Here is a 288,358-nt window from a genome sequence, read left to right as displayed (position 1 = left end):
ATATATCCGAATAATATATACACGAATAATAATACTAGTAATAATACGAATATATAATATATATAAGAAATACGAATAATAATACCAATCAAAATTGAAAGAAATAATATAATAGAGAGAAAATGTATATATATATATATATATATATTAAATTAAGTACATTTTGTGTTTTTGATAATTGCAAAATAAAATTCTTTGAAAAATAATTTTTCCATGAAACATAAAATAGAATAATCATACATTTTTAATCGTACACTTAAATGCATGCGAATATGAATTTTAATATAAACGAGGCACTTTTGAATTGTTACTATTTTTTTTATTGCATGATATTTTAAACTTTCCGTATATTTATATCATTATATATGTAATACTTTATTAATTATCTTTATGCCCGCGCGTGTTCATTCAGATTTATTTCTCTTGATGCATACATTGATGCAAGCGATCGTTGAAGGTTATCATAAACTATCAGGAGAGAAAATATTATATAGGAAATAAAATGACGGTGCGAGGCAAGCGAGTCTCCTAATGAACGAGTAACTGATTCCCGAGATAGGATCGCGGGTGCGACGTAATGATCTCGAATGGGTTTAGCACCCAATAAAAATGTGTAAATATTTGATACAAAAAACATGTCTCCCTTCGGGGCCTCGGTCTTGGGCCATCTTTGACGTAGCTCGAGCCACCACCGCGCGGGTCAACCGGTCCCCGATTCTTCGCGGCGGTCGACCTTTGTAGTCCGACCGAGCCTCGTTTGTGAAACAAGTCGGCTTACAGGTACGCGAGACAAAGACCCCGTGTAGCTTGGTGATGGGTATTTAGGGATTCGGTTATAATTGCTTTCGAGGTTTTTGGACCGGTGATATCCTCGGGATCGCTCTCGATGCCGCTGTCCACGCGGCTTCGTTACGCTCGTTCGGCAAAGATGAATCACCACGTTACATGGTGGAAGGTACTAAAGAGCTATCAGGTAAGATACACGAAGAAAGATATTCGCAAAAATCGTCGATTTTAATGCTGTTTTAATTTTTATCTATAACAGAAGCTCTCTAAGCTTCTTAAATTATATGCTTTATTAATATTATTGTAATTTTTATATAAACATTTTTTTGTATGTTAATATACGACTAGACTACGTTTTTAATGCCATAATATTGCATTTTAAATTTTCTTTATGCTGAGCTATTGATATAGTAACAATAGAAATTATATATTGATACCGTTGCTCCAAATTTCATAAGATTAAAATTTTTTCGGTCATTATTTTTTTACTCTCGAAACAATGACTGATTCCCTTAGTTTTCATAATTCTGTTTTACCTTCCTTTATAAAATGTTGAACCCCTTTTCCTCTTTCGAGCGCCAGGCGCCAACGTTTCACGCCTTCTCAACGGTCATTTTTTCTTTTTTTTTTTTTTTTATTCCCTAAACTGTAGTTATGATGGTTTTCTCTCTGCAATTCTGGATGTTATAAAGTTTATTTTGTGAAATAATTATTGCAAAACAATAGACGTTAATGATACGATTTTTTTTAAACAGTCATATTTTTGCAAACAGTAAATTAAAACAATGCTGAAATTTTTATAGATACATATAAATATTTTACAAGGTGTTAGCTACAATTTTAAATCTCTAAACATCTACTTCTTTATCTTTTTGCTTTTATACATAACAAAATAAATACATTATAAAATTATGCATTTACGTATATGTGCTTATAATATAGCGTTAACATATGTATGAAATTTTAATTAAAGTATTGGACACACTATACTAATAAAAATATTGCGCTGACAAAATAAATTATATTTCTTAATATAATATATCTTCGCTATTGCTTTTTACGTCTTCGCCCGTGCTATCTTTTTCTTTCTAATTTGGCATTTATTCGAGCCGAGTTTCTTTCTCCTTCTTGCTTACCGCCTCACCTATCTGCTTTGGTGCAAGTCATTCCAGAATAATTTATAACCCAAAGAATCGGCTATATATACCATATATATAAACGAACCGGCTAACTTAACTAAATGCCGTGCTAATTTCATTTAACGCCTATACCTACACCTTGTACGTTCACTATGGGGGGTTGTTTATCGAGTGATACTCATCTGAGTTCAGTCATTTGTTTTTACCAATTATCACTTATTTTATTCGATATCTTCTTATAATAATTATTTTTTTACATTGTTATTTTTCTCTTTTTTAAATAAATTTATGAATTATTTTTGTTTTAAGTATTTAGCTATTATTGTTTAAGTTGAATATTTATTTATACTTTTCTTATGAAATCTGAATAATACGAAACGTTATAATACCAAACAATAATATATATCTTATTTTGACATAATTAAAAAATAAAAGAAAACAAATTTAATTTAATTTTACGTAATACAATCGGTCATATAGCAATCTTCTATCGTAAAAGTAATAATTAATAAATTATGAAATAAAGTATTTTAATATATGTATATTTAAGAAAGTATTTTATAGCGCAGTTAGATTTATTTCTTTCATATTTATTTGGCTCAAAAAACACGATCAGTTGGCGTGATCTGTATTTTGAAGGTCTACAATCTCTTTATGCTTTTTTGGGCGGTTCTCTCGCAAAGACTTAGTGCTACTTCTCACGAGAAGCGAGAGGAAAAAAGGCGCAGCCGATAATTCCTTTCGCCACAGCAATGAAAATCGATTCGATGGTCTCATTAATGTCCAGTTTTATCGATTTGGGCTCGATATAAATTCTATGAGATGACGTTCTTCCTTTTTTTAAAGAGACATCATAGAAATGTGTGATCTGACACTCCGAAGCGCTTCGAGAAATTACGACATGACCTCCCAAAGATTCAGTAATATTAAGAAATTAGTTCGGCTACTGCTTCATTCTCCCAAGAATTTATGAATCGATCAATGGGCCGATTATTTTAACGATAATGACTTGTGTTTAGAAAACACAGACATTTTGGCATTTTATGATTTTCTCCTCAAGAAGAATGATTTATATATCATTATAAAGAGGATAAAATGTTGAGAAAAAAAAAATTATAACGCATGATTTTTTTATAATTTTGAAGAAGAAGAAAATGTATATATTTGCTTTATATAAAAAATAGAAAAAAATACCATTAAATAAATAAAAAATTGAAAAAATAAATTTTCCGAGTAATGGTTTTCAGTAATGAAATTTTCAATATATCTGGAAAAAGAGACATTTTCACTGAGAATCCAAAATTAATGGCATAAATCGATAGTAAACTCTAAGAGGATCCCAACCCTAAATTGCCACTCCCTCTTCAAAATAATTATTTTCAAGAAAAGGAACCGACTTTCGAAGATTCTTCTTTTTTTTCTCTTGAAACGTCATCTTCGGAGCCATTTCCTGTCGACGACTAATGTGCCGAGTCAGGTGCTATGTTGCTTTCTTCCATTCATGTTTTTCACGGAACCATTAATTGCTCGCACTCGATAATATCAGAACGATAATGTTTTTTTTTTTGGCCGTCATTTTCAAGGCCGTCTTTAAATTTAAAAAGCTTTGAAGAAAGAAGAAGAAAATTGAGAGAATAGAAAAATTGTGAAGTCGTACAATGTCAGATATTCATAAAATCAATGATAAAAAAATTACCGTATTAAAAATATCTTATTTTTATCAATAGACATTGTATAGAATATTATATTTTTGTATATTTTGTAATTTCTCTCACTCTCTCTTTCTCTTTCTCTCTTTCTTTCTCTGTTTATAAAACAATAAAAATATTTAGATTGGTATTGATAACACATCTAATATTGAAGAATAATACTTAAATACCTGCTTATGAACTGATATTCCGGTGAAGGAGGAAAAAGGGAGTAAAAAATGCATTTTTCAATAATAGTAAAACGGCAAGTATAGACAATAAGAGTGCAAGATCGACAGTAGCAGGAGTATCTTTCGATTCTGCAATTGAGGAGGTTCCATCTCAGCAAGAAGATAAAGGACGTTGATTGCTTCTTTTCCTTTTTCCCGTTCTCTCATCGGGTTTCTGCCTCTCTCTTTCAACGGGACGTTGTGCATCTTCGCCGTCATTACACGGCATGACAAGGCGCCTCTGCTCCTACTCTTCAACTTCTCGCCACTTTTTCTGCTCCCTATTCTCGCACCATGTCTTCTTCACACGCTCCTGAACGCGTTACGCCGATGAGAAGACAACAGTTGAGATGCATAATGATCGTCGCAGGATGACACCTTGTATACGAAACGGCGACCTTCCGACTTTCTTTACGCGTTTCTATTGGAATCAATCGATGAGTCGCCAAAAATCAAGAGGATCTGGAATGCTCGATTAATGATATACATTTATATAATCTTTAAAAAGTTGATATCTCTTCTTAATATACTTCGTAATTAAGATGATCGAATTATCACACGTGGACGTTATAAAATTTCCTTATCAAAAGATACAGATGATTATAAGCGGAGCATCCTATGCAATGCCGTTGAATCAGCCCGACTTTCACATAAGTCTATCCGAAAGGAAGTCGGCGGTTCCTGCACGCTTACAAGGTCCACACTTGTGCACTCGCCTAATTGATCCGCGGCTGCCCGCCTGTTCTACCTGCGTGGATGAGAGGGCGGCACGCGGACAGAGGGACTAGCGGACAATCGGATACACGCAAGAGTGGAAGCCCGAATCTACGGCCGAAGTACCAGGAACTGGATCTTAGCTGGTTGGTTAGCAACATACGACCGCGTATAACGATTACGTGCTTTGGAAGAGGCGCCAGTTCCTTTCCCGCTTGATCCCTTTTCCCTCTTTCTTTCGTATTTTTCTCGTACTTTTGATTCTGGCGTTTCGTCGGAAATAAAACCGGTCCCATTCAGAAAAGCCTACAAAGTTGAGATTTTCGATTCGATGTTTGTTACATAATCTATAATAGATAGATTATAAAATCTTTCCATTTGTTCATATATATTATACATATTAAACCGCGGGAAACAATAATTTAATTTAAATATTTTCTTACACACATTACTCTGTTAAATTAAATTAATTAAACTAACCTATGTTTAATTATTAACATTCACATATTACAATATCATATAATATTCGAATTTTAATGCATATAACAAATAATTATTAAAAGTGCTGCGATCAGAGTCTATTGCAAGCGGAACATTTCCGTCGCGTCGTGTCGCCGCGGTTTCTGCGCGTGGCAGATAGTTGCTTCTTTGTTCCTCCATCGGTATCCGGACGGGCGAGATGTAAGAAACGGGAAGGAAATGGAGAATAAGGGAAAATTGAGAGATAGAAAAAGAGGGACCGACAGGTCGGCAAACGCCAACAAGTTGAATGTAATAGGTCGCTCCGATCAGGCGGTTGCCCCTCTCTCTCGCCCCCCCCCTTCTCTCTCTCTCTCTCTTTCTTTCTCTGGTAAAGCTACGGATCGAGGAGAGCGAATCCGTTGCATGCCACAAATTGGCTCAAATATTTACGCAATTGGCATGATAACCGCATTACGTGATTATGTACGGTTGTTGCGCGCGATCCCGATGCTCACCCTCTTGTACCATCATCAGCACCCTTCGCCTCCTCTCTCTATTCCTCCGTGTCTCCCGCAGCCCACCTCCACCTCCTCCACCGACCTCCCGTATAAACGGCAAATCAGGGTTATTAAACGACCGCTCGCGGGACGCATGCATTGTTCGCGCTGGCCATGCAACTTCCGCCTCGAAGACCTTCCTGCTGGCATGACCCCTTGCCCCGCGTCGTTTTTCCGCCAGCACTCGCTTCTCCGCGGTCAGCTCCATTTTTTTTTTTTCCGTATGCTACTTGAGCTGCTGAATATTTTTTCGAAGGCACAGTCGGTTGTGAAAGAATATTCAGTTTATTTAATTCTATTCAACATTTGCAATGTATAGAGATAAAATAAATGTGAGTATTCAAATAAGCGAAATTTATTGTACAAGTTAGGGCATTGATCTGTTACATATTAATTTTATAATTATTAATAGAAAATTAATTGCCCACGAATATTCAAAATTATTAATAAAAATGCACTTATCGCTTCTTGCAATCTATATTGATACTTAATTTCTAATAATTATACGTTAATACGTGAATTAACTTTATTGTTACTGTTAAATAACTGAGTTTCTCGATTAAAAAGAAATACATTTTTATGGTTCATAAAATAATAAATCATTTTCATAAATATAATTATGTGATAGAGAGAACGAGAGAGAAAATTGCTGCAACGTTCATTCGCCATCTATAAAGATTGTGTTTCCAACGTATCATTTTCATTCCCGAATGGTGCAAAACATCAAGGCCGAAATGTAATAATCGGTCATTTGAATAGATTATTAAGTACTACTGAGAGAAAATTGCCTCTCACGCAACATTGTACAAACTGTTGATCTAAAGTCAACGATGACTTGCATATAAAAAACTGTCACCATATGACATTTTTTATTTTATAAAAATTTCCGATCTAGTAACGCATAAATATAAACATATTTACGTTAACAATGCAACGCGTTTAAATCAGATTATAATTAGGAAAATATACGCCAATTATCGGTAGCTGGCAAAAATGAAAGAGAAAATTAGAGAAAGCCAAAAATACAACGATATTTATTTAATAAATTTAAATATTAAATTTTTGAAATAGTGAGAAAATTTATTCCAATTATCCGAATCATTTTTATAAAAATTATAATAACTTTATAAAAGTTACCAATATCTATATCGTCCCTAGGCTAAATCTTTTAGCTCGATGATTTCGCTTGGACGGTCGCTTCTTCGAAAATACAGTTACTTGGGCCGTCGATCCAACGTCGCTCCGTTACATAACACTCCGTGGAAACATTCGCTCGTGTTGGCTCGACTCGACTCGGCTCGGAGCGCGCGTTACGTGCGGTTTTCGTAAATTGCTACGTGCAAACTCGCGGCCGCTCCGCGTCGCGCACGATGTACATATAATACGACGAGTACCGTCGACGTGTTGGCGGAATCGCATCTTCTCGAGATGCATCTCGCAAAATGGGAGGCACGCAGCGCCGCGGGAGGAAACGACCGCGGAAAAATCGACGCGCGGAAACCGCACGTGGCCGAGGAAAACGGCGGAGAAAACGACGTTTCGTGCACGTGCGAATTATGCATCTCGCGCGATTACTATACAAAAAGTGCGAGGTAAAAATACGAGAACGCGCGAAGATGTTTCGCTAAAGGATTCGTGCTCTCGCGAATATATGTTTGGCGCGTAATTAGCTGAATTAAATAATACGCGGCATAATTATTTGGAAAGTTGGCGCGCACCGATGTGGCAGTTTTAAGAAACATTGACGCGCACCGAGTTTAATTACAACCTACTGGAGGGATGAGCGTTGCGGGAATTACATATCTGTTATAAGCGAGGAAGAATAATTATTGCAATTGAGTAATACTTTATCGCGGCGGAAGATACCGATGTAAGGATTTAAGAATTTATCATTTTTATGCATACCAATCTTTACCTATTATTGCCATTATTTCTATAGTAACCTTTACGAAAAAATTAAATGTCTTTTATATGCATAATTGATAATATTCTTCTTGAGTTAGAAAAGAGATACTAGAAGATAATCTACATCTTTTTACAACCGAGTAACTGCTACCTAGATAATCGAACCTGTAGTTACGTCAAATCACAAAACAATTGGAGTTAAGAGTTATACTTGCCGTAAAATGTAAACAGAAAGCTATATGTACAGCTATATTTAGCTAAAAAAATGAAACTATAAGATATACTTATATCTGTTGTGTATTCTCTAAGCTTCTGTTTGATTGTCTATATTTTTTTATAGAGATTGATTGATAATCATCTCTTTTCCTATGAATTTTTCAATCATTAAAGCTATATAGAAAAGAGACAGATTGTGAGAGATATGGCGAATAAAAGAGAAAAATTCCGCTTCCGATAATCTTGTTGAGATTTAGGTCATCGTGGCAAGAGAATGAATCGCCTCGCGGTTATCGCATAATGAATTAAAATTACCGGTTGCGGCGGCGGGACTTAAACACAAAGCATCGCTTTAAAGGCAAGAATTATTGTAATTACAACAATTTATTGTTACGAGAAGCAACCAATGGTACAGAATTCTTACATTCGATGGATTATTGCGCTACCTAGTGATGTCTTCTTCAAATATGTACATCAAATAGGTTTGACTGGCGACATCTTGAGTTTCAACGCTGGACAACCTAGCTTTAATCATTTCGATCATTACATTTCTACGTCGATATATTTTACATTATATAAGATTTAAAAAAGTATATTTAAAAAAATACTATATATAAATTATAAACAATATATAATTGTTTTACTCTTATTTACATCTTGCATAATACTTACTGTCACTTAGTTCATTTTGAGTGAAAAAAAGAAAAAACCAATCAAATTATGATCTAAATATTAATATGTAAAAATTGAAAAGAATATGGACATTGTATATTTTTTATAAACTTATATTAAATTTAATATTATAAATAAAGAACGCGCGGGTACTAAAGAAAAAAAAAATCTTTCTTTCTAGCACGTAAAACGTACTAAAAAAAATGATGGAAATTCCCAAGAGAGTTCTATCGATTTGGCTTGAAGCTGAAAGTGTCATTTTCCTTCTGATACAAGTATCGTAAGGAAATTTATCGACAGCGGATGCGAGGAACATTTATCTCGCGGAAATCGAGAAGTTCTTTCATCCTCGTTGCGATCCAATTCATCTACGCACAAATCGTAATGTGATAGAAATGATTACATGATCACAGGAGAGATTCTACCCTTTTATTATCATAACTGCTTTTATCCCGTACGGAGTTTAAGTTAGCTCTAATAAGGAGCGATCGTGACGATCCGAGGAGACCACGTGTTTACTTTCATACGAAAACGCCTCTCTGTTTCGTTCATATAAATCCACTTTCCACTTTCTTATTTATCTATGTTAGTTGTTGCACACATCGATTCCCGTCAACGTCTTATGTATATTAAATATTAAATAACGTCTCACTGTACTACGTGCCGTGTTTTATATAGACGGAGCTGTTTATCAGAAGATACAAAATAACTTATTTTTATGTTTCGATTTTTAGCCACATATAAATTGCCCCATCAATACGCAATTATTTTATGTCACTTGAAAGTTTATGTGTGATATCATTTATGAAAATATTCCAACAATGTCTCTCATGTATTATATTTTATCGAAAATAATGAGGTCAATGTTTGAATATAGTGATAACATATATTGAATTATTGGAAGAAATATTTAATATACAAAGAGAAATGCTTTTTTTCTTTAATTAGCCTTGTAAAAACGTGGATAACAAATACATATTCGTGTTATAATTGAGAAATAAATATGACAAGTGCTACGCGAAAAGTACGCGACAAAAAAAAATTTTTATATTTATTTCTTTATTTAGATATACAAGAGATCTCTTTTTTATCGCTCAAGAGATCATGCATGCGTGTAGTTTTTGTTTCCAAAAGGTGCGTGTATTTGAAAGAAAGTGTCTAGACCAGCTTTTACGCAAATGTCGTTTATTGACGTCGCGAGAAATAAGGATAGCTTTATCTTTCTAAATGTTTAACTCGGGCAATATTGATTGCCATATTTCTCACACCAGCCTGCCTGTTCCACATTCCATTACATACACTCACAATCAGTTAAATGATCGATTATATCGATTCTCTCTCTTTGTTGTTACGTTTTCGATAATGTTATAGCAAATTTATTATTTGTCACATATAATAATCGACGCGAGGAAAAGAGATTCGCATCTGTAATTTTAGCAAACATTTGTTGCCGAGTTGCCTTACAGCAAATCTATTATAAGTATTAGTATGATTGCACTGGTAATCTTATAAAAATAGCAGAAATTGCAAATGCTTATACAAAAGTATATATAGATTAATCAAGTAAAACATATATAAGGGACGGTTTAGAAATCTATAAAATTTATTAAATAGAACTATTATATATTTAGAACTTGATTAAGAAATACTAGAAGTAAAAAGAGACAAAAATTGTCAGGTTTTTTTCAGAAAATTTTTAGACTTTATTGTTATCAGATAAATATTTATACATTGATAAGAACAATCAATAAATTTGTTTGATTATGAAACATATTTAAGAATCTGCATTTTAAACAGCTAATTTATTTTCTACGATCTTTTAAATTCTATATAGATATTATTACAATGTACAATATCGTCATAAAAAAATCTTAACTTAATTAAAAACATTATTTGTTTATTCAGAAATTTCTCCAAATTTAACAAAAAAGAAGAATGAAAGCGAAACTACAGTTTGTATTTAAGTATTTATTTTTTTGATTATTTCCCGTCACCACATAGCCCAGCAAAGGCTACATAACGATAGCATTTAGCGTTTCCAAAGCGATGAAGAATTGCTATGTCTATGCTATTTTGCTTGCGTGGTCACTGCTCCAATTCCATTTCTTTTCTTCCTCTGCCATATTTCATTCTCAATACTTGAATTAATTAAACATTGTTGAATATTAATATAATATTTGACATTGTCCAAAATATATTAAAATAATTATATAAAATAAAAAAATGTTTTTTTTTTTTTTTTAAATAAGAGATATCTTTCGTACAATTTCATAAACTGTAATATTCTTGAAAGTATTATAAATCATAACGATTGAAAGAACATCAAACATAATTTTGTTTATTTTTGCGGCTTTTATAATCAAACTTACTCATCGCCATCCCTTGAATATCCAGCTAATGCTCGCCACAATTCTTTTGGTCCTTCAATCGCAAGAGGAAAATTTTGCCATGACCATTCTTCCGCTAATGAAATAATGCATGAAAGGATTAATCGGTCATAAATATATAAAGAAATATTAATATTCGGTCTAACCTTTCTGGGGATAATCTATGCGCCTTTTATTTAAATCGAAGTAAGTGTCTTGCTGCGTGTGATCCTGCAGCGGTAAAGATGATCGGTTGATTTAAAATGCAGAAATTAAGCATTATTCAATATAATCATTAAGTGAAATCTTAAAGATGTATCATAAAGAAAATATCATAATAATATTATTAATTTTAATAAAGAGAAAGAAGCAGATACCTGCTGAATATTTCTACCAATTCGAGGTATATGTTTTTCGGCTTTGTAAAAGAAATCTTCGAATTTTCCACTTCGACCTACTCGAGGCAAAGTTTTCATTTTTGCTATCTTGAGGAAGAACGCTGGTACTTCGTCCGCCTTGGCAACATTTTGACACATCAACAACATGATCACTCCAAGAAGAGAAGCTAAACATACGAGAATAAAATGTTAAACGTTTTAACATTAAAGAGAAAATGTAAAAATATTACTCTTTAGATATATCATGCTTAAATAAAAATCTTATTTTTATTAATCGAATACGAAAATTTGTAAAGAAAACGACACCAATTAATTTACCATGAAAGAAGACACCTCCGATCCGCCGAGTATGAGATCCCCGTAGCATCATCCCGAGAAAATCGCAGTACCTGCAATGAATCAAACGCGGTTCAGACTTTAAGAGCAACTTTGTTCTTAGAACAGCACATCACGGATTACACGCCTCAGAATTGAGCGCAATGATTATTTCGACAGATGAGCGCGTGCCATTCGACGTGGCATTCTCGATCACAGTCGACACATAAGTGACTGCCATAGAATTCTGCCGAATCCCACGGGAAGGATGTACGCGTCCCGCGGGGGTTCGGTGAGCACTGAGAGATTTTTCGCATACGGCTTCTTCCATTACCGTGAAGAGTGGATCCGTGTGCTCGAGGATTGTGGACGAGAGAGAATCGACAAGAAGTTTGCACGTCGAGAAACCCCATCGCATTTGAATCACGCAGCGCTATTTGTCCTCACGCGGAACACGCGCGAGAATATTTAACTGCGCGTCGCAAGTAAAATGTATTCCATAGAACGGATATGTCGTGGGACGTTAAGGGCAATGTTTGACATACAAGATGCATTCGGCTATTGGATGGGTAAAAGTAAATAGCGCAGGAAAAATCACTAACACATAATCAATAACGTGTCCTCGACGCGAAATTAAGATTTGTTTTTTATATAGATGTAAATTTAATCTTTTTTTTTTTTTATAAAGTCACGAGACGATACGCGAGAAAATTAAACTATTTATAATGATTTCTCAAACTTGAAAATAATTCTTTTTAAATAATTATGATTTTTTTTTATTTGTGTATAACATCATACGAACTATACGAATAAAAAAATACTTATTTTTTAATTATAACTTTTGAAATATTTTTCGTTAAATAACGTAGAGAACACATGTCATATATTCAGATATGATATTTGTTCTATTTCAAAATCGATCAAAGAGATATCGGATATTCTAATTTAATGTCGTGGATATAATGTTAGAGAATCAGCAGATCTTTTACAAAAACAAGAATAATGAAAAAATAGATTAGCGTGTATAATTGCGGATAATATTACTTACCTGTAGATAATTTGGACGTACTGAATTAAATTCGATTACGAAGCGTATATTTATACCGGATCAAAAAGTAATTAAATATTTCGTTCATGTGCACTTTGTAAATGAACGCGCACGCTTGTAGTCCTCGATAGATTGTATCTTGATCTGTTTTTTTCAGCAGAAGATTTATTGTCCTCAATAGCTGAGATATCAGCGTAATACATGAAATAATACACAATTCTACATATCTCTTACTGTATCTTTAATCTATGATGCATATCGATTCACCTTTGTATATAATTATTACTGTTATATCAGATAATATATAATTTAAAATTTTCAAAATATATTATAAAAGTTAGATTTTTTTTTTAAATTTATCATTGCAGTTAAGTAAATATAATTCTAAAGTATTTTTATGTATAAATATAAAATATATATTTTATATTAAAAATATTATAAATCACAACATGAGCACAATTAAATAAAGTGTACCAATACTTTTTCAGTCGATTTGTATGCGTCTTTTTCGGCCACAAACAATAGACAATACCCTTATTCAGACAGGTGAATAGTGCGTGCTTTCCATATTAAATCTTTCAATCTACATTTAAAAAGGTTTCAACCAACTCTTACGATCATATTGTATAAATTTGTGCAATCCAAAGATTCTGTTAAAAATTATTATTTTGATCCTTTGTCTTATATATTTGATTCTCTGACAGGTGATATTTTATAATAATTGAAAAATTATCGGGACATATTATTGTTTAACAAAGAAAAAATAAAATTGGTATTGATCGTCAACACAAATATATCGAATGAAATGGGAGATTAAAGGGAAAAATATTTAAAATGGTACTAATTAGCTCCTGAAATTATCATATTTTATTTATGATACTTCTAGTAAACATAACTAAATTGTAGAACTTTAAACTGTAAATACATTAAATATGATACAACGTAAATAAATAATGAATATTGTTTAAATATAAGTGTACAACTAGATATGGGGAAGAGAGCGTAATGCAACTATGATAGAGAACAGTGTAACATTCAAGCACACGATTATTGGTGCCTTTACAGCTTGATTAATTACATTATTTCGTTGTTCGATCAGTCGGCGAAAGTGGTGATTTATCTCGGTCGGTTATTCATCCTCAGTTGGATTCTTGCCGAGACATCCAAGCAGTGCATGTTTCGCTGGCGACTTCACAAATAGCTGACAGAGCACGGTTGGTAAATTCATAATCTGAAAATATTATAATGAACGAACGATCTATTATTTTTTTTTAAATATTGTGAAAAATGAGCACGAAGAAGCCTCACTAAAATTGATTGACGCAAGAAATTCTATAATTTGTAATTATTTTTAAGCAAAGAAATATTATAAGAATAGTAAAATTTTTAATAATTATTATTTTATTTCAAAACTCTAAATGATATTAAATAAAAAAATTAAAGAATGAATATATCTCAAATATATCTCAAATAGCTTTTTTATGGTGTAATATATAATATAATTAAAAACGTGCTTTCTCAATCGATATTCTTAGTTGGATCCAGACCATAGATGGAGTTGGCTTTACATTTTCTTACAATATATGTAAATTATTTATATAAGATTGCAATTTAATTTATCGAATTAAATTTTTTAAAGATTATTTTATTACGACGGAATTCTTAATACAATTAACATAAAATGTATGCTTACCAGTCACAGTATTGGATCGTTTTCCGAATATGCTACCGTTGAAGGGTGGTTTTTTGTAGGCAGCATTTATGCTGAAGATTACCATAATAATAGCGAGAGCGAAAGTAAGACGGATGGAAACCATGCCGACGATTTGATTTGTTTCCGACTAATATAACAAAAAAATAAAGGATTAACAATTTATAATTCTGGAAATTTTTATAATTATTATATCACATATTATTTATTTATGTAGTGGCGGATTTAATCATTATTATTTTATAATTGAGGATGAGCGATAATAAATTTCGGAAAGATTCTTAATGAATAAGCTTACTTGGAAACGAAGAAACTTGCTTGATTCTTAGACGATTGCTGGTCACTAAATGTTAGAAACGAAGCAAAAGCTGCGAGCTTTTATACTCGAGGAAAAGACTCGAAGACAAATGTCTCTATCAAATGCAGTCAACCTACATTATTTGCAAATAACGTCACGAGTTGGTCCAACAGAATATTGATTCGTTATAAAGTACCAAAATTCACATAATATACGATGGTGACCAGTTTGTGCGGAAAAACATTACAAAAAGTCGCATATTAAAAACTTAGAAAATTTAAAACTTATTGAGATCGAAAATATTTTTTCGATCCCTAAGATTCGAATAGCTAGATTCACTTACGAATTTACATTCTTCTACGCAAATAGGAAATATATTATATGGAAATATAGAGAGAAGAGATATAATATAGATCTCAATAGCTATTACAATTAAAAATAGCATGTCTATGATAATTTCACCTGAATAATTGAGTTGTATCCGAGAAGTGGATGGAACTTGACTGATGGAGCTTCGACGGTTGGCTTGGCTTTTATAAGAGGATGCTTGTGCTATAGATATGCAGTGTGTGATATAAAAAAGATAATAAGCTATCAGAGAGTGTAATGTAATTGAGGAGCTTTTTGATTGCCTTTTACTTCAGGGAAATAAGGATTGTTTAGAGAGACTATGCATCGAAAATTGTACATAGAATAGAACAAAATTGATCATAGAATAGAATCAATATTTGTTTAATATTGTTTGTTAAATAATTGTACTGAAATCATTGACTGCAAAATATATTACGTCTATATGTTACTAACAGATTTGAATTTCATTATCTTATTATGAGAAAATAACGTAAAGGTAACAATAAAATTGGATTAAGTAATTATCTCATTAATATAATATTTTGTTGATTACATTGATTTTTTTATATATGTATTTTAAATAGATGTAATATATATTTAGATGAAAAAAGAGTATAAAGTATTTCTCTTTTTATTGCATATTATTTAGCCGATTAGTCAAGAGTATCTTTTAAAATTATTTTTTATAATAAGATTATAAAAAATTGTTGTTACAAGTTACAATAATTAAATGAATGTTTATTCCAATTTAAGAATATTACCAACAATTGCTATTTTTTAAAATAGTAAATATCTATTGCAGCTACATTTTCTTTGAATGCTTACATTATTATCTGTTGATAAGAGATTTTGCTATATTTTCAATGAACGGTATACGATATAAAACGAGTATTTTTTTAAATATTTTAAAAACGATTATTTCTCGAACGTTGATAATATTGTGCAAATTTATTATATTATATATATCATTATTTTCATAAAATGTTTTACATTTTTTTAACAAAGTAATAATATTAAAATAATAGAAATTTTCAAATTTTTATTGCAACAGATATTGTTTTTATTATATACTTTATTTATGTATGACAAAGCATCAAGTATTCATTAAATCATTTCATCTCACATGTATATAATTTACACTCTTATAAATAGTATAAATACAATTAATAAGATTATGATTTAAAAAGAGCTAAACTCTGTCTAAATCAGTATATTAACAACTTTTTACATATCTTATATTTTGCTTTTAAATCTTTTTTAATTATTAAAGTATATTCTTCGTATTACCATATATAAAAAGCGATTAGTTTTTATAAGTTTTGTATGTTTAGTGCATATATGTAAATATGAAATTTGATATTCTTCTCATATGTTGTCTCTGTTTTATATTATTTTAATATGGATATATATTTATAATAATATAAGTGATATTTATGTACATATGTATATAATTAAACAATTATATAAATATTTTATAAATATATAATTAAATAATTATATTAATATAATTTACATATTACAGCAAGAGAATAAATATATAGTGTATTATATATAGCCAAATTTTAATCACGCTCTCGATGATCGATCGGCTTTACGCGTGCCCACATGCGGAGATACAAATATTTATTTACTGTATATACACACATATATACACATTTTTTAATGATATTATAATTGTAACATTTTCTCTAGGCACTCAATAAGTAACTTTCGGATATCGTATTGTGTTATTAAAAAATCCGCAGAATCAACGAAGAATGCGAATACATTTATATCGATGGATAATCGAGAGCGTGATACGATTGAAAAAACATCGTACAGGCATACTAAAATCTACGTCTTATTGTCATGTCACAACTTTTTCTTTCGGCACAATATAAACAAACATGTCGTCGATTAATCGCTGTACAATTGACCATGTTTTCCGCGATTGATAGCTGTTCGATTAGAGGCAACTAAAGATGATCGACGACGTATTCGTGTCGGCTATCATGCCAATACTTATTGCACTAAACAATCAATAATTATCTAATATAATATAATATAATATCAAGCATATAAAGCGGCTACTGTGCCGCCAAATATTGTTTCGAACTACAAAAATGGAAGACGTGGATTTTGTTTCGTCGTTCATATATACTTATTAAATATATTTTATTCTTGTATAAAAGCTATCAGTTTCGCTTTAAGCAGATTACACTTTAGCGCGACAATGCACGTTGCACATCGTGCGCGTATATAAGTAGATTTTATTGCATAATACACATATCACACATTGATGTCCTGTTCACACGTCGCAAGAATCTCTTGACTAGATTTTATTAACATAAATATAATTAATCTAATTACTTAAAAACAAAGAGCAATTTTATATTTATATAATAAACCACCATAAAACTATTAAGTTTTTATCGCGCGCTCGTTATATATATTCTTTAAATATATTCTTTATTACTTATAAAAATCATCTATTCAAAGATGTTTTTCAAAGATTACTATGTAAAATGTAAAATATATACTTTTTTTTTGTTTAGATAATATATATAATGTAATAAAAATGTAACGTGTTTTAATGTGATAAAAGATGTAATGTCATAAAAACGTAATATTTTTCTGGAATGCAATTATATTATTCATTATTAATCATTCATTAACATACTATAATAATAATTTAAACGTATAAAAGATATAAATAATACTTGTTTAATTACATATTTATAACGCTTTCTCTTATATGGATATATTTCTTTGGAAAAATACATCTTATCTGAAAACAAATCCGAGAATTGTGTGTCGAGACTGATAACGATGAAAATTTGATTGTTTTTTCGATCGGGGCAAAACATAATGCGAATCGTGTGAACTGAACCTTGTGTAGAATTCTTAAGCCTAAAGCGATTACATCCATGTTAGACAGTAAGCGAAATCTTATCTTTCATATTACAATTATTAATTAAACATTTTTTTCGCAATTATAGTTTATATATTAATAAGATATTTATTATTTCACAATTTATTATTTTGAATGTTATGTACTGTATAATTTATTTTACTCTCTCTCTCTCTCTCTCTCTCTCTCTCTTATGTTTCTAATAGATATTTTAATTTTTATTTTATCAAAATTATATGCATGTAATAGTAAAAATATAAATACATATAAATACATATAAAAATATAAATACATATTAAAAATAAAAAAGTATAAATCCTATGTATAAAAAGCAAAACAAATATAAAAGATATGTATGTAATAGATAGCAAATCTCTTTATTTTACGAAAAGAAAATAATTACCAAATATAATTGACGTTGTGATTATTGTTATATAGCGCTATCGAATAAGATTGTTGTTAACATTTAATAACAAATTATGCAATTTAAAATTACGCATAAAATATTACAATTATTAAATAATAATTTTTTAAATTTATGTAGCTTATCAAAATTCCTTATAAATATTGAATCATCAGAAGAGAACTCAATTTAAATAACAAAAGAATTGTACATGCTTTAAATTATCATTTCTTTCTTATAAATCTCTCTGATTATGGCTAGAATTGATTTTAATATAACGGATTCTTTACCGTAATTTGATTAATCTAGGCGAAATGTATAAATTCAACTTATTTTAGTTTACCATAGATCATCTCAATCATCTAGATTATTTAGGGCACCTCTATTCTTACATTCCGTTTTGATTATTTCACAATTACAAAATACCCTGAGCATAATGGGTTTTTTAAATTTACAGTATTCGATGCAATTCTCGCACATTTTTTCGAATATCATATATGGTGGGTCGCTTATTTCGTCGACCTCTCTAGGATTTTTCTCGATATCCATCACATCTCTTCTATTCTCTATCATCATCTCTTCTGTTACTGGTTCTTCTATGTGCTCTTCTGTGTTCTCCTCTGTGTGACCCTCTTCTGCCTGGTTTTCATTCTCCATGATCCTATGATTATCCTGCTTTTCCTGGCTGTGTGTTTCTTTGCTATACATTGTTGTATCTTCCAGTATTTCCGTCCAAGTAATAGGTTCTTGTTTCGTGTCATGAACAGCCGCTGGTATAGGGAGTGATTCAGAGGCCCTTTCCTCTAATTTACTAGACGCAGAGGTTTTATTGTAACAGCTCACAAGATTTCCGTTCTTCGTTTTCGCCAACTGAATGTTGGAAAATAATTCTTCGTGAATATTACATAGGATTATTTTATCGAGAGGTGAATGGGCGATTACGTTGAGGATGTCATTCGCCAACTCCTTCACTAAGAAATTGAGCCTCCAACTTTCGTAGAGGCGCATAGTGTTCGGGCTCAAGGGTGTGAAAGCTTCACAATAACATCCTAAGTTCGCTCCGAGGGATGATCTCAGAGCGAAACAATTAGCTTCCGAGGCAAATGTTAACTCGCGATTGCACAGTTTCAAGCAGTGGCTGGCAAGAACCCACGCCTGATGCTCTTCGGAGTCGGACTGGAGCTTGCAGTTCACCTTGGGATATCGAGGATATAGCTTCGGATCCCGCTCTCGTTCGGACTCGGTTTCTGCTCCGGGGTTGCAGATGAGAGCGCAGGCGTCCACCACGAGAGGCTGCGGCATGCTCGCGGCGCGGCCCACCAACGCCAACAGGAACACCCAACAGAACGTAGGCGTCATCTGAAAATGATGGCTAATCAATATTCTGAAGGGGATGTAGGATTCTGCGTTCCAAGCGAGTCGGGAGGGATAGGCGCATACACTGCCAAGAAGGAATTCCTGGAGTCCGACCGCACTCCTATATATATATATTCGAGAAGGTTGAGACGAGAATCGGTAGACCGTTGTGTAGGATAGAGACGGGTTTGTTTCATGTGTTGTGGGATTCTTGATATAATTAATGTTTGCCGACGTATGTCATGCGTATAATTTTAGAGACGAATTATTTTATATAAAGCATCCCGATTTCGCAAATATTACTACAATATAATAGAGAATAATTTCATTTTCTTTATGTGTGAGAAATTGATATAAATATCGTTTTATATAAGATATCCTTCAAATTGATTAATCGCTAAACTATACAACGTTCTACTCACCTTGAAACGATAAAGAATCCAAAAATACTTGTCTTCCCGAATTATAAGGTCTTTTATTTGCAGCAGAATTTTATAGAAATATTTAGAAAAATTATAATAGAGTGTAGTCTTAAGACAACTCTATCTTGATTTCGCTTCGAAAATTTTGTTAAAAGTGACTTTCTTCTACAGAGAAATATACATTTCACATCGATGTCTCAAACACAAATACCTATTCCGACACACAGGCTGATGGTTTTATAGTTTCAATGGTAAATAGTACCGTCTTTAGCGTTGACAGAGCCCGACGCAACAGTACATATATACGTGGCATTTTTTTTTTTTTTCATTTATACCTATAGCGAATAATTTATTTTACATATATTCTTTAACCAGCAAGAGAAAAAGATTTCAAATTGTTTCTAATTAAAAGTCAATATAGTCAAACCTTTTTACATACTAAATATAAAGCTACTGTACAAATACTAAGAATTAGATTGAAATATATTTTATATCACTTAAAGTATATTTTTTCTCTTTTATATTTATACAAATAATAAAGTTAAATTTTATGTATATTTGTTTTGTTTAAAATGATACGAATTAAATTGCTTGAACGAATTTGTCTGTAATTTTAACAGTAAATGTATGTATTATATATTATATATTTTTTCGCAGCTATATACTGCTAATATGTATATATATAATATATTCAAATGATTAGGTAATTATTAATTTTATATATTTATTTGAGACATTAATAGAAAATAGAAATTAATAGATGTGCAAAATTTTATACATGAGAAAAAATTGGGTTATATATATAAAATTCTAATGAGATGGATGCAGCATATTTTCTTTATATATTATAAGGATAAGGTATAACATTAATAATATAATATATATATATATAATTTAACTCTCTCTCTCTCTCTCTCTCTCTCTCTCTCTCTCTCTCTCTCTCTCTCTCTTCTCTCTTTATTTTATTCTAGAAGAAAAATTTTAATTTGAGATCAGCGCCCCCGAGTTGGCGCCTAGTGCGAGATTAATTTCGTACAGCCCTAAAACCGTTACTCAATATCAATTCGATTTAGCTAATCATAACAAGTACTGTTATTGCTTGCTAACAAAAAAAAATGTCGATAGGTCGAGAAGACAACCGGAATACATTTGTTGATATATGAATATTGAAATAATACGTTAATACTTGAACGAAATAATAATTCCAAAAATGCTAAATTATTTATGTCATTAATGATTGTCTTAAAGTAATAATCGCAGAAATGCTAAATATTTCGATTTTCTCTCGCTTCAGATTTTATATAATTGACAAATGAAATTATAAAAATACTACACATATATCCCAAAGACATAACATGATTACAATGACAATATTATATTTCTGAAGAACTACAATCGCGTAAAAATTTCTTAAAAGCATAAAACAGAAAATATTTGCGCACTGCATCATGATTATAATTGGCCGTTTTCTAATTATCTACAATATTTACTATATTAAATTTTTGTTTTATTTTATCTATATAAAAGAAATAAACATAAATATTTCTCTTTAACGTTGTTAAAGAAAATATTGTAAGAGAAATCTCTGACAAAATTGTAGACAAAAAGACAAAATAATTCGGAAAGAAAATTGTTTGAACGGATATTAATAATGTGTGTATATGAGAACTAATCAATCAGTAGAATAATGTTAATGATCTTGTAATAAATAGTAAGAAATACTTAACGATATTTCAATTAAAATAGCAAAACATTATTATTAGTAATTAATTATATGTATTTTGTAATTTATAATCGCAGTTTTATTATATATGTGTCTATACATATCTCACCTCATACACTGATTCTGAGTTTAATTTTATTGATAATGATAAAATAAATTTTTTACGTAAGCACATTTAGTAGTCCAGATTAAATCGTATCAGAAAAATTAATCTCTTCGAAATTCTATTTTCATTTCTTCATTATTATAATATTCATTGACATTTATTTCTTAAATTGCATAATTATCAGCTTAGTTTTGCTATATGTAAGATAACAGATATCGCATAATAAAATAAAATGTAATAATAATGAAAAAATATTAATCTTTCTTAGATTTATCTTTACTATAAATATTTCTTCAAATTCAATTGGTTTTTAAGAAAGTAGTTAAATTTCAAAAATTTAAACGGTTATACAATCTTAATTTAAAATATTGCCAATAAAATATTCTATTTAAAAAATAATATATTTTATTTAATATATGTATATATATATATATATATATATATATATATATATATTTTTTTTTTTAATGATATAATCAGAGTTTGTAAATTTATAAATAAACAGATTGTAAAATTAGGTGCGGCATAGAATATATTTTAAGACACGCGTTAGAATGATGGTAAAACAATAAAAATTATTAAAAGCGGCATTGATTAATTACAAAACAAAAATTTAATTTTTAACTATATGAAATTAAGTATAATAGACTTTAGAAAATATAAAATTCAATATTTAAAAAAGAAGAGTTGTTACGATGCGCTTAATCACATCAAATATTGAAATGTATTTTTGCATGCAAAAAAGCTCTATAATGATTGGAAAATAACAAAGATAGAGATTAGTAAAATATTATCGACAAATTTTCAATAACAATATATGTTTACATAATAAATCTCTTTTCAAGCGTGGTGAAAAATGTCAATTCAATGTAAAGTTTCTCGAAAGATGAGGAATGGAAAGTTTCGTCAGCATCTTCGTAGCTAAGTTATCTTACGTGAAGAGTAGAAAGTAGACGGGTGGTTGCGGGGTCGATGCTATCCAACCGTAGTTTCATTAAATCGACCGACCTACTCCTCTCTCCTTTCTTCTGTCAGCCATAGTAAAATAACTTGGATCCCTGCTTAAGACAGTCATCTCAAGCTGATAGTTACCACTCGAGGAAACTTTGTACTAAAGCTTTATAAACAACGATAACATTCTTCTTACTGATATGTCATGACAACCGGAGTCTGTGCGAACCATCGTTTTATGTCATAAGTATTTGTCTGTCATTAAAAATTGATAATTGCAACTATTTGACCAAATTTCTATTTCTATTTTATAATTTATAATTTCTATAATAACGATGACCTTATGGTTCAGCAGACTTAGTTTCATGAATATTTTATATGATTTTTTAGTTTAGACGAATTATTTTTATATTCTTTAATCTTCAAAAAGCTTAGAAGATTAAAAAATTTTGTTATGATAAACATGCATTAATTATATTAAGGCTAGTAAACTGAAGCTGTGCAAAATTAATTTGAAATCAATAATGATTTAATTACATATACAATTATCATATAATTTATATTTGTATGATAATTAAATATCTAAGTTAAAATTTTAGTAATGCAAAGAGTATAAATTTTATAAAAAACAAAAAAGTTCTCTGATTATATATTATACATTTAATATGTTTAACCTTTTTGTATTTTGAATATTTCGAGATAATAATAGCAGTTTTGTGATTTCTATATTTACCTTATGTTATTTTGAAGGTAAAATGTATAGGAATAAAAATATAGAAATATAAATTAATTATAATCGAATTGGGACAGTAATTTTCATAGTTTTGAAATAAAAATATATAGCAATCTATTTTTGTAAATTTTCTAATACATGCAATATAGAGAAATATTACGTAGCAACTAACTTTGATATAAATTTCAGATTTTATTCCTTCTCGTTGTTCGTGAGACACTGATATGGCGTAGTACAACAGCAGAAATAGTAAGTTCTTCATGTTACACAGAGAGGTATGTCTATGTAGAAGATTTATATTCCTTACACGAGATGAAGACTATATCGACCTCAATGAGAGGAGGTACGTGCGGTATACACTAGTTACGTTCTTGACTCTTTCTAGGTCTTGTCCTGTCCTCCACCTACAACGAAGGACGGAGGACGGTATTGATTAAATTCACCGACGGCCATTTTGTTCCTGCACCCTATTGGCTGCCGTCCATTTTGTCCTTTCAACCCCTCCGTCGTTCTACCCATAATCGCCTCTTCCTCTTTCAATATTCTCGTCTCTGTTTACCTACCTGTTCGCGTTTTTCGCCCTGGATCGAAAGACGACGCAAGCGTCGCGACATTTTTCTTTCGAGAGAAATCGGAGACCATCAGAGCAATTAGATTCTTTTATGGTAGGCTGTTATGGTAGCACACTCTAATGGGCATCCTATTTCTGTTCTAGATATATTTTGACGATATAGACTTGGATATAGATTTGGAATTTAACTCTTAACAGCATTCTTTGACATTTTTCTTAAATCGATGTAACGTCGATTATTATTTTAGATTTACTTTATAATAAAATTATGAAAAAATAAATATTTATATTTATCGATGTTGTATTTTATTTGCAGTTAATTTCCAATCTTTATCCAGCTAAAAAACGAGCTATAGCTACATGACGATATTGTTTTTCTATTGCCTCCTTTAGGAAATAGTTACAATGTACATGGTTAGCTGGAATTGATTAACGTCGAAGTAACTAATACTTGCTATTTATTTCTTGATATTATGAATTTATACATATATATGTTTATAATTTTGATATCACATTTTCATGAAAAAATAATATTTAATATAGAATAGATATTTAATTTAGAAAGCACTGCATATATAAAATAAAAAGAAATGTGAAAAGTAGCATGGATAGCACTATAATATGTACTAGAACATAGATTATTAAATTTTAAAAGATATAAAAAGTGATCTCATATTAAAGTTTAATGATAATACTATATCTTTTATTTTATCTTTAATTTGAATAGTGAATTTTTTAAGGAGCGGCAATCATTATTGTTATTTCAATCGAATATTCAATGAGTTTACTCATTAGTACGGGTTTGTAATTATATATTCTGTATATTTAATATTTTATCAAGCACTTTCAAGTACAGAAAATCCTGAAGAATCGTCATACTTTTTTTTGTCAATATAGATATATTTTGAAATCTATAAATAACAATATTCCATTTTTTAGGATCTTCTTCAACTTTAATCTCTCTCCATATTTCCGCGTATCAAAGACATCAAGATTTTCGTTTCCCTATCGTCGAGTCTCTTCCTATCTCAGCAATTTTCTGAGATAACGAATTGAATATAAACATACAAAAATATCTCGATAGTGGATACGTTCCGCCAAGAAAATCGTACGCGGCTAGGATAAACAAAAAGAAATCTGAAAACAAAAAAACAAACAAGAAGAGAAATTGGCATATCTGCTCTCTTTTTCTCTCTTTCTCTCTCTGTCTGTTTCTCTCATTCTTTTTTTCTCTTTGATGTCAAAAGTGACGTTTGTTTCAGGATTGGTGGTACGGCGACACGCCCTGCTATCCACCACTGTATTTCACCCTTCTATTTCATCCCCCTATATAACTCCCACCAGTTGCGACTGGACACGGCCACGCCTACGTAAAAGCACCCCCATTGGAGAGGGTGATTGCGTAGGTTGTGCTGAAATGAAACTGGGTCAGGCAGACTCGAGACAGGCCGAGTCAGGCCGAAGCTCGAGAATCGTCCTGGCGTTTTCGGCACGAAGCAGTCCCTTGGAAACCACCCTGAAGCCCGTCGTTGCTGCGCCACTTCGTCGGCATTCCACCCTTAAAGCCTACGCTCGTTCCGAAACGAAACCTAGGCTTTGTTGAGACCGCAAATCGAGCCATCCGGCCACGAAGAAAACCCGGTGAAGAAACAAGCGGGATTAGGTAAGTACAAGATAAAGGTTGTATCATCGGCAAGTAGATTACTTATCTTCAATTTGAAATTAATTTCTGATGTAATATGTCATTTTATGTCATCATAGAATTATCTTTAAAACTCGCTAATTTATATTTTATATATTTAAAAAAATTGTTACGTTAAATCGGGATTAAAAGATATGAATTTTTGGAGAGGGTTTGAAGAGTAAATATTTTTAAAGATATTATATTGAAATTATAAGATATATAAGTTGGTAAGTTAATAAATTTTTATACGTGTAAAACAATTTACAGTTTTGTTACATTGATAAAATATTACCCCGTGCGTAATTTATACAAAATAATCATAGTTAAAACTTTTAATGTTTAATATTTATTTTATAATTTTTATTTTGGCATGTGATAATCAATCTACTCATTTTTACTAAATAATTCATAGTTTTAGTTAATAGTTTTATTTCATTTTTATTATATTTAATATATAATTTATAATATTATATCTTATAATTTATTTGTTTTGTATATCTGTTATTTGGTGTAATGAAAATCTTATTTTTTAGTAAGGATATATCGTTTATTCAAAAAATAACGATTGAAAAAACCGTTTATTTATAGTAGTTTCTTCAAAATCCAGAAAGCGAAGATTAAATCTGCTGTTAAAATTATCAAAGAGAATAATTTAAGTTAAAAATTATTTAACTCGTAAATATTTAAGAGAAATATATACGAGAAAAATAGAGCGCAAAATAAAATGCTATTGTTAACAATATCTTGAATAAATTTTTCAAAAATTATTGAATCAATATTTTTTTTTGTGACAGTTGCCTATCTCTGTTTTTAAACTTTCCTTTAATAGATTGTTTCCCCCAAAATAGATTACACACAGTGAGTTTCTTCACTATAAAATAAAAAGAAAACTTTGACGCATTGATTTGATAAAGCGGATGAAGACAGCATTCAACACTTTAATTTTAATGTAATATATTTTCTTCGAATACATTCATTAATCATGCACTGTTCTCATAATCATTCTATCTCTCTTCTACATTTCCTTGTACTGCATGTTTTATTATTGTATAATCGATGGATGTTTTTCAAATTTTCTCCAGCTTCTTATATCCTAGGATCGCTATTAACTCCGAGAGCAAAGTGATGCGATTGCTCAAGAAAATCATGAAGATTGTTTGGTTATTTAAAATACAAAGTGCGATCGATAGTTCGATAATCTGTAAAAAAATTGCTTATTTTACGGTTATATATTCTTATCTTCGAGGTAATAACAACTTTTAAACTAATTAACTTTTATTAACTGTATGTGTATGTATGTGTGTGTATTTTTTTTTTTCAATCATAGTGTTCGCGATTCTATTACAATTACGTGCGAGCTTATCAGTCTTTATTCGCGATAATTGTCAAATAATTAAGGACCTAAAAAATTTAGTTTTGCAATAACTAAAAATTTGCAATTTTTTAATGTAGACATGAGAATGCTCTGTGTCTTAGAAATTAATTTAAGAAAGACGACAAGAACTGCTATCTGTCCATGTTTCTTCAGTCGCTCAGCCTATCGCGCTGCCAAGACGATGGCAATCTCGCTTAACAATTTCGCAATCTTGCTAAAACTTGCCAAAGACTCGACGCCGCAGTACGTCGTGACTGAAGCGGAACCTGTTGTTGATTGTTGTAGGGACTGTTCAGGCGAGGGACACAAGCAGAGACATGGACAATGTGCAAATGATCGGCACTAAAATCACAGCGATCAAGGAATACTTATATGTAAGGCATCCACATTGCACTTCATTCATCACATCTGTTCGTTTAGTGAGATTGGCATCTCGACAATGTTTTCATTAAATATTTTCATTAGGTTAATATAAATTTAATATAACAGTTAAATTTTTTTTAAATATAAATATTGTGGTAAAACATGCTAATTATATCCTTATTTTATATTTTGTCAGGTAAGCGATGAATTTATCGTTGTTATAAGAAAATGATTCTACCCGTTTTCCGGATATTTTACTTTCAAATAATAATAAACTAAAATTTTCAATAGAATGACACATAGAAATCGATGAACATATATGTCGGAGAATGGTTATATCGATTAATATATGTAGTTGATTTAATTCGGTATCTACGAAGATAATGTTGGTGAAAATATTGTCGACGAAATCTTCATCAGTAATTTTAATATAATTCCATTTAATGATTTTTAGGTTAATTGTGTTAGTTTCCAGCAAGCGACAATTGATTGACTTATAATGTTATTTAATACGGCTATACATTTTTCTATGAGCCATCTAAATTTTTGTTGATTAATAAAGCTCTTCGATAAAACATTCGATTTTAATAATTGCTATAAAAGGGTCAATTTACTATAAAGATCAATTCACTAATGCAAATGTTATATAAATACAGACAACTTAAGAAGAAAAATTCTTGTTATTTTGGATTTCAGAATTTCGCACGAACGCATTCACCTACGAGACTAATGAGTTCCGAAAACACCTATTCGCTCTCCAAGGAGCATTGCAACTTGAAGTATTCGGGTAAGTGCTTATGAAGGTTTTTAGTTAATCAGCTTTTATTTGAATGTTGCATGTATGTGAGAGAATTTAATATAAAGATAAATATTTTGTTTTTTTTGACATAATTGATGATTATGTACTGCATGAATGCTGCTTTGATTATTCATAATTCCATGTAACTTATATAATGATATCACCAGCATCATTCAGTTGTGATATATAAAATTCAAGAAGAACAAATTATATTATAGGTATATTTTACATTACGCGAGCGTTGACTTAGCTTTTCGAAGGCAAAATCCAAGCGTCACAATATTGTCCTGATTTCGCGAGGCTTGTGGGTCGGAAGGGTGCATAATAATAGAGGATTTAGAATTATTCCAAAGAGGTTGGTAGATTCCGAGTGGTTGAGGACAGATTACACGCCGCAGGGATGCGGAAGGGTTTGTCATCTTTGCCGTTTGGGAAGTGTTAGCGGGCGATAACGACATGCGCGTGCCGCTCGTAGAATTTTAGATATTTTAATGGATCTTTATCTCGAATGATTTTTATTACGATTTTTGCAAATAATATACAAGCATTTACAAACATTTCGTTAGAGAACACATCGTAACGTGAAATCTGCAGTATTACTATAAATTAAGGTCGTAATCCGGCTTATAAATCGGCGTGACTAATTGCCGCGTGTAACAATCCCCAGAAGACGCGTTGATTAAAGTCGAAATGCGAGGGTCTAGACACATCTGGTGCCGAATGATTATACGCACGATAGATATATTGAGTCCGAACTGAACATTATACTTGGCAAGATCTGCGAAATAACTGTATTTCATAAAAATTAAAATTAGGATACATACGTAAACTGATATTGCTTTTGTATTTAACTGCTTATAAATAAAAATATTAGTATACACGAGGATTATTAAAGTATTAATAGTCTATTGTTTTTGACAGAAATAATTAAAAGATGCGGCAGATAACAATTAAACGATAATTATTTTAACATAATCAAATCTCGCGATAGTTCCAAACTTGTTTGTATCTCGAAAAGTATTATAAACCTCGAGAAGAAGGCGAAGGTCTTTGGACATTAGATTGATGGAGCTGGATTAGCTGGATCTGACTGTTGGAAACCGGGGATTTCCCTTGTCTAACCATAGGCTCAAGGCGATTCACTATAAGTTTTCGCCCTTCTTTCTTTATTCGGCTTTTATTTAGCACGATCTTTACGATCATTGAGAAGGAATATTCTCATTGGTTGAAGAGAGAGATCTTTTTCGAAAAAAGTATTGCCGGACAGATCTACTTTTTAAAATTGTCATCAAATGCTTTTGTTTAAATATCTTTATTGTTTTATCAAAGATTTAACAAAATTATTATTTGATAAGAAATTAGCTTTATTAAATCAAGGAATAACAGTAGTATATTTATAAAACCAATTTTTAATCAATATTTCTTTCGTTCAAGGAAGTTACTTGTAATTTAAAATAATAATATTTGAAGTTTTTGAACAATGTATATTGTGTGAAAGAGGAACAAAGAAAATAAGAATACAATTCCATGCCATCTCTCTTAAGAAATCTCGTTTGCAGCTCTTCTTAAAAATGCTAAATTATAATTTGAAAGCGAAGTCTCATAGTAGCTTGGCTGTTTATCCATGGGATCACTTTAATGCAATGAGAGACGAGGGGTAGTCTACTCTCTATGGGATATTTTATGGTTACTCCGCGATAGAAGGACAGTTCAATTTGCCGAGGATTTACCACGAGTATATTGAAATGTTCCACTGCAATGACTTCGTTCTGTCTTCATTCTCATTCTTTTGCCTCTATAAGATTCAATGAAATACTATATGTATACATATATATTTATGTAAAGTTATCTTCTAGATCTTTGCATACTATTCCGCTTTTAAATTATATTTGTTATTATATTTGTAGAATATTTATATATATATATATATATATATATATATATATAATTATATGCATGATTTTTATAAGCAATGAATTGCATGCTATTACCCTAGCTAGACAGACATTTATGTAAAAACAGTGTTATGATATCACGAAGAATTTACTGTGAACAGAAGAAGGAAGAAGAACATAAATAAGATGGTATCATCCCACCAAACAAGTGAGAGTGTGTCAATATAGGTCTATACTTTCAATTGTTTGATGAGGTGAAATCATTCTAATTGCACGTTATCTTCGAGGATGACGTCAAAGTCATAATGGTAGGTTGATCAACGAAATGACAGCCAAAAGAAATCTTATCAATGCAGTTTTAATTGATATCGCTGTAGAAGAGATTTCACTTGATCTCAACAATTAGAGAGTCATCGTAGTTATTGCATCGTATTGCGCATGAATTATCATTATTGTTTTCTTAATCCCCCAAAAAAATAAATAAAAATTTTATATTGCAAAGGCAATATCGAGACACAATTTGTTTCGGAAACATTGAAAACTTGCTAATGTGACATCGTTATCTAATCAAATATCATGTATAATTATATAAATGTTTATTAGATATTTTTACATCGACGATTGGTGCAATATCATCTAACAAATAAATGATTCATATATATGAGATTCGTGCTTGTATATTCTTATTTTGTTCGCAGACATTCTGCCGCATAATGCAGAAGGCTATCCGGCCACTAGAGAATTTTTGATGAAGGTAGTGGATATTCTAATAGACTTTGTCAAATCGACAAATGATAGGAATGCGAAAGTTCTCGATTTTCATCATCCTGCCGACATGATGCGTCTGCTCGATCTGGAAATACCTGATACTGGATTGACTCTTCAACAGCTCCTACTGGATTGTTCTATGACTTTAAAGTATCAAGTGAAAACAGGTAAGTCATAATTTTATATTTCGATATAGAGCATTTTAAATATAAATTACGTAATGGAAAAGTTTTCCATTTTGTTCGAAATATCTCGAAATGTATCGGGATTGAAACGTATAACGCTCATTACACAGAAGCAAACATATACGGATATAAATATTTATATCTCGTCTGGTTCTTATGATCTTTGTATCGAAATCTTACATCAAAATGACTTTTCATTTTCTGTAATTTTTCAAACAAAATTATATTATATTTTATGTAAAATAATTATATTTTATTAATTATAATTATATTTTAAGCAAAAAGAGATATACATATTCTATATAATTATAAATAATTTTACAAAATAATAGAACTTTAAATATTTTTAAATAATTTTCATATAAATGTACGTTCAAACATTCTTTAATGTAAGAATTTGTATAAATCAGAATTATTTTAAAAATCAACGTAAAACGCGAGATGCATAGTTCTAATGAGATAGTGGAACAAAAATATTACAAAAATGCAGACACTCTTCAAAAGGAGCATTTTAACACTGTGCTATCGCACGTTCCTATCCCGAGGGCGATAAGCCACATAATTTCATATTCAATTTAGCATACGCGCTCACAGAGGAGCAAAGATAAGGTGGCGAAAGACATCGGCAATGAAGCCCGACGGCTATCGACCGACCCTCGAAATAAACACACTGACGTGGTGCTTGTAATAAATCGGCAGGGGTGTATGCAGTAACTACAAAACTGAGAGATATCTCCGCGTCACGTTTTTACGCCACGTGCTGTGTCACGTTTCACCAAAGATAAAATACCATAAGACATTTTTTAGATAAGCCTATGCTAGTTATTTGTATCACGAAGTTTATTTTCTAAAAAGTTATTGAATATATGAAGTAAGATCTTAATTGTCAAGTGTCAACGAGATGTATGCCATTTGATAAAAATTTAATCAATTAAAAAGAATAAAGCACTTTTTTAATATAAAAATAATTTAATATATATTATTTATATATTTTTGTAATTAAATTCTCTTTAATTCTTTCTCGTCTGAATATTTAAATTAATTTCATAGCTTTCTTGTCATGAAGTCTATAAAACTATGTGGTATATATTTATATATATATATAGGATATAATAAATCCTTTGAATTCTTTAGATGCATATTTCATTCCAATAAAATGTGAGAAGCAAAATAAATATATCCGTAGGCATGTTTCATTTCGCCAAATTATTGCAGCAATAATGCCGATCTGCCGAAGCGGCTAGATCGTGATATAGCGACTTGGCGAAATACCAAAAGTCAACCGCAAATCTCCCTTTCGGCGTGCGAAAGTTCGCTATCTCGGTAGGATTCGATTACTAGCTTGAATGGATGGTAATGCACAATGGAGTAGACCTAACTAAACTTAGGCCAGGAGGAATCCGGTCTGTCTGCTGTCCATGTAAAGGAAGCGAGGGCCGCGTGATCATCCCCTCGTCACCAAAGGGCGCGTGCACGATACGTGCCGACAAAAACTCGTTATTAGATTATATGCCACAAAATTCGAAAGCCCTTCGCATATCGGGTTTGGGTGGATGGTTTACCCTCGGCCATAGGAAAATGTCCTGTCTGAAGAATATCAATCGATGTGTATCGATATAGAAGTCGTTTTTCTGTGAAAGGGCGGACATATATCAGAAATATGTTGAAAGATATCAATAACGGAAGCGAAAACGGTGATCGCGGAGAAAAATCTGTCAATAGATATTGACAGAAATCGCGTTATAATATTATAATACTAGTTCTAATAAACATATTACAAATAAAAAATGTTTTTGGTGACAACAATGGATTCAAGTAATATCTTGAAAGGAAAAAATATAATAGGTAGAAATCTAAAACCCAAATTTTACAATTAATTATAAATAATTACTTAAATTTATTATATAAGAACGACACACATTTATAGAATCATATAATATATTTATGTAATAGAGACGATTTTCTAAATTATTATAATCCAAAAAAATAAAATTGTTCGAATTTAAACTATAATTATGATAAAAAGGCACGCTACGACCTTATTGCTACTATGCTTAAGTATGTATGTGGCACTGCTGCGTGGAGTGGCGAATTCAATAGGATTGGTGTAATTAAGAGTCATTTCTACACGATTTTTCCTCGGTAGGGCCGAGGGGAAATAGTAAATAGGGAGCAAAACCCGGCTACAGAGGGTGGTACACGACGCGATATAGGGGTAGCGGTATTTCGCGAAGCTCTAACGCGGGAGACGCATCGGGGGGTGCGGCGTTGGAGGAATTTAAATTGATATCGATAGTTCGTCGCGGAATGCGCGAATCGCTTCGTCACGGAATGCGAAAAATGCCGTATCATATGGATGGTATTCGCGCGATGATAGTTTCTGTTAAAAAAGATCGAGCATACCGGGTATTTAAAACATTCAACGTATTTGTTTGTCCGTATAAAAGTGCACATTGCACTTGATTTCATTCGCTGCAGCTATCCGATTGAAAAGAAATAATTTTATAATAAATAAAACTTAATATAAAGGAATGAATCTAGTTTTCAAAGACAATATTTTTATCTTCTAGTAACGAAATATGTAAAAAGTTACCATCATAAAATGATATAAAAGTAGCATATTATGACACACAATTTTGTAAAATTCTTTATACAAGTAATATAACAGCAATGCCAGGCACAATGTTTTCTTCCTTATGAGTGGTATGATTGATCGCGTGGCATTAATGTTAAACCCGAGTTACACACTTCGCTCCATACAAATCCCAAGCCCTATAATATATCACCGCAGCCTGCTCGGAGCAGGTTCTCCTTACGTTCTCTCCTTCTCCCGATTACGTGAGGGCAGGAGCAAATTAGTCGGAAAATGATTCTCTGGATAGCTACGAACATTTGGCGGCTGAGACAAATCATTTATTGTAGCAGCTGAAAATCAAAATCTTGTCTATGTAGCTAAATAAGCAAAAATAAAAAATGAAACATGAGATTATACATAAAAATTATGTAATCTAAAAAATATGATTTACACAATACGATATATATCAACACTTTAATAAACTGTCATCTTTGATGATTAAGCGTTGTTATTCAGAAGAAGTTTTTAAGAGTTAATGTTTTTTTTTCAAAATTAACGTCTAGTCAAATTTGTAACGTTGTCCTGTTTATTTTATTTAAGGCAAGAGAGTACTTGTATTTATTTTTCTTTCATTCTTATATTTATTTATGTTTAAGACAAGGAAGCACTTGTGTTTATTTTTCTCTTTTCTTCATATTTAAAACTTTATATACATCATATAGGAATTACAAAAATAAGAAAAAATATATTTACATCAACTGATAAGTACAAGATAAGAATAATACAAACGATGTAGCCTTCGCGAGAAAATGCCAAACATGCCCGCATAATTCCAAAACTCGCAACACAAATCTACATACTTAATGAAAAGCAGCTTATTTTGCATCAGTTGGCCGTACTTTGTTTGTTTTTCCTGGACAGTATGCGCGTTTGAGAGCCTCTGCAAACAATCTAGTCGAGCAGCGACGCGTGTGACGCGCAAAATGCGGGCGCTTCGGACCATCGAATCCTGCTCCACCCTTAGTCGCGATGCGATTCTGTCGCTCCTGCCAGACGGGAAAAAGAGAGAAGATCGTCTTTTCGCACACCCCTCGACCGGACGCGTGCCACGATCCACGGACCGAGATAATTGCGAATAACAGTACGACAAACGGCTCAAATATCAATGTCTGATATCGCGTCTGACATGGTTTTCGCGTCGGATTCATTGATACTCGCGTCAATCGATGATTCCTAATTATTATAAGAATAGTTGAGACTTTGTTCAAGATGAGAATGAAGAATTAAAAATATTTTTAATATCTTTCTAGCCAATGCAATATTTCAAAACAAAAAAAATATTGGCGAACCGTTTGTATTATAGAGATTACAATATTATTTAAATGAACATATTAATGGGCGTAATGATGCGCATCATTTCTAGTGATAATAAAAATCTAAATTAAACATTTATTGCTATTTTACTTAAGTATTTTGTTCTCCGTTAATGGAGTTCTTTTAATGGAAACACATGATCCGTGCTCATGAGTTCTTCAACAAAAATCGGAGATTATCCTTCTAGGCTTTTAACGTCAATTCGACTTTGCTACGTGGCAAATCTCAAGCTCAAAGTAGCCATCGGTGAAGGGAAACGTTTATACTTCACGGAAAACGATGCATGTATCAATCATTGTTTAAAACAGAAAATTAGAATGCATTTATAGGCAACAATTATATCAAATAGACAAAAAAAAGTTCCGCTCGTCTCATTAAAATATATATCATATATCTGATATACGAAATAATTTCGATTAATTCTCATATAGATTAAAAATCTTTATAAGCTTTTTTTATATTTTTTCATTTCTTATTTTTGTACAATGCCTTTGATACTTTAGCGTGCGTGTATTGTGCAAAAAAGTGTAAGAATATCGAAAGCACAAGGGTCAAAGTCTTTTCGATACCGGATATTCAATGAAGCGAATCCATCATATTTCAAGGATCAAGGGATTTGCGTTATCCCAAAAGGTGTCGGTGCTCTCGAAGGGTTCTTCTATATGCTGTCTGTTTCATTAATTGTTTCCGGATGAAACATGGGAAATAATATTCTTCTTAAATTTCGATAGTCACATATTGTTTCTTTTCCTTGAAATTTTATAGTTTCTTCGTATTTTTTTTTTATAAACTTATATTGATTTAAAGTAAATACATTTAGTGCGTAACACAAATAACGGATTAGAAAGCTGGCAATGCATAGCTACGCATTTATGTCAGAAAGAGAGGGAAAATAAAATACTCGCTCCCCTAGTTGTATCAGAAGGCTGGGATCCCATCGAACAGAAGCATTAGACCTGATCCTCGCGCGATGTTCAGCCGAGCGGATGACAACGTACTCTGGAAGAGCTTAAAGCTCTCTCTCTAGGCGCCTTTTCTCTAGCGTGCCTTTAGCGTTATGACGCGGTCGCGTGTAGCATAATAATACTCGAACACGTGCCACGTCAGCGTTATTAATTACTTTGCTATTAAGAGCCACTTGTCAACAATCAGTGCAGTCGCGATCAAGGCAGAATGATTTATTAATTATTGTCAGTGACATCAATTCTTTGTTGCGTTTGCATAATTTTCAACAAGAGTACATACTTTAGGCAAATTCTCGTTAAGTTAGAAATTGTATAAAATTAGAATATAATCTCTTTAAAGGAAATCTTTTTTCTCTCGTTTTTAGGACATCCACATTTCTTCAATCAATTGTCATGCGGCCTCGATCTAGTGTCTATGGCCGGTGAGTGGCTAACCGCGACAGCGAACACGAACATGTTTACCTACGAAATCGCTCCCGTATTTATTCTTATGGAACATGTCGTCCTGGAAAAAATGCGCGAGCTTATAGGCTGGAATTGCGGTGATTCCATTCTCGCTCCAGGAGGCTCTATTAGCAATCTTTATGCCTTTCTCGCGGCCAGGCATAAAATGTTCCCGTTCTATAAAGAAAAAGGGCTCTCTGCTATCGGAGGACAGTTGGTCATGTTTACGTCCGATCAGGTACGTTTAAATTTGATTATTTGATAAAACTATTTGTAGTCCGCTTTCTTTCCGAAAACTCTTTAATATTGAATAAGATTCAACTCTTTTACAAGAAGTCTATTGCCTAAAAATTTAAGAATTTTATAAAAAATTATATAATTATATTAGTTAATTGTTGTGCTAAAATCGTTAATTATAAATTTGTAATTTTTTTTATCGAGAAATTAAATCAATTTTTTATTGAATATAAATTGCAGAAGATTATTTAAATATACTTTTATACATGAGGAGAAAAAGAAAATAAAAATTGTTTACGATCTGCATGGATTATTAATGTCTATAGTGCCATTATTCTGTGAAATCATGCGCTTCCGTTTGCGGTCTCGGAACGGATAACTGCGTGATGGTGCCTAGCGACGAGCGTGGTCGCATTATTCCATCGAAGTTGGAGGAATTAATTCTGGAACGTAAGGCCAAAGGTCACATACCGTTCTTCGTGAATGCCACTGCGGGAACAACGGTTATTGGCGCATTTGATCCGATTCCGGAAATCGCTGATATCTGTCAAAAATACAAGCTCTGGCTGCATGTCGACGTAAGCAACGCTCTTTTCGAAAAATGTAAAAACATATATATTTATGCTGAATGTCAAATATATAAATCACATTAATACTATCTAAATTACTATCTATTAAACATTAATATATTTAGATAGCATTAAATAAAACAATATCTATTTTAAATCATAAGCTAATTTTTGTGCATATTAATTATGAATATATAAAAATATATACGTATTATCAAATAAGGATTAACTTAAAAATTGCAATAAAATAGTAAATATAATAATTAAGAAAAAAGAGAAAATAGTCGGCTCGAATAGTTTTAAGGCATATTCTCACTTAAGTGGTAAAATCCCTTTCAAATCAGATACGCTTATGCAATCAAGTCCATCCAAATACAGTTTAAGCTGTAAATGCCAAACGCGTAAGAGCCTTAACGTAAATAATAAATGCGGGAAGCGGCAGAAGTTTCAATACGACAGGCGAATTGCAGGGAAACTCTAAGTCAAAGATTAAGAAGTGTTTAACGCGAAATCCTGCATTTTTCTTATTTATTATATCATCTTTCTTATTAATTGCTCGCATTCCTTCAGCAAATATTGTATTCTCAATTTTTTATCTTTCTGTTCCAGGCGGCTTGGGGTGGTGGACTGCTTCTGTCGAGAAAGTATAGGCATCCGAGATTGTCTGGCATCGAACGGTGAGTACTAATGTAAATATTAAAATTTATTTTCTTTGCATATCGAGCGAAAAACAATTATGTGGAGTTATTGTAAAAAATTATAAATTCCATTAATAAATTTTTGATTAAAGTGTTTTATAATATTTTCTTTCACTGTTAGGTGAAATACTATTGTTTTATATATTTATTGTTCTTATAATATGTATTTTTATATCGTTGCAATTATGTTGTATGCAATTCTATTTACTTCCGCGATTAAATCTAAATATCGTGCATATACGTATGGGGAGATTTAATTCATGTATTTTATAGCTTTAGTTGGGCTTAGTTAGGCTTAGTTATGATGGACTTCTTTAAAAAAACGCCTTCAACCTAATGTACATCGTATATATGGAATAAAATCAATACGTCCCTTCGAGGTAACTGCGATTCGAACGCTGGGCTGAAAATGATTTTACATGAGAATGGTCGAAGGCAGTCAGCCCATAATGCATTGCTCGCATAAACCGCGATTAGGATGCTGCGAGGGGCTGGCGCCAGATTGCTTCAGAATGATTTCTTGCATTAGCAATACCCTTACCGATACAAAAATTTTCAACGATTATCGAGTATCATGTATCTTTTACACATTATAAATGAATAAAAATATTTTAAACAAAAATATAATTTTTGAAATTTAGTTGTAATGTTGAAATTTTTAGAGAGATATGATATTCAACCGAATATTTGAATAGGAAATATTAAATTTAAATTTTACCAAAAATTTGTATTTGCATGCGAGAAAATCCATAACTTTTGATTCACCTAGTATATCTATGGACACGAGCGCAAATGGAACCCTTCGAACTGTGATAGGGGTCAGGGGTACGGACGAGGCACGTATGGGGTTGGCGAGATTAATCCACGATTTGCATCCAGGCGCATCTGCTCCCTCGATTCGACAACACACAATCCCTGACCTGAAAATCGGTGCGAGAAGTCTCTCGGGAATGATTTATGAACAAAAAGAGATAGCAATCAATCGTCACTATATTTCGAGAATATTGATAAATAAAAAATTTATCTTATTTCTATTATTTATAGTAGATAATGATATGATGATGATTATGATATAAATTATAACAATTTTATATTATTATCATTAAAACATTTTGCATTTTCTATTTATTTTACGAAATTTCTCCAATGTATATATTACAAAAAAATTTTTTTAATTTAATTGAAGGCTATCATTATCATGAATTTTTTTTTATCGTGTCGATGAGTGTGCACGATGAGATAGTGCGCGTTCGCGATTTTTTTACGCGGACTGTACTGCGATGGGTACTTCCTTCCTGGAAGTCTTGATTAAAATGGCAAACGAATGGTGCCGAGAAAGATCCGACGCTCGAGCAACAGCTGGATCAGTTCCCTGGAGCACATTTGTGGAACAGAACTCTCCTTTTACATCGACGCGCCGCGACGTCGTGCCATCACCGCGTCTTCCCTCCGTAAGGCTGAAATAAAAGCCGGTGCCTTGACAATGCCGGATTAAACTCGTACAAAGAGAACTGCCTCTCCCTCATCCTCTGGACGGTCCTCTCTTCACTCCCCGTTCCCGTCGCATTCCCGTTTCGAATTGTAGAATCGTGAATGGATGTCGTGATTTCACCTTCTCGGTTAAAGTCGCTCGAAAATGATCGCGTACGAAGAAACAAAACCGAGGAAAATCGTGGGTGTACGTGAAGTTCGAAGTGTACGTTTCAACTCATTTAGGAAGAGATATTAGATCACTTGTTTAACTTTCTTCAAATTGGATAAACTTCAGGTGTCTAATAATAAGTTCCTATCTTAGCATTAATCTCTCGAAAAAGCTAATTATTATTTAATTTTTATTATTACAAAAATATTTTCTAATCTTTTATTTGCGTTAAATTTTTGGATTGTTCTATAAAATCTATTTTTGCGTTATGAAAACATATTATGTCGTATAGGAGAATTAAACTCTGTCAACACATCTTTTTTTGATCATTACTAAGAAGCGTAAAGTTTGCATTATAGAACTTTTGCACGTAATCTACGCATATCACACTTAAGGGTGCGGGTAATTAACATTCTCTGTAATATATATCGCGCGGCTTTTGGGGTTGGCACCTCGGATGAATTTAAAAGCGTATGGAAGGGTGCCACACGCGCCAGCTCCAGCTGCGAATCGCATTAATCACTCGCACTTTATACACGCTTTTCAAGTACAATCTGCGTCTTATATACAAAGAACATTTCCTGTCTTACTTTTTTAATGAATTATTACTTATAAACGTATCGTATAAAGTTTACGTTATAATTTTCAGATGTGTAAAAGATGCAGTATAAAATTCTATTCATTTTAATTTTTATTTATTATTAATGTTAATCATTAATGATGATAAACTATGAAATAATTTGAACAAATGCAATGCATTGCAAATATACGTGTTTTTTTTTTGCATGGATTAGACAACTTTAAAATTCAATATATCGATATTTGCTTATAAAAATGTTTTATCTAATATCTATATGTCATATATTATATTTTGCTTGTCAAATATTTTATATTTTGAAAGAGATATTGCAATATAATCTTATATAAATATATTTCAAGTGATATGATGTCCATTTTTACGAAGAATAAAGATAAATAAATTAAAATTAAAATTAATATATAAATTTATGGAAAAAAAAAACGTTATACGAAATTTGAAATAAAATAAAAATGATAATCTGCAACATAGAGGAAGATGCACATGAGTGAATAATGGACAGCATCTGTTAACGACATGAATCGTGCTTCAAGGGTGCTTCAAGAGTACCCTCGTATCATCCACAGAGCATTCAACCGACACGCTGGACCAGTGTCACGATAAACATGTCACTTGCCAAGTATCAAACATTTATCATATAGCAAGCGACGAATATACTTAAAAGCTGAAATTTCATAATCAGAAAAAAATAATACACATGCGCGCATGCAATTTTTTTGATATTTAGTAAAAATCTTAATTCTACAAAAATGCTAAATATTTCTAACAAGTATTATATTCGCTTAATTTTATTTTGCTATTTAGAGCGTTTTGCTAGATTTAATTTTCTTCTTTTTTTATTTTCGTAATTTTTTTTTTTATGTTGTTACTTCTAAAATACCTAAAATACACCACGAATTTATGTTGAGGAATGTGAATAGAGATTCTCGCATTTCATAATACTTTTCCAAGGATTAAGAAGGGTTAAAGGTTTTTACCACTGGAGTGGGTCCCAGAAGACCAGGGGGCTAAATCCGGTCCCGTGGCTATATTAATAGCTCTTCTCTCGAATTGATAGACCTCTTCTCATGGCACGGAAGAAAGATAACTCATATTTTATCCCCTATTGGTTCCCATGGGAGTGGATAAGAGTTTGACGACCAGCTGAGGTCGGCTGGCTTTTTCAGTCGGCTCGATGCAGCTCGCTTCGACAGGTTGCTGATAAGGCGAGAGAAAGAATAATTCTTCCATATCATAAAATGGTTTTGATCCATATGATATGTAATGCTACCGCAGACACGTTTTCAGTCCATAAAAAATATATAGAATAATATTTTTCTATAACATAGAATTTTTTTCCCAAAAAGATTTAACAGAGTGCTTCGATGTTTAGAATAATAATTAAAAAACGTTAACTTAATTTTTTTACTAGTTCTATTACTTTTTAAAAGTTGAAAATTATATTTTGAAACAAATTACATTTTTTTATGTAATTTTAACATCGTATGATTTTTCAGGGCCGACTCGGTGACATGGAATCCTCATAAACTTATGGGAGCTCTGCTTCAATGTTCCACTATTCATTTTAAGGAAGACGTAAGTTATGATTTATATTAGATATACGCGTGTGTGTATATGCGAGTGACTAATTAGATATATTTCTACTTTCATAAACAAATCTATAAATTAAAAAAAAAAAAGATGGTAAATTAACGAAAATATTTTACTACATATCGCGCAGTATCTTCTTTATACAAAGCGTTTTTATTTTTTGGATTGTAACATTTCACTCAATGTTTTTTCTTTAAATTATTTTATTTTATGACTAAAAACACTGACAAACAAATCTCGAACATTCGCGAATAAATATCGACGTTGTGTCCGTGATGTGTCCAAGACATTGCACTTTTGGGAGTTCCCCTGTCTGTTTTCGAACGTACTGAAATTCCTGCATCGCGCAAGGCCAACGACACAACTGGCCACATTCCAAGGGGTAGATCTACGTGCCGGGACGAGCGGCACTACAGGAATTTAATTAAACTAAGAGATAACATATGTTGCCGTTCCCTCACTTGCAGCACGCTGCTAGGGAGGGTTCATCCCCCCACGCGACTCAGTTATTGCTAACTCCGTACTTCCCCTTCGGATATTAAAATTCCGTGCACCGGCTGCCGCGAGATATCCGGGGAAGAGTGCGCCATGTTTTTGTCGGGCCGCGTTGCTGTTGACGTTGAAGCGTTTTCATTAACATTGACAATCATATTGTTTTTTCTAATACAAATTTACAAATTGAAAACTGCGGAAAAGTAGAAAATTTATTTCTAACTGATTGGTTATATATAATATGAGATTAAATATTCAATTCTTACAATTTGCCAAGCATTAATATTAAAAATAATAATATTTAAATAGCAATAATAATGAAAATATATAAATGGTAAATAAACCATAAAGAATCTCTTTCTATCAGTTTGAAATGGAATATTTATTAGAAATTTATTAAATATTTATTATTTAATAAATGATGTTAAGAATTTCTTTTCTATCTGATGTAGAAATTTATAAAAGTGTGTTAAAATTTGAAGAAATAAATTTTGATTAAAAAGAATAATCTTATTCAAAACAATGGTCGCCAATAATAGAGCGCAATATCAGTGTGGTATATCCGCCATTTTGTAAATTCAATTTCCTGAATTTTCTTCGTCGTGCGCATGTGTTGAAACGTCGTATCGACCCAGACAGACTCACCCTCTTCCAACGGTCTGTCAATCGGAAATCGCGAGACAATTCTGGAAGCGTTCCGTTATCGGAAAAATATTATATACGACCGTCTCCCTCACCGATTTTGAAAGCGAGAGCTGTTTCTATTTTGCAGGGCCTACTGATCAGCTGTAACCAAATGTCCGCGGAATACCTGTTTATGACGGACAAGCTATACGACGTGAGGTACGACACTGGCGATAAGGTCATTCAATGCGGACGTCACAACGACGTTTTCAAGCTTTGGTTGCAATGGCGCGCCAAGGTACAAAATCCGTTATATTGTTACAGAAAGCTGCCTTTATGCTTCCTCGTTACTCATCAACTCTGCATTCTTTCGAGTGACATTATACGCAGCATTGTTCTATGGTGATTTATAAATTTTTACTGGAATGAATTTTATTATTTTATTATCAGGGCACAGAAGGTTTCGAGAAACACATGGATCGGCTGATGGAGCTGACGGAGTATATGGTTAGAAGAATTAAACAAATGTCCGATAAGTACTATCTGATTCTTGAGCCTGAATTGGTGAACGTCTGTTTCTGGTATCTGCCCACGCGTGTGCGAAATATGCCACATACCGCGGAGAGAATAAAAATTTTGGCCGAGGTGCGTTTGATAAATTGAAGACATCCTATAGAAATACAAGTAACATCTAACAGATCTAAAGATCTAGCTCTAGATTCTCTAATTCTAATAACAAAAGAACGAAAATTTCCGATCTCTTTTTCGGAAAGGTCTCGGAACTAGAGAATCGTTTATATGCTTTCAGATTTGTCCAATCTTGAAGGGCCGCATGATGCAAGCTGGTACACTGATGGTTGGCTATCAGCCGGATGATCGACGGCCCAACTTCTTCAGGAATATTATCTCCAGTGCCGCCGTAACGGAAGCCGATGTCGATTTCCTTTTGGCCGAGATGGACCGATTGGGTCATGACTTGTAAGAAATCTGTCCACACATAAGCATTAATCATATAATATGCAGTGATTAGACGATTGATCGTTGGCAAAATCGTATTCGCCGCATGATTCATCTAAACGTATTTTTTGCAACACGTTCAGAAAAGACGTGTATGCGATGAATTTGAAGCTCGGATCAATAATTAAAATCATCAATATGAAACGTAAGATATGCGAAGGTATGTTTGATTTCAAATTCGCAACATATTCTCGATTTTATTCTTGTAATTTTTTGAGAATTAACATGAATTTTCAGCAACGCAATTCATTTATTTCGCTTGATTAAGATTTCCATTGATTAACACATCAATATTATTTTCTAAATATTAGCGGGAAAACGATACCGATTTTCAATTAATCTCGCGTTTAAATTTTAGATTGAAAGATATTTAAATCGGAGAAAGAAATGATCTTGGAGAGTTCTTTATACACATTTTTTCATCGCGTTCCATAACAATCTGAATCAATCGATATATACCATACATATGTATAAAGTCGTTGATTAACAGAGGTATAATTTAATTTGATATGAATCTCATCAATGGAAAAAGACAATAATTTCGTCATTTAATGAAGGGTCAATGTGTAGTTAAATGCTTCTTTATTCCGCAGCAAGTTTGCTGTAGCAACTTAAATGTCGAAAGATATTAGTAGTACATAAGTTTTCTAGATTTAAACGAAACACACAGCATATCTCCGAGAAACGAAAAGTAAAATTACAGAGTTAAAGATGCTTCCGGCCGTAAACTATGCAGATTCGTTATTTTTCGCTCCTCGATGCATGATAATATCCATACGTGTGATGAAATTATCAATCTCTTGTTATATAATCGAAGCAATAATAATATATATTTGCTTTCCAAATAACATTCAGATAAAACCTTTTATCTCGAAATGTGGATTGCAAAAAATAATATTGTTTAGAGAATTTATATTTAACTAATTATTTTTAATAGATATACTAATATTGAATAAAATATCTTTATTTAGTTAATTTTGAAAGATTTATATATCACGACTTACATAAATAATTACATATTTAAATTTATAAATATATTTTCTGTTTTTCTCTCTGTGACAATATACATATAATATATATCTATAAATATATTAAATTAAATATATATTTAATTTGTTAAGAGAATTTTTGTAGTTTATTCGATAAGAGTGTACGAATATATTTAATATATTTTAAATTTTTATTAACCCTTTTTATCTGTCGGTGAAATATCTGGGAATCTTTGCAGTTTTAATGATTTAATTATAGTATTAAAATTGTTTTAGGTCTTTAAAATTATATAAAAATAAATTATATGAAAGTAAATTAAAATATATAAAATCAAGATTCTTCACAAATTCGGATAAAAATATATATTTATTGCAATTTAATCAAACTTTGTCCATAACACATCTAAAATATAATTTGTAAGAAAACAATTTTCTGAGCCTAACAATAAGCGTTGCTCTGTCTTCGTTGTACGAGTTGCAACAAAATAGTCATCGAATAGCGTCGGAATAGAAACTTTCTATCGCCGTAATGCTATGGGTAGATGATATGAATTGACATTGCGCTTTCCATTATAGAAAATAGATTTAATGCTGTGCATTATTCTCTGTTGGGGTATTGACGGAGTTTATAATTTATCGATTGTTTGCAAAGATAATGTTATACATGAGATGGACTGCACCTATCATATACACAAAAATATATATATTATAATTTACTGTTAAACAGTTTTAATCGAACGAAGAATACTATTTAATATACTATATATATATATGAAAAGTATAAATATATATATATATATATATCAAAGCATATGTTATATATATTTAGTGTTGAGAGATTTTAAGAATACAAAACACAAAAAAAACCATGAAAGTACATGCTTTTTCAAATATTGGTGCGAACGGTTGTCATTTGATTCGTCTATGCTATTAAAACTTTATTTATTTTTCACCGTTGACACAAGACTGTAGCAGAATTGTCATAATTAATGAATTGCTGTAACATTTTTTAGTATCAAAGATCTCGTAATAATTTTCTAAAAGTATGATTTTGATAATAAATAATTTTCTGATCCGATTCTGATTTTATATTGATTAATGCACTTTGCTTTACATTTATGCTCATTATTTTATTTCAGTTATTTTATATATATATATACATTTATGTAATATGCGTGTTACTAAACACAATAAATTTTTCATTGTGATAGCAAACGTTTCAATCAATTCGACGACACTTACAACCGTATGATTCTATAGATTTCAATTCATTCGCCAATACGGAATAATAAAAAAAAGAGATATTTAAGTAACATAAAATATCTAGATGTATCACTATACAAAAAAAATATGAGTGTATTTATGTACATCTTCGGAGCACTCACGCGTTTCTTTTCCGTCGACGACTGCCGTGGCATCGTGACAAATAGCTTAAGTCGTACTTAGAAGAATATATTTAGAAAAGAAGCCGCAATTAGTGCCAGGAAATTAATGAGGGATTAATCGAAGTAGAGAATAATCGATATATCCTGTAATTTAATGCCAAAGATGTTAATCGTACGTATTTAAATGACTGCGCTTGGCTGACGGATTATAGCAGGCAATGTCAATTCAATGAAACGTATGTAATGTATAAAACATAGAGCGCGTTATATGCTGAACTCTGCATCAATGAGGCAAATAAAATTAGAAATTAGAAACGAAAACATAATTTATTAAAGAGAAAGTAATATCTTAAAGTATTAAATATTGATACTTTTTTGAACGTCATATTCTTCACGAAATATTTTTTTTTATTCGTGTTTTTACATGAAAAACTGCAGTAATAACTTTTATTCTTGTTTGTTTTTGAAAAAATGAAGAGACATTTTTTCAAATCATAATATTGTTACGTAATCGCGTGGAAAAAATATCAAATATTCTGATATAGCAGTTTTTAAACGATTCGCAGCTTGTGTCGTAAACGTCAATTTTGAAATACTATTCCCACAAGAATAAATAATATTTATTGATCCAGAGTTCAAAAATATTTTATTTGTAATCACTATGTGCGCCACAGAGGAGACAAAATGTATTTTTCAAAAGGAAAATGAATTAATCAATTCATCTGACCAGCAAACCGATACCTGCAAAGAGGCATTTTATCGAACCGTTGTTAATTATTATTCATAATTCTATCGGCGTTGCGAGTTTTTTTAGTCATAGTCGTTGGCACTGCCGACATAGCGATCAATGCTAATCATAAACGAATCTCTCTCGTGATTACACATTTTACTAATTCCCGTGTAAGTGATCGTTTTTTAAAGAAAGAGTGATATATTTATACGGAAAAAGTATACTCGTCCCTGTAGACTCCCGATCATTTAATTTGCATATAATTAAAAGATATATTGAGATGTTCGGTGCCGCGCACACATACGTTTTTTCCTTCGGAATGTAAAGTATCTTTACATATATATGCGGCCAATGTGACGAATATTAGCAATAGTATTAATATAGCCTTAATATTTAAAAAAATGTACCGACTTATTAGAAATTATATAATATTTATGTAATTACAATTTAAAATTGCTAATGTTATGCAAATTTTTTTGTAGGTAAATATAGTGAATCGTATTATAAAAATTTGTATATAAAATATCACTTTAATGCGAATGAATTTACTTATTATTGACAATGGAATTAAATATAAAGTTTTTCTAATATATATAAATTTTATATTTAATTCTAATTGAGTATTTTATGTATACATCACATATCTAAATACCATACATGCACATTTTCAAAAATGCACTGCACTAGTCATATTTTTGTATAATGCACTCTTATTATGCATCATTCCTGCTTTTTGTCGGTTAATGTTACTTATGACATTATTGGAAATATTATATTTGTCGCATAGCACTGCGTACATTAAATTTTAGACATCTTATTGCACCAAATACAATACGCTAATAACATTTATTAGTACTCAGTACATTTATTGCTTTTTTTGATAGTCTACATTGACGAGAAATACATGTGTATGTAACCGAATAAATCTTTTACTTCAATTATGTTAACAAGGTAGGAAATCATCTTCTCTCGAGTCACTAATATACAACTAACGTTTCCTTTACTAATCATTTAGCGTCAACCTTGAGAATCCTCGATCTTATTATTAATGTTAATTATTAGTCTAATTATTAGTTTAAGTTGGTAACGAAGTAAAGTAAGCAGCAACAAAATCCCATGTCTTCCAAACGACGAGAGTATTGATTAGCGTTTAGCGGAGAAGTCTCGAAATATCTTCGAGGAGAAAGCTGTCCTTGTATACTGTACGTAATGAGAAGTACATTTATAAATATATAGAAAAAAAATATATATGTATATGCGTGTGAGTAAAACTTCGTTGATACGTGAATGAGAAGCGAAAGTCGACAGAGTATGCGGCGATGAGATAAGGATGATTGTTTGCAAGCACGTAATCATGTTGTTCGAATACCGCCTACTCACCTAATTGCCCTTATTATCCACTGTATATCAATGTCTAATAAACTGCTGTTACCCCAAATAGTCATAATGTACTAGTAAGTTTACATAATTTGTATGAATTTTGTTATTAATACTTTCTTTTTAAAATTTATTGCGTAAAGAATGAGATGAAACAAATCTTGTGTCAAAAAAATTTATATTTTAATTAAATTATAAATTATTAAAAATGTAACGTTTCTGTTAAAAAGATCTGTTTCAATTTGACATTAAAAAATTTTTCGATAGAAGAAAGTGAGAGAGTGAAACTAAGATATGATATGTATTACGTAACGATAATTATTTCGTTATTAATAGGCTTAAATAATCAATATTCAAGGAAAAATAACAGCAAAAGAAAAACAGAGACAAGTAAAATAAAGTTTTCGTTTGCATATTAATGTATAAAACTAGTTAAACCGGAGGCCCGCCTCGATGTCGAGAATCGTAAACAGATGTATATATTATACTTGGTCGGACCTTGGTGAGCGGATAGACGCTATCAGATCGTCGCAACTCGTATGCGATGCAAGTCGACTCGACAGAGGTATTCGTTCGTAACAGCCTGTAATCATGAAATCCTTCGTGAGTTATTCGGCAGATTGTGATTTTCCGATCGAGAATTTGCCATATGGAATCTTCTCTACTAAGAATAAGGTGAGTAAGACAAAACACATCGTAAACATATTGTAGATTATGCCACGTATATAGTGTGATCTTAAAACAATTGTATATAGATATATGTATATGTAGAATATACCTAACTTTATGTGACTCACAGGGAATCGTAGACTATATAAAGATAAAATGTATAGTTTGTTTTTATATATTTCTATAAAATATTTAAAAAAATGTTAAATAATTGTATAATGGAGAATCTGACAGTTTTTTAAAACATAAAAATATTATATAATATTAAAGCAAAACGTGGAATGTTTTCATAGACTACATGTCTCCAATATCTTATAAGTAGTCCCACGTAGTTCTCTCTAACAGGTGATACCATCAACTGGTACGTTACTATCGTCCGATAACTTGAATATATTTTGTCTATAAATTTCCGCCAATATATTACATTACAATATATTGAAAAATTGCCAGATTTATTAGATAGAAATACGAGACTCATATTAATTTTATTTATATTTATTAATGTTGTAATATATATATATATATATATATATATATATATATATATATATACACATAATATATAAGAAATAATATTTTTATATAAAATATATATTTCAGCCAGAAAAGAGAATAGGCGTAGCAATCGGTGATGAAATTTTGGACTTGAATGCTATCGCGAATTATTTCGATGGACCATTATTAAAAAATAAACAGGACGCATTTCGCCGTGATTGCCTGAATGATTTTATGTCTCTTGGGAGACCGGCATGGCTAGAAGCAAGATTAAAGCTTCAAGAACTGCTTTCTGCCAGCAATCATACCTTGCAAGATCCGGAAGTTCGCTCAAAGTGCGAAATAAATAAATAAAAATTAATATTATAAATATAATAAAGATTTTAAAATAATCTTTTTAAATCTTTTTTTTTTTTTTTTTTTTTTTAGAGTTCTTGTTGCACAGAAAGATGCGATAATGCACTTACCAGCAAAGATTGGCGATTATACGGATTTTTATTCGTCTCTTAATCACGCCACAAATGTCGGCATCATGTTCCGTGGCAAAGAAAATCCTCTGATGCCGAATTGGTAATTTTTTAAATGTACCATTATACGCGGATTACTTTAAAAAATTTATAAAATAATATGATTATAGGAAATATTTGCCGGTCGGTTACCACGGTAGAGCAAGTTCCATTGTCGTATCAGGTACACCTATAAAACGACCACGTGGTCAGACACTTCCATTCGAGGATGCAGCACCAGTCTTTGGCCCCTGTAGATTAATGGATTTTGAACTCGAAGTTGCTTTTTTTGTTGGTGGACCATCTACAAATCTCGGTGATACCATCCCAGCTTCGAAGGCTTACGATCATATTTTTGGAATGGTCTTAATGAATGATTGGAGTGGTACAATCGAATATAATTTAAAAAAATATTATAATTAATTAATATCTTGCAAGCTTTAATTGTTTAAAATATATATTATTGTTCTTGTAAAAAAAAATTATTTATTTTAATTATTTCAATTCTTTTGTAGCACGAGATATTCAAAAATGGGAATATGTGCCTTTGGGACCGTTCGGCTCAAAGAATTTGGGAACTACGATATCTCCTTGGGTGGTTACGATGGAAGCTCTAGAACCCTTCAAGATACCCAATATGACTCAGGATCCAACACCATTCCCGTATTTGCAACATGATGATTCCTGTAATTTCGACATTAAATTAGAAGTTGACATTAAACGTGAGTTAATATTTTCTTATCGTTTTTTTGTAAGTGATTTATATTTATTGTTTCTTCTTACATCTTTTTTTATATCAGTTGTTTACGATTGCGACTTTGTTTTTACAGCTCCAAGTGGTGTAGTCACGACTGTATGTCGAAGCAATTTTAAATATATGTATTGGACTCCGCGACAACAACTGGCGCATCATACTATTACTGGATGTAACATTAATCCTGGCGATTTAATGGGCTCTGGCACTATAAGTGGAGAAGTGTGTTTAAAATTTCACGGTTTTTAATTGATATCGTTTAATATACTAACTCATGTTTCCTATACTTGTATTTTTATAAAATCTTATATTTGTTTTTTCTACAAAATGCAAATTATGATTCTATTTTATGCAATTTTGATAATATGAGATGTGATTTTAGACTTCGGACTCTTACGGTTCTATGTTAGAATTATGTTGGAAAGGCACACATTCCATCACATTAAAAGATGGTACCGTAAGAAAATTCCTTCAAGACGGCGATGAAGTAATAATGCATGGTAAAAAAAATAAATTATATATTAAATATTTACAATTATAAATAACAATTTTTAGAAGATTTTTGTTTTTTAGGTTACTGCGTCGGCGATGGTCATAAGATCGGTTTTGGATCATGCACGGGTAAATTGTTACCGCCTACATCGAGTAAACTTGATATATAAAACAAGATAAAATTGTTTACGTATATTTTGTTATTTCTTATATCTTATTACTTTTGCATTTTCATATGTAATACATTTTTCTGCTATTTACATACTTTTGTTTTAATTCTTTGTCGATAGCAAGATTTGAAAAAAGCAGTGATGGTGTTTAATTTTTATCAAGATTGTATGAAAAAATAAATATCTGATATAAAATTTCACATATTTACACACACTTATATATTATACACACATTTATACATTAAATAGTATATTCTTTAACAAAATGCTACATGGAAGATGTTTATTAAAATTATGTTTTACTTTTATTACTCTAAAAAAATTAATTATTTCTTTTAAAATATAATTAATTATTTATTGCTAACTAATTAGATATCTATTACCAATCAATAATTTTATTGTTTTTCTTGCGTATTGTGAGGTATATATGCATATAATGATTCATAGTTAAAACAAACTAAACGATTTATAATGTGCTTAAAAAGAAATAGTATTGTGTGATATAACGTAAAACATAAACTCGATTATTGATCGAGAGGATAGTCATAGTAAGGGCAATCAATAAGAAGGCCAGTACAGGTGCAGTTAGAAGAAGTATGGCAGGCGTTCTACTTCGGTGAGTAAAAACATAATTATGTTAAATAAGTATTTGTATAAAGGATTGCTCAACGCATAAATTATTTTAATTCATTATTGTAGTTATTAATTAGTACTACGTAGTTGCTATCGTATAGTTATTTTTATTTCTGCAAATATGAACTGTATCAAGTATAATGTCAGGATGTAACTACGATTTAGACTTCTGGACAGTAATAGTTTCGTTTTATAGTACTGAAAAATATAATTATAATATTAATTTAATTAATATAAAAAAATATTCTATTTATATTATATGTAATATTAGACAAAATTATTTTTTTTCTTTTAGCTTTTATTCAGCATGTGTGTAAATATGTTACATATTGAAATATTTACATATGTATACGTTACATATACATTTATCCCTTGTTATATTTTTATATTATGTTTAATTATTATTATTTGTGATTTCATTAGTAATATAATTTTAATGGCAATAAGCGAATACATTTTGTTTCTTTAGTGAAATTAATTTCGATCTTTAATGCCTCCTTTGCCAACAGTAGGCAATCAATTTGTTTACCAAGCATGTTGGTTGCCTATCGTTGACTGAGGAAAATTGTTCGAAGCTACTTTCATTAAAGAGATGGACTAATACAACAAGAAATATACTATCAATACTTTTTGATATTCATGTTTGTATTTGTCTATCATTACTTAATCTATTTTAAGAAAACAAACTTAAAATTATTATATAATAATATAATTTTATTGTTTATTAATACAGTTTCTGATAAAAGCTTTTTAATATATCATATTGTTATTTTAGTATTATTTCTCTTTTTATATTATATAACTTTTATTTCTCACATTTCTTTAGAAGTCTTCATAATTTGGAAAGTTTGGCAACCGAACCTACTGCCAAGTGGACCGTTCCTTTAAGTGACGGGAATCACGTAGTGGAATTTGAACATGGTACAGCAACAGGCCGACGTATAGTAAAAATTGATGGGGACGAAATAGTTCACAGAGATTGGATGTTTCGTCTAGTCGGTGACGAAGTCTTTATGTTCAATAATACTAAATTCGTGATTAGAGTCGATCCGATGCCAGGTAGAGTCCCATCGTCTTATCGATCTTCAACAATAAATGTTTTATTATTCTATCATGACAATTGTGTAAATAGGTTTGAAATATTCTTACTCGTTGTGGGTAAATGGAAAGAGTTACAAGCAATTTGTTCAGTCGCAAACAAAGATATTGGAAACTTGGTTGGCCCAAGTTGGGAACGAGGAATATAGAATCGTCTTAGGTAATTAAATAATAAAAACAATTTATACATATATTTTTGTTGAAATATTTAGTTCCTTCTCCATGACATTTATAGACAAACAAGCTCACAGTGTTTGGGTGAATGGACAAGAGATGGAAGTCGAGGTAATCATTGAGTTTTTATCAAGCAATCCATTATATTATTATTCAAATTTTGTAATAAAATTTTACATTGTTATATGATTTTTAAGTATATGTTTGAGAATTATACGATATAAAAAAATTTTATTTAAATTGAACAACATCCTGTACATAGAACGAATTCGTGGACGGTGGTGCAGAGATTCTCTTCTCCGTTGGAGGCTTACAGGCCGCGATCAGATCTTACAGTTCAGAACAAAAAGAAATTGGTATAGCGTACTCTCTATACATTGATAATGTTGAAATACAGCAAGAAGTTTTAGTAGAAGAGCAATCCTAATTGAAACACGTCTCGAGCTATCTATAAGTAGATTTTTATATTTAACTTTAATTGATAAGTATACATCGTCGTTACTCATAAATTATCATGTATTATTAAATAATTGCACAAATGTGACACATATTTTTTTTCTGAAATGTGACATATTCAATTCAGTCAATATCAATCAATGTGTCACGCAATTTTGTGTACAGTTTTAAAACTATGATAAATGTAATAAAATTACTGAGCACACACGTAATGTGATGTGAATTTATTTACTTTGCGCTTAAAAATATTTGTTGAGAATTACTTGAAAATAGCTGAAAAAAATGTATATCCTTGTTCGTGTGACGTGTAAAAATTGCAAAATGTACGAAATAATTATATAGATACACGTGTTTGTATATTGCATGAATGTAATATATGTTGTTTATAGTGCAAAATTTTAAATAGTCCGTTAAAAAATATTAAATTTGAAGAATAAAAATGTCGCGACAACGAATCAGTGCCTTTAGTATTGGAACTTTAATTTTAACCTCTAGACAAGATGAATTGTGTTATTATGAAGGTAAAAGAAAATTTGTGTATAACTTGTAATGTATTTATATAAATATGTATGTATATATATATAGAACTATTCTATATCTGTATATAATTTAATTATATTCTAAAAAACGCAGACAAATTTATTCGTCTTTCAGATATGACAGAAACAGAATTACGACAAGCGCTCGAAAATATCGCTCGTTCAAATCTGTTGTTAAAGTTAGAAAACGATGTTTTCGAACGATATCTCGCACGTCGAGATCCTGAAAATCTTCAAAGTAATTTTCTCATATAATTTCTATTTATTCCATATATAAAAAAAAAATGTTTTAGATTGACGTTTTTACAAAAATACTAATCTTAATTCGATCTTTTTAACATCCTTCATTCAGCAATAGCGCAAATCTTAGAAACCGCTAAACGCGTGCAAAGAATCGCGCCTCAGCGTAGCCCCACGTCACCCGTTATAAGTATAAACGGAAGTTTTATGAATGTTCAGGACGGAGACAGAGAAAGTGTCGTTAGCATCCAATCCGGAAGTCAGCGCGTCACGCCAAGTCTCTTAACAACCAGAACGCCAAGAGCAGGAACAAAGTTAGTACATTGGGTGTCATAACTTTTGTTACTGTGTCTTTGATTAGAATAAATATTTCGGTTAATTATCGAATCATAGAATCACATATGCGTATCGCATCGAAATGGTGAATATCGAAATTCGGGAATTGCAAAAGGAATTAATGAAGCTCGAAAAAACATCGACTAAGAGAAGAAAATATATACGAGCGCAAATTGAAGAAAATGAAATAAGCATTCGTGAAACTTGTAAAACTAGAGAGGAATTTGAAGAAAATATTGTACATAAAGGCGTAGATAGCATTACGGGGAAAATATCGGCTGAGAAATTTATCAGGTGTTATATAATAAACGAATCTCGATTATACATATTTGATCATTACGTGTAAGCATATTAAATTGACAATAGATACGAGTTTGATGTATAGATTTACAGAAGAATGGTTGAAAATAGCTGATATCACAATAGAACAAATGAGATTGAAGATGACTACCATAAAGTCTCAGATAAGGAAAGTCAAGCTGCAGATGCAGCAGAGAAAAGAATTCGGCGAGAATCTACGCGCTGTAGATTTTGAACAATTGAACATAGAGAATGAAATTTGCATACGAGAAATCGATGAAAAGAATCGATATCTGCTCGAAATGAAAAGGATTGTGGGTAAGAAAGCGATACTCCGCGATCTCTTCGCAATAACATAAATCGTTGCATTTGATGCAGGTCGTTACAGTATTGCATTGACCAAGCACAAGGAAAAATTAGGTAACTTGATATCCATTCTGAATGAAGTGAGAAACAACATTGCTTTTAAAAAACAGGAAATTGTGAAACTGCAATTGGAAAAAGTAACTATGAAGGTTGAAATAAAGGAAACGGAAAAACAGCTCAAGTCGGTGATGGCATTATTGGATGACTTTGAGGTAATATTTTTGTGTGCATTTTATTGTGTTGGAAACACTTAGAAATTTATTTTTGACACAAATACTTTTTTTATATTTTTATTATATTTTTACGTGATAAAATGTTGAAGGATTAAAAAGTGAAAGTATAATTATAATTATTTATTACTTTATAATTTATAAAAGATTTTATAAATACAGGTTCCGGATGTCATAGATTATATTAAAATGCGTATAGAACTTCAGGAATTACGTAAAATCCGCAAACAATTAAGCAGGAAAAGAAACATTCAACAAATAAGTCTCAATTCTAACAGATAATAACTACAAGGCGTATCTCAGCGTTTTACAGAGATATTTTGTAATTATTAAGAATTTTAAAAAAATTAAAATTATACGTTCTATCTTATTTGACAGAAACATTTTGACAATCTTTGATTCTTCTTTTGTATTTTAAGAAAGTCGAAATATCCGCAATTATGCAATATAGATTGTATGTAATAGTGAATACATAGTTAGGTGAAATCACGAAGGTACAATGTGTCTCCTCTCCTACCGTAGAAAATAGATTTACCGTTGTAGGAAATACGTATTGTTCTGAACAGATGCTTATAAGCAGCGAATCATAACTTGCTCTTCGCGAACTTATATTCAAAGGACTTATTTCTCTTAACTCCATTTAATAACTCAAGTTACATTGTAAATATACTACAAAATTATATTTATGCATTTGGAATTATGCTTGAGTTTTGTAGGAATAAACTTAAAATATATAGCTTCATTGTTTTATTTAAAATATTAGTGTGTGATAATTGACTTAAAATATTAGTGCGATATAAAATATTAAGATTATTATATAGAGAAAAATTTATAACTATCCGTATACTTTATTAAGAATAAATATCATTTGATATTACTTATAAAGTATAAGAGCAAATTCTGTGACAGTGACTATCGTAAGATTGTGTTGTCGCTGATTACGCCACCGGTAATTAAAGTTACGGTATTTGTCTACAAAATGAAGGAAGTTCGGCTATTACTCTGCTACGTACCTTTACAAACCTTTTTCTTTTAATTAATATTTAAAAAAAAATAAAATACACAACATTCTTTCACATATAAAATTTATCTCTTTTCCATGACACAGCTGTGAATTATAACAAAAGAAAATGCAAGAGATATTTGTTTTGCTTTGGTATAATAAATATGAGATCATAAAAATATCGAAGATTTTTATGAGTTAAATTAATTGTTATGAGATAAGCGATTGCGAAATTAAAGCGACGTAGGAAGATTATGGCGTGTGCCGCGATGCGTTAGACAGTTACGCTTCACGCACCGATAGTGCCTGTCCCTTCCTCTTTTCGCCCGTGGAATATCTGTCCCAGAAAGACCCGTCTCTTTTTCTGCCATGATTCAGTTTTGCCGCGACGACATCGAGTTGCTATTTCCTCAATCAGTTGTCGAGTGATGACGACGTGATCGATTATCATCTTAAAGTATATAAATTTAAAGAATATTGTGTCGATTTGTATGACGGGATATCATTCGCGATAATTCAACTTTGTTCAAATTTTTGCCATTATTCGACTTATATTCGACTTATATTGGCTTAGTCTTGACAAGAAGAACGTGACAATAATTTGAATTTATACGTATGCATACAGTTTTCAGATAAATTTTCTTTTGTTAAATATTATGTAATATAAACGCGAAGTGTTTCAATTAATATTAACAATTGTATTGTTGTTAAGATTCTTTTTGAGAATGAAAGACATTTTAACGCGTATACGACGAAGCTCATTATGTCACTTATTAATACAGCGATAAACTTGCAATCAAGAATGATGACATTGGGGATTCGTAATCTCATTGTTTTTTGCATTGTTCTATTACGAGGGGAAGCTTATGGAAAATATTTAGAGGTAAGATTCTGAATTGATTACAATCTTTTAACTAAAATTATATCTCTGGTCACGCTCGGAAAATCATAGCTATTATTCTCTCAAACACATCAAACTGGTACATTTAAAATTACAATTGCTATTTCATACTAATACTATATACTTAATATATAGGCTACTGGAAATATACATTTATTCATAATTATCGTTAATTACGTTATGTCCAAGAGAACACAAATTTTCTTTGATTATATAATGGCACATACATTTAAGTAACAACTTAAAAAATTAAGCAAACTATATTAAAGTATCATATTTTATTTTTAAATATTCTTTTTCTTTATGTACCACTTTTAAAGGGTCTCAATGTAAACTTAGGAGACGCTCTTTTATTTCTGAGAGAATATGATAGCGCAGCTTCGTTAATGTGCACAAGAGTGACGATGGCCCAATGGAATTTCGCGACAAACGTTACTGATGCAAATCATCAGAGAATGGTGTAACAGATTTTTTAATTTATACAAAGCGACACATAATAATACACATTAATAATTAAAGAAATAATTTATAAATATTTTATAACATTTATATGATTTTTATCAGGTGGATGAACAAAGATTAAAATTAAAATTTGAAAGGGCTTCTTGGCGGAAAGCAATCACTTTTGCTTGGAGCCGAATACCAGATCCTTTAGCAAGAAGAGAACTTAAAATGATTGTTACAAAAGGTCGAAATTCCTTGTCAGACGATAAATTTAATGAGGTAGATAATTATCTTCAAATAAAAAATACATTAATTTTTAATCCTTTAATCAATATAAATATTATTTAAATCGCTATTAAATGTTAAAAAGATAAATACAGTAAAATAAATGTTTACTACGAGTCTATTTACACAATCGCATTTACGCATTATTATTGTATTTAATTTCCAGATACACCGTTTAATAGCCGAGATGAAAGAGATTTATATTAAAGCCAGAGTATGTCCGTACAAACAAATTGATGGAGAGTGTAATTTGAATCTAGATCACGGTTATTCATTTAGTTTAATCAAAAAATGTTGCAAAGAAATAAATATGCATAAATATAATATAGATGTAACTTTTATATTTATTTTTAGATATTAATAAAATAATGGCACAATCGAAAGACTATGACGAATTATTGTATTATTGGCATGCTTGGCACGAAACAACTGGTCCACAGCTTCAAAATAAATATTTGAGATATGTTCAATTGGCTAATCGAGCAGCTAAATTAAACGGTATAACAGACTTCGGTTACATAAATGTAGCACTTTAGTTTGATATATAAAGTATATAATATAAAACAATATTTTCTGAAAGAATATATTTGAATCTCGCAAAATGTTTTTATTTTTTTAGGTTTTGCCGATGCTGGCGATCAGATGAGGGAATTGTTCGAAGATGAATATTTTCAGCAAAATATAGCAGAAGTGATGTCAGCCATCTCTCCGCTGTACAAGAATCTTTTTACTTATGTACGATCAAAACTGATTGAAAAATACGGCGACAAAATACGAGAGGACGGGCCTTTACCGGCGCATGTTTTGGGAAATATGTGGGCTCAAAATTGGGAAGGTCTGTTCGAATTGGTGCAACCTTTTCCTGCGAGCAGAAAACTCGATGTGACTGTGGATATAATGATTCAGGGTCTCACTCCAATGAGGTATTATGTTCTGAAGCATATGATACACTCTTGTATAAGTATGCAAAATATGAACGATGTTATGAGAGAATATTTTTACGGTAAAAAGGATGTTCCAAATAGCGGAGGAGTTTTTCACTTCACTCGGAATGAAACCGATGCCGCCCGAATTCTGGAAATTTTCTATCTTTGAAAAACCCGTTGATAGAGAAGTTAAATGCACTCCCAGTGCGTGGGACTTTTGTAACAAAATCGATTACAGGTCATCTTTTTGTTATTTTTTCAAATTTTCTTTATTATAAGCTAATTTTTTATTTAATTTTAAGTTAACTTACTGTTTGTGTGTAATATGTATATTATATTAAATGACAAAGTCAACAGTTTTCAAAATTATGATCTTTTACGTAATTGCAGAATAAAACAGTGTACCAGAGATACAATGGAGGATTTGTTATCGACGCATTACGAAATGGCACATTTGCAATATTATTTACAATACAAAGATCATCCATTGTTATTTCGAAACGAAGCCATGCCAGGTATTTTTTTTATTATAAAACTTAATATATTTATATTGTATTCTAATTTCTAATATACTTTTTTTTTAAATCAGGATTCTACGAAGCTGTCAGCGATGCGATTGGTTTATCTATCTTTACTCCGCAGCATTTGCATAAAATCGGACTGTACAAGAATTTAACGGATGATTATGATAGCAGCATAAATTTTTTGATGCTAATGGCTCTCCGTAAAATAGCTTATATGCCGTTCGCTTATATAGTTGATCAGGTAATTAATAACAAATAATTAAATTTAATAATTAAATAAATTAATACATAATCTAGCAGTTATTTTCTATATTTACGTAAGTTTTTTATGACATGATCTTTTAAACAAGACTTGTTTTTTATTATACATATATATATATATATATATAGAGAGAGAGAGAGAGAGAGAGAGAGAAGTAATTTAATAACCATAAATTGCATGTAATTATTTTTTTCAAGTGGAGATGGCATATCTTTAGCGATGGTGTGGAAGATATGACAGCACGTTGGTGGGAATTAAGATTGCAATATCAGGGTATTGTTCCACCTATGCCTAGATCTGAAAGAAATTTCGATCCGGCAGCGAAATATCATATTCCAGCGGACAATCTTTACGTCAAGTAGGTATATAATATATAAATATATTTACTATTATTGCAGGTAGCATTTATAAAAATAAATATATCATTTTTATATTTCTATTAAATGATGTATTAATAAATATATCATTTTTAAATTTCTATTAATTTTTAGATATTTTGTAAGCATTGTTTTACAATTTCAATTATTCCAATCATTGTGTGAGATTTCTGGTCATACAGGTGAATTGTACACTTGCGACATTTATAGATCACGGGAAGCAGGTCGATTATTATCGTACGTAAAGTTTACGAAAACCCTTCAATTAAATAGCGTTTTTATTGGAAATAAATCCTAAAACTATGTTTTTTTTTATATTTATATAGAGATGTTCTATCAATGGGATCTTCTAAACTATGGCAAGACGTTATCAGACAAATGACAAGAGGTAGAATAAATAGGATAGACGCTGGTGCCATGTTAAAATATTTTGAGCCTTTAAATAAGTGGTTAAAACGACAAAATGAGATGCAATCTGTGATCGGCTGGATCACGAATCGCGACGACAGAGGTTTGATCAAAATTAATATTAATCCATTGATTCAAAATATACTATTCAATAAAAGTGCAAAGTGTATCTTGTAAAAATAGGAATTTTTAATTTTGTTTCAGCATTGTTTGCCGAATGGTATCAAAACAGTGCGGAAAAAATTAAATTATGGAGTTTATTTCCTCTACTGCTTGTTTGCAAAGTTTTTATTTATTAATGATTATATTGAATGTATCCGACAATTCGAAAAAAGTATATACTTATATGTATGTACAAAATTTCTCATATCATATTATTATAAAAAAAAAAAAAAAAATATTATTTTAATTTAAATTACTATATGCATATATATACATTCTTACATTTTTTAAATTCTAATATATAATACCAATATTATTAATAAATAATAAATTAAATTTTTTATTGTTTATTATTGATAAATTTTTACATATCCTGAAGTACATATATTATAGTTATATAATGGAATAATTAAAATAATAGTATAATGCACCATTATTATTGAAAAGTTATTCTTTTAATATATTATATACAAAATACATTGTGTAATATATTTTTCCGTTCACTTAACAGGTTGCGGACTGTCGGATATGTAATTTAATATACGGTGTGGTTAAAAAATATAATGCAAAACACTACATAAAGATATATTCGAGAGAGATAATTTTTTTCGCAATTCCAGCTTTTTATTTAGAGTTTCAGGCATCAGCTCATGAAATATAAAAGAAAATATTTTTACGCTGAAACCAATATTGTAAAGAGATATCGCGATTTTTCGCATGACATTTAACGAAAACATGACAGTATATATATATCACCGACCGATCATATAAACGTGGAAATATTAATTAATGTTTTTAAAATGATTAAAATTCCTTCGATTTTAAAAGACATGTACGATGATACGATAGTACGATGTACCCTCGATGCCAGCTGATGTGTCATGTGGTGTCGGTGTCAGCGGCATTTAAATAACTTTTCGTTAATGTTCCAAATCATAGATGTCACTACTTGCGACATTTTGTTCGTGGAATCGTAATATGAGATTAATATATCGTAGCATAGTGTGATATGTTATTGTATATTTTTGTGAATGTATTCATATATGTCACGGATCGAAGATACGGATTGGAATAGTTACGTTTGAAAAACTCTTTCGTAAGTTCTCCATACGCGAATCTTTCTGTATGTTCTTATGTACTTTTTTTATATACAAATCGCAACATAAGAATCTTATGATTGTTGGTTAGGAATAGAAGCGGTGTTTTTCGAAAATGGATGTAATCTTGGCCCGCGGACTGAGATTCAGCTCCGATTTAGGCAACGCTTTGTTACTAACGAAATATTTTCCGTTGTCCGCATGTTATACATGTCACGTCAATACAATACGTCGGAAGTCAACATTTCCTGGTAAGTTGAGTCCTGGACATGTTGAATATCGAAAAGTGCAACATTGAAGCTTGTTTCATTTTGCAGAAAGGTATCGTCATTACAGGACTGCGTCATATAATCCTTTAAGCCTTGTAAATAATGTACTCGTATATCAGAGATCATTGAGGCAGGATGTGAATAAAAATAGTTTTGCTTTGGCATATTATTCAGATATTAAGCAAAGTTCCAAGGGTGAACCCCAAAAATCTCAGACGGAACAGAAGAAAGTATCAGTATTCCAAAAAATGAAACAAATGACCAAAGATTATTGGCATATATTAATACCCGTACACATAATTACTTCTATAGGATGGGTAGCTATATTCTACATTGCCATTAGAAAGTATGTATAAATACAACTGACACATATGTATTCTTTGAATTTGACAGTTAATTGTGTTATATGTGATATCTTTTTTGCATATTTCCAGTGGTGTGGATATAGCACAGCTATTGGAATACATGAGTTTTAGCGAAAAATATATAGAATTAGTACGTAATTCAAGTGCTGGCAACTGGGCAATTACTTATGCGCTTTATAAGATATTTACTCCACTGAGATATACTGTTACAGTTGGTATGCATTTGAATATTTTATAATAGACACTTGCTTATATATGTCCTATTTTAAATATTAATATTAAAATACAGGAGGAACAACAATGGTTATTAGATATCTCAACAAATTAGGCTATGGAAAAGCACCTTTCAAAGCATCATTCAAACGTCAATCAGCAGAGGTGAGTAATGTTCCTGAAGTGCAATGTCATCTGCTGAGAGTGAAAAAATAAACTATGTTTAATATATAATCATCTCTGTGTCTATATTTGAAATATCTGTTTTGTCTATTCTCTTTTTACACGCACACATGGTGCAGCCTGTGCGCAAGACTATAAGTAGGTCACCGATTAATTTCAAATATTTTGTGCTGATCTTTGTTGTTTTTGCTCTGTGCGAAGTATTCTTGTCGCGTGATTAATATATCATAGATCTCTCGCGTTTTCATCAACGTGAGAGATGTTCTCTCCGTAATTGTCTTTAATCGTGTTGTAGCCGATACAGTCAAACAAATGTGCAGCCGAACACAAGACAAAATTCAAGGCAGAGTGTAAAACGGACCGACACACGGAACCGCCAAAACCATAAATATTTCGCCTGCACTATGTCGGATTTACGAATTGGGCTCGGTATAGCTTGAGTATTAATTCTGCCGCGCGCGGTATCGATGTATACTTCTCTCTGTAAATGTAACTATATTACCATAAATTATCTCTTGAATTAAGTTGTTTCTTAATGACTTATTTATCCAATTTGTTTGTTACTCCATATTCAATAATAAGCATTGTTCATATATATTATAACAGATTTTAGTTACATCAAGAAACATGATAATATCTCATGGTAAGAATATTTAGCGGCAATATCGCGCGAAAAAGATACTATAATGTATCTTACCCAAAGAGAAAGAAAAAGCTTTTGTAGGAAAAAAACAATTTCAGTTATATTTTTTAAATAAAAACAATCATTTTTCATAAAAAAATATATCGGAGTTACATAGATTTTTGTCGAGTGCGACCATGTCATCATGAAGGAAATAAATGCATTTTTAGCAGTTTAACTTTATTGAAGGACTGATTCATTTATACATATTATATATGCAATTTAAATAGGATTACATTTTTATTTACAATTCGCGAGAACTTAGTTACTTAGTTACTATATACTAAGTAACACTTCTATGTTACACTTAGTATTAAGTGTAACATAGAATAATTATGTTTATTAATCTTGAAAAGTAACAATAGTTATTTGGCAGCTCGAGTTGTGCGTCTTTCAATATTCTAATAACATTGTCGCTAAATCGATATAGCACGCCTACATACTTTTCAAACATAGTTTTCCAGCTTCCGTTGTTTATGCCGCGAAAATATTAAACGTATTATAGTCCTCGAAGTATATTATATTACATTCTGTCACATATCGATGAACTTTAATATTACGCGAGTCTTTGCAGTGAGACGATATATTTGTCCTAATAAATATTATTAATGAATGTTTTATGAAGTACGATGAGACTTGATTGACGGAGAAAATTCGCAGAAGAATGTTTCCGTCATAAATTTACGTTATGATATGATAAAAACGCGTGATAGATATATACATGTGCTAAAAAGTATGGAATCGTTGCTTAACAACAGATAATTATTATGCTATTATATATCACAGTTGCCTGCGCAACTCGTTCATCCTAATGAGACTACTGTGTTTGCAACAAACATCCTGAAATAAATAACATTGCATATATTAAATATACCACTTATCTCTCTAGACTATCGGTCCTTGTCTTCAATTAAAAAGAAATGTTCTTGATTCACATAACTAGGTTACATAACTATTTACCAATTAAGATGATCTCACAAGGCAGTAATGATTTCAGTTTTTTTATATATCCAGTCTTAGAGTTATGTCAAAATGACATTTCGTTTAAAAGTCAAAATAATTAAAATTGTACAAGCTTTTGATATTCTAAGAACACACTCAGCATGCGACACATTGCAGTTATTATGTTTTTACTATATATTATTGAGATGTATTAATTGTATTGATTCGATAATTCATGAGATAGTACCAAACGTATTAGATTATATTATAGATAAACAATGACAACTATTATATTGATAAATGTAAATGTTTGCCTACATGAATGTATTTCGCAAAGTCTGACTCGTATGTATCTTTTTAAGTCACGCATGCAATTGTAAATGTTCTATTCCGCTATGTGGCTTGTATTTTATTTGATTGATTTCCATATATTTCATTATCGGATGATCGTCACGTGCGCAGTTCGGAAAGCTCCAACAGAAGCTCAAGCATCGATGTAACTTAGCCCATAAACTGATAACTAGCCGACACCGGCTGTGGTGCCCTCGGTTGCGTGTGCGATATGCGTTGGATATGACACGCACGACACATAAGTCTGCCATCGAGTGGGTAGCACCGTTTATCCGGCTCGTCGGTCAACTGCATGCCACAATCCTCGCAAACGTAGCAATCCACATGGAAGTCTTTATCCATGGAGACAACCCTGACCGTTTCTTCGGTTCCCTAAACAGTACAAAATAGAACATACGTTATTGACTACAATTAATGTTTGTAAAAATAAGACTAAAATATGTCGATCAAAATCCTTTTCTCGTAAATGATTACAATCGTGGAATATATCAATCAGGATTTTATGTTCAGTAATATATATATGTATACTTTAATACATATTATTATATGAGCGATATTTTTCAACAAAACACAATAATCTACTTAAATGTGCCGATATTGCTAAGGAATGATAAGAATCAACTTTTATTATGTTTCGATGATATAATAAGTTAATTAATTTAGAGCGCGCATACTTCGACCGGCGTGATTCCCTTTCCACAAGACGCGCACTTAGGCGCGAACATTCTATGGTAATCGTTTACGCAGTAGATCTTATTGTCGACGTCGACCGTGAAAGGGACGCCATCGAGACATTCATTGCAAACGCAACACCTGAAGCAGCCTGGATGATATGACTTGCCCATCGCTTGTAATATCTGTGGAAGACAAAAGACAACGTTATTGAATTTACAATGAGGTTTTTACGGATGATAACGATCGAGTATCGTCGCTTACCATTTCCATAATAAGATGGCCACAAATCGCACATTTCTCGGCTGTCTGTTGGAAACCAGAATACTGTGAACACACAACGATTTTTATGACATAAGCGAATTACCGATCGATTATTATTTCGATCATTTTGGCATTTGAATCGGTTTACCAAATAATCCTCTTCGCAATAAACTCTCCCGTGAACATTGTAGAAAGCTTTGCCACGTAGCGCCCTTCCGCAGGAACAACATATGAAACAATTGGTATGATAGAGATTGCCCATTGCTTGACAAGCTTGTCCGGCGCCAGTCACTTTCTCACCGCACGTATGACAGATACCTATTAGCAAAAGATAATTCAATATGAAATTTTCCTGTGTCATTTATGCTGCATCGCGCGAAATAATTTATAGCCGTTAATTCTTCGGTGGTGACATACGTATGTATTTAACATATGTATCATCGTGGAATAATAAATCACAAATTTGCAAATTTTAAATCGTTAATTCATATTGAAGTCACGATAACAGACTAGTTAGACTAACATTAGATCTGCTTAAAATATAAATTACACAATAGAATCGCATATTATTTCATAAGACGCGAATTCGAAGCTTATTCATTGCGCGAGATACAAACACACGGAGTTTAAGAAGACGAGATTCGTGGTTCACCATCGAAGGGTTAAAAATACACGCGTCGACAGATGCGAGAATGCACATTCACCAGGGGTCGATCGCTGTCAAAAACTACTCAATCCGTTGCGGATGAATGAGAACAAAAAAGCAAACTCACAGCTCTCGATGGGTAATCGCGATCCTGCCATCCCTTAGCGGATGCACTTCCCGTAACTCGCATGCATCCACGCTGACCGTTTCAATTTTGCGATTTGGTTTTGCTAGACCAGTTCTAGCCGGACTAGAATCCGACCAACAAGTCGGATTTGTCTATCTATAACGAGATTACCAGTCGCGCATATAGGACGTATGCAGCGGAGAACGCTGTTCGTCTGCAAGTATGAGCACAACTAGGGGGACATTTACGTTCGCCTAAACGCCTGCCACTTCTCAACTGACATTACTTCGCTCGACCGAGGTTCCTGTCCGCTCGATTCCTTATTGTGCGCGTTAGGCTCCATCCACATTTATCTTCCAAGAGTTATATCGCTGTATGTTATCCTTCTTCGCTTTTCCTTGCATTGCGGGTCTTTTCAGAAAATAGCGGGGCAAAGCATCTCATCGCTTAAATATAAATATTAGATTTTTGAAAGAATACAAGAAAAGAGATATAATAAAAAGCGCAGGAGAATTCGCGTAGATGTATATTGAATTGATTTATCACAGAATATTCTTGTTTCTTACGAAACAGTTAGCATTATTAAATATAAGGAGAAAAGAAAGAGAAAGATAAAAGAGATAATTTAATTTTCTCACACACACATTCTGCATTAGACATAATCAGATATAATCCTGCAACTTGCGTAATCGTTGAATTTATCTCTTATTATCGTCCTCGACATGAGGAAGCCAAAGAAATGATTATATAATTAGATCGATATATAATACAATAGTTATATCATCGACGCGTTTATCGGTATTAGTATGAGCGTTACTTTAACGTTTTTAAAGAGCCGTATGTGACTAGAGAAAGAGAGAGAGAGAGAGAGAGGAACGGCCTATTCGTTTATATATACACTTATACAATATGTATACGCGTGCGTGTCACATACTCGCCCTCGTCCCTTTACATAGGAGAGATGCGAAGAGATACTTGGGTGGAAGCTAACGCGACGTGCGAGAGAGTGAATGCCAACAATGTCGCGCTAAAAAGTATCCGCGACGACGACGCACCGAAACTCGACTCCGTTTTCCGAAACCGGTCTACCGCGGACTCGTTACCGTGGGAATTAGCACGAAAGTGTCACGTGTACCTGCGCTCTTTTTATGGTTTCCCAGAAATATCTAAAATTATGAATTCGTTCGTGCCGATTATTATGTCGTGCGAACCCGTACACGCTGATCGTTTCACTAATCTCTACTTTCTATCACCTCAGGATACGAGGAACATAAAAACAAAATAAAAATATAGATAAAAATGTCGAAGCATGGAAAGATAGCTCAGTCCAAATAAATGACCGCTCTTGCGTCTAGGATCGTTCGTTATCGCGCAGAAATATGGAACACCAAGTGCACCGATAAGCTTATTGTTAGTTTCTCGAAATGAACGTCACGCGAACAATCTTTTTTTACCGAAATACTCTCCTTCCTCCTCCTGTTTTTCCATTTCCTCTTCGAGTTGTCTCGTCAACTCCTCTATCTTTCTCTCCGCTTCCGTTGGCCCCTGCGAAAAGTAATTTGTATATAGAAAACATATCGATCGATAACAGTATCAAATTTTGTCTAAACTATTATTTCATACGTATCTAATCATGAGAAAATTATAAAAAACCATGACTATTACTTGTCTTATTCGGATTATTTATAAAGTAATAATAATATGTTTATGCAAACAAATTTTTTAAACGTTCGATATAACATATAATGTTCTATATGCAAACATTGCAAAATGTTTATTATTTCTACGCGCCATTGTCAATTTCCTAATAATAGAAAGGGAAGGGGAAAAAAAAATAAAAAAAAATGATACAAATAAAAAAGATAAGAAAGGTAAACTGTGTTGAAGTAACACGTAGAAATATGAACGTCTCATGAATAAAACATCATTCGGCGAATGCAAGTTGCTTGTCAGCGGCAAGCAATTTACTGGCTATGATTCACCGAATGCGTGAAGAAAGAATTCTTTGGACGAAATTACCATATAAGCGGTTATCGAAATTTTGTGGATTAGAGACTGAATGGCAATAAAGATGTGCACAAGCGAGAAAAATATAACGTTTGTGAGTCGCATTTTTGTTCAAAATGCGCGTTAATCTTATCGCCACATAGGTCAAGCGTTGTGTAAAATAAGCGATTAAAGTGAGCATTAATGAGATCATCGCTGGTAAAACACAAAAAAATCATGTTCAAAAATTATTCATGATTTTTGAGAAATTGCATTGGACGGCTAACATTGGCGACTATCCATAATTTATGTAAATAAGTTACATTGTTTGTGAGGAGAATGTAATTTAAACGGGATAAGATTACGCTTCGGTGAATTTGGGATGCGTCAGCGCATTGTTTATCCCTCTTGTACGAATTTTATATATAGTCTTTATGGCGTTCAGCCAAGGTACAAGCTTGATATATGTCGTATATTATGGTCAACGCGTTTCCTTAACCCATTTAACGCAGTTGTATTAATTACGCTACCTCGATTATTTTTTTTAGCAAAATATGCAGTAATGGTAACAAACGAAAATGCGATAGAAGTATGGTAGATATAGAAGGAGATGAGAAAAGCATGTACAGGATTTTTGAGATAAGATTTGTAGTGCAGATATAAAATTTCTAGTAAAAGCGCAAGATTTCTCAACAAAAATTTAACATGCAGTAGCGATAGACTTACCGAAGGTCTAGAAATAACATTATAGGGTAGCAATCCCTTCCCAGGTGCAGGCTTAATCGGCGGACTAACGGACTTTCTCTCTTCTGCCTCCGAATTGGAAGGTCTTTGCAATACAGGTACACCGGCACTTAAGAGTACGGGCCCTGCAACTCCGCTGGTGACACCAGGGGGGAGACTAGTGATCCTAGGACCAGTATTGATGTCAGTTTCACTGGCAGTAGTTGAAGCACTAATGACAGGAGCTTGCACCTGTACACGTATAGGACTCCCAATGGAACTGTTGAACGAAGGATGCAATCCATGTCTAGGTGAATTGACCATATTCTGCGAAGTAATGTCTGATGGCATCTGACCATGCGTTGGACTTGTTTTTGGAGATTCTCTTATCGCATTATTGCTAGGAATAATGGTCCTAGTAGGATCACTTCGACTCGGAGAATATAAAGGCGAACTCTTTGTAGCTGGGAGATCCGATACATCTGAGACATAATTCCTATCACTTTGTTGCAGCGTACCTAATCTCAAATGTTCCGTGGAGCGATTTGAAGAATAAACAGGGGAATTTCTTGCAGGAAAATCCGGTCGATTTTCTTGATGATGGTAATTCCTTTCATTCTGAGGCATTGCACGATTTGGAGAGTAACATGGAGAATTATGACATGCTGTCTGCTCCCCTGGGCGAATTCCATACACTGGCGAATTTCTAGCTTGTGAGTCACCGGTGAAATTTGCAGTTCTCGAAGAAGGATCAATATATTGCTTGTAATTCTGTGTATTGTCCTGCCGAAATTGGGAAGATTGACCACTATCAATTTGATTTGTAGCACGAAATGCTTGTTGTCCACTCATAGTACTTTCCAATAAACCGCGATAATGATGAGGTTCCGGTGGTAAACGTATAGGAGGTGATTCACTGTGATACGGTAAACCGGATTTAGGAGATTGTTGCTGTTGTTGATCAGAGTTGTAATTAAAATTTCTGTTTGGTTGTTGCAGTTCAGATGGAGGTACATAAGCGCTTCTTCCAGCCTGATGGTCTGAGGATGTAGAGGATGAGCTCTGTAAGTATCTAGATGTAGATGAATCTATTGACCGCTGTAAACTTGAACCATCATAACTTTGACCACATATACTTCCACTCCTTTGTTGAGTATATGATAAATTTTGAGACATACCGCGTTGATTTTGAGATTGAGAACCTACCTTTCCAGTCATAACAACATAATCACCACCATTGATATTTGCTGGATGATAATAATTTGGCGGGACCTGAGGTCCTGGCTTATTTTGTATGTTCTCAGAGAAGTGTACTTCCTGTATATTTTCATATACCGGTGGTGCCTCATACGGAGGTAATTCTTTTGCCGGTGATGTACTTTGATAACGATTGCCAGTTGGAACTTGCGGTTGAGCTTTTCTATAATTTCCTTCATAGGAATCACCAACCAAGGAAGCTCTAGGACTACTTTTCGGACTTTTTCGAGATTCTATTGGATGGTAATAAGGAGGATGTGGCTGACTCTGCTGCGGATAATAGTCTATATTTTCATAAACAGGAGCCTGTTGATGAGCTCCGCGAGTCTGATTCTGTTGCTGCTGTTGTTGTAACGTATTAATTTGCTCCACTGGCTTGGGAGTAGCAAATCGTGAAGCAGCTATTATGTTTTCACGCTCATATTTATAATCTGTGCCTGTAGCTGCCTGTCTAGAAATATCCGAAGAATTGCCTTCAATGAAGCTCTCAATAGCACCGACGGATCTACCGGACGTTCTCGCATCGTTTCTATTGATCACGTTCCTGGATACAGGCACCTGGGCCTCGGGTCTGGAACCTGAGACCCTGGTCGCATTCGTCGCACCATCGGTGTCCGCGGTATCATCCCCCAGATGCAGATAACCTAACTTTTGTACGTAGGATGTGTCCGCCGAATTGCACATTGGCAGGGATTCTCGTTGGCACGTCGATCACACCGATCAGAATGTCGTCTATTTCCTCGCGTGCACTCCAATTTCCTGCAATTTTTCAGATACAAGATAGTGACGAATTTGATTCGAAGCGACCTGACATCGTATACGTCAGACCGATATCGTCGAACTCTTCTCTCTCCTCCTTCTTCCTCTTCTTCCTTCTCCGTTCCTCCTTCTAAACGTGCGCGTCTCGTAATCTTCTCACGGGATAGCACGAAATTCAACGCAAGATATGTATCGCAGGTCCTTTTTTTCTCCTTCGATTTCGGACTACACCCCTCGATCAAGGCGTCTCGGACTCTTACTTCTCGGATGTCGACCGGCGCAGATCTCGGGGCTCCTCTCGTTGCAACACCGAAAAATCACCACCTGCGAAAATTTATGCGACGACGCACACGCACGCAGTACGCACGAACGGATCAACGTGCATCGTCTTCTGTCAAGACAGGGATCTGCGGTAGGTGCCGCGATTTTATGGAATTATTCTGTGGCGGTAACTCTGTTATTCGCTCCTTATCCGTAGAGCGGCGCTAGAAGCAAGTTCATTCAGTGTAATGTCACCGCCTGTCAATGGAAGCTACCCATATGGTAAAGTTTGAATGGAGTAGTATGTAGTACGTAGTACGTAGTACGAGATGGCAATGTGGTTAGTGGTGCCATCGGTGGACGAAATGTATAGTAGCTTACGAAAGCTTGGTCGTTTGTACAGGATACCGATTAATCGCTTTATGTCCGGATTTGTGGCGAAGAAAGAGAAACCTTAGCCTCGTATTTTTTTACGTAGATTAATCGAGGTAAATATAATAATTACATTCTTTTCATCGGCGTCTGTACCATTTTGAATATTTTATCTTAAATATTTTATCTTTTAGCGGTAATATATATATACAGAATAATTCTCATTCTTATACAACCGCTTTTTCTCTTGTGTGAAATTAACATATCTTCGATCAAACTCTGATTAATTTAATCGTTAATTAACTTGCACAGAGTGACTATATAAAAATTTTTAACAATATAATTGTATATAATATAATACAAGTTTTAAAATTCTGCTTTTAGTGTAAGTTAATTAATGATTAAATTAATCGGAGTTTGATCGAAGGGATTCTTATATATAAAATATTTTATTAATAATAATTAAGAACAAAATGGAAAATATTATATCATAAGAAAAAGTTTTTTTGAAATCAGCTCTACACACAATATTTATAATTATAATTTTAAAACGGGAGATATATATGACATATATATTTTATCACAATTTTTATTATCTCAACTAATACTTATTAATTTTTATTATTTGAATGTGTGTATGTGAATCGTACAATAGATTTTCCTAGCAAGTAAATCAAGTTGTTTTTGCCCCGAAAGTTTCGGTCGCAGATACGAAAAGATAATTTTTTTTTTTTTTTTTTTTTCAAAGCAACGATATCAGATAGACGAAATGCAAATGATGATGTTTTGAAACAGGTTTCTTAAACCTTGCCTAAGGTCAGAATGAGTTGACGGAGACGGTATCTGGTACCTCGCGTGTCTTCGTGCACTTCTAACTACTGTGCACGGAATAATAATGCGATGTAATTCCATGACGTTCTATGTATTGCATTTCACACTCAGTTTAATACAAGACTGCCTTGGCAAGAAAAAGATGCGTCTATCTTAAAAAATGTTCGATTGAATAAAATTAAAAAATATTTCGACTAATATTATTTTTAATCGATTAATACGATACAAGCAATCTGTAAATTCTGTTATACGTGTTTTGCGAATGGTTCATATCGAATATATCTTATATTTTAATCTTGGAAAGATCAATTTTTCTTTATCTCATCCTTCTCGTAAATCTGCTTTCATTCTAATTAAATTTAATTAGCTTTCGCGTATGACCTATAAAGATAGCGATTTTCAACGCAATTGCAATGGGATTTGAGATTCAGGATAATCAGGGGTTTGTATGCAATCACGCGGCTCATCTCATGATCGATGAATTCTGAGAAATGGGTCGGCGATGAAATTAATTATGCATAATGTATGTGTATTTTATTCTTTATTTTCTTTCTTTTCTTTACATTAAACTGTAACATTTTCAGATGAATGGATTACTTGTATCGCTTGCAGTTCATTTATATCTCTCGATAGGATATAGTCTACATATATAGCTCATCGTTTCTCAAATCAGTTGCAAAAGAAATCGAATATTTTCACTTAATAAATAATTTTAGATCTATGTAACTTGTATATAAATTAATGCGTATAGTTCATTATTTATTACATTTTTTTACGATCTGTATATAAATCGCAATTCTACAATACATCCTCACAAACTGTCATACAATCGCGTGCCAAACTAGCGACTAGAATTAACAATCGCGATAGTGATTAAAAAATATCTCGATACATCTGATCCGATCGTTGCGACGACGTCGCGCCGGTGTTACTTGTTGTAATCGCGTTTCACTGTCGTCCTACGCAGGAAAGGAATCAACTTTTCACCCATCGTAGATCGCAGCTGTTCGCCGTGCGGTGCGATAGCGTGGGTGTTGTGACCTCGCTCAACGAAAACCTTATATTTCCGAAAGGTGAGTAAAAAAGACGGGTTTCAAGCCCTCTCGTACCACCCACGAGACAGTCGGAACCCACGTTTCGCCAGGCACCTGCCTGCGCGACTAGCCGGCCGCGTTGGGCAATACCGGTTGATCGATCGATCGATATCAGGCCGTGACGCAATTCCGCGTATTCAGGATTCGATACCTGATTAATTCGCGAATCTCGTAGAGGCATTTATCGCTGTCCATATGTTCCCTTTCTGTTGTGCCTACAGACAAATTAGTGTCTGCGAACTGCATGAGATATACTAATGCTCTTGATAGAATTTTAATATTAATCGACCCCCAAATATTTTTAGTTTAGGCGATATAATTTTTTAAGAACTCGTAATATTTTGATAATATAATTTTCATAATATTACGATATATTATTATTGGATATTTTGAAAATTGTAAGCAAATATCGCAAATATACCTGCTAGAGATATCTTAATTTCTCATTTTTGCAGACAGAAACACATATATCGCCAGGCGATATTGCATGAGTGCGTGTATGCAAAATGCATATTATACACTGCAAGACGCATTGCGTCCCGAACGGAAGTGCAGTGACCAGCACGCATGTCATGGCAGCGCATTCTCGTTGCACGAAGCCTTGCATGTATGACATAAGGTCTGATACACGTGTCACGTTGATATGACAATAAATGAGACGACCGTGTTTATACGAAAAGGCGTTGTATCGCGCGTAGATATAATGATTTAGGCAGGAAATATATCTTCATTCTGAACGTATGGGATGGTCACTATAGACGAATAAAATAAATCGCATATTTCCAGCTGTAAACACATGTGTTTACGCATGTGTAATCTCTCATGTATATAAATATTTGTTTATATATATAATATTTAACTCTGGATGCATGTACGTATTCTGTACGTATATGGTATATGTAACATATGTTGCACGCGCGTGCATATTTTGACGTGTATATATTTGTGTAGAATGCGTAGAATTACACTTGCGTTTACGCGTCAGACAAGTCACGATGCATACATAACGCTACTATTTGTTTCTTGATGCTGACTAAGCAGGGATTTCCATCGCAGAAAAATATAAAGTTGATATCGTGATCGGCAAAGATCATTTAATTGGCAACGTAATTACGCAAAGGATCGACGATGTTGCTTGAAATTAAACTGATCAGTACCATTTCTTGATATCTTGCAATTACGAAATGTGAAAGATACATAAATAAATATTTTCGATGATATCAAATTAATGAGAATGCCAAGAATATTTTAATGTGATTAAAAACCTAAAAATATTCACAAATATTTGGTAGCAAAAAAAGATGCAAATTACGCAAGACAACACCGTCAAATCGTTGAACGAAAAAAAAAAAAAAACAGAATGTAACGAAAAATAAAAAGCTATGCAAGACGTGCGATTGTAAAGCACTAATTATGAGATAAATGTTCATCGGCAATAGTGCATGATTTTTGTCGATTGATCTTCCGCATGCGGCAATCTATTTCTTCACTTGCAACGACGTTACATTCCGCCGTTACCGCTTTTTGTTCCATCGAGTCGAATTCCTGTATCTTTCAGGTTGTCCCGAGCAACGGAAGTCTTCTGCGTTCCAATAACGAATATATATGTATGTAATGCACGCGTGTGCACGCATTTACTTTCCGCGCTCACACTAGAGTGCCTCTACAGGTATCATTTGATACGCGTATGTCGATATATAATCTAACCGTTTCTTGGTTACCACCTTGACAAGAATTTGGCCTGAAAACCGGTTTACGTTCGTGAAACGCATTCCACTTAGCGATCTCTTACGGGCTTCCGTTCTAGATTTTTTAATGCAATGAATGCAATCGTAGAGTACCTTTGACAGTTACTTCGGCAATTCGATAATTGGGTTACGATATTGAGTTTCTTTCGATTGAGACAAAAAAAAGACCCATCATATTCGCGAAGATATATGAGAGGAAGGAAATGGCAAAATTGAGTCTAATGGATATAATGATGGATAATGTGGCGAAATCCGCATTTTCCTCCGGCTAAGAAACGCTTATTACCACAGGCCATATCCAGAATAGTCTCTCCTGCAAAATGAATTGAGAGAAGGGAGAAGATTAGAACAGAGAATAGCGCAAACATAGAAATCAGATATTAAAATAATATTATTTATATTGTAATTCATTAAATCATTGATTAAAATTAAATTATTTAATTCGCAATTTATGCGCATTATTACATAATTTTCTCAGCAAGAAATATTTTTCCGCTTGTCAAGAGTTTATGCAAGCGGAAGGATATGCGTTTGAACTTTTGACTAATCCGATTAAGTGGCTTTAAATGTAAAAAAGTATAAACATACATATTCAGATATAAGCGATGAAATTTATAAGATGTTATCCATTTCGAATAATGCGCAAAATAGCTTAGCCTTATGAGGAAATAGATGTAGCAATATATGTAAAGAGCTCTAAATTTTTGTATCCTGACTATAAATCTTTGATCGATGAATCTCCCGCTGCAAGTACCCGAAGAAATAATCCTGAGATACATCCAGTATCCGCGATCGCGCTGTTCCCATCCATCCCCAGAAGGACAATAGGCTCTTCTGACAAAGAGAGAAGGCCGCTTTCCTTTCTCAGAGTTCTGTACAAGCTAAAATCACGATTGTCTTGCTGGCTCTCGATCGTCGCGGTCTTGAAACCAAGAGCAATTCAGAGCGAAATACATAAAGAACAAGAAAAATAAGAGTGATCATATCGTGTTATCGATTTAATGTACAATATTACAGAAAGATAATATTTTCGGAATACCATTTTAGAAATTATTATAATATTATATTAATTATAATTTAGTTTGATACTTAAATATTGTAGACAATCTGTATAAAATCTGATATTTCTTGGTGAAAGTGTTTTAGAGTCGTTCGATTATCATTTGCTTTGAAACTAACAAACACTCCGGATGACATAAAGAATAATAGAATTGGGAATTGCTTGAGAACGCGGAAAATAAGGAGAACATAACTTCGCGCTTCCAGAAAGACGATACATATATGCTACGAAGACTTAATTCGATTCTCTCACGCGAGGAAGGCCGTTATACGCGAAGGACGCTTCCCACGTTATATTCTGTGGCAGATGTGCGGTGCCGTCTGTTTATTTCGTACGGGCGTATGTATCCTAAATACGGTCAACATAATACCATATAAATGTAAACGAATCTTGATTTCATCAGCGAGGATGAATTGTTTCATGTACGTGTCCTAAATTTTCTAAAAATATTACACGAGGTTGTTAACATTAAGCAAATTAATTAAGAATTTTTTATGATACCGTTCTTCGAATACGCGCTAAAGTTCCGCGTGCGATGCAAGATAACTATGAATTATTAACTTTTATCTGACTTACTTTTGACTGTCATGATAAAAAGTAGTTATTAAAAATCGGAATATGTTGACGAGTGATATCGACAAATTTTACGTAGCTATCAATCATGATATTATAGCAATAAAATCACTGAAAATGGAATCACTCAGCCTATGTACGCGTATCGATCGGAAGAATGCCGGGGATCGAGAATCGACGAGACCAGTCTCGGTTCGTTGAGGTCATACGAGACAGTCATGCACCACCAACTCTATGGTATGGGCGTTGAAACACTCTTGGACAGTCTTGTATCGGTCGTCGACAGATTTGAGTTTCTGGATGCATCATGTCATGAAATATTAAATATAATTTTAACATATAAATTTATAGAAAAAAGAAAATTTTTGCTTATTTAATATTTAAGAAATTAAAAATTAAAAGACATTATCTATAAGAATTTTTAACCGTATGTAAAATAAAAAAGAATATGTTTACATATTTATTTTAATAGTGCATATTTTGTATCTACTCGCACACATGCATTAAAGCAGTCAAAGGTGGTCTCACCGCCGCATTTTGCTTTTCTCTTATCACATTTATACATCACTATCAGGCAACGGGAGCGTTCAATATCTTCCGGTCGTTTCGCTGGGAAATAAATTATAGATTGCGTACGAAAGAAAGGGTGGAAAAACCTACGCCCTATCCATCGGAAATATTGACTTTAGACAAAATGCAAGTGCGATATTTTCAGAATGCCTAATAAACGCCTTTGCCGGAACTGTGTAATTGTACCGTAATAAAAACGATCGTAACGCGTCATTTCGAAATTAAACGGCAGCACTTAATGCATACTCGCGAAGAATGCGGAGAATATGTTTCAGAATCGCCACAACACAATCGGGAATTATTGATGCCCGATATATATGCTCCATATCAATCGCTTATTATATTAGTTACATCATGAACACGTTATTACTCCGCAAAATGAATATCGGCAACTGCTCGCTCCCAAATGACGTAATGAATAAAAAATGTGCATTATCGTTTTTTTTTTTAATATTAATAATATATCTTTAATATTTACAAATATCTACAAATTGTTAAAAACTCTCAGAGCTTTCCACGAATTTGTGAAAGAAGGCTATTTAGCAATTAAGAACGAAAGTATCAAATTAGAAAGTATCAGAAAATACAATTCTAGGAGACGTAGCAGGAGAAATAGCAAGATTGTGATGTTAAATTAATATTTGTGTAACATATAATTTCTGGTAAATTTTGCAAAAATGATTTAAGTAATGTTATTAAAAAGACAGATATAAAGAAAATAAAAAATTACAAAATAATAGTTTCGATTGATGATACAATAAATCAGAGAACGCAATAAAGCTGTAAAATAAAAAAAATATTATATTATTTAAATATATTTGTCTCTGAGTAGAATTTTTTAAAGTTCGATACAAATGTTTATGTGTAAAAAGATTTAAATTTCCCTGTCTTCTCTTTCTCTCCTTTCTTCCATCAGAAGGCATTGAATTAGTTCATTTACATGATGATATCAAACGGAACTTGTCTTACGGGAACAAATCATCCAAGTGACTTTACACGCGATCGGTTTAATGGAGGCCAACCTGAAAAATGTTTGATTCACCCCGGGAGAACAAGAATTTCCTGTACTTCCACTTGTTGCACGGAATAGCTCAGTTTCAATCGTAAGATTGTCAATGACGATTAAAGCTTTCCGGGAAATCAGATGATAATAATACCTTCAAGTGAACATTATTACATTGATAGTTAATTATTATACGAATCTTGAAGTTCTGATATTCGAAATGCCTATCTACTATTTAATCAGAGCGTTGTCTTAGTATGTTATTAATCTAGATGTAACTGATTCCCACGATTATATAGATATGCAATTTACACAATTAAATTTTAAATCGTGAAATACGAGATAAAAATCTTTCGATTATTTTGCATTACTATATCATAGAGACAAGTAAATAATTGCGGAAGTGAAATATGTCGATTAGATAATTTATATGCACGAAATTTTTTTATAACATATATGTGTCGGAAGGTGTGATGTTCTTCTGCTAGCATATCTAATCTGTCACACATTATGCAAGTGCTTTCTGTGAGAAAATGAAATCGGCATCCTATATCTTTAGAAATTAACAAAGAAGTATACATTATCCAAGATGGAAACTTTATGACTCACGTATAAATTATATTAACATGGTTGATATATGGTAGAATAAATTAATGACGCATCTAAATAGAAATTATTACAATATAATATGTTCCATTTACATGCGTTATTAATTTACTGTCATCTACATATCTATATACACATATTTATTGTATCGCATTCGTCGACGAGCGTGTAAGGACTTTAATCACTCACGAAACAATGGTTGAGACGGATCTTAGAACAGTGATTTAAACAAGAGATTAGCTGAGAACTGCCCCATGATTTATAATCTATCAGTGCGTGTCCATTGTCCATAGAGGCACGAGTAGAACGTTTATCAACCAACGGCGGATTGTCCCTGAACGTGACAAAGCGCATGGTTGCAACTTGACATGTTGAGTTCAAATGTCATCATACAAATAAACTCGTGAATCTAGCTTTGCAACGCATCGCCGATATTTGCTTTCCATTAGTTTTCACAAGCTGCGTAATCGTTTGGCGATAAATCGCAGCTATGGATACTTATTTCGATATTTATAAAGTGTGAAAAACTCATGTTACCATTAATTCTTATATAATGTTCTCCGTCCAAAATGAACGAAATGTGATGTATAGGGCGATTACGAATGCCAAGCGTTAAGTCGTTTTAATTAGCATACCGGTTCTTCATTTTCGACTTTCTCTTCGCGATTATCGCGATGAAAATTTTCCCACCGTTAATGTTAAATTAATTTAGACTGAAATCATAGATTTCCGCTCGGCAACGAAAAGTGCATTGTTTTAGCGCGTTTCTTTGCGTTATTAATGTGCATCTCACATTAAGAGCGGATCATTAATAGTGAACGATGCATTACAGAAATTGTCTGTTAGCGTGTTCGTTGTTGCAATTATTTTATTCGTCATTTGATATTATGCATGAGATTGCATTGATTATTATTTTAATGTATTTCACAAGACAATATTGACAATATTGATTTGCTTTATTCGATAGATCGTAGAATAAAATTATTGCAACATGTATATAATTTCTTCTGTAGTGAAATAATAAGAATGATTACATGAGATTCATGTAAGATCTGAAAGGATATGGAGTAAGAAAAGCGGAAAGATTCGTGGAAAAATTATATGCCGGCGATCTGATTGCAAAACTGGTTTCATCGCAACCAATGCTTTGCGCGATTGAAAGCGCTCTCGCGAACGTTAATGCAAATTTTTAAAATATGTTTGCATAAGAAACGCGTCACAATAGCGCGCGCAAATTAATTAATTTGCTTTTATTGCTTCATGTATTTCTTCTCGTCATATCGTGCCGTTATCTTTGGAAGTGATACAGCGCATCGTGCTGTTTTTTTTTTTTTTTTGGACTGTCAAGTCGAGCAATGCTACCGTGCAAAAATTGTTGCTAAAATAGTTTTTCCTTTGGCGGAAATTATGCTTCCGTTCGATGGTACATACACGCGAGCCTCGCCTCGCCTCGCACGTTGCACAATATTTCGTATCCTGCAGCCGTGTCGTTTGACGCGGGCTATTACAATCGTGCGTGGGTACGCGAATACAATCCAATAACGCAAGTGCGTAGACGCAACTCAGACGCTAGCGCAATTCTTGGTAGGGCATGAAACGACAGTAGGAAGTTGCAGCAACTTCGTTGCGGTTCTGAGATTTGCGCTTCTACGCACTGGCTGTAAGTGGGTATTATTTAGGAAAACCTGATAAATTTGTAACATATAATGGTATGCATGAATTGGACTTAGATTGATTAAAAATATATTCTTTCTATTACGATGAAATTATTTTGATTATTTGAAGGGCGCGTAGGCGTAAAACGATGTAGGCTAATCGCAGGCCACGAAACTAGATCGAAGTCGTTCGAGAAAATAGCGAATTTCCATTTATTTCGTTACGGTTTGATAAGTGTGGTTCCGCCGGAAGTCGAAGCGAATTAAGCATCGTCGTGCCGGAAATGCACTGCAAGAGCACGTGAAGCAAATCAGGCCCATCATTGTTTGCCACGAAATTGTGGCCACGTTGCTCCGGAAGTACCGAGTCGTTTCCGGAAACGGATGAAAAGACGGATTTGACAAGAAGCATCCAATCTTAATGAGATAGAAAGTAACTTTATAAGATTATTCAATTAAGATTAAAACTCATTCGCGCTAATTAGATTTCTATACTAAATAATTTGTTCTTTCTATTCTTCTTTACATCTGATATATTACATTTATTGCTCTAGGAAGTAAAATTAGAAATATCAAACATCTCCGGATAATAATTATCTTAATAGAAATATAATTATACATAGATATATATCAGGCATACAAACAAAATAAAATCAGTAATTTCTTAATAAATGGTAAATCGATAAAATTGAAAGATCAACTCGCGCATAAATACAATAAAATGAAATAAAGAAATTTCTATAGAAAACATATAAAAAAGACTGAATATAACTGCAATCATTCTAAGTTGAATTAAATGGGAGCGTAATAAATGAACGAGTTTTACGCTAAAATCCAGTTAAATTCCGATCCCATGCACCGTAACGTGCATAAAATGTAATACGAATAGAAATAGCGTATGCTGTAAGTATGATACATAATTTAGCTTTATGGTTGATTATGTTACAAAAATACGATGCAACACTTATATGACTTTGCATGTTCACCTTGTGATACCGTAATGCGATTCCGCTATTATTTCTCCTCTCTCACGAAGGTACAACTTTTTCCATGAACGTGACTATCAAACCATCGCTCCGTCTTTCATATCACGGCTCGTTCCGTATAATCATATCGATGTGCTTTATCACGTGAAAATACAGACTAATGGTCCGTGTTTGCACGCGTCGTTCATAAGGGTGGAAAGTGCAATGTTCGGCCGCGCCTGTTATAAGGGTGCGGCTTTTGAGGGTGTGGTGTTTGCTACACGTGCAGGCACCCTTATTCTTCATCTCTTTGACAGCACGCGGTGAAGCTATTTAATTTAACGTCATTTCCTTAATAACCACCGACCGAAAATATTTCAGCCATGGAGCTTTTAATTATAAGCAACCTACCCAGGTAGATTAGTTTTTATATGTGCTTTTAAGATAGGTATCCGCAAAAATAGAATCCTCGATTGTTTTTATAATAATATGTGTAATATGTATAATATATTATTAATCTTTTTTTTTTTATTGAAATATAATAAGCAGTTATTTTTTTGATCTCTTTATTTATTATATTCATGTTACAATATAAAACAAATGTGTGTGTGTGTGTGTGTGTATAAACTGAATAAATCATTATACTGTAATATCTATAAACTGTCATGATATACGATTCTTGACGATGATAGACTTCTACTCCTCTAGTAAATGATTTATGTTCCGCAGCATTTTCATTGTCTGAGAACATTTCGCGATAGGCGCTCTGAACTGTTTACAGTATGACTTTGTACTGTCGCATATTGTTAGTCATAACTTATTTGTCATACGATCCTCTCAAACAACATACGTTTCCATGCGAGATAACCTTTCTTATTTTACGCATTTTTTGTGATTTGTAAATATTAAAAAATGCGTTCAATATATCTTAATTATAGTTATATAAATTGCAATGAGATATAAATAAAATGTACAATTGTAAAAATAATATTGGAATTAATTTAAAAAATAAAATGGTGTATAACATAGTATTTAAAATTCTGTCTCAAGGATAGAAAGTAATTTTGAAAGTTTTAGTAAAAAAACGCACTGGCATTTTTTTCAAGATATGATTTTTCCGGTTTGCTAAGAGCATCATCTGCTCGTTCGTTACCCCCTCGTTGCCCTCTTGTCAACTGTCTTAAAAAATCCAGAAGTTCACGAAGCGTGTAATGTAAGTCAATCATTCTAGAGATTATAAGAGCTGACCTACATGTGCCGAATCACTTTTGAATCGCCGATTCGCTGCCAGAGCACGAAATAGGAAATAATTAATCAATTGCACAATCAAGAAATAAGATATAGCATTATTGTAGATTCAATATGGTTACAACAATTCACGTACATATATAACAATATATTCATTTATGTTATATAATATTGTTATATATTTACATAATACAATTATGTTATATATTCATAGTAAAAATATTTGGTAAATAATCATATTATTTATGAATAATATCTTTTTTAATTATGTTTATACGATAATGCAATAATAGAATTATTGAATAATTTCGATAATATCGAAATGTTTTATATAAAAACTATTAACATCAACAAATTGTCAATTAGTTGATAATTTTAATTCGAATCTTAACGATGTGACGATAATAACTTTTCATGTGTGGAATATAAAATCGATCAATGCAGATGGTTGAGTTTTTGTGATTATCTGAATGTATCCAATAGCATCCGGTGACTTGGCATAAAATATATCTCCAAAAGGATATCTCCAAAAGATATAAAAGATCGTTACTTTTTCCTATACACGGGCGCGGATTATATTCTTTATATCTTATTTTTTTCCTAAAAATGAGATTACTGTTTGAAGTTGTCGGAAATCAACGATTAATAAAGATCATCGTGATATGACTGTGCTATTTTTATCAGATGCAAAAGTCTTCTACTCTAAAACACGATGGAAATATAATAATTAGCTAATAACGCACACCTGGCGTTCAATATACGATTTTATTTCGCTTTTTTTTTTTAAAACAAAATTCAATAAAATAAAAATTTGTGAATATAGAACTATATATGTCAAGTTAATGTGAAATCTGTCATTATACTACACATTATTTCTTTTTTTAAGAAAATATTTAAAACTTTAAAATATAAACAAAGCACATTATATATTTCATCTATAATGATATTATCTTAAAAATATGATGCTATATTTGATATGCTGGTTTCGCGGTGTTAAAAGAAGGTATGATGGGCAAACTTTTCGTACAAAAAGGGCTCTGTATCCTAGCGAAAACAAGATAAATATCTTCACAGTATGAATAAGGTTTCATATAAGCGACTGTCGTACAAATTTGATTCTCAGGTTCCATAAAGCTTTTGATGTTTGCCAGTTCTCGCGTTATCACGTATGCAACGTGAGAAATAACAAGATTAGTTTTCATATTTATTTTTCTTCTCGTAGTCAGTAGAACGAGAGAACGACTTTTAGACTCTCTTATTACCTGTTAAATTTCAGCATAATAAATTTTAGATAGCATAGTGCCAGTATAAAACATCATTAAACTTTTGTCTAAATATTATTTTTTATCATCTTGCGAAATAATTATATCTATATTATTTTTCGTCCGAATATATATCCATATCTTAATTTTATTATTAATTACACATATGTTTAGACATGTATAAAAAAAAAAAACATAAGAAAAGTGGATTTATAGAAGACAACTGTTATTCTTCTTTTCAGGAATTTAGGCTACACTTTGGCCGCGCGATCGATGTACTTTAATGACATTGATGCGGTAAGGTTCAGCTTCCGCTCTGCGTGACGAAGCTCATTTCTAGGACTGTTTTATGTCTCGTGTATATGGTATATTTGGGAGGGGAATTCCAAATATATATTCTTTTTTCCTTCATGGTCATTAACGATTTGACCATTATTCCCCTATGCGTACTGTTTAGATTTCTCATTAGGACGTAACTATATCAAAATATCCGCATAATAAAATTATGCATCATGTATTGTAATATTTAAGTTTCAATATTAATAGTAATTATATTTAAAAAAAAAAAGATTAATTAATCTTACATATATGTATACGCACTTATAATATATAATATTATTAATTCCAATTATATTATATTTATATATTATTTATTTTTGATTTTTTTTTATCATTCTTTTTTCATGCAATTAATTATTTTGTCTCTTAAATTTCAAGCATAACAAAAATTGTCTAATATAACAATATAAATTCCGCTGTTGCTGCATCGAAATTTACAGTTACAGTAATTCCATCTTTTCTCTTCCGGTATGTTTATTTTCCTCCGTGAGACGTTTCATTCGCAACTTTCTATATCGCCGAAATTGATGGCCCCAGAAGGTGGAAATTATTTTTCAGGCGGTAACACTCGGTTACGTCCATCTTCGGTTTCGGCGAACCGAGGAACAACAGGTTCGTCTCGCAAGGTAAAGATACATGTCCCTTTTCGTTGTCCCCCTCGCCTCGTGCACGCATACACGCAAATCAGCGTGTGCAGGTGCATGATAGATGCACGCTGGAAAGAATCGCGCGTACACAGAGGAGGAGCCTCGCCTGTGGGAAAGTAACGCTACACCATGGGATCCACCGGACTGGACCGCGCGTCGTGGGCTCAACTAAAGTCTCATAGTATCCTGTGCATACTATAGTCCGTCATGCTCGTCGCTGCTCGGTATACACGGTTAAACTGACCACCATGGTTCCGAATACTCCCCTCGCACTTCCTCTTCCCTGTCATTGAGACCGAGTGGGGTGAATTGACTTTGTAATTTGCATATGGGTGGACGCGTCGATTTCTCTATCATCGGTCGATTAAATTCTCGTAAATTAAAATTCGTTAAATAATCACATGCAATGGTACAATCAAAGACGGCAGGTGCTGCGAAAATTCTATGACAAAAATTACAATCATGAAACGAATCAGCGTTATCAAAAGAATGTTTCGCTCGTATATTTTTTATTATTTTCAAATCTAAATGATGTAACGCGGATAAATTGCATAGCATTATCAGCGAGTACCAATAAGCAGGTTCCATAGGCTAAACTGGTAAACTGCTAAGCACTTAACGATAATCCTATGTAATTTATTTAACTTTGTTACATCACACGTTGAAAATGATGAAAGATGTGATTGTAGCGTTTCACTGAAACATCGTTGCCAATGATTACACTTTCGGAGTCCATCCTACTTTAACGATAATCATTTAATTTATATACGCAATAATCATTTAATTTAATCTTGAATTTACGTAGAAACATTATTATATGCTGAAACTATAAATTTGAAAAGATTGAACGTTAAAAGCAAATATAATTGAAAAATGATCAAATATAATTGATTAATAGGTTTTGGAATATTTAAAGATTCAAGTAATTTATGTTTTAGAAAATGTCAATATCCAAAAGATTTTTATTTTTCTATTATTATAGATTTTTACTTCGTCTGATTAATTGATAATTTCAATATTATCGTGCAATATATTGTATAATACAAATGTCACATGATAAAAAATATTCCATCATATAATAAGATGATCGGCAATGAAAATTATTCGACACAAAAGCGACTTGGTGCGATAGATCAAGGTTCGTAAGGTACATATCTTTCGCGCGATAAATCCGTGCTGACATTACGAGAACCAACATATATATGTGCACACACGTTTCGCATTGTCGGTCGTGCACGCGTGCACTTGCGAGACTTATCTGCCGGTTGCAGCTGCATTGGCGGTACGGGCGGCGATCTAGCTTGGCGCGGTTAATTGAATTTTCTCCTCGAGATCGTCGCGGACGAAGTTAGAGCCGATGGTGGAAGGACCTTTCACAGTGAGGTCCCTTGTGTTTGCGACAAAAGGCACGCGTGTTGCATGACCGTATCGCGATAGTACGCGTGGCTGCAGCCGTGGAACTCTCTCTCTCTCTCTCTCTCTCTCTCTCTCTCTGTCTCATGCCGGCTTGAGACCAAAGTCATTCGCGCTTCTTACAAACAGATCGCCGTTAGACGCGAGTAATGTTTTTCTACGAGTCGCGGTTCTCGACCCCGGTAGAGTCGATGGAAAAAATTCGAGGAATTGAGCGCGATGTGCGTCCTCGAAAAAGCTGCCAAACAATCAACGGATACGAGATGTGCGACAGAAAAATCAATAAACTCTAATTAAATCTCTCTACTTTCGTATTATCTTTATGACTCTCAAATCCCAATAATTACGAAACGATTGGAGAAAGTTTAATTCATTACACGAAAATTGAATAGGTATATTTTAGACGATTCTCCCAATTTCAATCCAAATTACAACGCACCGGAGTATTATTTTCAAAGACATCCCTTATTTTCGACACGCCCACGCATCCAAGATTGGCCTCGAATTACATGCGTCGACCACCCTACATTGTACTTGGCTGCACCGTAAATGCCACCCAAGTGCCTAAATCGCGAGCTCCTCTCCTTTCGAAACCTACACCTTCCCGAATACCTGCGGTATGATCGGCAAGTGCTCCTTTCAGATGGCTCTATTATAAATCACTTCAAAGGCCCACCGTCGGAAAGTGCAACGCGATTGCAACATTGATTGTGGAAAATTCTATCGTGAGACGTAACACACCGGAAGATTTATTTCTTCTTCCGATACGAAAATAAGCACGATTGCATCTAGATTGACGTAAATGCAAATGCAAACTTCAATCTAGATGGCGGAGTATAATAGGTCGCTATAAATATAAAGCGCGCTTTCCACGAAATGACGAATTTTCTCAGCCGCGGGTCATTGTTTTTTCCGACGAGCGCATGTATCGCGCGATGTAACGAGTTTATTAAAAGGAAGCGCACACATATTACCATTCAGTGAATCAAGCAGACTCCCACGTACGTTTCTCGCTTTTCCCTTACCAAGACGTAAACCCCCCTCTTTCCTCGGCATGAACTCGACGCCCATGCAGACGGGCGATCACGTAGGACGCGCCTCTCGCGTTTTATTTCTTTTTCTTCTTTTTCTTTTCGAATGTAGCAGGTACAGGCGTGTATGTAAAATATCGTCGTGAGGAGGTAGGAACAAAGATTTGTTGACCGAGCACCAGTCAAAGAGATAAGCAGTCTCTCTCTCTAACTCCATGAATGGCCCGATCGCTTGAATATCAGCCAGTTGGCCTTGTCGCAGAATCTTAATTTTACCTTTGTACGATCAGCATAAGAAAACTAGCGATCAGATTTATGCTACGTGTGAGCGAGAAAGCAATATTTGATTCACTTTTACGGAATTTCTCGTCTCGCGATTGCAAATAAAAAGATTGGCAATGTTCTCGAGAAAAAAATGGTTGTAGACAGGTGAAAGACTCATATATGCGGCGGATGTTGCAATCGCGACATTCTAGAATCCGGTGATGATGATTATCTTAACGAGAACGCGCTACCGCCATCGCGTAATAGCTTCTTACACATGTCGCTCAGTTTCAAATCGGTGGAGTAATTTTTGCGCAAAATAACTAATAAAATTGCCGGACGTGCTTATGCGTAACGACTGAGGAGGGATCTGTCGGATTTTTTCCCCACGATGCGAGACTCGGCTGCGATATACGTGTAGCTCGCCTCTATCTTAACAATACAACGTGAAACTTGCTATGTGCATCACGTAATATCTGAATCCTAATTTATTTTTATAGGAACCATAAATAATGTAGAATCATAAAGCGCAGATCACACGCTTTCGATAATGCGAACGCTTTCTCCTAGAGTTTCATCTCCGCAAATTATTTCGCGTGATCGCAATTCGTGGTAATTTACATGTGTATGTATATAAAAATACAATACAATATAATATATAACGATACCTCGAAATATATTTAAAAAATTATCTAAAATATCTGTAATTGCATAATCTGGCTTATTGTATAAAAATCGTGTTCAAATCTTGTAGAAAAATTTCTAGAAAATTTATATTTTTCTCAATATCGTGTATCAATTTATATAGTACTTGAAAATAAATATATGAACATAAATGCATTAACATCTAAATGAGATTATAAAATTAAATAATATTTTGTTATACATATATTTAGATTATTGTAAAAATATTGCGATTTAAAATCTTGCATAAAAAGGATATTCAATTTACATCGTCATTCATCTTTCTTCTTCATATTCTGGATAGTTTTATATTCTCGCCGCGACAAGGAAGAGTCTCAGAGCTGAAAGTACCAGCCTGGACCTCCTCAGGAGCGACTGGTTCTGTGGACATACGCTCTTCTTCGTCGTCGTCGTGAACAACGCGAGTATCGTCGTCACCCCCGCAATTTCTCGACGCGCATACGGACACACGCGCATGTATACAGACACGCGGAATGCACAGAGGCTTACACAAACAAGAAGGTCGTTCTCTTTCCTCCACCTCATCCGTCCGTCAGCTTACTATGTTGGCTTACTCGTGCGTTCTCGCCAGTCGCGACAGAACGCTCGCCGAGCGCGCATCGCGGTGCATTCGGTGCATGTTTCAAGCAAATCGACTTCGAACTCGGTTCGAATTCTTCTCGAGGGAAGGAGGAGACTCGTCTCGTTACATACGACCATTTGACAAATAACGATGCGAGGACGTTTCGTGTGAAATGTATGCGATTTGCACGAAACTGAATGTCATCGCGCGAATGTCATGCGTGCCGGAAGTCTCTCCTCGAGACTGTGACTGGTGGTGAAATTCGTTGGTGTGTTGTGACTATCGCGTAAATTGCTCTCTAATCCAAGACGGTGAATTTCAGATTTTGATGTCGTATATTTGTCGATTTTGAATCTTCGTCGCGTGTCGACGCGGATTATTGCGAGTGCGCGGGTCGCCGAGCTGAGTAAATTTAATAAAAGTAAATATATAACGCATATAAACTCTAACAATATTTTTATTTGATATTTACAACAAATTATTTTACTTTTCCTCTCTTGTAAAATCACAAGTATATACAATATTACACATTCTTCTCTCTCTCTTTCCTCTCATGGTACTCGTATATCGATGTATCCTTCGGATGCACGTGACCGCAACATCGTTAATCTGTTAATGATGTATCCCGAAAAGTACTAATGTTTCCTCTCTTACAATTCTCTGCCTATACAATTGAAACATTGCATAGTGTACAATTATAATTTATCTGTAATATATGTTGGAAAATCGAATGGAAAAATTCAGCTTTTAGATTTTCGTTAAAAGCTTTGGAAAATTTATATTTTTACTACTTATTAACAGATTTTTGAAATCCTTGGAAGAATAAAAAAATAATCGATAATGTTATAACAATATTAATAACGTAGACAGAGGAAAACACGAACTGTTCCTTTAGAGATTCAGTTTTATCTCGTTGGTGGGAATGTATTCATATATTTTACATATGTGATCTGCGAGCTTCTGGTTTGCATCTGCGACGAGTTCTTCTACTATTTACAGTATTTACCTCTATGTAGGATTTTCCCCGCTTTCGAGAAGGTAGGCGTGCGCGAACGTCGGTTTGGAGATTGCAACCGTCTGGTTTTACTCCGACATGAAATTACACAGACGCGTTTAAAATGTAGCTACTGTCCGGTTTTTCTATGAGCGGGCTTCTCGGCACTTTCCACATTTGTTCAGCTTAGCAATCACAGTCGTTGGACACTACTTATCGAAAGGTCTCCTGACCAATTATAGTTTTTCTACGACCTCGTGAGAGGAGACGCACAAAGAGATTAATTGAAACGTTGTGCTACTATTGCTGCGACTTCCAGCAAACGCTGTTACGAGTACGTTACCGGAAATCCACACCGCAGTGAAACTCACAATTTCACTCGTGTTGTTCTCAATGCTCTTTAAAAGTAGTCCTAAATTTAAATTTGCAGTAGAGGCCGCGAAATTATTATTGTCACTGAGATCTTTTTACATTATGAATTTTCTACAGATCGGTCTCCGCTTGATCTTAATTTTATTTTTATTTTTAAAGAGATTTCTGCTCAATTTCAATATAAATCAACTGAGCATAATTATAAATAAAAAAGAAATGAAAATTATATCTCCGGATAAATTGATTCTTGACACATGAGAACAAATGATTGATCGATTTTATAGACAATTATAGTTATATGTTTTCCCGCAGTTCAATGTTTGTGATTTAATGCTAAATTATCCATGGAACCCCTGATTTCAGAAAAGAACAAAAAAGGAATGTTGAAACACGTGTCGGTCTCGCCGTGGAGAGGACGGGCGGACAGCGTGAGCCTCTCATCCAGCGGCGGCGCGAGTAGCTGCGGAAGCGGAAGTCCTACCCCCGGTCACACACCACCACCCTCGAGAGCGTCCTCATGCGCTTCCCTAGTACCCTTAAACGCTCTGTCGAGTTTCTCCCCGGCTGATACCGCGCCCCAACAGGTGAGTACTTTTGTGATTAGTTTCCCATACCCGCTTACGAAATTCGCTGTTTACGACAAACGCTTCCGCGAAATCGTTTATCCGGACACCGGAATAGGGGATTCCACTAGACTCCCAGCACTCTATGTATCATGAAGAAAATCATTTCCAAATTAATATATCCGCGACGAGTTCTTTATTCATTTTATTTAGCAATACATTATTGCTTGTGAGATACAGTTAGTTGATAAGTAAAGATTATTTAGAATTTTTTACATTTAATGGTCAACATATTTTAATTGATATATAATGTGATGTGTAATAATAAATGATATAGAGCTATTATTATGATAAAACGGGGGGAAGGGGTTTGCGTTGTCCGCGGGAGACAGTTAAGAATAACGCGGGAGAGAACAAAAAGTGGCGATGCTGCGTTTAATAAAGTCAAATAGAATAAAAAACGCTTTACAGAGGTTCGCCGCGTGACGTAAAGCGGTTTAGCAAGAACGAGAGTAACACGTTTCCCGAGCACTTATTAACAGCTGTACCATGTGTGTATCTGCATGAGGATGCCTGATGAATTCATCACCTATTTAATCCGTGATTATTCTTCTCGTTGTAATTAAAAAAATATCGTATTTTTATTTTAAGCTCCGATCAAAAAGAAGAGAACAATTATTATAAAAAATAATCGCGATTATATAAAATAATTAAGTTAATAATGATAGAACTTCTTTCAATTTTCTAACTGTAAAATATCGTAACAAATTGTTTTATTGCAAATTTATTTAAGATCGTAATAAATAATGTTATCGAAGTAATAAGTGTTTGTGCGAGATAAATATTTCAGATATTTATGACTTTTACGACTGGGATCAGTTTTAATGATGACCGTATAATTTCTCATGGCTTCTAAAGTCTGCTTCTATAGTGTAACTGCACGACGCGCTATGCGGTTTCGCGTCCCTTTTTGCGCGGACAGAAACATGATTCTCTCGAGGGCTTTCGTCCCAGGATGGCATTTAGGCAGGACATATTTTTCTTTGCCATCTGCACAGAGCGTAGCGAACACATGCTTACTGCCATTCAAAATCTTGTTTTTTTTTTTTTTTTTTTTTTTTTCTTAAAAATACTGGGCATTCTTGAAAATGATTTATGACTACTTTGAATTGATTTCTTTTTTTGCAAAATAACGATTTCGGAGTATAATAACAAATTTGAAGAAACAGAATGATGTTTTAAAAATTATATATATATATATATGTGTGTGTGTGTATGTGATCGTTAGAAAAAAATTTTATGGATATATTTGAAGATAGAGTAACGCAATCGATTGCAAGCGGCAAATTGCAAGAATTTTCTAAAGTGAATAAGTGTTTTTTTGCAAATTCGCACGCCTGATTACGATCAGGGTCGGTATATTTAAAAATGTTATTGCACCCGCGCAAACGTCACTATCCTCATTTCCACTTGAGCTCTAGATATTATATTCGTGCGATTCTCCTCGATGACTACACGGCGAAGAGTTTTCATTGTATTTGTGCTTGTCTGACCTGATTCGCACGCGGGTTGCAAAGGTCGTCGCAAAATGTATAATTGCTTCCGTTAGCCCGTCCGAGATATATTGGTAATGCGCATTTTCACAAGATCATACATTATAAAGATATTTTCGTAATTAATGGAGTATGCAAAACAGACATCATTTAATAAATACACATTTTGATTATAATTACAATGATTCTATTCAATCTAAAGAGTATTGTAGGCAATGTTGAATACAATTTTACGATCGCATTGTTTGAGAATAAATTTTTAATCACGTCATATATTAATGCTGCGGTTAAATTTTGAAAGTATCTTCATCGCTATAAGAAGTAGCGTCTTTTTATGCATAAATAATAGGAAGCAGCGACGGGACCCCTGTTTTTAAAGCACAAGATACAAGTAGTGCCGCAGTTTTTTGTCGATGAAACCGAGGATTCTCTGGTGAGAACCTCGCATACTGAGATGTCACACATATTGCAATCGTTTTCACAATACGCAGTGAAAAACTAAATGTGCCGCGGTAACCATGACGGATCCACTTAATCCCGCTCGTTGCCGATCTACGCAGACTTTTTTATTGCTCATTCAGAATTAAGCGGTATATTTTCAAAGGAGCTTTGGATCAATTACCGACTCGCGCGTGAGCTTCATATTTTTCGCAATTAATACTGAAATACTAGATATGTGAGAGACGAGCTACTTTAAAAAAAATTGTACATTTTATATCTTTTTTTCAATGCTTTTTTGTACTACTTAATTTTTTTATATTTTTTGATATTAATATGATATCAGAAAAATGATTGAATATATTACATTAAAACAATGAGCTGTGTAACAGATCAAGTCTTCTCGTTACGCCTTTCGTCCCAGACCTGTCCTGACCCTTGCAATATCCGACGCGCGGTAGGCCGTGTTTCCGGTTTCTTTACAATTCTACAATGCTCCGTTGGTCGAATCCGATAAACCACATTTTGTTATCCCAGTTAAATGTCAAGTTTCCATCTATCAAATTTTATATACATACATACATACATACATATATATATATATATATATATATATATATATTTGTTGCAATATTGCCATGAGTTTTTTATTATCACTTATGTTTTTTATTATCAGCTTTGCTTTTGTCATATATTTATTTAATATTTGTATAATTTTGCTATATTTTCTCTCTGATTAATTTTTTTTATACAATAAATAAGACTTGTATATTGTGTGTGAAGATGACAATCGGAAATGACGAAATTATCATTGACGCGACGTATACGATCGTGTTGGATTTCGAAAACGTTCATTGTCCTGCGATTCCCTCGGAGCAGAAACATTTCTCGCATCGGTGACTTGAGGAAGGTCAAATTCACGACATAACAGACCTTTCTGATTCACATGGAGATTTTCGTGATTCAAGGACATGTGATTGCGAATTTTACTACATATCATTGGCACATATCATTTGATTATAATACTTATTTAAAACCAACAAAAATGTACCCATTTATAAAAATAGCGACCAGAAATTTTAATAATTTTTTTGTTTAGTCTGTTTATTCGTCTATATTTGGATTAATGTTGCAATAATAATAATAATCTTTAATAATATATGTAATCGCGCTGTCTAAGACACGCAATTATACATATATTTATTTGAAAATTATTGATCATTATTTTGCCATTCGTATAATCAAATTAATGTCATCTTCTCAGTATTCAAGTATGCATGCGTGATCACGCATGTAAAATACGTGTTAGAATTAGAACGTTCATTTAGCACGCCAATGTAGATTCACGGCTGACATTGCCTGTTTTCGTCTTGCTCCGGTTCCTTTATTCATGGAAGGCAGGATGGAAAGAGCACACAAAATAAATTGTGCGTTGCGTTAATTAATACGTGTCGCTTCACCCGCATGATGGCGCGACACGAGGAAGAGATAGGAAAGAAGCGGGCGCGAAGCAACGTCTTCGTCAAGGCTTTTCACCGTGGAAGAGATCCCGCATGATGACGAACGGCGGATACACAATAGCCTATAATCAGGATACAACTCATCCAAAGATCTTTGCCCATATCCAAGGATAGTTTCCTCATAACACGAAACGCGCGACTACAGATAGTACAATGGCCAAGGAAAAGACGCTCTTTCGAGTGGAAAATGACAAGTCCATTTATTCCATTATTTTACTTTGGTCCGATCGACGGGTTTATGGATCGCATATTCGGATACTTTCCATCGGCCGATCGGCTCGCCAATCCGATCCTGTTTCCACTTTTAATAACTATTTACGAAGCATCGAACGCGCAGTGTTCCTTCTGTTACGCCTAAGATAATTATAGATTATTATCCGCTTGCGTTCGGGGGAACGCAAGAGATGAACTCTTCTTCTCGGATGGATCGAAGGGAGGCTTGGGAGCCTTTACCAAATGGACGACCTTAAGCAAACACACTGCCGCCGTACGAAAACATTTCGGCCACGGTAAAAAGTAGAAACCACAGCCACCCCGTTTTTCATCATCGATGGTATGGAATTTTTCATCGTTGACGTAACCGAGATGACGCGCTCCGTAATCATTCCGGATCAAAATCGACCTCGTTTACACGTGAAAACACACGCTGCCGAAATGACACCGCGTGTGAAAGATCAAAACGTAATCAAAAAATGTAATTATTAAGGAACATATTGCAATTACCTCTTCTTCGAAAACATGAAAATATTATCGCGCATACGAAGTTTTTCGTATCGCAATCTCTTATCACAGACATTAGACAAAGAAGCGGATGAGTGTGTGCTAAGTTCAAGATTATAGCCGGAAGTGTGATATGTTAACTAGTAAGAACAATAGCTTAGTTGCAGTCATCGTGCACGTGATAAGGCAAATCGCATCGAATCCGGAAATGTCATTATTACTATTGAAACGATTTTCTTATAACACCGTTAACAGAAAAGGGTTTATATGAAAAATCTGATCTGTCACATACATATTTCAATGCATATGTGCCATATATAGTGTACATATATTAATATAAAAAATTATAAATAGACGAGTTATTAAAATATGAAATGACGTGTGAAGATTACGTCTATTATCATCTGATATCCATAAAAAATTTGGAATAATTATGGCTTCTTTAATGCAATGACGTTGTTTTGACAATTCATTTTCTCAAGTTGGCGATTTAATCTTCCGTGGACGCAACGCCCGCGTGAATACATCAATCGTTTCATTCATGTTTCGCGGCAGATATCTGTGAAAGAAGAAAAAGATCGCGCCGCGCTTGCACATCGTTTATCTTGTTCAGCACGTGAATCTCGTTCTATTCTTACGAGCAACGCGCCAATCACCAGTTTTCCTTCTTTATGTGTATGAAGACAATTCGTGGAAAAACGGACAAACGGTACCGATAAAACGAAGGAAAACCGCCGATACGCTTGAGACGCCAGCGCAGCAGATAAACGAAAAGAAACCGTTTTACGATTTTATTTATAGAAAGATCAATGTGTCTGGCTTATCGCAACGGTGGAGCCGGACTACAATTTCTATTAATTAATGACTACCGAAAATCTCACCGGATCTCTAAAAACAATTTTCACGTCCGCGATTGGACATTCTCTAAAATAAATTTAAAGGGATTAAAGCAGCTGTGATCCGTAAATTAAAAAAAAAATAAATAAATAAATAAAAATAAAACTAGCGAAAACAGCAATAGAAAAAAGCAGAATTTACTGTTAAAAACTGAAAATGTAGAATAGATATAAAAAAGTAAATAGTTTTATAAGCCATGGTTCATCAGATTTAATACATGAATGACATGTTGACAGTTGGAAACTAGCTAATTCTTCAGATGGAATTTTTCCACTCTGTGAAACTGATCCGACTTATCCGATAAAACGTTCTCGTCCTGCTCAATGCCACTGAATGATAATTTCTAATTGAAATGCTTGACCATTATCACACGGGAATGGCGTAACGCTACATCCGCGATTTAACACTCGAGTCGTCAGTGAACCGGAATTTGTTGCTTAACGCTCGAGATAATCGACGTATTACATAATATAACGCTTATGCATCTTCTAAATACGTTTCAACAATTGCATATGGTTTTACACGATCAAATTTGACACAGTCATCTTGAAATTGTATGCAATGTACGAAAATATCGATATGTTTCACTAACAGATGAATGACTCATCGTGTGATCTGTCACGGATGAAATCATCATGTCGTAGCAAACTCGATTTTGTAAGAAAAAATATATTGATGCGTGATTTGTATATTTAGATATAGAATTTTTTTATTTTAATTTTATCTTTGAATTATTTTAATGGATAAATAAAAGTTAAATAGTTAAATGAAGGGTTAATAAAAATTAATAAAAATAACAAGGAAATATACTTATATCTGCTTATCTCAAATATAAAATTTTAACAAGGGATTCTTGAGATTAATTAAGAGTTACGAATCGAAAGCGAGTGGATTTCATTCATGAGTATTATCGTAAGAATTCCTGAGCCGTGAATGTCTTTGGGGATCGGTCACGGGCTACTGGTGAAAGCGCTCGCGAAGCCGGCTTCTTGCGTACGCGAAAGTACTCATTCGCGAGTATACTCATTCACGCTCTACCGCGAATTATTATCTGGTTAAACTTGGACGATCCGAAAACGCAGTTTACGCGCCGTTAAAGTCGATGCTTTACCCACTCGTAAAATGAATAAAGCTTCCATAATATGCATGGAGAAGAAAAGCGATGGAAACGACTGAATCATAAATTACATAAGTGGGATATAAAGTTAAATTTCTAGATAAAGATTATAACTCTATAGAAAAGAGTAAAATTACATTTTATTAAATAATTTTATACTATTTATAGTGGACTATGTATTTTTTTTTATATTAGATTTATAAGGATATGAATAACACACACACACACACACACTTTACAGTCGTTATTTGTTAAGTGCTTTAGTGACTTTGAAATATTTTAATAATTTTTTTCTTATTTCTATATAATTCCGATAATAATTTAAACATCACATATGTGCATTGTTTCTTTTTTTAATATAAATATTAATAAAAATAACTAACATTTTTATATTGCTATTCAGATTATTAATATACAAAGAATTTCTATGTTAGAAGATTTATTAGTTTCAAGAATTAGTTGTTGTAATATAACATCAATAACCGGAGACGGATGCGGTGTGGGCAGGGGTGGGGGTGGGGGGGGGGAAGGGGCGGAAAGGGGAGACAATTCTTCGAAGAATGTTTCGAGCTGTAACGTGTCGGCGTCTCCAGTATTGCATATGATTACGTGCGAGCGCGTGGTAATGCAGTTACAATATATTATCAGCTATTTACCAATCAGGCGTGAAAGAGCTTTATGTCTACGAAGTATTCAATTGTATTATCACGTGGGACGAGAAATTGCATTCTGGGAATCTGCTTGAACGTCCTTGATTATTCATATGGGGAAAAAGAGATCGGAACCTATCGAAACCGTTATTATATATTTTTGGCATTTATGCAGAAATATGCGTCATATACTCAAAACTATTTTCGGAGCGAACCTTTTTTGTAGATGATTTAATACATTTCCCAATTTTCTAAATTTACTCTTGAAAGCTGAAGAAATATAAAACCTAAAAAAGTATTTAAAAAAATTAATCAGAAATTAAAATTTTAATTATTTCACAACACACATTACTCCCTTTCAATAAGATTATAATCATTTCTTAAATAGGTAATGCATTGCAAGTCGCATTATGCAACAATTCGTGAGTCAACCTCGTATCTGTGTCTTTGTTTCTATGATTACTGAGAATCCTTTCTTAATCGTTTTTTCTATTGAATGTACTTTCAACATCTGGCCAATCGACAATTGTGGTTCGAGTCCCCGGTGCAGATGGTCGAGTTTGTGTGTTGCTAAATAAGAAGGATTGTTACACTTAATATTCTTACGGTTCTGCCAGCCTTTATAGACCGTGCATAATAATGATTTAATATTGCGACAATACCTTATAAGCGGGAAGGTTTAGTACAAGGATTTTGGAGGAAGTAATTTCAGGAGTTAAAAGACATTTGTTCTATTTTTCACATTTGAAGTCCCCAAACTTCATCCTCAAATATTATATACATAATATATTACAGAATATCTAGTTTTCACTAATCCTATCATTATTGTTATAGCAATTAATACATAATACTAGCTTGGCAATGCTAAAGTTGAATTTACTTAATATTATTTTTCACGTTTTACATACATATATTTTATATACGTTTTTTTTTTCCATCAGTAATAACTAAATAATATATAATTTGTTACCTAAAAATTTTTGACATAAATTTCAGGCACATGCATTTGTCTTATTTATAACCAGAAATTGTGTTTTTAAAAGTCCGCGCGATTTTTCTCATAACGGTATATTTTTTTCTCGCAATATACAGAGAAAGAGAACACAACTGCGGACAGGTCCGTCGAAAGAAAAAATTACACAGTGCGACGGGATGCAAGAAGAGATGATTAATTCCTGCGGTCGCGAGGAAGTAATATGAGATCCCGGGATCGGATCCTCTCTCGGCTTCGGCCAAAAGCATAATGATGTGCGAACAGGTTTCCCTCGTCGTGACTCTGGGGAAGTTAGCGCCCGGGACGAGCGGACGTGTGCGTGCATCTCGGCCACGGCGTGAAACCGCAGAAGATCCTTTTTACACGATGCACGACGTAATGTCGCAATGAAAGCGAACAATTGTGAATGCCGAATTGTTGTATAGTCGGTCCATCGTGGAATCGCGTGAGGAGGCGATATCGATCGGCGTTGGCGGCGATCGACAAGGGCGCTAAATTTTATAATGGAAGAAATACGTCCGGTATTGTGTCTCTCTCGAGTTTCGCGCGACTTCTGCCACATCATCCTTTCAAGTCATTTATTTTGTTACAAATTCTTGTGCCCGAGTTGGCGGCATTTCTTTATTTCCCTACCCTATATCATGAATTAGAATCCATTAATACTCTGCGTTACTTATACGAGAGGAGATTTTTTTTTTTACATAGCACTTTTCATACAATACATACTTTCCAATACTTTGTCCTTTATTCCTTGCACGTGCACCTTAACTGGAAACCAGGTGGCGCAGAACTTTTTTATGTACTTATATAGTGTACTTTATATTCACATCTATATATCTGCATCAATACCGAATTACTCAATATATTTTGATGCAAATGCGAAAATCATACGAAAGCTGTTTCACCGGTGCCTTTTATCGATCATCTCTTCTCGCGTCACGAAAGCCACCGTACGAAAACACCCCGAGAAACGTAACTTTCTACTCGCAATAATTTAACGCAACCGAGCGACCGAGGGCAAACATGGTTATCATAGCGAGCGTTGATATCGCGTCGCGATATACATACCGCGGTCGGCGCGTCGGCGAACGAGAAAGGGGAATCGAATGAAGAAACTTACTACAACGAGCGGCGCAGGGAGGATGGGAGAGGGATGGTGCGCGTCGAAAGAAAGAGTGAATGGGAGCACTGTGTGCCAGATGGCTCGGTGGCGTCGGCGCATCTCGACGTCGTACCACGTTCTATACGCCGAGAGAGATCCGGTCCCATTGCTATTTCATAATCGGGAGGGATCCTCGATCGTATAATACGAGGAGGGACCACTGACGATAACTGTCATGCGATTGACCTCTGACAATCCACGGCGTTTTATGGACTCGCTCGGGTTTATCGCCATGAGATTTCTACGAAATCCGAGGGAGTCGAAAGCGTGGGCGTCGTTTATTCCTCGATGATGTAGAAAATATTCCGAAGTTATGGCGGATATGTCCTGAAGGACGATGAAGGAAACGACAGTGAGAATAATTCTTGTTCGAGCACTCAAATAGTTACCAGCGATAAAATATAAAGCTTATAGCCTAAATAATTTTTTAAAATTTATCTTAATAAAATATTTTTTATTCAAGCTCGGAAAAGATAGAAGAGAGGAGGTCTTCTTGTGCGATTAAATAATACATAAAAATAATTAAGTCCTTTAAATGTGAATTTAAATATAGCTGTAAAATATATCCTTTTGAACGATGTGCACGTCAATGATGAAGCTGAATAGGATGCAAATGGTTGATCCGGAGAACAGACCGGCTGTTCGATGTTCAAAAGATGACCGGATGAGACTCATACAAGGGTTTTGAGACAACCGGAAGTTTTGCGTGTCTCATACAAATATGATAGTACGCGAGTCCAAAGCGGATCAGCCGCTTTGGAAGAGGGAGAATCGATAACTATATAGATTCTCATCGAAGAGATAAGAGTATATACCTCCACATTTATAATATACAATTTTTTAATCAAACATTAAGAATAAATTAAAAGCTTTGTAGATTACATTTAAAAAAAGAAAAAAGAAAGAGAATAGCACGTTTCAAAAAGATCTAAAAGTATCACACACACAGACACACATACATCTCTCTAAATTAATCAATCATATTCTTAATTTATGTGGAATGATCCGTATTTAATTAAAACTCATATAATTTAATTTTTAATTTATGTAAATTATGTATGAGGCAAGTAATATCTCAAAAAATATAGTAATCTAAAAGATATAATTACAATTATAATAAAAAAAAACAATAAAGAAATAAGCTCTTTGATTATCTCTTGGGACAATTAAAGCGCCGATGCATTTAACGCGGCATTACACAGCGGCAGTGCATCAGACGCGATGACGGTCAGCGTATCGTGTCTCGTGCACACGTGCACGAGTCGGCTTTGTGCACGCATACGTGCGAGCCGGGTCGTTGAAACGCGTAAACGGTTGTAATAGACGACGCGGTAGCGTACGTGTTATGGCGTATTACGAGTTAAACAACGTAATGATAGCCACGGCGCCAGTACTACAATATCTGCGACTGCGGGATTCATATATCACGAGTCGGGAAAGATAAAGCATTCACGATATCTCGCGATATTAAAGAGAATAAAATTATTATAAATTGTAAATTTTGAGCAAGAATATGTATTGTATTATTTCTTCCTGAAATTAAGTCTCCCTTATATGAAAGATTTATTCAAACTTTTTTTTTATATATTCTGTAATATTTGTTGAGAATGTTTAATTCTCTTAATAATTTTAATGACAATTGTGTCGTTGAAAAACTCTAATATAAGTGGCATGTAAAGTGATATTTTAATTGTGGATATGGCGCCAATATCACTTGTTCCTTCTAATGGCTATGAATAGGACGTTTAAACATAATTAGTGTAATCTCGCGGACTTGTACGGGTGAATGAAAAGTGTGTTTGTTAAGCACATTGTGATCAATGAGAATTAAAATAATATGACTAATACGGCACCACAATGATGTCGTGCATCGTTCTTTTAAGATGTAACGGATGATGTAACACAGATTATATTTATCAAATTATACAGAGTGTATAATGAAATAATTTTAATCAATGAATTTAGTTGAATTATAAATTTAAAGGCTAATGCTTCTATCGACTTTGAATACATTATAAAACAGACTTTTATCATCCATTTAACATTCAGTGTTATAGAAGATTATTTTTTTAAAGTAATAATCTTATCACTCATGATTAGACATGCAGCGCTAATGATAACGATTTTATATATAAAAGAATAAACGATTTACTCAAGCGCGCAAAGCTTTTTTATCGTTATTGACGGATAAACTGCTTCAATTCCAAAGAGTTCCCCGATGATTTCACGACGAAAGAGTTAAAGCACGAACACGACACTTCCGGTGCAACGAACTCGTCGAACACTCTCAGCTCATTACGACACCAATATTAGTTTTACGGCGAACCTCTGGAAATAGTTCGGTAAGATATACGTCATCGAAGTCTCGCGCGGCGTTCGACAGCCTATACATAGACTCTATTGTTATAACTGCAGAAAAAGGAACGCATCGAGCACAGGTACATGTTGCACCTGCATTTTCCGAGCTCCCCAATGACGACAAAACAGATGCCACCGCGGAAAGTGATTATTTTCATGTTTACCAGTAAATATCTCGAATAGTTGTTTACGATTAAATAATAAATTTTTGATTTGCTTTAATTGCGTTTACCGAACTGAAGAGAAAAAGAGCATTGCCATCCAAGGTTAAATTTCTCGTGGTAAATTTCGTTCTTGCCGTACCGTACGACTTATTGACACTTGGTCAAGTGAAGTCAAGAGGACGGGTTAAATGAGACAGGGCGTTTCTCTGCTTGTTTATCTTCGACCTGCAAGAAATAATCGCAATGATTTTTTGTAATGATTTTTTGTTGAAAGGAAAGTACTTTCATTTACGTACGAATCGATATCTAAAACTTTTATTTAACAACAGGCTGTGTGTGTGTCTAAGTAATAACGATAATACGGTATTATTATTAAGTATTATTATTATTTTTTTTTTATTGTATAACTGAGATGTGGAACGAATTATTGCTGCCAAAATAATGATATATGTATCTCCTTGTATAAATTTCATGGCGTGCGGCTCTTCTGAGCGCGACGTTGCATTATTCATGATAACTTCAGTACCTTGACTCGCGATAAACCACCCTTGTCGGTGTTATCGTCGCCGGTTACGTCGCCGGTCAGGTGCGCGTTCAACGGAAGACCTGGTCGGTGCGTTGACTGGGAACAAGGGCAAATTGGGGCCGAGATACGAAGCATGGCGACGTGATTGTCGGGACGAAAAAGCCGAAGGAGTGCAGGACAAAGGAAAACGGCGGCCGTGATTGTACACGCGGATGCAAGACCCAAGTTTCCCTCGAGCTCTTTCGTGACTCCCGCGAATTATCTCGTGCGCCTGTATCACTGCAAAAATGATATATCGCGAGTAAATTATGTATGGGGGTTGAATATCGCTTCGATGTATATCATAAAAAAAAAATGACTTAAGTTTCTTTTTTTTCACTTTTCTTTGCAACTAGTTATGCATCCGTTTGTTGGTTTAACAGCAGCTTCTTTACATTTCGAGCAAGTATATCGTCGATAATATAAAAATAAAAAAAAATTTTCTTCATTTCAATTAATTTCAGGTATGCGTTTGTATTTTACAGAGCGTTGTAATATTTTATTGTATTACGGTATTTAATAGGATATCTTATAAAACGATAAAATATAGAAGATCGTTCATGTCAATCACAAACTCTATCATACTACTGCTACTTTATGTCTTCGATACTTAAGAGTGGGCGGAAAGCTTTAATGGATGTTTCGGCACGCGTGTCGCGTACGTGTCAGCCTATGTTATATTACTCCTGCTTTGTACACACATACACTTGAGAAGATATATTATCATTTAGCCGCGCGTCGGCGCCAAATGCAACAGAAAAACAGATCATCTCTCTAGGCTAGATTTATAAGCCGCATAGATAAATCAATGTCATAAAATGCGTATCAAATTCACAATGCTAGTTTGTGACGACTATCCTTTTCGTTCTCAAGTAAAATAAAGTTGAAAAATTTTTAATTTGCAATTTACATCAGAGAAAATGTTAGCAATACGATATTTACGATATAAAGAGTTTAACGAGAATTAATAATGAATTTATGTTATCGTACTTAAATATTTCTGATCACAGATTCTTTAAGTAGATGCACACGAAGAAATTTAATAATACGCTAACTTCCGCTCGTAAACTATGACTAATCATCTAAATCTAAATTTAAGCCATTCAATTGATTTATATAACTGAGTGAGCCTAATTCAATTTAAACGAAACTTATAGTTATATTGATTGAAGCCAAGCTTATGACTATATAACACATTTATTTTATACATACATACCTACATATATATAATTATATATATATATGTGTGTGTATAAATATAATTATATAAATATATTAATAAAAATGTTATAATTAAAATTAATAGTAATAATCTTATTTTTCGAAAGTGTTGTAGCAAAATTGTTCTTTTATAGAAATTTGTAATGCAAATTTTGATATAAAAAAAATCCAAGAACAGAATGTAAAGTATATTATTTCGACAGAGAGATTATCCAATTTTATAATAAACTAAACGACAAAAATGTATATTTGATGACGCGCATCAATTGGTCAAAGGTTAAATATAATATAAACTAGTACATAAGCTTCAAACAAGATATCACGCAATCTCCAATTACGCTTTAATTTGTCTTCCGCTCGGAAGGGCATTCGATGGGAGTTGCAAGATACGATAACTAGGCTTGTTTCCCTATTTCGAGAGATCTCTAGAGTGACACGCTCGATGAGATTAGAGCCGTATCTACGTCGGACCCCCCGGCACATAGGATGTTTTGTCGCTCTTCCACACTCTACGAACCGGATGCGAGCGTTCCACGCACGGCGACTGTGCGTCGCTAATAATCGCGCGCGTGTTGGTGGTAACGGGGGACTTAAAGTTGGTCGAGTTGTTCTCGTTTAAAACAATCAGCAGGAGAGGAAGGACCAATTATACGGACCTGTGACTGTCTGTCACCGACCTCCTGTGGACCCCTTAACATATCGCACCAGGTCACAAGTATAAGTAATCAAAACAACATATATGAAGATGTATATAAATAATTCGTTGTAATTAACAATTTATAATAATTAATTTTATTTCTTGAAAAAAAAATAAAAAAATATTGTTTGAACGATTAAAATAATCGTGGACCACTTTGTAATGTATACAAGCATAATGTTGAATAAGATAATAAAAATAAAAATATCAAAAATAAAATAAAATAAAAATATCAAAATAATTAATTATACTTTATAATTGTTTTAGAATAATATAATATAATATTAATTATATAATCTTTTGTAAATAATATTTTGAGATTTTTCTTTTCATTTTAGAGAATGATTATCCTTCCCCGCAAATTTTCGCAAGCAAATTAATTCTTAAAAACTACTTTCAATGGACTTTTGATGATACTCACAGTACACGTGAATATTTTTCCAGTTAATGAATACAATAACGGTAATTGCGGCACATTTTCTATTCTACTCATGTTAGATACAATTGAGTCAAAGAGCACATACACTATAAACGATCCTTTATCTAGCTCGCTAATTGTACGAACAATTCAGCTACGGGTAACTGCATCGAGTTCGCTTTAAATATCCGTTTCAGGAAAGTTGCTAGGTCGCTGGATTGTTGCATTAAGTGTATATAAAGCAACATTACATGTCCGCATAATTACTAAACCACTTGCAACATAGTATATTCTTCAGGGAAACACCGCTTTCGCGCATCCTGTGAAAAGAAACTATTACGGTGTGTTGGTGCGTGTGTGTATGCATATATATAACTATTTTTTTATTGCAAATTAATGATTTGAAGATTGCGATAGTGCTAATGTTTTCGTGCATAATAAGATACAAACTGCGTAAAAATCAGCGGAATATATTTTCTTCATGGACGTTTCTCTCTATTTTTTCGGTTCTTTATTTCTTATGTATCATAATAATTTTTTCCATTTCTTTAATCACATATATATATCTTTTATGACAAAGTATAGAATTGCTACCTTATCGGGAAACATCCGCTGTAATAAAATACTTTTGGAATACTTTACGAAGAGTGCTTTACATAAGAGTTGGCGGCGGCACATTTTCCTCGCAAAAGGGAGACTTCGCCAGCTGTCTTATTCTTTTAAAAACGCAAAGCCGGCACGCGCGACACCACGTCCGTTCCGCCTTTCGGGAGGCGACAGGATGTAAACTCGAAAACGATCCATATCCTGGCCAAATATGCATAATCTACCGAACAAATATATTACGTACCGAACAAATATATTACATATATATATATTTTTTTTAATTGATTAATAACATTAATTTTTTTAAAAATAAATATGAAACTTTCTCTTACGTTTTAGAAGAAATTGTTTAAAAAAATCTTATATATATATATATATATATATTAACGAAATGAATTAAAGCCGCACAGAGAGGAAGGGAAACGGAAGTATTTTGCGCTTGAAGTAATGCTGCGTAGTAATCCTTATACTTAACACGACCATTTGCGCTTCCGTGTAATCCATTGCATAACGCATTTATCTGATTTATCCACTGCATAATGCAGTTATTACGTCATTATCATCAATTCACTAAAGTAAATAATGACTTTCGTCATTATCGAAATAAATACGTTTCAGTAGCATATAAGTCATCTTATACTTTTAATATATCAATTAATTAATATCTGCTCTGGCATGCGTGGAATTTAAATCAATACTATTTGGCGATCAATATATTAATTAAATATGCATGTTCCAATAACCGATATAAGATAGAAGATAGTAACAAATAAAATGATAAAAGATATTTTTCGCTAATTACTAAAGAAAAACAAATGGTAAAAAATATATTTAAATACAAGCATCTTTGTCCTTCCCTTTCTCTCGGGCAGTGTAAAGGGGCGACTATTTGCGGCGCGTCTATCATTGCGAATTGCATCCTCGCGACGGCACGCGCATGCACTCGCCCGTGCAACGAGTAGTAACAACATGCGGTTTCCCTTTCATCTTGCGCGTAGAGAAAGAGAAGCCTCGATACCATATGGCTCTAGAAGAAGTTTACACACGGGGCGAAGTATTCGCAGGAAGGAAGCTTTCCAGCATGACCGTGCGTATTATGTTCCATGTACCGAGAACACATCGCGAGGAACACGGGCCGTTGTGTAAAAGCGGGGCACGCGATGAGAGCACGTGCCCTTCTTTTCTTTCTTAGAGCATGGTTGCTCCTTTGTATCGCTCGAAGGACCGGAAGCGGGTGTCAATTGTCAGCTACTCCAACGTCCGTGGCCGGACACGGGATGGATCCTCCCGAGCGAGTATATTCGCTTCTGATGTGTGGTCCTTCGCGAGAGGCTTCTTATCGAAACGCGAGTGTAGTTTGCAGTCAGATATGCAGCGCGTGCATAAATATGGTATCGATTTACGGTCCGATTTATGTACGCGTATCTTAGCTTCGCAGTGGTAATTTGAGAAATGGCGATTTCTATATCACGATTTTTAATCTGTTGTATTTAAAATATATTTCTTTATTTCTCGTCAATTAATTTATGATAAGATGTGCTCGAATTGTTCTCAATTTTTATTTCGTTAAAAATTGAAGAATGGAGAAAAGTTATTATATATTTTCTTAAAATCACGAATGTAATAAGAAATTATTTTAAAACGTAGAAAATAATAATTTTGATACTAAATTATTATATAATATCAATATTATCACACTTATCATCGTACATCCGTCGTCAGTTAATATAAACATGACACTTACTTTAGATCGATCAATTATCATGTGCATCCTTTATACAATCTTTCTTAACAATGTCTTTTATACGAATATAAAAAATAAGGAGAGCATTATTGATAAAATAAAAGTAGATAATTCTGCCGTTACAACGGTAATCCACAAAAGGGGATCGCAAGATAATCTTGACCCACACTATATAGCATTGCCTCGTCATCATTATTATCACCATCGGCTTCGTGCGATCTAGCATCCTCAATTTTATAACCCAAATGTAACAGTTTACTGTTCCGTGAAAATAGAACATAATTACGCACAATGTTGCAGTAACATCCTGATTTTACTGGTTTTGTGTCGTGCAAATAAAGAATGTTAGGCACTACAAATGAAAAGAATTTCTATTTTTAATAAAATCATTTAATTTTTACATAGTATTCTTATGGTTCGAATAATATTAAGAAATTGATGTCAAATGTATATTTGATCAAATTTAACGATACTTTTAAAAACTCGTCATCAACTTGTTCGAAATGTTTGATTCTGGCAACGCAAGCAAAAGTGATTGACCCTCGGCATGGAATTCCTGACCCCCAGAGCGATGGGTTCGAAGATTCGGCAGTTAAACTCGACATGCTCGATTTAACGTCATTTTCTTTCCGGCAAGAAGAACCGTGAAAACTGGCGCTTTTATGCTGGCAGCAGATAGAGAGTCTTCAGTGCAAGAAATAAAATATAAGAGTCCGTTATATACGAAGCTTAAACTATATATCCTAATTAAGATTAGAGAGCAAAGTACTATTCTTAAATTAATTTCACGAATTCACTATAAAATAAAACATAAATTTTAGCGCTTTTTTCCTAGGAAGAAATTAATATTATTTAATTTTATATCATATAATTTATAAGAAATGCAATATACAATATATGAATTCTCTTCCCTTTTTCTTTTCTCCCTCTTCCCTCTCTCTTTTTTTCAAAAATTATTAAATATCCTGCAAATTACATTGTTTAATATACTTTAACGTAAAAATAATTTTTTGTTTAACATAATCACATTTAACGAAAATGCTCATCACTATAAAATAATTTCTTTGCCAGACACGGTTATTTAAAATTTTTTTACTAGTAAACGTGATCATTTCAACTCTTTGTCTCACAATGACGAATCAGCCGTAACAGAAATGATCTTCCGCGATCCGTGTTTCTCGCAGTAAAACATCTCGCGATTTTCTAGGAAATTTTTTTCCCAGAACAATATTCGCGTATACTCGTAGAAACTCCTTACCTAATCGTCGCGACAGTTATTCCTGTTATAGATTGACATTATGTAAACCGTGTCGTGTGACGATTCGCGGCGTAAGAAGGAATCGCACGGACGACGTTCTACCAGCTACCGTCGAATTCTCACCTCGCGGTTTCCAGTCACATGATGCTTTTTCATCGAGCGTGTGAAGCGTATTCCGTTCGGCAACAATTAATTATCCCATGGCTTTCATTGTCTCGCGTCGGGAAAGTGGCGCGAAAGTAAGAGAATCCGCAGGAGATATCCGTCATGAGGTTTCTCAACGGATCCGCGACGGATCTCTAATCTCGCCGATCGTTGGATCGGCGAGCGATCCTGAAAGGATAATTCACGTGGGATCCGGAGAGAGTGGCGATTGTGCGTGGATCAATCACAAAGTTCTGAATTTAATGACTGTATTCTGGATAGATCGTGCGAGATTAATGAACATAACGAGCAGTTTATCGAGACCTGGCAATTATAAGAAATTCTATAGCTTTTATCGTTGATTTTAATTATAGTCGGCCGTTTAATTAAACGTTATTACGACGATTACTATGCGTGATGGGCAATGTGTGATTTCAATTATAATTATAATTATCAACCCTCTCAGAACAGTGCCATCGATATTACCCGCATGCTAACAACAACGTGAAAGATTGGCCTGTTATCATTATGACGAGTGTCGTATGATTGTCGTATTAATTAAAACCGATGACACTTGTGAAATCCTATATTATCTGCTGACATTGTTCAAAGTGCTCGATGATGATTCGGCGCGGTTTACTGATCAAATTATATGCTATCAGCAAAGTCTTTGTTACTACGTGTCGCAGGTGTCGATGGATATCCTTTTCGTAACTAACCATAGTTAGGCAAAAATAAATCTTACAATTATTTAGATAAAAGCTATCATATATCATGGCTGCGTGTGTTATTTGTTCTCGTTTATTAAATCATCTACATTATTCCAAGAAATTAAATTGAATTATTTTTGTATCAAAGAAAACCTTCAAGATAATAATAAAAAAATAGACTAAATAAAAAGAATTAGAAGAAAAACCACTTGTGAGACAAGACCATAATAGAACGTTTTAACACTTTTAAAAATGTTAGTTTCACGCTTTTGAAACACAATGACGTTCAATGAATTATCTCCTGCGGATAAACTCCCGCAACATTTGGGATCCTTAAGCAAAGTATACAGAGGACAGAGAGCAGCGTTTCTCTCTTCGTTTTAGAAGCGAGTTTTTGTTTTACGCTATCCTCGAGGCCCTTCTTCGACCGGAAGCTAAGAGGAGGATAAGCGCGAGGGAACACACGTGCTCGATTAACGACGGTACCTGAAGACTTCGTGAGGAAAAATGGCAGCTGAGGGCCGAACAGCACGTGCCACGCATGTAAGAGGAGACCGTAGGATTCAATGGAGTGTCGGGATAAGAAATTTATTATGCAAAGAACTCTTACCTGGGACACCAATACATGGCTGATAGCCATTGAAATTATTCTTCACGTGGGGTTGAATGAAAATGAAACCGAACGTCGTCTCGAATATACCGAATCTACATGTCTTGCGAGATATTCTAATATTTTTTATTTATACGTAATGTAAATATAATTTTGAAAATTCAAGTTTATTAAAAAAAAAATTGGAAATCATGACCAATCTCAGTTAAGCTCCATAATCAAAATATATTTATAATTTTAGGAACATCACGCAAATTTTTTTCTGTTATTTCAGCAACTAAATGTGATTTCGCATTACCCTCGATATTATTGAAAGTTTATAGTGTAAGTAATAATATATAATCTGTTGCGCATAATTCATAATGTGAATTAATTTTATAATTTTCAAACAAAATATGACGGATCTGTTATCTTTGCATAGAATTTTTTTTTAACTATTTAACTTGATTACCACCCATGTGGAATATAGCGCCGACTTCGCTCATCTTATCAATTGGAAAATAAATATTATAAATAGACGGCGCCATGCAAGAGACAACACGCATCAAGAATAATAAAACTCAGTGAGTCGATCCAGACATCATTCTCCCCTAGTTATATTTAATATATAGTATTTCACAGAATAAATGGGAAAGTTTACTTTAAAAATTTAATACTTAAACATATTAAATTTTAATTACAAAGTTTAATTAGACAATTATATGATTATTGAGATAGATCAACTTTTGTAACTTTTTTTGACATTTAATGTGATAAACACTTATTAGAAAATACATCAAATATTATTAAAAGAAATATTTAAACTCTTTGTTTTAATATTTTCTCTGACGTATAATGAATGTTTCAAAGTCTTCATTATGCAGAAATGAGATTATTTGTTAATTAGAAAAAAGGCGAACTAATATAAAAGAGCATTTCCGTTGAAAGGTGTCGCTTACCTTGCTCTAAAATGTTACTTATACTGGGAGTCGTATGATACGTATACCGGGTGTCGTTTCGGAACGAGCGCTAGGAACCGAGTCATTGATAACGATAAGCTCGCGATAAAGGCGACTATATTTAGAACCAGTAGTCAATGAGCTACTGGTAGAGCAAAACGAATCATAGGCAAGATATAGCAGCAAAAAAAAAGCAAGGGCTGATTTTCCGGTTTCAAATGTGCAATTAACGTAGAATTTCTTTAGGCGTATGACTACGCCTTGTCGCTTGGCGAAGAGTAAGTTTGGGATTTTTATGGATTCCGGCTAAATTGGATCCCCTCATTACGAGGGCATCTTATGACATATGGCATCCACGATTCCATTCTACGCTTCATTTTTTTGCTGTATCGTGTGCTCGATATGGCGTATTAGCGGCTAGATTTTAGGACTTCCTCGAATTCCTCAATGTGGCTTCTTCATTAGAGCTTCGATTTATAGAACCAGTCTTTAGGGCGATATAAAAATACAACTGCTTTTCTCGTTTAGGGTCAGCCATGAGTAATTGTGTAATTAACGAGTATAGAAAAAGTGAATCCGTCGAACACTATCTTCAATGTGCAATTATAATTTAGTATAAGAAGCAATGGATATTATACAAACCGATCGATGGATCCTTAAAAATTGAATAACAAGACTTGGAATTCGCATAGTTTGTAAAAAATCTCATGCCTTTTATGAAATTTTATAATACTATATTTTGTTGTATTAATTGTAATTAAGTAATTAATAATTTTATACTGATATGTGATAAAAAAAAATTTTATCTATAATAATACAATATTTATGAATAATCATATTATTGATTGTTGAAAAATATAATATTTTTTTATCGTTTTAATATTTCTTATAGTATATTGGATATGTAATGTAATGGATACAGTATCAGCTAGCATCATCTCTCTTTTTGTAGCATTCTATTACTGGCTGTAACGTAAGATCAAGGGCATGGAAAATCAAGAGTCCGCATGTTATCAAAATCTCCTTTGTGCGCATTTATAAATAGCGGCAATGATATCATGCACATTATGCAAGGTGAGGTGTACATCGATAACTTCGTTCGTGGTACGAATACATTTCGCAGAACAATGCGTTCAGTCTAAAGTTCACAATACATAAGTTGAGACATAATGAAAGAAAAATAAGAAGGTGTTTAATATTTTCGTTTCTCTCAATTACTTTTCGGTATTAAGTATCGATGTTAGATTTGTAGATTTGTAGCGGTAAAAGTCATCAATGCTGTATTTTTGATGATGATGTCGATCGCACGTGCGCGAGTCGAACAATAATTTCAACTCGAAATAAAAAAATGCCACACCGAAATATCCCGAGATGTATTTCTGTCCTGTATAACCGGGTGTGAGATATTGGTGCCTACCGCTCGTAACCGAGTCTCGTACGTCCTTCTCGATCCTGACGAAGCGCAGACCTTGCTTTGACACTCGCATGCCTTCTAACTCCTACATTTTCCCTTTCATTAGCCGTTAGTCGGACGAAAATATGGTCGATCGACTGTACTCACGAGATGATCCTGAAATGTGTGTTTCAGTAGCGCGGCTCGTGCGCGTTATAAAAATACAATATATACAAGTCATATCATCAGCAAGATAATGATTGACCTATGTCGTTATTATCATCTAATGGGTTTTCTTTAAAGTTCGCATTTCAATATAATTTACTTTGTTGTTAGCAGATTAAACTGCATACTAATTTCGTACGCGTTCGATTTAATTATATTTAACTTGAGATTTATTTTACGATAGTAAGACATAAATATCTCATTTCTCCATTAACTTTATATACCATTCATTGAAAGAGTGCGAGAAAAAAAGTATCATTGACATAAATCATAATCGATGATTCATAACGATCTATGCACCTTGTCCAGTTGCGGTATAGTTAAGAAAAAAATCTGTTCGAGGATTGGTGCACGCGCACTAAAGCAATTTGCGTAAATGCCGTTAACGTAAACGCATCGGAATTCCAACAGCTGAATCAGAAATTTCGCTGTATCAATGCATACAAAGACGCGCTTCTGTGAAAACGTGCAAAGTTCGCTCTGTGAGATGAAAATCTTTCTTATATATCTAGTTGGTGCAATTTTTTTATAAGAATGCGTAATTTATTAATTAACAATATAAATTGATACAAAAAAAGTAATTATATTTTTACATTTGACTAAGATATTTAATAGCCTTTTCTTTCTTCTTAAAATATAGAACTATGTTACATTATAAATATTTACAAATCATTTCTTTCCGGATTTCGAATTGTAAATCAATGCGATTCGACGATTTCTTCTTATTAAAAGATCCATTATGATGTTATACAATAAGACGAAATGTAAGAGTTATCTCGACGAATCCAACTTAATATACGATTGCGCCAGTAACAAACAAAATCCATTGTTGACATTGTAATAAGCGCATTGAAGGTATAATCCCATGATTGTCGTCGAAAACATGTTTATTTCACACGATAGGGGCTTGTCAGCCGGATCCGGACAGGGCCAACTGAATTTCGCAACACAAGTTCCGGTTTCACGTGATTTCAATTTATACTGGCTTTGACGAAATCATCACGCGCGGATGAATGTGCAAGCACGTTCGAACCATATGTCTGCATGTTTACATCGGATCTGCATTAGGTCGAAAAACTTTCGACAAAGTAATAAAAGCGTACGACTAACTCGTAAAATCTCATCAACGGTAACTCGTGTTGGAAAGACCATTTGCGTAGAAAGAAACATATGTTTGCCACATCAAATTTGACGTTTCTTTTATTTGTGACACTGGTATATAAACGTTTTTAATAGTGAAAGTGTGAAAAATGCGGATTAATTTTGGTTGCTATGAAGAGATGAATGCTTTATTATAATAATACTGATATTTTTAGCTAGAGTTCTTTTTTGTTTCAAAAATAATAAATAAATTATAATAGATGTGTAACAAGTTTTGCAGAATCAAATAAATGTAATGAAATAAATTATTTTTAGAAACGCGTATACTTTGCTCGCTGTTTTATATAACTTACCGGTATTTCGATAAATTCTACGTTTTGCATAAAATTACGTCCATTATCCTAAATCCGCATACGCATAGTAAGTCCGGCAAGCGGATGTTAGCGTATGCGTGCGGGCGATGGCATCTGCAAATGGGGTGATCTGGTGTCTGGTTTATTTTCGGTGCGCGCATCCCCTCATAACCAGTCGTATCGGAAGGGTTGATAGTATTTTATGTCGCGTGCGTGGGCAACGCCAGTCTCCGAGTTAATTATGGACTAATTGTCAAGGCCCGCTCTTTGGAAGTTTTTGCCGCGCCGGCAAAACAGGACATCGCCTTCCTCTTTGCCGTTGCTGAAATTAACTTGAAACTGAAAAGGAGGATTTCTCCTCTCTTATTGTCTCCTATAATATACTTTTCGACAAGTGTCATTAGCGTTCGTTTAGACTAGTTTTATACCGTGACTAATTCGTGTGATTAATATTTAAACCTGTAATTCTTGTTACAGACTACCATCAAGGTCTATGCCAATTGCTTGAGACCGGACATCGAATACAAAACCCTGAGTATCACTTACGAGACAACCTGTCGCGAGGTCGTGCAAAATCTTCTGAACAAGTATCGCATGAGACACCGCGATCCTCGATTATTTTACTTGATCATGGAGGTGACCGTAAGGAGGGCCAACGTGCGCACCGTTTTGCCGCTTGACGAGGATGCACGACCGGCCGTTCTGCAATCCTGCCATCCTCGCGGCGATTCCAGGTACGTTTGCTCACCCTCTACTTTCGTATTTCATTCCCGACCCTTTCGGTTTCGGTCGGTTGCGTGACGTAATTTCAGGGCTCGTGACTATAAACACGTCCCGTGGACCACTGAGCACGAGCCGACGTACCTCGCGTCTCTCACCAATATAATTCTCGGACATAAATGGTCGCGTGGGTCGCTGCACGATTCGCGGGGAACGTAAATACGGCTATTCGGTTGCGTAACGGAATGTAATTTATGATATTTTACGGGGGTCTCGATCGTAAACGCTATGGATTAAAATTTGAGGAGAGCGCGAGGACGGTTTTACGATTCCACGCGAGTCCAATTATATTAAATGTACACCATAATACAGAAGTCATGATACGAATTATTTTGATATAATATTTTATAATGTATAAAAAATGTTGTGCATACACACACACACGCTTTTATGATTTGCTCGTCTATGAAAAGAAGTCGCTGTAACTCTTTGACGGATAAGAACGGCTTCCGACGCGGCCGATGTTTTCTTGGTAGTACGAGACTTCCGGTGCGATTTACACGCGTAATACAGGACGAGAGCGTTTGTCTCCCCGGCACAAACCGGTGCTTTAACATAGAAGTAACGCACGTTCGTGTCCTTTGAACTCACCGACTTCTACCAGCGTCGCGGAATCTTTGGCACGTAAACTTGTGTGCTTACATATGCCCCCTCCTTGTTTGCAGGTTCTCGTTGCAGACGCGCCGTGGCGGACTCGTCAAAATATACGACAGCGCACTCATGTCCGGGGTAAATAAAATTTTACTCTTCTACAAGCAAACAGAACTATAACAGACACATTTTAATATTAAATATAATATATGTGAGTAAGATGAATTTTTTCATATATAAAAGAAACTTGCAATCTTTGAATAAATTAAGAATTTTATAATTGAATCACATACTTTTTTTCTTAAGAGCTAAATAATGTATATTATGTTATAAAAATTAAACATCATTAGGATATAATAAAAAACATTCCATTATTAAAAATCATTAAAAATATGAAATTCACGTTTATACTATTTCTAAGTATTTTATGGTTAAAAATTATATTCCTTTTTTTTTTTTATTTAAGATTTTAATTTTTCCTGCGATAATCGAGGACTTAATATTCACAGTCGAAATACAAGAGCCTTCTGGTCTCGGAGCAGACCACCGTAGATGAGTTGATCCAGATGCTGCTGAGTTGCTACAGCTCCAAGGAACCAGTGGAGCAGTTTTCTCTCTACGAGGTCTGCGAAGGTGAAGAGTACCAAAGAAAATTACACCCCGACGATTCTCCGCTCAAAGTCATACAACGGTGGACCAGCATGGATCGACATCTTCGCATTAGACGTAATCCAGATTATAGGCGGAAGGTATTGTATCTGATTTATTGTGATATTTTGATGAAAGCTCGGTTCGTTTAGATCTCTCCGAACAAAAGTGCTTATTATGATATTCATGTGTTTTATATCTTTTAAATTTTCTACGATATTTAATAGTTGATGTAATTTTTTGAAAGTGCTTCTAAATAAAATAACGTATTTAATATAATTTCTAAAAAAAACTTTTCAAAATTAGATCCGTGTAAAAAAGCGATAAATGTGAATAGTAGTTCGCGATTGTTTTATTTATAAAGAGGCGAGAGATATTTATCTTAAGTAATAAGGAAGCTTCAATGGTAATCTTCTCTGCCATCGATCTTTGAAGAATAGAGAGTATGAAATATTATGTGTACGCTCAAACAAAGAGACTGTAGTCGTCAAATTTAATCCGTATACAATTATGCCGCTATCGGAATTATTCATAAGAGCTTAATAGAAAGTCAAATCTGTTACACAATCCGACATCGCCATCGTTTCAGAGCATGTGGGCGTCGGATTCGAGCATTATGGCTATATCGAGGCTGGATCTCCACGATAGTCCTCCTATCCATTACAGTTCGAGGCTCGACAACAACAATCATTTGAGTCTGCATCATCTTGCTGGAAAAACTGTTAATATTACCACTAACAACAATAACAACAACATCAACCATCGAGATCAACATCACTCGTCCTTAGGTTCCATTAATCAGACGTCGCGAATCGTCGTACCCCGCAGTACGGATCTTCCGCAGATACAGCTACCACGGGTGCAGCAACTTCCGCAGAGCGTTCCGTCGACGCCGATCTCGGCAAAACATATAACTGCCTCTTCCTATGCTGATTACGAGAATTATCTCTTTATATAGAGGCAAATCGCACTCACGAGCTTGCGTGAACGTAATCGAAGTTGAGAGAAATTGCGTCGATCGCAAGAATTTGACTCGCGAAACGGTCAGAGTTACCAGAGACTTATTGAAGATACTAGAAGAAAATATGGCTATTCGATAGCATAATTGTCTTCGTACGTAATGTGTAGACTTCAAATACTACGAGCATTATGAGGCGTCAACAAACGTGTACCTTTGAATTGTGTTAGAAAATTAATAATGCGTCTTTTCGATACAATTTGGATTTACTTAGTTATTACATGGATCAATCTATGATGATTCGACGAAGCTCATTTCTTCATTAAGGGAATCTAATTTGCATCGGAAGAGATGTGATAATTTCTGACGGACATTATGATGTTTGATTAATATTTTAACGAGCAAATGAAAACATTTGTAACGAAAAAATTATGTTTCTAGCTTTATTATAATTGTTATATTTATATATATAATACATAATTTTTTAAAGAAATTCGAGAAGAAGGAAATCGCAATGATTAACGCTCGTTTGCTGTCTGTATGTCAGCTGATTGAAGATTGATAACAAAGAGAATTTATTATAATATTAGATAGTAGTGAAGGAAATTGTACCAAAGGTAGACATATAAAATTTTAACATATAAATAATAAATGCTGCGTTCGTAAAACTGTATGCGGCAAGTCTGACACATACACTTAAGCATTTGATAATTTTTATAAACATTTATTTACAACTTCTGGCGCATCAAAAAAAAAAAAAAAAAAAATGTTGACTTGATATCTGAAAAATAAATCATTTTGTATTTTTTTATTATATATATAAATCAATATAAAATTATCAGATAATTTTAATAGTGAAATTTTGTAACCGCATAGTTAAAAAATAAGACTCGTTTGGAGTGATTTAAAGCGCGAGAAAAGCTTTAGAAATGTATTATTATTTATTTATGTAAAATGTAAAAAGCCTTTAGTTAAGTTTATCTGAAAGTAATTTTAAATTATTGTTAAACTTCTCTCGTCTATTCAAAATTTCGTTTAAACCGGCCGAACAGGACATATGTAAATATTACAGGCGGGAGAGAAAAATGTGTTTAAGTAACACTCGCTGTTATCGCATTGTTTAGCGAATTGCTCCGTATAAGAATTTGTAATAACCATTTCTCTAGTTGCATATATATATATATATATATACACATATCGTTCTTTCTAATCGCGTAATTACGAAAACGTAATTTATAAAACGTCAGACCGCGATTGCAAACGTATTACTCTCTTTATCGCAAAGGCAAACGATTTTATCGCATTGAAATTAATCAGCTGTAAAGCAACATCTGAGAAATTGTGCGAAACACTTTGAGAATTATTTCACACGGTTAATGGCGATTCACGCGACTTCATCATTTCCATACGGTGGAAATGAATAAATGAAGATCCGCCACGTCCTCTCGCCGTATAATACGTTTTAGATTTTATTGCCAAAGAGTCGATACGAGACAGAGAGAGAGAGAGAGAGAGAGTATATAAAACGTATATAAAATACGTATATAAAAATATAATGTAATCACGCGCGTCGAATACGGCAGCCGAATTGTGCATTTATACCTACAAAAGTCTTTGATGTATGTATATCGTCCGTAATAGTGTGCATCGATGGAAGACGGTTTCGTATCGCACTTATATGTCGAATTAATGTATCTACGTAGAGTGTAAATATTTTTTTGTATTGTCCGTTTATATTTTTTAGGAGAGAATATCGAATAAAATGATTTATGTGTCCTAAAGCGTTTTCTAAAACGTTTTTATTTCACCATACGATTGAAATTTTTCGCCACCGTTGCGTTTTAAATATCTTTTCTTGTATGTATCTATAATATAATATACGTGTCACATAAGTATCATTCATCAAATATACATAATCAAAATATTTTTTAGATAATTTTTATAAGGGAACAATACAACATGCCAACGTGTCATGTGATGATAAAAATTTTATTTACAAATGCGACAAATGTAGGAATTCGGGCATCAGTGACATGCGGGAGAGAATCATCCGTGATGACACGTTATCGTGAGAAATTCTCACGATAATTCTTCTTACTTTCGCTTTTCGTCTCTCCAAGACGTCACTGGCGAAGGAGAGAATCACTGAGAGATGTAACAATAATAATCTTTACATTAAATATATACGATTAAAATCTATAATTATTTTAAGGGCTATGCGGGAGGGAATTACAATAATAGAAATATTTGGTTTCTCAAGAGGGAGAATTGTCCTGTTACAGGATTTTTTGAGGGAGGGAGAGGGCAGAGGGGTAGGTAAATAGGACGTGTCAAGAGGGAAAAGGGGGCCTGGGAATATACTCCTCTTTTGTTTAAGTTTCAAAGGATAACATCACAGCATTGACATATCAACATCGAAACGATCAGAGCATCCCGTCCCTCGAAAATCATCTCGAGACTTTCGCTCGTTCAGAGGATGTTTCAGTTAGATAATGAGAGAGCTTCCTCCAAAGCCGCGCTTGCTCAAGGACTCTCGAGGAGCGCGTTGCAACGGCCGTAGCGCTTTTCATTTGCTATAGAACAATTTACAATATTCTCATTAATTAGACGCCTCACTTCCGTCTTCAAACAACTGCGCGCATCATAAGCTGCGTTCTCTCATTTGCTCGTTCGCTCGCTCACGCACGCACGCATATTTTCTCTCTCTCTTTTCTTGATTTGCCTTGCACCCACCTTACGATCGTTACAATTAGATAATCGATAAGTAGCAATGTGATTGACACAATTCAACGCAATAGCTTACAAATATTCTATCTTTCTTTCTCTCTCATGTTCTCTTTCTCACTTTCTCTCTCGCTTCCTTCATTATCAGTGCAACAATAGTGAAATAAAGCTCTCTTCTCAAGGAAAACGAATGGATCGTGAGTGGATCACGTGGAATATATTGTCACGTGCTGAAATATTTTCTGCGACACAGATCGCGCGCTTGGTGTGTGACAGTAATATAGATAATATACAGAGAAAATCTTTGATCCGACGAACCAGCCACGAAAGGGAATTTTATCGAGGACGCTCGCGCGTGCACGAAAAGTTTATCATTTCTTTGACAAAATTCCTACACACGCGACAGAATTGTATCCAATCCTCGTATAAGCGTTAATCGACCCGAATTGATGATCGCGATATATGCATAAAAAGTTTGAATTTCCGTCAAAATAACGTCAAAGAAGTTATAGTTTTGCGCTAAACATTTGTCTAAAAACGTTTTGTTTTTTAAGACAATTACTAATTAATAATATAGGTTTATAAAAGAAAACTATATTGCATTTTTGAATACTTATAGAAATTAATGATGCGTAAATACATATTATAAATACATATTAGACTATTTTTAATTACAACTGGCTTAATAAAATTTATTATTATAATTAGATATTTCGTTTTACATAATGCATATCTATTTAGGAATAAAAACGCATCGATTCGGGCCGATACATGACGCCGCAGCAATCTTACACCGCGTTTCCTTTCTTTTCGCTATACAGATATACTTTCGAAACCGCATAACATCGCCAACAATATTATTGCGAAAGCCATAAGCCTCGAGGACAGGCATTTCGCAGATATTTTAAGCATACCGAGGGGATTTGCATTGGCCAAATGTCTCCCTTGCATCATATTCAATCGCGAGGGCACGAATAAGGCCTGTGCTTAATCCTCGTTTGGACCTTCCAACCATATGGGGTTGCATTCAGTGAACACGTCGATGGGACGAAAGAGGGAAATCGTCGTCGACGACTCGGCGCAATAATTAGCATTGCAAGTCCTGCAAAGCGACTAATAAAAATTCACTATACTAGCCAAGTTATTCTATCTTAATAGGTACTTATAAAGACCTGCAATCTGTATAATGAAACCTTATTTTATGACCATCATTTGTGGTATACTCGAGATCAGAATCATTTTATAAATACGCGCTACAAGATTAATTAAATAATTATGCAATTAAGAGTTGCTTCAAGCGTAATCTATCAATAAAAATAATTTGTCATCGCGAAGAGATCGTTCCCACGAGTCATCGTTTCGACAATTCGAGTTATCGTCGTCGACGATTTCGCCACGGCAAGTTTGTTAAAATTTTACACTTCTCCGCGCATTTGTATAATGTCAAATTAGACTCGCGGGTAGCTTCGAGATTTTCAATCCGAATTCGAAGCTAGACGTGGTCTCTTAACTCTATCATCTTACAAATCTTTCACGTGCACACGGTGCGACAAAATACTTAATTATACAAGTAATCGTCGTTATAATTATCGATATAATCAAACAGCATCGTTTAATCTTGTTAGACTCTCTTCTCGTTCCAACAAATAAATATCTAAATCTGAAACGTCGCAAGCATATCGCGTCGTTCGCGCGAGAGCGATTAAAAGCTCCCGTCGACGATGCGATGCCGGAATCAATTAACTAAGCGACCAATTATCATTACGTGCACACGGTGCGAGCCAACGAACCAAATCCCATACAATTATCAGTTTAGTTCGCCACCTTATACGCGCACAATTCATATAACATCGAAAGTTTATCCTTATATTCCTGCCTTTATTTCTCCTTTTATACGTCGCGATATTCGTAGATTCATTTTAGTCTTCAGAAAATTCGTATGTTCCCAATTCGACTTTCAATGTTTCGCCTTGCTTATGATCATCCATGATTAGTCAAAGCTTCTTATCTAGCATAACGCCTAGACGACGGGGCTCTCTAGACGTGTTCTGTACAAAATCGTTCAATCGAGTCGTCGAATTTCGTGAAAAAAATTGTGAAAGCTAAACGTATTCAATGTATGCAGAATACTATATCTAGATTTAAATTGTTTTAAAATAAATTTTATCGTAAAATAAAAGACGTTCAAAATTTATTCTAAATCTAGTTTGAAGGATTGTGTTTGTATTAAAATTCGACAATACGATTTTTCATTTCAACGAGATTCCGAGTCAATCGTGTAACTACACGCAGAAACTATGAGCGTCGATTTAAGCACTTGTGATCGAAGGATGTGGGTATTTCTCAGGATCGCCTCCATCAAGCTACATATTGAATTTTCGGCGCTATTTGAGCGCTACGTAGATCAAACATTACGGAAACGATACGGAAAATAAGGGATTGATCAAAGCTACTCAAATTCTATATAAGATATTTTCACCGCAGGTGAAATCCACTTCCTCTAAAGGAACGTTTCTGTACGTGTTTATGTATACATGTGTACTGAATGGGTGTACATGAATGAGTCAATACTCATGGATGTGTGAATTTCCATCGCTGCTTATCCCGAGGAGTTATAAAATATTATAAAAATTTTCATATCTCGACGATTATAAATTATTTATAAGATATACATTTGCACAAACTATTTGCACAACTATAACCATAGCGCACGGCTTTGCTTGGATCTGCGATCCACAAACAAGACTCCTCAATCAACAAAACAATATTCTCGATCTGTAGAAAAACGCTTCGTCAATTTTTACTATAATATAAATTAGCATTGCAATTAAATTTTCAAAAAGGATTGAATATATAATTAATATGCGCGCACGTATATTTAATATATTTTAAACTTATTTCGTACAAAACAACTTGCATATCTTTGTAACTACGAAAAGGAAAAAAAGAAAAATATACGAAATAAGTATATAAAATATAAATCAAACAAAAATGAAGATGTTTCAAAGTTTCGTTAAATCACTATTCGCTTATAGATATAGATTTGAAGAATTAATGAAACGGATTTCTTTATATCGAGAATATCGTATTTACATTTCCTCAGACTGATCTCATTCGATGCGAATAGATACGCGAGAAACGAACTTGTCGTACGGAAGCAAAAATAGCGTGAATATCTGTTATGTGGATTCACAGCGATCACGACAAAACCTATATTTACCTAATATGTACAAATCTGGGCTACGCAAGGATCTCGATCAATTATCTCCAAATGTGTCATGAAAATTTCACGTTGAGATGACTCAGCGATGACTCTCATTCGATCAATTTGTTAAAGTTAAAGAACGAGACTTCCGCTGCTTCCGACTTATTCAAACGCACAACATTGGAGATATTTATATCTATATCTCTTTTACAAAACTCTTTTCCCTAACAGATAAAATTTATGTTCTCAACATTGATAAGCAACATTGGCGCGATAATTCGCGTCGGCACGAAATCTCATATGAAGCTTCAAGATGCTTCAAAGAGAGGCGGATATCCGTAATATAAATATGTGTCTATCTAAGAGATTATTAAAAAAGATAATGAACGTAGTATACATGATCATAGCATGCACAACTCATTCATATTTGACGATACACTTTTTCCAACAGAGACAAATCCTTAATTAGTACCAGTCATCGACTGCAATACAATTTTATAAAGTATAATGCTTTAAAAAAATAAATTTTTTACACCGATAGATTTTAAATTAATATTCTGGTTAGTATTGTCTCGCAATTCAAATTAATATTCTGATTAATCTAATTACGCGACATTTAATGCTGAAATTTAAGCTTTCAGTAGATTTACAATCAAAGATAAAATTAAAATTCTTTATTAATATATAATTATGTTTTCTATTAAATTATCTTTTCTAATAAATTAAATTTATGCAATTATTTCAAAAAAATTCAGCGAGAGATGGATACCAATGAAAGAGATGTGTAATTACATATCATTACTTATAACCATAAAAATCAGCTGCACTCTTTGTCGACGTGTCTATCTATTAGCGAACAATCAAACAAACGGATTGATCTGTATGAGCTCAAATCACGATCTGACATTTCACAATCTTCGTAAATACATCGAGATTCAATCGCAAAAGTGCAAAATGTACTTATGCTTTGATTAGATTGCGATTATTAGAATAAAACAAGTATATATAAATAATTCCTTTAACACCAGATGACCAATGCTTTGAAAAGTTTTTCCTCGAAAAAGAACAGTCGATTGTTATTCGATAAAAAACAGAACGGATAAGAGGATTGCGCTCAGAAACGTATAAAATTTTATGGAGAATAAAAACCCGAGATTTTTTTACCCGCGCCTAGTTTATACTAGTTTATACAGCGACATATATATATATATATATATATATATATACTTTAGGACATCGCTAATTAAAAGCGCCGCAGCGCATACATCATTTCCTGTAAAGCTTTCAATTAATTATATTCTAAATGATAATTTATACCGATAATCGTGATCTATTTCAAGTTTCGCTGCGAGAACGTTTTAAGATTTTCGTAAATTTTATATTTCGTTAAGTGTTACATGTTTATTTACTTTGTAATATGGATATATCGTCCTAGGCTGGAAATATTTTGCATATGTAATTGCAGAAAAAATAAAATAATTTAACGCAATCAATTTTTTCCTACTTTTTTTTTTTACCACAGTCGAATCGTTCCAAGGATTATAAATTCGATAAATATTTGCGATGTACATAAGTGTGTCACGTACTAAGAAATTCCCGTAATATGATATAAATATACCTCTTTCATTTTTATAATTTTAGCATAAAAATAAATCTCTCTTTCTTTCTTTCTCAAAGCTCTAATTATACAAGTATCTTTTAGCTGACAAGAGTACTGATCCATGCATTATTCACAGCATGTCGACGCTATATAAGTGAGTACTTGAAGGATACTCGTTAAAGGCTTCTTACAGTATTTACATTATAGGCGAGAAATGTGAATAAAAATATACAGGATCATTCATGCCACAAATAATGTAAATTTCTGAAATTATTTCAATTTAATGTTTAAAAAGCGAATTAAATGTTCTAATATATATATATATTAAAAGAGAGAGAGAGAGAGAGAGAGAAAGAGAGAGGAGCAATGAATAATGTATATCAAAAGTCTATAATGAGAATCATATAATCTTTATGTTGAAAAATATCGCTATGTATAACGGTAGGGCGAGAACTAAAATTATATCCCCATAATTTAGTCTATAATTTTATTTATGGAGAAGTGAAATATTGTAGATTTTATTCACATCTCCGCTGAACAGTTATATTCTTTAATTTTTTCCTATCTTGATTAGAATTCATCGAGCGAAATAGATGGAATTCGTCATATCATTTGCGTGTACAATTTATATGTATACTATATACACGGAGCGTTTTCTTTTATGTGAAGTGTGTATCAGTGTATATGCTTTTGTACAGTTCTAATAAAACGTATAAACAGATTATAGCGGGACACGCCCGATCAGAATTGAAAACTTTCAAAGGATTTAATATCGACATCGATATTTCCTGCTTTCGAGCCATATTTGTAAGTGTGTTCGTGGATTCGTTTCCTCATAAATCAAAAACTTTCTCAAGATAATTCTATATTAATTTGTCTAATTTATTTACGTGATTGATGGCAAGTATCACTATGTTGATCATTAGATGTTATTATCCAGCTACGTTCGCCGTTGCGATTGATGATAGATTTCAATTTCTACGATCAAATCCGAGATCGAGAGCCGTATTAACTGCAGATCGCTCCTAAGCAATCGCAAAATTATGATGGCTACAATCACTGTCATGATCGACGATCGAATTGAAATCTCTACGATCAGCTACGAAATTTCATTAAAGCTCTTTTATTTCGGTTACTAGCAGAATTAGCTGTTAAAATTAGCTATTAAGATTAGCTGGTCATTTTTCTTTCTAGACAATCATTAACTTTCTTCAATTACGATTAATCGTCATTATCACTTCCCCTATTAAACTCTAGGATAGAAGTCAAATGTACCACTTTTAAGTCTCAGTTTTTATCGATTACAAGAAATATTCAGTTCTGCGTCGATCGCCGATCGTTATTCGACATAAAGATTCGATTATGGGGCCCGGGAGAAGTCGGTGCAGGGATTTAAGGCCCCAGGGCTCTCTTCACTCTCTTTCAAATGCACTTTCTGTCATGGTCTCCTCGTCCCACGCGATTATCTCGCGCGTCTACTAGTGTTGTTGAGCTGATTTCGCGAATGGAGTTTGTCCTGCGTGTATTGCGGTGGACAAGGAAGATTATTCGGCTAGAACCCCTGTTAGAAAGATCGTTTGACTAAACAATCATTAAAATATGCTCAAACTCTTAATTAAGCATTCGTGATGAATTTTTCCGACAATTGAAAAAGCGCGTGCAGATACCGAGAGAAAAGTCCATTCTTATTGCGATAAATTTTGGAATTTGACAAATAATTTATGTCCAAAAGTAGAATTTATGCACATGAAAGATATAGGAGATATCATATGATGTCAAAATGTACATATGAAAATTTTCGATAATTACAATAATTAATTGATTTCAATAAATTTCAACAATTAGTGTAGAGAATATCGTAAAATTGAAATTGTTCAGATAATTTCTCGTACCATTTTTCGTTATCACATATTTGTTAAGTAATATATATTTGTTCCAAAGTAAATTTTGCAACATTTCGCGTGAAAAATGTATAAGGTCGATTTGATTATGCGAACGACATTGTGTAGCGTACTTAACGAGAAGTACCGGATGTATATATTTTTAAAAGATTGGAAAGATGCCAGCGTGTACATCTCGTCATGATCAGCAGTTATTACGATGAGTGGTTGACACATTTGGCTTAGTATGTTATATAATCGATACGAGATGGATGATTGACACGTACTCTCTATGCAATACAGCAGAGCTCTTAAGCATAACGTCATCGGACAAGTACATTTCGATGATGCTTGTGCGTGTAGATAGTTCGGTAATCGGTATATGATCAACGATATAGCGTAACTCTGTAATCGCGCTGATGATATCGCCAGAGTTAATACGCTACATTGAAACTGGGACATTGATTGGTGAGGCAAGACGCGACATACAAATGTGAAAATATGTTTCTAGATATATGTGTACGAATTGTGGAATTAGTATCACGCTGATAAAATTTGTCCAGCAATGTTCAAAAACGGCTATTTTGCCATAGAATCATTGCACGTCCTTTGCTCGACGATAAGCGCGGTAAGTTATCGGAGTAAAGGTGTCTTGATAATCACACGTGCACGCTGCTAGTGACTGATGGTATATTAGAAGAAGAAGAAGAAGCAGAAGAAGAAAAAGTTTTCAATGCTTTATCATTAAATCGTCTTTCGTTGATCCATTATTAACGAAACGTATAATCATTTGACAATTGAGCTGAAATTGGAAATGCTACCGAAATGTTCAGTAGTGCAAAAGAATAGTAGTCACAGTGAACATTATAATGAATTATTATAGATGCAAGAGCTTCGGGAAGATAAGGATTCACGTTTCGATTGTGATACAAAATTCTTCAACAATTACAGCGCAACTGAATCGCGTTCTCCAATTAAACAGCAATGAAATCTGGCACCATGCTTAAATTTTTCTCGCAAGCAGCGCGAATACAAAAATGCAAGTGTATTCCGAGATTATAGCGTGCACGCTGCCGGCGACTGGTAGCGTATCAATAGCGAGGTTTCCTAATTGTGAACAGGTACGCGAAGATAAATCATCAACGGTTTCGAGATCGTCTCGAAATGTGCCCGGATAGAATCGATACATGGTAGCGTCTTTTAAACTCGGTGGCGCGTGTCGGCCGATCTGCGAGATTCCTATTTATTCTTCTTCTTTTTTTTTTCATTCCCCTTTTTTTCTTAGCGCGACAGAAAACAGCCCCACTAACAGAGCGCAGCGATCTTATCGCGAGGTAGCGCACTTTCTAACGTTCGGTAGCGTTACCGGGAGGCGAGCCCTTTATAGGGCGGTGGTGCGCAGATGGGGACAGCGCTGTAGCGACAGGCCCCGGGGCCCCAGCTCCTAAATAGCATTAAGAGCGCGCGAGTCCTGCTGCTGGCGACGTCTCGAGGCACTACCGTAATCGACGCCGTGCTCCTCTTCACCGTAATCGTGATCCATGCGATCGCCCCGATCGCGATCCATCCGCTCCAGCCGCGATCTTCTTGTACCGCCGCTGACATCCCCGGCACCATAACTGGCTCCTAAATTAGATAGAGAAAAATTAAAATCATTGTGCGATTTATATAAAATCATATTAAGCAGTTTCTAATTTTGATAAACTTTATATTTTTATTATTTTTATTCTCTACACATATAACTGTTCTTAGTAAGCTATCAGGATTTTATTGATAGAAAGATTGAAAAATATAACTCTTTGATGTGATGCAAATAAAAACATTTTTATACATATCTTTATGAATTATATAGATAATAACAGAAGAGAATGTATTTATATATATATATTATAATTATAATATAAATTTTGAATTTTCTGAATAAAATGGAATTTGTTTTATCGAAAAATAATTGACTGTATAACAATCACAAATTCCAATGCCAAGAAGCTATCTATATAAAATTACATGGTAAATGTTCGAATTAACTTACACCTTATATGGATTGTTTCAATTTTTAAATATATTGTAGAGGATATATTCCTAAATAATACACGCTTCGAATTTTGTGGCGTTGAAGTATCATAATTTTCGTATTTTCTTGTATCATCTTTTCGTTATATTCTCCTTGCATGTTTATATTTTTTTATTTACATTATTACGTCATTGTCAGTACGCTACTGGATTACTGTTTAGTTTCGATAAGAATTTCTTGGTTTGGGTTTGAATAACCCAAACCTTAGAAATTCATGTAATCGCATGTTAAACGCTGTTAACAAACCGCGAAAAACACATTATTGACAAAATATCCATGATCGTGTAGCTATCCCGTAAATGTAAACAAATACTTTTCCGCCTGCTCTACAACAAATACAATGTACGCAAACTTTATTTTTCCTAATATTACTTTATAATACCTGAGAAAAAGCATTAAAACTGTAAAACTTCAAAATCACACATCTCTGGAACCAGAAAAGAGCGCCACAAAAATTCAAAGTGTGTATTACTTAGAAATGTACTCTCTACAACGTATGTAAAAATAAAAACGATCCATGAGGTGGAAATTAATCCGAACATTTACCAATTACATATTGTTCAAAACTCTATTCTATGAAAGAAAAATGCCACTCGGGAGTGATTATTGTTGTGAGCACTAGGGATCAGATAATTCCAACCAGTACATTCCAATCATTTCACGCTACCTAATCCATGCAAGCTCTAAGCAAAAAAAAAAAAAAAAAAAAAACGATATACGTCGCAAAGACTCCGACGTTCAAACTACCATTGCGCAAATGCGCAGAAATCGAGAAGTAGAAGAGTGTACTCGTCGCAACGATTAATGCAATTTCGGACATAAATCCCGCGAGATGATAAATTGTGTATGATCCGCGACGAGAATAAGGAAACCCTTCATAACTTCTGCCCTCTCGACTCACGCGGCTATGTCGTTAATTTCTCTCTCTCTATCGTTAGATAATCTCTATTCTATAATCCTATTCTATGTAAGGGGTTGGTGAAGGGCTTGCGAAACATACGTGTATTAAAATAAAACAGGAATATTTGGCAGAAACAACGATTGAACTTTTCTGATTGTGTCATATTAGAATTTTCGACTTAATTATAGAAATAAAAAAGAAAATATAAGATATATCAAAGTCAAGTTTTATAATTTAAGGAATAAAATAATTGTAAAATTGTAATACTTAGGAATACGAGACAATTCATGATTTACAAGCTTTTATTAATTTTACGTAAAAATATATTTATCTATAAATAATATATATAGTAATATACTATATATATATATATATATATTTATCTTTTTTTATTTTAAAAAGATAATATTGAGTATGTATCTAAAAATGACAAGCAGATAAGTAGAAGTTCAACCAAAATAAAATTCTAAGTATTGAAACGAGACGTTATCATGAGTAAAAAATGGAATTGAATAACAGTGACGTAATTGCGCCAATACATAATTGCAGCAAAATCAAATAACTTTTATAACATTTTAATCGTATATATATAAAGTATATTAAAAATATATTGGCAATAAATACATAGAAAATTTCTTACGAATAAAATAAAATTGCGTGCAGAAATCCCGAAAATTTTTGAAAAGCGGATTGTACTTTTTAATTAAAATTGGAAATATGCATGATTGCAAAAAGAAAAAGAAATAATTGCGCAGGTACAAATTTATGTAAATGGCCGTATCTTTACAATCTTGCGTTTGGAAATAAATTTTTAAATGAAGCAGGTGAGTAGGATATGAGACTCGTATGTAATAATTCTAAAAAGTCCTTGACTGTTCTCTGCATGGCGAACTTACGGTTACCCCACTGCATACAAGGAGTATAAAATGATAGAGGGAACATAAATCATTTTCTCTGCTCGAGAGAGATAAAATCGGGTCGGTTCCGTGTTTCCGGGCCCATGCACCAAACCCATCTGTACTTACTACACGCGCCTCACAAAGGTATTCCTATTACACAGTCTCTAATTCTTTCAATCTCATCCACACCCGGAATTAATATTCACGGGCCAAACGGTGTATAAAACTCTCGGCCTCTTTTATGCCGCATAAAATCGCATCTGCGCGATGAATGGAGGAAGTAGAAGCGACCGCACAACAATAGGTACGTCCCGCGTATTTGGACCATCTTAATTCGATTGTTTCATCTTGGTCTCTTGGTCATCACGACCATAGCTGTACTGGCTCTGTTTTCGGATGATTCCCGTGGCAGCCACCGCCTCCACTTTTACACGTAAACAAAGAGAACATCGGAGTCAGAGCTCGTTGCTGATAATAATAGGGCCTATAATCTGAGCATGCCATTCGCGACATCCTCGCAGATAAAACAATTCTCGTAGATTTCTTTTTGCATATTAATCTTTCTTACTGCAACGTAGAGAATTTAGAAATTGATGAGTATAATTGCGAAGAAGATAAATAAGAGAGAGCTCGCAAATGGAGTATAGCTATCATTGGCTTTCTGCCTCGCGCAATCGCGCAATAGCTTTGGCATTAATCTGGCGTAGCTTAAAAGCACGCGTGAATTTTGCAACTTTTTTCGAGCAATTATTATTTACGTAAAGAATGAGCTTCTTAAAATAACTTGAAAAAATCAGTAGATTTCATTTTATATAATATTTATAAAAAAGAAAATGTTACAATCTTTCCGCAATATTAAATTCTACGCTTGCAAATGTTTTATTTTTCAAAATTTTAAGGAATCTTATATATATATATATATAAATAAATTATTGTATATGTGAATTTATATTCACTTATTCTCTCGTACTTTCATTACAATTAATTTGAATTAGAAATCCATTTGTGATGAATAATAAAATACAGCGTATGTACGCGCGAAATAAGTTGCAATTAAAGATAATATTAAGATAAGCATGTATTTTTAATAATTATTAAATTTTTTAGGTGAAAAAATTTTCTGGTAATTGTACGCGTGAAAAGGATTAGGAGAGCGATTGCACAAATAAAAACAAAACATAAAATTATCCGCACTAACAGGGAGATAAACGCGCCCGTCTTACTGCACTGGATACAAGTTCGTATCAATCCGTATATTCGATCCGTATATTGCCGCTGAAAAGAAATATAATGTCAGGATAATGTGATGATATCAATTCGATGATAAGGGAATATGCGATATATGCGGAGGAAACTTTAGCTATCACTGAGTTACTCTTTTAACAGACGAATTGAGACAGAATGTGAAGTGGAAAGCCTATTAAATAATAACCTGACCGATAGAAAGATCTTCTACGATTTGTAGATTAATACATAATAAAATAAATAAATTATAAATAAAATTATAAATAACATCAAAATTTCTCCATGTATATGCCTAAAAGATCTTATACGTATAATAACATCTGTGAAATAAAAATACGCTTTTACTGACAAGTAATATCATAACAAACGAATAATTAATTTTCTCTTATATAACTAAGAGACATTTTAATTATAAAAAACAATGCAACAGAAAAATTTTACATAATTTTTTTTTACTATCCAATCTGAAACATCGACATAACAATTGTGTAAGAATTGCTATATTTTGTGTGTAAAATAGCATACAACAGTAAGATAATGATTTGTAATAACAAGAAAGAATAAAAGTAAACCGAGAAATAATAGACTTATGTAATTATATAAGATCATATATGATCATATACGATCTTCTTCGTCTATTTTTTTCGGATATGTATAGATTTTGACAGGATGCATTATGCAATGCCTAACTATCTTTAGCAAGTCTTTGTGAAGATAGAACTTCATATTCTCTAAGACGAATCCATATAATACATTCACATGCAATTTAGCGATCCATTTGCTAGATAAAGATAAAAACAAGAGGTACACAAGTGTATGTATGCAGAGATACATGCTGAGGAGGAAAATATTGATTTACCTCTTCGATGATAATAAGGCTCATGAGGGGCACCTGAGAGGATAAGAAGAAAGTAGTGTGTTAGTGGCAACATCGTTAAATTTTTGAGCAGGCTAGAAGGCACGAGCGAGGATCAGGATATTGGATGAAGACATCACAATCAAGACAAAAAACAACTGCTTTTGCTATATTAAATATTACAAGATATTTGAATAATAAATAGTTAATTACGTCTTCAAATTTATTTTCTTCGAATACCATAATAAATATTTTCCGCGAAGTCGGTATTTCGGTCATTAGCTACCTTTGTGCATTGCCAAATATGTTCATAGACGAGTTCTATTTCCGGTCGGCAGTGCCAAAGACGTCAATCGACGTATTACGCGTCATTTTGCGCTACGTGTCACTGCCAAAAGCGATATATCGTTATAAATCACGTCGGTTTTACATTGTTTCCTATGCCGCTTGACAATCTTGGATAGTTTCCACAGAACTATTACCTAACGACCGAAGTATTGACTTCCGAGTAAATCTCTGCCCCCGCGCGTGTGTGCTATTTAAAAAATCTTTCTACTATCTTAAGATCTGTTCTTCTTAAAATTTGTTCAAAAAACAAAAATATCCTTGATTGATTAGAAATTTTCTGTATTTATCGTCATCTTTTTGAGAGGCAAATATATCGCTTTCATAATTTAAATTAATAATGTCGAGAGAGAGAGAGAGAGAGAGAGAACGGAAATTATCTTATTAAGTTGAGATATATAAAATATTTGAATCTAGAGTTTTTTAAAAATAATTTATAATTAATCAATAATCTTCGCCTGACTCCATAAAATAATCGTGATACCTGATGGCACGCGTTGCGTGTATGTATCTGTCGGTGCGTCAGGTGCAGGCATGGCTCGTGGCACCGAGGTAAAATCTGGCGGATGCGTCGCCCTCCAATATGCTTCCAGATACTCGGCCACGTGTTCGCACGCCTCCTCTAATTGATTTTCATCCAGGATGACGTCGAACATATCTGGCGGACATTGCGCCAGTTTTTCCGCGGCCACCATCTGCACATTGAGGTGACGTATCTGCGACTTTCCTCGGGTTTTAATCAGCCTCTGCAGAACTTTTGGCGAAGAAATTTTCAGATAAACGATCGTGGGCGCCAGACTGGTCTTCGCTAACTGCGATGGATGATTTATGGTATCGCAGTCCAAAACAACTAACTAAAAGTGTACATTAAACTTAATCCATTAATTTATTCGAAACGGATTAATTTTATTATATCTAACTTATATCTGAAAAGCTTTCACTCTCATGAAAGCTCTCTCACTATCAGAATAAACATAAAATAGAAAAATTTTAAATAGAGATGTTGGTCTAAAATATTTTTTTACAAACCTGAAGAGTTCTAGCAAGTTCAAAAATCCTCTCGATCTCTTGCTGAACTTCCGCTAAACAACTGCTCCTGCTGGTTGACCGTTCCATGATCGCTCTTTTAGTTGGATTGTTCAGCAAGGATCTTTTCGCTAACGAAATATCTGCCATTACCCTCGTGATAATTATTCTGTAATAATCAACAATTTTTATGCAATTAATAATATTTAAAAAAATATAAGTTAAATATTAATTTTTTACCGCTTAACAATTTGCATAGCATGTTTAGTGTACATAGCATGCTAGTAACGTGTATCTTTTCCAAATTTAATTATGAAAGTGAGCGGATTTAGAGAGAGAATTAATGGCAATCAATGCTCGTTTTTTTTACTAATATAAAGAAAAAATTGGCTTGCTAGAATTAACACAGCTGTTAATTTTTTTTTTTTTGTTACGCAGAAATACGAGAAAAGAGATTAGTTGATTTGAAATAATTGGAGATGAGTCTAAAGAATCAAGACAGACCTGCCTTCGAAGCGATGTTTGAGGAAATCGAAGAGTGCCTTCTGCATCATATCTGTCACCTGATAACCCTTGAGCGACGGTCCGACCAGTACCACGGGCCTCATGGATGGTACCACGTCGTAGGGGGTCGTCGTTTCCTGAAAATTCGAGTAAACGATTAATCCGGCCAATCAAGACGAGCCCCGTTCGCCGATATAGGCCCCAGGATAGTCTCACTTACGTAGGACTGCGTGTGAGCACGGTATGCAACATTGAAACATTGAAATCAGTTAATGGCCATGTCGATTTGACACATGCGACCTCCTGCACGGCCAAAGTCCTTCCTTGAACGCCCGTCTATGGGACATCCTCTTCAACGTCGAAGGTACTTTGGCCAAGCAGCATGTTAGTAACTACTATATCGAACTAAGGTATTAACGGCCTCCTAATCGCATCAACTAAATACTACTCTACAACGGTGAACAATTTTCGTCATGATGCGCGACTCTGGATAAAGATGATCGTTGGACGAACGCTGTACGCGTGGCAAAAAAAAAAATTGATTAACACTTTCTTAAATGGAATCAATGTATTATCACTGATGAGCAATGATTTCAGTTACAGCACTGCAAACAGTGAAATTCTACTGAGAAGGATCAGTTAGTGGTAACGTTTGATCTTTTAGTAAAATCTCTCTTATACGGCAATAAAACAAAATGAAAAAAACAAAGTATGTATTTTCATTGAAGATCAGTGAAATACTCACTAATTTTCGATGAAATCTTATCACTGCTTTAATCAGTGATATTTTCACTAATTCAGTTTAAGAGAGCAGTATTAAAATGCATGTGATAGAGTATTTAGTATTAGTCGTTCTCTCTCGCAGTGTCTGCATTAAACGTTATGTATATTGACACAATATGTGATGTGCTGTGTAAAAACAAAGGACATGCGTGTTTCGAATTGTATGTGTGTGATAATTTTAATAAAAAAATAATAATTTAGTGTAATCAAATTTTATAGTGATTAAGATATGACGCTATAAAAGATTAATCGCGCTAAAAATATTTCAATGATATTTTTAGAACTGAGTGCGAATGTTTAGAATGATTTCAAAACGTAACATATGCTTATAGATATACAGATTTTGAGAGAGCGGTAATATTTTTTGGCGTCGACTGGTAAATTTATTATGTTATTGTTAGAGAAACATCGTCCGAATGAAAGATATTGTTGATCATTAATCGAATGCTTAATACTAACGTTATAATTTCAAATTTATCTGCCTCAGTGATATTTTATGTTTTATATCCAATATATTTTCGCTAAAAAATAAATATTTAATAATATAATAAAATAATTGGACAAAACGTTTTAATATGGACACAGTTGTATAAAGTTGCAAAATCGAACAATTATATATAGATAAGACTATTAGATAGGATTATTTGTACGCTTAACCAGTGCGAGAGAAATTAATGCATCGTGCGTCTAGATGTAGTTATCTTCATCGTTTAAAAATTGTGTTAAATAAAAGAAATTAAATAAACTATTCTAAAACAGTAATTAATATTGGAGCGAATAAATCTAGGGTTTTCAAATTTTCAGATTTTCTAATAATATCATAATGCGATATGCATTATTACGCATGATGCATCGTTGAACATCACTCCAGTGTGCGTACATAGAGCATTTAATGTAACAATAAGTGAAAGCATTTAATAAAAGCTTAAGAAGCGGCAAAAGATGTGCGTAGTGCGTTTAAATAATCGTGACAGTGTGATTCACTAAATATTTACCGGCTTCTTGAAGAAGTTCTTCCGCTTCTCCTTAGCAGGTGGTGTCGTCAGGGTCGCCTTGCCGGGTCGTACGTTGCCAACACTGTCGCTGTCGTCACCTGTCAAAAGAATATATTCGCAGTTACTCAAAATCTTATTTGATTCACATGTGAACGACAAGTCCCTCTTTCTCTCAAAGAAGCTATCAAGAAGCATTCAACTGATGTGATGCAGCGTAGATATAATTCGCTAATTTATGCTCGTGTTTTTGCTTATAGTAGCGGCTATCAAAGATGAGCAGCTAGCTACAGCAGTACTTAGAATCGCAGGTGTGCTGACATGAGTGGCACGAATAAGATGACTTACCTTAATGATTTTTAGCAATGTAATAAAAACTAACTAGAATGTGAATATAATGAAGAGAGAAAGCAGTGAACAATTTTTTCCACGAGAGAGCAGAAATAAAGAAGCTCGCATCTCCGTGTAAACCGCAAGGAATAAAAACAGATATTATTTAATAAAATTTGAATTAAAGAAATAGCACGTGTATAAGAGCCAGCGCAATAGTGGTAGCGCATACTTTATTATAAAGTTGTTATAAGTAAAAAAATTTGTTAACATACATATAACGAACGTTTCGATCCCTTTTTTGGGCCATCCTCGGCGTAATTCAAAACAATAACAATAAAATGACTAGAAAACGCAAACATTGTCACAATAAAAATGCTTACATAAATTGTAAAATCAATAGAAATCGTCAAATCCAGGGGGGACGAGCACAATATAATCTTTAAATTAAGTATTAAATTCAGCTGCGTCCAATAATATTCATATTTGTATCTTTAAAATTGTTAAAAAATGTTTCAAGACGGAAATTTGGAAAATAAAACTCAGTGTGCAGTAAAATAACAATAACAATTGTGCAATAAAATTTTAATAACCAACTCTATATTCTTGGAATGGAAGTTAGGGTATGACAATAAAAAGACTCTGTCTATGAGACCTGTCACAGTGCCTCTTTTTTGACAAGCTGGATATTGAGATAAAAAGTTAAGATATCTGCCTCAGAACATTTTTTATGAAACCAGTCACAAATTATATAATTTTTTTTTAAATCATGGTGATGTCAAGAAAATTTAATCTATTATTTTCCCCAACTTCTACCGTAAATTGTACTTAAGGGTGGAAGTAATTAAAAATGTGTAATTAGATGAGTAGAAAAGGAGCTTATTGACAATATATGTAGATCGGTTTCTAATAGTTATTTATGTTTTAATAGGCAGTTTCCTTAAATTGTCCTCAAAATTTTTTATAAAATCCATAGTTAATTTATCTGTGTTTGTCACAGTTAAACTAAAATTCTCACCCAATTGTATTAAACAGGGGTGTATGTAGTGGAGGATGGCACAAGCCCAGATACACTTGTAACAACCACCTATCCGTGGCAGGGGCATTAACGTATCTGTGTAGAGTATTCAAATATTTTTCAGCCCAATCGATGATTGTTAAATATATTATTTAATGTCGAAATCTGATGAATTGCAATAATATTAAAGGAATTCTATATGTTTCATTATAATATTAAACATAATTTGTGTACTCGTGTGCGCGCAATTTCATTCACTTGCGGACTACGCAGAAATTGCTTCAATCTAAAATATTTGGGAGCGATATAAGCGCTGAAAGCTGGTGTTTGTGTATTTAAAATAGTGGGATACTTAGAATTTCAAGCGAACGTTATTCGTCACGTATTTTTTTACTACCGGCCTGTAGCAATAATCCGTCCGCCTGTAATACACTCGAGGATCAAGCTGAGAAATTTCCCGATCAGGTATATCGAATTGAGTACATCGTGAATTTTGGGGGAAAGAAAGAAGGACGTGCTAGGGTACCTGGCGTAGGTGGTGTGGAACCACGTGAGGGCATACCACTCTCGCCAAGGTTCCCTGATGACCCTCCTCGTGTCGAGTACAGGCCCTTCGTACCACGCGCGGCGCTCGCCTGTAACCTTAAGGCCTCCAGCTTCACCGGTGACGGGATGAAACCGACGTCGCAGTTCTCTTTCACGAGCCTGCCAATCCACCAGTTGTTGTCGTACTTCTCCTGGAACAAAAGCGCGGTTTATGAGCAAAGAAAATTTCAGGCTGTATAACAAGAAAAAATCTAAGAAAACGCGCGCTCCTACCTTGATGTGAAGAAAGTCGCGGACGTCAAAGCTGACGGCGGAGCCGTGAACGGGTGAATCATCGTCGACGGATCCGTCATAGCTCACGTTGGTCCGCACTGCAAACGCTACCGGCTTTGACTGAAACGTAAATTGGAAATTGTACAAAGAATTTGTAAACGCGTTCTACATTATAATTGCTTAATCAATGTTGCAGTATTTTCATTTATACCAATAAATATTTCAAATTTTTGCTCTTGCCAATCTCGCGATGTAAAACATAAAAAAAACGATATATTCTGTTTAACTAAATCAATTTCATTAACATGATTTTTTTTTTAAATATCTACTTTATAATGTAAACCATCTGCGATTACTCGGGAAAAAAGCCGGGCTATACAATTATCAAGTTTGATGGCAAACAATGCAGTGTCGTTGCGTACCACCGCGTTTAGTTACGTATCATCGCTCCCTTTCCCATATTATCGACTTTTCTATCAGGTCACGGTGCAGCTTCTATATCGCGATGTGTACACAAACACGGATAGCTATATCGCCTGTATGAAGTGGAAAATAAACCGACTACATCGTCGCGTCGCGTCGACGAGCTTCACGGCCGATCGACACATTGTCAGCTTATGCGTGGACGCATTGCCAGTGACAACGTCGTTTCTTCAATAAAGAATAAAAGACTGTTACGACGGAGCGAGGAGCTTTTCATTTTTATTGCGACCAACTATCCCTCGAAGGTCACCTCCCGCCAATCAATATCCGTTTATTGCTAAGCCGAAGAAGACTGAGTCGATCAAATTCTCATCCTAACTTTATTTGCGTTTGCCATTTAATTCTGCTACCTTCGTTAGACAATTTGTCAGTTTTCGCAAATTGTTCGCTTAAATATTTCCAAACGTAAAGCGTGTAAGAAATATTATTACAATGCAAGATGTGTGTTGCATTTTAAATATTTTATTTTATATTATCGTAATTAAATCTAGATTAAAAAAATATTTTTTAGCAAGATAATATTTGTGATTATTTCATATCATACTCTTTTATGTTTGTTTCTGTAAAAATTTACTCCGAAAAAGATAAAGATAAAATAGTGTAGCAAATGTAAAAGTATTTCGACAAATATTTTCCACGCATGTTTTTCTCATAAAACATCTCTTGACATAAGTACCGACATTATCGCCGCATCTAAGGCTGCACTTGTACAATATGATTCTCACGATCCTATCGTATTTTTCTATAAATTTTTCTTTACGATTTGGAGTATAAGTGCAAAAAGAAGTTCCGCAAAACGTTTGATAGGCACTTTACGTTTTATTTCATTTTTTTTTTATTTCCTTAATACTACGTTCCGTCGCAGACGCGTCCAATTCCGTCGCTTTTCATGCAAATTCTCGATGTTTATGATGCCGTGATGAAATACGGTGGATGATAAGATACGCCCGCTTGATCGATACGCGATGATCCAGCGTACGAAGAGAAAAAAATGAAAGAGATAAAACGGCGCGTCGCTGTAAAGGAGCGAACCAAACTGGAGCATGTGGAGGATCAATGACTTACCCTGGCTTTTTCGAGCTGATTGAGGGCCTGCCTCTCCTTCTCGCGTCGCAAGCTTTCCTTCTCCTCGTCCAGCGAGAGATCTGAGCTCGGCTGCGAATAGTTCGAATCTGCCGAGCCCTAAAATCAGACAAGTTATTTGTGAGATCCTTGTAGTTTCGCGGACAATTAGGTTTTAAAAAGCATAGAAAAATTCACCATTTATTTACATTTACATTAGTTTTAAATATTAATCCATCTCTACCGCAGTATATGATATTTTAAAGCAAATTTACTGTTTTTAATAAGATATTAACGCCCTATTAATTTAATTATATTTTTCAAATATTGTAAATAATAAAATAAATAAATTTTATAACATGAACTTTTATTTAGTTGACGCAATTTTTTGACATCATCATTTTTTAAGGAAATCAAAACAACTTCGTATAGCAGTTTTTTTACTTAAAATATTTTTATTTGAATGATAATAAAAGAAAAATTTAAAAATAACATATTTTTTGTGTAACACTTTGTCACGTGGCGCGTGCACTTGGCACCCTTTTTTTTTACCTTTTCTTTACCTTTTTTTGAAAAGGTAAGTTTTTAGGGATTTATAAATACATTACTCTCGCAAACATATTAATTGCAATATTCTATGCTTGAGAGAACTCGCATTTTTATATAAGATTACGTATAGCAAAAAATATATTAACATTAAAACATCGCCTACGAACACTTTCTACTAAGCTAATTCAATAAATAAGGTAACATATATTAGCAACTATACGCATACAGCATGTTTTGTTATCCTCGTACATCGATATTTCAAGAGGAGTTTTATCTCTTGAATTCTGTATATTTAAGCAACATCTATTTATTCTGTGTAATCATGTAACGCTAACTCTGACTTTGTCCGTGAGACCGTGAATAATAAAGCGCCCTACGATGCAGTTCATTACGTCTATCACGCCCTACAAGCATCGGCGTAGATTACCTTATAACAAAGGAAAGCAGTCTAGCAAGCGTTAATTAGTTCCTGTTAAAATTAAAAGAATGGATCCAATATAGAAGAGAAGACCTACGCATAATTAATATTCGTCGTCGTAAACAAGAAATTGAGATTAGCATAAACTTTAATTAATGTTAATGGGGCCTAACAAATATGGAATATCAGTTATTTTATTAATGTATATTAATGTAATATTTCGATAGATTTAATGCCACAGAGATCCTCGGATATTTAAATGCCAAACTCATTTATGTTTATTAAAAATTCATATGTACCAGATATGATAATTTTCTCTATTCTAGTTATAAATATTTCTTGGGGAGGCATCTTGCCATATATCTGTTAAGTTCGTTTCTTTATATTAAAGAATAAATTATATGCTTCACTTAACGCAGTTCTTGAGGTATATTTTCTAAATAAATCTTTTTTTATATAAAGTTATGTTTATCTTAATAAATAATTATTATTTTAGAATAAAAATAATAATAAAGTTTTATATGCTTGAAAAAACAGAACTTGTGTAGAACAAAGACTTCACTCAAAAATCGTAATAATAATCTATGCTTCTATTTTCAGATTTAATTATGTTTAAATCACAATAAAAATTTTCATAATAATAACATTATCATATTCATATTCATATTTCAATCTTATTTTTATCTTCATTTAATTATATTATTTCTCGTTTAATCATTCAAGATTAATCGTGCCATGTTTAGTTTGCATAAGTTATTATTTCTGTGGGAAATTATCGTTATCGTCTTCCTCTCAAAAATGCTTGTTAAAGAACAAATGTATTTGTTCGATGGGTCGTAGCCGTGCCAACAATCTTTATAAATATATATGCGTACGTATGATACGACTACCTCGAGTTTCTTGCAATTTGCATGATAAAAGCAAGAGAAAAGAGAATAGATCGACTTAAAAAATATACAACAATATTGTAAAAAAACATTACTTAGTAAATAATCTTTTTATAAAAAGTATTATTGTTTCTATCTAACTTTTTCTGGAAGTCTTCTATACTACTATCATGCAAATTGCAAAGTAAAGGTGTCGTGAAAATAGGCATGTAATATTTATAGAAAGCATTTATATATATAGATATATACTTCTAATTTAACATTGAAATCAACGCATTTTGATAACATTAAGCTACTTAGTACTTTTTCATGATATATTATATTTTAAAAATCTGTTATATATTGCTACGTTTTCATAATTAAAAAATATCAGTTATCAGAAGTGCTCCCGATTATTGCATGCTATTTTTCACGAAAAAAACAAGAAGTGTCATTAATATCCATATGATTTGAGAAGACGGTAGAATGAACATTGATTCAATAAGCAATCAAAATAATCATGCCAAATATATGCATTGTAATTATTTATGCATTCAAGATAAGAATAATTGAAAAAATAATTACTGTTAGAATTATAGCTCAGCTGAAATTAAATTATTCCAAATATCAATTAAAATTTCAATTATTTCAAGAACAAGCTGATAAATTAAAAATTCTATCATAATTATAAAAATAATTTATGTTTACTATATATTTATCGATGAAACGAATTACAAACTTTTAATCAAAATGAAGTCGATTTAGAGTTTAACGCTGAAGATCTTTGTGCAAAATTTCAGCAGCGATATATCTCGAAAGATGCATAAATTGAGAAAAATACATTAAGAATAAAAACTGCAGTTCAAGGTCAACAAAGCATTCCGCTTAAGTACGAAGCTCGAACTTTATGCTAAAAGAAAAGTTAACTTCGATCAAACGCGCGATTGGTGTAAATCATTGCTGCAATGATGGCACGGATGATCGCTTCTGCTTTACGCCACGTGCCTAATATGAACCTTACACGATATCCTATACGTCTACGAAGCGGCGCGTCTTTGACGTGATCCAATGCTTTTCCTTGCGCCTCCTTGCTCAAAGTGCGGTCACGATATATAATCAGTTATTTTTATACGGAGGCCTCTCTCTCTTGTAATATGTAAACTCCTTTGATGTGTTTAAGTTTGATTACAATTATTATTTGACAAGAGAAATAAAAAAGTGAACAATGTTGTATAAACATATTTTTGTTTATTATAGCCTTGCGAAAAGTGATTGGGCAAAGAAATGACCAAGAGCGAGAAGAGGACAAAATTTATAAAGAAAAATAAAATTATATCGACTAATAACTTGAAATGGAATTTATTATTAACGACAGATAAATGATAATGTCTGTCAACGATGTTTCGCTGACATCAATTTACGAAAAAAAAAAAAAAAAAATTGATATTTTTTTATATTTGTTGAGTAAATTGAAATTAAAGAAATCCGTATTTCTCTTAATATACCTGAGTAAATAGCTTGTTGTAGCCGGAATTGTGTTGATTGTACCCGATCATCGCCGGGAATCATCACCATGGATGCCAGGGCTGTTGTTTTGATGGTACTCAATCTGCCTCCGCCCCAATTCGGAGCCAAAATTTATCGAGCTGATACTCTAAGCGCTCTCGTTTAGTCCATGCTACCGCATGATTATTTTCATTCTCGTTATAATGCTCGATCTCTCTATGTTGCACTGATATTCGAGCTTGTGCCGCTACGCCATGTTGAATGGCGCAGTGGCACAGGGTTTCCGAGAGCTTTTCTCAGACACGTCGTATCTCAAGCTTTTTTCGCTTTCGTTTGCAAGCCATCCAAACACGAATTTTGATCTATTTCTGAGCGATCATTATCATCATCATCTCACGATGATAGGTTGCAGCGTGTTTTATGTTCATAGCGAATAATTAGATCCGAGATTCAAAATATTCAGTTTCTTAATAATAGCAAGATACAGTAGAACTTCGATTTAAATCGACTGCAAGAAAGTATGTCGTTGAAAAAGATAATTATAATAAAATAGTATATGAGAAAACGCATAAATCACATTGGACGAACGCAGTAATTTATCGATCTAATCGCGTATTGAATTTAGCATAATATTGATTATCACGGATTAAATATCGCCGTGCTATTATAACAATGTATTATATAATATTATATAATTAAAATAAAAATGAAGATTAAAAAAAATTGAACAAAATTAAACCATTTTCTAAATCTATCCGTTCCATAATTGACCTGACCAAATTTGCTTGTGTAAGAATATGGAGGGACCACAAAGAAGTTAATACAACTATTAAAATTGTCTGCCCCACATTGCCGAAAATGTACATGTAAGCACGAAGCATCAATAAATTATAGAGCAACGATATACGAGATAGAGGATAAAAATATCTCGTACGTCAATGCTGGTAATAATGAATAATGGATTCTATCACTAGTTTCTATACATATTTAGAACTAGATATTCTAGAGAATATAAATGTTTCAATTCTAATTATTCTCTAATAAATTGTAACTATACGGTAGCGTAATCTTTATCAGTTTCGAATGAGCTTTAGTGTATAAGAATTGATAAAACCATTACGTCTACTAAAATAATATTACGTTCATAAACCGGCTTCAAATCGAACGATCATAAAATGCACGTAACGATTTCTCAATCCACCACTTCTGCTATAATTCGGTTGATATAAAGTTGCACTACTTGCACGCGATCTATTCCACTAATCGTCTAAAATATTCACCGCAATCACAGTTGATTGAAAATTTCATTCTCTATGCGATTCGATAATTCTATTAGGTCGTGTAATATGCGAGCATCGAGCTAATATAAATGGATTTTAAAATACGATCCCATTAAAATGCGTTATTATTTTCCGCTTGTTTGCAAAATCCATTTTTTTCATTATAGAATATGTCAAAGATACTGACAACGTATTGCTGAAAATGAGAAAGTAGAGTGCAGCAATCTCCAATCAAAATTAGAATTTCTTTAATAATTACAATATTTTTATGTGTTCTCCACATTATTTTCTCATGCTGTATAATTTAAATTTTTATTCTTCCTTATAAATAATAAATAACTAAAAGTAATTTAAATAAAATCTTTTTATTTAAATAAAATCTTTTTATTTTATTGAAAATAAGAACTATTAGTAATTAAAAAAAAAATTGCTTTTATTTATAGAAACTTATGATGTCGTAAATTTATTTGTCACTTTAAAGATTATGAATCGCCGAGTTTGAGAATAATCGCGATAAATATAGAAACTAATTCCTTTTTCCTGCAACAATAAGTTCTAATTGAAATTCACAATCAGTGGTTCTATTTATCTGATTCGTACGTCTATAGCTTTAACGACAAAACTTTTCAGCCGATTGTCTCCGTTATTGAAGAGTTCTTAAGATCGGAAGTCATTGTCGGTGATGGTACTTATATAAATTGAGTGCTTACAAGCGTCGGATGCATTCTACATTTTTCCAAAATCAATTTAGCAATCAATGTAAAAGAAAGATTACGCGCAATTGACGTTTGTTGTATATAGCAACGATCTTTTAGACAAAGTTTTCAAATTTCTCATAATTAATAACCATTCAATTTAGTTTTCTATATTAAAATTGTTTTAAATCATAAGAAAGATGAAAATCTTCCTTTATAATATAAAAAATAAATTTTTTAAAGCAAAAAATATATTTTTATAATGCAAAATTTTCACTCTCTTTCTGAAGAAATACTTTATTATATAATTTAATATATAAGATCAAGATTAAAATTCTGTTTAAATAAATTTTTAATCGAGAAATAAATAATGTGTGTGTAGTTATATTCTTACGATTAAAAATTTTTTTTCTACCCGATATATGAAGCGCAATAAGGTGCGTTGGGGAAGAGCTAAGAATTTAATTCCCGCTGTTAATTTTCGCTATAATATTCCAAAGGGGGAGGCTTTCATTTACCGAATCTATTCCGGCTTAGGAAAAAAAGAGAAATGAAAATGCTAATGCGCAGTGAGAGTGAAAAAGTAGAAATTGGATTAGAGTAGTGAAGTGAGTTAAAGTGGAGTAGAAAAGAATTACGTCGAGCATCGTCACGCAATTCCCCGATCCCCTCATCTATCTGGATAATTAATTAATCCATTGCAGAAATAACTTCACAAATAACCTTATCATTCACCTCGCTAGTCAATCGAAAGTGCAGCAATTCGAAGAAACGCGAAATCGACTCTTGAATTATCAACTACATTTCTGGATAATCCATACTGTTGATTCTTTTAGAGATCTGTTACTTTGAATTTCGTTGCCTGAATCGTCGAAATTTTAATATGCATTCAAAATTAAAATATATTATAACTAGCAAATTAATATACGATTGATCAGAATTATATCAAAATGATAAGAAAAAAAATCTAGAATAAAACGTGAGAGTAAAAGTTTTCTGTGAAGATCAAAAAAGTTTGTTCTTTGTATGTTAAAAAATATCTCAGAGCTTACAAAGCCATTTTCATCGACATTTTAAAAGCATTAAACGCACAATACATTATAAATTTTACAGATATACCCCTTTTCCATAAGATTAATTTTTAGCTAAACAAACAGGCGTGAATAATAGCTATTGCGCCCCTAATATTCGCCCATCTCTTTTGATATATTTTTTTTAATCATTTAAAGATCTTTCCTTCATGTTTTTGATAACATTGCGTAAAATATATTTTAAGCCAGAATCAATCAATCAGATCAATAAGCTTTTTCCATCGTACTTTTACAGATTTATCACATTTTTACAAAAGGATAATTTTGAGAAATAATTCCAAGAAGTGTCAACGAAGTGTTAGGTGTACAATATTGCACACATCCCTGATTATACGTTAAATAGAATTAATTCCACAAATTAAAACTCTTCGTCGCGTAACCCATACCAAAGCACGTTAAACCGATGGTACACCGCAGAACCGTGGCGCCCGGAAGGAGGTCAACGACATCATGCAACCTCGAGTGCAGTTTCCACGTTCCAGCTCGCTAGTCGATCGACAAATAGCTCCGGCCGGTCTTACCAATTTTTTTCTACAAACGTCTGCGTTCGTCCTATTATACTCGTCCATACCGTACCTTTTACAAACTCTTTCTCTCTCTCTCTCTCTTTCTCTTCTGTAATAAAAAAATTCCTTCCAAGTATTAAATTATTCATTTTTTCATCTTGGAAACCTTTCCTCTTTCTCAACATGAGAGAGCATCTTGTTTGAGGGATACTGAACGCTTGTATCTTTTCCACGTGTTTCACGTTTCTCCGACGCAATCACTCGAAAATCTCACAGGGTATACCCGAAGAATTGATATATCGATACAACGATAATATCTAAGAAAAAAATCGGCTTTCAAGATTAGGAATTTTATCGATCGCGTTGCGATCGTCTCCGGGATGATTGTGATTCGCGTCACGCGTGTTGGCGATATGCGGGCTCTCACCACTGGAAACTTTCACCCCTGCGAGCCCGCACGACAACGGTGAACGCACGGCCCGTAAGAGCGATTTGGCCGGCGGTATCTCTGCGCGCACTGACACGACATGATCCTGGCAAATGACTGGCTGGGTCACCGTTACTCTGGCAATAGTGCCGTTTTCCGACTCGTCCGTACGCGGGCGCCACTGCAATGGTTGGTGGACGACACCCCCGTGACTATATCGATCCGAGAGGTGTTTCATCCCCGGTTCCTCTCCACCGCGTTCCTCTTCTGCAAACCACCCTGAGCATGCGACCTGAACGACAGCGGCAGGCCACTGCTCCCTGACGGCAACGTGTTCTATCAACTACTCGGTGTACACGTATACTCAGATACCAACCGCCTGACCATGTGAGGGGAGAAGATAAAATCATCGAAGAGCTATGGGGACACAATTGTAAGAGACAATCGAAAGTTTTATAATGTATATGAGGAGAATATAGCAGTTTTCATTTTTTTTCGGAATAAAGAAACGCGTATAATGATTTTTAAACTTATACAGTTAAATTATTTTTATTGTTTTAACTTAAATTAATTGAATTATTTTAGGCACGTAAGTAATTATATAAATCAATAAAAATATAAACTCAATATAAATCACATTTTGCATATACTTGTTGAATGATACATAATATTGGATTTCTTTTTTTACAGAAAATATTGATTTGATATAGATATGATAGAGTTCTTCTATCCAATTTGATCCTAATATGTTGTCAAATTGTTTATTTTTATTATCGTTTGCAATGCAGTGAAATGAGACAATATTTTCGTTTTAAATCCAGTCCATTTTTATTTACGATATAGTTGTATGAGTGTGCCATATGTCACAAACATGAGTAGAATCGTAGATAAAAAAATGGCCACTTTTACTTCAAAGAGTATCGACCTACAGCATTTTTTAAATATTATATGTATTGCTTATATTCTATTGTTATTTGATCACGAAATATAATTTTGCCTGATTGCCAACAACAAATTTCGAATAAATATTATTATTTCTTATTAAGGACTTTGCTATGAAAAAATAAATAATGATCTTGAATAAGAGAATTACTTTTGTTTTTATATTATTTTTATTAAGCGGTAAATAATCCTATGCTAGATAACTTTGCTAGATAATAGCACTAACTTTGATTAAATAGCGAACAAATATTGGCATTAAATAAAATTTATTAATGTTGAAAATAGAGCTAACAAAGAACTTAGTTATTTTCTGCAATTAATTTCATCTTGGAATCCAGGTCACCTATATAGGTCACGCAGGGTGCGTGCGCGTATCAGCTTCCTCTCTTTCAATCTGTCACCTTTAGGTTCTGCAGTTTAAAATTGTAGTTTCTTAAATATTACTTCTATTTATCTATTTTTATCATCATATTTTACTAATTTTATTATTTAAAGAGTTAGTCCTTTCAGACTTCTGTCATATTTTGTTAATTTTTTAATTGTTTTTGTTTATTTTTTATAAATTTTGAGCAAAAATTTCAAAAATTTTCAGATTTACAATTACAGTTACATTATCAAGAAAAGATAAATTTACAAAGTTATTCAAATATTTTGCAGATATAAAGAAATGCGATAATTCTGGAGTATTCTGTAGATATATAGAGATACCAACTTCGATCTCAAAATCGCATCTCATAAATAAATAAATCGGTGAACTATACGAGAGTTACGGCAGCTTCTTTCATCGCGGTCACATGGCGCAAAAATAAAATTTAAGAGCATTGTGCTCGCAAAGACAGAATGCGCATGCTCGCGATATATTATAGGAGGTTGCGGACGCAGATGATCGAAGTAAAACTCGCTTTTATAAGTACATCTGTTTTATAAACGAATCTAAAACAATCTTACGAATAAATAACATTTTGCCAATGGAAAGGTTACAAGTATGAAATAAAATATTGATCTCTGTCTTACACACATACGTATCTACTTTTGTTTTATTATTATGTAAAATCTCTTTAAACAGATATATCTATTAATGAACTCAGCGATGCAGTAAATATTTCGATCCCCATATTTTCGAGATGCAAAATATCTGTCGCAGCCAAGGCATTTGGCAGTTATTACGATTGCGAAGACTTTTAGTAGCTGAAGGACATAGTTACTATTTCAGTAAAGATTTTCGTTGCAATGAATCTATGACTGATTATATTTGCATGATTTGTCGCGAAGTTTTGTTGATGTTAATTCATAAATTTGACAATATTACATATAAACATATAAACATATTTGGAGATATTTTGATTTACCCTTCTTTTTCCGAAAGATTTGTAGTTTTCCCGCTTCACTTGTCGCCGTAAGTGTGCCATGTCGAAAAACGGAAGTTGGTGCACGGAAGAGCAAGGTGAATCAGAGATGATGCTCGTTGACAACGAGAAGTGCAATGGATCTATGGATCTTGACTAGATCAGTTTTTGTCAGCTTTGCAAATCCGTCAACTTCCGGCACAAAATATGTCGAGTTTTGGTTCGAAGCCGCATTTATCACGTTCTTCCGTTCTGTTTTCTTTTATTCCGTCGAGCACAGATACACAGCATGTACATGTTTCATGTGAGAAAAATACATCGAAACATTCAATTTATATACTCTCGATCTCAAAGATTAAAAAAAAGAAAAATTTACTATCACTTTTCGCAACGATTGAAAGCATTTTTCTGTTATTGTTGGTTGGAGGTTTGTGGTTTGCTAGAATTGTTTACTGGATCCAATAAAAGTTTCAAAGCTGTAATATTATAATATTTGCGTCTATTATGAAATATATAAATCATTTTTTGATTTCTTTTTTTCCCACGTATTTTATATATATATATATATAATATGGTTTTATGTTCATATATAATATGATTTGAATAGATCCTGAAATCATCAGATTTCCTGCAATTTGCAGCAAATGTTAATTTTGACACTTAAATATATTTTGATTTGATATAAATTAACCAATCATATATTGTTTTATGACATAATTATATATATTTAATGATTTTATTAAATAATATTAATGAAATTTTGACAAAATAGATAATATCAAATATTATGCTGTTTCTCCTGAAAATCCGAAACTGGTTGCTTCATACATCGTCCGATCTTTGGATCAATGCCGACAAGTTGGTGTAACAGTCCGTGACGTCTTTAAGAGTATATCAGACGCATAAATCTTTAGCCCTGACCTTGACTAATCAACATAATTTTTAGCATCAAAAATGTAGATAAATTAAATAAAATAAATTTCACGATTGTCATTGAAAATTTTTTCGAATAGTTCAATCAATTTTTATGCACGTATATTTTCAACTATGCAAAACACAATACATAACGCGAGATTAAATTAAATTAATTGTTAGTTACGTATTCCAAATTAGCTATTATATTATATTGTTATTATTTTATGTATATTTTTTTTTATTAATAATTTGAAAATTATTTTACTGAATAAGACTCTTAAATATAAAAAATATGATTTTATAACAAATTATCTCTCGACCTCTAACAATTCTTAAAACAGCTTGATCGTAAAGTTACCGATGCGATCCAGTAAACAATAGCAAGAAACTTTAATCCTAACTAACGTGGTGATTAATCGCCGCATTTCATACACCTGCAATCTGTTCGATTAATCTTCCTATCAATAAACTGTAAAAACTTCACTATATTAACACCAAATCGATCACTTTGCTATCGAGTTGTGGCGATACATAAGTCACGTGTTCGTTTCCCAGAGGACTCTAGAATTCTGATCGCGAGACAACGAACTCAAATTATCGCATCGATGAAGAATCGATTCGCTATTTTCAACAGAAGTTTTTCTTTCAAGTTACAGATACGATCTATCGATTAATGAGGATTTCTAGGATCCGGTGCGAGACGAGTTCGGTGTGAATGTGCTGGTGATACTGGTAAGTCGAGGAGCTTTTGGAACGCGACCTCCTCTGCTATAAATAAAACGGCGGCCGCCACATCGAAAAGTTTGCCAGCGAGACGGGCAGCGTCGATTCATCGTTAATTTCTTCGTAAAATTCGAGAATTGGAAAATTTTCCGAGTGAGGGAAATTAGTTGGAATAGATCGTGTCGTCGGCGTCCTCGAATGTATCGATTCACATGCCAAGTGACGTTGATCAGCTTTGACATCTTTCCTTTATTCAGAATCCTTTTGCCCTCCGTGCAAAATATCGACCAATAAAGACCGCTAGCAATTTTCACAAGTCCCCTATTTAATAATTTATTTATTTAGGTATTTATGGTCGTATTTCGATAAATTCTGGGCATAAGGGTATCAATTTATTTCAAGCTTTGCTGAAAATTCTCAACAATTCTATTCTTAGAACCCACATCTTATTTTAAAGTTTTATAATTATTTTTATTGAAAAAAAAAAATGTAAAAATTTCCTAGAATTGTTTTAAATGATCTATTATCAGCTGATTTAGCTGATTCATATTGATGAGAGAAGAAGAAAATTTATATAAAAATTTGAAAGTTTTAATAAAATTTTGTTAATGTATATATTTGTTCTATATATATTCAATATATAATAAAGATATTTATTAATAATTAAACACGTACAGCTTTTTTCATGTTTTAAAATTGTAACTTGATATATATATTATTTTTAAATACTACCATAAAGTATTATCTTAAATAAATAAAAATAAAGAATTTCTAAGATAACAACGTAGATATTAATAGTTAATAGCGTATGAATGTAATCCAACCATTGTTCTTGTACTACAAACGATGGCAAAAATTTCTATTTTATCGACGAACAGCAATATTTTCTTGAACCAGCGTTTTACAATGTATGGACATAGATGTCCATATCATGGTTTTACTGCAGTTTAAATCAATAAATTATTTACATCAGTAACAATATCTTATAAAATAAATTTTTAGTAATATTTTTAAATAAATTCAATTAGCAAAATAATCGAGTTATTAATTTATTGTATAAAGTTAGGGTGGGAGCACAAACTTTTGCATAAAAGCATAACTATAAGCATAAGGGAATTGATTAATCCCTAAGCATATATATAAGAAAATGGACCAATTTCCTTATACTTATGATTATGGGCCTATGCAAAATGGGTCTATGCTTCCGGCCTAATACTAAACTTTTAAACTGAAAAACAAGTACTTTATCTTCCTTTAATTATTCTGAAGATGTAAAATCTTTATCAATAGAGACAGAAGAGACAAGTTTTGCATTTTTTAAAAGCAGTCAAGAAAGATTACGTCATTATTTATGCATACAGCTCTACAAAGTCAGATTAAGCATAATAATAGAAATAAAGCTTTATTAATACCGTAAATTTGATACAATTAAAAACTGTTCTTTCATCGCGCGCTTGTTGAAAAAACTTTCTCATAAATAATAAGACATTTCCTTCTCACTTAAACTGCAAACGAATCATCTAGGTTCTTTTTTCTGAGAAGACTTTGGATCTGTTTCAAAGAGACTGCTTCTGCAACGTGTCGTTTGAATAATAAACGCTGTCGTCATGTAGGATGTCTCTCTTTAGTTATGAAAGAATCGATGTCGCGTTAAATATACTGGGCCAAAAGTCTTTGCTTAACAGCCGAATAAACAGCCACGCGTTTCTCTTAAGCGCGCTTGTTACGTTTCCGCTTTAATTATTCAGCGCCTCGGCATTTCCGCTGGTATTTTCGTAGTCGTACACCAACCGCATCGTACGCGCACATTAAGCGAGACGCCGGGTATTATAACGCGATAAGATTTACTGGTAAAGCGGCTTCGTACTATTGTACATGAGCACGCCGGAATGTTCACGGCAAGTACCTGAAAAGATACCATCGAGAGCAAATGTAGGCAAAATGAATCCACATTTCTCTTTACTTTAAACTTAGATTTCAGCGTTCCTTCTATTCGCAGACACGCAAAAGAGATAGAGAGAGAGAGAGAGAGAGTTATATTCTTTTGATATAAAATATAAGTACAATATAATTAATGTGTGTAATATGCGGTATGAGAGGCGAGAAAAAAATTTCAAATTCAAATAAACATTTGACTGCTGAAATTTTGGAATTTTTTTTATTTTATTTTATTTTATTTTTTTTCATTTTTCATTGATCTTATATCTAGCAAAATTTATGAGTTCCAGGGGATCAAAAAGTCTGGGACTAATGAGTTTGTTCATCTTCGCTACACATGCTATTTGATCGCGTGGTGAGCGAGCGCACGCACCTGCCTCGCCTCTCCTTCGCTTTTGCATCATCGCATCGTCGCCATCGCTTCCGGAAATGTAGGCCGCTTTGACAAGTCGTTCGAGAAGAGACGGATTTAGAATCTTCTTTAGCCCTACAACGATGCGTTTCGCACGTGCTTTGTAAACGTATTCTTTCGAGCTTTTTCCAGCACGGCATGTCACGTGCGCTTTCGTGACGCCCGCAGCTGCAGTAACACGCGTTACGCGCCGCGCGAGAAAAAGGTCGAGCTGCAAATTGTTCTCTATTACCGCAAATTAGCGGACGATCGCTATCGAGAGAACCTGGAATTATTCCCTTTACTGACGGCTGCGTGCCTCTGGCGAACCGACAATGTGCGAATGACTCTAAGTTTTCTAGACTAAGAAAAATATATCTAACTCGATCTGTCCCACATCTGAGTTTTTTATTACTTAAAATTACAATAGTTAATGTATAGGAAATAACGTTTGTGACGGCACTTGTTTTTCTTCTTTTTTTTTTTTTTTTTACTTGTTTGTACCGATTGACATATCTATCTTTTTAATATTCGCCCGATGTTTGTATTAATGCAGCTTTAATGACGATTTATGCGATCGTCTTTGAAAGATTAAATTGTAAAGTAGAGGAATCGAAGAACGCGATATTTTGTTCGCAAATATGTTTTTATGTCGTAATATCTAGAAAATTCTGCGATTATTTATAGTTCTATTTTTTTGTTATATAAAGGAAGAAGTTAGTGGTGAAGCGGCGAATAAACTCATCCCGACGATGAACGCGAGTACATAAAGTGCCAAGTTCGCCATAGGGCGGCAGATGGTGGACACCTGAGTTTCGGCAGAGAGCCGATAAGATCGAGGGAATCTTCTTGGTATATTGCCGGCTCCAAGAGATAGAGAGAGAAGACGCTAGACCATTATTACAATACTTTACTTGTGGTCCGGTCAAAGGATACGCCGCGCGCAGAGGCGAATTAGACGCGCCTCGATATATGATGGCCTTGAACCGACAACGAAGACGATGACACAGATAGTCATGAAGGCGAATTAGATCCAATCGAACGATTAAGGACGACCGATGTCTGCTCGAGGACTCGGTTACCTCGGAGATATCGTAACTCGAGTCGGCAATACTCGACAAAATTGTAATCGGAGATGCGATCGGAACTCGATTATCGTTTCAAACACGATGCTGAAATAAAAGGGGAGTCTGCGTCGTGTGTTTACGAGAGGATCAGAAATGCATTGTGATGTAAATGAAACGATACGAAAGAACGCGCACGTAAACATTGAATTGCAGTGTGACTTTCGTCGAGGAAAAATATTTCATATTCAATTCGTACATTTCATATTCTATTCTATTCTATTCTATTCTATTCTATTCTAAATAGAGTTCAGTATATAAAGATAGAAAAATATAAAGAGTTGGACAAGTATATTTTATATATGTAAAAAAATTTTTTTTTTTTTTTTTTAAGTATTAACAGTTTGACAGGTGAACACGCATAAATGAGCGTGTAGAATAATCACAGATGCTGATGCATGGAGATATAAACAATAACGAAAATAACTGATAATTTCATCAAGTAAATTTATATGAAATTTAGATCGGAAGAGATAATATTTCAATTTTTTCTTTATTCGTAGTCTTCACTCCAAGCAGCTTAAATTCTTCGTAGTTTTAAAAATCTCGTTACAATATAGGATAAATAATTGTTTTCTTCCAATATCCGTAACGTATTATCACGATTGAGAAAACGATAAAAGTCAATTATTCATGATCACAGATCTAACGCCGTAGTACAGGTTCGCCGCGAGAGAGAGAGAGAGAGAGAGAGAGAGAGAGAGAAATTTATCCAGATAATTTCTCCTCACTAAGGTCCAATAATTTACAGGTCACCGTTATGCTATCCATGTGTAATGGAGGCATGGTTTCGATGTGGCATTGCCGTGGATAATGAAACTCGTGGAATCGAGAAAAGGTGGATGCGGACCCAATAATTACGCTGGTCGTTGCTTTAGGCGCACGGTGTGCCGGCCTGTTTAAAAGCGATGTGTGCACGTTCTTAGAAAGAAACGTGTCGTGTATTAGCAGCTTTTTTCTCTCTCACAGTTCACCATTTACTTTAATGATACAATTTCGTACATTCGGCAAAATAAGCGCGTTCAATACGTGCATTAATTTCTGAAAATTGTCAAATCTTCTTGCAACTTCTCGTATCGATTTTCGCTATCCTTCGTATTTGCGCGAATTTTCAATATTATCATTAGAAATATAACTTGTTTATTGTTGTAAAAAAAAGTGCAAAGTATTTGAAATTCTTCAATTCGAATTTCTCGAATGCTAAACATAAAATTGAAAAGCTTCTCTTGAAAGAAAAAAAATGCGTGAGAGATAATACGTATAGTTAATATTATGCAGCTGTAATATTACGGGATATTGAATTTAAAAAAGATGTATAGTTAAAGAGTGAAAAAAATCAAGACAGTTCAGGTCATGCGTTTTACATGTATTCATTTATGCGCCCAGTCGACACATCCGCTCTACTGCGCAGGTATACGCATGAAAGGTACATACGTATATACGTATAGGATACCGTCCAGCTTTCTCTTTTTATAGCCCTCTAAGCACAGATCCCGCCTCCACGAGAGCTTCACACAAAAGCGAAGTCGTGAACCGCGGCTACACGTATTGCTTACATGCGTGGGTGTATAACGCTGACGCACTAATGCGACTCACACATAAATACTTAGGTACTACCTCTGTTAGGATATTCGAAGATATGGACTCTCCTAAGAGGTTTGTCTGAATGTAGCAGTCTGAATGTTGATTAGATCTAAAAATATCGTCGACGAAGAAATAGATTGTTTCTTAAGCAAAATCTATTATCTGATTACTTTCTTTAATGTAGATATCGAAAATAATAGAATTATAACTGTGGCGTTTATACTGATTAATATTTTCGTATAAATGTAAATCAAAAATTTTATTCAAAAAATATCCATTAAGGTTTGCCAGTCATTAAAAAATATATAATTATGATTTAATAATACTTTAGGTTGATTTCGTTCATCTCGTGGGAAAAAAGAATCTTTTCACATTTTATTAATTCATAATTTAAACTCTAGTCGTGGTACACCGTGATTTTCATCCTGGAACAAACTCGCGTTTAAATTACAATCTGAATGATACCAGCCGATAAGTAGCAACTATCTCAAACTGGTCCTGACAGCATAACGAGGCAACGTTCTCCAGCATAGCTTAATTGCTTGCTTAATCGAATTTCGTTATTTTTAAACTTCAATTCTTTCATTTAAAATTTCAGAAATAAAAAAACAGAGTGTCTTGAATATTGAAGATATGGAAACGTATCGAGAAGATCACATTAATATCGCTCAGTGCTAAAGATCATCACGTGGAAAATTGCATAAAGAAGCGAGATAATTGGTAATGCCAACGTTTCCTTTCAATTTCTCGGTATCCATAAAGTGTGGCGTGCCAATAATAATGTTATTACCGGCACCCCGAGCCTAAAAGCCACGTACGCGAGAAGCTGTTCGGATAATCGGGATCCGTTCGATATCCGTTACTGGTAAGCGATGCGAGAATACTCGGACACGCGCGCGGTACAAATTACTTCGGTAACCGCTCCGGGTGTTTACAGTCATTGACACGTAAGTGCTATACACGTGCCCGATCCGCTGCGTGCACGCATGTATAAGATTGCGTACATATGTATGTACATGGGGCAGTTGCCGTTGTACTCGCGGTTGCGCAAGCGAAAACTTGGACTGTAATGCCTTTTAATTTTTCCTTCCATTTCTTAGAGTTTCACCTCATAATATTCTTTATCACTTGTTAGAAAGTTCGATAAAATATTATCTATTGTTTCAGATTGCATCATTCTTAATTTTTTCTGATTAAAATTATAATAAAATTATAGTAAAATTATTTATCAAATTGTTTAATGAAAAAAGACATTAATCGAGCATATGCAAATTATTATCGCATGTAGGGCGACATTTTGTGAATGTCAATATGGAAAAATTTATTTACGACAAGCAACAGATTGAATATCAGCGCTGATAATAATATTTAAACTACCTATTTTTTTTCTACAGCAATAATACGTATTTTTTACGAGTGAAGATTAATTTACATTTTTTCGAAATGTATGCAAATCAAGTTCAAAAACACGACGCAAAACTAAGCATATAATGAAAAATATTTAATGAAAAATATGTCTCTCTTCACGATACATACATACACATGACGTAACGGTATTAAAATATTTGTCACTCTTGATTATTAATCGTGGTATTAAACAACTGTTTAAAATCTATTTGACTTTTAGTTTTTTTTTTCTCGAGTACAGATTTATTTTTATGAATCTTGATTGCTCGTTCACATTAACTATTCGACGACTTATTTTCTTCATTTATTTCGCCGATCAACCGTAAATTAATTTGTGTAAATGATGCCTGTAGTGTACGAAAATACACGAATCAACCTTTAATAATAATTTAATCGAACGTCGCGTCCGTCTCTCGCGCATAAACGAACCTTGTTTGTCTGTTCGCCGTCATTATGCGCAACCTAATTACCGGCCAATGATTTCATAGAACGCCATTCGAAATCCAATTGACGAGATGTCCGCACGATTGCCGATTCACCGACGAATTAAACAGTCGCGTTGCCGATCTCGTCTGACATTTACATATTTAATGCCAAGGACTTACTGTGAATTATGTCTGAAACATGGGCAACGCCTACGGGTATGTTTTACATATTTTCTTGTAAAATTCAATCCGCCTAGTGTACAACTAAGTAGACGGACTAACAGTATCTTTCTAAAAAGTGGACATATATTCCGCTAAAATTTCGCACTTCATATTGGATGACTAATTATTCAGTATAATAATTCAATAATTAAGAATGACTTTTTGATCTTGATACAGAAAACATAAATTTTTGCTACTTTGCAAATTGCAGAATGTGCAGAATGCAGTAATAAAGTTGCCGTGATGGAATGGAGGATCACTGGCTTGAGAATCGTTGAGTGTATCATCGTAGAAACATCGTACACGCGATGCAACTAGTCAATGACGCCGACGAAAATCATTCTATCATCGGGAATGATTGGGCGTTTTATCGATTCTATTTACAGATTGACGAGCGCCAATCGATCTGTCCAACAATGCGGCTCGATTCTATCGTTTGTCAACAGAGATGTCTCGACAGCATGACAGCTTCATTGAACAGCACGCAAAATTTGTTAGATTTATTTTCGACAGCTGTTCATTGTACGAGAAGTTTGCGGTAATCAGAAACAAAAGTTTCAACGACGATTTGTTACCTTCGAACGCATTATAAAGTTTCGAAAAGAATAAAATTTTTCTCTTATAATTAACCATTCCCTGAAATTTTTGCTAAAGAAAAAATCATCTAAATTTGTGAAGAAATCTATCAGTAATATATTGTGCGACAATGATCGGATACTTAGCACCTACCTACATCAAGTATTGAATACGTCGAGTATACGAGTCAACTTTCACGAGACGAATTACGGATACAGAGCGTGCACCATGCACAGAAAATAAAAGTTTCCTACGTTTTTCCGATACAAATTCCTCCACTTCTAAATAATACAAATAACTCTTATCATATCAAACACATATATAATATATATCATGTATCTCACATGTTTTTTTTTTTTTTTTTTAAATTGACAACATCATAAATTCATACACAGAAAAATCACAAGTGAATGTTAAAGCAAATAGATTTTCTATTATTCTTACACACCAAAAAGTATTCATATTACCAATACATTCCTATTCTTTTAAATTGTGAAACTTTTAAATAATTGAGAGAGAATATATTATTTTATTCTATACGACAAATTGTGGAAAAAATATGGCATTTCATTTTTCCGAAGAAAGAAAATATCCATATTCACGGTAAAGCGCGCTACTTTTCATTTTGCTACATTTTGTAAATTGTAATACATTATGTTAACAACACGAAATTATGCGTTACTCGTGTTGAAGCAAGCTTACTGAATTACTCGCAAAAATAAAGATGTACCAGGCTGCGTCACGAAGGTAACATTGGCGCGACGATGGACCGCTCATGCGCGATATAACATTAGAATGAATAATAAATCTGTTGAGTCGCGAACAGACGACGCAAATTATGTATAACTGCATCGGGTGGACTAGGTATATACAATACATCGCAGCCGCTGTGATTTAATGATCGTTTTGGAGAAAACTTTAAGCGAGAGCCAGACTCGGCGTCTTTGCCGTTGATAACGCGACGCTGCATCTAATCAAAATTATTCGTGAATTATTTGTTACATGCGTTTTTAGATTTCTCTCTCAGATTTGAATATGGATAAAGTGCAAAAGGAAACTGCAGATTATTAATTCTTTTGCAAAAAACTAACGCAGCGAAACATGACGTATAAAAAATTGCGTTAATTTATAGGAGAGTCCTTTTTAATAAAGAAATATTGCAATTTTTAAAGAGATCGATAATCTTTAGGTAATCTAATATCGATAGAGACGTTGATTAGTAATCTAGTACATTTTAATAATTTTTTTTTTTTAATAAAATACCCTTTTTCCCGCCATTTCCTCAAAAGATAAGCGTTAAAAGACATTCGGACGCTGCATCATAATTATTGATTATTATATTTTACATTATTATTTTGTTTAGATGTGCGTGTATGTGTGTATATGTTTATGAAATGAAAACGTGCTAAAACATATATTATGCGCGTCGTGTTCGTGCGCAAATGTTTCCGCACGATACTTTTACTTTAGGCTCTAGTGTATGTGTTGGAGAGCGAGAAACGTAGCGGGTAACGAAGAAAAGGTACGTCGCTTAAAGAGTCCAGTCATCTCCCGAGAGTTGACCTTGATCTTGAGAGAATGAGTGGTGAGGTGTATTGTGAGGGTCAGAAGTAAAGGTGCGTTTCGTCATCGTGTGATTTTCTGAATACGAATTAAATGCCCGCTATTAAACTTAACGCAAATTTATGATATTGTACATTAAATATTGTATTATACTGTTTTATTTATCCTGATAATATTTTTTGTTTTAAATTTCAAATTAAAGTTGAATTTAATTTAAAAAGCGATAAAATTCTTTCGATAATTATTATTATTAAAAATCTTTTTGATTTTTTTTTCTTTCGTTTTTTGAGAGAAATTAATCGGTCTGTCAACTTACATATGAAGAATTTTTATTCCTTCTTTTATCGCAAGTGAATCTCAATATTCAAGGATTACTAGTATTGTACAGCCGCCAGCTATATCTGACTCGCATGCCCATAATTTTATGTCTCTCGCGCGTACGTAAATTGTGTCCCAACTTCATCTGGGACTGAATATACGATTCTTCATTAATCAATATTTCGTGTAACGGCCGAAAAAACCAGTCGAATGACTGCGTCATAAAATAATACCGATTTCAATTTCTCACATTTTATAGTATTTGTCTGCGAATATATTGTATATGATTTATACATGCTAACGTAATAAAATGTAATATCATTAACATTATTATTAACAATAAATTATTCCATATTTAAAACGCAATATACAACATGCGCTTTAAATAAATCGATTTTTTCCACTTCATGTCGCAATCGCTATTTATACGTTATTTTCGCATCTTTTAAATTCTTACAAAAATTGTGATTTTATGAAGTAAATATTATACTGGCTATCAGACTCGCTATTCCTACTCGTTGATTTCGTATGAAAATAATGCATCGGAGTCGCGAGCGCGACCTAATCCAGGCGTAGCCGTAGAGAGACAGGGGAGATGTCCGTGGGCCCCTTTTTGGCGGTGTTGCGGGAGCCCGAATGGTGGGCCGTCGGGCCTGCAGTGTCGGTGCACACCGGCCTTAGCGCAGACATAGCGTTTCCGCTCTCCTCTCTCGCGGTACGCCGCGGTATAATGGCAACGTGTTTTCGTCTAATGTACTTTTTGTGATGTCCTTGATGGAGGAGTCTGCGAATGCAGAACTACAGGGCAGACCCGGTGGGGCCCGCCGGTGCGCGCGGAGTGCCGCGGGGCACAGAAGGTAGAACCTCGGGAGGGCACGGTGGTGAGGAAAGAGAGGCTTTGGGAGGGGGAGGGGCGCGACAAGAGGGTCCGGCAGCATCTCAACCCACCTCAACTTCGGGCCTAGTCAAGGTCAGTACGGCAGGACCATCGGTCCCCCTCGTTCACCTCTCTCTCTCTCTCCGTCACCTCGTCCGGTTTCTTTTTTTCCTGTTCGCGCATTCGATTCTCTCCGTCTCTCTTTTTCTCACCAGCTCGATCCCCCCTTTTCCCCCTACCGCTCCTTCCCTGCTTTCTCGACGGTGTTCGTACCGCATTATCGCGTCATACCGTGCTAGGACCCACGCCCTCTCCAATGTGCCGCCGTATAAATGTTTCTTTTCTTTTTTCACGGACCATCTTACGATCCGGCAAAATCCCAATTAGTGGAGATAACCCGTATGATAGGACGCCAGCGAATAGCATAGCGGATTATCGTAGGACACGTGATAATTCGCACGACGAAGATTGAATTGCGCGAGAAGTACGACTGACCAACGTACCAACGTAACGATCGCGAAAGTTTTGAGCGATTGCATGCAAATCCGTATAAATTATCACGCGGTATCGCCATTCGACATCGAGCTCGACGAATTGTTCGTCGCGTGCGCGAGATTATCGTTATTCTGCACACGACAAGTGTGCATGCTTTGCTGGCAGAAAAAAATTGCATTCTTTTCTTGTTTTTTCAAAATTTATATAATTAACACGCGATACGAAAAACATTACCGTCTAAATGGCGCCGACTTTTATTATTTATTATATTATTATATTTATTTATTATATTATTAATAATTCTTTCAATCGTGCAATTGAAATTTAAAACATTCTGATTATATTTAAATTCTTAATATTTTATAAAATACAAAAATTATTCTACATTACTCAAAAATTATCTATTCTTATCATAATTGTCAAATAAAATTATTTTTTGACATTTTTGAATTTAGCGAAAATTGTCTTTTCAAGCTTGGGATCGAAAGCAAAGTCAAGGCTAGATATCATGTACGGATTTACGGATTGAAAATTCGAATCCCTCGGAGGATCCCAAAGCGCAGTCAACTCGGCTGTTCGATCCAGCATGTACCGGAGGCCGAATAGCTGCCTCCGGTATATCAGGCGAAATAAAAAGGAGGATCTATTTATCTTGACGCCCGCGATCGTAAAGAAAGGCCTTTCGAGGATATCTGATTCATCAGCTTCATTCATCAACGTCGGCCGCTTCTGTTTCTTTCATTTCTTTGAAACCGTACACGGCTTCTCTAGTGCACGAGCAACGCGCGGAAGCATCGGTGTTGTTAGACGAGACGAGCGGATAGAACACTTCGAGTCGGCGATGATGAGGCCCAGTCGGGAGTTCATTTTCAATCGATTTTGTTAGCACGGCCTGAAGCGGCCTTAGCCGCAGCGCGAATAATCGTCTCGATTGAGACTGACGATCGATCAACAGTAAAGTCGAAAATTCACGAAACATTATTTTTTTTTTTTGTGTTCCTTCACGTATATATTATATTAAGTAGTTTGCAATGGTCATGTGCGAAGTATATATGCAGGAAGAAGTGATGTCATATTTATAAAATCTCTCATGAGGCAAAGAGAGATAAAATTCAATTATTATTTGCGTGTGAAAACTCATCATTTTTTATGTTAAATATTTCTTATTGCTGTCTTTTTTATAGAATGAATCAATTTATTGGAAAAAATTATCGTAAATATTGTCACGAAATGAGAGAAGAAGCGTCGATTCTCTTGAGAAAATCGCAACCTTTCAACAGTAAAAACCATTCGAGACTACTTTTATTCCTATTGTTCTATTCTTCTCCAAATTACGAATGCTGATGCGAGATTGTTGCATTTAATAATGCTGCATTTGCACTACGGACGCATCTCGGAATGTCTGGCGATAATGATCAACGGTCGAAGAGCGGGATGAGTATTAGGGAGAGACGGCTCTACGAAGCCGGGATGCTGCAGGGATGAGAGATAGATAGAGAGACAGAGGAGGGAGGAGAGAGAGAGAGGGGGGGGAGACAAGGAAAGAGAGAAAGAGCGAAGGCGGTAATTCGAGGCCCGGGAGGTGAGTGAGCCAAGGCATGCTAGTACCAAATGAGATTGTGGACCCTCTGACCATGTAAGACGACTTTCGGGTTCTGCTCAGACCTGCCTAAGTCCTTTACGCTTGGTATAAGGCCCGCTCCACCACATTTCCCCCTTCCCCCTCTTCACCGTCACAGTCGACCTCGACGTTGTCCAAGTTCCATTACTGGTTATGCCCGATTCCGGGCCCTTCTCACGCCAGTTTGAAAAATTCGGCGATTCACATTTATTCCCGATCCGAAATAAAATAAATTCCTGTGCCCGCGGCGCGCCGCGAATAATTGTCATCGTTACGACAAGTGTGATCGTAATGATTTGACGGTGATTCGCGTTCTTTTATGTAATCCGCCACGATACGACAAACACACGAGATCTGATATACTCAAGACGATTCGCTTATCGTCATGAAATTGATTTAATTAGATTGAATACGCAAACGCGAACATCAGATCGCGATGATTAATTATTTGATTTATTATTATTTGAAGATTCTTTTTGTTTGTGAGAGAAGGAAATAGCTTTTGGAAATTCGCTTAATTTTAACAGAGATAATTACGAGAAAAGAATAAAAAATGTTTTAAAATATTTCTGGGTGTGTAATGTTGGCTGGTCCTTCTTGCGAAGAAGGTAACATACAGACGCGATCTTTCTCACTTTATGGCTTATGGCTCCAAATATTGGTTGCCGGGCTTACATCGCTGCCAATAGCATCGAGTTACCGAGTTCTTTTTTCTTTCGACCTGCAAAAAAGTTCTGCTTTTAAATGTGCCAAATGCATTCTTTGTTCGGCCAGAATATAAAAGTTGTATAACACTGGCCACATTTTTTTTTTTCCATCGGCGTAGAATTGAAACATTCCAATGTTACATACAGTATACAGTATACAGAAAATGAACTTGATTCTTATAAAATTATAAATATATAATTTTTTATTCGCGTTTTTATTAAAAGCTTACTTGCAATATGTAATTATTTTATTTAAAGAAAAACATAATTAGCATGCAGTAGACCCTTTTCCAAAAACTGCACCTGACTATCTCTTATAATTACTAAACATAATTTTTATGTGTTACACGCTTATTCTGCAAAGTAGACTACAGTTTATACGACGCTTAGTTTTTTAATAAAAAATTATTTTTTATTAACCTATTACATCGCTTATATTTTTGATAAAAACAATTTGTTATTTGTGCGTACTAATATTTTAATGAAATTTTTTAACCATTGTCTCGCTGCATTTATTCTTCGTTATTATTTTGTAATCATAAAGATAGCCTTGCGCGTTTTGATTCGGATCGCAAGATTCGCGACGCGATGCCCGCTCCTTCAGGACGTATCTAATTGCCCGCAATTCCCGTCTTCCGGGTACGATGTACGTGAGCCCGCATTAATTGCCCCTGGGCGACGCGCATCTGCGTTCGTTGTCGCGACGTGCGTGATACACCAAGCCCGAGTTGTCACAGCTGCAGGTACCGAGAAGAACGATGCAACGGTTTCAATTGTTCGCATTATGGCCGACGGCTTAGCTTCTCGACTAGGCCTCATAGTTGTTATCCTTGAGAGCGCGCCATGCATCTCCTTCGTTTTGTCTTAGCGTACGCGGACAGAGAGCGGGCGGCAAAGGCGACGAGAGAGAGAGAGAGAGAGAGAGAGAGACGCGCGGAAGGAGAGACGGACGCGGTGGGAGGATAAGAGAGACGAAAAGGAGAAGCCGAGGAACCACGGCACAATGAGGGTTCCGAATGTTGCAAAACCGCCTGTGACGATACGGCCGGCTCCTACAAGAAATGATAATTGCCCACGTACCGCGTAGTTCGTCCCGGTCTATCTATTCCCCCTTTCATCGTATCAGCTCCCTCCGCCCGTGCGATTGGCATTGCGGTAGCTATCCCTTTCCGCGAGAGCCACCGGTTATTAGAGCGAGGGGAGTTCTACCAAGGGTATTCTTCAGGACCCTGTCTGTGCCGTTCGACGAGCGACGAACTGTTCGGAAATATAGACCGGTATTTCGTTTCGAGATGTTTTCATATGTGATTATCGGTCTTGTTTCTTTCGTCGTTTTAACCCGGTTTAATATTCAAACGAGAATCGCGTGACGATGGATAAGTATTAGAAGAAGATAGTTGAGGTAGAAGAAAGATAGATTCGGGTTTATTGATGCTATTGTGAAACCGTGAAGATAATGGATAGCCGTTAGGAACATAACTCGAAGAATATAATTTTTATTTCTGATTTTTTTTTCTCACGCTAAATAAAGTGAATTTTATTGTTGTATAAAAAAAATATTAAAATATATTTAAAAAATGATGAATGAGAGATTGGAGAATTTTTCAAAAATGTTGAAAGCTCAGATCATCGCTGCAGTCATTAGTTGCAGCGATTCCACGGCTTAGTTCGCTCCGAATTGAACAGCCAGTTTTTGTGCGGTCCAGACCTAATTGCGGAACGGCGGTATATTTTTTGACATACAGCACTGCCTGAAAAATCACTCGGTTATACAATACTGGTCTCTGTAGAGCCCAGTCATCCCGTGAATCAACGGCCAGAAACCATATGCTTCTGCTCGACTTCGCTATGGAGTCATTGAGAAAACGGTTGTAATAAGAGACCACCCAATAAGAGCTTCGTGCTGATCGGCAAATCAACGAAAGCTTCAGCCGAAAGCCTCTCATTATACATTTCATTATTTCGCAGGTGCAATCTACCCACGTATAATCAATTCTGTCGTATTTTTCCTCTTCTGGCGTTCAGACACGCGCTGTTTGCACATCATATTTCTTCAAAATCACTCTGACGTGTGAATTTTGTATACGTAATGTACAAAATTAATAGACAAAAATAAATCTTAAATTGTTTACACGATATCATGCTAATAATGAACAATTGTATCTTATCTATTCACATTAGAAATATGACGAAAAAATTTTTCTTTCTATTATTCTTTTGTTGTTCTTCAAAAAATTCTCGATCTCTTCTAAGACCCACTGTCAAATTTGCAAAATTGTATTGCGAAATTGAAATAATTTAAAAAATTTTATCTCACACAGATATCGTTGTACGTAAATATAAAGTAATATTATTTTTGACAAACGCGTTCATATTTGTGCGATAGCGTTTTAAATCATACCGGGGGTCTCTTCGGGCTTGGAATCTTCTACCTGACGCGGGGCTAAGAAGGAAGGTATTATAACCGAGCTGTAAAGCACTAAAGTAAAACAACCGAATAGTTTTCTAGAGGCCCTACGGTCCCTCCCGCTCGCCCCCCCCTCCCTCCCCCCTCCCCGAGTAAGTGGACATTAGCGCCCGTATTGTAGACCGTCTTTAGGTAGTGGTGGAAGCCTGAACAAAGGAAATATATATTGCAATGCAGTGTGTTGCAATTTTAATAGCCAGTAGCGTAGTTTACGTATCTGTATTATAGACAAGTTATACGTGTAAATTTTATGCATACAGTAATTGAGAATGGATCGCTAAATTATACGAGTGATATAATTATATCTGTTATAATCCATAATTATATTGTATATATAGATTAATGATGTATTTAGATATTCAATAACTCTAGATAATTAATAATAATAATAATAATTTATGTTTAAATTAATATTTTATACAATTAATAATAATAATAATAATAATAATAAATGTAATAAATAAAAAGAACACAGAATCGATAGACACAAATGGCGACCATTAAAACTAGACATTCCGATCACTTGAATTATATTGACAATCGGGCACATCCTCTATAAATATGTCGACGCCTATGTGCCCGCGTATGTGTATGTAGAAGCCGAGTTTTATGCTTCGTGGATATTTTCGGGCCTTCTTAGCTCGTTGCCCCATTCGGTCTATAGTGGGGAGATCACCCGTCGACCGACAACGCTATTGGTTACTGAGATTGCGTTACCGCGTCTCTCGATGGGTAAAGGCATGAAAGGAATTCATCGTTGGTTTATCGAAAAAACGAAAAACTTCGGAATCTCGCGAGATCATGCTAGACCGCAACTAGAATTGATTGAAATACAATAAAATGTATTTATAAATAGTAATTAATTTGCACAATTTTTGAAACTATCTATTTTGATTTTAAGATGCAATAATGCTCATTTGGGTGTAAGTTTCAATCTTAATCTAATCGTTTTTAAATATTTTTTTAGAAACAAAGCGTGAGATATTGTATTTCCGATAAATCTTATCTTAAATTTTTATTCGCGCATGTAAAATGATTAAACGTAATTTGAAATATATATTTATTATTTCGAAAAAGTTTTTTAAACGACCCAGCAATGTTTTTATGATAGTTGTTGATGTAAAAAAATTGCTATAAATTTTCTGAAAAATCAAAAAATATACCTATTTCTTACGAATATATATATATATATATATTATTCACAGCCTTCCCTTAAAAGTCTAAGATTCGACATTCCTACTCCTAACGCGCTTCTAACGCAAAAAAAGAAAAAAAAAACAATTCACTTCCGTTTTCTTCGAAAAGAAACGATAATTCTCCTAACCGAACAATTTCCGTGCATCGAATCTCCTCGGGCTTTCTCACGCTGATCCTACGCAAGGGTGGCACGTGATCGAGCGCGAGAGACTTGCGCGTTCACAGATCAAACAAGTGTAAAGAGGCAGCGAGAAAAAGATTCGTTGCACATTCATGCCGCCTTGCGCCCTGTCGCCCCTCGTCAAACATCGCCGTGTTCGACGCTCACGGGTGGGAGATCCTTATCTTGAATCAAAGATGCAAAATCTCAGCTCGAGAGGCGAGGAAGGATTTCTCAGGTAAGACGCGTTACTTTAAAAGATTTCGAGATTTATAACAATGCGGTCAATCTCTTGAATTATCGAGACTTAACTTTACTAAGTCTCATTGATCAATTTTTCGAAAATAATCATTTCATGCATTTACATTGACAGAAAAATTAATTTTTTCAGAGATGGTCATGCGCCTGGACAAAGAAAGGAGAGGGGAAAAAAGAAAGAGACAGAAAGAGAGAAATAGAGAAATCAAGAGAGAGAGAGAGAGAGAGAGAGAGACAATAAAAGAAAAATGACGACTTTCTCAATATTCAAAAATTTGAAGCCATTTGCATGTCTTGAGAGTAGTCATAGAATTAAGTCAAGTCAGGCTAAAACTACTTCAACTTATATATCTCGTTCGAAAGGAGTACCCTCGAAAGACTATAGGGTAGAGCCTTATAAAGTTTCATCTGGATCTCCAGGTATATATACTCTACTGCCTTGTAGATTTTAATTTTTGTAAATCAACAAAAAAAATTCTTTTAAAAGTTAATTATACATATGCGAAGAATCTATTCAACCGTATTATGAAGATCTATCTAACATAAAAAAAAATTTATCTGAAAACTGCAATTTAAAAACAATGTTCAAACAAAGTAAAAAAATTTGAAAATAATTTCAAAGAAAGAAAATTAATAATTATTTAATTTAACAATCATTTTGTTGTACGATGTGGACCTAACAATATTAATTGAAAAAAAAAGAAAATACTGTAATATTAAAGCAATTACAATTTTGTGTGTTACTAAGAACATAATAAAACGACTCTTTGTTTCATTCGGAGAAACGAGATGGACAATAAATAAAAATCCATTTCATTCGTTTGTCAATTGCTCATTCAACATATTCAAATACAGTCTAATATTTCATGCGTCGCTTGTCACGGCGAAAAAAAAAACGGTGAAAGGCGTTTTAAAAAAAAATATTGATCGATAATCCGGAAGCAAGTAAGTTTTGCCGGTATAGATACGACCGATCACAAAACATCACACAGTAAGATGGCATATGCGTTACCTTCGAACCGTCTAAAAAACAGGTTCCAGAGGAACCTGACCAAAAGTGAGTGACTATTAACGGCGGTATAGCTTTATAAAAATTTATCATCCCTCGGTTTAATAGTCCGCTCAAAGAACGGATATCTCGGTTGTGACTACGATGCCGATAATAAAATACCAATAAACGGAGTAAAAGAGGTTCTCCCCTTCTTTGCCCCAGACCCTCTCTATCTGACCCGCGGTCGCGGGCCCGTAAAGAAGCGGCACACATGTTCTGATTTTACACGCTAATCCCTCCTACGTAGGAGGACGCGCGTTGGTACCTGTCAAAAAATAGCAATGGGGTGTAACAATACTTCAAGAGACGGAGTCGGAATCTGGCAAAAGTTAACCGCCACGCAGCAGGGCTGCGAGTGGCTAGTTTGCCAGTTTTAAAGAGCAATGGCGTAAAACCGTTGTCGTATCTTCAAAATAAATTCGAGGAATTTTATATTAAATTAATATGCGTGAAAAATATGTGCATTCTTGAAATAAAAATAAAAATAAATATTTAGATATATGCTGTTAAGTACTTGTTAATGTCGCAAATAAATGTTACATCTAGACTAATACAATTCGTGATGTTATAAAATCAATTTAGCTACACTTGTAAATTTTTATTTTGCTTTTGATCGATAATGCTGTTATCAAATATGACATTTCTTTTAGATATTATTCTTTGCCAATTTATTGACTGATATAAGTTTCGAGCATCATATAAATCTGATTCAAAATATAATTATTTTGAAAATATATTATAAATATGTAATTATTTATACAGAGTGTTTCACATTAAGTATTACAAAATGTTTTCTCTAAAACTTGACGTGTCGTAAAAAAGTTTTCCTACGTATTTCGATTTTATATAAATTATAATATTACAAAAGAATTTCTATGACATTATCCGAGGAGACAAAAACAATTATTTGGTCGATCTCCTACGCCAATGGAAAATACTCTGCCGTAAGGATCTTGATGAGGACAAAGAGATCCTTTCCCTTTCTCATTCTTCTCTCTTACTTTAGGAACCTCCCCTTCTGCCATACCGTGGCAGGCCGTCATTGCACTAATGCAAGTCGCAGCCGTCCCACCACCGAACAACGGCGAACTGCAGCTGTCGGGGATACTCGGCCTTCACGTAGCTAATGCTTCTCCAAATACAGCTCGGAGTACTTTAAGATACCATCGAAAAATTAACTTTAACGTAAATTTAAATCTCAAATCTATCTGACTTATATTTCTTTTTAGGTATCAGAATTAAATTATTTGATCAAAAACGAAATTAATAAAATTAAGATATTTATACATTTATTATTCCTCTAAAAAAAAAAATTAAATTTCTATTAAGATATTAAAATTTATATAATATTGCAAATTTCATGCAAATATTTATTATTGTAATACGAAATTGTAAAATTTATTTAGAAATTTATTAATATAATTTTTCTTTTTTAATATAATTTTTCTTTTTTATCAGAATTTAATTTATAATTTCCAGTTTATTTTTTTAAATGAAAGGAAACTCATTAAAAATTATTATTGCTTTGCGTGACAAATGACATTATTATTTCATATAACACCAAAAATTCTTATTACTTCATATGATAGAGAAAAATTGTTAATTATACTGGAAAAAAAACATCGCAAAGATGGCCAATTCATTATAAATAATTTATAATCCGAACGTTCTTGAACTATACAATGATGCACTCTGTCTAATAGTTACAATCTATTGTTTAAATGTTTTCGAACTATGTATATAATAGATTGTAAAACATTAGAGAGATAGGGAGAATTTTTTGCCACAACACCCTGGATTGGCTATTTCTTTCTATGATATAGAAATATTCATTACATGATTGAAAAATAAACAGGTTTGTTCTTTGTAGCTATTCTTGCATTTCTTTCTTTCTATTCAATTTTTAAATATACATCTATCTTCTTTTTAATGTACAGGATAGAACTAGTGCAGAATAAAGAAAACTGAAAACTCCTACTATTTGTTTTGTGCATTCCTGTTTTCACCTCTTTTATATTTAGGCTGCGTTCGAATATTCAGTATTCGAATATGCCAGTAATGAAAATCTATAGTATATGTGATGTTAACTATAGATTTTCAATATTGATAGTGAATATCGGAACGCAGCCTTAGGTCGCTCTTATATAGAACTACCGAGGGCTTAAGTTTCATTAAATGTTCTTGTGCATGTTTTCTAATACATGCTCACGCGATACTTACAAAACCTATAGCTATTGGTTACTGTGCATAGAATAGCGTCTTCAGTTGACTAGTATTATAGAGACATAGAGTATTGCACAGTCCAACGGAAACATCACTGCGATCAGTTCTGATATGGACTTCAGTGTCATGTGTGGCGTTTTAATATAATATTTTCATTTTTTATTTCAAGTGCTGCTATAACAGTAAACCCCAATCATTTGTATTTGTATATTTTTTATTTAATGTTTTATTATTAACGTGCATCATTGATTTTAAAATGCATTCTGTTAACAAGAAGTTTAGCCGTCAAGTGTGTGCCACTAAAAGCGGATTAAACAAGTCAATTATCAATTATATATATATAAAATAAAACAGAGTTTATTTATTTACTGTGATGTATAAGATTAATGTATGCGGAATAAAAAGAAAAAGTTGTGCTGCGTGATTTAGTGTTCTTAATTACGAATACGTGTAACAATCTACATAGGTGAATACAACATAAAGATGAATTCAAATATTGATTAATATAGTGTGCAATTGCCCGTAATAGACATGTGGATTTTTGTTATTCTGAAACTTCGATCATTTGCGTCGAGCAGCATCACGATTGATCTACTTACAACAATTGCCGATCTTGCAGGTACGCACAAATTCACTAATTGCAGATCATTGCGACCCTCATGCAGCGTGACTCTTCCATTCAATCTTCCCTGAAAGCCCATTAAATTTTTAATTCAAGAGACAAAATGGTTAAAGTGACTAGCTAGCCGTTGTATGGAGAATTTTAATTGATAATGGCTTTTATACGTGAAATAAGTTATATTTTTTTCAGCCAGCCCATCCCATTCAGTCAATCAGACCATTCAGTCAGCCCATAAGTTATATTATACAATTTGTAAATATATTAAAATTAATTCAGTATTTAATTTATATATATTAATATCATAATTTAATAATTGTTATTTTTCTACTCAAGCACAAATTTGAGTCAATTAACAATATTAGTTTAGCTATGTATATATGTGTGAGTGGCTGAACCAGGAATCGAACCTAAAAAGTCTTTCCTTTTCTGGATAACTTCTTACCACTGACAATGAGTTACTCTGATAATGAGATCTCATACCTTATACTTGTATATTTTATTCACTTTTTTTGCGTTGTACATTCTAAATAAATCGGAAGCGGACAGGTTCTGTAGATATGAGTGTGACTCGTTTTAATCTTAAATAAATTTTTATCAAAAGATAGCAGGATAGTGTGTCATAGACTAAGTAGTCAAATAAAATTTCCATAATTATTTATCATCAATTGACTTGTGATACGAACAAAGTGATTATATACTTTCAATAACGAAAAGAATTATAAATAAAAATAGCTGCGAAAAAACACAGCGACTATTTTTATTTATGTATAACAGTATCTCGACATAAACATTTTGTGTAGCACAAATATTATCAATTTTAAGAATATAAATGTAATTAAATCCTAACTATCGATGATGTCATCGGCACTATGTCAAAACATAAAATAAATTAATTATATAATATTTACAATTCCAGAGAATTAAATGATTTATTTATTGTTATTAGAAAATGTTTTGTATAGGATGCTCATTATTCAAGAGTCAATTCTAAACACGACTTAAACAATGCCAGTTTAGAGTTCACAGATTATTTCAATTTGTTTATTTTATATTGCTTTAAATATTTAATTATTATTTATAAGGAGATTCTAATATTGCATAAAGGTAAGATTTCTCGTACACACAAACAATATTCTTTATAAATCAAATAGTCATAGATAAGATTTAAAGTAGATACGTGTAATTTGGCTAACAATAAGTAAAATAGATTTTATAGTAGATAGTAGGTTTTTTTAAAGATACAAGACCCATGTCCCATTCCGTCTCTTTTTTATATAGTCCAACCCTGTGAGAACACTAACTTGTAGGACATAATCCTAGAGGACCTGCCACCTAGATACACAATGTCCTATATTTGCGCACAAACGCACACATTATCTACCTACTATCCACGTGTTGTAAGAAATGATTAAAAAAAATCCATGGATTAAAATACTATACACACATAGAAAAATTCTCTAAAAATTACTAGTAAAATCTTTGTAATTTTTTTCCAAGTAATAATTTTTTAAATACGATATAAAAGTTTGAAATTGAGTAAACTTATACATAAACGCTTATTTCTTTGTTCGTTGCGCCTATGATGATGTTAATTATCACATACTTTAAATAAAATATCATATTAGCATTCGCTTATGTAATTCATGAATAATCTGTAATTACGTTTTAGAATATAATTATATTTCATCTTATGATAATGTAGCTTGTAATTAGCCAGCCTTAGATTCTTATGTTTAAAAAATAGTTGCTAAAAAATTAAAGTTGCAAAAATGTATTTTTATTATATTTATTTTCAGCAAAAAACTTTTATCATTATTTTGATTTATAAAGAATAGTAGCTGCCAGAATTTTGATCACTATTTATTTAAGCCGGCTACAACGAGAGTGTGTGTGTGCCCGCCATTCGTTTATTTATTTACGATCGTTGCTAGCTCGTTTCTTTTCTGTGTAATATTGAGGTGAGTACAAGGATATTTTTCCGAGCCATTTTATGAAGAATAATTTGGGAGATGGTTTTATACCGATATCTCGGTTTCTTTTTCTCATCTTTTCTCATACTTCATAATTACATAATAAACCCGATTTTTTCTTCTGGCAGGTGCAAAAGATTTCATTGCGAGCACGAAATATCATAAATTTGGCATTGAGTATAAAACGTGCATAAGTTAGTTTGATGTCTTAATTCTAAATTCTTACAAATATGTATTATATATCTACAAAAAGATTATATTTATATAATAAAAAATTTTTAAAAATATGTTTGTAATATAGCAATTTTACAAATGTGGCCGAAAATTCCAAGTATTGTTTATGAAATGCAAAATAATTTTTTTTACAACACAATTATAATTTTACTGGCTTTTATATTTAAATATCAAATGCATATGATTGTGATGCTTATACTTTTTTGCAAATAAATAAAATACGATATCTGACGTAATATATTCTTTCGCGTACTAGTAACATTAGAGTTTTTAATTCAATTATACTAAAGCCGCGAGAATTAAGCGGCTTGTTGCTCCTAATTAAAAGCGGCAAAGAAAATAATAATATATCGTGAAGTTTTGAAAGTCTCCGGGTTTTTTTTTTTGGTGACATAGCATTTTCCAACATTTATACTGCGTACTAACATCTCATAAATAAATTCCGAAAAAGATTAGTTTTTCAAGAGATATTGTCCGTTATAATTTCTTAAGAAAAAACCCAAAGGATTTTAGTGGAACACAGTGTCATGTACCTGTGGTATGTCTGAAAGCGAATATTTTACAAATCTATGTAATTGTTAACTACGACTACCGCTCTTTTGTTCACTTCCAACGTATTGGCTTTCTTCTGTCATATTCCCTGCTGATTTTCTTTTACTTTCTCCTAGATATTCTGTATAGGTATACTTTAGTTTACCTATTTCCCAATTTAAGTGATATTTTATACTCATGCTGCATTCTATACATAATAGAACAGGTTTCTTTTCAAATATTTAATAAAATATTTTTTTCTTTTTTTTTTAAGGAAAATATATATTTAATTTTTTTATGAATCTACATATATATTTTTTAATAGCTGCAGATTATAGCGCCAATTATAAACAAAACATCTTCTGTTATAGAGCAGATAGTCGACCTAATATTGATATGTGAGTTTATTTCTTCCTTATTTGTATTATGTTATCAAAAACGTTCGTAAGATAAAAAGGATAACATATCAATATTATTCGTAACGCATAGACGAATCAAGAATGTAGCATCTTTGAGTTTACATGTAAATCTTAGAAAAAGATGATTCGAATCGAGATTCTATTAGTTACATATAAAAAATTATATAAGGAATAGATTTGTGCAAAAATAATGTATGTTTTGCAATTATATATTATGTAAAAATAATATAATTTTTTACTTAACAGTAAGAGAGAGAGAGCAGACAATGCCATAAAAACGTAAGGAATTTGAATACTGCTTTTAAAACTAAGAAGCTTATGCGATTAAATTAATATAAACAGTAAAAACTGCATTTGAAATTATTTCCTTTTCAATCATTTTTTCCCTCAATAATTCTTCCTTGTTATTTATGGACAAATTTTGAAAATACCTATTCTTTGAAAAGTGACATGCTTTTGTGCGCTAAATAGTTTTGAAATATCTGTTTAAGTTTTCGATATTTATCGAAAATATATCCAGTCAGCTATTTTGCGCGAGGACAATTTTTGAGGTCTAATGCGAGTAATTCTAGCTAACAAATTTTACAATATTGTGAAAAAATTCACCATTCGCAGTTTGCTTTTTGGAATAAATTAGGCCTTTTTTTAAATTGTTTATAATATGAAAATTATTTCACAGAGAAGAAAATTGTCTCTAAATTTGCCAGAGAATCCGCCCTTAAAAAAAAATTTAGAGATTTTGGGACGACCAGCTATATAAAGATATATCTTTCTATGTGGAATATATAAACCATGCATGAATAATATACCGTAATTACGGTACACTCACGCAATATAGATTGCATTACCGCGGACTCTTCAAATTACAGTGGAACGTTTCACCGATTGCACCCGTACGGAGATCGCTAAATGTTCGCGACTTAATTCCGCGCAGAATCATCCAATTAGTTTACTATAAGCATCGAAATTATCTGCTATGGGCCAAAATAGCTCGTGTCGCGTCGCGCTATATTACCGCCAGGGACATGCTTGGCTAATGAAACTTGTCGCCATTCGGTTGCATCTCAGTAACTCAGCGTCACATTTGCCTCATTACGATGATTGTTATTGCAAACTGAATCGCGGAATTCTTTAATCGGTCAAGATGAATTGCACGTACATGCCGCGCTTTCAATTCGGGAAATGTAATCGCTAACAGCGTCGAGACACAAAATAAAACTGATAGTGAAAAGGAAACAAGTGGACGCGGCAAAAATAGGGCACAGAAGAGTTCCGCAGGAAGGTATCGCGTCAAAGTTGCCGCGCAGCAATAATAAGGCTCATTCTCACCCTCCATTTCTCTTAATCTCCCTCTCTAGAAAGATGCAACATATGGTGAACGACGCGAAGCACCCTTCTGTAGTTTTCAGATTCCGTTTTTAAAGGAGTATTTTAGATTTCGATTTATTTCTATACTGATATTACAATGGATTTCAAGATAATTAATAATCAATCGGTATTTAAAAGAAATTTGAGATTTATTTAGGCAAACGGATTAAAGCGATATATTGCAATTTAAAAAAAAAATTTGTGAAGATTAAAATTGTGTTAATTTAATAAAATTTATAATTTTTTTATTTAAAAGTTAGAATGAAATAAAAAGAGAGTTGTTTTAGCAGAAATTTGTTAATATTATGCTAATCAATGCCACACACACACACACACACACACATACACAACAGTCTCCTTTTGAGATTTTATCTCATTGTCAGTCAAACATGGCATGATAATGTGTGCGTGACGTAACATGCGCGTGCTCTTACGCTTTTTTTTATGTCGCCACCAGATGTGCACGTGCGTATGCACGTTTTCTTTGCATTTCACGTCGCGCAAGTAAGCGCGATGAATCTAAGGGGTGATCAGCGAAAAGGAAAAGAAAGAGAGAAAGAGAGAGGGAGGAGAAAGAGAGAAGAAGTCACGCAACGAGCATGAATGCATCTACGTGACGCACAACCCCTGTCAGTAGATTATCATGATCTGATCACACGCTCTTTCGAGGAAAACGAGATCATGCAAGCCGCAAAATAAAGTTTCGGCCATGGCAGTAGCTGAATAAAAGCGAAACGTGACTATGAAAAAAAGTTAGTGTAGTTCGAAACGAAGTAATAACGTATAAAATGACACATTGTAATGAAATTTTTGCAAGATTCTTTAAAATATTTTTTTTTTAAGAATATTTATTTTGTTTTTAAAATATGCGCTTATTCTCGTAATTTTTGTATAAGATACGAAACTTTATAAAATCTGAGTTTATAAGATGTAATGTCATGAAATATATTTGTTGAGATTATAAAAATCATCTGAGGAAGTAATTTTAAAAAGTTAAAAGACAATGCGCAGTACCCCCTTTTGCAAGTTCTTAAAAAAAAAATAATTTTTCTTAAATACATATTTTATCCAATATCTTATATAAAATCATTATTAAATTTTAAAATTCAAGTAATTTCACATTATTATCACACAAAAATTGAGTATCAAATTATATAATAATTATGTCTAATAAATTACGATACTAAATAAAATATGAAACAAAAGTAAAGTTGTTTGTTGCATAAGATCTATTTTTTACTCGCTAACAATCCTCTGAGCGCTTAATTATGAATTACAAGCGTGTAATATTTGACTATGATTAATCTAAAAATGAAGTTTCACACTTGGTAAATATCAACGGTAACACGGCAACATATCGCTGCAGATAACGCAAAATCGCGCTGAGCGCCGACATATCAGTAACGACGAAACTCGTTTCTCCACACTCAGACATACGTACTTAATTTAATTGACCCATAATTACATCTACCGATAAGACTCGCTCCCTCCACCCCCCCCCCCCCAAATGCCTCCGGCGTTTCTCCGTACTTTCGTGCAACTTGATTAAACAAAACTGCATAGTCGTGTATTTCAATCGATATTACATATGTATTCAGTTACGGTCTTCGGACATATTAATTTCACTACTAAAACTTTTAAACCAAGAGAATTTTACAAACTGTAAAATAATTTTATACCTTTTCTTCTTACTTTTTACGCTTCTTGAATTTATTAAGCAATATAATTATGTATATTTCTTATTCAGAGATTATTCCATTCAACATATTATCACATTACAAAAATTAACTAATAAAAGAGCATAGAGACGCGAAATTAAGGCACGAGCAATAATGTTATTGCTTGATGTAATCTCCCGATATATCCTTGGCAATTTGGCCACGGCAGCCTGTATTTATCATCGCAATACGGTTGAGAAAAATCAGCGAACAACGGTGATGCAAAATGAAAAAAAAAATTGAAATGGAAATGATTAAACGAATAGCGCGACGAGTCGGTGCGAGAGAGACACTTAGTCGCATTAGCAGAGCAATGAAATCGCAACTCGTAAGCCGGATCGTGTCACGATCAGCTGCGATCGGCGCAACGGTCCAATGCGCTCGCGCCCGCACCAATCTTAATTACAATCGCAAATGAGACGGGGAGCGGATAATTGCCGCGCATGTCGCAAGTCGCTTTACAATGTCGTTCAGTGTGTGTCCCCTCTCACCACCTCCTTAACATGATCGTATACATAAAGAATATTACGTGTGTGCCGTTGGAAAGTGGATTCCAATCGAAACTTCGGCTGCTTGTTGGACCGATAACGATTTAATTGTGTATAACAGTATAATTAATTAGCGCGCCAGTTTCTTTATGTCTGGACATTAGAAATGTATTTATTATTACAAATGTTGAATTTATATAAAAATTATATACTATTTATTGCGACGTGAGGTATGTGAAAATGTCAAATTTAACTAAAGTACGTTTACGAATGTCTTTAAATTTTATTACATCAATATTTTTAGTCGAGTAACTTTGCAATATATATATATATATATATATATATATATATATATATATATATATATATTACACACATACACACACACACACGAATGTACACATATACACGCACTATCGAAGAAATACGAAGCGTTTTGCACTATTGTATATATATTATTTTACTGTTCGAGGGACGCTGGACGAATGATATCAAGTACGAAAGAAATTTGACAGAGCGTCTCCCACTCTATTATAGTACTATTCAAGTATCATTGTGCGAATGATAACAAAGCTGTGACACGTAAACAATAGCGCGCTATAAAAGTCACCAAGGCCAAACACAAGATTGTTGATAGTTTGTTGATGTTGTATTTTACGTACTATAACATATATATGTATATAGTATATATATATACACGGAATATTAAATTATACAAATATTTTAAATATTATAGATTAATTATTTATTGAACAATTAACATATCACGAAATCTTTTATTATGCTAATTAGTTGGACCTGCGATTCGATTATTTTACTACACGTTCTTAATCCAAATTATATTTAGATTGCCAAAAATTTAAACGATAAAGCATCGTGGACAAAATACATGTGACTTTATGGATTGTTAAGGAAATAATTATAGTTCGTAAAAATCGCAACAAAAATAATTTATAATTTGATTTTCTAACAATGCTTTCCCATGCCAAGTATAACTATATTGACTCAGATTTGAGCCAATAAAATTTTGGCTTATTTCAAATTTGAAAATGTCAAAAAATTTTGATTCTCAGAAATTGGAGAAACTATTTGCTATCATCACCAGACGTATTAAGTCTCTAAAGAAAAGTGAGAAATTGAGGATATTATAAGCTTTCTATGATATTAACGAGCCGTGAAATAAAGAAGGATTACATAAACTAACACGAAATATTGTATCAGTTTTATATTAATAATTAAAAATTGCTTTTTTATTTGAACAATTCTCGTACCCTTCTCGTACCTTTTTCTCTTATAGCATTAATAAAAAAGTAAAAATAATACTAACGACCTATATATCGTGGAAATATCCAAGGTTGATTCAATACACCGACAGTTAACTTTTATCCTTAACAGTCGCAAAATGCGTCACATGGAAATTATGTACGATCGACAAGCGCGTAAACTTTTACGCTCACATTTTATTATCACTTACGCGAGCTAGAGTTGCTACACGTAAAATGCATTCTCTCTGTAGCCCATCGATCAATGCGTTTCCGTGGACATTCTGAGCGATGCTCTGTGTGTATATGTGTCTGACTTCCGCGCTTAACTAGCACTTATATTTAGACATCTACCATGCTGTAAAGATTTCTCTTAGGCCGCCATAAATTTTATGTAAACCGTAATTAGACACGCGCGGTACCGGCGCAGCGATTTCACTCGCGACATCGCGTCTATATATTTGTGCATTAATGTGTTCTCGATATCTGCACTGACGCATTTCTTGTTCCGTTAAATCTTCCGTTTCATTATATCGTAGTTATTATTATCGTTCCTATTTATATTTGGATACGGCCGGACTAGGTAAAGTTTCCGATATTTTCACATCGTCGCTTACGATTCCTAATTAATCTCGAATGCTTTGTGCTTTAAAGCACCGAAGCTCAATCGATCGCATCGTAATGGGTTTCTGTTAGCGCTTTTCTTCGTCGTACAACTGCACTTGCATTTTATGCTTGTCGACATCTATTTCTATAGAATGACGCATGCTACAGCCTCTATAGAAAATTATATGCAAGATTCTTTAAATATGTATTTGCTTTAAAATACAACTACAATTATAACAAAATAATTTAAAGTGTAATATAAATCCCAACGCGCGTGCATGCTATTTTTATCTTCATCCACATTTCTTCAACAGAGAAAAAAAGAGAGAGTAGGAAATAATAAATTATATTATTTCCTGTTTTTTTTTATTAAAAAAATAAAAATAATTAGTATAGCAATTTTATATGTAATCTCTTTCACATATCATAAATTAAATACTTTTAATTAGCTTGTTAATGAAATTATACTATAATTGCACATTTCATTATTTCATCATCATTATTTTATCATTACTTTTTATACTATTTGTCTAAAAGAGAGAGAGAGAGAGAGAGAGACAGAGAGAAAGAGAGATGGGGAGGAAGAAAGAGGCTGCGTTTCAATATTATGTAATAAATATATAAACAAAATAATATCGATTTTGCAATTATCTATTATTATAGAATAATTTTGAAAAGTACAAAAAATTCATCAATTATGTTTTGATAAGTTTTAATATAATTTTAATTATCTATATATGTAATCTAGGTATACGAATAATTGACATATACTTTGCCAATATGTTTCTGTTGATATCTTTCTTCGGAAGAGTTACTTCCGTACAGTATGCATATTTATACATTTTCGTTAGCAAAAATTTTACTTATTAGAGTGCTATAAATCATTTCTGCAAACTGTATTTTTAATTTTGTACTTTATCGCGTTTGCGTTATCAAAACATATACTAAATTATTTTCATTAAGATATAATATATATTCATTTATTTATACGTGACCAACTTTGAAACGAATTGAAGAAGTATTATTTTTATTCTGAATGTGTAAGTGATTCGATTATTCAATATTACATTTTCTTGGCTGCGTATTGTCAGGTATGAGCTTCAATGCAAAAAAATAGATTTTTTGTACGTATATTTTTTTATCCGATATTTGCAAGATCGCTCTGTTCATAATGTAATATTGTATTTTGTTATGTAATATCGTATCCTAAATGTGAACATCTTCTGGCAAATTGAGACCACTAAAAGAAAACCGGCATAAAGATGCGCCGAAATAACCCATCGAATCTTACACACACACACTTTCTGATGTCTACCATCATAAATTCTAAAGAGTTACACACGCACATGTATGGCCTATCAAAAACGATCCACGATTTCCGGGAATAACAGAAGACGAAGGTCTGCTCGTCTCGACTATTTTAAAACGAGGTTTATAGGAAGAGGAGTCGAAACTAGAGCGAGAGAAGCGGTGAAGGAAAGAGAGAAAAAAGGTGAGAGAGAGAACGAAAAAGAGAGACAAGGAGCTTGGCAGTAGGGCCCGGGTAATGAGTATAATCAAAATGGTTTAGTAGAAAGGCAGCCGCGAGCTATACCTCACCTTACCAGTGTACACGGTCGTGCATTTGAATTTGAATTTTGAACCAACTTTTGCCATAATGTTCATTGGTCACGAGACACCATCTGGTGGATGAACAAATTAGGGGTTACTAAATCTGCCCTTTTCTCTATTCGTCTCTAGCTGTGTTATTGTTCGAAATAAAATCACCTCTAGCGGTCCTTATGTGTGTATCCTTATGTACACTGGGCGGACGGATAGTTATCTCTACCGGCATAAGTTTGCAAACGTCCTCTTCGCAGATGTTTTGCCAACGTCTGTTACTTTTTGATGGTCCTTTTGTTTCAGCTACCGACAGACTTCCTTCCTTCTTGACGTGCCGATGTTGGCGGCGTCCTGCTTGACCTTCCGTCAACCGTTCGACTCTTGAGGCCACGGAGATTCATACGAGAAGCCTGAGTAAAGTAGTCTACTTTTTTAGAGTAAAGTAGGTAAGTAGAAAGTGTGCATTTTTCTTTTCGATTTTATTATATGTATTTGATACAAGTATTGTTTGATAAAAATTATTCTTCAACTTCGAGATGAAACATATCTATCAATGATTGCATTATATTATATATCGTACTTTTAAACAAATATTTTTATAAAAAAAAAACATACAAATTTGATGATGTTTTTTCCATTATAAAATGCATACACATTATATGTCACTGTCCTATTAATGTAATATCAAATATTCTTATCTAGATTATATGAAGCAATGCATATTTTCATCATAGAACCAAACTATCGGCAACATTTAAAATCGATATAAGAATATTTAATGTTACATCTAGCTATACTTTATTAACTACATTTAATTAGGCAACCTTAGGAAATTATTCATACATAATTACAGTTATTATATAATAAATACTAAATTTTTTTGCAATATTAATAACTGTATTTTAATTACGTATAAGGTTTATTAATTGATGAGTATATTGAATACATAGTGATACACAATATTAAATAATTTAATTATGTTTCATAATTATTTTATAATGTGACATGTTTATAAAACAATGTCCATTAATCGATAACAGATATTAAAATTTTACTGTATATCTATATATATTTTAAAATATAATTCCAATCTGAAAAATTAGTATAGTAATAATAATATTAAAGTTTGATTGCAAAGCTGATATTAAATATTTTTTTTTTTGTAAATTATAATTACACAACATATAAACTATAATGAAATAATATATATTATATGTCGCAACATATTTTAACATGATAGTTACAGCATTTTTCATACTCTAAGATGCATCAAGATTCATATCTGGGAAATAATCGCGTAGAAAAGGATATACGCAAAGAAATATTGTCAAGAAAGGACACAGCATCATTGTAAGCACCAATTCATAGTACAACCTTAAAAAAATACACACTCCCGAAAGGATTAAGATGGCTCATGCTGCGAATTTGAGAAAAATATCACAAAGCTTTTCCAAATCAGTGGCGCATATCCTATAGCCTTGATCATCCCTTTTCTGCTTTATTATACTAACGCAACCCTTTTAATCGCGTTACAACGCTTTAGCAATATTTATATTTATACCATCTCTCAAACATTGCAAATTTAATTGTTTGAGAAAATTATGTTTAATATCTAATTGTTTCGATTATGATTTCTCTTTGATTATCATCGCGATTAACTCGCGACAATTACGTATAATCAAGCTTATGACATTTCTTTCATTGATATACTAAGAAACAATACTTCTTCGTGCGTTTTATAATTATGTGCTCCGGATTGCTATTATCAAATGAAGCAGCGGACTTGTTTATCTTCTCAAACTTTTTCCAAAAATCTGCTTGATGGTTTGTCAAGGGCGATAATAAAACAATAATAAAAATAAGTAAGAAAAGAAAATAAGAGAGAACAACTGTCACAAAACCTGGGCCAGATATTAATTCAATGATTAGGTAAAAATAAAAAGTTTTCTTCTTTTTGGAGATTGATATTTTTATTTTATAACGCAGCTTATTTTCTCTACAATTCCTAGAGTAAGAGTTTATATTTTATGTTTCCACGATTTTTATTCCTATTAGAATAAAATATTCTAAGTCCCGATCTTTATTTTCCGCTTATTAATTTCATTATGATGATTTTTTTTTTCGCAAATACTCGACATTCTTCTTCATCGCGGAAGAGATACGAAGCGAGGTAACTCAAGTAAACGGTTAAACAGCGGTCGTAGACCGATATGCAGAGCCCTTATGCTGTCTAAATACTTAATAAGGCTCAACAAGCCCCCATAACCGCATATTCCCTCTTACAGATTAAGACGCTTGACATGCCGGAGAGAAAGGAAAAGTATACTCGTTCCATCGAATGTTTTCGCTCTCTCAAGTAAATTCATGAGGTAACACCAAATGGATGAATGCACTAAAATAAATATATTTAAGCGTACACGACGATAATACAAATTTAAACTAAATATTTTTTTTTATTGAAAGTTAATTTCTAAAGATAAATTATAAAAAATTTACTTCTCTGCATAATCTTCCTACATTTCAATGCAACGCTTAGGTAATTTAAAAACATCAAAATTATAAAAATTTTTAAATTGTGATTCAATCCATTTTGCAACATTTAAAAAGACCAAATGATTTTCTTTCTCTATTGTTATTCTTCTTTCTTTGAAATATTTCGTTTATTTGAGTTTTTGAAAAAAGTTTCTTCATAAAACTTACTAAATCAATGTAAAATTTCTGTAAAATGAGAATTTGTATTAATTAGAATAATTATATACATCACTTTTAGCAAACGTTGCAATATCTGTTACAATATTTAGTTTGTCTACTGACTTATCATCATTAAATTAAATTAAATTAAATAATGATTAATTTAAGATAAATATACTCCATATCTCTCTTTCTCTCTCTCTTTCTCTTTGTCTCTCTTTAAATATATTAAACTAAATAAACTTATTAAATAAAATAAAATATTTTATAAATAATATTTTAAAATTTATATGTATAAAATAAGATCGTTGTCTCCTGTTCAGATTTATTCATTGGATTGAATTTTTATAATTCATGAGTAACAAGCAAGAAATACAATCTGATGGAACAGCCATCGTTTATGGCGAATATTTTAATCGCATCGCGGCTCTTGGGCCGATACTTCTAAAACTATCGTATCCCATCCGGACTGACCGCATTCTCATCCGCGTGACGTCAGCATCGAAAAGTCTTTTTACCGCGCGTAGAGGAAGCTCATGAATTTGCGCCTGACTACATGTCGGCGCGATGGCCTTAAAAATTCCCGGTGCTCGTTTATGGCCGGCTAATTAGATTTTTATCTTCATTAACGGCCCGCCCAGCAAATCTAGCTTCATGAATCGCCGCGATTCGAGCGTTACTCTCGCCCATTTACGTGTACCGGGTGTCTCGAAGATCGATCCACATCATCAAGCGCGTTCTATGTGACGAGTATACAATATGCCCGTCTATTCGACCTTGGAACGCGAACGTGAAACGCGGTATGTTGGATTTCCATTTTCCAGAAAAGGTTACGATTACGTCGGAGTCCCAACTGTCTCGATTCTTTTATTGTCCGTCATACTCGACTGCGTTCGCTGAAACAGCGTTTGTCGACATATAAAACAAATGTAAGCACGAGGCGCTACATTCCACGTATTTCAGCGTTGAATATTTCGTATATTTCGCGATTAATTTTCCTTCGGACTATAAACACACGTAGGCATTAAATGAAGAGAACCAGTTATCCCTCTTTCGTTTCTCCGCAGTCGCTCCATTTCAAATTCTGGTTAATGCTATTGGTGTAAGCATAAGTAGAAGGAAGGAGAAAAAAGGAAGTGGTTGCGTTTGAAATATTTTACGATCGTTTGGGAGAAATCCAATTCTCGATCATCTCGCGTGATTTATGTCACGCGGCGAGGCGTTCTACTATTCTGCACGCAATGCTTTACAATTAATTCGCATTAAAAACCACGTTAAAAAGACGCATACCCATCTCTTTGTCCAGCAGGTTTTGGTAAAAAAGAAAGAAATATGAGAGAGAGAGAGAGAGAGAGAGAGAGAGCCGTTCTCAACGGCTGTTTTTCAGTTTTTCTGATCTAACATTGGAACAGTAGGACTTCTTTATGGTTCTAAGAACTTGCAAGAGCACTACAAAGAGAAAACCGACCAAAATGTACGTAAAATTACAGGTGGCATCGAGAGAAAAAGAACTTGAGAAAAATTTTTCCAGTAGTGAAAAAAAGGTGTGTATTAAAGCAATCAAATAAAAAAAAAAACATATTTTAAAGGTAACTTGCACTATAATTTATTGATATATAAATCTATTTTAATAGATTTTATAACATTATGTTATACTATTTCACGAAAAAAAATTATTCCATCATTATAGCTCGCGATAAAAATAATTCCAAATACAAATAGCTAAAGGCTGGAAAGATCAGATGTAACGTTTCTTATCGTACAATCGCATCATGTCCTGCGGTCTCATCTTCGACCAGTCGATATCGTGTAAATCATCTTCTAAAATGTCCGTAAAACGTTAAATCTCTCTTCTATACGTCACGCAGCATATAAGTGTCTAAATGAAATAGAACTCGCGAGACGATTCTCGCGGCTGTATTAAGGCGTGGTCGTTTAGTTTTATGACTTTCGTTTAATTTCTGTACACGCGTTTTACAAGCAAATCAAAAGGATCCAATACGACGCCGTTGCTCTCGCCGAAGGGGATTTAAAGGCAAGCAAGAGATTTTTCGAAATTTTGAAATTCAATTAAGCATTGCGCCTAACATATCTCGTAAATTTTATTACAAAGCTAAAGGCATGAGAATTTTACTCTTAACTAAAAGTAAACAGTTCTGTGTCAAATGAGAGGATATGTAGAATATAATATCGGAAAGGAAACGAAAGAAACATGTGATATATGATAACTCGTAATTTAGATAATCACATACCCGTCTAAGGTTTATCCAATTACAAGATCAATATATAAATAAATAATTTTATAAGTAAAAGATATTTCTAAAAATACCGAATTTTAAATGCCCATATAATAAATTTACTGGGAAAAAAATAATTCTTTTCTTTTTCTATTTACATAGTATTTAATCCTGTCTATACTTCTTATAGTTTTCAGCTTTCATTTTTTAAATTAAAAAATGACGGTCAATTTATATTTCGAAATGAAGATTTAGACCTGCATTTATATCCTGTTGTCCCTTCAGATATTATTCTACGTAACGCAAGCTTTTTTTATAGGGATATTGTAAGACCGAAACACCCTCATCACGCATTTCCATCAACTTTGGACTTTCAACATCAACGTTGTCAGTTTCGTCTAAATGAGTACATTACGAGACCGGTACGAGCGACCCCAAAACTGTCACGTAGCCTGAGTAAGAAGATTAAGAAGGGAAGGAGAGAAAAGAGGTGGGGGGGGGGCGCAGGTGCGTCGTGAAATGTTCTTAAATTATTCATGAATTCTTTTAATCGGTTTCTGCGCGTACTGGGCTATCTCGTTTTCTAGGTTTTTACCACACGGTACGCGGCCAGGCCGATAATTAACGTTAATTCGTAGAAAACCATACTGGTAACAAGAACTATAAATTCTTTATTAGCCGGGAGCAATGAGGCCTTCCTTCTTCATCGCTGTCACTTCCTTATTATTTCCACGGTTCCTCCGTTTCCTGCTTTGCAAATTCTCACGATGTTGCTCTCCGTGACAAATAGATACGATATCTCCGAGAAAATTGGAAATTTATACAGCGAATTTTTCGAATGTACCGTAGAAATTTATCTCGTTTCGGATTTCAAGGCGTGAACGAGTTATTTGTATTATCTGAGATAAAATTGATTCTTCTGTTTAATTAATCGTCTAAATTTCAGATGGATATTAAAAGAACGTAACAATATAATTGTCATTTGTTTACATTTTGTATCGAATAGATCAATTGATATATGGTGCAATCTTTCGACATCTAATTTATGACACTGAAAGAAAACTAGATCATTTGCGAAAAGATTAGAATATATTTATATTGTAAATTTATATATAATTTTGGATTAATACAAAATCGCGATAATTAATAATTTCAATAAATTCATATTTTACCGCCATAGAAAATGGTTTTTATGCGTTGTTTATTCGGGATAGTCGATGATTTGAATAAGAGACAATTTTTTCATTTTATCATTTAGAGGAAATCGAATCGATTCGAATCTCCGACTAGATGTTCGTAAAATAGATGGGGAGGGAGATACAATAAGATGATTTGCGTGTTAAGCTAATGTTCAGAAAAGCAACGTCGCTGGAAACGAACTGGACGATAATCAAGGCGAAGAGAACCGAATTTCGATCTTCGGCATTTGGCTGAGTTCCATTAGTTCCGGAGAGAACTTAGTTACCGGTTTTCGGAGCAGGCTCTATGTGGGTCGGGCGCGACGGAGGCGAGCTTGCGACTGCAATCTGCCATCTGAACGGCCTGAAGGAGCGAATCCGCCCGTTCTTAGCCCGACCTACGCCAATATCCTGATAAGAAGCAATGTTGCTGTTTTGCATGTGGATATATATGACGTTCAATCGATAGACGGAAGGAAGTTATCGAGCTTTATATCATCGCACGCGCTCTCTCTACTTGGCACATATATATATTTTTAATCACTATGCGACAAACGAAAATGTGTGTATTTTCTCTAATAGCGTATGTTAAAATATATGTGTATATTTGTTTAAATACAAAGTCTTACGCGTATATTTTTCTATCGGAAAGTGTTCACAAAATCAGCTAGTAGTTATTCGGTTTCAACTTCGATCAAGATTAGGATCGTTGGCGATTTCCGATTCGACATCGCGTAATATCCTGCAACGAAATATATATAACAGGATGTTCCTTGTTATCCTGATTGCGGATTGAAAATATATCGGAGAGAATTTGATATGATTTGTGAGATAAGGTATACATTACGAATAAATGTATGCAATAGGTATACAAATATATGTATTGTTATACGCTAGTGGAGAGGACATATTTTTACTTGTCATATGATGACCGAAAAAGAAAAAAATTATCTTATATCCAATAACGTATGTATAAATTCCGTACATATATGCTAATGTACAATATATTGAGAAAAAATCATAAATTGATACTTTTATTTTAACTATTATGTAAAAAAATGTCATTTCTTTTACAAAGAGAGAACCGTCAAGATTAGAATTTGAATGTACGGTATATGTACGGTAAAATTATTTACAAAGGGACTACAGAAACATCTTTCCAAAAAGACAGCGGGGGCATTAAAAAGAAAATGGAAACAGAACGCCATCGACAATTAATCGCAGAGCCTTCATGCTCTAATTTACCGGTGCGTCTTTCAGGCGCTTCCTGGAAAGGGATATCTATCTCGCCTTGACAGCCTTCTGCGTGCAAAGTGCAGCTGCAACATAGACTAATATCCACCCATAATTGTTAATTATTCCTCGGGTCTATATGCACGAGGAAGACAAGATCGCGATAGCGCGAGGAAGATAGGTGCTGCCTGTATCTGAAATTGGTCGGTGACTAGCCGACGATGTGGATAGCTCGCGAGCAATTTGGCGGCCGGTAACGAAGGGCCTGCGAAAACAAAGGCTCGTCGTCTCTCCGACCAATTGTTGCATTATTCATGCGTTTCTAGCAAGAAGCGGTCGTAAGTCGGCCTCGAGACTTTCGCCCTCTTCCTTTGCCTTTCGGAGCCGATGCTTAGCGTATCTCTGCTGATTCCGCGCCGCCCTTCAAAATTCATTTTATTCGCCTTAAGCGTCTTAGACGCACCATTAGTGCGCCAGGAGTGCAGAGCGACCTCGATTACTGAGAAACCAGAGAATTCTGGCTAAAATTCAACTATTTAGATACATAATAATTTCACAAGATCTTGAAATGTCGACCCAATCTTTTTAAAATATTTAAATAAATTAGTGAAGATATTATATAAGCTTTTGTTAAAATTATCTTAATAAACTGTCACTAAGGTTTGACGCGGTTCAATTACAACATTAGCAATTTTAAATGATTTCGAAGATCTTTCATCCTTAAGGTCAGGTAACTGGTCTTGTATTTTCAGTTTTTAAATAAATCGGAAAACGACCGACTAAATTGTTTTGTGACTATAAAAGTGAATGTCGAAGAGAATAGAAAACATTCGTCTTATATGATGAATTTTACAATTTCTCGACAATAAATCTCGAGTTCTTGTACAGTAATGGATTTCGAAATTGCGAAAACTCGTGATCAAGTATAAATGTCATCACCACTTAGCGTTCCATAAATGTTCATAAATAAACGAGAAAACGGCCACAGTCGTCACATAATAATCACTGTCAACGCATCTATAACGTTTGCCATTGCGCCATGCATTACTCGCCGGAAAGATTGCAATAAACTTGTTAACGTTGATACAATCGGTTTCCTTAACGAATCATAAACGGCAACAATGTTACATGTCAAACATAAATCTATTTTCGTACGAAAATGAGCGCTACGTTTTATCTTATATATTATTCCAATACGTTTTTTCCTTTTTATTTATCGATACAAAATCTTGGTATCTTTATATTATAAAATTATATATTTAATATATTATTTAATATAATTAATTATATATAATTAAACGTGTTTTTCTTTATTATGTTTATTAAAGTTGCAATGTATAAAAATTTAGTATGAGATTTTATCGTATTATTTGATAATTATCCATTTATTCTTTAATTAAAAATTTCCTGATCAAATAATTGTTTGACAAAATTTTTGTTTATTTGTCAATCTTATGCCATAATCTCTTGTATAGTTGTTATGTATAGTTTTATAAAAAAAAAATTAGGTTAAAATATGTATTTTGTAGAGTCCACTAACTTGTAATATATAAAAAGAATCTTAAGATTTCACGAGGATCTCTGATAAAATACGCGATCGTTGCGTATATTTTTAGCACAGGTAAAACATCCGTTTCCAAGAGCGGTAAATAACTGGTCAAAAAATCGACATGCAGGACCGAAAACGCCTTCTCATCCATCCTAAGATTTCTCTACCTCATCATTTTCTATCCCTTCTACATTACTTTAAATGTTGATGGTTGGCTTTTACCTGAAGGGTCTTACCTGTGCGTACAGAGAGAAGAGGCACATATATAGAAATATAAGGGAATGCAAGAGAAGGAGAACTTTTGGATGAGAGAGGTCAGCCCGTTTCAATCCCTTGTCATTTATTCGAAGTTTTGAAACGAATATACTCAAGTACACAAACATACAGTCCACCTACTCATACAGCTATATTTTTTTTAATAGTGTGTTGTCCATAAAGCACTCGCATACCTAAGGTAAAATACCTGCTTTCGTTTTTTCTCCTCTCGTCCCGCCTTAATCTCCGCGCGCCACCCTACTTACTTTTATACCTGCGTGCACCAGAGATACACACGTCATTAAATAATCCTGATCCCGTGCTCTCATCAGAATCTTTACGAGGCAAAATAATATTCGACCGTCTCGCCGGATACCACTACGATATTTTACGTAAGGATCCCTGGCTCGATCCTTGCGGTCTCTCGTTGCGACCACCGCGCCAGCCACAAGAATACGACTATGTTGTTTTGCTAGGTTCGCAGAATTTTTTTAATACCTTTGGTCTTTAGTAAGTAAATAGAGCACATTAAATGTTTATAAAAAATTTTAGAACTTCAACTTGTAAGAGCTTAACATTTTTTTCTTTTTTTAAGATTCCTAGAATTTATTTTTAAAATTTTTTAAACTATCCTTATCCTTAATAGCCAACCATAACCTATGGAATATTTATGGTTAATAATTTGTAATACAATAACGATTAAATAGAAATCCAATGAAACGTGACGATGTTATTTATAACGCGCGTCTTATCTGCAATGACGTGCGGGGCACGCATTTAAACAGAAAATTATTATAAGCGCTTAAAGGACATAAAGAGAGATATAGTAAAAAGTTTCTTCTTTAAAATTAGTATGCGCATAGATATATATAACCGGCTCGAAATGTATGCGTATGCGTTCATTGAATTGCGTTCATTAAATTGCAAAGCACAGTATCTTCAAATTATAACTTCAAAATCATTGCTTATATTTTTATTTATAATCGTAGTTGCACATGATAAAGATGGCATGCTAGATTCGCAAAAAAATTGAATTAGTTAAAAGTTCAACAATATATGTAAAATAAACGATTTTGTTTATTTCAGCAAGAATTATAAGAAATAAATAAATAAATATATTATGCTTATTACACATATATATATATTCTTTTAATTTGCTATTTATGACATATTTAGCAATTTATAACATATTTAGCAATTAAATATCAGATTATATGAGAGAGAGAGAGAGAGAGAGAGAGAGAGAGAGAAATTTAACAAGATAAATAAAGATGAATTAAAGTCTTTAAAAAAAGTGGAAAAAAAAGAAGTGTGAGCAATTTAAGGACATTGCGGAGAATTAATTTTAGTAAGTTATTAAAGGCAGATTGTACTGGACATTATACCAAAAAAAAAAAAAAAAAAACATATTATCAATTATAGATAAATACGATTCTACACTATAAAAATAAAGAAATATTTAATATCGATTGCAACTATTACCTTCTTGGTAAAGTAATAAAATTCATGCGAAATTCATGAGAAGTTCAGTAAATAAAATAAGCTTAGATGGGGACATTTATATAAAGCGTATTTAAAGATAAAGAGTGCTAGGTTTCAAATTATAAAGCTTAAATATTTTGAGTTTAACTAGGCAGAAATTATTAGCAATCGATAAACTTGTTTTACAACCATATAAAAAAAAAAAAATCCTTTAATTTTAATATCTTTTGTGCATAATTTTTCGAGGCAACAACGTCATGATCATAAACATTATACGGCTCGGTGCTATAAGGAACAATTAATCGTTCCGTAACGCCACGTGCTTCTCGAAGGCAACAAGAACAGCCGGCGTGCACAAGGCGCGTTTAATCCTCTTAGAGGGCGGGTAAAGATGCAAAGAGCGTCTGATTGCTCGCGGAAGTGGAAAAAAAGAATGTTACGACCTCTTCTATGGTATTAACTCATTACATAACACGCTTTGCCCACGAACGAGACAACTCCGGCAGTTAACGACCGAGCTAACGACCCGATGCACCTTGCGCCCCCGTCCGCTTATCGCGCCGCGAAAACCCCTCATCTCGCTGTCGAGCGTAGTGCTTCTATCAAGCTTAAAGCCGCGATCGTGCCACTTCCTCGCGTGTTTCACGCGACTCTTGTCCGCCAACGTACAATGCCCCGATCCTCGTCGTGGATCCTTCCAATTAAGCGGCAGGAGCTCGATCAGGTGCATAAGAGGGTGCACGTTCGATTATTCGCTCGTGCCCGTCTACTTGGCCAAGAGGCATAACGCGATCACGTGAAAAGGGAAGTCCTAAGGCCCCCATGCTTATCCCGTTGAGGGAGAGAGAGTCTGCTTCAATTCTTTTCTCCCTCCATCCTCTCGATTCGTCTCACCCAACGTGTTTTCTCCCTTTCCCTCTCGTCGTTGTTCACCTTGCGCGTCCCCTTTAACGCAACCCGGCGACACTCATATCAGGGCATTCCAAGAAGAATAATAATTCCGCAATTTCGGAGGCACGCGGCCCACCGAAGGCTTTTTTCGCGGCTAATTCCGCAGGTGTACCGGACAGAAGCGGCGTCAGCCGTCATCGCCGCCGCTATAGTCATCCTCGATGGCATAGCGACGACGTTTTGCGCGATACTTAAAACAGCCTCTCGTCGATTTCTTGTTGAAGGTAGAGTTGGCTTTAAACGGCAACACGAATTACAGTGACTCGCATAATATGACATTGACAAATGTGTTACAATAGAGAAATAATGCGTGAACTGTATTAGTAAAGTTAAAATCATAATAAAATAATAATGAATAATTGTAACATAATAACCGTTAATTTATGTTTTAGAATTTTTTAAATATTCTTATTGAAATGATTTATCCATTTAACAATAAGGAAACAATACTGAGATAAATTTTAATGTAACTTATTAATTAAGTAACTTTAACAAATTTCTCTTTATATCCTTCCTTAATCCCATCACTGACCGTACAACGCAGCGCATAATGCGTATATAGAGGACTATACGTGTGAGTCTGGGGTAGCGAGGAGCGAAAGGATATATGGCTTGAAACGTGTTTTAAGAACTGCAAGTCGAAGGAAGGGAAGAAAAAGTGTAACTATTGTGCGTGTATGTGTGCTTGTATCTGTGTGCGCTATAACAAAACACAATCTAAATGTGGGCCGCCAGACTAGGACAACAAAGGAGCCCTGGGTGTTGCCTCGCGATCACGCCTGCTCCTTTTCATCCTTTCAAATTATTTTCTTTCTTTTGCGTCCTTCTTGCCGGTGTAATCAATGTACAATCTATTGTCCTATTCTATTTATTCGTAATATATTTAATTCTTTATATTTGAACTTTATATATGTTTAATAAAAAATATATATAAATAAATTTTATTTAACTATATATTATTTTGTAATTATAACTTGTGTGCAATAAATTTACATAAAAAAAAAAAATAAAAATTAATTTAATCGATTAGAATTATAGATAGTTGGGATTCAGCTGAAAATATTGAGCGGATTAATGTTCAACTGATCCAGGTGATTGGATAATGAGAAATCATAAATTGTCCAGGGATTGCTAATTTGAAAGTAGTGAGTTCTATAAATATGTTGCTAAGCGCTTCGGTTCCGCGTTGCACCTACGGTCGACTTGATCAGTTTTATTTATTGAAAACATGTTCGGCTGGAGCGCCCTGCTCCGAATCGAAAGCAGGAAACGCGAAGCATTAAATAGTAATACTTTTCAATGGAATTTATACCGGTTGACGTGCGAAGCGAGATACGCACTTTCTCATCATTTACACACTGGCAATATCGGAATCTATACGCGCAAATAAGCCACGAATTAAATCATGCATAAAAGTGGATAGGATATAAAAAGACGGGTTATTCTAGAGAAAATTTGAGATTAGAAATAAAAAAAAAAAAAAAGAGAGAGAGAGATCCTGCTTTAATTGATCATCATAAAATTTCTATATAATTGGCGCATATATCATTCTTAAGTTTGACGATTTATCAAGCATTTCTATGCAACCATATCAAGAAAGACCGAAAGTATGTGAAATATTTTAATCATTGTTGAGAATATATTATATGATAAACAGTAAATATAATTGCAATATTTTAATTTACGCGATTATAATTTTTGCTTTCTCATTATACGGAAAACACATCGCTTTAGCAGATGCATCACGCACTCGAGGAAGTATCAGAATAAAGGATCAGAATGCAACTGCGAATTCCAAATCAGAATTCATGGTCACAAAGGAGAGGGAGATGAGCATGATACAATCGAAGATCGATATACCGTTCTGGCTTGATCCTTATTGGCTATGCGCCAACGAGTACTCAAGTGCTATGCGTCGCACCTTAATAGTATAGATTGCCTCTTGCCATTTAACGAGATGCGAAATATTCGAAATCACGTTAATGTGACTTTGGATATAACAATGTTAAAATTAAATTCTGATAAAAACTTGTTTTTAATCTTCAGTCAATGTCATAAGCTATTAATCACAATACATGTCATCCTTACTCAGAAACTTGAAATGATCGCGTTCCCTCTTTCTCTTTCTCTCTTTCTATAATACATAGATTTCATCGCAAACAATTAAAAATAATATATATATATATATATAGTGCAGATATTTATAAAAATAAATATCATGTAGAAAGGATATTGAAAGAATGGCAAGAACACAATAAAATTTGTAAAATTTCCTAAATTTGCAGTCAATCTTTTCGATTTGTCTGGATCATTATTGACAGTCGCAATCTTTGTTCGTTAGACAGTCCTACCATTTGAAACAAAATACGACACGAACGCAATCAAGAGCAATAAGTATTTAATTACTAAAGACATTAAGATACAACACATTAGACGGATTCTTTGAGGCTCATAGATAGCCAGGGGCTCGTGTTGATATACCTCGCGATACACTCGCAGCGGCCCATTAACAATAATTTCGATCGTGATGCTCGTCGGTCCCGAGAGACACGGTTCTCTCGGAATCTTTTCTCGGTAGAAGAAAACGAGGGGAATGGAGAGCCAGGAAGGAGGAAGGGAACACTCGTGCAAACCCGTTTGGCCGTTACCAGTCCCCGACACTAAACCAGACTTGGTCCAGAAGGATCGAGACATGCTCGCGGGCAAAAATCCAGCCGTTTTGCTCCTGCCCACTTGTACACTGACCTATATTCGATGGAACCGGGTCCAGGGACCTGCCACAGCCACAGAGACCCACTACCCTGAAGAACTCTTCGCTGGAAACGATGAGAGACCGTCTCTACCTTATGGCTCTTTATCCGCCTTTTCATCGATTTTCGCTCGTCCGTCAATGACGTTTCTCACGCGTACGTTTATGACGATTTTTAATATGTTTATTGCTGTAGAATGTTTAGATATACTTTTCTTATAAAAATATTTTTACTTTTTTTATAGGTATACATTTTTAGTTTTCAGTTATTACCATTCATATTTGACGTGTGCAAATAAACGATAAAAGAATTACCAATGATAATAAAGCGCATAATCTCGACAAATAACTTATTTTATGAACTTAAATTTGTCTTTCTTCTCATTTTTATTTTGACGTAAGGCTAAGGAATATGCTATCCGATATCTGTGTGCTCAAGAATCATGCTATTTTCCCTTTTACTTCTTTCTCCGTTATATTAAGCATGAAGAATGGGCGTTGCATTATCGCGGTATTATTATCTTATAAATTTACAGATGTAAACGACCGATTGGATTATTTTTGGCGGAGAAACGAACGTGGATGGCCCGATACTTTAAAATCTCTCCGGCACGCTGCTCGTACATGTTTCGGAGCAGCAAAGATTATTATGGGAGTAATAGCTCGTTTTTTCGCATGCAGATCGAAAGATATTAATTGCGTGCGGCATCAGTAACAACGCTCCACTTTCGAGTTATACGTGCGTGCATTGCGGCAATTAGATGTTAATGCTAACGCAACTCTATGTTAATCGAAATTTTTTACAGCGGACTTCCTCATCATATTCCATGGCAAGGAAGTCTCATGGCTGAATTACATAACTCGCTAAAAAGTATATGTGATATCTCTAATTTATGCAGATAAATGCCTATTTAATTATAATCGTTGCAACAAGTTGTAATTAAATTTGCATTTGAGAATATCTCTCAAATACATTGCAACAGTCCAAGTATCTTGTATATCGCCAATTAATTCTGATACAGTCTACAAACTACAATAAACTACAATAACCTTTATAGTTATATATTACCTCTGAAATTATTTTAACGCTATTTTAATTTTTGTATAATATAATAAATTTATATTTTTTATAATATATCTTGTGACGATTGAACATATATAAAATATATATGACTTAATAAATTTTCTTTTCTTGATAGTAGTAGTGCACTTGATAATATATTCTACAAGGCAAATCTTTATTTAACTCATCAATTAATTATTAATTTTATTTTTTAAAAGCCTAAAAATGCTTCGTATACGCAATGTCAAATTCATGAATCTTAAATTGTATTAAATTTATTAGATTTATTTTTGACATAGCTGTGCATCCGTCCAGTTCTTCCTTAAAAACATTTCTCGTTGTTATTTGTATATAATAAAGTTAGAAATATCTAACATGATGAAATATCAAACTTTATAAAGTTTCTAGAGCACGACAGAATATCATCAGTAAAAGGGTCATAGATTCGATTTCCGCTCGCTGCAGTGCAGTATATATGACATAAAAACACATTGTCACGCACACATATATACACACCGGCATGCGCGCGCGTAATACATCGGAAACTTTAACAATGCGCGAACAATCGAGCGCGCGTGCAGGAATAATTACACATTCGGCGATATGATTTTCTGGCGATGTTTCTGGCATCGCCCTCACTCTCTTTCCCGTCTGTGCAATTTTCACTTTCAAACAGTGTGTTTATTCATCGTATATCTCGTGCATTAATTGCCGGTCACGGTAATTCGTAAAGACAGCTGATCTAGCTGGTAAACGATAACGATCGATCGTTCATCGTGGATCCGCGGTCCCGTTTAAATTTACGCACGATTATCACGTATATAGCGATTACATGTTGCGAGTGTAATATACGCGGCTGGCATTTGCATAATTACAAACATACAATTACGAAGCATGCGAGATTCTTGAATCAATGAAAGTAAAGGGTTTAATAATAAATGCGCGGAATGATGGATGCGAACACGCCCGTGTCGTTACCTAACGATATCGATTAAAGGAGGCGCGCGACTATCGCGAATGGTCACGAACGGAAGGCGTTACTGCAATTTGATAAGTCGACAAACTGATCAACACAGTGTAACATCTCAATAAGATGGACTCTGAACATCTTGGCATCAATAGAATTTTCTAAACAAAATGTTATTAATGAATGCATACATATGAGCAATTTGAATATTTTAATTATAAACATATAAATTCCACACAATATTATCTCCGAAGCATCTGAAACGTAGCATCACGCTTTACAATTCTTTAAAAATTTTAATAATAAAAAAAAAAGAAGCATAATTTGTTAATATATACATAATTTAAATATTTAAAGAATTAACTAAATAATGCAGAATTAATTTCAATTCTCGAAGATAAAGCATAAATTTAAGATCTACGAACAAAAGTATATTAATATTAAAGAGACTGAAAGAAATCAAATCGTTCGACATTCTCGATTTGACTCGGACAAATAATATGACAGCGAAATGATTACTCGCCATAATCGAACAACTCGCACGAAAGGCCGTGCGATAATACGATTATGCGAAGATATATATCAGCGTAATTACAAACATCAGATTCAACGTGACAACTCATCTCGCGAGCCACGAAGAAATCAGTTAATCTCTCCACGAGGTACCGTTGCTCAAACAAAAACAGTTTTAATATTTGCATTTGCGGATTTGCGATGAATATAGCAGCATCTCCTAATTGCAAAATATAAAAGCGAGTTATGTAATATTATGTTGTAAGATATTTATAATTTTTCGAAAGGTAATAAAATTAAACAAATTATTTATCATTTTTGCACTTTGCTAAAAACTAAATAAATGACAGAGCAAATTAATATATCGGAATCGCGTTATCGCGTAGAGAACTGACCCAGTTTCGCATATCGCGAGTCATATTCACTCGCTAAAAAAGCGTCGTCCGAGAGAACAAATTCCATTTTCCATCTTGTCATCTCCGTCATCTCTCGCCCTCCGGGTTCTCGTCCCTCTCATTAGCGAGTCTGACTCTCGAGATGCGAACAGCAGGAAAGAACGGACGATGAATGCAGCTACAAATGAGAAGATACGGCAAACACGGTAGCGAGAATACGTCCTACTCTCAAAGATATAAGAACGCTAAATGAAGAGCACCGATACCGATTACCGCGGATGCCAAAGAGAATCTAAAGCGAGTACTATAATCAAACAGGTCAATCCTTCATTCTCAAAAACATCCCTCGTGTTTTCCTGTACCGTTTCGTCCTGTAATATATATTTGACCTCCTTTCGAGCTTAAGGAAAACTTCGTACATGAGTACTAGTTCTGCACAAATAAAATTGTTTACGATTAAGTAAGGCCCATCAATTACCGAATAGACAAATAGCAGTTGTAAAGAATAGCTTCGAAGTATCCTATGTTGAATCCAAAAGTCTCTTTCGTGCAAGCTGAGCTCGAATTGACCCCATATATACTTGTTTATAACTTATTTGATGTTCTATTTGTAACTGTTAGTTTTTTTATATATTATTATTGCCTGTGTGCTTTGATAGCAATTTTTTCACATAAGACAAATTTAGATATCACACGTATAAATAAATAATAAGTGAGCTTTATTAACGTAATCATATTGTATCAGTATTTCTGAATTGTCGACAATCTTTTTCTCTCTTTGATTAAAATATTATAATTTATAATAAAATTCTATTTTATGCGGGTATCTCATCATATACCTTAATAGTTACGAAAATTTAAGAATATTACAGAACAAAAAGTATAGCGTACGTTTTCTATTTATTAAATATAGATTAAAGTTTGTTTATATGAAAAAACAAAATTAATTTATCAGACCCGAGCGATTCCATCTTGATTGTCCGTGCGTAAAGCAATCACGATTGAAACGCGGGCATAAAAGCTTGCGATCGTAATATCAATGGGCACGTGTTTCTCTGTGATGAAGCGAGTCATGAAACGGTTAAGTATATGGAATTCCAGAATTAATGTATAAGCGCGCGTGGTAGCGATATCGCCTAGTCCGCAGTAAATAGTTATTGCAAATCATAACGATGATATTAATCAACGGTTAAGTTAATTCGAATTTAACGTTCGATAAGAAAGCACGGGAAATATAGGGCTGAAGTGAAATCTTTATCTTAACAAGATATTGAATTCTAGTATAAATACTGATGGGATCTATCCGGGCGAAGCGCAATATTGCGCAATACGATGTGCATGCAATATTATACAATAAAATGACTATTGCGGCGATTCATCTATCAATGGGAATGCCGAGAAGTCGCATTCTAACGGCGTATTTGCAGATAGAAAGATTTTATGTTTTGCACATATTGAACGCTTGAACGTGGTTTTTTTTTCAATCAATGAAACTGTCGCGTCACAAAATCAGTCTTGTGACACGAGGTTGGCGCATCGAATGCAAATATAACACACTTTCTTGCACAACATATTGCGATAAGAAATATAGAATTTAATTTATTAATAATTTATTAATAATTTATCAATAATTATAACGTTTTTAATAATATGCGAAAAAATATATTGTATCTTGTATCTCTTATATATATTAATAATACTTTGTTAAAGAAAGAATATATGTACAGGTACATCATCGGGCAGAAGATCCGATATGCAAATATGGAAACTGTCTACGATATAAATTTCGATGGGATTTGAAACTCTTGCTGATAGTCCAAGTTTGCGACTATATATTCCTCGTTCGTTGTAGCAAAGGGGAGGCTAACGCTATATAAATAACTGTTCAAGTTTTAAGTGAGCTCATGGGATCGAGTTTTTAATAGAAACGACCGCGTTTTTCTTGCACAACGGTGCAGTTGCAAGAAACAATGCCGCCGAGAAAGAGAGTCAGAGAGATGGACGTTATCACACTATGCAATGTTCTACAATATTTGGCCGGTAAGACAAATAAAATATACTTTCCAGTTATAATTACCCTATTATGTATCGCATATATTTCGCGCAGAGATTATTCTTTTTAATGCTTGACTCGAGAATAATATCAAAAAGAATATTAATGTTTTGATTTTAATGTCAAAAAATAACGATGTTGTTAATTAAAAAATTATACAATGACTTAAATATATGATAAAATTGACAAAAATGCTTCATCATTATTGATCAAGACTGCTGCCTGTTCTCCGACACACAGTTGACTTAGATGAATACTTTTACTTAACAGCGATTGAAAGTTCTTGTCAAATGTCGCATACTCAAGTGTTTATATAATTTTTTTTTTTAAATAATACAATATTATAATTTTTTTTTTTTGCAACAATCGTAGCATCAAAGTTGTTGTGTTTGATACTGGACGTTAGAAAGAATAATTTAACGTGTGACATCTTTCATGGAAAAAGGCTATGACTTACCGGGTTATTGGTGAGATTCGCCGAGGTAGATGCAGCGGTGGGACGATGATCGTATTCTTCCGGATAATCGTCCCGATAAGTCCTGCCGGCAACGGGCCCTTCTCTGAGTCCCTGACTGTCCCGATCGTCCCTGATATCTCCGAGGGGATCTCGATGGAAATCCCTAAAATCCCTGAGGTCGCGCAAATCCCGAAAGTCACCGAGATAGCCCTCTTGGTAATCGCGGCTCACGTGGTCCCGTTCACCTCGAAGCTGCCTCGACATCGCCGTCGACTCCTCTTCCTCCGAGTCGGGCAGCAGCTGCTCGACTCCACCGCCACCTCCGCCACCTCCAGCACCACCTCCGCGTTGGGCGGGATGACGCCGGAGGTCACACCATCCTACCTCCTCCTCCGCCCTACCGGCGATCTCGCCTCGAGGCAGCCGAGCCGTGCTTGTTGCCCTCACGACCGATCTTCCTCTGACCTCCTGTCCCCGTGGCCCCCCGGGGGGCTCCACCACATCACAATCAAAGGCTGTACCGCCCGGAACTCTCACGACCCGACTCTTCCGCGTCCACTGCCCGTTTCTGACTTCGAGTTCCTCCTTGGACCACTTGCGATTTTCGTTTTGAGAGATCCGCGAATCCCCGCCGGTACTGTTGCAGGCACAACGAGAAATGCCGTATTGTTGATAGCGAGGATGGTACGTTAACTTCGGAGAAGTGAGTCGTGCGATAGAGTTGATACGGCTATCTGCAAACTGATAAGAATAAATTCAATTAAGATTGAACGTGATACCTCTTTGTATATGTTGAATATATACTTTTTTTACATCTGCATTGTTAGTGATGCGGCTAATTAATATATTTTTCTTAATTGCAAAACACGGGTTTAGTTCGGGTAGAAATTATAAAAATAATTTTCTTTTGCAATAGATTTATAGTATTTATGGTAATGTATTTATACGTATTTTTGACGGTTTCAGAAATTGAGAAATATTTCTTCCATAATAATAAATTACACTTATGTATTGCTGATAACAGCGCAAAGTATATATTGACACTATTGACCACGACTTCCTTCAAAACTGCTCGTATCAGTCAATAATTATTTATAAAGTTATGTAACATAATAAGATAAAGTATGTTTAACATTATGTTTAAAATATAAAGAATGTTTAACTACTGAAATTTTTTGAGCAGAAAATTATATAAAAATTCGGCATTTAATTTTAATTAAAGTTCAATTTTAACTTCTTAATGCATTTTAATTGTGATAAACTACAATTCATATGCGCTTATCACTTATTTAAAAATTATTATAAATCGAAATAAGTATGTCAGTTAAATTCAGATTTCAAGTAAAGTGTATTTAATAGTCTCAATATAATAATATCACAAGTCATTGCGATAACATTAATATAGTTAATCTTTTATTTCTCCTTCGCTTCCATCAAATATATAATTTTATCTTATATTTTATATTTGTTGCGTTTTTTCTACATATATGAATAATAATCTATTTTTAATTACATAATTTTGTTAACAGAAATTATTTATTACTTGCAACTTTAATTAGTAGAAATTATTTAGTTGTATTTCGTCATTGTTGTGCTTAAATAGGTAGAAAATTGGCATTATTTCATTAATTTAGCTACAAGTTAATCAATTATTTAAATAAAATAGCTATCTACACAATATTTCAACAGATATGATAAAGCGTTTTATCGATTGTACGCGATTAGTAGCACGTGCGTCGAATTTATTACCGTCCTCAATCATTAATATGTGTTAAATACAACGCGACGCAATGATCTGTCAGTCTCCGATGTTGTTTACACGTATTAAAAAAGCTGCGCGATGCTATGACACTGTTTCATTTTGCTCGCTTATCGTAAACTCAACTTTGTTGTTTACGTGAAAGATAACTCAATTTTATCGAATCAAAGAATTTAATGCGTTATATGCTATCTTCGTCGTATCGCGCACTATTTACCTGATATTCTTCAAAGTTTGTTTTCTAAAACTGTCTTTTCTCTCTTGGATTTATTTACTCGCAAAATTGTATATAACTCGATTCGACTCTCATAGTATTGTAAGAATCTCAAAAACGAAAATATGCTTTGTGTTTATTTGAGCGGAATTTATATTTGCAATAAATGTACGTTATCGCGTTGATAATTTAATTATGAAATTAAGCAAAATTTAACACGTTTCTTCATAAAGTCGTATATTATATATCATTAAATATTGATGTATCTTGATATTGTCATATTCGAACAACATAAAATGATAACACATTTTATAAGAATATTTAAAGTTGAAAAAAATTGCAGCTACTGATCGAGAAAATGGCACTTTGGTGAACTGTTAATATGAAAGTGCATCTCTCTCTCTCTCTCTCTCTCTCTTTGTCGCGCGGAAGTGTATCTTTCACAGCAGCCATAGTGTCTCGGGTGAATATTAAAGTAGAACTTCTCATAAAGTTCTCGTATTCAGCGGTGCGATACTGTTATCGTAATGATTGTTACAATGATAACGAGGTCGACTTGCGGCCGTCAAATCGCTTGTTCGTTAATTGATGGCACTATCATCAGAAGGCGTTGTCCCTAGACCGTTGTTACATGAATGATTGATTTTTCGCCAAGGTCAGCTACATAATTAATTAAATTTATATCGCATACAGTCTAATCTCTAACACATTTCTTATACGTAAGTATATTTAAAATTATAGAGAAAGAGAGTGAAAAAATACGGATATATATATATATATATATATATATATATATATCCATTTTGTATTTAAATAAAATAATTTCTGCGAGAAAAATTTAAGAACATAAAACAAAACTTGTGTGTTTTTTCAAACGCACAAGAGCTATTAATAAAAGATTCTGGAAGCTGTATATCCGAGAGAAGTCTTCCTCGATAATAAAAATACTCTCGAAGTATAAAATTAACGGGAATAAGATAAAAAATAGATGATATAATGTATTATCGATTAATTCGCGTGTAAAAGTGCGTGTTTAACGAGAGGAAAAGCCAATGCGTAAGATTCTGTGACAGTGTTCTCGGAATAGAGAGGGTGGTAACGAGGCTCGTCTAAGGTGGGGTGAGTTGAAGTTAGGTCACGCCGCAGACCGCGAATGTAGGGCTGTGGGTCGCGCCCGGTCGAGCTCAGCTGCGCGACGATCCGAAGGGGTTGCAGCTCGCCTGTGATGAGACAAGAGCGCCGGTGCCGCTCTCTCCTTCGTCCACTCTTCATTCTGCGTGCACCGGCACGAAAAACGTATGCGCGTCAGTGGAAAGCGCCGGCAAAACGTTATCAGGCGAACGAGGCGCGATGTATCGCGATATGACAGATGGGACGAATATCTCAGTCGATCGTGTTCGCTCTCACTCCGCGAAATCTGGACCGATTCTGTGAAACGATCGCTTGGTTCGAAGGTCGTCGCGACCTTGCGCATCCGCCGCTCTTTCCGATTAAAAATTCATCGGCACATTTTTGAAATAAATTCTTTCGATGATATCTCCGCTTCATTTCTCCGCATAACACATTCGCGAAACTTACGAAATTTTCTTCCGAGCGCCGTGTCCCCCGACGTTCTCCAGGGACCGAAGCACACCACTCGTAGCTGTCACTTTCGCGCGCGGATGACGTTTCGACGATTGGAACTTGAACGAAACTCACGAGAAATCGGAAGATTCGCGAACGCGATTAGCGAGCGACGCGAGAAGATTTCCTCGTGGAAACGTTCGGCGACGACGTAGTGAACGCACTACGTTAAAACGACGGTAATACTCGAGCCCGTTCTCGCGTCGACGGCTCGCTTGCTCACACCACCCGACTCACACCGTTCTCGGCCACCCTCGGCAGGTTACGGCCCCTGTCGTCTCTTGGTTCGGTTCGCGCAACATGACGTCACGCGGACAGATGAAAACCCCGGCAGTCTGGGATATCGATCGCTTGCGCTGGCGCAGCCGAGGCTTCGCACCGCGACGCTGGATAATCGGAGGCAGACGCGAGACACGTGGCTGAAATTCCGAAAGATGACAGTTTTGGCATTTAGAGCTCGTCGCACAGGTGATTTTCGATTGTAAAACTTGTCGGATTCGCAATAATTGTGCAATAATTGCGCTCTCGAATCTTCTTGCTCGATAGATTTTTATGAATATGAATATGAAATGCGTTTAGGTTACAAAATATATATTATTAAATCTTCTCTTTATCGCATGATGATGAGTCATTTAATTACGACGTTGCGAGAAATTTTATTTGCCGGTGCTTTGCTGAAATGGCATAACTCTTTTAAAAATATAATTATCAATGAAAATATTAGAATTTATTCGTAATTTGTATATTTAAAGAGATCTGGAATAATAATGTTACCGTTCGTTATACGATTGGCGCGGTACAGACAGTTGAAGCTTTTCATTCTTAAAATATTCATCGTATTGTCATGTATACCTGTCAATATTCCGATACTTGATTATTCAAATATGAAATTCGATTTATCGTAGTGTTAACTAATGCTATTATGACGACAGGATGATTTTTTATTAATCCGTTAATTCTTTACTTTAATTGTATTTGAGTGAAGAAATCAAAATATTGAATTAAATAATAAACTTAATTGAGCGATAACATTGACATTAAATTTAAGTGACTCTTTAAATATAATAATTCCTAGGAGGAAAATTAGAAAAGAAATTAATAGGATTTTAATTAGACAATAACATTATTATTATTGCTCGCGTAGTTGTTTAGAAAGCGGGTTTGAAATCATGGTTTCGTTTGAATTTATCTTGTTACCTGTCAATTCAAGTTTTCCTTGCTCCTTTCATTCTAAAGCGGTATTATCATCTCTTTTACGACGTTTTATAAATTGTACTGAGTATTTTAAAAAGAAAATAACAGAGATAAAAATTACATTTAATAATATAAATTTAATATTTCTATTATATTTATTATATTTTTTGAAAGAGACGAAGAATATTAAAGTAAATGTCACAATAAATAAATTTATAATTTCAAATGTTATATAACATTTAAATAGATAAAAAAGAGTACGCACAATTACAGAGTATTTTTATTTTCGTATATTTTATATTATTTGAGATTTCAAGTCATGTTTTCCTTAAAGCAATAAGACATAATTTTCGAATCAAAATGCTTTTAATGCGAATCGCTTTTATTTTACATACCGAAATGTTTACTGGTACTTTTGAAACGATACTATCAATACGATTATATTAATTACGAGAAGCTATTTACGAGAAATCCAGTCATTATAAATATCGTTTTTATCTAGATATTCGACAAGTATTTTCATCAAATCTGTAAAACAATATAACAAATAAAATTTCCATAAATTTTTTACTAAATCTCGTCAATTTGCAAAATTAATAATTAGTAATGCAATATTAATAATTATTATGCGCTATTTATCTGGTGCTATCAAAACGTAACTATTTATATAAGATCGTCGTTACAACACAACAATTTTAAAGAACTCTGAAATGTGTGAAAAGATTGTTACAGTTACAACTCTAGATGCAGCGCATTGCAGATCTGTGTAATGTTATATAAATTATACATAAACGTATAATTTAAATGTGTGAGAAGACACGAGAAAGATAAAAATAACAACTAAATATAATTCTATACTCATTTGTATAAGCGGTTTAGTAATTTTCCTATCGAGATAATTAATTTCGTATGATGCATGCAGATCGTGGAGAAGGTAAAGAATTCTACCGACGAAGGAAACATCTGCACTGATGCAGTCTCAATTTTGCAATCCCTTTAATGTCGCGAACAGTGACATCTATCGGAGGGAAAAGCAAGTGAAATGAAAGAAGTATTTGGGGAAAATGAAATGCAAGTACGGTACTTCCCCGCGTAATCGCACCACCTCCGCCGTGCGACTTTTTCTACTGCAATCTTACCGACCTTCAGCAATAACGCCGATATCTGAGAATAGTCCCGGTTCACCACCTTCTGGTAAGCATGTTGTCGCAGATTGCCCCCGGGTATGTCTTCAGCGCGGATTATCGATCGCATGTCACCGCGTTAAGGGCGGCAGTGAGAATTGCAACTTAGCACAGTGTGGTGCTGCATGCTGGCGGCTACGCTCAGAATGTACAATATATTGCGCAAAATGTTTACGAAGAAAATTTTTTTCGAAAAGAATTTTTTTTTTTTAATTTTTTAAACGGTTAAATTATGAAAATATACATAATTATATGCATCTCGACGTATAAGCCATATCGATGCAATTCCTATTTATCTTAATGCTGATCAGTGCAGGATTGGGAATAAGATGTGAAAGATTTTTACACGATTGAAAATTTACAATGTAATACTATATATATATAAAAGGGCCAAGGATAAATCGGTTTTTGTTTGAAGATTGAGATAAGCTTGGTACACTAAACGAATATAAAGAAAGCGGTTGGTAAGCAGTTTTTCGAATTCGAAAAAGTAAATATAAACCTTTGTGTTTAATGAAATAAAAAACCGTCTATTTTTTTTATGAAAAGAAGTCAATACGAGAAATTTTAACAATATATAAGGTAGCTTATGTTTTGCTGAGATGTACCAGAGAAATAGAGAAAATAATATTTACCCGTAAATTATACGTATATAAATATTTATATATATATGAAATATATATATATATATATATATATATATATAAATAAATAAATATATATATATATATATTTATACATATATGGTTAATAACTAATTTGTTTCTAGAATTTCAATTGACATTCCATATGCATTAGAAAAGCATTCGAGAATAATTAAGCAACACTATATTCAATGTGCCCGAAGTAAAATTTTCTGCGTAATACCGTCTTTTAAGTATTTATTAATACTATTTCTTAATCTTTTTATCTTTAAAACATTGTTAGAAATTTTATTATTGACTGTGATAGAAAGCGCATTTATGGAAAAATAAAATTTTGATAAGTGATGCATTTGCGGCTGTAGAATTTAAATTTGTCTTAAGAACGCGATTGCTAATTGTGCGAAAATATTCTCCTTTTATTGCTATCGATTACTTTCTATTCCGAAACTGTGACACTAAAGCTGTTTTTGGAAATTATGTATTGTCACCATGTCAAAGATAACGTTATAATATCCAACGTCTTCCCGATAAAGATTTCAGTCGTCGAAAATAACGACAGAAAGATTCGTGTCGACGTTTAAAAATTTATAGAAATAACGTTGAATCTAGTAATTAAAGAATCAATTCAATTAATTATGTAGGAAAAAAATATTACAGGAAATTTATGCGGTTTTTATATTTTATCAAATCAAAGTTCTATTTTTTTCTGTTTTCTATTTCCTTCGCGAAATAAACACAAGAACCTCTTAATTAAATAATATATCTGTACAATTACATTCTACATTTGTTTAAAATATTTTCTCGCTGATCCCTGCAATAGGAATCATACATCAACATATCGTTTATACGTTTCTAACAAATAATTTTTTCTCATTTATCGAATGTCGCGACTGTAATTTTTTACCTCGAAAATGGTATTGGCATTAAAGACATACGGAAAGAGAAGATGCGAAACATCAATATTAGACAAGTAAAAAGGTTGTATCTAAGCAGATCGTCAACATTGCCAATTTCCACGACGCACAAACGTTTGCTCCGAAAATCGGTCTCGCGCAAAAACTCCATACCGGAAGATGTATTTAAAGTACGCTCTCACGCGTCGGTATGTCGCATCTATCATCATTCTCGCGTCTATGTAAGGTGGCAATGTTATACATCTCTCTCTCTCTCTCTCTCTCTCTCTCTCTCTCTCTCTCTCTCTCTTTCTTTTTCCTATCCGTCTTTATTGACATTCTTTCTCTCTTTCTTCCTTTCTTTCTCCCTCTCCCTCTCCCTTTCCCTCTCCCTCTCCTTCTTCCTCTCCCTCTTTATTCCCTCTCCCTCTTTGTACCCTCTCCCTCTCTTTCTCCAGATTTAAGAGAGTAATGGAGTAACCACACGCGCATATCGCTGAAGCATCATCTGGAGGGGACGCGACATCGATGGTAGGGAGAACGAACCTATAAAGAGAAGCGGCACAAACTGACGCTAGAGTGGTGTGCGTGTACGCGGTTGGTGAATAGGTAGTGAACGCGAAGCGGGATACAGTCACAATAAACTAGAGAGAGCGCACGTAAGGTTGGTGTAGAAGCGGCTATAAACAGGAGAGAGGGGACAGCCAAAAGGGTACCCATAATTCGCCGGACCGCCCCTTGGTTAAATCAGTTTCGTTCCTAGTTCGCGGTGTTCGACATCAGCCGGAGGAGAGAAAGACAATTTAGTGGTGTGTGCGCGCGCGTTTTTTATTTACATACTCGCCTCCGGTTGGTCTCCCGTAAACTTTCGTTACGTGACTTACGCGAGAAGAGAGAGAGAGGGGGGGGGGGAAAGGTGGTGCGCGCGTTTTGAAACAATTCATTGATCTTTATACCGAGCGCGTCGCGCGTGGTTTCGTACGTTCGTACGTCGCGCCTCTGAGGCGACACGCGACGTATGTCGTCGCGCGCGCGAAAGAAAGAGAAAAAGGGAGAAAGGGGAGCTTTGCAGTGTCGAACGCGCCTAATAGTAGGCGAGAAGATGAAGAGGAACGCAGTGCTTTATCCGTAGATTCGCGTCACTTTACCATTCGGTCTATCATTCAGTTGGTGTCAGTTCTTAATTACACACGATTTGCTCCTCGGAACCTCGCCAGCCAGTTTTCACGTATCATTCGAACTGTAAAGCGGCGAGGAATCTCTTTTTACTTTCATTTCCTAGTGGAATTACAAAGGAGATGAAGTGAAGGTAACTCATTATATTAATCTTCAAATCGGCAAATCGAAGGAAAATGTTCAGGGAATAAGTATACGACCAAGCGAAGATATTTTTCCTCGTTTGCTTTATTATCATTTTTTTAATCGTCTCTCTAATCCGTTTTGATAAGTGTCGAATGTGCGCTTTATTGATTGACGTTTCTTTATTTGGTGTGTATATCTTCTTCTATCCATTATTCAACGTGGAAATCGTGTAGCGTCGTCTTCACTCTAATCGTTGTAACGTAAATATAAAAATCACCCACGCAAATTTATAAACACGCATAGATATGACACACGCGCACAAACACCCACACATATATATATAACATATGCATACACGTGTTTATAAAAGATTATTTGGAGAAAATGATGAGCGTTCAAAAGCTACGCTCTTATGCACAGTTCAGTCTTATTAACGAGTTATTACTGCGATACTAATTAAATTTAATCACAAGGCCGCCCGTTCGTTAAAGTTAATTGTGCGATCGACCACGGCCCACGCTATTAATTGTGCCGTTCTGCTTATTGCATGATGTGCGCATTTTTATAGTAAAGCTTACGTGTTTGACGATTGTAACGGATGTACGTGCAAAAATTAAACGATTCCTCGCAAAAATCTGGCAAAATTTTTTTAAATATTGAATAAACGAGAAATATTGCATTAATATATGTAATAATTCGAATTGAAATTTACGGTGTCGTGATTTATACAATCGATGTTGTTTACATAATTTTTGGCAATATGTTTAATGTGCGATCAAGACTTTTTGGATATTCGTTTTATGGCGAGACAGGGCTTGATGTTGATTATGTCAAATATTATGGCCGATATTAGACGAGCAGATTTATGATCTTACGAAATAATCGCGCTTCTTATGAAATAAATGTCCAATATTTTCATTAAAATTGATCAGAGTTGCTAACGTTATCGAAAATTGACGGTACACATATACAAGGTTTTCTTGATTTGACCCAAAGTTACAGGAATTTATCTTGTGTACATTTTTTTCCATTTTTATGAGATTTATATTTACGAATGTTTCGTATTATAGTTGGACGATACGCAGATTATAAAACATATGGAATTTTGTTTGTCCTATTTCTTAATATCTAAAATAATTGAATTCTAAGGACAACAGGTTATTTAATACTAGGAAAGTAATAGCCGTCGCTTCTTTTACGAAATGTTCGCCTTTCGCAAAGAAACGCAATGTGAATCCATTTCCAATTTTGTAAGATATCTTGACTAATATATACGTTTATACTATTTCAAAATTGATTAAAAAAAAAACATTATTATAATTTAAAACATCGTTTTATGCGCTATAAACAATACATATCAAATAATCTAAGTTTTTTTGTATTATCTCTCAGATCGTCTGCAAATAATTAATGAAGATATAATGAAAAATAATTTACGTTAATTCGCGTTAATTTCGAATGTTTGCAGAAACAAGCACAACATTATTGCAACTTGATAATATTTTAATAATCAACGATGATAAATCGTATTGTTTACATGGATGATATAGCTGCGATTGCTGTACTTTCTTCTAATTTTGTCATCGTAAATTTACGTTACCACCGTCTTATATGATCGATTGATTTTTACACACTTAATTAGCCTGTTTACATCGCATAGTTGCAATTTCCTGTAATTATTTTTTTATAACTTTATCCGTGATTGTTTTTTAACATTCAACACGTTTTTTATTCAAAATAACTGTCTTTTCGGATTGATAATTAATCACTTTATTATCTATCAATGATTACCATAGTAACGATTGTGCTGCTATCAAAATTTAATTCTTTTGTTTAGAAATATAATAAAAGTAATTTAAAAAATTTTTTTTAGACGGTTTTCTTATTTAAATAATGATAAAAATTAAATACGAAATGAACAGTAGCAAAGTATATATGTTGCAAAATATACATAGAGAATATTATATTCTAATAATTTATTAAATATATCAGTGCACAAAATATTTATTAAATTTAATATATTTCCAGGCGAGACCATTCTGTCACACATGTGTAGAATCGCAATAAAATATGTCGATGATTATTATACTGTACTGATTAACTCTTTCGTAATGCTCGTGAATATCATTTTTCATTAACTTTTGGTAAATAACAATGAAGAAATTCCACGAGTATTACTGATATTAAGGGAAACGTGTCTCTAGCAAACATGCCAAATTTTTTATATGGTCATTTATTGTAACTTCTTTTCTAAAGATAAAAAACAGTTGAATAGAGTTCTTAGAAATTTTCTCTTGCACACTAAGATCTAGCTAAACCTATGTACTGTAAATCTAAATTATTAGATTCTTAATCCCAGGTAGCAAAAGTAGGAATTTTGACGTTATTTTGACGTTGCCATTCAATATAAAAAACATTTAAATAAAAAAATTAATTATACAAAGTTTCAAAAGAATCAAGTATAAAATACTATGTGTGCAATTTATTATTTCTCTTCCAGTAGACTAAAATTTCTAATAATTTAATAGTTAGTAAGAGAAAGAAAAAAAAAACATGTATCTCATGCGAATCAATACGTGCTTTATTGTAAGTTTTGAGATACTCCAATAATTACTTCTGTAATTGGAGTATTCCAATAAGCCAATTGATGATATAGATGGTTAAAGTGACTTTTATTTATGATCAAAGTTTCTTTGGATAATTAATTTTTGCGTTTATCAATTGATTCATCGTTTCATAATAATGTTGATTGTTTTTATCAATTTATTTTTTCCTTTGTTCTTGTACGGAAGCTGAAATAACACTGTAACGTATAGAATCGTAAAACAGAATTTTTAGACATCGTACATGGTTGCGACATAACAGGCACGCATTCGTCGTATTGCGTGCGACGCGTGTGATCAATAAATCGGTCTGTGCAGCACTAACACAACGATAGTCATATATGTGTAAGCGTGCACATGTGGATATACGTATTGACACTCACACACTTACGTAGAAATCCCTAGTCTGACGGAGATCTTCAAACGCACTGTCTCATGGTGCATTATATACCACATGCTCCCTCTCTCTTTTGATATTCTGATTTTTATATTATAAAAAGATATAATGTATGCGTGTATTAAATGTTTTTAAATGCAACTTTTTAAAATTCTATCTAATAATTTTCATCAGCAGCAAGGAATTATTATTAAAAATTAAAGCATAATATATATGTATACTATATATCAATATATCAAAATTAATGTGTTGATTGGATATTTCATTAAATTTTTATTTAGCAAAATAATAATTAATGAAATTTGTTAAATTAAAGTAGACGCGAGACACAACTGATTTGCATGTCAGAAAAAATAAAATAATTTGATATAAATCATGTTTTTTCCCAGACAATCAGAAGAGAATTAATAAGGGATGTATCGATGAACGAGTTTTATATAAAATATAATTCATCCTCCGCAATCTCATTCACTCGCTGTCATTCTATGTAATTAATTATTTGCCTTTCTATGTCGACGTGTCAGTCAAAATATACTAAAATTTTGCATCAAAACGACAGTTGTTATCAATCACGTGTTTAACGGAAATCACGAGAATAATCAATATAATTTAAAAATTTCGAGAATTTATACATCATTATTTTGCGTATAATGTTTACACGGAATTGTGGCATTTTAATTGATATGTAAGCAACTTTTTGTAGAGTAGACTCGATGAATACGATTTCTACATACAATTTACGAGAATTGTATTGCGATGTTTTTATTTCAAACGTGTTTCCGTACATCGACGAGAGAACAGCTGCACCTGTATTACTATTATTACTCATATGATAATGATAATAGGTTGTATTCGCTCCATACGCAAATTACGAGCGCAAACAAAACAAGGTTTTCTAGAACTTTTTTTCTTTTATAAACTTACATTATATTACATACTAATTATATATTAAAATTCTCTCACATCGTGAGAAAAATTTTCATTATTTTTTCGTCAAATATACAAGAGATATAATAATTATTTTATTATTTTTACAAAAAAGTATTATACGAGAAATACATTTTGTCTTTTCGATTTAACAAATATTCAGATATAAGAGGCAAATGATATGTTTCAATTATTACCGGAAAGAATTCTAGCTAGAAGATTCTATAATCTTAATAAAATCTGACATATATACACACGTGCACGCATTATACAGTTCTGATAATTCGATGCGAATTGTAATGATATATTGTCGCTATTTTCAATTATTTGCATATCAGTTACGCCATTTTTTACACGTGCGATTGGGTCAATTGCGAGGGTTAAAGCTTTATATTCTCTAACTTATGCTGATATTAAGGCTTATAGTCATAGTGATATTTATATTACTTATGTATTCGTGAACGAACTGTTGATCTACAATGCGGAAAATGACTCCGATAATATGCAAAACCAGTTGCACGAGTATTATGCCGATTTATATGCGACTTTGGACGATACTTCGGACAAGTGAGTGAGCAATTCCCTCTTTCCGTCTCTCTCTCTCTTTTCTTCTATTCTCTGTTACAACGCTTGCCGCCGTCGCCGATTAATCTGTCCGGAATGAAATTCGTGGGAGTAAGCGGGATTTCTAAACGTAATAATGAGAAATGCAGTATCATTTCGCATCATAGATACATGAGAGCTCTACCGCGTTCACTTTCTCTTCGTCTCTATCATCCCACGGGCTTCCCGTCGTGTTTTTGATAAATTCGATACGAGGCTTCCTGGGCACGAAAGAGGAAGAGAGAGAGAGAGAGAGAGAGAAAGAGAGAGAGAGAGAGGATAATTAATGTACGCACGTGCATTATCTGGTAATGCATGCGCGTATATCGGGGGGTCAAACGAATCGACCTGAGTTTTATAACAATGTAGCCTCGCATTTATGCGCTATGCTCGACCTCGCTCGTTAAAATAGACATTTTTCTAGTCTTGATCAGCATCGTATCTATTATCATGTTCATAGCTATTTATTTATTCTATCGTCCTGCTTTGTAATACTTCAATTGTTTTTTGAACGCGACGCAAGTTTGTTGATCACCAGATATGTTTTCGTTACGCTTAAAGAGGATATCCTACAGAGCGAGCGTTACAACGTTACAGAGATAGATGTGTATTTCAAAAGATACGGAATTTCGTCGTAATTTCAGGTTCGAGCAAACGAAATTTGCTTCATCGCTTTAATGTTAATTTGCATCGATGCTATCAGTTTTAATATTGTTTAATAGCGTATAATGTATCTCTCTCTCTCTCTCTCTCCCCCCTCTCTCTCTCTTTCTCTCTCTCTCGCTGTGTATATAATTACAAACCTACACGTAATTGCTTCCTGTATTTTTTTTTAATGTAATAGAATATACTGTAGTGTTTATGAAATTCTTATACAATTTTTATTTAAGTAAAAAAAGTATTATTTTATTATTTTATTTGCGTAAACTTATTTCATGAGCCATTGAAAGTTTTACGAAAATTACCATCGCGATACTATTAGTTAACAACTAAAATTCCTCGATCTGCGTCTTCATACATGGCGGTTGATGGTTATTTGATCGATACGAACCCTCGGCTTTACGCTTTTCACGGTGTGCATGGCTACCCTTTTATTAATGACTGAGTCACACGCGTTGCGATAAGCTGATAGTCATGACCGAATGTTCGTTACGTATAGGAGTGGGAATAATCATTCTTTGAGATTACGTTCTCTCGCACGAGCACGTGTATGGAGTGTAACGGAAATACTGGGAAAGTTCAGAAGTAATTTAGAAAATATAATAAATGCACAATAGGATTTTTTGTTGAAGAATAAGTCTTATCTGTCTAGTAATTTATTTACGAAAGGTAAAATATATTTATCGTGAAAATTGAAGAAACTTTACATTGTTGACAATAATTATATTAAGTTTATATTATATCAGTATTAAATTTATATTACTGCGCGATATTATATGCATAATTTCATATTATCGTAATATTTATGTAAATTTAAAAGTGAGTCCGAAAGACGCTTATATCAACGAGGGTTAAATCAAACCATTTGCAATCCCCAATAAATAGATTTACCGAATGCTGTATATTGATAAAAACGAGAGTATTCAACGATTTTAAGCACGTATATTTATTACTGTTGTATCGCTTTATCTTCAGATTATCGATGAGCTACGTATACAGAATTTAATTTCATTGTTATCAAAAATGTACGGTCAGAAAATGAGAAACAAATCTATAAATATGAAATTATTTCTTTGAGTCTCTGGCATAAAAAAGGCGTCTCCTCGAAATTTTTTTAATCTATAATCGAACACATATTTTAAATGCTGTTGCCTTTCCTAATTTATCATATGATTTGAATTAATTGTTCAGATTTATTTTCTTGAATCGAAATCTGTTTGATATTTTAGAAAATTTTAAACATTTTTGTTGAATAAATAATATATTAGTAAATTACTGAGCGTAATTGTTCAAATGTAATTCTGTTAAATATCAAATGAGGAAAGCAACGAATTTAGTTACTCTAAACTGTAGGAGCTCATATATCGCTTCTGATAAGATATCGATTTTATCATTTGCACGATTTAATTACGCGGCAAATGTAATTTAACAATTTCCTTGTTTAGAATTTACTTAATAACAGACGTATAAAAAAATGTAAAAAACAATTATAATATTTATGAAATGTGTTTATAAATTAATTATTAACATTATTACTTTATTAATTATTAACAGAAACAGAGAGATTAATTCTAATTATTAACAGAAGTTGAAATCAGTTTAAAAAAATTTACGCATTGAATATCAAACTAATATAAATGATTTTGCATTGATTGTTAATATTATACAAATAATAATTTTTTCAACGATAATTAACTGACTAATTTTATTATTATTTTACATGCAAAAGAAGAAGGAGAGAGAGAGAGAGAGAGAGAGAGAGAGAGAGAGAGAGAGAGTAGGATAAAAAACATGAATTACAATATATCGGTTTAAATAATATGCCATAAATAAATCGCTACAATAATAATTTATTATTCAAAATCACGAAACGTTATCACGATTAAAAAAGTTTTGATAAAATCATATTAATTTATTATAATAGTTTAACTTCTCTGTAACAGCGTTTGCTACATTATATGTATTTGCATACATAAATTATATAAATATCCAATTTAATTCTTCTAGTTGATATCATCAATATACCAAATCATCTCGTTGAAATTTTGCGTGACGTCCATCAATCGTATCATTGTAATGCAAATTACGGCCGGCCTAAACAGGATAATTAAGATAAGAGAAAGTGCGTGGTGGGGAATATCGCGGCGCGTTACATGACGCCCAGCGTCGGCAAAAAACACTGCAAATTAACCGAATTATGGAAGCGACGCGTTTGCTAATGATTTATGCGCGACAATGCGCCGGTAATTGCCACCGTGCGCGAACACGCGGTCTTTGTATGTGTGTCCAGCGATTAATTAATGAATCGACGGGTACGAGATTGCGGCCGCGAGATGATGTACATACATTCGTCACAGTCCGATGGTGGGAACGACGATGGGGGAAGGCGGGGGAGGGGAGAATAGGGGAAAGGGGAGAGCAATTGTCGGTGGGCAAACTTTGCCGGTGATATATGCCGAGCCGTTGTTGAGCGACTGCCGGATATCGAACTATAATCTGGCATAAGCGGTGGAAGGGATGTGATAGCGTTGCGTGATTTGCAGCGGCAGGCATTATTTGAGTGATTTAATTGCAACCATTGAATTAGTAAATGCCAATATTGTTTATAATCACGAGATAAATCGATAGACCCATATTGGAATTGCAGCACGCGAACTAAGCTGGAATTAGAATTTCATCAATTATTATTTTTCGTATACGGTGTAATAATATTCACTGAAGAGTATTGACACATGAAAGAGATAAAAAGCGTAAAACTACGTTTTGATTTTTGCGAATTTTTAAATGATCTCTCCGATGTTGAAAGCTCATTGATGTTATTAAAACTTGATGACACCTTTTTTAATCTTTTTTTATTCACCAAATTCTCTCATTTCCTTGTCTTTTTGTTCGTATCTCTTTGTTGCTTTTATACTCAATTTTGTAACGAAGTACTTTTGTTTAATTAACGGCCGTAAAATAGGATAATAATTATGGGCACGTCATTAATCTTTAATTTTTATAGATTGAAATATTAATAAATATTTCTGAATCACTTTATCAATACTTTTTAATAATGTCAAAAAGCACAGCTGTCACAATGTACGCTAAATATTCTCGCCACAAATATTCAGTATAAAATCTAAAAACGTTTAGATTTTTATCTAAGAATTTCGAGATGTGCGCGACTGGTTTTTCCTCTTGTTCTTATAACTAGTGCGGCTCTTTCGGAACATTAGGGCAGGCAATCGTAATAAGATAGGAAGATATATATCCTCCAGATCGTATTGAATTCTAGGCTGGCAACGTACATAAGATGGCGTATCTACATATAGCACACACACACGCTCGCCTGTCTTGATACCTGCTTTGATCTAAAAGGAACCCCAGGAAACGTAACAGCTGGTCTATAATTGCGCCGGTTTTAGCAATGGTTCCACGATTTACTTTAGGGATCTCAGGTACACTTAGAGGATTCAGGGAACATACTTTCATATGCTTTTTAAGCCGGCACTATGGTCTATCGCAAAGAAGAGTACAATGCTGCTATTCTTAATACCGGATGCGTTCGCTGACTTAGCAATTAATTCCGTCATGATGCTATTGCATTATATGCACTGGATCTTTTTATATTGACGAATAAATTTTACGCAAAATTTTATATTGTTTAGAGATGATTTTGTTTTACTTTAAGTAATGGCTATTCTTGTAAACTTATAAACTTGTAAATGTAAACTTTTTTCGGAATTTACAGTCTTTTTTTCTCATTTTCTTGAAAAGAAAAATTATGTACGTCCTAAAATGCATAATATTTGTATTATTTTTAAAAATGCACAAGTTAAACTTGCATTAATCACTGTCAGAAAATCCGTCATCTGTCCATTGCATTCACATTTAACTATTGGAATGGTTTTGTTGGAACTAATCGTTGGTCGAATAACCGTTGGTTTGTTTCGTTTAAACTATGCACGAACTATCTTCTACATCAAATTATTTAAAACAATCCAACTTTATGCGTATCTGCAACTAAATATTACTTTTTTCTATTTATTAATGATTCAAGAATCTGTTACATGTATTGATAGTTTATATATAACTTCTATATCAAATTTTAAAATTATTCCGCGAAAGGATAAACATTTATTCTTTGATGATGATATTCATACTTGATTACAAGCAATTTTACAGAATACTATATAATAAAGTAGAGAATTGTCGCGAATCTTTCAATATAATCTGGTTTGAGAGAAACTATTTTCGTTTACAAAACAATCCGTGAGAATTTCCAAGCATTTTTTTCGGATAAAGCAAGAATGTCATTGTTGATCGAGAAAAGAAAAATAACCGCTGCAGGATGTTTATTTTTGTCTCACATACACAGTGAAATTCTTGCCTTATACTTATTAATATATGTCTTACTGCGTTCTAAGATCCTTACAATGGATTTCAAAAATAATCTGTTTTTAGGCAAAAAGCATTGATTTTTTAATTGATTTTTGTGCTTCATTTTTTACCGATAAATATTTACAGTGCGCTTGTTATATATATGCACACACACATATACAAATATACATATACACAATTTTTAGATATGTCATGCTTATCAAGACATGATTTATACCTTCAAATAAATTTAAATGAACTTGGTAAATATAATTTTTCTATTTATGCAAATGTGTAGTATGATTTTATTTATTATTTAAATTGTATACTAAATTAAAAATATGGTAATACGCTTATTCTGAATAATTGCATATATATATGTATATATATATGTACAATATATGTATAGATTGGCGTGTTATTTTTAAAATAACATGTAAAAAATGTTTTCTTTTTAAATGATACGTTAAATATTTATTTATATGCATCGATATATGATTATAATTTTATGCATTGTCACAGACAAAAAAGCATACATTTTTTTTTTAAATTTTGGGATTTATTAAATAATATATAACGTAAGGAAATAAATAGCGCGCGTGTAATGCGTGTTTTTTATATTTTAGTAAAATTAAAAAATTTGAAAATAATTTATTTATTTTTACATTACTGACAAATTAATTAATCTTTTTTTCTCACATTCTTTATTTTAAAGACGAATCTCATCATTTATTTAAAAAATTTAATTTTTTAATGTAATATTTTGTCTCGATGAAATGTTTTCGATATCATACGACGCTGCCGATTGTTCTTGGAGAGCTCTGTATATCTCCCTTGTAATTCGAGTACATCCTGCTTTTCCTCTTTCGACATTTCACATTTTTCGTTTGTATCTTTCGTACACTACTCTTAGTAATGTGTACACACACACTCTCTCATAGCTATTGGCGGACGCAAGACATGAAAGGGCGCTCGTAATACGAACCTCGTTATAGGATTTCCCAGCATGTGCGTCTCGCACATATCCCGTAAAGCACTTGGCTGCGTATACAGCATAAGAAAATGCGTTTTCACTTCTAATGTACCACGAAAACTTTTACCGATGAATTTTACATCATTGACGTGCATATATATGGTATATCGTTCTATCTGTTCACGGGCGGATAAAAATCGCAGACGCGATTTTCAAGATCGCATACTTTATATATTGCAAAGTGACTATATAATTTATAAAAGGCTTATTGTAATAAATAAAATTAAATTTAAATAAGGAAAAATATATTTTTATTATTTTTTTCTTTAAATTTTATTGTGAATGATTTTTGCCAAGTGATATTTTTTCATAACTTCTCTCTATTAAGTTCTTTCTGTAACTTTATTATTTCGATAATTCTATTGTAACAACTTTATCATAAATTCTGTTTACAATTGTTTAAAGACGTTAATCTTATTACTATATCGTTCGTTAAAATATAACAAAGAATATATTTTATTGAACGATATGTATCATAAGACTGACGATTCATTGTCGCTACATTATTCAAAATGTACATTTGCTCCATGACCGTGAGAGCAACGCGTTCCTCAAGAATCTTCCGACAACCCCTCGTATTTCTTTATGTAACCTTCCTTTTTGTCCGCCCTACGTTTTCGACCATTGCGTCGCATTCTTTATTTCGCACCTGCATCATCGTATACGCTCGTGTAGCGACGTAGTTGATATAACATGAAAATATATTTTGCGGAGAAAAAATTTTGTACGACATGTAATATCACGCCAATTAATATCCGGTACCACTCCACGTGTAATCAGTGACTTTGTACTCTTTTTGTCGATAGCGCGCAAAGGTCACTTGCAAAAAGCACTGACGCTTAAGTGAATGCAAATGACAATATGCATATCGTGATACACGCGCCGTCCTCGGAATGAGGCAATTTCGATTTCCTTTATTATGCAATTACTACTTCGCATTAGCTTCCGCTCGTTTCTTCATCAAAAAGATATCTTTTCACGCTCTTTTTTTTTCTTAAGTACTAATGCTGTCCAGAATTGGATAATATTGTATAATATATTTGATCACTCATCACACAAAACTTTTACATTGATAATATGGGCATTAATTAAATTAATTAAATTTGCAATAGCATAAGATGTATTTTAATTCTGCTTTAATTTGTAATTTATGATATATTCAGCGATAATTAAATTTACACCTCAATTCAGAGAAAATAAAAAATTTTGGAATATTATGAATATTGTGAAATATTATGCACAATAAGTCACACTTTATCATTTTTTTTTTTTTTTTACCACTTAGATATATTGCAGGGAATGCGCGCGCGTGTGTGTGTGTGTGTTCTAAGTAATTCTCAGAAAAAATCAAGCGGAGAGCGGCATTTGTTTAAAAGATATAACAAATGAAAGTTTGACACAATATAGTTTACGTACGCCGAAATTATCCATTATTTTTTGACTACTTAAAATAATCCGTTTATGACTTTTACAAGTTTAAGATTTTAACTTCCCTTGTGAACAAAGGAAGAGCGAAGCTCCTCCTTTTGCATCGCCATCTTAACAAAATTCTTGCTTAGACCAATCCTTCTCTAAAAAGTAAAGCATTCAGGATATATAATCCTTAAATAGCGTTAGAAATTTACTAGTTAGATTGGGTTAGGTTGGAGTTTTTTTTGGGTGAGAGTGCAAAGAGAGGAGTTCTGCCTCTCCCAACTTACGCATTTGATAAGTAATATTATTAATATTAATAATTTGTATATATATATATATAATAAAAAAAATATTTTAAAAATATTTATTTTTCGTTTTAGAAATATTTATTTGTCGAAACAAGAAGAAATGAGGAAAAATAATAAGCTACATGTATAAACATATTTCATTTATCACGTTGAAACTCGTTGAAAGATATTGACGGACTGCGAGGAATAGATAAAAATAATTGTTGTGACAAAATATTTATGACTTTGTATCTATTCTTTAAATAATGTGTGCAAACAAAAACTTGTTCCAATTATAGATGACAATACGGCGTACACAAATTTCATTGTTTTTCTAATATTAGTTTATAATACCTAACAAAGAGCATTAAACTTTAATTTGTCATATTTCCTAAATCAATGTTATCCTCCATTTGATTTTTGTAGAGAATTATTCAGAATACACGCACACACGTAACTTCCTCTATAACATATTTAAATGTCAAGAAAAATTGGTAATCTATTATGCATATTTACCAATTAACCAAAATTTTTCTGTAATAAAAATGATATCTTTCCGAATTTATTGCGACCATAGAATTTCTTACATTATGTCAATAATTTTACTTTCTTGTTCATTTAAAATTTTGTGACCAGTCGCTTAGTCGCGTTGGTTTGTCGAGAGATCAACGGAGAATGCCAGGAATGGAGACAGTGGCGTGTGCGCCGTCGATGAATCTCTGTACGCGATTCTAATTGCCTCACAATACTATTCTCCTCGAGTGGGCAGTCAATGAGGATCCATGAGGAGGAGTAGGTTTCCCTCGGGAGAGAGGCGAGGGAATAGAAGCGACTAATGCCGCACCTCGAATTCGTAACATACCTACCGCGATACGTACCCAATCTCAACTCGTCTTGATCCATTCCGGATATATCTGCATCCCGCTTATGTACGCAGATAATTGTGCATATTCGTGCATAAGTGGACGCGCGATTAAAATTCCAGGAATCAAACGCGATTTTCTTGCGATCTTATCGTTGCTGCAATCGATTTTTGTAAGAGGAAAACGTATTAAGTAGTTAATCGTTTTCCTCTTACAAAAATCGATTGTAGCAAATTTGAAACTTTCCAAAATAAAGAAACATGTTCAATTTTACATGTTTATTTGTTAAAAAGAAACCAGAGTCGCCGAATTTATTTTTGCAAATCAAAGATGATGCATTCAATACGGTTGAAAAAGTTTTTTCTTTTAAATATCGATCATTTATAAAGATAATAGATTTCTCCAAGTATTTAATTAACACTAATATAAATATACTTTATATTGTATTAATTAATTGATTTCATATACATTATATATGTGTTTAATATAATATATTTTTTTATCAAGCGACATTTTTATGTTTGCGATAAAGTTGTTCATTATTCGTATTGCTTAACCACTGGAATTAGCCGCTGAAATTACTTCACCTTGAGAATAATGTAATCGTGATAAATTCATACTCGATGAATAAACAAAAAATACATCGACAGTAAACGATATACGCGATTACTGCGATCATCGATCTCAACTCGATATCGATTTCTCTTTATAACAAATATTAAAATTATGAAAACAGTTACTATTACAATATATATATATATATTTATTGCAATTAAAATTATTTGTTGAAAAAGTTAATTTTTAAATTTGTGTTTTCACCTCTTACAAATTTATATACATAAAATCGATTTTATTTCATAAGTGTTTTTTATATTTCATCCCACGTTGACAAATTAACATGAAAATGTAAATAAACTATTTTTGCAAAAGGAATAACTTGTTTTATACATTGTTTGTATCGTAAGTCGTGGCGATCATAGGTATTGAGAATTTCTCTCGTTAAATGCTCGTCGATTCTCGTGAATAAAACTCGTGCCGAGAATAACAAATGTCGAACGCGGATTACTGGCGGTGACGGGGGCGGAAGTGTACAGTTACCGTCGGCTTACAATATATAGTAAATACGCGATAAATACGATGACACATAGTAAATGCGAAATGTACGCGTCGCGACGGTCGCGCGTAAACATACATCCGTTGATAAATTACTCGTCCCGACGCGCTCGCGGTAACGCACGTCGCACGGTGTAATCGATCTTAATTCAGATCTGTCACGCCTCTACATTCTTCTCTGTTTTTTTTTTCTCCTTCCATCCCCATCAGTCTCGCCTTTTCGCAAATCTCCCCGTTTTGCGATAAAAATGCAGCATACTGCAATGGCTGATAACGTGTCCCATATTGTATAGAACGACCCGGCGAGATAAGAGCGATCTCGCGTTATTTACGCCCGTGTGCGAGCCAATGAGTTACGTCATTTGTGCGTTCCTCTATTTCATCACGTCGATGTTTATTATCTAGACGGAATATCGAAGTTCGAAATAAAAACGAAACCAAATGCCGCAACAATAATTTCATATAAATGACATTTTCTGCGAATAACATGTATTTTTGTTAACGATTAAATTCGCTTTTCTCTTACCATCAAGTTTCGTTTCTAATTTACCTATTTTTGTACGTGCTCTGTACGCAATTATTTTTTCCCGTTCCTTGTTTTTGTGCTCTTGCGTTGCATATGCATATTGATAAGAGTTTAATGCGCAAGGAGCAAAATAAATCTTCAGAACGTGATATTGGTTATTAACTTTGCCTTTAGACTGAAATCATAGGCAGGCGTGTCGAGTAGCTGCTAAAGTTAACATTTCAAGTGTGATGCCGTATTTCATAATGTACGTCACGTCAAGGTTCGTCGTCTACGTGGAATATTTAAGATGTCCCTGCATTTACTTTTCTTTCGCTCAAAATGCAGTTTATACATCGTTACGTTACATATGTACTTAGCGAATAATGTCATAAAATAATACATTTTAATTTTCATTTAAAAGAAATAAACGTTAATAATTATATATAAAAAAATTACTTTAATTTCATTTTACATAATAAATACCAGATACTAATAAATACTAATAAATACTGATAAATACTAATAAATACTAAGTAGCAGATATCACTTATAATAAATTTTTATTTTAATTTCTGTACCGGAGTCTGGACTTCTCACCGATAATCTATTAATAGAAAATTATGCATCTCATTTCACTTCCGGAAGCAACACCGCGCGAGACGTGAGTTCCTTTGTGCTATTTCCGGCCATGTGACTTATCTTCATCGAATATCAGTCGATCCATCGTCGGCTGATCCATCGGAATCCCATCAGCATCCTCATTACTAAACGTCTCCTAATTGGCCGATACGAGATCCATATCCGATCGCGAAGCGAGAACGCACGGAGTTATTAAAGGGTCGTCAACCTGGCATTTATACTGTATGATCAGGAAACGTGCGCGGTCGCGTGTGCGTGAGCCGGTGCACACGCGCGCGCGCATAAAATAAATTAATACCGCGCCTATATGTGCCCTTACGCATACAAGAGATATTTAACGATCCGGGTTATCACATACAGTACGTGAACTTAAATTCTTTTCCCAAACGAAAATTACGTGCGTCACGATAAAAATCTCTGAATCTATAAATTTTTATATTATTATTTTAATGTATTTATTATATTATTAATAAAAAAATAATATATGATTAATATATTTTGTGTAATGCCCTCGTTTTTTTTTTATTTTTTTGCTGTATATTTTCGGATTTGTCGTGAGTTGATCAATTTGATTTAATTTAATTTTATTGCATTTTTAATTTTCAAGAAAATAATAAATTCATTATTTCGATTTATTTTTACATTTCTTTATGGATCAATATTAAACATCAATATTTTTGAAATTTCCTTTATGACGTCTCTTATCGTACGAAGAATTTTCATTTTTCTTGATACTCCGATATATATCTATAATCAATCTCGCGTAATGAATTTCTCAAGATAATCATTACGATCTCTTCATCGATATATTCAATCAGCACGCAAGGTTCCAATTAATCAGGATGCTATTATCTTTCAAAATTGCCAAACGCTTACATGCTCCGATCTTTATATATATGTATAGATATATATTTGTGCCGATGCGACGGCAACGGTGCGTGCATTGGAAGGTGAAAGTCATCTGCCCGTTGGTATCGTCATGGTAGTGATGCTGTTATTGTTGTTGTTGCTGATGGTGATAATATTGGTTAACTTATTATTATGCTATCTGGGCATGCATCATTTAACTAGAATTCTCGCTGGTGCATCTCATCAACGTAATCATGTTCAATGCGTAAATAAAACGACCCGCTAAAGCGTCACGTGAAATTTAACGTGGGCAAATCATTTGCACCCGCGAAATATACAAAACAAGGGTTGCAGAGACATGGATTTCATTTACTCTCGCGATAACAAACCACTCACAAGTCTCGGTTGATTGTCGATTGCGAATCTTCAGCGATCTCTAGTGTAAAATAATTGCTAATTTCTTTATCGATGTACGTAAATATTCTCCATATTCTTAATATTGCCAAAGGATTTTAAATATTTTTCTTTAATGCATGCGTAGAATGTAAATAACTAAAATGTGAAATTACGAATACACAGTCTCTCTTGGGAGAAATATAATAGTATTTAGGACAATATTATGTAATAATAATATTATTAAAATATTTCTAGAGTATACATACTCGAGTTGCAGTAAAAGATTTATAATGAATGAAAATTTATTTATAATAATTATTTAGTTATAATAAAGTCTCACATATGAATATATTTCTTTAATTTTACAACAAGAATAGAAATTTGAAAATGGATTAATTTGTTTCATTTATTTATTTTCGAATTACCAATGTCGGAGTGGACTCGGAAAAATAAATTATCTTTTAAAAGCTCAGAAGAAACGGCGATGATCGTTAAGGAAAATAGATAATGTATGAAGGATTAAATTGCAGATGCCTCGCATGACGCTCATTCGCGTTTTCGTTATTTCTTATGCGGCGAATCAGCCGATTTTCGTCGGGCAGTCGTGAAATCGCACAAAAATTTGGCAAGGAGAACGCTCGTTGCGAGCGTATTTCGCGACTGCGAGCAAAAAGCAACTGCGTTAATGACGGTTATCCGACTTTTACCGATGCGTTTATCGATCATTCCTAACGACATATGCAGATTGCGCGCTTTTTCCGAGCCCGAGATATTTTTTTGTATACGCACGTCGTACACAACGATATGCAAAGCACCGCTGCTTCGATAGAAAAAGTGGATGAGTACTCGAAATTTCCCGACTTCCCGGTTAAAAACCAGATATTTATAGTAATCGATTTTATAAACAGCGTTATTAATCAAACATTCAATATTGTTGCGCGTTTCTTGAAATTAATTTCTTACACAACATTCAAATAATCATAGTCATTTTTGCTTGTCTAATTTTGGATCTGTCAATAATTGGAGCAACAATATAAAGCGACTAGCGATTTGGGAACGTAATTCGCATTTTCCATTAATTGGCAAACGCTGAAATTATATTTAAGCGTCGATGTCGTGCTGGGAACAGTTTGGGTGCTATCGATCAGTCGAAATATATTTCCGGACAGCACGGTTCATTCATACGATACAATGGAATGCTGGTAGCACGCGCACACATGCTGCCACGCGTGACACGCTCTGTTTTACGTTCCCGCGGTTTTACACATTCACAAGCTTGGTAAACACCTGACCGAAAGGCAGACGAGCCAGATAGCGAGAGCATGTGTTTTACTTCATCCCTCGGCTCAGATAAGCGTATGATTTTCGTCGCGAGAAAATTACACTTTTTTTTCAAAATAATGACTTTATAATGATTTTATTTACTTGAACGCAGAATAATGACTTTACTAATGGTTTTATTTACTTGCATGTAATTTAAATTGGAAAAAAAAAATATATATATATATATATATTTCAGGTTTGACTACATAACTTAAAAATCAAAATCAAATTTTATTTCTGTCAAGTTTGCGCATCGAGGAGAATATGAATTAAAGCAATTAAGAAGGGGAAAGACAAAAACTAATATATCTTTCACGTAGAAGTAATGACTATTACGTTTCTATAGCTTTTTTATATATTTCCTACATTTATATATTCTCTATTAGAATAATACATTTATTCGAGGCAATTGTATTAATTTCAAGGAATCGAATTCCTCGGCACTTAATTGTTTGCTGTTGTTTTCTTCTCGATTCTCACACATGGCTGCTCCGAATTGAACACATGATCGACGATGCGAATATAAATGTTTGCGTACAGTAATACTAGAAGCTGTTTTCTTGATTACGTAGCGCACCTGTCAGTTCATTTTGCCATGGAAAAATGCAAACCAGTCGAGTGAAATATTCAGTTTCGAGTTTGGTCGTAAAAGAAAACACATAGATAAAAGGCGCATTCCGTAGATTGTAACGCTTTCTAAGTAGACGCTTGCAAAACCGCGATCATTAGTTTTATAATATGTGATTGCTCGCGCCTGCATTTATGACGCTCTATCAAACGAATGTACCTATTGTCGTTGTTTCAACCATGAAGAATATAATACTAAAACGATATTGCATTCATTAATTAACATTTTTTCGATTTGTACTTATGTGAGCTAAAAGAAACAATCTCAAGATAATTATACTTGTATTCAATATTTTTTTCTCTCTTTTCGTACTTTAGACCTTTGACCAAACAGATAGTGTCATGTTTTTTTTCGCAAGAAATTAATGCAATTTTTTTTTTTACGATTGATTGTTAATACACACATTATATAAATCGGTTAATTATAAATTACATTAATTCGAACTTATATATGTATATGTATACACTTATTCTGAAAAGTATCTTCGATAGATCTCCGCGATTAATATTAAAGTCACGCGATATTTTTTTGCAGCATCGATTGACGTATGTATATGCGTATTCGGTTATCGTATTTTTTTAGATAGATTTCTGGTCAGTGGCTAATAAGCGCTTTCCAAAGCTAAATCGTTATGGCAGTTTCGTAACGCATAATTACTGCGGCATACGCTCGTTTGATTCTTGACACATGCGTCGTAATAGCATTACCTACGCGGTCGCGTTGCTTTTTTCGAAACCAGTACACGTTACTCGTACATTGCTCTATGATTTCTTGGATCCCTTATTTACAAAGCGTCCAAGCTATCTACGCGGAAACACGAAACAACGCGGTCACTATCAGTGACAATAAGCTATTTTCGTAATTAAAGCCGTGAAGGCGATTATACTTCGTATGGTCAAGCTTTATATTCTCCTGATAACCGGCCCCTGATAAGTATCATGCGATGTCACGACGTTTGCTTTTAATGGAAACTAAATTGGTGAACATGAAACTCGAGAGAGAGACAGAGAGAGACAGAGAAAGGATCGAGAAATCATTGTATATCTCATCGCGAACAGTATATAAATTCTGTGTTTATCTTTACCGTATAAATAAATACCCACTTAAAAGTAAATTGCTACACAAAATTCAGTGGCAACAGTAAGAACAGCATTATTGTTGATGCTATTATTATTAATTTTGTTTTTATTATTTTATTTAATTTGTTATTTTAATGCATGTGCGCTATGATTGTATCAAATAATCTCAGTTACAAATCATAGTTATTTATTCTAACATCTTGTTAGAGAGAACATTATGTATGCAATATCTAGTAATACAATTTTTTGCACTTTAATTGCTTGGATAATATGCGTATAATTGTACATTTTTCCATTTTTTTTTTTTTTTACATTATGTATTTATTATGATGTACTTGTTTGTATATTATTATTTTGTATATTTTATTATGTTTGTCTTTTTGTTTTTGTTGTATATTATTATCATGTACTTATCTGCTTAGATTCTGAAATTTTTATTACTAACTTATACATCTTTTATTGTACGCACACATGCACGGAAAATTTTATCCATTGGGTAAATTATTTGCGAGAAAATGAACAAAAATTAGATTGAACATAATATTTATGTATGTATATAAATGCATGCGTTGTAAAAAACGGAAATCAAGTGCAAATCCATGTCTTCAATGACATGTGATAATCGAGTGCACGAAGAAATATGGAGAGGATGGAAAAAATGATGCGACGGATATCGCGCTTACATCACGGGAATCGATATACGCTAAAAAAAAAAAAAAAACATTTACTACTAATCGTAAAGTGAAATGATTTATGATTAGAGCTGTTTGTATAAACAAAAAATAACATCAGTGAGCTTTATATAGCTTTGTGTAACGCAAGTGAAGCATTTTGTCGTATAATTGTCTGTGATAATTGTGATCGTAATGCACGTATATCTTAAATACTTTGTTAGAAATAGGTCTCTCTCTTCCTTAATTTTTCTCTAATTTTTTAAAAAATTGATACAATAATTTTTGATCAAAATATCGTTTAAAATTTTCTGTTACACAAAATTTAAAAATTTAATTAATAAAAAAAAATATATATATAAATAACTTTGTATTATAAATATATATGTGCATTTATCTAAGTTATTTTTAACCTTGTAAGCATATAATGAAATAAAAAAATTAAAGCAAGAATTATACGAGTGTGATCATTTTCTCTATAATTCGACATACATAATATATTCGGTAAACGCAATAAATATACCGGTCGGTCAGCATATCAAACATTAAGTGATTTCTGCAAAACTATTCCAGCAAAACGATCTTTTCAAATCGTCCGTTTAATCGGTTACAAGTCTCCTACGTTTCTCACTCGACCCATTATCGGTCGTATATCACCGAGAGAACGCATAAGAGAGTGTGCATCCAGCCGCGCATTAAGTGCCGCGACGCCAGTAAGAATGTTGCAAAATTGGGAGTCCGTCGGAACATTTCGGACACGCGAAGGTGCAGCGTGCGTATAAAACGATCGTAAATCGGATAATAACATTCGGGAGATTCCGTTGAGAATTTTTACGAGCAGACAGGTTGATATTGATAAGTATGGCCGTTTGATATGATCAAGAAACCGGGCACTAAACGCGTCTCATCAACCGATCTTTTCTAATCCTTTGCGAAATTATAAATTGATTCGATTGTAATTCGAATCTGAAATATTTGTTGGTCAAAAACTCTATGTTAAATATTTTGATTTATGAATTAATAATATATTATGAGTAACAAATAATTTTAAATCAAATTGAATGTCATTTATGAATGTACGAACTTTTCCTTCGATCGCCATTACTTTATGAGATTTTTGAGTAAAATTATTATTAATAATCTAAGCAAGAAAAAATCTAATGTACACCAATTTAATTAATATCGAACTCTTTACTTGTTTTGTTATCAATAATTATTGATAAAGATCAGTGATTCTCAATTATCTGTCGAACAAGTCAATCAGTCTTTATTGTTGAAATTAATGCTCAAATAGAAATCTACAAACTCGAGATTTAATTATTAAGAATTTACTGACACATCTCTATTTTATTTTTTAACGTCAAATACATATTATTTAATTTATATTTGAATAATTGCTGATCACATTACAGGAAAAAAAGAGAGTGTGCAGCAGGATGAAGTAATGTGAAAACGGAAAAAGTAAAAAGAAGAAAATAAAGGTAAAAAAACGGATGAAGAGAGAGAATAGAATAAAGTGCTTCTATTGTTAGTATCACAAAAAAAAAACGAAAGAATATTGCACGGCTTGTAAACAATGGATGCCGAAATAACGCCTCCACCGTGACGCGGTAACATTGGTACATTGCAACATTGGTACATTGTGACTGAATCATACGATACTATTGTATTAGAGCTGAAGGACAAAGAGTGCAAGTACCTTGATATACGTGAAAAAGGGATACACCCTAACATCTCCGAAGAAAAGATAGATATCAAGAGAAAAAGAGAGGACAAGGGGATATACTTTCTACGGTAAGATCTCTAAGAATTGAATATATGTATTGTATATACAAAAGAACATTAAAAATAATACAATTAAACGGTAATATGAAAAATAAAATAAAAATTTATATACAAATAAACATAAATGTTTTTAAACATAATAATAATATAATAATAATAATAGTAATATAATATAATAATAATATATACACGTATATATGCAATCGTGGCGTAAAATTGTGCGTTTACTCTCTGTGCCAAATTTAGCCAGAAACATTCAGTTTCATTCAATCGTCACCTCTCGAAAGGCAATGGCAAACCACTGAGAGTATCTTGCCAAACGAACCCTCTAATCAGCTGTTCAGAACCGGCATTAAATTGTAGGTCCCATATGCTACGGAAAAGCTACCAAAAAGGATACACATCACAGATATATACAGAGAAGTTCCATCCTCTGACAAGAGGATACGGACTGGAGATGGAGATGCACATATAAATGTTATAATATCATATTATAATATCTTTCTCCTAATAATTCTATCGGATCTCGCGAGTCAAAATCATCAAGCATAGAAATAAATTAGTCATAAATAAATAGTCAAGATACAAATAATAATAAATAGACATCAAAAATACATTGGTAACAATCATCCGTGGCAGAAACATGACGTATCTTTGTAAAGCATTTACATATTTTTCAACCCAACAAATAAATGCCAGAGAATAATAGAAAAAGAGAGAGCATCCTTAAATTTAACGCATCAGTATTGCAAAAGGGGAATTTAAGAAATGTAGACAATGGTTCTATTATTATAGTTATCGATTAGTCTAGTCTTCTATTTTTATTATTTTGTTTGTACATTATTCGAATAAATAATATTTTATCTTTTTTCTTTGTCAAAATAAATTTTAATTAATATATAAATTTATTAATGTATAAATTTTCTTACTTAAGTTGCAAATTTGTAGGCGCACTGATGTATAAATATTATTGTGAACATAGACTTATATATATTAAACCTAAACTGCTAACAGTAATGTTACAAATGAAATTAAGGCAGTCATTTACAATTGGGCAGAAAAAAAGAACACACATATATATATACACTTCTATTCTGCCCAATTGTAAATAGCTGTCCTTGTTTCACGTGTCGTTATATAAGACATACATAGCCGTGTTAGCAACCTAGATATAATATATAGAAATCTATGATTGTGTTAAGTTATTGAACATTTTTTGATCGAGTTCTAGAGAAAAATTAATGCAAGCCGATTCTTCTAAATTTATTTACATGTTTTTTTTTTCTAATAAATCATGAAAAGATCTTCGAATATATGAAATTAATGTAGTTTTTTAATTTCCGTAAAATTTACGCTGTAATGAGCATAATAATATCAAATGGGATGTATATTTTTTAACAAAATTTTCATGGCTTTTGTGATTTTGGCATAAACAACTTTAGACGGTGTTAACAAAAGGTTAATAAAATAAATATAAAAATATTTTATGCCGGACGATTGCGCATGTTAAAGTCGACTGCACAATTCCATTAACAGCGAGTTTTACATTGGCAATACTTAATTTGTTCATTACGAACACGGCGTATTAAAATTTAAATTTTAATCGTCTCCGATGATGCCGGCATTAAAAATGTAATGCATAATGTGCCAGTTACGAATTACATATTCAAATTTTCATGAGCGATTGGTCAGTCAGTGGGCATTAAAAATGTAATCTTCCCGAGTACTGCATAAAAGTTTTACAAATCTATATGCATGAATTATCAATAATATCTTACATACGTAACCCAAATACGTAAATTATAATAAACTAGTCTACTTAACACTATATTGAATATATTTTCTCATATTAAAGCTTACACATTTTTGAAAAACAATTACAAAAACTCATAAATGTTCCTATCCAAGCGTGCATAACTTGATAATTAATTAATCATTTGTCATCTGTTGAATAATTCTCTAAAATTTTTTCATTGGCCATTTTTCCCGTATGGTCATCACACTCCCGGACTTACTTTTATCATTATTACCTTCCGATACATTACTATTAGAATGATGATCTTTAATTGATTGAAAATATCCTATTTATTTATTTTATATTGTACGTATAATAATTAATTATTTTCTAGTGAACCAAGCATATTGTTACTTGCAGAAAACAATGACGGATGATCGCCACTTCATCAGGTCTGACCAATCGTGGTAAAACCGAATCTTGCACTAAGTGTGCACAGTATATATAATATCCTTTCGTATCGGAGACTGATAATTTTAAAGAGTTTTCTTGAGCGCTTCTTTAAGTGTACTTTTGTCATGCCGTAAATATTATGAAACCCATCAACGTAGAACACTCGGAATTTCCCTTGTATCTGCTTTTATTTGGGAAATTGATTTTTTTTTTCCCTAACGATCATCGCGTGAAATAATACGACGTTTTGAGCATCATTCGTCGCAATAACATTTCTGGTCACACGGTATAACGAGCTTGACGCTCGTCAAGGCCTATATTCGTATTCAACGGAAACGAGTCAATTGCAAGACAGGCGAGGGTGTTTAAAGGGTGGAGTGCCGAGGAGTGAACACGATAGCACCGCGGGTCGTGAGTCCTAAGGGGACGGACGCCATGGCGGCCTCTTCGTCCTCATCGAGCGGCGGCGAGCAGCAGTACTCGCTTAGGTGGAACGACTTCCACTTGAGCATTCTCAACTCATTCCGGAGTCTGAGAGACCACCAAGACTTCGTCGACGTCACGCTTGCCTGCGACAGCCGCACCTTCACCGCGCACAAAGTCGTACTTTCAGCATGCAGTCCATACTTTCGCGACTTGCTCAAGGTCAGTGATTTTTTATATTTCTCTTCTTAAATTTTTTAAATTACAAATGATCGTAAAGATGGAACTGTTAAATTATTTGGCGCGTTCTCTTATGAATTTTATGTAACATTTTCTATTTTTACTTATTTATATACTTTTAACTCGTACACATAAACTAACAATATTCTTTAATGTATGTAATATAATGAGCATGATTGATATTATTAATATTGTGAACACGTATCGAGGATTATTTCATCACATAGGAGCGTAAGCTCGAAATCGTAATTTTACAGGAACTAGGAAAAACATTTTAAAATTTGATTTTATACATAGAAATGTAATTTTTATATATTTTGAATGGGAAGGGATTAGAAATACTATATATAAGAATATAGGAATATAAGAATATAGGATGTAGGAATATCTCATTTTTCAAATAATTGAAGATACGCTCCTCTGTTATATGAAAACCTCGATATGCCATTTTTGATGTCTGATAAATTGTGCTAGATACATGTATCTAAAGAAAGATAATTCGGAACTGTGTCTAATACTATTATTACAATTTAAAATAAAATAAGTAAATTACAAAACATTCGAGAACTAGAAATATAATTTTCTGGCTTAGTTAAGACTGACATTCTAATTGCAAATTTTAATACAAATATGCAATACTTGTTGAAAATTTCGCAATGATGCATTATTAAATCACAGACCTGAAAAATGTAATTTAGCAGTCACACTGCGAGCGATGTGTAACTCGATCGTAAAGTAGGAAAGTCGAGTCAGGGTCGCACATGACACAATATGTGTAGGAATTCTAACACGTGGTAGCGTAACAAAATCATAATTGATAATCGCGAACCGCATTATTTATACTTTTTACTTATGAAAACTCATATCTTTCTTCTCCAATTGAAGAATATCTATGCTATGATTTATTTGACATAGCTTGAATTTAAAAACCATTTCAATGAATAAATGTGTGTTGCTCCAACATACATTAGACAATATAGAATAAAATTAATATTTATATATATATATATATATATAAATATTAATTTTATTATCTTTTCTATTTTATAATTTTTTTTGGAATTGTACTTTCTGCTATAATTTCTCTCGATGATATATCTTCACAGAAAGTAGATATCATTTAAATACGATATGATATTTATTGATAACTACAAATGTGTCAGAATTGAAAGAACCGTATAGTATTAATTTTTAGATCGTTAATGGGGGTAGTCAGAATGACGGTGTGTATTTCACACTTTGCGCTTCAACTCTCTAAAATAAAATTTCTCACGCGCGGATATTATAAAAATTTACATATATTCCTACAAAGGTAATAATAAAAAGAACAATTAAAAAATATTTAAAAGACGAGAGAAAGAATGTTTCTATATTTTCTATTATCGAATATCTATTAAAGACAAAGAATTTTTCAAATTTTATTTAACCAAAAACCAAATTTTTTTTTATCGGCAACAAAATATTTTAAAACGCCAATTATTACGTGCGTGTTTTTTTAAATAGTAATTAATTTTTTGTGTTAATGTATAATTGATACACGCGCGAGATATATACATATATCAAATCTTTTATATTAAAACAATATTTCCCGGACATTGTATTTTTCATTGGATTAAAAATATCAAACATGCCTCATGCATGTCAGTTAATTTTATATAAATAAAAAGCAATAAATTAATATTGTAAATCGCTCTTACTTCATGTTTCGCCCATTGCTCAATGTTTTTCTAGGTTTCCTTTTTCTTTCTTGCCTAATATTTGCTGCTTCTTCATTAGTATTCACGTGACACTCACTCGCAAAAACACGATTAATTATTATCGCACGTGCACTAATCATTAGAATACGACACTTTATATTCCCGATGAATCGCGCATGATACATATTTTACTTTATATTCAAACGAAAAAATGCGAAAATTATGGTTATATAAATCTACGATTGGAAAATTGCGCGGCCATATTATCGCGAACATTCATCATTTACTACTGTCTGACAATCTTTAATTGTTCGTAAAGAATGAATGTTTGATATGTTTTACAATTTTGCGCACATATTTCGAGAAATAACGTGATAATTTACGGAATGTCTTGGAGAACGACTCTCACTCGTTCGTATTCCAACGTGCGAATGATATATAATAAACAAGATCATTGTATATAATAATACGTCGCAAAGTTCGACGACATTATAGCGCGCTATTATTTAAGGTTTTGTTGTCATCCGCGCCGCTACCTTGCCGCGCTTACGTCCTTGATACATACTTATTATATACGATGATCCTTTATCATTTGCAAGCTGGAAACCGAATAAGAAAGAACTGTCGTGCACATTGTGTTAGTTAAGTATAATTATGATTCGCGTTTTCCTATTGCAATAAAGAATAAAATATGCGCACGATTAACATCAGGGCATACTGTATCGCATAAATGTTATATTTTAATGATTAGTGCGTGTACGATCAATTAACTATTTTTCTGCGAGTAAACGTCTTATAAATGTGATGGAAAAACAGCTGGAGACAAATGAGAGAGAAAAAGAATATAAAAAAGAACATTAAGAAACAGCAAAATAACAATGAGATAAGCAATTTAATAATTTATTTTTTATTTATCAATTGCTATTTATAAAATCTACTGCTGGTAAAATCTTATAATGACATGATTTTATCTTTTGTGAAAAATATTCTTGTTGCAAAATTAGCGATTAAAGTAATAGTAAAATTTCTAACGATTTTATATTTTTCGTGGATTTTTTGAGAGAAATTAGAGTTTGAAACTCTGTTCTAATTAGACTTAAATAGCGCATAAGTGGATGGCGAGGTAATGTAAGAAACTTATTTCGCGCATTACCGCAATCGCTAATTATAATAACTCTAGTAATAATTGCATATTCTAATTGATTCACAAACAAATGCGTAGAAACTAGACCGGTTCTTACTTCATAAATCTCGAACATTACAAATCAATGTAATATCATCGAGAATGATTACAACTTCACTTTTTTCGCGTGCTATTATTCTTTCAGAATTGCAATTCGATATATATATATAAAATATTAATCGCAGAACATGCGTGATATGAAAAAATAATAATTAACTTTTTACGCAATGCTGTTTATTAGATTTTCTTTGATAAATCGTGACATCAAAAGCACACAAAAATAAAAATAACATTACACGGGAATAAAATACAATTACATATAATAATTAAATATAATTATTGAGATGAAAAATAGCATTATAATGCATATTTTGATAAAGTTTATTTCTGTATCAATGGACTTATAGATATATTTATATACATCAAGATATATATTTCTGTATAATGGATCACAGAATTACATATAAAAAAGCAATCTCACGGTATTTTTTTGTAGTAAAGTCCACAAAGAACTTCCGGTTTTACATGCATAATAATATAGCATTCGAGTCATTGCTAATAAAGATCCACTCTTTACCTCTACGCAAGACATCATCGATCACTTTGATATGTCGTCGCGATGTCGTCAACACTCCGCGATCGTATTATCTTTTCGAGAGAACCTGTTTCCTTCTCGCGCACACCCTCTTGATTAAGTCTCATCGTCTTTTCTTGAAACAGTGTTTTATAAATTCTACGATAGAAACTTTCTTTGCCGACAAAAGTTCAACGGAAAATTCGATAAAATCTTATTTTGCTATCATGCATTTTGTCGTATAAAAAACGATAGAGCGCCTCTTCTGAAATCACGGCATTTAGCATGGTGGATCTCGTCGTTCTCGATGATTATTTTGCGTCGGAACGATTGGTCGTCGCCCGAAGAACGACTCGGACTCGGATGAAGCGACCGACTTTCTAATTGACGCGTACCACTAATTGATTTTAAGTGTCGGGCATAGTACTCGAGGCGAGTTAATAAAGCTTACACGCCGACCGAGCCATGCTTACGTCACACGTCGGCTACGTGGACGTACGACGATGGCGCAGGATTTTATGCTGTATCGCTTGAATCTCCGAACACAATTACATTAAGGCCAACCGGCCACGTTGTAACGGCGGGTAGGGAAAACGGAGAGAAAGAAAGAAGAAGAGAGAGAGAGAGAGAGGGAGAGGGAGAGAAAGAGAAAGAGAAAACTAGTCTGTATCAACCTTCTTACAATAAGGCGGCAACAAGAGTTACCATTATGCCGGCGTTAATAGCAGACGCTCCACTGTATTACCCGCTTTTTGTTTGCTCACTTGCGCGATGACGTAGGATTCCATATTGGTTTCGACGATCGCCTATTTATTGTTAGCGTATAAACAGCACCGCGTGTAACGCTTACGGTTGATGTGACCTCGATCACAGATGTAATCAACGCTTTAGCGGGCTATAACAAGGCATTCTGGTGTGTTCGTGAGAAATTTCGGTAATATCGTGACTAAATAGTAAAAGTAAAAATAAGAGAAAACGTTTCTCTCCGTGGCATAAAACCGTGTTGAATCTCCTCATTGGAAATCGCAATAACAAAACAACTGCATCGTAAAAAGGAGACGGATAAAGCATTATCCTGGGGCTATTTTTCCAGGAATATTTACCGCTACACTGAACACTTTATTGTATATCATTTTCATTTTATTTTTCGTATTAATTATCGTGTAGCGTTAATCGGTATACTCGGCAAATAACACGATCCGATAAGCGTCTCTCTCAATCGCTCGCTCGCTCGTTCGTTTGTACTCGCGACTGTGTCCTTCCGGAAATATTTTCCAATTTGATTTGGCGCGATATACAACGATAACGAAACCGTCCAAAAGCTCTGATAAAGATGCATCTCAACGACAGATGATTTACGCGTCGATGCATCGGCGCATAGATTTATGACGAACTCGTTCATTTGACTATCGGCCAGAAGTCAATGACGAATCGCCCAGTTATCGAACCGAATCCACAATCATATTTGCCAAAATACGAATAACGATTGTATACGCGAGTTTTGACGATAACAAATGTTCCCCGTTATACGTATCGTACGCGACATCCTGTAAATCGCAATAACAGAATCGATCGTGTTCGATAGGATATACTCTGGCTGCCGATTCATCTTCGTGAAATAAATTCATTCGGTAAAGATAAATAATCGGGAAGAGTGTCGTGAAATGTATTTTATAAAAAAAAAACTATTTTGCATTAAAAAAATATACATTAAGAAGGTTTGACTTACGAGCGGAGATCGCAAGTGACATTAATTGCGCGTACTCTAATCTGTTAATTAAATCGGAACTATGTTGGAACTGGAGCGGACTGAGGGATTAAAGCAAAAAGTAACGGAGAGCAAATCAGATGATTAAAACGTGGACTAGATCAACTGACATTTACGGTGCTGCAAAGTAGAGAGAATGCTGTGCGAGTCATGTTAATTTCTGCGCACCAACACAAAGTATTTCATTTCCTTCAAACGGTCATCGGCGCCCGTGGATATTAATGGAACGCGCGTTAACGGAGTTTTCTAGCGACGTGACGGCCTCTGAAAAGCGAGCTCTGCTTTGTTAGACGTTGATCGGCGAATTAATATCGAGGTGTCCTGAAAACAGGCTTAACGAGTTCTCGCAGCTTCTTCAGAGCGCCGCGTACCTTTTAATAAATGGCCATGTATATTCTATTGCATCAGAGATCTTTAACATAAACAAAATATTTTTAAATATTATTGACACGCGCTTTAGTCACAAATTTTTCATTCTACTTGAGATCAATTTTATTTTTGAAAGATATCGAATTGTTAATAATTTTTAGTTATCGCAAATTATTGGCATAACAAAAATTTGTTTTTGTTTACAATAATATATTAATTATTAATACATAATAATATTAATAATTTATTTACTAATATATAAATTTTACGCAGTATAAAGTATCTCTTCGAATCTATACAATATTATTTTCTAATTAGCATTGTGACATTTTTCAATAGAATATAGCGCTTAATGATTTCTCCGATGTATTACGTGTTCATTGATACCGGAAAGAAAGCCCCGCGCGAACGACTTCTTCTCTTTTCTCTTTTCTCGGTGATATTTTTATAATAAACGCAAAGTTATAACGCGCGTTTATTCGTTTTTAATTTAAATATGATTCATTTATTTTGGCGCGGTTCCTTCCGTTTAAGGTAGCGAAAAAACGCACGGGTCATTATCACGCTCATCTTACGCGATGGATCCGCGTAAGTTCTGTATATATGAGCACAGCTGTATTAATTGCGGCGCTCGCTCGCGTGCATCGTCACTAAGTCTCCACGCGACGCATGCACGCGCGCGCGCGCGCGTGAAAATAATAAGAGTGCGCCGGAGACGCGTAGATAAAAAGACGCGGACAACAAAAGTCCGTTATCTTGGCTCGACGGATCGTAATTAACGAAAGTGCAAGAGTTAAAAAAAGGGAATATTACGATAAACGCGGACAGAGACAGGGATGAAGACAATCTAGCTTTTATGATAGCTTATCTTTAATTTTTAAAGAATTAAAATTTTTTATGATAAAATAATTTAATCTGCGATTTAAAAAGTTGTGTTATATATATATATATATATATATATATATATATATATATATATATTTCAGTTATCTATATTTCGGCATGTCAGTTATTTTGTTGACAGGGCATTAGCTCGGAAGAGAGCCTTGGTCGATAGATGACAATGCGGGAGGGGATGTAAGTGTAGCTAGAAATAAATCGTAAGAAATATAAATGAAGGGGGAATATATATAAGCGGAATGTGGGAGTGAGGCGGAGGATATACAAAGAGAAGAGAGAGAGAGAGTGAGTGCGTACGCCTGCGGGAAATACTAGAAACAACGCGTGTCGAGTGCAGGGCAGAGAAAATCACGCGCTTGCACAATCCCATCGTCGGGGCAAGGTGCTCCATATTCTATATTTAAAGACGTCCGTAGGGCAACTCTCTGAGAGATATCGCACGCGTGTGCGTGCGCGAGTACGTATCCGTTTCTTCTCACTCTGTGTATCTCCCTCCTTGTCTCTCTTCCTCGTGACCGGTCGCATTTAAATTTACCATCGATGCGCGCCGTCTCTCGGGGCGTTCTTACGAGTCTGCACGCGCGTGTATATACAATATATGCGTGTACAGCTGGAAATATATGAGACGTGCGCGAGCCCGTTTGTTTCCGGCTGTGCGTGATGCGAGCGCGCGACTGTACAACAAGAATCTTAACGCCTGGCGTGTAGCATCTATTTCTACTCGAAGTGCTTCTCGCTCGCCGGATTAACATTAATATCATCGAAATTCTCATCTCATTTCAGAGAGATAACATCAATTTACGAAAGTTAAATACTGTTTCTGCCGACAAACTTTGCCGAGCAACATAATTAATTACGAAACTTATAGATGGAAAAAAATTATAATTTTCTTTTGATAATTTAGATTTTCAATTTTTTATTAAATTTGTATTACTTTAAAAGGATTTTATTGAAGCAGAATTTTAAAAATCGATATGTTTGTATCAGTTAGCCAGTACCTGGAAGAAATTTACAAATAAATTTATGCATTGCGATTTTTAGCCACAATATTATTATTGCCTTCAAGTGAAAGATCCCCAACTATAAATCTAATTGCGAAATATATGGCTGACAATTTGACTGCACGTGAAGGGAGAGTATCAAGGCGAGAACTGCGGCATAAAAGGCGATGAAAGTCTCGTCTCGTTTTGTTTTGTCTCTCTTCTAGACTCGCGTTTTCTCAAATAATGTTTTTAGTCCGTATCTTGCTTTAATTATCCGCTCCAGGGTATTGCTGTCTCTTCCAATCCGACGATCTAGCACGTGCACGCTTTCGACCAAAAGCGTTAGTCGTCGTTTACACGTGCGTGCGAGGGCGGTTAATGCAGACTTAAACGACTGCGTCATCCCGTACATTACTCATCGAAGAGAGTTCCTCTTGTCTCTCCCTTCTTACTTTGTGTTCCGTATATCATTCTCTCGCTCATCCTTTCATATCACGTTTCGCTGTTAAGTATGGCGCTTATGAATACTGTAATTCATCGCTAATGAAGGGGAAAACCCGTGGTGCGATAGTGGTACCGACGATCGCTCGGATATTAATCGTAATAAGGAATAGATCATTTTTTTTTTTTAGTCCATTCGCCATGACGACACATGGCAATCGTTGAAATCATCATGCGCGAGTCTAAATTATGCAAGAAATTTTCCGATATATGGTATTTTGCGATTAATCGATCTCTGTAAAAATACTCTCTAATACAATTGCTCTCCCCTCTCTCATTCTTTCTTTCTCTCTCCCTCCTATCTTGAAAAGAGTGCAAGCTCACTCCCTCGAATCCGGTTTCGCAACATGGCACCATCTGCATCATGCGCAATAACATGTGCGATTGCGAATTGCGCCTAGTTGCGCGATCGTTGCTGATCGAGTAAGTACGTAGGCGTACCGAGTATGACGCACATAATCGTAAAGAGCGGTACGACGCGTCGAGAGGCGGAAGAATGGAGCTTTGATTGGGCGGCACTCAACGTTAGCACGATCGTCCAGCACGACTTGATTCCAAGAATAATACACGACGAACGAGACTATTTCCAACGCACTGGATAAATGTTTCAAGACTCGTTGTTGGGCGTAGGTATATCGGCGCGCTGGAGCTATATTTGACCGGGCAATAACGGTTACGACAACAGCTCTCTCTCCCCCTCCCCCCCCGCCCACCCCCCCCGTCAGGTTTTCCGTGACGATGCCTTGGGTGACGGATATATATACATATGCGTATCTCTTTTATACAGAATTCAATGATTCGTAGCCACGCGTTTTTACGAATCGATAAATTATCGAGAGGGGAAGCGGTGGCTCTATAAACCTGTACGAGAAAGTCGAGAACGATATTTCGATGATAAGTGTATTCAACTTGCCAATATAACTCGAATTATTCTTCCTTCATTTGTGCTGATTTCTCGTTTCCGTTTTGCGGAAATGTCGTTTATTCGATGATTAATTTTTAATTAACTTTCCCGACATTCAATAAACGTTCGATTCTCATTATTTTTTGAACTGTAAATAGAACAGGTACACGCGCGTTTAATGTCTCTCGCTACATTTATATCATGATTTTGCTTCCGATAATAATCCAAAGTCATCATGTAAATACCTTTATTTATGCCAAAATTAACTTATTTTAATTAATTTAATTAAGCGCATGTATATAATTAATTAGTAAAAATCCAGAAAGCATCTAATCGGATATTCGCTTATTATTAATAGATAAACGAGGCGATAGCGTTTACGTAGCATACAACAATAACGATTGTTATATTCTATCAAATTATACGGTATGTAATAAGAGATGGCTTTATGAACTAATCGCATCCATCACAAGTTATACAATAATTTATCACTTACTTTTTATTTCGAGCTGATTTTTGAATCGCCTTAAACACTAAATGCTACGTAAACATCACGTAGCGCGCTACTGCTATTACCATAAATTAATTATATTTCTTTTCCAATCATAAAAAAAAAACGCAATTAAGTCGCTGTCGAAGCACTGCAGACGTTTGCAAACGCTATAATATTTGCTCACTTTCTCGGCGCATATTGCACACATGGGCGTATCGAAGAAGAGTGCATACTCTTGTATTTTATACTTATAGAAAAGTAAGATTAAAAAATATTTTTACGAAACCTTCTTTCGTACTTAAGACCTAATATTTTTTTCACAGTCCCACAAGATACATTTTTTCATGCAGGTATAATAAATTATATCGTGTGTCGCCTTCGCTCTCGTGCTCTAGAGCGAGATGCTTCTCGTTTCTTATTTGCGCTGCGAATAATTATTTCGCAGACAGGCAGCGGATTTTTCGGTCTCGTTTCGGGCTGCCGATCGAGGGCGGCCCCGCATCGAATTTAGGCGGACGTAGTACATCTGTCGACCATAACGCCGTCCGTCCGTCCACCGGAGATCGTCGCCATAAGTACCCTGAGCGCGTACACGAGCAAGCGCACACCATAGACGAGACGTGCGCGCGCGGCGGATCTTAAAATAAGATCCGGCTACCGCGCGCCTCGCGCCGTAATAAATTTCTCTGCGTGTCTTTCCTCCCGCTCTCATCGCGCCGCATCCGCGCTCCTCGCTCTTCTTCGTCAAGTGCCACCGGGAGCGAGAGCGGGACGAGAGGTGACGGAAGAGAGAGAGACAGAGAGAAAAAAGAAAGAGCGTACAAAGCACGAGTTGCTGGGATCCAAAGAACGGGGAACGAGATGGAGCCCACATCCCCGTCTCTCCCGTCTTGGTACGCGCTCTCCATCGCGCGTTGCTATATATGTTACGATGTAATTCAAGAATTTGACCGCTCGTCCGCGATGACACTCGAGCGGAATTAAAGGCGAAGCTGCGGCTACGATCGAGCTTAAAAGCATCGCGCGTCGAATTATCGCTCGGAATATATTTAAAAAGATCTCGAATCTATAACGGAGAATTTTTATCCTTACTTGATATTTGTTCAAATAATTTTACGCGCGCAATACTTAAAGAAAAATTAAGATTTGTAATTTTATATTATAAAATTGTTTTTTTTTTTTTTTCAAATATATTTGTTATACGTATTTAATTTTATTATCTTCAAACCTGTAACGCGGGCACTAGAGCCTACCGAATGAGTATAATGGCAATCTTTGCTTTTGCAAGGACGTTCCATTCCAGCTGATTCACGGATTCGCTAAAACTTACCGCTTCTTCCTTTTTGTGTTTGTCTGGTTTCAAAGCACTCTCAATTTTCGGAACGTTACCTGAATCATTTCGAGCTAATGAACCCGGTGTACTGTTTCTCCTTCGATTCGTCTACCCGCAATTTTTTTCAAACACACTTGTAGTGTCATTCGGCAAGAATGCGCATTCGTTTTCTCGTTTTGCGTGAGTCTTGCGCGGCGGGATTTCAGGGATTTCATCTGAATCATACGCGACAGCGACTTATTCGCGACTTTCGTCAATCTTCTCGAACATGATTCTTGGAAAGTCTTGTTGATCGTGGCAGCTAAGTTACTCGTTAATTAACTTCTTGAATCATGATTATGCGTGCTGAATCATATACGGCGTACAAGTTCCCACGATTTTACAGCAAAATATGCAATTGGTATTATCGATATTTAAATTGAATAGATTTCCCTTCTATCAGTGATATAAAAATACTTAAAGTCGTACAAAGTTTTCTTAATTATCCATGTAATGCAAGCGCATCTTTTTTGCGCGTTTTTACTTGATTTAAATCACTTGTATAAGATCAAGTTAAAGAGAAAATTATTAATAACATTAATCTATTTATTTTCACGTCGCTCGACGTGATAGACGCTGTGATTCGAGTTCAAAGTTGAAATAAATACGTCCGTTTCGGAGAAAAACATTTCTTATTTCCAATGCTAAAAGCTAAAACAGACATTAGCCGAGACGAGATTAGTGTCACATGGCCTTTCCGGCTTTCCAATATCACCATCTGCATAATCAGCAATATATTTCGCAATATTCCTAAATTCACATTCGCGTTCTCTTATCTCAATCTCTCTCGATAAAACGCTTCCTGTTCGAATCATCTATTTCCGTAAATAAGTTCCGTCATTTCACTCGTGTTTCGCGAATTGCGATGCACATTAACGTTTACAGTGACCACGTATTATTCAGTTCGTTGCGTCGTATACGAATAATAAATCGCTCCATGACGTCGTTTAATTGCTCATTATCATCAATTTATTAATTACCCGTTGTGCTACCGTTATTTTGCCGATATCGAACTTTTAATTGTGTATGAATATCTCTCTCCTTACGTGTATCGTTCTATCGATAAATTCCCACGGGTCTTCCGCGATTTTTTTTTCTCCGGGAACATCAATGATGCTGTGTGTGTGTGTGTGTATATATATATATATATATATATATATATATATATATATATATAAGCGTATCTTATTCTCCGTACGCGTGCACGCAGGCATACATTCGTTCACGCACATTCTCCGGACATCGTGTAACGATCCGTTAATAACGTTACCGTTAACCGCGCATTAGTGGTCATAGCGGCTATTTGCATATCGGATCGGTAATTTCCAACCGGCGCGATGGAAACGCGCGCGCGTGTATGCGCGTGTGTCCGTCATTGCCCATGCATGCGGCGGGTCTAGATACACGCGCGCGGATTCCGCTGCCCGCGAGGCACCTCCGCTGGGCCACCAACGGCTATTACGATGATTTATCCATCGTCGGATCGAAGGTGTCGCTGCCGAAATGGACATCACCGCTACTCCGCGCCACCGCCGTTGTAAATTTAAAATGAGCGAAGATCAGTCGGATCTGATAATATAACATAACAGTACGTAGTGAGCTAACTATCAATTATTTCGACCTCGAGCAGGGAGATGGAAAGACTTTGGGAAGATATTGAATGCTTCTCTCTCTCTCTCTCTCTCTGTTTCTCCGAGCGTATCTGGTCTCGAACCGCGTGATGTCTCGCGTTAATGTCCCTGGTGCATTAAGGATTTGGCACGGTACAAAGCGCGGAGATTAATGAGATCGGCTAATAACGTGGGTGGACAAGGATCGTGATTATTTATTGTTGCGTGTACGCGAAAGCACGTTTGAATAACGTTGCACGAGACGTTATGTAAAAGTCAAAATAGCGTTTTTTTTTTAGCGGCATTAATACAATATAACAATTTATGAAAGCGTTCAAAGCACCGGGCGCTTGTTCCGGCGCGATTAGAGAACTCGAGAAACACACGATGCCGGATGTAGATAACAAGCAGCAAGATATATATTATTAATAGATATCTCAGATTTTATATAAATATGTATATGTATGTCTGTATGTGCATATATCATATTATTAGCGCGCGAATGATAAGGTCTAAATAAAATTACTAATGATAAAATTCTGCTCCTCCCGCAGGACTATTCTATTTGCAGTTTGCATCCCGCTCTTGATCGCGCGCGGTCCTCTCCTCGTCTTTTAAAATATCCCGTCTGCTTCGAATGCGGCATATCTAAATATATCATGTGACTCGTACCGTATCAATTCTAAATAGCAGTACGAACCGCAGCAAGGTCGATAAAAGAATTACCAAATATATGTCCCGCATAAAAGCGTGGCTATTTTTCCATTTCTCATGCTCGATACTCGATTTATCATAGGTATTTAAATCTTTGATATCAAGGCCTTTAAATCTTCGCATTTAATCTGATCCCGAGTTTGATTTGTCACTTGATTCAATGCTAATGCTGTTAAAGAATCACACTTACAAACGTTAAATACGCCGCACGAATATGAACCTCTCTAAATAATCACTTCAAGACACGTATTAGATTTTTATATTTAATTCAGCGATACTTCGTTTCTTTCAAAACCTGTTATGATGCGATAGTAATAATTTTTTTTTCTTTTGCTACGGATAAAGTAGACTCATAAATTTATTTTAATGTATCGATTAAGACTATTCAATGAAATTTATCGTTTTGTTATTAAAGTCTTTTTTTACGAAATAGAAAGATTTTGTATTTTTATGCTATATTTTTATTCAAAAAGATAATATTTATTATGTTTCTTATTCCGATCTCATCACAGATATTTATTTTCAGAAATTTTTATTCGATTTTAATACGTTTATTCGTGGGAAGAATATTCATTAAAATTTTCGCCGCGCTCGCTAACTCGGGATTCTCATTTTTCATTGGTGCTCGCGGATGTACTCGCATTACGCTTAATGTCACGCGTCTAAGCGGTGCACATGCGGCTAGCAAATTATCGCCGTATATAATTGTGCTGTGTATGCGCGTATGCGTTTCGTCTCTTCCGTCTAGAGAGCGACGCAGCGAAATCAACGTCGTACAGAGAAGCGTTACACAGCATGCCGTCGTATCTGCGAAATTATACTTCATTTATATTGTCGCAATGCACAGTCCTGCGCTGCGTTGTATTAATAGAATCATGAACAAATATCTCTTGCATTATGTCGATCGAGTGACATCTACGTTAAAAAGCTTTAAAAATAAATTATAAAATTTACAAAGATTGTAAATATCAATCTCTCTCTCTCTCTCTCTCTGTTGCAAAAGTTGCCAAAAAGAAATATATGTTTATGGTTAATATATTTTTTTATACAGCTCATCTTTTTTTTTTTTTTTTATTGTTAGCTTGTAAAAAGATGTAAATTAATTTCTTGTGATCTTTGAAGTATCCGCGTATAAAATTTCGGATTTTCTCAAGAGTATACACTTGCTCAATTTTAACCTCCTCTTTTTACGAGGCATATTTTATCCTTCGCGTATGCGCATATTTATGTGGGATTTTATATACGCGAAACATCGCTGTGCGCAGCAATCTTTTCTTTCTTTTTCTTTTTTTCTTTTTTTTTTTACGCGCAACAAAGACGGACGCGCCTCGCCTTTCGCGGTGTCCTGTTCTCTTTCTGTGCTCGTATAACGAAGCGAAATGTCGACGCGCGTACCGAGACGCATTATGCCGCATGTATTTTTATCAACGGAAGTGCGTCGTTGTACGTGCGCGCATTCCTGGCCGCGGCTGCCTGGAAAAGGCGATGCTGGAGAAGCGCGCGTGATGCACACACACATTTATTATCCTCTCCTCGCCGGTGACATCGGCGTCGCGTCGTCGATCCAGAATCTACGGTGAATCAATAACGAGGAGAATCGATAGTGTCGCGATGGTAACGGTTACATCGTTATCTCGCGAATGAAATATCATGCAATAGTGATGTTTGTGCGAGAGACGCATCTATCAATAGACTCAATGGTTCATTAATGCTTAATTGGCGTTATTGTACAATGGCATTAATGCTGCCGTGTGTCTATGATTCAGAGGAAACTGTAAATGTCGAAAAATCGCTTATACATCTTCATAAACGCAAAGTTGATTAAGCAGTAATTTAAAAATTTTTGTGTGTGTTGAAAAAAAAAAAAGATTTGGTTACGTTCTATTATTTTCAATTTGCCGTTTTAGTTATTTTTAATTCTAGTGTAATGCTAATAAGCGAAAGTAAATATTCATCAAATAATTTCAAGATGTAATTTGAATATATATAGATATGCATTATACGAAACTATTTCAAGTCATAATTGTTCTTCTTTCGACCGCAATGTTCAATCTACATCTATTTTGATACTTTAAGCAATCCTGTCAAAATTCTCCAGAATCTATAAACGTGAAAAAAATAATGATTGAAAATAGAAGCGAAAGATTTGTAATTTCGGAGATAAACTATTTATACAAATATCTATCTTGGCACGGATAATAGATAAAAAAATTTCGATAGATTAAAATTTCAGATCAATCTCGATAGTTGAAGATTCGACGATCCCGTTATCTGTCATTGCGTCTCGTGAATCTAATTTATCGCTGTTATTGACAGCCGGCAACGTGGTTAAGAAAAAAAAGCAGGAAGTCGGGTAACTATGTGCGAAGTTTGATCGATACTCACGCTGCCATTATCTCGCAAATTGGTCGGATAATGCGAGGAAAGTTTAATACGCGCGTCAGTGAAACATCAGACGTCGAGATAAGCAGATAACAGAAGCATACATGCATAAGACGCGCGCGTGTGTATGTATGCATGCATGCATATTCATCTACATCAATTTCTGCGAAATAACAGCTTCGAATCGAAACGAGTACTTTATAGTTTAAAAAAAAAAAAAAACGATTATTTACCAATATCTCTATTTACAAGATTATTTAAATGTTAAAACATTCGAATATTCAATGTGCAATATAATTAATGCAAATGAATATTCACGAATAAATGGGGATTTTTTTCGCATCTATATTGCTAAGCAATTATAAAAGACTGTTGGTGTGTATGTGTACATTACTTATCATGAATAAAAATAGTATTAAAATGTTAAGTATCTGTGCGCTTGTAAGAATAATTATAGAAGAAAATATATTCGTTAAGGAAGTAATATATAAGCCGTAAGAGAAACCATATTGTTTCAATAATTAAGTGAGTGATGCCGACTAGTTTATATATATATATATATAAATATATCTGAAATAATTCGATTGCTATATGCTCAAATAATTTAAGCAATTTTCCATTTGAACGAAGCACAGACACGTGGCAACGTTATAATTTTGCATTCAGGAAAACCGGAATATCCAATGCGTTGAAATTCTGTTGCACATGGTTCACGCTATTTCGCGCGATGTTATTCTCAGTGATTGATTTATGCGCGTTCGTCTCGCGTATCGATCTTTAGCAAACGAAGCGTCGAACCTATCGCTACTTATGCGTACGTGATATCAGCGATTTGTTTTGCGAAGCCATGACTGTTGGCGTGCATGGCGTATAACCGGATCAGAAACCATGCAATCGTATCTACTTTTCTACTTACGGTTTAGTAAGGGTGCTTCGTGCACATGCGATATCGCGATATATAGCCTGCTATACGCGATTACGTACTCTGGCGTTCGTGACACTCAACGTTCTTTGTATATACAATAATACGTACGATATAAACGGTATAAAATAATGTCTTCAATTTTCCTTTCGCGTGCATTTTAAATCCATCTTCTCTCGCGCGAAACAATTTCAAGCTTTGTCGCGAGAACAATAGAATTTCTAGTTAATTGTTTTAGTATGTAATGAGCAATCTTGACGATTTCTAAAACAGATCTATTTACGTATTATTAAAAAAGGAAGAAAAAAGATTTGAGTTTTATCACGAATTATCTCCATAGAATTGCAAATAATTAGAATAATTTCAAGAATTTTTTAATAAAGTTTTGAAAATCTCACATGTGGATAAAATAATTGCAATTATTTTCATCCTCTCATATATATATTTAAAAGCATAAAAACCATTCCAATTAATTTTATAAAGGAAAAATGTATACATATATACATATATATCATTCCTTTGCTCCATAACTGTTTGTTATATTTCGTTTCTAAATAAATCACTTTCTGACTATGATTAGTAATTCTTTTACAGTTTAAGATAGTATTGCTTGTGTTTCCTCTGTTCATTATTCCGCTTCAAGCAGACTGTGCTAAATAATGTAAATCATAACTCACGGCATGTTTATAAACTGAGACAACAATACTATGTGTCTTTGAAAGTAGATGCTTTCGCGTATTACAAATAAAAATGATATATGGCCTGTTATAATGAAAGCGCCCAGGCTTGAAGGAATTAAGGACCGCAAGCGTCTTGCGACACACTCGGATACAAGTTCTGCTCGTTTTCTACGGCGTATCGTTAATCTTCACCGCCCCCTTCATTGTGTCTCACGCATGCTCTCCCCCCCTCTTTATTTCCACTAATCAATTATCGGTGCCGCTCGATCACGTAGCCGATTCTTAATCGCGCCCCACGATCTTCACTGCCGCTGCCGCTTTACGGATTTTAGAAAGCGGACGCTCTGAATTCCGTGGCGCGATCGCTCACAGGTGGCTGGATAATTATGGTCGAGCGATAGAGAAGAAAAATCGTGCATGCACGCGTATGCACGGCGGCTTGCAAGAAGTCGTTAATAAGGTTCGCAAGCAAAGTTTCCCACACGTCTCGAGCCGTGCGAGAGTTTCCTCGATGCGCGAAAAATTGCGACCGAAGTTAATCGCCTGGCCACTAGACAAATGGAAATAGACAATAATAATGAATAGATCGATATCTTATTTACATTTACATTTATTTCCTTTGCGGAGAGAGATATTTGCATACATGGCTTCTGCGTCGCAAATATATAAATACGCGATTGATACGCAAAAAAAGCGTATCGATTCTGTATCTGTGATTATTAAATTCTAAGAAACGGATGAATGAATAACATATATTGCTAAATATTGTATTATCCGGCAGCCATTTTGATGATTGAGATAAATTGTTCGTTGGATGAGGTATACGAGCAATTTATCAATTAGATTTCATTTGATAACAAGCACAACGATACGATACTACGATATAAGCTTTCGTGATAGATTACATTAATGCGCTCTCTGTACAATTCTATGCGTAATTATAACGGAATGAGAAATATAACTCTTTGGTGAGCTATATAATATAATTGTATGTAATTAGAAAGTACGTCAACCTATCCTTGCATACCTAATCGCAATCGAGCGAGTATCATTCGCTAGGGAATCATGATAAGAGATCGATAGATATATCTAGCGAATTAATCGGCAGCTCTTTGATTATTCGTCTATTCTACTCTGACGCATACGCAATCGTGCAATTAATTATTGACCTAATTTTAATTCCGTTAGGTCTAATTCGAGAAGATGATGTCCAGTCTCACAGTTGTTAATTGAGTTGGTTAATGCGATAAAGAAGTTCACAGTTTCACTCTCTTTCTCCTTTTCTCTCCTGCACCATCCATTATTTCCCTTCCTCCACTTCTCTATTTCGCTTTGCCTCTTTTTGTACCGAGTTTTAAAGGTGTGCAGATACCTTCAGACAGTGATAATTTCCACTACTTCAATTATTTGAGTTATTCTCATCAACGAGCACCCGATGAAGTTAGTATCAAAGAATTGTATACATCATGCATAATATTGTATTTATAATAGGGCTTTATAGATGCATTTATTGATATTTTCCAGACAAAATATTTTTTTCTTAAAAACTGTGAGGAATTTAAAGAAGAATTTATTCGTATCTTTTATTTTAAAAAAGGTACTAATAATCTCTTTTTATGGATTACTTTTCCGATCATCTTTAATAATAAACGTGATACAATGATAAAGTGCTACAATAACGAAGCTTACTTTATCGTTCACGTCGGATTTTCCTATATTTTTTTATCATTATAATAAAAATTGTTTATTCAATCGTATAATTATTATTAAAAAGCGGTGCTTATGTAACACTGCGGCGGATTATTGGTACAAATATTTCTCTTGTACGCGTTGCAGAAATTATCTTCGTCGAGAGATGAATCTCAATGCATTCGATTGATTAAGTCATACTCTTTTGCCGAGATAAAAAGCTCGACCAGCGCACAAGTTTTCTTTTATTGCGGAGCGATCATCGGTATTTAATAAAATGTACTTCTCCAATTACGAAACTGTATTGTGCAACGACTGATTCATTGTAGACACTGTGGAAAAAAGCTATTATCAAATACACATATATATAATATAATTTTATGTTATCACATTTAACGAATTATCTACTAGAACAACATTTTCCTTTTACATAAAATTTTTTTTTTTTAAATAAAATAATACAATAATGTATAATATATCATTTACGCTTATGTTTCTCTTTAAATTTAATAGTTGAAAGTTATTTATACATATTATATTAACTTAAATATATAACTAAAATATATATATATATATTTAAAAAAAAATTTTTTAAATATATAATTCTCCAACTAAAATTTGCGTTAATTTATTTTCGCTATATTAGCTACATATATTGTTTTATTACGCAATATATGCGCGACTTGGTTCTCTTTCAAGAAGCACTTTCCACGATTACGATATACCTCCGTTGCAGTTCAATAAATCGAGACGCCGCACCTCGCTGCACCGTGTGCACAGACATTAAGTCGATACCGGCCAATAATAAATGTCTCTGCACATGGCAACGTCCGGGTCTCTGCGGTTTTCACGTACCGATATTAAATTTCGGACATGGATAATCGGAGTTGGAATGGCTTTTCGCCGGGATCGCGGCATTGTAATACGTCTCACAATCAACGGAATATCGTATATATGTTGTATATGTACGCAACATTCCTCTCTCTTTGTCTCTCACGTCATCTCGATATATTCGTGCAAGCAGATGCACGGAAAGCCGCCCGTGAGGCTCATTAATTATAATTAATATCGCTGTCGATAATGGCACCGGCATTTCGTGTAGTGTTACATACATCGCCGTGAAACACCTCCGCTTTATGTATGAAGAGGGTGGTTTGTTCTTGCGGGTGGTTTTTTTTGCGAGAGCGATCGTGATTGATACCGGCAACATCGATGCAACTTCTCTGCTTAGCTAAGAACACATTGTTATATTTGTTGCATCTATACATTAGAAAACATATATAAAAATTTACGTAGAAACTATTGATTTATATAAATCATTTGAATGGATTGATTTATAGAAACAAATAAATCAATAAATAAATAATTAAGTAAATTAAAGTGAGGATTAACTTATACAAGTGTGCGATTATAACTTGATAATTTTTTCTTCCGCAAACGTAATTATTGAATAATATAATTGTTCAGATATAAATAGTACTATCGTAAGGCAAGTATAAATTTTTATTAAAATATATTATTATTTAAATATATAATTATATAATAGTATAATATTGTATATTATTTAAATAATTTTTTAAAAAACGATAAGTTAATTAAAAATTGCACAAAAGAGCAATTTTGCATTTGCTGAAAATTATTATCGTCTAACGATTTTAAGAATCGTTCAATATTAAGAGTCAATTTTTTGGTTTGACAGGCACAAGAATTAATGCCTAAGGGATACGGGAACATCCTGACGTAGATCGAGTATCGATCATTATACGCGTCATGGTTATTAATCGTCGTTACGAATCAATTGGTTGTCGAGCGTGACTATTCGCAGATGCAATTAAAGGTCGGCGGAAAGCGATTTGGCTCGGTCAATCCGCTAATAAAAAAATATCTAGAGCATTCTTGATTTACACTGCGTGGTCAATTTAATTAGTCATATCTTGTAAAACTTCTTCTTCTTACAATTAATTAAATTTATATTTTATCTTATTATTTTACATTTTTCAGCTATATTTCGTTACGCGAGCATTAGTAAAAAATCAGTGATTTTATTTATTTATTTATAAAGAAAAAAATTATTATAGTATGTTATTTTGGTGTTATTTTACAGATAATATGAAAAAAAGAAGAATTAAGAAAACTACGTCAATATTAGAGAAGAAGCAAGAAGGATAAAATAGAAAAAAAGAGAAAGAAAAGAAAAAAAGATCAGATAACGACTATATAAATTTATGTATTTTTAAATGTATGAATCGGTTCAACAGTGAAGCAAAATGAAGGGTAGGTTCAACGTGGATGAAGCAAAATAAAGGGTAGGTTCAACGTGGATTAAGCGACGTTGATTATATGCATCTCGGTAGTAAATCGTTACAAATTAATCGGCCGTCAAACTTTCTCCGCGTCCATCGGAGATGGGATTAAGCACTTTGGAAGAAGGATCGATTGGCTGGTTATCGATCAGAATCCTCGTATATCTCTTAACCTTTAACCGATGCTAAATTGTTTATTCTGAAAAAAGTAAGTTTTCTTATTATGGGAGATTGATATCGAAGAATGCACGATTTACTGAAGTTTATCATATGTGAAAAACATTATGTTCAATATATAAAGGAAAAGAGAAGAAGAAGATTCGACCATCAAACCTCTTGATCTTTTGCTGATATAAAGGATCGATATATTTTTCCTGGTTTTCGATCTCCGCTCACATGAATTTACGGTTAGAAATATTAAAATATTGTACATTTTCTATAGATCGATTACTTTGATCGACCGATCGTTAAAGTACATATTTTTTATAATTGCCATACTATGGATATCGGAACACTATGGATTCTGTATTATCATTTATGTATACGAATAAATATAAATATGAATATAATTATATAGAAAAATAAAATTATTCAACTATCAACGACGATATAATATGATGATTATTTACTAACAGAAAATTTAGGCACTAATACGCATTGGTTTTCATCATTAATAATAAAAATAAAAATAATAATAATAATTTTCTCTATCATTTATTGAATGCTTAACAGTTCTAAATGTGCGTATTTTAATGTGCGAACTTTGCGCTATTCTCATTATGTTTATTGTTTCTGTGAGTTGAGATTAGGAGAGTTTGATTATAGATTTACTCGATGGCGGTGAGATGAGATTAAAGGACTACATGTATTTTTTAATTATTGTCACAATATAATGCAGCTGAATATAATATAGCGCAATTTTGTGTCAGAGAGAAAAAGTGAATGAAAGAAGTTTATAGTCGCCGAAATATCAGATTGTTTAAAATTAGATTATCTAAAATATTATCTTAATGGAGTAAGATATTCAATCGATTTAAGGAAATATAAATTTTGCGCAGGCGAATCCATGTCAGCATCCAATTGTAATCTTGAGGGACGTAGCATCTTCGGACATGGAGTCCTTGCTGCGCTTCATGTATAACGGAGAAGTGCACGTGGGTCAGGAGCAGCTGCCTGCTTTCTTGAAGACAGCGCAGATGCTTCAAGTACGGGGATTGGCGGACGTTAACAGCGGTGCTTCCAATGCGAAAATTCCACCGCCGTCGACGTCGGCCGGCAACAACGGTAGCGCGCCTGTAAGTTGTCTCCACGACAGTTTAATATGAAAGTTGGAAAATTAATTATAGGAATTATACGGCTGGTTTCAAACTTTTAATTAATTTAGCCTTAATTAAAACGAATTTTAATTAATGTGCTTTTAACACTACGCCATCGCTGTTATCGTGACAGGCAAAATCTCGACTAGGATTTCTCGCTTTGTTCTTTAGCTTTTAATTTCGCGATTTATATTATAATAGACGTTAGATAAATATTAGGCAAAAACTTTAATATATATATAATGGATGAATATTTCAAATTTTTCTGTGATTATGCATACATACAAACATACATGCACATACATACATACATATACATGTCAGCATCTAAGGGTGAGTTTGAGGAATGCAATTATACGCCAGGCTGATCATGTCATTATAAAATAGTGAAACGTGTTATACAGGGTAGGGCATTTATATTTAGACATCTACATATCTAAAAAATAAAGCAAAATAGAAAGAAATGTTTCAGAGAAAAGTTGTTCGGTTCTAAAGGGGTCATAAGATGGTGCCATTAGATTGATTTTGGATAGAGGAGCTTCGGAGATTTCAATGTTAATCTTGTTTTTTTAAACGGAAACATTCCAATTTTTTTTATATAAATCGATTCCTTGCAATATTCTGCATAAAAAGTTACAGGGGTATGATGGCCAAAAGTTTAATAGTTTACGAGATATTTTATACTTTATTTTATTACTTTACTTCGACATAATTTTACATAAACTATGAAATATCTCATAATATTATTTATTTTGCAATAATGTTACCTTAATATTTTAAGCTCAAAAAATGAGAGACGTCAATTGGTGTAAAGAAAATAAAACAGATTGACATTGAAATCTCCGAAGCGCCTCCATCCAATGTCAAATTAATGGCTTCATCTTATGACGCTCTTAGAACCGAACAACTTTTGTCTGAAACATTTCTTTCTATCTTGCTTTATTTTTTAGATATTTAGGTGTCTCAATAGAAATGCCCCACTCTATATAATAAAGTATATAATAGAACATATAGTAGAATATAAAAAACCATTATGTAAACATATTAAATATATTGAATATTAGTCATATATTATGTGAAGAATGATTATACAGTATGTGTCTTAAAGATATTATGTAATTGTTCATATTATCTTTAATTTCGTCAGGCAACACCACGTAATCCTTGGCAGGACAATGGCAGAGGAGACCTTAATGAAAGTGATATGAGCCCTCCGGAAAAGCGACCGAGAAGTTGCAGCCCGCCATTGGGCAACCACGTCGAACAGAAATCGGATCTGCAAGAATCCTTGTTGGGTCAGGCTCTAGAAGGTGGACCCACGATACATACGATACCCACGAATAATGTACAGGTGAGAGGAAGAAAATATCTCGTCATATTTAACCGAAAATGATTTATAAACATAGAATAAAGTCCATATTGTAAAAATATTTTTAAAAAAATTATAAATTTTATAAAACTGATAAATTTTTACGATAAACCGTAAAAAAATTTCGTGAAATTAGTTAATATTGTTACAAAAGTTATAATTATTATATGATTGTATATTTTACAAAAAAAAATGGGATTTCTCTATTTATTTTTAGTCGACTGGGGAGGACTCGAATTCTATGTCGGAAAATGAGGAGGACATATCGAATAATGGCAGCATCCTGAACACGGTGAAGACTGAACCGAGTGATATTCTAAACGACTCTATGGAACATCATCGCAATAGTTTTCCTGCAGCATTATTGGGCCTTCAAGGTTATTATTTACTTCTTATTTCATATCTATTCGCATAACGCGTTTTATACATATAAATTCTTTTATTTTATTAATAGTTAAATTAATAATATACGAAAAATATTAAATGCTTAAAAGAAATATTATTTGTTTTATTTCGAAATTTGTTTGTGCGAACAACAATTGATATATTTATAAAGTAGAATCAAATTTACAACGAATCAAAGAAATCCTAATTTTGTTGAGAGAATGCAAATTAGTTTTTTAATTAATGACACATTTAATTACTAATTACATTTGTAATTAATAATTAATTTCTCGTTCAGTTACTAATTACTTTTGTAATTAGCAATTAGTATGACTTAATTACTAATTACGGCTTCAATTAAAATTAATTATTATATAATTATAATTATTTTTATTTGTGTATATAATATTTTATTGTGTTTCTTGAGTGTTGCGAGAATGTATTGGTATCGAATCTATTATTGTGTGAATACAACAAACTAACATTAATATAATTTAATATTATTAATTTATTATGTAGTCAATTAGACGATATACATTTTGTGCCTTATTTAAAATACATTAAAATAGCCTTTCTCGCAACTTTAATCGCAAATTTCTTAAAATTGTGATGCAAGTTGAAAAACGAGATCGTAACTAGCATAAATTAAACTATGAAAAATGTTTTTTTTTTGTTTTTGTTTTTTTTGTTTGTTTGAAAGAAGATTATCTTTCGTTGAAAACTCTGCACGAAAACTCTCATATATTATTTGTTTTACAAATTGCAGGGATGGGCTTGCCAGGACCGTCAGGTATGCACCAGGTGGCAAATCAAGATCCTAATTATGGTAAGTACTAAATGGTACAAAATCAACGATTCGATCTCACCTTTTTAAACGTTCTCGAAGCCCAGACTAGTATCCTTCCGTCGTTTCCTAAGATTCTGGTCTCTTGTTGTTGCGTTGAATGCATGAAAACTCTCGTACCTCTCACAACCTTGCATCCCCTGCCAGCTACCCCTCTTATCACACGGTAAGCAGGAGCGTATTACGGATTTCGATGGCTCTTCGACAATTTTCGTTACTGCGGCATATATTACTGTATCTGCAGGATATCTTATTCTATTTGCCAGAAAAAAATGAGAACTCTTTATAATTACGCAATTATTTTTGAATTCGAAAACGAGTTTTACGTCGTATCTTTTTTTGATTTTATCTTCACATTTTATCTTCTTATCTGCGACGTGAAGCTTATTTTCGTGTGACTGTTGCCTTAAAAAATTAAACAAATTTTGTAAAAATAATTTTTTACTTATTACATTAACAAAATCTTGTCATTATATTTTATACAAATTAAATTTAAATTTAAAATTGAAATTGTGATAATTTGTTTATCGAGTGATCTCGCTCCCTCAGAGAAATTCAAATAAAAATCAGAAATAAAAACTGCGATATTGGAAGGCGATGACAAAGAAGAAGCAAACAGTAGGCCGCAGAGGAGCACCAGAAATGATTAACGTATTAATTCGTATGAAGAATCGATTATAGATTTAGGGAGAGGCTTGGGGGAGGGACCGAGCAAAAGTCATTGAGGGCAAGCTATATTTAAGACCTGGAAATGCACTTTCAGAAAAGAAAAGGTCGCAAAAGTGAATAAGATGGGCTGCGAAAAGCAAAAAAAGAGCGATTAAATAGTGTTTAAGGGATCGTACGAGGTTGGCTGAGGACTGACATTGGCTGGTGGTTCCAGGGCGGTGGCAGCCCTCTGGAGGAGATGGTTCAAGCTCGAGTTCCGGTTGGCTGCCGGGTACGTCCTCCACGAGGAACGAGCATGCCGGGTCTGGAACCTACCAGAGTGGCGGGGGTCACAACTCGAAAGGGCAGGATTTCTCGACCCTACTTCAGGGTCATCATCATCATCATCAGCATCATCATCACCATACCACCAGCCAACAGTCGTCGCAGCAACACACCCTTAACGCCCTCAACTCCCTCAACAGCCTGAACCCTGAGCAACTCACGGTGATGCATCAAAAGCTGCAGAATAATCTTCAAAGTCTTCAACAAAACACTGCTGCCAACGGCGACCAGCTGAATCTGATGCTGCAATCTTGCGCAAAGGACAAGATTGAGAGTATTGCGATGCTGCATCAGCAAACTCAGAGGCGGTACCACCAGCAGCAGATGGATAACGCCAATCACAACGGTAAACCCAAATGTCCCGAATGCGGCAAGATATATTCAAATAATTCCAATTTGAAGCAACACATTGTTAACGTTCACACCGTGCAGACTGAATACATCTCGTGTCATGTGTGCAACAAGCAATTCAAGACCAAGCAGTATCTACAGATTCACTTGCTTTCTATGCATGGTATTAGAAAGCGAAAAAGTTATCCCTTGTATCAGATGCAGATGCAAACTCAACAGCAACCTGCTTTGCAGCCTGCTGCGCAAGTTTCCGCGGGCCAACAACAACAATATTCCGCGTCGGAAAGATGGTCCGAAGACAAACAGTGATTTGCCCAGTGTAAAGAAACCGATTATAATTTATGCATGTATGCAAAGAATCCTGAAGAGACTTATCGACGTCAAGGCCCTTTGGATGATTTGTGATAAACGCAGACATTGATAAAGACAAAGCTGTTTGGTGATCCTCGTGAGACTGACAATTTTATAGTGACATATTTTATTATCATACTACGAAAGACTGTGAAAAATACATTACGTGTATCTCTGCACGTCACGGAAATGTGTGCTCGTGTCTTTTAGCGGAAGTGAGTTGATGGTATATAATCGCAAATGTTAATGTAATTACATATATATAGGTTTTCTCTGTGCGATGCGTTAGAGGAAGGTGTATATATTCAACGTAGACTAAAATGTTATTTTGATAATGGAGCATGGAATGAAGTCAAAAGTACATGCAACATACAATTCGATAACTATATACATAGGATATTATTTTGTACTTTAATTTGAGACGATCTCATATAATTAGTTTGACTAATGAAGTCGAACTGTGACGAGGAGGTTTTTTCCGATCTTTATATTGTTATTTGAATTTTTATTATTATTTTTTTATGTGTGTGTATATATATAGCTCTAAAGAAATAATAGAGATTTAAATCAAGATATAAAGTTTGCAAGTTTTTTTGAAGTTTAATTATATTGAAGAAATTTAATAAAAATTAATACTTGATATACTTTTATAAGATTAATGAAAATTTTTGAATTTTATTATTTGCGACCGCAAACAAATTTGATTTATTACAAATAAGTTAACTATGTTGTTTATATGTTGTAATATCTTTGGAACACAAGTAATATTTTTAAAGTTACATTGCATAATTAGAAAAACTTAATTATAAAAATTGCAAATTTATATTTATAATTTAGCATCTCAATTTGAGGCATTAATTATTAATATGTACTTGGACAAGTTTATTATATATTCTGCCTCCCTCTCAGCGCATCGGCGGTACTTAAGTTTGAGATTGAGTGCGCGTTAAAAAGACCGCGCCCTAAACTCGATCGAAGCTCACTCGCAAATATCCGTTTTTTTAGAGCTTGGATAAGAATGCGGAGGTGTCGATAGATAGGTGTTGGCAAAAGAGGGTGCTGGTACACGAGAATTGGTCGACCTATTTTCGTCCCATACCGCAGTGCGCAGTTCACCCTTCGCGATGACGATAAGCAAGCCTCTTCCATTGGTTGGGAAAGGAAGAACGGGAATGTCTATGGATAAAACTACTAGAAAAAGTTACTCAGAGAATCAAAAAATCTATCTTCATATTGAAACTCGTTGCATTATAATTAGCATGTATGAAGTAAAGTGGTATAACCAGCCTAGTTTCTTGAAAAATAGGCTTGTGTCGTGAAGCCATTCTTATAGAGTGTTTTCATTCTTTGTAGAATCGGTTTTATGGAAGAGATAGAATGTGAAGGATTACGTAGAAATGAGTGGAAAAGTCTGATCTACGAACTCCCTGAAAAAATGCGATTAATTTTATCTTGCTCGTACATTGCTTTTTTCCTGTGAAAAAAATTTTTCGGAAATTTCGTGAAAAAAATCTTTTAAACTGTTATATATAAAGCATATATTGATGAGGCTTGATGAAAATTCCAACAGGAATTTTTATAAAAAAGTTGATCTCACCGTAAAAACACGTACTAAAAAGTACACAAATAGAATTTTTTGAAAAAAAGTTTATTAGTTTTTAAAAATTATGAGATTTTTATATTTAAGCATAAAAATAAGACTTGCTGAGCTATTTTGCATGCCTATCGGAAGAGGGAGTAGATTACTGCAATCTCATGATAGTAATCTATCATAATTGGCATGACTGATATATGTATATCTACAGGCACATGCATCATGATGATCGCATGATTAATTATTAGATTTTTTCCGTTTATTATTAATGCTATCTCAATTTATCTTATAGAGAAAAACAAACAAATAATAGAGTACATTGCAATTTCTAAAAAAAAAAAAAAAAAAAAAAAAAAGTTTCGTAAAAAATCCGGAATCAATCGACGCAGCATCTCACCTCGCCTCTTGCGATGTGATATCGGGAACATGCATATGTACGTGTGTCACGCATGCTATCGTCCGCGATATTACGGGAGACAAAGAGATAGGGTACGTCGTATTGATCTCGAGGATTCAACAAACAGCACCTAGTACCTCCCGCTCGTTCTTGTCTAACTCTATCTTGCTTCTCCACCCAGTGCCCCTATCCCGCTTCTCACCCTTCCGTTTTCTCTTTCCTTCATCGATATCTCTCCCTGTCTCTCATCGTGTTCCATACCATTCGATTTGCCCTCCCGTATATAGGGGTTTGATGAGGGCAAGCAACCCTGCTCGGACGATAATCGCAATTCCATTGTCGGGTTTTCGATCGCCGTCGGTCTCATTTTGACGATACTTCGCGTAAAGATGAGACCGACGAATCTTATCGCAGAACGATATCTAGAAAAATAAATTGCGGGATCTAATTCATTTAATTATCATCTAGGATCTTACGAGCAACGCGTAATACTAGAAAAAAAAACAACAATAACGACGATTATAACAATAATAATAGCATTTTATAAATTTTCTAGATTTTCGTATTAAGAGATAAAATATCAGTTTATTTTTTGATGTGGCTGGGAAAAAATAAGTAATATTAAATTTTTGTATACTGTAAAGATCAGAACAACACACATATATATCATCTTGCTTTATGAATTAAATCTTTAGTAATGATTATTTTTACGCGTGTTATAGAAAAGACTCCTGCATTTTACGTCCAGAAAAGACAATGTATTAACTTATGAACTCTCTGTAAATTAATCCAAAATTTGAGTTAACTCTATTAAACAGCATTTCAGTTTCCAAATCAATTCACGCAGTAGTTAAACGGTTTCTTAGAAGATACTAACGGTGGAAATTTACGCGGAGTCATTCGTGAAAAGTAAGGGATTCCGAATATTAATTTAACTAGCAAAGCTATTTCATCGATCCAGCGACGCTTGTTAACAGCCGCGAGTGCCGGTCTTGGACTAGCAGATTGCCGATTTCCGCGCAGACGGGCGGTCGAACGAGCGAGCGAGCTTGCGAGCAAGCAAGAGGAAGTTTGCCAAGACACGCGATGGTTGGGTCTATGACCATCGACCACGCGATGCCACAGTTGCGTTCACCCTCGTCGCGAATCCCTGACAAAACAAACCCTGTCTGCTTATCCAATTCCGCGGCGTTTCCACGAATTTCTTCCATCTCGTGCCTTGTGCCAATCCCTGACACAACGCAACTCCCGCAAATGGAGGAAGAGCTTCGCATTTGTTCCCGGCAACCCTTGGCTCACCTTGTCCCTTCCCGTCTTCTCATCCACGCGCGTTCTTCTTACTCTAACTCCCTCTCTTTCCCCTTCACCGTTTTGTCGCGTTTTTTTATTTCGTACTGTTGACATAAACTTTCATCGCTTACATGTACAGCTTTGCTCTAAAAGCACTCACCTCGCACTCCATTCAACGTGGACGCTCCCGGGGATATGATCGACTTCCGTTTTGTCATTCTTTTATATATGTTGTCTTATTTTTTTACGTTTAGCTTTTATTAGAAGCTACTAAATTTCCATATTCTGTCTACATAGATTTCAATTTTTTTGTTTGTCTTTTATTTTTAGTTTATTTTTTGCTCAATACTCTAACAGGTTTAAGTTCTTTATTTCAAGGAGAGAATTGAATTAACAATAAGATAACTTTTATCAACTTTTATCATAGCTTCTTCCAATCTTTACAATATACTTCCTTAATTAAAAAATATTTAACACAGTTAATTAAAGAAAAGAGTAAATTTAATTATTAATAATTTAATAATTTTATTTATTTATTTATTAAAAAGCAAAATAAATTTATTTATCTATCTTGGTGAGAAATTTTTGTTGAGATTTACTTTAAAGCTATAGAGAGGATATAGATGTACTTATGATCGTAGTGTGAGTTTCGATCAAATTGCAATCCTTCCAAGCCAATGGTCTGTAAGAAAACCGTTGATTGTGAAATCATTTATAATGCACAATTCCAGGGACATTAAATCGGTTTTATGGTAAAGTTAATAAAAAAAGAAAAAAATCTATTTGCCTGAAAATCCAGTGTTAAAATCAAAATTATAAATTTTGATATTCTATACATATGGTACATAATTTTTTGATCAAATTTTATTTAGATTTTAGATTTTTCTTGATATTTTCTTCTATTTATTATTTCAGTTTTTATATATATCAGTTGTACATAATTAACATTCTATCAATGATATCAATTAATATCAAAATTTTATAAAAGTTTAGTGCATTTATTAAAAAAATAGTTCAGCTATGTAAATATCTATGACATAATTATATTTCTAAAAAAATTGAATTAAAAATTTAAAAGAATTTACTCTGACAATCGATCTAAAAGTCCTATAGACATATGTTCTTGGGTTGGTAGTGACATTTGAGACAATTACGCGTCTCATTCCGGCCACCGAAATTACGTGTCAGTGTGACTTATGTTCTTTTTGCGTCGGTCTTTATCTCGATCTCTCGAGCTGGATTCCAGCAGGCTACTACGGATCCGTGTTCTCTACTGCAAGATCGATTCTCGATCGCGCACTCTCGGCAGATTAGAGTCATCTATCACTCGGATCCGATTCGGATAACTTCGTTTGGACCGAGCCTGGTCAGATTCTTATCAGTGCCGGCGAGCTTCCCTTCCCGCCGTTCCTCTTACCCTTCAAAATCTCTAGTAGTTTTGCCAGTATCTTACCACCGTTGCTCGATATTCTGCTCGATATTCTGCGCGATATTTTTTGATATGTATGACGTGAAAAAGAGAAGGATTTCGATGTGGATGTCAATGTGACGGAGGCACATAGGGATTACGCACCCAGGGTTGCTCACGCCCAGAAATCTTGACAGTATTGTACATGTGTGAGTGCGCGCACGTGCGGAACATTCGTGTAGCATGTGGATGAAGAGATGTAGGGAGAAAAGATTCCTCTTCGTTTCATTCTCTTTTAATCTTTGCTGACCGCTCACATGTCCGTTTGAATCTTTACTTTTTCAGAATATTTGGAAAGGGAAGAAGGATATTCGATTATACATATCTCAAATTTCGTCAAAGCGAAGATCGAGTATATCAAAAAAGTAATAAATTTTGATACAATAGAATAAATGAAGTTTTGATGCAATATTAAAATACAGACAAAAATATTTATATTAGTATGCATTCTATTATTTATTTTATTTATATTTTACCTTTCTTAAATTAACTGTGTCAATTATTTTCTTAATTAAAGATGTGCGTTGGGTAGAGCTATGATAATATGATAATGATCGTTGGAGTTATTTTATTGTTAATTCAATTGTTTGAAGCAAAAATAGCAGTTGAAAAATAAAGATCGGAAGAAAGAAAGGATCCGAAGAAGCGGAGTTGGTTACATAATAGCCTATTTTGGAAGTGGCGATGCCATCAGGTATATTCTAGGGGTTAGAGACAGATACGGGATGTAGATGGTCTACACGAGATCTAAACGAAAGCGGAAAACATTGCCGGGAGGATAAAAATGAGGTTCTTGCGCGATAAGCAGAGCAATGAGACAAATGCATGGTGCTACGTCGAACTGTTCTTGTATCTCCCTTCTTTGCCACCGTACTATCGTTCTTTCTATCTGTCTATCCTTCGATATCCTTCCTTCATCCGACCTTATTCCGTCGCCCTTATTTCCTCTCTTGCCTTACTAATGTCTCGGACATCCCTTTTCTCCGCCTTCGTAAGATCCACATGCTGCCACAAGCGCGCGAGTGCTATGAGGGTAACTTGGATAGCTCGAAGGGTGGTTCGTCCGTATATTATTGCGTTTTCCAATGACAATTACAATTCTCTTTTAGAACCTATAATGTTATTTTTTGTGATATTCTTTCGAGAATGGCCGATTATGTGTAATTGATCTAAAAAGTATAATTTTGATATAATTTTTCCTTTACAGTATCCGCACAATATAGATGAAAAAATATTGCCGAAAAATCGCACAATGATATAAAATATGTTTAAACATTGCAATAATTTATTGCGATATTTTATAAAAATTTAATTTGATTTATTTATCTATTTTTTTTTATTGATACGATGGGTCGGACCCTTTCAAAGTCCAGTGATCTGTAAAACATAAGGGTAAATAACGTGCTATACCTTGTTAAGGATCATAGATTAGGGATGCTTTCTTAACCTTAAGCAACCAGCGGGAAGTCATGGAAGAATGTTTTTAATTTAAATGACATTGGGAGTTATCCTGTGCTTTTCTCACTACCACTAGTATTATTACTATTGACAAATAGCATTGGCATTTAATTTTTTATATTTTTTAGTTTGCGTAATAAAGTTTCAGAATTGCGTTAGTTCGATAAACCGACAAAGAAAACAAACAATAGAGAAAGCGGTATGCACTTGGTTTCCCGTCGTGTATAAAATTGTTGTTCGTATATTCTGTTTTAATTCTATTGATTCTTGTCAATGAGAGAGAAACCAAAATGCATTTCATGTGCACTGCAACAGTATTGTAAACGTGGGACGGTCAGACGGAAAAAAAATTACCTACGAAATCCACTTAACGCAATAAAAACGGCGGACATCAAAGATGAAATATCATAAACAATGAAAAGTTAAAATGTGCTTTTATGCGAAAAAAGCACAAGCTCTTAAACAAATTGACAATAATAAATGAATATTTGTGCATCGAAAAAAATAAAGTCTACTATACGCGTGCGCGATAATTAAGAGGAATAAATCGCATTACAATTATGATGTGCGTGAATGTACTTCCCCAATTTTTTTGTACAATCAAAAATTTAAATGGTAAAAAAAATGAAATGGTTAATATGCCTAATAAAACATTAAATAGAACATTTAATGCAAAGTATTCAATATATTAACTTTTTTATACATCATTATTATATTATTGTAGATTTGGATTCGGCAAATATAATTATTACACTATTGTCAAAATTATATTCAATTTGCTAATAATCTGAGATTATTCTTTTCATTTAAGATGTAAAAATTATGGCCAATTGATCGAAACTACCCTGTTTATATTCGCTAACTTTTAGCGCAAAAAAACAAAAAAAAAACGGGCTTCGTAAAGGACGAACTTCGAAGCTAGCAATTTGTTCATTTTCTGATGTCGGTAGTGATGCCGGAATTCAATCAAACTTGCAAAGCTTTCAAACACTCGATCCCGAATTACTCGCGAGTAAATAGCGGCTGCACAGCTTTCAGCGCGACGCTTGGACGTCGATAAGAAGACACCGAGGAAGAAGTCGCGGGTATTTGTTCGATGCGTACTTGTTTGTATCCCGGGTATACTCTCTTACGGAAGAGAGTTTGCGGAGAGTAAATTAGCGGACAGAGGGAGGGAGGAAGAGGGGAAATGGGACGGAGTGACGCGGACTGAGGGTGGAGTACTGTAGAAAATCAATGTGATCATAGAGGAAAGACGAGTGGGAGAGAGAGATAGATAGGAACCGAAGACAAGGAACCTTTATGTCGGGTCACGTCTTTAATATAACTCGCGTGGGCGACGGTGTGGCTGCGGCGGGCGTAATCAATCTTCACAACCGTGTTGCGCCGTACGAATGCTGCATCCGTGAGAAACGCGCGACACTAGTTTGATCAAGAGCAATCGCAGAGCTGTAAATTGTCAAAGAATCGAAGAGGTGCTTTAACAATAATCACTTTTCGATTAACAAAAGTTTACAACGCACGAATCATTTTCCTATTGATTATGTCATAGAGAGTACAGAGTATATTCCTAACAAGTAATACACATTTCGAATTTTTGTGGCCGTCTCTTTTGGTTCCTAAGATACGCGACTTTAAAATATTGTAAAAATAAAGTTTCGACGTACGTTTGAATGAAAATTTTACCCTTTACAATTTAATCCTTGCAGGACAAATTGTTCTAAAAGCTTTAAGAACTATAAATTACTCTTTACTTTTATATATAGATATAAATGTACATGTGATACATGTCTGTATATGTCAGTAAAATGACAAATACTAACACACCTTTCGAATCTTTTTATTTATTGCATGCTTTTTGCTGTATTTTTTACCTAAAATTCTTTTTTTTCCTGTTTTCTTTTTTGTAATACACTTCTTAGATGAATTATACGCTGAGATTTAGTAAGAAATCGTCATTCAGAATTTGTCTAGTAAACTTTTTCTCTTGTTAACAATGTGCTGGAGATTCAAGATTTTTAAATAGATTTTTTAAGAAATCGAATACACCATTCAGACCTCTCGTGAAGTATTATTGTCATTAAATTTCATTGATATTTGAAATCCCTGACTTATTTTCGGGTACTTTTCTTGTCTTGTATTTTCCTTTGTATTTTTAGAAAACTAAATATATATTAATATATAGAGCATATAAATATATATTCATATACTCTGTATATATTTTATGTTCTTGTAATGAAACAACAGAATATATATTCCATTGTAACGTATAACTTCATTGCCTTTTTTTCAAAAATTTTTCCATAAAACAATTTAGATCATCAATAATATTAGTAAATGACTTACTTGTCAATCGAGAGAGAAATTTTATGAAAAACCGAGACAAAATCCGCGTGAAAAAGCGAGGAGAAAAAAAGGGGGGAAAAAAAAGGACAAAGATACAAAATGAGAGATAGAGTAAACGGAGGCAGAGAGGATACATAGCGGGGTGCGAGAGAGGGAGTGACAGAGAAAAACATAGAGAACGCGCTTTCCCCAAGGGTCCTGGGATCGATCCCTGTGCAATTTCCCGCACATGTTCGCATTGATCTGCCCTCACTTGCCCCCGGTACCCACTCCTTGCCGCTACTCAACCACCACTACCATCTCCGTCGCTGCCACCGCCACTACCACCACCGTCACTACCACCACTACCGTCACCACCACCAACCACCCTAAGCTTCTTCGCTGATACCTCCGATCGTCTAAACGCCTACCCCTAACTCCCCGTCTCCAACCTTCGCTGCTCCCTTCGCGGACCAAAGTCATTTCAACTACGTCAATTCACCTTCTACTTTTTTTTTTTTCTTAACGTGTCTGTGTCTCACGCATCCGCGGTTTAACGCACGCATGTCACGCGCCCCACAGATATCATTTCCTGTTGGTAGTCGCCGATACTGCTCAAGTTTTCTTTTTTTTTTTTTTTTTTTGTTTGACCAAGCAATCGTATTTATGGGCGTACACAATTTCCACAAAATGATTAATGCATATATTGGATGATCTTCCCTTGCGGATATCTTCTCCCCTTTGCATTAAGCTAATAACCAAAACTGTCTTTTGAATCTTGCATTCTGAAAATAGTATTATTTATTTTGTTTCTTGGCGTGCTCCAAGATTAATTTCTTGTGATTTTCTTGAGATAGAGAGAGAGAGAGAGAGAGAGAGAGAGGAAATTTTTATTTTATGCGTTTTTCGGTACGATCCGTTTTCCTTCGAAGCTTTTATGAGGTTCTGTTGTCCCACGTGATTCTGGCAATCTCCTCAGGCGAAATTCACTCCGAATACGTAAATCCACCCTTTATTTTCTTCTAACGTGCCTGAAACGCGCGCACTCACGTCTTAACACACGCGCGTCACGCACAGCGATATTCATCCCCTTCAATGTCTTCCAATACTTTTTCTTATCCTTTCTTCTTTACCTCTTATATCCGTACGATTCCATATCACGTATCCGCGCCAATCTTCTATTATCTAATATATCTTTTTCCTGACATATACTTTTGAAAATATATATTGTATATTACTAGATATAATAATATTTATAGCTATTTTATACACATATATTTTTATGTATTGTAAATACATTTTATCTTTTACATCTTTGAATCAAATTATCTAAAAAAAAAAATACTTAAAACATTATTAAAATATTTGTTATTCAACTTATATGTAACTTGGAGTAAAATTAAAACTTATTTTAATTTTACAAGCTTAATATTACAAGTTTACGTAATGCAATATAACTAGAAATTATTTATTTCTGTTCAACCTTAAAATTATTAATTCGAGAAAATACAATATATCTTTTTTCGCTACGAAATGAAAAACAAGTTTTTACTTCGGATATCTTCATCTTCTTGTCTGCTATGTTTCTCCCGTTTTACGTTTATATACATAGTTCTATATTTTTCGTTCTTACTGCCATTGCCAAGCAATCTCAGTTCCATCCAGGCGGTTCCGGCCATCACGTCGCTTCATTTCAACCCTCGCATTTGCAAATTCAACCCACTAGGACGAAAGTCGTTTCAACTATACGTTTCTTCTTTCTTTCCACCTAAACATGCTTTCTCATGTCACGTACGATGCGCGATGCGTCATATCCTGTTGGTTGGGAAAAACTTTGAACGAAAGACATGGTTTTTCAATTCAAAGACTCATTCTATTCTGTCTCGTTTTATGAACTTCTTCTCTAGAAAAAACTTTAAAAGACATCGTCTAATCGTTTTTTCGTGTCCTTCTATCGAAACTTTTTGAAGTGAAATGAAAAATCAATCTTATAGAAAATAGTATTATAAAAAATTTTTTAAGAAAAAGATTTTAATAATTTTCACTATATCTTATATAATTTTTCATTATATATATATATATATAATCCGCGAAAATTAATGTAATTTAAAATGTAATTTAAAATTAAATTAAATCAAACAATAACTTTTGATATATAAAAGATAATTAAATATAAATTAATTTGAAGAAATGATAAATCGAGAAATTGCTACTAGTCACAATATTCAAAATTAATAAATTTAATTAAAATATGCAAACATTAAAATTTTTCTCATTTTGTTTTTAATGTATTTCGAAAGGCTGAATTTTTTTCTAATTAAACTTGAATGCCAAGAGATCATATAGAAATAGCAAGGTCAGAGATTCAAATGCCTCGATCAATTATTTACAAAAGCGATGTAGAGTTCATGCAATGTTTACGCCCTTTACATCCTCGTTCTGCACGCGAGCGAATGAGTGAAAGTTGAATACAAGTACTCTCATTGCAATGCGCATGGTATACTTTTTTAACCCCGAAGGAATAAAAAAACTTGAATCGCGCGTTGAGGGGAAGAGTCTGTAGGTAACCCACGTCAGCTATCTAGATTAAACTTTTCTACCCCTTCGGACTTCCTCCTTCCTACTCGACGATTGCAATATATCAAATGCCTGTCATAAATCTAAAGCTTGAATTGTGCCAAATGCTGATGTAACTGATCATTAACAAAACTGATGTTAAAAGCCACAAGTACGATCATAGTTCTAGGAGGGAGATAATAGAACAATAAAATTTTTCTATATTGACGAGTAACAATATAAAAATATTATGAAAGATTTTTTATGAATATTGTCAATTTCGAAAAATTGATGATAAATAATAAATATGTTTTATTTCTGTTTTAATTTATAAAAAATTATTTATAGTTCAAAAAAGAAGAGGGTTCAATTAAAATTTAAAGCTCTAAAAAATTCAATGTACGAAGTATCAAGATTTAAACTCCATTTCTGATTAATTCCCGCGGGATGCTGTGGAAAACTTGGCTGATGATTCTCGCACTTTGCCGTCATAATATTAAATTGGATTTTGTTGTAGCACATCAAGGTTCGTTTCTCATTTCGGTAATATTTCCAGGAATAGAAATTGCACCGCCATATATCGATCCTCGTCTATATGTATATATATATATATATATATATATATATATATATATATATATATATATATATCTTTCTCCTCCCTCAACGGGATCGACGTTTTCGGGTTGCTCGCCCCTGCGGTAACGCGAGGCAGACGCGGAAGGACTTTCCCGGAAACCCGAAGACATCGATCTTCGGGCTCCCTTCGGCCAATCAGCGTGCTGACTGCTCCTCGAGAAGCAGGTCCTCGTTAATGCAGCGCAATTCGTCGGAGCGACGCCGCTAATGGACTCGCGCAATCATCCTGGCTTGCTACCGAATCTCCCTCCCTGTCGACAACACTGGTGTGTCCACCCTATATATCTTCCTTCTACTTAAAGTTCTTTGCAAAAATCTCATGACGTTTACCTAAAGTTCTCGCTGTATTATCTTCTAATATTTCATTTTCTCTTTCCTTCGTGAATTTTCTTAATGGACTATCTTTAGTTTATTTTTTTATGCGCTCTTGTTATGATATACAGTGTAAAGCAATGAAAATTTCAGTTAGTCTTGATCAAATAACATATTTTGCTTATGCTAAAAATAATTAGACAAGTAACAGAATTTATGCTGTTGGAATTTTTGTATAAGATTTTAAATTATTTAATGCTATGCTTTTAAAAGAAAATTTTTATATTATTATAAATCTAATTAAATCTAATTAAATATAATATAATTTATAATCTTCTGGATTATATTAGAATAATTTGGATAAAATTACAATTTGCGTTAAATAATAGAAGATTTTATAATGACGCAAGCTGAAATTTTGAGGGTACTTGTAACGAATCGATATTCAATTCTTTTAGAACAGCTGCTCTTTTCTGACATTTCATCATAACGAAAATATATTGGGTCCTAATTTTATCTTTTCCGTAAGGTCTTTTTACTTTATATCATTAAACCCTTCCGATTTAGAGACATACATTCATATATCTTTTCTTTTAATAAAATTAAAATATCTTCCATTTTACTCGCTTTGAGATCAAGTTAAGCAGAGAAGAAGTAAATTTTTATTTTTTTAGCTTTCTCGCAGAACTTTTTACATTTTCTCGAGAAGTAATTTCATTTTAGAAGAAGAATTTCTTATAAAAGAAATCACGTCTCTTCGTTTATCTTCTCTAAATCTCTTAGCATTTTTCCCTATTTCCCAGATCCTTTATTATGCCGACTACTCTTCTTCTGTTCTTTTCCACTTTTCTCTCGTGCTTCCTTCGTCTATTCCTTATTTTGTCTTTCCGCTCATCGCTCTTTTTCCCACACACCCAACTTTCTATCATTCTCTTCCATCTGATCGGTTTAGAGGTTGGCTGTAATCAGATGAATATACCTTTTACCCCAATCGATCGAATCTAAACTTTCAAGATTTCTCGATTAATCACTGTCTTACGGGAATGTATTTCACGCCTAAAAAATAATCGCAAATGCAATAAACAATAATAAGAGATAAAAATATATAAGAGATATGATTTTAAAAATTGGAAATTAGCGAACAATTAAGTTGATTATTTGGCAATATTTGCTCAAACAAGAGTTTTGACTTTTATCAGTTCTACAACTTGCAAATATTATGAAAATTTATTATAAATTAACAATTAAATAAATTAAATTGGGTAGTATCTAGAATTTAATTAAATTCTTGGCATTTTTGACGAAAAAATTAAATAATAAAAAAAAATAAGGAATTTTTTTTTATGAATACACGCGGCATTTGAAAATCGGATGATAAAAAATGAAAATGAGAAGAGAAAAGAACACATCGTAACTTTAATGTTCTAGAAGCGATGTGACCTTAATTCCATTCGAATTCTGGTGTAGCCCGATTGATACATAAATCATCGCGGAATACGGTTTCCCGTGGTTCGCGTTATATATATGCGGCTCTGTAATTCTAATAAATTGTTTTGTCATCTACCATAAATCAGAAAGCAGTCTACATACCGCGCTCTTCTTTTTTACATATTGTTCATGCCGACAAAATTCAATTTCAAGAATAGAAGACACTACAGTCATACAAATATCATTTGATCAAATTTTGGTACGATGTTATTTTTGCCAGTGTATAAAAAATATTTTTCTTCTATATTGGAAAAATGTTTTAATATAAAAATAATATTTTATCTTTGTCGGTGAAGAGAGGGGAGTATGCTATGACATTTGTCGCCTCTCTCGGTCGTTATAAATTAGAAAAAAATATTTATAAAGCATGTCGACCCTTTGTGCTATCAACTATCCTTAGAAATATAAAACAGATTTTATTTTAGCGAAAAGATAATGATTTCTTATTATACAATATTTAAAACATTAGAATTTTTGAAAAATGAGATATTTGTGATATATATGATAATTACAAAAGGAGAAATCTTTACGAATATTCATTGCAACGGTGCATCTACATATTCTTCCCTTTTACGTAATGAGACGTACACAAAAGTAGGAGAGGCCTTATGCTTAGAGATTCGTAGAAAAGATAGTCGTAACGAGGCGTAGAGAGTGGATCAATACGAGGGTTCTTACGTAGTTCGCTTACTCTTGTTCTGTCTCTCTCCTTCACACTTAACTTTCCCCTCCTGTTCTTCCTTATCTCTTCCTTCCGTCCGGATCCTCCATTCCTCTGCTTCATCCTCTCGACTCTCTGTCTCTCCCCCTTTTTTTTGCTAATCCGTCTTTCCCTCCTCCACTTTCCTCTCTCTCTTTCTTTTTCTATCCTTCTCTATCTCTCTCGGTCTCTCTCTTTGAGAACTCGATGTGCACAAAGACGAAGGCGGATGACGATGCTTGTCGATAGATCGAGTACGGTAATCTTCCGTTTACTCCCCGAATTTCCCCCATATTTGGTAGACGTGAAAGAAGCGCGTCGCGGCGGCGGCAGCTATTCCGAAATGCGAGAATAATATTGCGAAATTGCGTTATGACGCCGGATATACGTTCGATTACGTCGTATTATGAGCATGATGTCGAAATTAAGAGAGATAAACGAACAACAAATACGGAAACGTCTTGCGACTCATTCAGTCTAGGCCGTCAAATTACATTTTGGATAAGTAACAACATCAACAACTACAACAACATCAACAACACACTAAAAATCCTACAACCGGGCATGCCCTGAGAGTACGAGAGTAGTACGCGTGCGAATGTGCCTACGCTAAGTAAGGAGTGAGTGAATGAGCGAATGAGAGAGAAAACAAGCATGTGTGCGTATGTGTGTAAAGGGAGACAGACGAATTGAGCGCGAAAGTGCGCTCGAGGGTGTGGAACGAATGAGAAAGAGAGAGAGAGAGAGAGAGAGAGAGTAAAAAGAGTATGAAAGAGAAGGTGAGAGACAGAAAAAGGAATCACGTGTGACTGGCCACATGTGTGCTCAGATACGAAGTGAACCAAAAGGAGCGAGAGCGACAGAAAGAAAGAATGAAAGGTTTAATGTGTGTAGCTTTGTACACTTGTGTGAATGTATGCTACGTACGTGACTTTGCGTGTATGACAGAGAAAGAAAGCATGACCATGATACTGACAAAAGAAGAGAGAGAGACAGAGAGTATGAAAGAGGGAGTGCAAATGCTTGTGCATGCTAGAGAAAGAGAGGAATAGAGAACGAGAGCGAGAGAGAGAGAGCGAGAGAGAGAGAGAGAGAGAGAGAGAAGATGCGAGAGGTACGGGAGAATCGGTGCGAGAGAAAGAGCAAGGAAGGAAATAGTATCAACTGATGGGCACGTCCTGGTTGTAGGATCGGCGATGCCGAAGAGGGAAGAAGCCGCGATGACGGCTGCCGCCACCGATACTACACAGGCGGTGGAGAATTTTGCGAGGCTCTACACGGCACTGCGCCACGATGATGCTAGACCTCTATGCCGTTATTGCGGCCGTAGCTATTCGTCGCCGAGCAACCTACGGCAGCACGTGAAAAACGTCCACTCGAACTGGCCGCCGCCGGAGACGTGGCCGCAATGCAACGTATGCGGCAAACGGTGCAAGACCAAACATTACCTGATCAATCATCAGCTGCAGGCGCACGGCATCCATCAGAGACCTAACATGAACAATCCCGCTGTCCAGCAGCAGCAGCAGCAGCAGCAGCAGCAACAGCATCAATCGCCGTCCTCGTTGCCATGAGTACGTTCGATGTCTACGGGTCGTCTGGAAACGCGTCGAGACACGATCAAATTTTTGCCGCTTGCCGAGAGGCTTTAGTCAATATCACGCGGTCGGAAACGCGGGGGTTGCTACCCGCTCGATATGACTGTTGAAAATCGTGACGGGGATGCCCGTCGCCACCGCGGCTGCCGTCGTTGCGCCGGTTGCTTGTCCGAAATTTATTTAATCCCTTTGAGGCTTTGCTCGTAATGGAACACGAAGTTTTGTAGGTAATGGTGATCAATACAGAGCAGCAAGAAATATCCTAATACATTTCCAATACGCAGTCGTTTGGGTATTATCGAGGGTTAATGATTAATATTGCTTTTGCAGACACGCTGTAATATTTACGATGTGAAAATGCGGTGATAGCTTTTGACGAAAATTACTTATTCTACTATTTTATTTATACATGATTAACCGAGTTAAATTATGTTTCGGTAAAAGTAATGGAAATTTTTTTACTTTTATTTCATTCATATATATAAATCGCATATAAATTTATAATTTATTCAACGTAACAGGACGAATATAGCACAATTGTTTATTAACGTCATATAGTTAGATTTATCCCTATGATATGACTTTGTGATTCGATGTTGATAACATCGCAATCGTAACAATATTTTTAAAATTGTCTGGAAAATGGGATATTAATAGGAATTGCGCGATGAAAAAAAAATAAAACCAGCGCAAGGGATTTAAGCTACTCTGCATAAAATTATTTCCGACTGCGACAAATGAATTAACGTAATCGTCGCGAGCTGCGTTTTTTGCATAAATCTTAGGGCCAGCAAATGAAATGCATACCCAAATGTAATGCAAAAATAATACTACGTAAATACTGATTTTTATATGACACGAGAAAAAAATGATTGTCTGATATTTTGACGTTACGCTCAAAAGGATGCGTTTAAGTGTAATGAAACGTATACGATATGAAACCGAATGAGTATGTATACGAAAGTTGATCGAATACATAATTTCAAATAATTATACGAACGTATAATTATAATTAATAACGTGATAGGAGATTTATTAAAAACTTGGCATATACTCGATTGTTTGCGAATTTGTCGACAAGCCTTGTTGATAGGATCTTGAACATCTCCGCTATCATTCGCCGCAAATCCAGATACTCTTCGTATAAAAGATATTCAATATGAAAAAAGTATCCTGATTTTCCCATTTAGAGAACATGATTAAATGGCAATATTAATTGTTCGTATTTTCTTGCACGATACAGACTCCTTCCATTCATATTTAAAATACTATTATATATATCCTATAAGAAATTTTGACGTGCGCGAGATATATCTTATTTTTATTTTGGTAGAATTTTATTTAAATCGAACTCATAATCCGATTATCCTAGCTATGTGTCAACATCTGCCATGCTCTCAATTATTTGATATATATCCATTTGCTATAAATGTTTATTATTAATGAAAGTGTGAAAGATACAACATGTATATTTTGATGATTTTAATGCAACTTTTATGTCGAAGACTATTTCATATGAGATTATTTTAAATACATATAGTGGCAAGTTATTAAAAAACATATATAAATCATAAGTATTAAAAAAAATAATACGCTTAATTCAGAAAAAAAAAAATTATTTTAATATTGTGATCGGTTTATATTAATTTTTCTGAAAAGAAAATAATACAATAATTAGTTATATTCAAAAAACATACATGCTTTAAACTAATTGCACAGATAATCTTCATCCGCATCAATAACAATTAGCAATTGATTAATATCAAAGTAAGAGCGCGGTATGATTTCGCTGCGGGAAATATTCCTAGATGTTGAACATTGTTGGGTCGAGGTTGGGCGCGTAGCATTATCGTGTATAGCTCGGGGTGGGATTACGGTGGTGGTGGCTGGTGGTAATGTTGGTGTGGTGGTGGTTGCAGATCACGGGCTTGATGAGGCAGAGGGTGCGGCTTACCACCACCACCACAGCCATCACCAGCAACATCATCGGCATCGCCATCATCATTCACTATCCGTCCCTCCTCCTCACCACCGTCATCAGGCGCCACTGGAAGACGACGCATCAATTAATCAATCTTCCACTACGGCCACCACGACGATCACGACTACCAGCAAATATCAGCGCGGCCAACCGGACTTCAGGCAACAGAGATTACTACGGGAGCATCATCGGCAGCATGGTTACAGATGTCCCCTTTGCTCCAGAACGTTTCACGACATCAGCGCGATGAGGGCGCATCTGGATCATCATTATCCCAGAGACTCGCCTACCTGTCCCGTTGCCTCCTGTGCCAAAACTTTTTCCCATCCCAACAGTGTTAGAAATCATATGCGACTGAAGCATCCTGTGCAGTGGGATCAGATTAAGACCTTGAGGTGGACCTACGTCTGATTAACAGGCGGAGGTTGCTATAAATATAAATATATGTCATAAATTTAATTTTTTTTGAAGGAGGCTTTTGCCAAAGACGTTTTGCTTTTTGTTTTTAATGTAGCAGCTGCATGGCGATAAATATCTAATATTAGAATCGGAATTTAGCTGAATCGGAAATTTGGAAGATTATTGGAATTATTATGTATATATCTTATTGAGATCGTTGTAGTAAACACGGTTTAATCAAAATAACAAAATTTAATTAAAAATATTATCATTGATATAATCTAATATTGCAAAAATTATTACTGGTACAATAAAATTAAATCATATAATAATTACATAAGAGAAAATAATTTAAATTAACACAAAATTTAAATAATATACATTTAAATGTCAATCGACAATTATTTTTTGTACACAAGAAAATGCACACTTGTGCTCGTTTACCACTTTCGATAAGAACACATTCCAAATTAATATAAAATAGAACGTGTTATCGTCGTGCAAAAGCTATTTTGAATCATGAAAGTTGGAAGAGAGTCTGATCGACACATAAATCGGATACTTTATAATACTATGTAGAGTATCGAGAGAGACATGATCGAAACGAAACCGCGTTGACAAGAATGTGTGGAATTGCAAATTAGCTAAAAGTGAGTATAGTATAGTCTTTTCGCGTGATAAGGGATGCACAAAAGTGAAAATCGAACTATCTTCAGTGCTTTATCTCAAAACTGTCACATACGCACCCACCGTAAAATCTATCCCTGACGAAAAACGCACACTGTACATATGCGAGAGATTATATCGACAAAAGAGAAAATCTATAAATATATAAAATGCTATTATATAGAGTATATATATATATATAGAATTGATTTTGTATAAAATGTATGAAAAACAGTATCTCCTTTAGAATTCGAAGCGTAGATCAGACCGTAGGATCAAGCGATACACATAAACACACAGCGAGGTTCGGTGTCAAGTGTATGCAGACACCGACATCGAGATGTAACGATTAGATATTATGTATCTAAAAGAGAAAACAATGTTCCTCTAAGCTGAGTAAGCCAGCCTTATGTTAAATAACGTAGTATTAAGAAAAAATGTAGAAACCGAATCCGAAAACGCATGCCGAAAAAGGCAGCGACAATCGCGCCGAAATCGAGCGGGTTCGATTGGCTCTAAAGATTCATTCGCTCCAGCGATGAAAAAAAAAAGCGTGGTTAAAGTTTGATGTGAAATGTCAGAGAAAAAAAATGAGAGAGAGAGAGAGAGAGATATATGTTGGCGCATGTATTAGATCACAAAATCGCGTGAAAATATACAGATCTACGTGAGCAGATGAATCGCGAGTGAATATGTCGACTAGAAGGTCGTCCGACAACACGCCTTATTTTTCTACAGTCTTACGTTTTATCAGTATTCCCTAAATAAAGAATTCCCCAGGAGACATTACGTTCGAGATCATGTATACTAGAATACGCCGCGAATTATTGGCGGCGTATTCTAGAACACACAGAAGTATATATATATATATATATATATATATATATATATATATATACGAGTTGTTGTGATTTCGAAAGGAAATGTCATTGAATATGAGGAATACTAGAGTATACTGTAGTGTGTACTCATGATGATAATTTTCGAAAACGACGTAGAAGCGCATAAAGAATGCATTATATCGATATACCATATATGGAACATCGGTGGAGCCGGATCTATAATAGGCGTCTTTAGCTTTTTAGAACTATATCGATCGAAAATTTTAAGTCGTAAGCTTTAAGAGCTGGGATCTGGCCAGCTCGCTTAAAGCTTAGAGATCAGAGTTTTAAGCAACGCGGGAAATATTTCTGGCCGGAAACTATGTCATATTTTAGGGCTTACTACACCTATTGTAGACCCAGGCTAAAGCATGATCGCGATTCTTTTTCGTTATGTATTATTTATTGTCAATTGTTATTATCATGACTGACAGCTCGTATGGTGAATAATGTGTATAGAATATTATATGCACTATTTTAGTAGGTATTAGCTTATACATATATATACATATAAGACATACGAAATAAAGTCTATATATTATTTAAGTAATGCTTTGTATAATAAAAAGTATTCACAGAAAAATCTAGAGTATTCTATTGTATGTTACAATCTTTTAGAATTTATTAATTAGCACTAATATTAATCTGACTAACGTTAATCAAGCTATAATACGGCTAATAGAGCTAATGTATATAGGGCAAGTATATAATCCATTTTATATAGAGAATAAATGAATGTAAATAAAAATAAATGAACAATTTTGAATATAATTTACTAGGTTTTAATATTTAAAGGTTAAATTAAAAAAAGAAATTTGCAAACAAGCTTTTCTATTTTTTTAAATACAATAATAAAATAAATAAGATTTTAATTAATATACCATATAATATATTATGTATTATATTATATATATATATATAATAAAAACTTAAATAAAATTTTTTTATAGATAATTAAAAAAGAGAATAATATATAAAATAGTAAAATAAGTCAGATAGATCTAAAGAGTCATGCGTCGGATCTCCGTGCTAATATTTAAATTAAACACATTTCTTTCATATATTTATTTATCATTTATTTTCAGTCAGTCGACGAGGTGTGGACCTGATACGAGTACGTGCCACGGATCCTAGACCTTGTCCGAAATGCGGAAAGATGTATCGTTCGGCACACACGTTGCGGACTCATTTGGAAGACAAACACACGGTCTGTCCGGGTTATCGATGCGTCCTATGCGGTACAGTAGCGAAATCACGGAATTCCCTGCACTCACACATGTCGAGGCAACATCGTGGCATCAGCACAAAGGATCTTCCAGTCTTGCAGATGCCTAGTCAGTTCGATCCCGAATTGGCGTCCCGGTTGCTGGACAAAGCTGGGATCAAGGTGAGTCCGGCTGAGCTCCGTGCCCGGGCCAGTCCTACGGCGCCGAGAAGAAGTGACATGAGACTGGAACTACCTCGCGGAGGCGCTCCATCCGAGGCTGGCAGCAGCATCTGTGGCGGCGATGATCCCGAAGATCTCACTTTACCTCTCGCCTTCAAGCTCAACAGTCCGTCAATAAAACCCAACTCTATCGCCAGTGTAATCACCAGGGTAAGCGGTGGCAGTAACGGTAACAGCAACCGGAAGAATTCAACAACGACAGCGGCGATCGCCGCAAAATCTCTCGATACGATGCACGATAGCCGCGAGCCCAACATGGCGCCATTGCATTCGTCCGGTCAACATACGGGTCACAATACCAGCGCGATTGCTGGCTCGGCGCTTTTAAATACTTATTTACAGCTTATCGCGGAAAACTCGGATCTATCGTCAATAGGATTGATTCCTACGGAGCATGCGATCCGTATGAGTCGCATGGCAAAAGAGCTCGGCTCCGCCAAGGCGCAGATGAGCGTCATAGAGGAGCACGGTGGTCGCAGTCTGGAAGATCCCTATCCTATGATCGGTAGAGAGGAACGAGGATCTGGAATTATTCACGAGGATAGAGACGAGACGATGCATGATAGACATGCCGGGCTCGCGGACGAGGGAGTGATGTCGGCAGGAGAGGACGAAGAGGAGGACGAGGAGTACAGCGAGAACGAGGAACCGGAAGTAATCAAATCTGAATAGTTTCTCGTTATCCGTTATAACCATGGTATAACTCAGGGCAATATCGGCGATATTACGAGTCGTGCGAGATGACTGTTCAGCCACGGCAGCGTGGATTGCCTGAACGCGATCTCGTTGCTGAGGAGAAGGGGAGTAGAAACGCGCGATAGAAGAATCATTCATCGAATTCGATCGATGTTTTGTTTCTGTTTGTTATTATCGCGCGAAGAGAGTCGCAAAAGTGTTATGCTTATATCGGATGTTTTTGCAGAGTAACTGAAAAAGGAAGCGTCTCAATCATTTTGACGTCGATTTTATAGACGCGCGAACGAGGTTGCTAATCGTATCCGATTAGAATCATAAAGGCAAATACACGCATATGTATATGTATACATATGCACGCCGTTTATGTGCAAACATACATACATACATACACACACATATATATATATATCCCACAAATATTCCAACCATCTACCTCAACGCATATGATAGAACGATAGATGATAGAGCAGGCAAAGATGAATCTCAGTAGAAAAAGAGGATATGAAGTAGGATCCATGCTAAATGATAATTGGAGGCAAGCTTTGATGCCATGCTTACAAGTTAAATATCGAAATTGAGGACGAAGCAACTGATTTGCTATTAATGCTGAATTATGCTGATTTTCAGAATATTCAACTGGTTTAAAGTCTTTGGTTTCTGAAGCGTTAAGAACCAGACACGTTAAATGACATCTTCGTTCTCATGCAAAATTATTGTTGAACGAATATGCAATTTTTTTAATCGATGCGTGCACGATTTGATATGTTCTGAAACAACCACTGGTCTTTTCCAGAAAGTTCAATTCATATGGCTCGTAATATTATCAGGAACAAAATATTATTATTAAAATTAATATTTAGTGCAAATTGCGATTTCAATTCACCTTAGAAATGCGACAAAGAAAGTGTGGTTTAAAAATCAGGTTATAAACAGTTTCAACATATATGGATAGACCCCTGGAATTTATAAGAGAATAAGAAATTATTATAATTAGAAGAAGTCATTTTGCAAATTGGAAAAGATCTATATAAATCCACGACAAACACATTGCCGATTAAAACAATATTAAATATAATATAATATTATTATTAATATGTTTATTACATATGATGGTTCGAACCTCATGTGACATCAGTTGATGGCAGATTTTTGAGTTTATTCAATGACAGAAATTTAAATATCAAAATATATCAAGGCTATAATAATTTTGAAAATAAAAAATAATATGCTAATCAATCAGATTTTTCCAAATTCGTGCACTTAATACGGTACATTACATAATGTGCTCTCAGAAACTTTATTTTATTCTCGATTATTGATTTATAATTTCTAAATTATCTTGATATATAGTATATACAGAATATTCCAAATACATTCGGCCAAACGTTAACACTATATTCTACAAATAGATAAAAACAAAGAAAAAAAAAATAAACATAGGTCCGAAAACCAACCATTAACGAGTTATATCAATTTTATTACTTAAAATTATTTTCTAAAAATCATTTGTGACAATTTTTTGACGATGTTTAACATAGTAAATACATAGTAAATAGTGTCTAGTTATACATATTAAAAGTAAAAATTATAATTTTAATGCAATCTCTTTATTAATAATTACTTTGAAATTCAAGAAATATGGAATATTATAAGCAAATTTCTTTAATTTCTTCTGTAGCGTGTTTAGTATTTTGTGATGATAAAAAACTAACTGTTGTATGGGAGCTGTTCTTGCAGCATGTAGGGCACTATTGTTTACGCGCAGTCGTCTTGTGTCATTCGCGCAGCGCCTTGTCATTCGCACGGCGAAGTTCGGGCGCGCAGGCAGGCAACGTACTGCTTCTTGTGTCGTCGCGTTATTCTTCAAAAAAGATCACGAGAAGTAATATCGGAAAACATTTTTAAATGTGTACAGACAGAGGTATGTACAATTGGGTGATACAATGTGGTATACACATAAACGCAGATACATACGCGGTATGCATACAAACTGCGCAACTACCTGCGAATTCGCAGATACTTAAAAATCTTTTTATATTTTCCTTAACTTAGAGATTGGTGCTCTTTCAATGGCAATTCTTACATTAAATATGCAATCAGATATATTACTGATTTCTGATGCGTTTACATTCAAAGAAACAAATTTATAAATTTTACAAATTTAAAACTTACAAATTTGTTTTTCTATAATTTCAAGAAGTAATATCTCTTCATTCCCTACTACCTGCTTATTTAAACAATATATAATTAATTGTATGATTTAATTGCCTTACGCTCGAAAAAGTAAAAAGGAATTGGTAAATCATATGATGACATGAAATATCCGTATAAATGTAGACGCAACTGATCATCATTAATATACTCGATTGAATATCCGATATATGAACAGAATTATTGAAGAAAAATCGTGTTCTAACTTTATCGCTTTATTATATAAATTGTAGGTCGAGTTGCTTAA

General features: G+C 33.9%; 12 protein-coding genes across 32 annotated transcripts; 8 read left to right on the top strand and 4 right to left on the bottom strand.

The window, feature by feature from the left end:
- Window positions 1–10,437: 10,437 nt before the first annotated feature.
- Window positions 10,438–11,536, bottom strand: Eth (ecdysis triggering hormone). Its single transcript, XM_070294910.1, has 5 exons — window positions 11,452–11,536; window positions 11,113–11,300; window positions 10,903–10,990; window positions 10,739–10,832; window positions 10,438–10,507 (listed from the first exon to the last, which is right to left on the bottom strand). Exons 1-5 carry the CDS (start codon window positions 11,501–11,503, stop codon window positions 10,438–10,440), a joined length of 492 nt encoding a protein of 163 aa, XP_070151011.1. The 5' UTR covers window positions 11,504–11,536.
- Window positions 11,537–18,305: 6,769 nt separating this feature from the next.
- LOC138932480 (uncharacterized) lies at window positions 18,306–20,061 on the bottom strand. Its single transcript, XM_070294373.1, has 2 exons — window positions 19,928–20,061; window positions 18,306–19,508 (listed from the first exon to the last, which is right to left on the bottom strand). Exon 2 carries the CDS (start codon window positions 19,506–19,508, stop codon window positions 18,504–18,506), a length of 1,005 nt encoding a protein of 334 aa, XP_070150474.1. The 5' UTR covers window positions 19,928–20,061; the 3' UTR covers window positions 18,306–18,503.
- A 5,393-nt stretch (window positions 20,062–25,454) lies between these two features.
- On the top strand, window positions 25,455–48,480 carry Gad1 (glutamate decarboxylase). Of its 2 annotated transcripts, XM_070294268.1 has the most exons (11): window positions 25,455–25,674; window positions 27,356–27,444; window positions 28,130–28,220; window positions 30,826–31,062; window positions 36,360–36,676; window positions 37,002–37,253; window positions 37,854–37,921; window positions 41,679–41,757; window positions 43,037–43,186; window positions 43,339–43,533; window positions 43,697–48,480. In XM_070294268.1, exons 2-11 carry the CDS (start codon window positions 27,388–27,390, stop codon window positions 43,868–43,870), a joined length of 1,620 nt encoding a protein of 539 aa, XP_070150369.1. In that variant the 5' UTR covers window positions 25,455–25,674; window positions 27,356–27,387; the 3' UTR covers window positions 43,871–48,480. The 2 variants fall into 2 exon arrangements, with proteins under 2 accessions (XP_070150369.1, XP_070150370.1); XM_070294269.1 differs by lacking the exon at window positions 27,356–27,444.
- Window positions 48,481–48,896: 416 nt separating this feature from the next.
- Faa (fumarylacetoacetate hydrolase) lies at window positions 48,897–51,653 on the top strand. The gene is made up of 8 exons (XM_070293961.1): window positions 48,897–49,061; window positions 49,656–49,885; window positions 49,980–50,120; window positions 50,188–50,441; window positions 50,572–50,778; window positions 50,887–51,032; window positions 51,193–51,310; window positions 51,384–51,653. The coding sequence occupies exons 1-8, from the start codon at window positions 48,978–48,980 to the stop codon at window positions 51,470–51,472; spliced, it is 1,269 nt and encodes a 422-aa protein (XP_070150062.1). The 5' UTR covers window positions 48,897–48,977; the 3' UTR covers window positions 51,473–51,653.
- Window positions 51,654–52,031: 378 nt separating this feature from the next.
- LOC138932299 (cilia- and flagella-associated protein 263-like) lies at window positions 52,032–56,538 on the top strand. The gene is made up of 11 exons (XM_070293978.1): window positions 52,032–52,088; window positions 52,932–53,164; window positions 53,238–53,363; window positions 53,439–53,488; window positions 53,640–53,733; window positions 54,488–54,610; window positions 54,725–54,926; window positions 55,006–55,242; window positions 55,334–55,566; window positions 55,627–55,826; window positions 56,007–56,538. Exons 1-11 carry the CDS (start codon window positions 52,069–52,071, stop codon window positions 56,124–56,126), a joined length of 1,638 nt encoding a protein of 545 aa, XP_070150079.1. The 5' UTR covers window positions 52,032–52,068; the 3' UTR covers window positions 56,127–56,538.
- A 1,017-nt stretch (window positions 56,539–57,555) lies between these two features.
- Window positions 57,556–61,684, top strand: LOC138932414 (angiotensin-converting enzyme-like). Of its 4 annotated transcripts, none has more exons than XM_070294260.1 (13): window positions 57,556–57,730; window positions 58,069–58,206; window positions 58,313–58,471; window positions 58,644–58,743; window positions 58,832–58,975; window positions 59,097–59,400; window positions 59,489–59,641; window positions 59,794–59,918; window positions 59,993–60,168; window positions 60,387–60,547; window positions 60,681–60,803; window positions 60,893–61,077; window positions 61,648–61,684. In XM_070294260.1, the coding sequence occupies exons 1-13, from the start codon at window positions 57,611–57,613 to the stop codon at window positions 61,668–61,670; spliced, it is 1,911 nt and encodes a 636-aa protein (XP_070150361.1). In that variant the 5' UTR covers window positions 57,556–57,610; the 3' UTR covers window positions 61,671–61,684. The 4 variants fall into 4 exon arrangements, with proteins under 4 accessions (XP_070150361.1, XP_070150360.1, XP_070150359.1 ...); XM_070294259.1 differs by lacking the exon at window positions 61,648–61,684 and adding an exon at window positions 61,179–61,334; XM_070294258.1 differs by lacking the exon at window positions 61,648–61,684 and adding an exon at window positions 61,158–61,334.
- A 408-nt stretch (window positions 61,685–62,092) lies between these two features.
- On the top strand, window positions 62,093–63,982 carry LOC138932226 (uncharacterized protein C18orf19 homolog A-like). Of its 3 annotated transcripts, XM_070293843.1 has the most exons (7): window positions 62,095–62,232; window positions 62,325–62,484; window positions 62,551–62,848; window positions 62,937–63,082; window positions 63,157–63,245; window positions 63,383–63,401; window positions 63,559–63,982. In XM_070293843.1, exons 2-7 carry the CDS (start codon window positions 62,349–62,351, stop codon window positions 63,615–63,617), a joined length of 747 nt encoding a protein of 248 aa, XP_070149944.1. In that variant the 5' UTR covers window positions 62,095–62,232; window positions 62,325–62,348; the 3' UTR covers window positions 63,618–63,982. The 3 variants fall into 3 exon arrangements, with proteins under 3 accessions (XP_070149942.1, XP_070149944.1, XP_070149943.1); XM_070293841.1 differs by lacking the exon at window positions 63,559–63,982 and having other exon boundaries at window positions 62,093–62,232; window positions 63,383–63,552; XM_070293842.1 differs by lacking the exon at window positions 63,383–63,401 and having other exon boundaries at window positions 62,097–62,232; window positions 63,559–63,966.
- A 158-nt stretch (window positions 63,983–64,140) lies between these two features.
- Window positions 64,141–72,082, bottom strand: Jub (LIM domain-containing protein jub). The gene is made up of 6 exons (XM_070293839.1): window positions 69,660–72,082; window positions 68,402–68,492; window positions 66,323–66,492; window positions 66,175–66,237; window positions 65,913–66,095; window positions 64,141–65,610 (listed from the first exon to the last, which is right to left on the bottom strand). Exons 1-6 carry the CDS (start codon window positions 71,595–71,597, stop codon window positions 65,389–65,391), a joined length of 2,667 nt encoding a protein of 888 aa, XP_070149940.1. The 5' UTR covers window positions 71,598–72,082; the 3' UTR covers window positions 64,141–65,388.
- A 17,803-nt stretch (window positions 72,083–89,885) lies between these two features.
- Window positions 89,886–120,114, top strand: Rau (RA domain-containing protein rau). Of its 2 annotated transcripts, none has more exons than XM_070294613.1 (6): window positions 89,886–90,302; window positions 91,611–91,831; window positions 115,844–116,100; window positions 116,812–116,875; window positions 117,247–117,486; window positions 117,975–120,114. In XM_070294613.1, exons 2-6 carry the CDS (start codon window positions 91,628–91,630, stop codon window positions 118,341–118,343), a joined length of 1,134 nt encoding a protein of 377 aa, XP_070150714.1. In that variant the 5' UTR covers window positions 89,886–90,302; window positions 91,611–91,627; the 3' UTR covers window positions 118,344–120,114. The 2 variants fall into 2 exon arrangements, with proteins under 2 accessions (XP_070150714.1, XP_070150715.1); XM_070294614.1 differs by lacking the exon at window positions 89,886–90,302 and adding an exon at window positions 91,191–91,209.
- Window positions 120,115–121,727: 1,613 nt separating this feature from the next.
- On the bottom strand, window positions 121,728–207,388 carry Ca-beta (Calcium channel protein beta subunit). 12 transcript variants are annotated; one of them, XM_070294600.1, is made up of 12 exons: window positions 207,102–207,388; window positions 203,551–204,291; window positions 173,557–173,646; window positions 141,093–141,209; window positions 139,545–139,664; window positions 139,252–139,462; window positions 137,381–137,478; window positions 135,603–135,739; window positions 135,102–135,267; window positions 134,557–134,926; window positions 133,731–133,763; window positions 121,728–129,378 (listed from the first exon to the last, which is right to left on the bottom strand). In XM_070294600.1, the coding sequence occupies exons 2-12, from the start codon at window positions 203,812–203,814 to the stop codon at window positions 129,197–129,199; spliced, it is 1,788 nt and encodes a 595-aa protein (XP_070150701.1). In that variant the 5' UTR covers window positions 203,815–204,291; window positions 207,102–207,388; the 3' UTR covers window positions 121,728–129,196. The 12 variants fall into 12 exon arrangements, with proteins under 12 accessions (XP_070150701.1, XP_070150703.1, XP_070150702.1 ...); XM_070294602.1 differs by having other exon boundaries at window positions 139,288–139,462; window positions 207,102–207,238; XM_070294607.1 differs by lacking the exon at window positions 133,731–133,763 and adding an exon at window positions 132,825–132,901 and having other exon boundaries at window positions 129,293–129,378; window positions 207,102–207,238.
- A 4,262-nt stretch (window positions 207,389–211,650) lies between these two features.
- On the top strand, window positions 211,651–288,116 carry LOC138932606 (protein abrupt-like). Of its 3 annotated transcripts, XR_011446799.1 has the most exons (9): window positions 211,651–212,370; window positions 234,130–234,511; window positions 236,658–237,335; window positions 259,456–259,692; window positions 260,861–261,064; window positions 261,300–261,459; window positions 262,233–262,292; window positions 263,194–264,220; window positions 265,011–268,085. XR_011446799.1 is itself a non-coding variant. In XM_070294596.1 (8 exons), exons 3-8 carry the CDS (start codon window positions 237,126–237,128, stop codon window positions 285,874–285,876), a joined length of 1,905 nt encoding a protein of 634 aa, XP_070150697.1. In that variant the 5' UTR covers window positions 211,651–212,370; window positions 234,130–234,511; window positions 236,658–237,125; the 3' UTR covers window positions 285,877–288,116. The 3 variants fall into 3 exon arrangements, 2 of the variants coding, with proteins under 2 accessions (XP_070150697.1, XP_070150698.1); XM_070294596.1 differs by lacking the exons at window positions 263,194–264,220; window positions 265,011–268,085 and adding an exon at window positions 284,843–288,116; XM_070294597.1 differs by lacking the exon at window positions 265,011–268,085 and having other exon boundaries at window positions 263,194–264,468.
- LOC138932607 (broad-complex core protein isoforms 1/2/3/4/5-like) lies at window positions 277,736–281,369 on the top strand. The gene has a single exon (XM_070294599.1). The coding sequence runs from the start codon at window positions 279,429–279,431 to the stop codon at window positions 279,804–279,806; it is 378 nt and encodes a 125-aa protein (XP_070150700.1). The 5' UTR covers window positions 277,736–279,428; the 3' UTR covers window positions 279,807–281,369.
- Window positions 288,117–288,358: the final 242 nt, after the last annotated feature.

This window comes from Polyergus mexicanus, unplaced genomic scaffold (assembly GCF_030449975.1).
Source record: "Polyergus mexicanus isolate NDT 795.1 unplaced genomic scaffold, iyPolMexi1.0 SCAF_4, whole genome shotgun sequence".
NCBI classification, from domain to species: domain Eukaryota; kingdom Metazoa; phylum Arthropoda; class Insecta; order Hymenoptera; family Formicidae; genus Polyergus; species Polyergus mexicanus.
Note: the sequence above shows the minus strand (reverse complement) of the source record. Positions and strands in the feature narration are given on the sequence as shown.

Bases quoted from the DNA above. Each gene is read 5' to 3' on its own strand.
- LOC138932226 (XM_070293841.1), top strand. From the start codon at position 62,349: ATGGATGTAATCTTGGCCCGCGGACTGAGATTCAGCTCCGATTTAGGC. The intron at 62,485-62,550 runs GTAAGTTGAGTC...TTCATTTTGCAG, and splicing joins TCGGAAGTCAACATTTCCTG to AAAGGTATCGTCATTACAGG. The intron at 62,849-62,936 runs GTATGTATAAAT...GCATATTTCCAG, and splicing joins TTCTACATTGCCATTAGAAA to TGGTGTGGATATAGCACAGC.
- LOC138932480 (XM_070294373.1), bottom strand. From the start codon at position 19,508: ATGACGCCTACGTTCTGTTGGGTGTTCCTGTTGGCGTTGGTGGGCCGC.
- Jub (XM_070293839.1), bottom strand. From the start codon at position 71,597: ATGTGCAATTCGGCGGACACATCCTACGTACAAAAGTTAGGTTATCTG. The intron at 68,493-69,659 runs GTAAGTCTATCG...TACTTTTCGCAG, and splicing joins ATGTTATTTCTAGACCTTCG to GGGCCAACGGAAGCGGAGAG. The intron at 66,096-66,174 runs GTAAGCGACGAT...TGTCTTCCACAG, and splicing joins GCCATCTTATTATGGAAATG to ATATTACAAGCGATGGGCAA.
- LOC138932607 (XM_070294599.1), top strand. From the start codon at position 279,429: ATGCCGAAGAGGGAAGAAGCCGCGATGACGGCTGCCGCCACCGATACT.
- Gad1 (XM_070294268.1), top strand. From the start codon at position 27,388: ATGGACAATGTGCAAATGATCGGCACTAAAATCACAGCGATCAAGGAA. The intron at 28,221-30,825 runs GTAAGTGCTTAT...TTTTGTTCGCAG, and splicing joins TTGCAACTTGAAGTATTCGG to ACATTCTGCCGCATAATGCA. The intron at 31,063-36,359 runs GTAAGTCATAAT...TCTCGTTTTTAG, and splicing joins AAAGTATCAAGTGAAAACAG to GACATCCACATTTCTTCAAT.
- LOC138932299 (XM_070293978.1), top strand. From the start codon at position 52,069: ATGGCAGGCGTTCTACTTCG. The intron at 52,089-52,931 runs GTGAGTAAAAAC...ACATTTCTTTAG, and splicing joins ATGGCAGGCGTTCTACTTCG to AAGTCTTCATAATTTGGAAA. The intron at 55,243-55,333 runs GTGTTATATAAT...TTTGATGTATAG, and splicing joins TCGGCTGAGAAATTTATCAG to ATTTACAGAAGAATGGTTGA.
- LOC138932414 (XM_070294258.1), top strand. From the start codon at position 57,611: ATGTCACTTATTAATACAGCGATAAACTTGCAATCAAGAATGATGACA. The intron at 58,744-58,831 runs GTTATTCATTTA...ATTTATTTTTAG, and splicing joins TAATTTGAATCTAGATCACG to ATATTAATAAAATAATGGCA. The intron at 59,642-59,793 runs GTCATCTTTTTG...ACGTAATTGCAG, and splicing joins TGTAACAAAATCGATTACAG to AATAAAACAGTGTACCAGAG.
- Eth (XM_070294910.1), bottom strand. From the start codon at position 11,503: ATGATGCTACGGGGATCTCATACTCGGCGGATCGGAGGTGTCTTCTTT. The intron at 11,301-11,451 runs GTAAATTAATTG...TCGTATGTTTAG, and splicing joins CGGAGGTGTCTTCTTTCATG to CTTCTCTTCTTGGAGTGATC. The intron at 10,833-10,902 runs GTTAGACCGAAT...TTATTTCATTAG, and splicing joins CATAGATTATCCCCAGAAAG to CGGAAGAATGGTCATGGCAA.
- LOC138932606 (XM_070294596.1), top strand. From the start codon at position 237,126: ATGGCGGCCTCTTCGTCCTCATCGAGCGGCGGCGAGCAGCAGTACTCG. The intron at 261,065-261,299 runs GTGAGAGGAAGA...ATTTATTTTTAG, and splicing joins TACCCACGAATAATGTACAG to TCGACTGGGGAGGACTCGAA. The intron at 262,293-284,842 runs GTAAGTACTAAA...ATTTATTTTCAG, and splicing joins AAATCAAGATCCTAATTATG to TCAGTCGACGAGGTGTGGAC.
- Ca-beta (XM_070294600.1), bottom strand. From the start codon at position 203,814: ATGTCGAGGCAGCTTCGAGGTGAACGGGACCACGTGAGCCGCGATTAC. The intron at 141,210-173,556 runs GTAAGTAGATCA...GTCTGATTTTAG, and splicing joins CTGCAAGATCGGCAATTGTT to GGCTCGGCAGATTCGAACTA. The intron at 137,479-139,251 runs GTACCCTAGCAC...TTCTTTTGACAG, and splicing joins TTCCACACCACCTACGCCAG to GTGACGACAGCGACAGTGTT.
- Faa (XM_070293961.1), top strand. From the start codon at position 48,978: ATGAAATCCTTCGTGAGTTATTCGGCAGATTGTGATTTTCCGATCGAG. The intron at 50,779-50,886 runs GTGAGTTAATAT...TTGTTTTTACAG, and splicing joins ATTAGAAGTTGACATTAAAC to CTCCAAGTGGTGTAGTCACG. The intron at 51,311-51,383 runs GTAAAAAAAATA...TTTGTTTTTTAG, and splicing joins CGATGAAGTAATAATGCATG to GTTACTGCGTCGGCGATGGT.
- Rau (XM_070294613.1), top strand. From the start codon at position 91,628: ATGTTGAAACACGTGTCGGTCTCGCCGTGGAGAGGACGGGCGGACAGC. The intron at 116,101-116,811 runs GTACGTTTGCTC...CCTTGTTTGCAG, and splicing joins CATCCTCGCGGCGATTCCAG to GTTCTCGTTGCAGACGCGCC. The intron at 117,487-117,974 runs GTATTGTATCTG...CCATCGTTTCAG, and splicing joins ATCCAGATTATAGGCGGAAG to AGCATGTGGGCGTCGGATTC.